The 264,128-nt window shown below is 44.2% G+C and overlaps 2 protein-coding genes and 1 pseudogene across 4 annotated transcripts; 2 read left to right on the top strand and 1 right to left on the bottom strand.

The window, feature by feature from the left end:
• The first annotated feature begins 29,708 nt into the window (after positions 1 to 29,708).
• On the top strand, positions 29,709 to 103,148 carry LOC120917513 (transmembrane protein 272-like). The gene is made up of 7 exons (XM_040328858.1): positions 29,709 to 29,879; positions 37,644 to 37,682; positions 71,998 to 72,036; positions 84,476 to 84,535; positions 84,636 to 84,812; positions 94,141 to 94,295; positions 102,867 to 103,148. The coding sequence occupies exons 2-7, from the start codon at positions 37,655 to 37,657 to the stop codon at positions 102,933 to 102,935; spliced, it is 528 nt and encodes a 175-aa protein (XP_040184792.1). The 5' UTR covers positions 29,709 to 29,879; positions 37,644 to 37,654; the 3' UTR covers positions 102,936 to 103,148.
• A 25,741-nt stretch (positions 103,149 to 128,889) lies between these two features.
• Positions 128,890 to 129,383, bottom strand: LOC120916925 (annotated as a pseudogene).
• A 74,734-nt stretch (positions 129,384 to 204,117) lies between these two features.
• On the top strand, positions 204,118 to 213,187 carry LOC120917514. 3 transcript variants are annotated; one of them, XM_040328859.1, is made up of 7 exons: positions 204,118 to 204,214; positions 206,403 to 206,467; positions 207,651 to 207,671; positions 209,538 to 209,597; positions 209,730 to 209,906; positions 211,660 to 211,811; positions 212,651 to 213,187. In XM_040328859.1, exons 2-7 carry the CDS (start codon positions 206,428 to 206,430, stop codon positions 212,849 to 212,851), a joined length of 651 nt encoding a protein of 216 aa, XP_040184793.1. In that variant the 5' UTR covers positions 204,118 to 204,214; positions 206,403 to 206,427; the 3' UTR covers positions 212,852 to 213,187. The 3 variants fall into 3 exon arrangements, with proteins under 3 accessions (XP_040184793.1, XP_040184795.1, XP_040184794.1); XM_040328861.1 differs by lacking the exon at positions 204,118 to 204,214 and adding an exon at positions 204,222 to 204,311; XM_040328860.1 differs by lacking the exon at positions 204,118 to 204,214 and adding an exon at positions 204,223 to 204,335.
• The last annotated feature ends 50,941 nt before the right edge of the window (positions 213,188 to 264,128 follow it).

The following is a 264,128-nucleotide window of genomic DNA, read 5'->3' on the forward strand; positions in this document are numbered from 1 at the left end:
TATTGGGGGATTTTTTTTTTACCAAAAATGTGTAGCAGAATAAATATTGGCCTAAATTTGATGAAGAATTTTTTTTTTTGGGCATGTATTATAGCAGAAAATAAAAAAAATATTGTTGTTTTTTTTCAACATTTACTGTCTTTTTTTGTTTATAGTGCAAAAAATTAAAACCGCAGAGGTGATCAAATACCACCGAAAGAAAGCTTGTGGGGGGGAAAAGGACATACATTTTATTTGGGTACAGCGTCGCACGGCTGCGCAATTGTCAGATAAAAACACTGTGCCGCATTGCAAAAAATGGCCTGGTCATTTAGGGGGTAAAACCTTCTGGGCCTGAAGTGGTTAAGTATATGGAGTCTCTGGACATTGGTATACAGTACTTTGCTTCTTTTCTGATTTCTTAACGACACAATTCTTGTTTGTATGGTTACTTTGTACTGTACTTTTCAACAGCTTTTTACATTGCTACAATATTACTAAATGCAGTGACATCTAGTGGTCATGTCTATGTAGCTTTACTCTGAGATTCAATTTCTTTAATGTCATTATTATGTCCCTATTCTTCATATATATCTAATAAGATCTGTAAGATTTTATCTATGTTTTATAATATATATTTTCTGTCCCATGTGTTATGTCAGTGTCTGGAAGCAGGAGAAAACTTGCTTGTGTCTGAGGCCTCGTACACACGACAGAGTTTCTCGGCAGAATTCACCGAGAAACTCGGTCAAAACCCGGATTCTGCCGAGAAACTCTGTCGTCTGTACAGTTTTGGCTCGATGGAGCCGCCGAGGAACTCGACGAGAAAATAGAGAACATGTTCTCTATTTTCTCGTTGTCCTCGTTCTTCTATGGGAGAAGCCGGCCCGCCGAGCTCCTCGGCGGCTTCATCCCAAAACTCGACGAGGAACTCGACGTGCCAAGCACGTCGAGTTCCTCTGTCGTGTGTATGGGGCCTAACAGTCACTGCCAGTTGTCACTGAGCTGCTGAGCTTTTTGACAGCTCTGGGCTAGATTCATATAGAACCACGTAACTTTGCGGCGGCGCAACGTATCCGATTTACGTTACGCCTCCGCAACTTAGACGGGCAAGTGCTGTATTCTCAAAGCACTTGCTCTGTAAGTTGCGGCGGCGTAGCGTAAATCAGCCGGCGTAAGCCAGCCTAATCCAAATTGGGATCAGGGGGGCGTGTTTTATGTAAATGTACTGTGACCCGACGTGATTGATGTTTTTCCCGAACGGCGCATGCGCTGTCCGTGGAATTTCCCAGTGTGCATTGCTCCAAAGTACGCCGCAAGGACGTCATTGGTTTCGACGTGAACGTAAATGACGTCCAGCCCCATTCACGGACGACTTACGCGAACGACGTAACTTTTTCAAATTTCGACGCGGGAACGACGGCCGTACTTAACATTGGTACGCCGCACTTACGCCACCATATAGCAGGGGTAACTATACGCCGGGAAAAGCCTAACGTAAACAGCGTAACTTTACTGCGTCGGCCGGGCGTACGTTCGGGAATTCGTGTATCTAGCTAATTTACATACTCGACGCGGAATTGGACGGAAGCGCCACCTAGCGGCCAGCGTAAATATGCAGTTACAATCCGACGGCGTAAGAGACTTACGCCTGTCGGATCTAACAGATATCTATGCGTAACTGATTCTAAGAATCAGGCGCATAGATACGACGGCGCAACACAGAGATACAACGGCGTATCTGGAGATACGCCGTCGTATCTCCACTGAGAATCTGGCCCTCTGTGTTTACATTAATTTCCTACTACTGAGGCTCTCCTTGTATCCATCATGTGTGGCTAATGAGCTAGTTTGATCACTCCTCCTCAGTAGGGTTGAGCGAACTGACAATTTGCTGTAAGTTCTGGTTCGGGTCCGGTGTTCGGCAATGTAATGGCGGGCTGCAGGGCAGCCAATCACCATTTGTTTTACTCCTGTGACTAAGAAGCCATCACAGCCATGCCTACTAATGGCATGGATGTGATTGGCCAGTGCAGCATGTGACCCAGCATGTGACCCAGACTCTATATAAGCTAGAGGGACATCACTCTGCTTTAGATAGGGTAGGGAAAGGCTGCTGCTGATCTGATCTGAGGGAGAGAATTAGATAGGGGTCAGACTGTCCTGCTACAGAAATCATATTACACCAGTGCTGCATATGTTCCAGTTAGATACTCTGCATTAGATACTTTAGGGAAAGGTTCCTGATTGTTCTTATAGGGAGAGAAATATATAAGAGTCAGTCCTGCTACAGAAATCATATTACACCAGTGCTGCATATGTTCCTGTGAGATACTCTGCATTAGATACTTTAGGGAAAGGTTCCAGATTGTTCTTATAGGGAGAGAAATATATAGGAGTCAGTCCTGCTTCACATATCAAATTGCAGCAGCACTGCATATGTTCCTGTGAGATACTCTGCATATTACACCAGCACTGCATATGTTCCTGTGAGATACTCTGCATATTGCAGCAGCACTGCATATGTTCCTGTGAGATACTCTGCATTAGATACTTTAGGGGAAGGTTCCAGATTGTTCTTATAGGGAGAGAAATAGATAAGATTCATTCCTGCTTCACAAATCAAATTGCAGCAGCACTGCTTATGTTCCTGTGAGATACTCTGCATATTACACCAGCACTGCATATGTTCCTGTGAGATACTCTGCATATTGCAGCAGCACTGCATATGTTCCTGTGAGATACTCTGCATATTCCACCAGCACTGCATATGTTACTGTGAGATACACCCTTTATATACTTTATTTCTATTGTGCTATTCAAAAAACATCCATTTAGGGGGGGGGAAATTGCAGTATTTCCTCCAGTGTTTGCAGTGTTTCCCCCATATCTGTACGCGTGAGATAAACACTTTAGCCAGTGTTCTTCTTTTGTTCTATTCAAAAATCACCCATTTAGGGCAAAAATATATATTTTGCAGTGTTTCCTCCAGTGTTTCCTCCATATCTGTACGTGTGAGATAAACACTTTAGCTAGTGTTCTTCTATTGTTCTATTCAAAAAACACCCATTTAGGGCAAATGTGTTCGGGTTTAAAGGGATGAGGTGGCAACCCTAGATCTTTCTCACTCTTTTGGGGTGTACCCTAATTTAAAAAATAAATCAATTAAAAACCAAAACCTGCTGTATTGGCTACCTCGTCCTCCTCCAGCGCCGCTTCCACCTACACCGCCACATCCACCACCACCTCAACCTCCTACTCCATATGGACCTCGTCCTCCTAGGTCAAGATTATTTTTATTTTTATTTATTTTTTATGTTATTTTAAGTTATTTCCCTATCCACATTTATTTTCAGAGTACTTGCCATGCTCTTACTGACATTTTGCTGCCATTTGCAGCCCTCTAGCCCTTTCCCTTAGTTTTTTAGAGACATCTTAGTAGTCAAAAGTCCGGGTCCCCATTGACTTCAATGGGGTTCGGGGTCAAGTTCGGGTCCCGAACCCGGACTTTTTTCCGAAGTTCGGCCAAACCCGTCGAACCCGAACATCCAGGTGTCCGCTCAACTCTACTCCTCAGTCCATTTTAAAAATAGAGCATATTTGCAGCCTATCCCAGACGACGTCCGCTTTGTGACGAAACGCGTAGGTATGGCCTGTGTCCTGACGTCATCACGTGCAACAGAACGTTTGACTGATACAGCGGAGGGAACGGGAGGAGACGCCGACATCCACTGAACACGGCTCGAGATTATTTGTATATCGTGCGCATATACTGCAACTCCTGTAAGTGCATTATCACTTTCTATTAAACTGTATTATCGCAGTCTACACTATGTGGCCTTTCTGTTTTTATCCCTGAGATTCGTATCAACGCTGACTCAATACAAGAACCCCAGCCATAAGTATTTTGGGAGACTCTAAACACCCTGGCCCATATTCTCGTAGATCGGCGCATATTTAGTGTGGCGTAGCGGATCTCCGATGCGCACCGCCGGCTTAACTTGGCGAGAGCCGGACCATATTCGCGTAACTTAAATGTGTCAGCGTAAGTAGGCGCAAGTGATGGTAGGAGGGATGTGGGCGTGAAGCATTCTAATGAACCGTGACCCCATGCAAATGATGTCCAGACCGAACGGCGCATGCGCCGGACGTGCCCCGCCCTCTGCGCATGCGCACAATGACAATAGGCGTAAATCCCTGCTGAGTTGGGCCGGCCCAGTGTATAAAAGCCTCAGCACATCCGCCCAGCTAGTGCAAAGTGACTCCCTTGGATTTCGTTTTTTGGAGTTTACACTTTGCTGCTGCTATGCCGGGCCCAAGGAAAGACCGATGAAAAAAAAACTTCAGCCATGCTGAGAGGGCAATTGTTGTCTCAGCAATGGAGCGCTTTGATGCCAGGCTCCATGGTGCTGATAGTGGCAGCACGAGCAAAATAAAAAAGGAGGAGATTTTAAAAAGAGTGGCGGCACAGGTCAATGCCCTTGGCCATGAGGTGAGGACCCCCCAGGACACAATAAAGAAAATGAATGACCTGGGGGGTGTGGTCCGAAATAAAATGGCCACCATTGCCAAACATGCCAGGGGCACTGGAGGTGGGCCACCCTGTCCGATCCGGCTTACAGAGGAGGAGGAAGTGATAGCCCGCTGCCTGCGGAGGGAGCAGGTGGAGGGCCTGGAGGGCCATGACTCCAGTGAGCCGCCCATGAGGACAGGTAAGTGTGTTTTATCTTCTATCTGGTGTGTAGCATGTTTGGGGGGGGGACATGTGACAAGTGTGTGGGTCCACCAACATGTGAATTTTTTGTGTCATCCACAGGTGTGCAGGAGGGAGCTGGGCCGTCTACTGCTGGCAGTGTCCGTCCAACACCATCCCCCCAGCAGCCTGCTTCAGTTGCTGACCCCCTGGGAAGCCAACAGGCTTTGTTGGAGGGGAGTGGGCAGTCCTCCGCGCAGGAGGTGGTTGAGGAGGAGATTGCTAATGAGGAGGTGGTGGGCAATGAAGAGGAGGTGGTCCAGAGCGAGCAGGAGGTGTTTTTATTTCTAGAAGACTCGCATGAGGTGCCCGGACCATCACACCACCACCGCATTTCCAGCCCCTCAGGGTCTTCCAATACCCTCTCCAGCCCCTCCCGTCTAGGGTTGCCACCTCATCCCTTTAAAACAGAACACATATGAATTACACAGGTTCTGTGGCTGATTTAATTTAGATAAGGCTCCACTTGAGTTCAATTACCACCTTAATGAGCCACAGAACCTGTGTAATTCATATGTGTTCTGTTTTAAAGGGATGAGGTGGCAACCCTACTCCCGTCCCATGCCCCTCACCACCAGCCCCTCACGGCCCTCCCCCTATTCAAGGGCCACAGGCACTCCTGTCCCCAGGAAGGCCACTCATAAGACCAGGGGTGTGGCAGGAGTCCTGCAGGAAAAGCTGGCCAGGCAGCAGGACCAGCAGAGCCGCCATATGGGGGACATTGTGGAGGAGTTGAGGCGGCTGAATAATAGCCTGTCCTCCTCTGGAGAAGTGCCCGATGCTCTCCAGGATGTGGCTGGAAACTCTGCAGCCACAATCACCAGCCTGGGTGAGCTGCATACCACCACAGCGGAACTTGTGGGGGAGGTCAGGTGCCTGCGGAAGGCTGTTCAGGCCCAGACTGCTTGCCAGGAGGCCCTGCTCACCCGCATAGCAGTGGCTCTAGAGGGCAGACAGCCAGCCAGGGAGGCACCTGGGGATGCTCCTCCACCTGATGCCCCACCCCCCCAAATGAGGCTCCCCCCAGGCAAGTGAGGGCCAGGAACCTGGGCACCAGGCGCAGTCCGCGCCGGGGCCAGTGATTTTTTTATTTTATTTATGCTCTGAGTAAGAGCTTATTTTTCTTATTTATGCTCTGAGTAAGAGCTTATTTTTCTTATTTATGCTCTGAGTAAGAGCTTATTTTTTTTTTGGGTGCTGCACAAAGTAGTGCATAGTACAGTGTGAATGGTGTGTGAACGTGGGGGGGGGGTGACACTCCTGCCAGTAAGGGGTGTCACCCTCGGTCGCTGGGGATAAGTTCTCCCCAGGTCCGTGTGAAAGGTGTATGAATGGACAGCAACATCATTGGAGCCTTGACGCGGCGTTGCTGCTCCTTAGTACCGTGCGGTGTACTTCGGTCTAATCCAATGGTATGTGCATGTGGGGAGTGTGTGCTAGGGACCACAGTGGTGTGCATGCGTGCATTCTCATTGTGCAATGTTTAATGTGTATTTTTAACGTTCAAAGATTCGTTCCACGAGACATCTCCTGATTGCTGATCCCTCAGAAGACGGGCTACCCTCGGTTAGGGGGGTAATGTCTGGTTGGGGGGTCAGGTCATCACGTAGCTCAATCTCCAGGCCCTTTCTCACTGCAAAGTTGTGCAGCACGCAACATGCAGCGATGATCTGGCACACGAAGTTTGGGGAATACAGCAGGGTACCCCCAGTCTTATCCAGGCATCGGAAACGGGACTTCAGGAGGCCAAAGGTGCGCTCCACCACTGCACGGGTACGTATGTGTACAGCATTGTATCTTTCCTCTTCTGGGGTTTGGGGGTTCCGGAATGGGGTCATTATATGAGGTCCCAGGGCATATGCAGAGTCACCTGGAAGGGAAAAGACTGGAGGATGTAAGTCATGCATGTGCCCCTCGTGATGTCTGCATCATGGGGGGGGACAGTCATACCTGACACCCATGTCACTCACAAACCAGCCAGCTGTCCCCATACACGTTCTCTTCAAATTGTCTTGGGATGTCGCTTTGACGGTATATGAAGCTGTCATGGCTGGATCCTGGGTGTTTGGCACGAACATGCCATATGAGGCCATGGGCATCCACGATCACCTGCACATTGATGGAATGCCAGTGCTTCCTATTCATATAAATGTGCTGTGTCTCATGGGGGGGCTGTATTGCCACATGGGTGCAATCAATGGCCCCGGTGGTGTGTGGGAATCCATCAATTTCGCAGAACTCACGCATTACCTTCAGCCGCTGGACCTCCTGGGTGGGTCTGATGATGTGGTGGGACATGCGTCTTAGGATTGCAGGGACAACCTGGTGCACACATCTGCTCATGCTGGTTTGTGATATCCCAATCACGTCTCCACTTGTTCTTTGAAAAGAACCAGTGGCCAGGAAATGCAATGTTGCCAGGACCTTCACCAGTGGCTGCACTGCATGTGAGCGTTGTGTTGGGCTGGTGATGTCATCCTGCAGGGCTCTGGTAATTTCCAGGATGGCATCAGGGCTGAATCTGAAACGCCGATACACCTCCACATCAGCCATGCCAAAGAGGCTAATGCGCTGTGGGTATACCCTCTCAAGTGCCCTCCTACGTGCCCTCCTCCTTCTACGCGCCTCTGCCTCTTCCTCTTCCTCTGCCTCTGCATACACTAGTAGTGCTAAGACCTCGCCTGCCCCTGGCATGTTGGCATACGAATGTGCTGTCCTATAAGTGTGGTTGCTCAGCTTGTCTGGGATGGTGCTGCTGTATTTGCTTTCAAGCTGACTTACTCAGGTCTGGAGCAAAGTTAACCGAGCTTTATGAGGAGTAACTTTCAGCCGGACATTCGTCTTACGCGCACAGCGCGTAGGTTCGGGAATCTGCTTATGTACATCATTTGCATATTTGAATACTAATTCTATGGCCGCGTAGGATGCCTTCAGCGGAAATATGCGCCTACACCGCGTAAACTTAAACGAGCTAGGACGGACGAGAGCAGCCTTGTTTCTGGCGGATCTGGTTCTGTGACTGCCGCGCTTAGATAGGACGGCGCATCTCCATATACGCCGGCGGAACTTCTTTAAGAATATGGGCCCCTGTGCCTAGTTTGACCGCCGGTTTGTGGTCATATTATCTGGTAAGGAGACTAAATCTCTCTCACCCGGGTGTCTCATTGGTGGACTCTGGAGGAATTATTTTCGGATGTCACAATACTTTTGATAAGAAGATTATTTTACCTAATTTCACTTGGGACTTCCTGTCTGAAAAAACTTTTTTTATTCACTATACCTATTTATAATAGGGCATGCTAACACGTGTTATTATTTTGGATTGATTATATTTTGTTTATGTTAATATTTTTGGTATTCATTTACTTTCTTTTTGACATATGCACAATATTTGTCGATCTAAATTTTTTTTATATATAATTTAAATCTTTTATATATAATTATTATTAATTTTACACATACATTGGTGACAGTATCAACGTTTTCACCTTTATTTTGTTTTTGGTGTCATCATCAAAATTTTTTTTCACATATATTGTTTTTTTGCGCCGTACCTCATATATTTTACCATATTTGTAGATTATATTACTCAGACTCTCCCAGTCACAAAAGAGTTAGATTTGTTTCCTCTCCTACTGCCAACCATTGTGTGAGAACATTTAAGAATTAATCATGTGTGACTTGGCATTGCTTTGGAAGGTTTTTCTTTTTGATATGCCTAAGCAAGCCACGTTGTAATGCAGTTTTATCTGCACTATCCAGTGCACTCTTTTTCTTCTTATATTTATTTGCAAGTATATTCTGGTCTTTGGTGATATATGCAGAGTTTGCATAGAGTTCCAGAGATGCTTAGTACCAGTGAAGTGTGGTGTGTTTAAAATATGATATAGTTTATGTGCTGACAAGAAGCCTGCTGATTGGAAGCAAGTGGAATAGGCAGTTAAGGTGTATGAGGTGTTATAAAGGCACGGTGCCATAGTGATATAACTAGGGTAATAGTTTAAACAGTAGAGGGCGGCTGTGACTGGCAGGATGCTGAAACGTAATACCGTGTGCACACGACCGTTTTTCATGATGAGAAAAATGCAATTTTATTAATTGGTCATTGAAAACGATCGTGTGTAGGCTCCAGAGCATTTTTCTCGACATGAAAAATGGGCATTAAAAATTTAGAACATGCTCTTTTTTTTCTCGTCGTTTTTCACCCTAATCTGGTGGAATAGGGTGGCTGCTCTCTACTCTTGCATGATGGCTGCCTCATTAGGGTCGTGCCTCCCCCTCACTTTCCTCTTCTGCTCTATTCGGCACCCCAGTCACGTCAGTGACCTCATCATCATCATCATCTCCTCATCCTCATCATCACTGGAGCCAACTTGGCAATTTGCTGCCCTCTCTGTAGGCTCATGTTACTCCCTTCCTCAACCTCAGAACCAAGATCAGTAATGTCTGTGAATCCTCAAGAAGCAAGTGACTCCGGTCCTCCATAGGCTTGTGCAAAGAAGTTCAGTCTGAAAGTCTCTGCCACTCACCCCTGTGGGCAGGGTCAATTTGTTAAAAATGTCCTTTCTCCCGAAATTTTTGTATGTCTTTAGGAACACTCCTGTCGCCATACCTGCCTCTTTCTTTGCCAAACTAGACCAAATTGTCACTTCATTCATATGGCAGGGTACGGTGCCTAGGGTGACCAGGTCTACGCTCCAGCTCTCCCTGTCGGGGGGTGGTCTAGCTCTCCCCAATTTTAGGAAATATTATTGGGCTGCTGTCTTGGTCACTGTGCGATGGTGGTTCGCGCAAGATCATTCTAACCCCTCGGTCAATTTGGAAGCGGCTTTCTTGGGGTCGTACCCTGAGCTGAGCAACTTAGTTTACAGGGGGCATAGGTCCTGCGCACAGGTTACTACCCCTATGAAGACTACGCTGCAGGTGTGGTGACAGGTATTGAGGCTTCTGTTGGAGCCGCAGACGTTCTCTTCTCACACTCCTCTGTGGGGCAACCCTTTCATGCCCCAACTGAGGACTGTGCCTGACCCGCAAATGTGGGCCAGGTATGGAGTGCGAACGTTGAGAGATGTCATGCCTGGGGGACGCTTACTCCCCTTTGGCACGTTGAAGGGTAAGTTCGGGCTGCCCCCATGGATGTACTTTAGGTTCCTGCAACTGAGACATGCCATCAGAGCGCAATTTCCCAGGTCTATTAAGGTTGAGCCTCACACAGTGGAGAGATTGCTCACGTCTCGCTTTGTGGGCGGGACGTTGTCCTCCATCTACCTTCGCCTTACCTGTGCGGGTGGCACTGGAGCTTCCAGGGCCTTCTCGGTATGGCATCGGGACTTCCCGGCGCTGGACGAGGAGGACTGGTCTGAGGGACTACAGCAGTTTATTCCCCTAATGATCTCTGCACGCGATAAATTTATACAGCTTAAATTCCTTCATAGGATATATTATACACCTCAAAGACTGGCAGTGATGTATCATACTTCAGATGACCAATGCCCCAGGTGCAGGCGAGAGATTATATCCACATGATCTGGCTGTGTTCACGGGTGCAGTTCTGGAGGACAGTGGCTGCTGACATAGACTCGATTAGTGGAATATCTGTCGGGCTTGACCCCTTGGTCCTATTGCTGGGTATCACGGATAATTTGCCTAGGACCACGCACAGGAAATTGTTTATTTTTTATGCTGCATTTTATGCCAGAAAGGCCATATTGCTCCAGTGGAAGGCTACGGAGCCTCCTCGGGTTGCTGTCTGGAGAAACCTGGTAAACGCAGCTTTGCCTCTATATAAATTGACGTACATGGGACGTAACTGTCCTGGGAAGTTCCACAAGATTTGGGCCACGTGGGTGGCAGCGAGACATCTCACGCTGTGATCCCCGACGGTGGGTGCTCCTGTGGCCCAGTCTGGTGGCCTCTGGGTTTGCCTGTGGTGGAACCTGACGGAAGTATATATTTCCCTTCTCCCCCTCTCCCTGTCTCTTTGTCCCCTGCCTTTTGTTAGGGTGTTTTCAAGAGCTAATTTCTGAAGCTAAACCTTAGTGGTTTCTCAATTCCCCTTTATTGTTTATCTGCTCACGTCAGGCTTATTATCCGTAATGATTAGGTACTTATTGTTTGCCTAGATGCTGCCTTCTCTCAGATGACTCTGATAGGTACCTTGTTATGATGTGTTAGCCTGATGCTACATGGCTTTTAGCTTTATACTATGATTTAGTTTGTTTCTTTCTATTTTCTCCTGTATTTTTTGCTATGCTACCAAACTGTTTTACATGTAACTGATTGAATATCAAAATAAACATTCCTTCTGTTAAAAAAAAAGAAGCAAGTGGCTGATGCTGTGTTCCAATAATTAAGCTGACTACTCCATGCAAGATGCTGGGGCTATGGCAGGAGTAGCTGTGGACAAGGAGGCAGAATAAGCTGCTCTGGCAGCTGTGGTGGACTACGCACTAGTGTCAGCTTTAGTCAGAGGATGAGGACGGCTTAGTAAGCCAGTCCACCACCTCCTCTACATGCTGTGGCTGGATAACACGGGCAACATCACTAAATGGAGACTAGGGATGAGCCGAACATACCCGGGTTCGGTTTGCATCAGAACGTTCGAACAGACCGCGGGTTCGCGCGAACATTTAGAACCCCATTGAAGTCTATGGGACTCGAACGTTCGAATTCAAAAACGATCATTTTAAAGACCAATATTCAATTCAATGTTGGTAAACGTGTTTCAGAACCCGGGTCTTGCCCCAGGGAACATGTATCAATCGAAAAAAATATTTTAAAAACGGACGTTTTTCCGGAGCAGCGATTTTAATGATGTTTAAAGTGAAAAAAAAAAAAGAAAAATTCCTTCAAATATCACACCTGCTGTGTGTCTCTAGTAGTGGCACATGTTTAGAAATGTCCCTGCACAACATTAAATTATTATAAGAACAAAGTAATTTAATACTGCTTGCGCACGTGCTGTGTGGGAACAATATCTCGATTATTTTAGGGGTGGTGGGGGGGTGGCATTATCTTTTTGGGAAAGCAAAATTGTAGAAAAAAGGGCACCCCTCAAACATACTGTAATTGTAGCGCAACAAAGAGCCACGTGCAAAGTATTGCATCAAAAATAGTTATTAGGCGCCCTTGTTACACAGGGGCATAAAAATGTGTCCGTAGGCGCAACATAACACTGCAACCCCTCCCAATATCTGTAATTGGAGCGCAACAAGGAGCCACGTGCAAAGTATTGCATCAAAAATTGTTATTAGGCGCCCCTGTTACACAGGGGCATAAAAATGTGTCCGTAGGCGCAACATAACACTGCAACCCCTCCCAATATCTGCAATTGGAGCGCAACAAGGAGCCACGTGCAAAGTATTGCATGAAAAATTGTTATTAGGCGCCCTTGTTACACAGGGGCATAAAAATGTGTCCGTAGGCGCAACATAACACTGCAACCCCTCCCAATATCTGTAATTGGAGCGCAACAAGGAGCCACGTGCAAAGTATTGCATCAAAAATTGTTATTAGGCGCCCCTGTTACACAGGGGCATAAAAATGTGTCCGTAGGCGCAACATAAAACTGCAACCCCTCCCAATATCTGTAATTGGGGCGCAACAAGGAGCCACGTGCAAAGTATTGCATCAAAAATTGTTATTAGGCGCCCCTGTTACACAGGGGCATAAAAATGTGTCTGTAGGCGCAACATAACACTGCAACCCCTCCCAATATCTGTAATTGGAGCGCAACAAGGAGCCACGTGCAAAGTATTGCATCAAAAATTGTTATTAGGCGCCCCTGCTACACAGGGGCACAAAAATTAGGCCTTAGGCCACATGCAAAGTATTGCATCAAAAATTGTTATTAGGCGCCCCTGTTAAACAGGGGCAGAAAAATTAGGCCTTAGGCACTGGTGGCGGAGCACAGAAAAACAACATTTCTTACTAGCTAACAGCATGAAAAGTGAGGAGGAGAAGGATATTCCATCAGCAGCACAACAGGACAGTCACTCAGCATCAGCAGTCTCAAAGGGATCTGATATTTCAACACAAAATTCTTATTCAGTAACATCAGCATCAGGTGCTTGGTAGCCGGTGTTGATCCAAGCCTGATTCATTTTGATGAAGGTCAGTCGATCAACAGAGTCGGTGGAGAGGCGTACCCTGTGATCGGTCACAAAGCATCCAGCAGCACTGAATGTGCGTTCTGAAAGAACACTGGATGCAGGACAAGCCAGTAGCTCAATTGCGTACTGTGCAAGCTCTGGCCAGTGATACATCCTCAAGACCCAGTAAGCCAGAGGATTTTTCGTGGGGAAGGTGTCCAAGTCGGATCTTGCCGCTAGGTATTCCCGAACCATGTAAACCAGACGCTGGCGATGGTTGCTGGAACCGGTCAGACCTTGGGGCTGCGAACTAAAAAATTGTCTGAACGCATCGGTCAGACGGCCACCTTCTCCACCGCTCCTTCTCTGACTCACCGAAGCCTCAGCAAAACGTTGTCCAGGGCCAGGTTTTGGTAATCCCCCCGGTTTTGGGAACGCATTGCACAGACCCTTCTGCAAGGCCTCCCGCAGTAGTTTCATCTTCTGCTCCCTCTGCGATGGCAACATAAGATCCGTTACCTTACTCTTGTAACGTGGATCAAGGAGAGTTGCCAGCCAGTAATGATCCCTCTCCTTGATAGCACGTACACGAGGATTCTTACGCAGGCTTTGCAGGATCAGGGAGGCCATGCAGCGTAGGTTTGCAGAGGCATTCGGGGCACAGTCCTCTGGGTCACTGAGGACGACAAGATCCTCAGCCACCTCATCCCAGCCACGTAAAAGTCCACGTGTTCCTTGGGACTGTAAATGATCCCTTGAAGACTGCTGCTGTTGATGCTGAGTGCTAGGCTCCACCTCCATGCTGCTGATACAATCCTACTCCTCCTCCTCATCCTCCTCCTCCTCTTCCTGTGTTCCAGGTGGGCAAGCAGGAACAGTGTCTGGATAAAGGGGGCCTTGAGAGGTAAGGAAGTCCTCCTCTTCCTCCCTCTGTTCTGCCTCAAGGGCCCTGTCCATTATTCCACGTAGGGTGTGCTCCAACATGTGAATAAGCGGGACAGTCTCACTGATGCATGCACTGTCACTGCTCACCATCCTCGTGGCCTCCTCAAATGGTGACAGGACAGTGCATGCATCCCTGATCAAGGCCCACTGGCGTGGTGAAAAAAACCCAAGCTCCCCTGAGCCAGTTCTGCTGCCATATTGGCACAGGTACTCATTGATGCCCCTCTGCTGCGTGTGCAGCCGCTGCAGCATGGCCAACGTAGAGTTCCATCTGGTGGGCATGTCACAGATTAGGCGGTTCTTGGGCAGGTTGTATTCCCTCTGAAGGTCTGTCAGCCTAACAGTGGCATTATATGACCTCCGGAAATGCACACAGACTTTCCTGGCCTGCCTCAGGACATCCTGTAAGCCAGGGTACCTGCCCAAGAACCGCTGCACCACCAAATTGAGAACATGCGCAAAACAGGGCACATGGGTGAGTTTTCCACGTCGCAGGGCAGAGAGGAGGTTGGTGCCATTATCGCTGACCACCATTCCAGGCTTCAGCTGGCGTGGCGTCAACCACCTCTGAGCCTGCCCCTGCAGAGCTGAAAGAACCTCTTCCCCAGTGTGGCTCCTGTCTCCCAAGCACACCAGCTCTAGCACCGCATGGCATCTCTTGGCCTGCATTCCTGCGTAGCCCGTCATATGCCTACAGAGCACGGCTGGTTCTGAGCCAACATCACCACAGGAAGATGCCACAGAGGAAGAAGAAGAAGAGGAGAGGGTGGAGGAGAGAGGTGTGTCACAAGCAGTAGTAGTGTTTTGGAGGCGTGGTGGCGGAACAACCTCCAAAACTACTGTACCTTGCCCTGCGTCCTTCCCAGCTGCCAGCAGAGTCACCCAATGGGCCGTAAAAGACAAGTAACGTCCCTGTCCATGCCTGCTGGACCATGAGTCAGCGGTAAGATGCACCTTACCACTGACCGCCCTGTCCAGCGAGGCATGGACATTGCCTTCCACATGCCGGTAGAGAGCTGGAATCGCCTTCCGTGAGAAAAAGTGGCGTTTGGGTACTTGTCACTGAGGTACTGCACATTCCACAAACTCACGGAAGGGGGCAGAATCTACCAACTGAAAAGGTAGCAGTTGAAGTGCTAGCAATTTTGCTAAGCTAGCATTCAACCGCTGGGCATGTGGATGGCTGGGAGCGTACTTCTTTCGGCGCTGCAGCAGCTGGGGCAGGGAAATTTGTCTGGTAATATCAGTAGATTGCCCGCATGTACTACCATAACTACATTGTGACACACCTATTTCTACACCTTCGGTGCAGGCTGCAGAGAGGACTGGGGGTCTAGTGGGGTTGGAGGTCACAGAAGGGCAAGGGGAGGACCGCTTTGGTCTTTGGTGTGGGTCTTTCTGGTATGCCTGCCAACGAGCTGCATGGCAGGTCGACATATGTCTGGACAAGCATGTGGTGCCCAAGCGGGTGATGTTTTGGCCACGCGAGATACGCTTGAGACATATGTTGCAAACAGCAGAGGTACGATCTGATGGACAGGTTTCAAAAAAGGCCCACACCAAAGAACTTTTGCTGTACCGTTGAGACACAGCAGCGCCACGTAATGCAGTTGGTGTGCTGCCCTTAAGCTGACCCCTGGAGGGCATCCTGCCTCTTTGGAGATGTGCCTGTGCCTCGTCCTCCTCTTCCTCCTCCTCCTCTCTACTATCAGGCACCCAGGTAGAGTCAATGACCTCGTCATCCCCTCCCTCCTCATCATCACTGGCGACAACCTGGCAGTATGCTCCAGCTGGGGGAACATCACTCCCAGATTGTTGTCCCTCTCGGCCACCCCCTCTCCCTGGGCTCACATCAATGCCTTGCTCTATCAGTGTTCCGTCTTCGGAGTCTTCAAAACGCTGCGCATCTTCAGCTAGCATGTACCCAACACTGTGTTGAAACAGTTCGGGGGACTCCTCAGGAGGAAGGAAGGATTGTGTAATGCCATTGTGCAGAGGGTAGAGGACGCCTTGGCAGCTGCTTTGCCAGACAAACTATGATCTGTCTGTGTGAGAGAGGATGAGGATGAGGACGGCTTGGTCATCCACTCAACTAATTTCTCAGCATGTTGAGGCTCAACACGGCCAGCTCCCGAAAAGAAGGATGAGCGGCCACGGCCACGTGCTGAAGAGGATGCACCACATCCATCACCAGCGTTACCTCTAGATGCAGAGCCTGCTTGCCCTCGTGACTCTCTGCCTCTCTTTGTCCTTCCAGCCATAGTAATGCGTTCAGGTGTTATGTAACAAAATAGTCGCAGTCACACCAACTGCGTTCAGATGGTATTAAATAGCAACCACACAGTAAGAGCGACTTGGCTCAAGTGTTATGTAACAAAATAGTCGCAGTCACACCAACTGCGTTCAGATGGTATTAAATAGCAACCACACAGTAAGAGCGACTTGGCTCAAGTGTTATGTAACAAAATAGTCGCAGTCACACCAACTGCGTTCAGATTGTATTAAATAGCAACCACACAGTAAGAGCGACTTGGCTCAAGTGTTATGTAACAAAATAGTCGCAGTCACACCAACTGCGTTCAGATGGTATTAAATAGCAGCCACACAGTAAGAGCGACTTGGCTCAAGTGTTATGTAACAAAATAGTCGCAGTCACACCAACTGCGTTCAGATGGTATTAAATAGCAACCACACAGTAAGAGCGACTTGGCTCAAGTGTTATGTAACAAAATAGTCGCAGTCACACCAACTGCGTTCAGATGGTATTAAATAGCAACCACACAGTAAGAGCGACTTGGCTCAAGTGTTATGTAACAAAATAGTCGCAGTCACACCAACTGCGTTCAGATGGTATTAAATAGCAACCACACAGTAAGAGCGACTTGGCTCAAGTGTTATGTAACAAAATAGTCGCAGTCACACCAACTGCGTTCAGATGGTATTAAATAGCAACCACACAGTAAGAGCGACTTGGCTCAAGTGTTATGTAACAAAATAGTCGCAGTCACACCAACTGCGTTCAGATGGTATTAAATAGCAGCCACACAGTAAGAGCGACTTGGCTCAAGTGTTATGTAACAAAATAGTCGCAGTCACACCAACTGCGTTCAGATGGTATTAAATAGCAACCACACAGTAAGAGCGACTTGGCTCAAGTGTTATGTAACAAAATAGTCGCAGTCACACCAACTGCGTTCAGATGGTATTAAATAGCAACCACACAGTAAGAGCGACTTGGCTCAAGTGTTATGTAACAAAATAGTCGCAGTCATACCAACTGCGTTCAGATGGTATTAAATAGCAACCACACAGTAAGAGCGACTTGGCTCAAGTGTTATGTAACAAAACAGTCGCAGTCACACCAACTGCGTTCAGATGGTATTAAACAACAACCACACAGTAAGAGCGACTACGGTCAAATGCGATTTAACAGCACACACGCAGTGACACCAACTGCATTTAGTTGCTATTAAACAGCACACACGCAGTAATAGCGACTGCGGTCAAATGCGATTTAACAGCACACACGCAGTGACACCGACTGCGTTTAGTTGCTATTAAACAGCACACACGCAGTAATAGCGACTGCGGTCAAATGCGATTTAACAGCACACATGCAGTAATAGCGACTGCTGTCAAATGCGATTTAACAGCACACACGCAGTGACACCAACTGCGTTTAGTTGCTATTAAACAGCACACACGCAGTAATAGCGACTGCGGTCAAATGCGATTTAACAGCACACACGCAGTGACACCAACTGCGTTTATTTGCTATTAAACAGCACACACGCAGTAATAGCGACGGCGGTCAAATGCGATTTAACAGCACACACGCAGTGACACCGACTGCGTTTAGTTGCTATTAAACAGCACACACGCAGTAATAGCGACTGCGGTCAAATGCGATTTAACAGCACACACGCAGTAATAGCGACTGCGGTCAAATGCGATTTAACAGCACACACGCAGTGACACCGACTGCGTTTAGTTGCTATTAAACAGCACACACGCAGTAATAGCGACTGCGGTCAAATGCGATTTAACAGCACACACGCAGTGACACCGACTGCGTTTAGTTGCTATTAAACAGCACACACGCAGTAATAGCGACTGCGGTCAAATGCGATTTAACAGCACACACGCAGTGACACCGACTGCGTTTAGTTGCTATTAAACAGCACACACGCAGTAATAGCGACTGCGGTCAAATGCGATTTAACAGCACACACGCAGTGACACCAAATGCGTTTGGTTGCTATTAAACAGCACACACGCAGTAAGAATGTCTGCGTTTCTGTGCAATTCAATAGCACAGTTGCATTAACCGCGACTGCGCTTCTGTGCAAATAAATTGCACATGTGCAGTAACAGGTAATGCGTCTGTGTGTGCAATTAAACTAGCACACGTTCAATAACTCAGAATAATATTTTCAAGCTAATCCCTAATGCAGGCAATACAACACGTTAGAGCACTGCATGTAGAACAATCTCCTGCCTGACAGATACTAATAGATCAACTAGATGAGCTATACAGTTTATAAATATATTGACAACGCCTAAGGATGTGAATATATTCTCTACAAACTGTAGTTTTAACTATACTGACTACACTTCCTACTCTATCTATCTATCTATCTATCTATCTATCTTTCTATCTGGTAGAAAAGACACGTCTCTATCTCTCTATCTATCTCTCTCTGTCTGACTGATCTCCTCTCTGTAACAAGCTGGAACACACTACAGAAGGCAGCCGTGCAGGCTGCCTTTTATAGTGTGGGGCGTGTACTAATCCCCCTGAGCCATAATTGGCCAAAGCCACCCTGGCTTTGGCCAATTATGGCTCTTCGTTTTTTGAGCGCTGTGATTGGCCAAGCATGCGGGACATACAGCATGCTTGGCCAATCATCAGCGCTCAACGCCGCAGTGAATTATGGGACGTTTTGCGTCATTCGAATTTGGCGCGAACGACCCGTTTCGTTCGAGTTTCGACGAGCGATCGAACGACCAATGTTCGATTCGAACATACGTTCGAATCGAACGCGGAGCTCATCCCTAATGGAGACAAATGTGCTCTGTCTGAGGGCGGACTATGTCCACCCTTGCCTGTGGACACAGACACTGCTGGCCCCCTCATGGTGGCATGGAAACACTTGTCTCTTCTTGTTGTCCTCCCAGACATGATGGGGGGGCCTTTTTACCCAAACTTTATAGAAACTGGGAAATGTGTGATTTGATGCACTTTTTTTGAATGAAAAGTTGTTTGGTGAGCTTTAAATTGAGGACTGACGCTGATAGAAATGTAAAACATATACAAATAAAAATTAAAAGGGGAAACACCAGCATCGCAGTCAGAAAAGCTGACAATTTTTAAAAAAGAGGGCAGACAAATTATTACATTTTTTAAAATGCAGCAACCAAAACTAAATAAACGTTATACAGCAATGAGCCTAGGTTCACATTGGAGCGATTTGTCATGCGATTTGAGAGATCAAATTGCATGACAAGTCGCAGCCTACTGGCAGCAATGGTAGTGTTCCAATTGGTGTGACGCTGATTTTGCGGCGCCGCACCTATTTGTTAAAGCAGTTCCTGCACTACTTTTGCCGATTTCAGGTGCGATTTTTATAGACATCTGTGTATGAAGCCACACAAATGTCTATCAAGTAGCACCTGAAATCGCACTGACCTTGCTACTTTGAAATTGCGCTACTTCAAGTAAATTAGCACGATTTCAAAGTAGCATCAGTGTGAACCAGGGCTAAGGGGTTGATTTACTACAGGCAAATGCAGTTTTCACTAAAGGTGCACTTGGAAGTGCAGTTGCTCTAGGGGTAGATCTGAAATGAGGGGAAACTCCGTTGATTTCTATCATCCAATCATTTACAAGCAAAAATGCTGTTCTGGACCGCTGCCGCCGCAAGAGAGGGATATCTCTTTTATGGTAGCAGCTAGCTGCCATAACCCAGGTATCCTCGTCTTCAGCCGGCGGTCTGGTTTCCGATAATGGTGGTCTCTGCAGCGGATTCGCCGCGAGATCACCGTTACTGGCGGCGGGAGAGGGTCCTTCCTGCGACTGGATATGGGGATGAATAAAGGGAAGATGGCCCCCACCCGTCTCCATACCATAGCAGGGCGGAAGCGACGTCACTTTTTTTTATTGCATTTTAGTTCAAATATGAGATCTGAGGTCTTTTTGACCCCAGATCTCATATTTAAGAGGACCTGTCATGCTTTTTTCTATTACAAGTGATGTTTACGTTCCTTGTAATAGGAATAAAAGTGACACAATTTTTTATCTTTTAAAAGAACAATGTAAAAAATAAAAATGACAATTGCACATGTAACACTGTACCCAAACAACATTTTTATAATTTTCTGCCCACAAATAGATCTTTCTTTTGGTGGCATTTGATCACCTTTGGGGGTTTTTATTTTTTGCTAAACAAACTAAAAAAGACCAACATTTTTGAAAAAAAAAAGTTTTTCTTTGTTTTTGTCATGAAATTTTGTTTTTCCCTTCACTGACGGGCACTGATGAGGTGGCACTGATGGGCACCGATAAGGTGGCACTGATGGGCACTGATGAGGAGGCAGATATATAGAATTGATGGGCACTGATAGGCAGCACTGATGGGCACCAATAGGCGGCACAGATATGCAGCATTGATGGGCACCAATAGGCGGCACTCATATGCAGCACTGATGGGCACTGACAGGTGGCTGTGATGGGCACTGACAGGCGGCTGTGATGGGCACTGACAGGTGGTTGTGATGGGCACTGACAGGCAGCACTGACTGGCACTGATAGGTGGTACTGATTTGCCTTGACGGTCGGCACTGATGGGCAGCACTGATGATGAGGAACTGATGTGTTACTGACAAGTGTTATTTCTGGGCACTGATTGGCAATGTGGTGAGCTTTGATTAGCACTGCGGAGGCACTCAAAGTCTTTTTTATTGGGGAAATGCTGGGCACTGATTGGTAGCTTATTTGCACATCTTAAGGGGCTGTGCTGATAATCAATGTGCTGATTATCAGCACAGACCCCCCCTCTGACAGGGAGAGCTGCCGATCGGCTCTCCCTGTCAGCGCAAAACGAGGAATGCCGTTTTACCGGCACTTCCTGGTTCACGCTGTGATCAGCTGTGATTGGTCATAGCTGATCATGTGGTAAGAAGCCTCTGACAGAGGCTTCTTATCACGATCGGAGATGCAAGGTGTCAGACTGACACGCCGCACTCACGATCGCCGGCATGTGATCCTGCAGGATATGACGCCCAGTCAGGATAACAGAACCACTTCCCGGTCGTCATTCTGCATACAGCGGGCAGGAAGTGGTTAAACGTCACCTATGGAGATTTTTAAAGGTAAAAGTTTGTCACCATTCAACGAGCGGGTGCAATTTTGAAGTGTGACATGTTGAGTATCAATTTACTCAGCATAACATTATATTTTACCGTTTTATTTTTTAATTCAAAAAAGTGTATTTTTTCCCAAAAAAGTGCACTTGTAAGACCGCTGCGCATATACAGTGTGACATAAAGTATTGCAACGACCGCCATTTTATTCTCTAGGGTGTTAGAAAAAAATATATAATGCTTGGGGGTTCTAGGTAATTTTCTAGCAAAATAAATTGTTTTTAACCTGTAAACAACAAATCTCAAAAAGAGGCTCGCTCCTTAAGTGGTTAAACACTGCACTACACTTAAGCCCTGTACACACGATCGGTTTGTCTGATGAAAACGGACCGATGGACCGTTTTCATTGGACAAACAGATCGTGTGTGGGCCCCATCGTTTTTTTTTCCATCTGTGAAAAAAAATAGAACATGTTTAAAATTTTCCTATGGATAAAAAAACGATCGTCTGTGCGGAACTCCAATGGAAAAAAATCCACGCATGCTCAGAATCAAATCGACGCATGCTCGGAAGCATTGAACTTAATTTTTCTCAGCACGTTGAAGTGTTTTACGTCATCGCGTTGGACACGGTCGGATTTTTGACTGATGGTGTGTAGGCAAGACTGATGAAAGTTGGCTTCATCGGATATCCGATGTAAAAATCCATCGGATTAGATTCCATCAGATATCCGATCGTGTGTACAGGGCATAACACTCTATACTGACACCCTATACCAACACTACACTAAGGCCGCGTACACACGATAAGTCCATCCGATGAGAACGGTCCAAAGGACCGTTGTCATCGGTTAACCGATGAAGCTGACTGATGGTCTGATGCGCCTACACACCATCGGTTAATTAACCGATCGTGTCAGAACGTGGTGACGTAAAACACAACAACGTGCTTGATTCTGAGCATGCGCTGGTTTTTAACCGATGCTTTTGCATACTAACGATTGGTTTTGACCTATTGGTTAGGCGTTCATCGGTTCAATTTTAAAGCAAGTTCTAAATTTTTTGACCGAAGCATAACTGACCGATGGGGCCCACACACCATCGGTTTGGACCGATGAAAACGGACCTTCAGTCCGTTTTCATTGGTTTTGACCGATCGTGTGTACGCGGCCTTACACTCTCACAATAAGTGAACACACTAACCTGCTAATAGCAAACTGAGCCCTGCTCTATCTATCTCCACTCCAACACAATGAAAAAGCTTCCTATTGGAAGTTACCCTTTATAGTGTGAGGAGGGACTATGAACACTGGGTCGTGATTGGAGAAAGTCATTATCACTTTGTCAAATCAGGGCTTGGACAGTGCTCTGGTGCCCTTCATCCAATTAGGGCCTAAGAATGCACTATGAAGCGTGCAGTGCATTGTGGGGCGCTCAGTGGATGAACATCCCGCCGAGCGACATGCAAATTTGTGTGTTCGCCGAACAGGCGATGTTCGGACTGAACTTTTGCTTCTCTCAAATTGTTACATCTGCCCTTCAAGCCACTTTACAGCGGTTGTATACCCCCAAAACAATAAATAAAATAATAAAAACCTGCAAGACAAAGGCATAATGAGCTAGTATGACTAGTATACTAGCTCATTATGAATTACTTACCTTAGATCGAAGCCGTCTTCGTCTCCCCCTCCGGCTGCAGACATCTCTCCGGAAGGTTACTTCTGAGTATCGTCACTCCGGCGCTGTGATTGGCCGGAGCGACGAAGACCTCAATCGGCATTGTCAAAGCCGCCATTGCCGGTTTTATGAATGGCTATTCTCAGCGTGCATGCGCCGTATGGCTCCAGGTGAGGGGATAAAAAATATGAGGTAAGAAGGGACACCCCTCCTCTCCTCCCATCCCAGGTGTCTCGTCTTTAATTCTCCCTACCTTACATTGGGGTTATTATTGTCTGCCTGCTCTGCTGTATATAAGAGGTTATTATTTACAGCCTGAGCCTCTTATTGGCTGCCCATAGCCTGCAGACTTTGTTTACTGGTTGAATATGAAAAGATATCTCTTTGAGTACTGTAGTCAAAAAGAGATCTCAGATTCAGCCCTGGTTCACACTGGGCTGCAGGAGTGAAGCCGTGCGAGTTCAGCTGAACTCTCACGGCTTCACTCCCGCTGGCAGTCCCGATTTCGGCCGCGATTTAAGAAATTTAATGTAAATCGCGTAGTACAGGAACTACTTTTTGAAATCGGTGCAGCGCCGCAGATGCGGCGTCGCACCGATTAGGACAGTGTCATTGCCGACAATTGCCGGCAAATGCCGCCGATTTGAGATGCGATTTCACATGTGAGTGTCTGGCACAGTGACATCAATGGGCACAGTGGTGACAATTAAAGGGCACAGTGGCGACAATTGATGGCACAGTGGCTGCGTTTGATCGCATGGCACAGTGGTCACAATTGATGGCACAGTGGCTGCGTTTGATGGCATGGCACAGTGGCTGCGTTTGATGGCATGGCACAGTGGTGCGAATTGATGGCACAGTGGCTGCGTTTGATGGCATGGCACAGTGGCTGCGTTTAATGGCATGGCACAGTGGCTGCGTTTGATGGCATGGCACAGTGGCTGCGAAGTTGATGGCACAGTGGCTGCATTTGATAGCATGGCACAGTGGTGACAATTGATGGCACAGTTAGGGTTGCCACCTCATCCCTTTAAAAAGGAACACATATTAATTACACAGGTTCTGTGGCTAATTAAGGTGGTAATTAGACTCATTTGGTGCCTTACCTGCATTAAATTAACCTCAGAACCTGTGTAATTCATATGTGTGGCAACTCTAGGCACAGTGGCTGCGTTTGATGGCATGGCACAGTGGTGACAATTGATGGCACAGTGGCTACATTTGATGGGCACAGTGAGGCTGCAATTTTTTTCTTTTTCGTTTGCGCCCCCCCAAAAATTTTGAGCAACAGCCGCCACTGAGTCCAGTTACCACTTCCTACTTCCTACTGCCACTACTAAGGCATCGGAACCAATGCAGATTGGCCTACTCCACTCACCATTGTCACATTAAGCAAGCATGTGCCCCAATAAAACTCGTAAGATTGACTCTCCTCCTCATTATCCTGGAGCATTAACTGTAACAAAATCTGCTCACATTGCTGTTTCTGACTCACTACAGCTTCCAGTAAGGGCACTCCAGGTCCAGGCTATAATTGACTCAAGCGCCTGCAGCTGCTTCATTGACCATCGTGCCTTCGTCCAGCAATGAATATCCCCTGATTTTTTATTTTTTTTTATTTTATTATTATCAAACGAAAACTGTCCCAAAATTGATTATATATATATATATTATTTAGCTGTACATTTCTTGCTATTTATCATAATTTACCACCAAAAAACAACCCAAAATTAATTCTCCTGCTATTGACGATTGCAGTGATACCACAAATGTGTATGTTAGTTGTTGTTTGTATCCATGGTACAGCCCAGAAAGAATGGTGCGCATTTTGCATTTTATTTTTATCCTGTCTAAAACACACTGACAAAATATGCTGACTGTGACCTTTGACCCTGGCCTTGATCCTAACCATAACCCTGGCAACCTTGATCATGTTCTTTAAAAAAAAAAATATATTTTCTTACATACTTGGATTGTTTACAATTCCTTTCCTGCAAGTACCCAAACAAAGTTGACATCCTTTTTTTCCGACAAATAGAGCTTTCTTTTGGTGGTATTTGATCACCTCTGCGGTTTTTATTTTTTACGCTATAAACAAAAGAGTGACAATTTTATAAAAAACACAATCTTTTACTTTTTGCTATATATATACATATATACATACACAATATAATAAACGCCACCAAAAATGTTTTTAAAAAACACATTTCTTCATCAGTTTAGACCAATATGTATTCTTCTACATATTTTTGGCAAAAAAAAGGGTATATTGATTGTTTTGTGAAAAAGTTATAGCATTTATAAACTATGGGAAAGATTTTTGTCATTATTATTATTTTGTTTACTATTAATGGTGGTGATCTGCGATTTCTAGCGGTATTGCGACATTACGATGGACAGATCAGACACTTTTGACACCTTTTTGGGGCCATTGGCATTTATAGAGCGATCAATGCTATAAAAATGCACTGATTACTGTATAAATGTCGCTGGCAGGGAAGGGGTTAACTCTAGGGGGCGATCAAGGGGTTAAGTGTGTGTTCCCTCACTGTGTTCTAACTGTGTGGGGAGAGGAGTGACTAGGAGAGATGACAGATCGCTGTTTCTACTTTGTTGAAACAGCCGATCTGTCTTCTCTCCTCTGATAGCACAGGGATATGTGTGTTTACACACACAAATCCCCATGCCGATGCTTGTGCAGGTGATCGTGCGTGGCCTCCGGCGGCGCTTATGCGATCTCTGGTGACTCTCCTGGGCAAAGCTGTATACATATGGGATTTCGCCCAGGAGAGACATTCTGCTGCAGTATATTTGCGTCAGGCGGTCGAGAACCGGTTAATACTCTACTAGTGGAAGGAAGTGCTAAAAGTCCCTGAGTTCGGGGGCACAAATTGCTTGCCTTGCCCCAGGCTCTGACAACCCACGCTACGCCACTGGGGAACATCCACAACAGCTGCAGTTTTGGAGCCGGAAATGATACCGCTCTAAAAACTGCTGATCCCTTGGCTTTGCTTCCGTCCCACTAAACCAAAAAGATGCTGGCTATGCACAGGTACATTGGATAGAAGAAAATCCTGGACTGCCGCACTCCTTAAAACAATGTTTTTATTGTATAAATAAAATCCAAAAAATGTGAAACATGTCAGCCACCTTTTTCCTGTTGTTCACTTCATTTTGACTGCATCGCTTTGGTTGTTTTTTGGATTTTATTTATACAATAAAGACATCGTTTTAAGGAGTGCGGCAGTCCAGGATTTTCTTTTATTCAATGCAGTTTTGGAGCCATTACAATTTGGCCCTTATCAAGGTCCCTCAAATCCTTACGCTGGCCCATTTTTTCTGCTTTTGTCACATTAAAGAGGAACCGCAGTCTGCGCACATAATTTGTAATAAAAACATTCTGAGGCCTAACTCCAATTACATTGTATATCATTTTTTATATACTGTGATTCTGTACTTGCCAAATATGCTGCAGAAATCTTCCTTCACTTATGCTTAGTACACACGTACGGGATTCCTGGCGGTAAGAAGTCCGCCGGGAATCCCGAGGGGAAAACCGAGAACCTGCTCGGTAAGTTTTCCCCCCTACACACGAGAGGTTTTCCCGACAGGTAAACTACGATGGAGCTTTGGTCGGGAATCCCGGCCGTGTGTTTGCTCCATCGCAGTTTTTCACATAGGAAAACTTCCAGGATAAAGACCGCCGGGAATGCCAGCAGGAAAAAAGATAGCTGGTTCTCTTTTTTTTCCGGCAGTTTTCCTGTCGGGAAAACTGCGATGGAGCATGCACACATTTAATAAATCTGTTACCTACGTTATCACGCTATTGCGTCCCTTTCTATCTTCCTGCCCGCATGTGAACCGGATTGGGTTACGCTTATCACGTTACTGTGATTATTGAGGAGGTGCTGGGTGTCTTAAATCGCAAAACAAGCATCGCTTTCAACTCCAAGTCTGCCATTTGATTGGGAATCTTGAAACATCTTAGCCCAGGGGATTTAAAGGCCGTGGCTGGGCTATAGCCAACTGCACTAAAGGCTTGCTATCTGGTAAGCTGATATACAATTTCGGTGGTGGGATCTCACACATTGTATATATGTCACCTGGTGCATTGAAAAGCTGAACATCTCTGCATGCAAATCAGCCTCTGATCAATACAGCGATTCCACTTACTCATACCATTTGTGGACTGTTGACCTTTTTTATATTCAATTTTTTGTTGATACTTGGCGCGGCTTTTTATATTGTTTTATGCACACGGCCGGTTTTCCCGGCCAAAAGCTCTCATGGCAGTTTTCCAGACGAAAAAAAAAACGGTCGTGTGTAAGAGGCATAAATCTGACTGCATCCATTTTAGCTGTGGACAGCTGAAGCTGCTGCCTGTTCACTTCCTGGATTTACACACACACAGAGGCACAACTCCAGCTCTGCAGCTCTCATTTATCCTCTTATGACTCATCCGCCCTCCCTTCCTGGCAAACTCTCAGGAGAGTGAGAGCTGTGCACGATGTCATAGTCATAAGCCTGGACTTTTTTCCAGACAGAAAAACAGGTAGTGGGCTGTATAAGGTATTTACTGGCAAACAAAATATGTTTTACTATCCAAAGTTAAAACAACAAGGGCAGAAGATTTAACCACTTCAGACCCAGGATATTGTAGAGCCACCTTGTGGCCGTCATTCTACAATATCCCGGGTCATATGACGTCCTCGGGCCTCCGGCCACTGGGGGGTGCGCACGCTTGCACACCGCGTCACTCAGGTGCCGATGCGCGTGCCTTGCGCCTGCGATGTCCGCCAGGTACCCGCCATTGGCAGTCACAGAGCCAGGGACGTGGATCTGTGTGTATAAACCTCCCTCAGTCAGTCCCCTCCCCCCACAGTAAGAATCACCTAGCAGGGCACACATTTAACCCCTTGATCGCCCCCTAGTGTTAACCTCTTCCTTGCCAGTCACATTTATACAGTAATCAGTGTAGTTTTATAGCACTGTTCAATGTATAAATGTAAATAGTCCCAAAAATGTGTCAAAAGTGTCCGATGTGTCCGCCGTAATATCGCAGTCCTGACAAAAATCGCAGATAATGGAAAAGAGTACCGCTCCAAGCCCTGCGACCTATGCTGTGCTCCCGCCCTGTAGTACTGACAGGTTCAGACTCTGCGCTGATCCGTGGAAAAAAGAAATGTTCCTGGACTACCGCACTCTGATAGGCGATTTATTGAAACAAAATGAACAAGTCATAGCTATGACTAAGCATCTATCAATGATGTGAAACATGTTAGCTTTTTTGTCCCCTATGTCCACTTTCTACCATTGATTGCAGTGTTGCATGAATTTTTGGATGTTATACAGCTTTGGATTTTATTCTTTGTTCATTTTGTTTCAATAAATCGCCTATCAGAGTGCGGCAGTCCAGGAACATTTATTTTTTCCAAAAATCGCAGATAACCGCCATTACTAGTAAAAAAAAAAAAAAAAGTCAGAATTCTATCCCCTATTTTGTAGGCACTATGGGCCAGATCCTCAAAGAAGTTACGCTGGCGTATCTATTGATACGCCACGTAACTTCTATTTTGCTCCGGCGTATCTTTGTTTTGTATCCACAAAACAAGATACGCCTGAAGCTGTGCTAGATCCGACTGGCGTACGTCTTAGTACGCCGTCGGATCTAAGGTGCATTTTTACGCTGGTCGCTTGGTGGCATTTTCGTCGATTTCCGCGTCGAGTATGCAAATTAGCTAGATACGCGAATCCACAAACGTACGTCCGGCCGGCTCATTTTTTTACGACGTTTCCGTAAGGCTTTTTTCAGCATATAGTTACCCCTGCTACATGAGGCATATCCTATGTTAAGTATGGCCGTCGTTCCCGCGTTGGAAAGGTGAACATTTTACGTTGTTTGCGTAAGTCGTTCGCGAATAGGGCTTTGCGTAGAATGACGTTCACGTCGTAAGCATTGGCTTGTTGCGGGTTAATTTCGAGCATGCGCACTGGGATACCCCCACGGACGTCATTTACGTCGGGTCAAGACTTATTAACATAAAACACGCCCCCATCACATACATTTAAATTGCGCGCCCTTACGCCGCCAAAGTTACACTACGCCGCCGTAACTTATGGCGCAAATTCTTTCAGGATACAAAAAAAAAGCTGTAAGTTACGGCGGCATAGTGTATCAGAGATACGCTACGCCGGACGGAAAGAAGCGCCACGCTTCGTGGATCTAGCCCAGTAACTTTTGCGCAAACCAATCACTATACGCTTATTGCGATTTTTTTTTTTTAACAAAAATATGTAGAATACGTATCGGCCTACACTGAGGAAATTTTTTTTTTTTAAATTGGCATATTTTTTATAGCAAAAAGTAAAAAATATTGTGTTTTTTTTTTTTTGTTTTTTTTTTTCAAAATTGTCAGTCTTTTTTTGTTTATAGCGCAAAAAATAAAAACCGGAAAGGTGATCAAATACCGCCAAAAGAAAGCTCTATTTGTGGGGAGAAAAGGACGCCAATTTTGTTTGGGAGCCACGTCGCACGACCGCGCAATTGTCATTCAAAGCGTGACAGTTCTTTTTCTTGAACTTATTTAGGACGTGGCACACTGAATTCATTTCTTTTTCTTGAACTTATTTAGGACGTGGCACACTGAATTCAGTTATGGCTGATTGGTGTATATATATATATATATTGCACACTCTCTGAAGTTAAATTTTTTGGTCTAAAACTGCATTTAATTTTAGTTTCCTAGAAGAGCTCTGATGACAGTAATGGGTTAAGTTTGCAGAGTTATATTAAACTGCATCCTTGGAAAATTGCTGGCTGCAGCTAAACCTGCCAATGCCATATGTTTTCATGTGAAGTGTCCCCCTATCCAGTGTCCCCCCCATCCTTCTGTGTACATGGAGTGCAGCAGACACATGCAGGCTCCAGTCAGCCCTTCCCACTGCAGTGAGGACGTCCCTGGGAAGGGCCTGCAGCTGCTCGTGCTGTCATCATCACTATGCCCGGACTGGAGAGGACAGAGCCAGCACAAGAGAGGGATCGGGCTACTCCTTATCACTCTACTCTCTAATCAGGTGAGATCGCTCCTCTCATGCTTTACAACATCTAGTTAGAAGAAGCGGATCATACATTTACCGGATTAATAATCTGATCAACTCCAGTAACCTTCACCATCCTGCATAGCACAGGCATGGGTCTCTGCCAGGAATAGAACTGCAGAGTTCTTAGTTTCTGGAAGCTTTTCCCATCCTGAGTGCTGGAGGAAGGCTTTGCACCATGTGCTGTCACAGATCTCTGCATGCTTCTCATTATTTGTAGCAGATCCCTGAAAAGCCTTTCTATCAGAAATATTGGGGTGATCTGGGGACAGCTGACTTCCCTAAGTTCACCCAGGTCTGATACAGAGAGCAGGGAGTGGTTGGTGGCAGAGGGTTGTATTGGCAATGATGCAGTGCAGGTCTCTGCTACAGGAAAGGTGCAGTCTTATGTCACACTTCTGCCTTTCACATTTAAAGGGGTCTGATAACCCTTAGTATATAGACCTTAGTATATAGACCTTAGTATATACACCTTAGTATATAGACCTTAGTATATAGACCTTAGTATATACCTTAGTATATAGACCTTAGTATATACACCTTAGTATATAGACCTTAGTATATAGACCTTAGTATACACCTTAGTATATAGACCTTAGTATATAAACCTTAGTATATAGACCTTAGTATATAAACCTTAGTATATAGACCTTAGTATATACACCTTAGTATATACACCTTAGTATATACACCTTAGTATATACACCTTAGTATATGGACCTTAGTATATAGACCTTAGTATACACCTTAGTATATAGACCTTAGTATATGGACCTTAGTATATGGACCTTAGTATATAGACCTTAGTATATGGACCTTAGTATATGGACCTTAGTATATGGACCTTAGTATATGGACCTTAGTATATAGACCTTAGTATATAGACCTTAGTATACACCTTAGTATATAGACCTTAGTATATAGACCTTAGTATACACCTTAGTATAAGAGGTTCAGCTGGGACATGTTTATTTTAATGAGTGTTAGCGGCACATACCATTTTTTTTTTTTAGAATAATTGCTCCTATGATAGATAACTGAACAGTTTAGGAACATGCTCGTCTGTTTTTAATAAATACATTCTATTTTTTATGTAATGTGTAAATCTAGAGCAGGGGTGTCAAACTTGCTTTCATCATTGGCCGCATCAGCACTGTGTGGTCGCCCTCAAAGGGCCTGTTGTATCTGGGGTGCGCTGAGTGCAGAGTTCAGGGGTGTCATGTACAGAGTGAAGGGTTTAGGAGTTCACTATTTACAAAGTGCAGAGTTTGGGGGATGCCATGTGAAGGGTTTGGGGGGGAAGGTGCTTTGTGCAGAGTGGAGGGTTTGGGGAGTGCACTGTTTACAGAGTGGAGGGTTTGGGGGGTGGGGTGTGCTGTGTGCAGAGTGAAGGATTTTGGGAGTGCGCTGTGTGCAGAGTGGAGGATTTTGGGAGTGCGCTGTGTGCAGAGTGGAGGATTTTGGGAGTGTGCTGTGTGCAGAGTGGAGGGTTCGGGGAGTGCGCTGTGTACAGAGTGGAGGGTTTGGGGGTGTGCTGTGTGCAGAGTTTGGGGGTGCGCTGTGTGCAGAGTGCAGCGTTTAGGGGTACGATTGGAGGTGGAGGATTTTGGGAGTGCACTGTGTGCAGAGTGGAGGCTTTGGGGAGTGTGTTGTGTACAGAGTGGAGGGTTTGGGGCTGCGCTGTGTGCAGAGTTTGGGGCTGCGCTGTGTGCAGAGTTTGGGGCTGCGCTGTGTGCAGAGTCCATTGTTTAGTGGTACGCTGTGTGCAGTGTTTGAGGGCACGCTGTGTAGAGAGTGCAGAGTTTAAGGGTGCGCTGTGCTCTGAGTGCAGAGTTTAAGGGTGCTCTGAGTGCAGAGTTTGGGGGTGCTCTGAGTGCAGAGTTTGGGGGTGCTCTGAGTGCAGAGTTTGGGGGCATGCTGTGTAGAGAGTGCAGAGTTTGAGGGTGCCCTGTGTACAGAGTGCAGGGAGATCATTCTCTCTCTCTCCTCCCCCCCGTAAGTGCATGCAGGGATCTGTTAGATCCGGGAGCTGCTAAGCAAAGCTGTTCCTTCTAAACACAGAAGACTTCTGTGTTTACAAGCAACAGCGGGAGTAGAGTTTGAGAGCCGGAGGTGGTGGAATGGAGTTCCGCCACAATTTGGCTGCAAAACTGGTTGCTAGGGCCATATGACAAGACTTGGTGGGCAGGATTCGGCTCGCAGGCCTTCTGCTTGCCATATTTGATCTAGAGCGTTAGGCTGTTGCCTACCTCCTTATATAGCAGTGGCGGCTGGTGCTCAAAATTTTTGGGGGGGGCGCAAAGGAAAAAAAAATTGCAGCCACTGTGCCATCAATTTGCACCACTGTGCCATGCCATCAAACGCAGCCACTGTGCCATCAATTTGCACCACTGTGCCATGCCATCAAACGCAGCCACTGTGCCATTAATTTGCACCACTGTTCCATGCCATCAAATGCAGCCACTGTGCCATCAATTCGCACCACTGTGCCATGCCATTAAACGCAGTCACTGTGCCATGCCATCAAATGCAGTCACTGTGCCATTAATTTGCACCACTGTTCCATGCCATCAAATGCAGCCACTGTGCCATCAATTTGCACCACTGTGCCATGCCATTAAACGCAGTCACTGTGCCATCCATTGTCACCACTGTGCCATGCCATTAAACGCAGCCACTGTGCCATCCATTGTCACCACTGTGCCATGCCATTAAACGCAGCCACTGTGCCATCCATTGTCACCACTCTGCCCTTTAATGGTCGCCGCTGTGCCAATGGTCTCCGCTGTGCCAATTGTCCCCACTGTGCCCTGTAAATTGCTTTCTCCCCCCCCCCCCCCGCCCGGCACTTACCTTTACTGGTTTTAGGCATCCACGTCCCACGATGTCTTCTCCCGCCCTCGATGACTGACAGGCGTCTCAGCCAATCAGGTTACCGGTAGCCAGAACCGACCAACCTGATTGGCTGAGACGCCTATCATCTTATTCAAGGGGCGTACAGTCTGTGCGCTCCGAGAATAAGCTTCCGGGACCCGAGGGCTGTATTGGGAAAGCCTATCAGAGCTGTTGGCTTTGATAGACATTTCCGTACAGCCAACCAGCTGGCGTTATTCAGATGGCCGGACATGAGCGCTGACCATCTGAATAACAACGGCAGCGGCGAAAATAACATAGATTCGTGCAATGCATGAATCTATGTTATTAGACTCAGTGGCGGTAAGAGCTAGAGGGGGCGGCGCTTCAGCGCCCTCTATGGACGAACCGCCACTGTAATATATAGCATACGTAATTGGCCAAATGATCAGACTTGGGACCCATTGACACTAAGTGTGGTGCATTTTTTCTGCACTAGATAAATACAAGTTTCTGCTAGGGCACATTTAAAACAATTGCTTTCTAAGTGTCCTTTTCACCCCACACAGTGTGATTTGGATTGTGTAAAATTGCAACATGTCTGCATTTTTCGGCACCACATGTTTCAGCAGCATAGCCCAACACACTGTGCTGCTGAGCATTGACTAGATGACACTAAATAAAGTTGGTTGAAAATAGAAACGTGCATCACACTGCTCCCTTCCAGAGTCAAAACTGGACTTGCCTAAATGGTAAAATACTGTTTTTTAAGGCCCCATGCACACGAGACGCAGATGCAAACTCATCTAAACACACGTTTTCAAATGCAAAAAACGGCGTTTAAAACGCCAGTTTTTGCCGCGAATTTTGCGGTGTTTTACCGCGTTTGCGTTTATAAGCGTTTGGTTAAGAAACATCATAAGACCCTCCCTAAGCTCAAAAAACAGTATTATTTAACCATTTCAGCCATTTTGTGAGACCAGAGTGAGTAGCAGCTGAGAGAGCAGCAGTGTACGTGTATTTAGCGTGTCACTTGCCACATCACCTGCCACAAGCTGCGGATTGTCCACTTGCCACGTCACCTGCCTCAAGTTCTGAATTGTCCACTTGCCACGTCATCTGCCACGTCACCTGGCCACGCCACCTGCCACAATTTGTGGATTGTCCACTGGCCACGTCACCTGGCCACGTCACCTGCCACAAGTTGTGGATTGTCCACTTGCCATGTCACCTGCCACGTCACCTGGCCACGTCACCTGCCACAAGTTGTGGATTGTCCACTGGCCACGTCACCTGCCACGTTAACTGGCCACATCACCTGCCACAAGTTGTGGATTGTCAACTTGCTACGTCACCTGCCACATGTTGTGGATTGTCCACTTGCCACGTCACCTGCCTCAAGTTGTGAATTGTCCACTTGCCACGTCATCTGCCACGTCACCTGGCCACGCCACCTGCCACAAGTTTTGGATTGTCCTCTGGCCACGTCACCTGGCCACGTCACCTGCCATGTCACCTGGCCATGTCACCTGCCTCAAGTTGTGGATTGTCCTCTGGCCACGTCACCTGGCCACGTCACCTGCCATGTCACCTGGCCATGTCACCTGCCTCAAGTTGTGAATTGTCCACTTGCCACGTCATCTGCCACGTCACCTGGCCACGCCACCTGCCACAAGTTGTGGATTGTCCTCTGGCCACGTCACCTGGCCACGTCACCTGCCATGTCACCTGGCCATGTCACCTGCCACAAGTTGTGGATTGTCCACTTGCCATGTCACCTGGCCACGTCACCTGGCCACGTCACCTGGCCACGTCACCTGCCACGTCACCTGGCCACGTCACCTGCCACAAGTTGTGGATTGTCCACTGGCCACGTCACCTGCCACAAGTTGTGAATTGTCCACTTGCCACATCACCTGACCACGACACCTGCCACAAGTTGTGGATTGTCCACTTGCCACGTCACCTGCCCACGTCACCTGGCCATGTCACCTGCCACAAGTGTATGGATTGTCCAATGGTCACGTGACCTGGCCACGTCATCTGCCACATCACCTGGCCACGTCACCTACCACAAGTTGTGGATTGTCCACTTGCCACGTCACCTGGCCACGTCACCTGCCACAAGTTGTGGATTGTCCACAATGCAAGCAATTACATTTTTTTATGTTTTTTTATGGTTTTTCATCATTTGCCATCATTTTTGAGATTTCTAATGTAAAAAAATAGGTCACCTTTAAAAACGCCTATAAACGAAATCGCGGCAAAACGCCGGTACCGCTTTTTTCCCGCGTTTAGCAGCGTTTTGCCGCGATTTGCGTCTGAAACGCGAAAACGTTTGTGTCTGAACCCATTTTTTTGCTTCTGAAAAAACGAGCATAAACGCAACTGCCGAAAAACACAGAAAAACTTGACTGTGTGCATGGACACATAGGATAACATTGAATGTGTTCAGGGGCAGTTGAAAAAGCTGTCCAAATGCCTCTGAACACGTGTTTACCAGCGTCTCGTGTGCATGGGGCCTAATACAGACTTGTGTGAATGTAGCCTTACTGGAACTTGTCATCTTCTGAAAAGTGATCCACTGCAGATTGCTTTTCAGAAGGGAAGGCTGCATGCAGAGCTTTTTTTCTCAGAAAATAGGTGCAGTAACTCAACCACGACCCTGTTCAGATTTCACAAACAGTAGAAGGGTCTTAAAGGGGCATTAAATACCAGGATTGCATTACATATAGAGTGCAGAGTTCAGGGGGGGGGTTACACACAGAGTGCAGAGCTGTCACTTGTAAATACAGAAACCAGACTTCTGTGTTTACAAGTGATTGTGGTGAGCAGGCACCAGAGGGTCTGAGCTAGAGGTGGTGGAACTGTGTTCCCCCAAGTTCCCCCTGAAAAAAAGCCCTGGCTGCATGTATGAATGAGCCCATACGGTTTTAAGGTTACCATTCGTCCCTGTTTTGATGGGTAAGTCCCCAGCAAATACACATCCCTGGCAGTATTTCTATATTCACAATAGGCAGGCGCCATTAATCTCTTGGGCGCCAGGCTGGCTTTCCTTTTCTGGTCTCTAAAATAAAGTAAACAGCTTGCACCCAGCCAATGTTGTCCTCCTGTATAGAGAGGGGGACATGAGGAGAGGATATGCTCACATGTGTTGCCTTTTATTTCTTCTGGCCCAGGGGACCATAGATCATGCTGTATGGGCTTGGCATGTAACCTCTAGGCTGATAACCAAGCTGGGGTCCTCAATTTTGGGTCCCCAGTCTAGTTAGAAGTGCCCTTTGCATTACTGACGTCTTTTGGGGACAAAACATTTTTGGTATCCAAAATTGCCTGTCTGCACCTCTGCACTCTGTGCATCACTTAACACGGGAACATGCAAAGTGCAATATTTTACACATTCCTGTAGAGCATGAAAACGTGATATGTTGTGGCAGGTACGCTATGGTGCCATTCATTCTTAACCACTTCAATACCGGTGTATTGTAATATGACGTCCACAAGGTGGCTCTGCCATCCAGGGTGGACGTCATATGACGTCCTCAGGCCTCCCGGCCACTAGGGGGTGCCTGGCAAAAGGTGGTCCTGGTCAGTGAGAGTGGCTTAAAAGGAAGAACCTAATGCCCTGTACACACGATCAGAATTTCCGATTGGGATAAAATCTGATGTAATTTTCCGTCGGAATTCCGTTCAAGCTGTCTTGCATACACACTGTCAGCCCAAATTCTGACCGTCCAAAATGCGGTGACATAAAACCCTACGACGAGCCAAGAAAATTTAAGTTCAATGCTTCCGAGCATGCGTTGACTTGATTTTGAGAATGCGTGTTTTTTTTCTCCGTCGGAGTTCCACACAGACGATCGGAATTTCCGATAGGATTTTTGTCAATAGGAAAAAATAAAACATGCTCTATTTCCAAACTCCGACGAAAAAAAGTCTGATGGGCCCCACACATGGTCGGAATATCCGATGAAAAAATTCCATCAGACTTTTTTCATCAGAAATTCTGATCGTGTGTACAAGGCATAAGACTTCACCTTTTGGGTGAAGTTCCACTTTAAGCTGGCCATACACAAAACAAAATTTGGCTGGTTCAGCAGGGACCTGCCAAATTACGATCATTGTGTAGCTGCCCCCAATTGATAGAAGTCAATACTGTGATTCATTTGTCGAATGTACATGTTAACAATTTTCTTAGATCAGCTGCTGCGGGGGGCAACCATTTTGTTTTGTGTGGATGGAGCAATTTGTTGGCTGAAAAGGGGGGGGGATGATGCTTATACCTTTTCCCCTTGAGCCAATTTATGCCCCCAACTTTATTTTTCTAACTATCTTTAGTACCACATTAATAGGATCAAATGTAATAGTCATGCAGGGCATGCCAAGGCAAGGTGCAGAGAGGTTGAAAGAGACAATTTGCCTACTCTTCTCAGTATACATAGAATTGTTCACATCATAGCGTAGCGGGAACAAGTATTTCAACTATGCAATTTTGACAGCGCAATTTTCATGCAATTCTAAATGTCGTATCGCATTTGGGGTGCCATTGAAGGACAAAGGCAACTAAATGCATGCCGTGTGTTGTGCTGCAACTGCCATACGATTTGGAATCGCAGGCAGAATTGAAGTGATTCTGTCTGGGATTCCATGTCGTGAAGTGTGAATGGAGCCTCAAAAAGGAGGAACATTTATAGGAAATTGGTGCTAATCCTTGAAGATGTAATGCTGAGTTGTATGAGTTGTGTAAGGGAATCCTCCAGTACCCCAGAAGGGGAAAGGGACGTGTCCCCATCTTTGTTAGCATTAATAAATGGAACAACATGTAGTATGTTTAATACAACATTTCAAATGTTTCTGAAAAACTGTTATTTTTTTTTTTTCTTTCAGGATTAGCAACAATGGGTGAAATGTCAACCACATCATCAGGTGAGTCGTCTGCTTGTGTGCCTAATGTATACCAAAGCTCATGGGACCACAGGCATCATGCGACCGACAGACATTCATAGAAATAAACCACACCACAATCGAAAATACCATAACCAAAATGTTTTATTTGAAGTCTTACAAAATATATATATATATATATATATATATATATATATATATATATATATATTTGGAAAAGTATCGGCCATGGCCTTCTTCATTGGTTTAATAACTCTATGAATATCACGTCAAACTTTGTATCATAACTTAAAATATTTTCTCAACAAAACCATCTCCAACCCAGCCACTGAGACTCAAGCTGATTCAGCATTTATAATTAACTTTAAACCCCCCCTCTAGCTCTGTCTAGAGGGAGCCACCACATGAATAGGCCGCAACAAAAAGGAAAAAGGGGGAGGGGGGGTAGGGCGGGGAGTCTTCTTCCTGCAATTCACTCTGGAACTGGTGCTGACCCAATCTGACTGGACCCTTAAATAGGCCAGCACCAGCTTCCAGAACTTTCCCAAAGGTCACCTGATTATACTGACCAATCACTGCTTGACATTTACCCTTTTCTGGAACCCTCTAAAACACCTGACCTGACTGACCAATCCCTAGCTAAATACCTAACCTTCCAGAACCTTCACTGAACCCACTGACCTCTCTGCCCTCCTAGACACCTGACCCTTCTTAACCAATCCCAGGTAACTTCCATTATTCTTAACTTTTAAACCACTGCTAATGCCATGGTCCCATGAGGAAAGGGAGGCCTAGAACGGCTCTCCCCCTACTATCCCCATTCCATGCATGTTCCGCATCATTTGGTCCCCTAAAAAAAGGTTTTTGGAATAGCCCAAAATGGTGGTGATAGAGGCATGCGCGTTAACATGGTGTTACCTCTGTGAAATTTGGGTTATCCCAAAGACATTACTGATTGAGTGAGGTCATGGATTGGGCTCAGACAAAGTGAATGTGCTACCATAACCATGTGCAGTAGCAGCTTTTGCACAATAACACAGTGGCACTTGTCCTCTGAAATTGGCAACTGCTTTGGGCTAAAAAAAGTGGGTGCTTGCTTTCATGGGTAGTAAACACAAGAGCTTATCTCAGGGTTTAGCTGCTGCTGCTGTAGTGTAAGGATGCTGGGCGAGTGGTAAGGGGAAAATCCCCCCCAGCACTTTTTTCTATTTGTGCATTCTCTCCAATCTGCCAGAATCCTTTTAACCCCCCACCATTGCTGTAGTGAAGGAGGAGCAGCATAGGAAGAAGTGCTGACAGATGTTTAGGTATTCCTCTCCAACACTCTACCAGGACAGCTCTATTGGCAGGGCCAAATACATTTTAGCTTGTTGAGTTTGTATTGGGACAGCCTTTGGAGGGGTAAGGCGTAATGTAAGGGTGATAGATGGTGAGTCCATGTAAAGGATTTTTAAGTCCTTAGGGCCAGATCCACAAATATCGGGCGTAACTTAACTTTTCCCATTTAAGTTACACTGCCGCAAATTGTCCAAGTTAGTGCCCGATCCACAAAGCACTTACCTGGAAATTTGCAGCGGTGTAACTTAAATCTGTCCGGCGCAAGGCGGGCCAAATAGAATGGGGCGAGTCCCATTTAAATTAGGCGCGTTCCCGCGCCGGACGTACTGCGCATGCTCCGTCGGGTAAATTACCCGACGTGCATTGCGCTAACTGACGTCGCACCAACGTCATTTGCTTAGACGGTAACGTAAATGGTGTCCAGCGCCATTCATGGACGTCTTACGCAAATGACGTTGATGTTTAAATTTCGACGCGGGAACGAAGGCCATACTTAACATGGCTTAGGAGAACTAGGGCTCCGTCCTAGTTTTAAGCGGCGTAACCCGACGGAAACGACGTAGATTTAGATCGACGGGCCGTTCGGGACGTTCGGGGATCGCCGTAAATCTTAATTTGCATATTCTACGCCGGCCGCAATGGCCTCGCCACCTAGCGGCCGGCCTAGAATTGCATCCTTAAGATCCGACAGTGTAATTCAATTACACCTGTCGGATCTTAGGGCTAGCTATGCGTAACTGATTCTATGAATCAGTCGCATAGTTAGAAACAGAGATACGACGGCGTATCAGTAGATACGCCGTCGTATCTCGTTTGTGGATCTGGCCCTTAGTTTTTCATGTCCTTCTCAGTCTGTAACATGTTGTCACATATTGTGCAGCTATTTTCACCATTGGCTCTTCTTCTCCCATTAGAATTGTTGACGTTTCCTCTTCTCTCCTATAGAAATGATGAGAGCGGAGGGTCTCTGAAAGTGAGTGTCCCTCACTGATGAGTACTTGGGATACTGATCAAATCACTTTCAGCACCCTCTACCACTCTCCCCTCTCTTGCGGGGCTGCCCTCCCATTACCTCACCAGAGCCATTCCACCACTCCGCACCCCTACCATAGCCCTCACGCTCTTTTCACTACACTACCAAACCACTTCCCACCTTTTTGCCAGCACCTTCACCTATGCTATCACCAGTACAGCCACCCACTCCTCCTCCCTCACAGCCTCACTGGATTCCTCAAACCCCCATTCCTCACTACTTAGCCGGCAACAATCTCCATGACCAGCTCCCCCCTTTCCCAACTTAGCAATTCTTATTGCTGACTGTATTTTGCTGTATGTTTTTATGGCTGCTCACACTGCCCATGTTCTCATAATCTTGGTACTTTGATAGCCTGGTTTGAGATGAAGATGTAAAAAGATAGGTAAACGATGCTGCTAGGGTCAAGGAACTAAGAACACATTGGAGAGTCAAATAAAGTTATATGATTAGTCATCTAGTCACAATTCTGAGGTTTAATAATTATAACGTATCAGTTAATAAAAACTGGATGGATCATCTGAATGTCCTATTCATAAAGGGCACAATCTCTTTAATCATTACCACTGGGTTACATACCTTCAGGTGACTGGGCACTGGCCAAAAAAGGACTTTATAACCCTTCTGACTCCCCGCTAGTGATAGGTTTTTGTTAGTGACCCTTAAGTGATGGACCATGCAGCTTTTGGATCGGTAGACTCCTCAGCAGAACCTTGGGGGACAATTTTAGTACTTCTTCTGATGAAAGGTTCAGGGCTGGCCCGTACTGTTGATTTGCAGTGGCGCCTGTTGTGGGAGCTCCCCTTGGCACATAGTGCAGTGCATGGAATTAGCCACAGGATGCTTTACAGCAGGGGTCTCAAACTGGCGGCTCTCCAGCTGTTGTGAAACTGCAAGTTCCATCATGCCTCTGCCTGTGGGAGTCATGCTTGTAACTCTTCAGCCTTGCAATGCCTCATGGGGCTTGTAGTTTTACAACAGCTGGAGGGCACTGCTTTACAACTTAACAGCCATGGTCTGCTTAGTGCAGAGCCCTGTTCCTGAAGACCCATGTAGGGGTATACCCATCGTAGATGGGGAAGCCAGGAAGAGGTTAATTACTGTACCGGTTTATCCTGCTACTGATGTATCATGTACATGGCAGAAGCCCTTTAAACATAAGTCCATGGTGCCTTTGTTCAGATTTTCCCTTTGGGTACAATGGAACCACTGTCCACCCTTCTGTTGGTCATGGTAGGAGTCAGAATAGCAGGGGTACATGTTAAGTTTTGGTGCCATTTTGTCTCTCAAGTCATGTCTAGCCATGCCTAATTGAAGCTACTGTGTGCACTTTCCCTGATTGGAAGGTTCTCAGGATGGATGTGAGAGAGTCAGTCAGAGGAGCAGTCCCAAACAGACTATAAGGCTGCTTTCACACTGAGGCGCGCAGCCGCGGTGACGGTATAGCGGTGACGGTATAGCATTGCGGGCGGTATTACCGCGCTTTCCCATTGATTTCAATGGGAAGGCGCGGTATAGGAGCGGTGAACACACCGCTCCTATACCGCGGTAAAGATGCGGCTTGCAGGACTTTTGGAGCACTCCTGCTAGCGCACCGCTTCAATGTGAAAGCCTTCGGGCTTTCACATTGAACACTACAGGGCATGATTTTTCATGCGGTATAGCAGCGCTATTTTTAGCGCTGTACCGCATGAAAAACGCCCCAGTGTGCAAGGGGCCTTAGTGAAGGGGACTTGGTTGTTGGGGGAACCCCGCATTCCCATCCACATTCTGGTACTTGGTAGAGATGGATGTCCATGCAGCCTTCCACTTTTACTATTGTTAAATCAACCGAAGGTAACTGCGCGTAAAGCAGTCGTAGCGATTAAAGTGCCTGTGTACTATACTGTACACTAGGAAATGGATTTTACTGACAAGTCAAAAATCCTTCTTCTGGTGCTCATAATTGCATGATAACTTCATAACGTCAAATGACTGCATACCAGCAATGTACTGAAGTCCTAAAGTGGCATCCGCTGCCATAATCACAAGATGTAGTTGTACTCTGACTCGACCCCCCCAACAATGTTGTGCTTAAAATAGTGGTGCGGAATGTGAATCAAATGGCCAAGAATTTGGGGCTAACATAAGGGTATTCAATTATTTTCATGAAAGGCTTATTTTGAAAAATACTATAATAGGATTTGAATTATTTCTGAATCATATTTATCTCTTGGATTACTATAGTTTTTGCTTAAAGTGATTGTAAAGGTTAAGATAAAAAAAAAAATCATGTTATACTCACCTCCTCTGTGCAATGGGTTTGCACAGAGCAGCTTTGAGTTTCCTCTTTTCTTATCCCCTACTGGCACTCCTGACTCCTCCCCTCCCGTCAAGTGCCCTCCATAGCAAGCCACGTGCTATGAGGGCACTTGTGCGTGCCCACTCCCGAGCCAGCTCTGTGTGTCCATAAGACCGACAAAGCATGGCTCGGGCCTTCCCCCTACTCCCTCCTCACTGGCTGTAATTGACAGCAGTGGGAGCCAATAGCGGGAGACAGCCAAGAGAGCCTCAGCTCTTGTGCACATCACTAGATTGAGATCGGGCTCAGGTAAGTATTAGAGGGGGGTGGGGAGTAGTTTTTTACCTTAATGCATAGAATACCTTCAGTCTTTAGAACCACGTAAGTGAGGCCATGGATGATATCTATAAAATTGTTTAGATGCAGAATGAATTATTAACTAGAGAAGAAAGCATTTGCAGTAGGTTCATACTTGCTGCATCAGTATCTTTGATAGCATTAAAAGACATGTAATGGGCTAAGCACTGGCAGAGAAATGATCCAGAATTATAAAATAAAACCACTAAATATACTGTAAAACCTTTTTTCTCTTTTCGTCCATGGACGGACGCAGCCTTCACAAGTCTTGACATATGGGTTATGTTCCTGAACATAACCCATATGTCAAGATTTGTGAAGGCTGTGTCCGTCTATGGACGACAGAGAAAAGGATTTTATGGTGAGTACAAAAAATCCTATTTTAATCGGTTAAAATAAACATATTGTACTCTTAAAAGTGGTATAAAGACACACTTTTCACATACTTTCCATAAGTAACATATCTTCCATCTATTATTAGTGTTTCGTTTCAAGACCAATCTCTTATATCCTGGCTAATATGCTCCAATGTAGAGCCTCTTCATTAGAGCCAACTTGCCCACGTCAGCCAGAATATTAGGGGTTGGTCTTCGAATGAAGCACTAATGGACAATTGAGATGTTCCTTATCGAAATTATGTGAAATGCATGTCTTTCACTTTAGTGAGTACAATATATTTATTTTAGCCACTTCTTGCAAATGGACATACACATATATGTCCTCTGGTTTCAGTGGTTAAACCAGGATCAGAGCTGCAGCTGCAACCATGACCCTGGTAAGTTTTTATTTTGTTAAATTTTTTGCTGGTGTTCATTGTAAAAGTGATCCAAGCTGCTGTATAATCTCCAGATCACTCTTTCATGTGGCGGAAGGTGGTCATTCCAACCCCACCCCCACCCCCACCTTCCATCGCCTTACCAGGCTTTCCCAGTCCATCACAGAGCCCAGTACAAAATTGGACGGTTAAGGCGGCACACCATGGAGATTAACCACTTCAATACTGGGCACTTTCGCCCCTTCCTGCCCAGGACAATTTTGAGCTTTCAGTGCTGTCTCACTTTGAATGACAATTGCGCGGTCATGCAACACTGTACCCAAACTAAATTTTTATAATTTTCTTCCCACAAATAGAGCTTTGTTTTGGTGATATTTGATCACCTCTGCGTTTTTTATTTTTTGCTAAACAAACTAAAAAATACTGACATTTAAAGCGGTGGTTCACCCTTATTAACATCTTTTTAGCATAAAATGAGGCATAGTAGCGCGAGCTACAGTATGCCTGTCTTTATTTTTTTTAGTCCCGTACTCACAGTGTTATCGTAGAGACAAGATTCCGACTCCCCGCGGGGAATGGGCGTTCCTATGGAGAGGGAAGGTGATTGACGGCCGGCTCTGGCACGTCACGCTCCCCGAAGACAGCCGGAACAGGTCTCGGCTCTTCACGGCGCTATACGGCGCCTGCGCACAGACTATGCGCAGGCGACGTGAAGCGCCAAGTCCTATTTCGGGTATTTCCGGAGAAGCGTGACGTGCCATAGCCGGCCTTCAATCATGCTCCCTCTCCATAGGAACGCCCATTCCCCGAGGGGGGTCGGAATCTTGTCTCTACGATTACACTGTGAGTACGGGACTAAAAAAATAAAGACAGGCATACTGTAGCTCGCGCTACTATGCCTCATTTTATGCTAGAAGAAAAATATATATTTTTTTTTTATTAATAGGGTGAACCCCCGCTTTAAAAAATAAATAAAGTTTTTCTTTGTTTTTGTTATAAAATGTTGTTTTCTCATTCACTGATGGGCACTGATGAGGCAGCACTTATAAGGTGGCACTAATGAGGAGGCACTGATATGTAGAATTGATGGGCACTGATATGCAGATCTAATGTGTACAGATAGGTGGAACTGATGGGCACTGATTGGCGGCACTGATGGGCACTAATTGACACTGATGGGTGGCATTGATGGACACTAATAGATGGCACTGATGGGCAGCACTGATTGGGCAGGTACTGGACAGGTGTTAATGCTGGGCACTGTGATGGACACTGGCACTATCGTGGGCACTGGTTTGCACTTTATTGGGCACTGAGAGGAGGTTTTGATGGGGCACTGACTGGGCACCGATTGGCAGCTGATGGGTACAATTGATGGGGGCTGTGCTGGTAATCAATGTGCTGATTATCAGCACAGACCCCACCTCTGACAAGGAGACACCGAACGGCAGTACCTGGAAGTAACGTATTTTTCACTTTGATTTCGCCCCATTAGATTGTGCCCGCCTTGCGCCGGACAGATTTAAGTTACACAGCTGCAAATTTCTAGGTAAGTGCTTTGTGGATCGGGCACTTAGGTAGAAATTTTGCGGCGGTGTAACTTAAATCGGAAACATTTAAGTTAAGCCCGCTGGTTGTGGATCTGGCCCAATGATCCCACCACATACTGTATGTGAGGTATTGCTATCCATGTCAGAACAACAATTCTAGCACTGACCTCCTTTGTAACTCTCAACTGGTAACCTGTAAAGGCTATTAAAGCTTCATTACGGGCTTGTTCACACTTGCCTAAATTTCTAATGCTCAACAAGCGTTTACATGGCGTTAGTAAAGGCGTCAGATGGGCGTCAATGAGCTTTAGTATGGGCATTAGACAAGCATTAATAAGGAGTTAAAAATGCTCCCCAAATGCCCTATGGGCAGTTTTGAAGCGTTTGAGGAGCGTTTAAACTGCTCCACAAATGTCGATTCTATTACAGTAAATGAACGAATCCTAGCCTCCCTGGCGGTATGATTCTGTCTGGAATTACGTACCAAAAGCGGTACAATTATTTTGCAAGGAAATTTGGCGTTTTATACTGTAGGCCTGTAATTTTTAAAAATAACTCACTTAAATCTGACCAAGCAAGAGTCTTGTAGGCATCCCGGGTATGATTTTTTTTTTAAAACAAAATTATAAATTATAATATAATAAATAATTATAAATAATTATAACAAATAATAATATAATTATAATAAAAATTATTCAATAATGTAATCAACTCAAAATCACTGAAATTTGCTCAGTTGCAGAATTGTCGCTGTCATTATTTTTTTTTTTTTATGACGAATTTCCCCACAAATTGCTATCGCACAATTCTGCAAGTGATTGTAATTTATTATCGCTGTTTTCTAGCTGCTCTAAAACCATTTTTGACATAAAGGGACACTTTTGGACAATCTACAGTTTTTAGGCAGAAAGAACAGTTTTTATTATATAAAAGTACATGTAGGGTACTGGGCAGACCACTAGGGACAAGGGGGGGTGTGTATTTTTTACATACAGTACTGTAATCTATAAGATTACAGTAAACTGTATGTAAAGTGTTTGTTTACTTTTTTGAATTTGGCGCCGTTCTCCGCTCCCGTGCGTCGTAACGTCGCAGGGAACGGAGATCGGCGGCACACGGGGAGACTGTGAATCGAGCGAGGAGGTCCCGCTCGATCACACAGCGGGGTGGCATCGCTGGATCCAGGGACAAGGTAAGTAACTTGCCTGTGGATCCAGCGAAAGGTAAGTCACGCTCGGGTTTACCGCCAGGGAGGTTAATGCTCCGCAACTGCCTGCCAGAGCATTTGCGAGGCGTTACCATAGACTTGAATGGGAGGTGTTGAAGCCTTTCAAACGCCTCCTAAATCGCCATGAGGCTTCAATTTTTAAGCAACGCGATGCTAACGCTTAGTGTGAACAGCACTATGTGCTGTCTATTGTATCTTGTGCATGGGCGTTTGAGGGGCCTTTTTTTAACGCCTTTCAAATACCTGCTCGTAATGCCAGTGCCTTATGGAGATTTTTTAGGTACTGTACCTTTTCACCATTCCATGGGAAAAATTGACAGGTAGAACCAATCGTTCCCCTAGTGTGAAAGGGGCCCAAAGTCGGCCATACATTATACAATTTTCCTATTCAATTTCCTTTAGATTTACCTTACATTATGTAGTGTAAGGCCCTGCCTGATTGCATACAAATTGAAAGTGTTTAGTTTGAGCTCATATTGAATGGCTTTGGTAAATCTAAAGGAAAATTTGGGAAGATTTGTATTGTATAATATGTGGCCGCCAGCCTTAGTAATTATGTGATATGTTTTTTTTTTTCATGTGAGAAGTGTCAGTATTGACTTTTTTTGGAGGATCTTCACAAGTGCAATCTGTTACATTTACAGTTTTTCTAGGAAGAATTCCCTGGACTGGAGAGAACTGCACGGATGTGAATGTTTTTTCTACTACATTATGTTGAAGAAAGAGACCCTGTGCCAATAATTTATAACTTTGGCAGGCATAGGGATTTATTTACTAAGACCCCTTTCACATTGAGGCGCTTGCAGGCGCTATAATGCTAAAAATTAGCATCTGCAACGCGCCCTTAAAGAGCCGCTGCTGTCTCTCCAATTTGAATGCCCCGAGGGGCTTTTACACTGGAGTGGTGCGCTAGCAGGGCGGTAAAAAAAGTCCTGCTAGCAGCATCTTTGGAGCGGTGAATGAGCGGTGTCTCCACCGTTCCTGCCCATTGAAATGAATGGGCACTGCGGCTATACTGCCGGCAAAGCGATGCTGCAGCGGCGCTTTGCGGGTGGTTTTAACCCTTTTTCGGCCGCTAGAGGGGGTTAAAAGTGCCCCGCTAGCAGCCGAACTTGACGGTAAAGCGCTGTTAAAAATAGCGGCGCTTTACTGCCGACGAACCCACCACTCCAGTGTGAAAAGGGCCAAAAGGCAACTAGACTGCACTTTGCAAAGCTTAGTAAATGAGGTAAACCCTAATTTTGCATAGAATACCCAATCACATGCTAGGGAAAAAAAAAAGCATTTTGTGTTTGAACATGATTGGATGATGGAAGTCAGCAGAACTTCTGCTTATTTACTAATCTCTGGAGCAACTGAGCTTGCAGAGTGTAATTGCACTTTGCAAAGTGCACAATTTGCCTTTTAGTAAATCAACCCCTATTAACTTGTAGATTCCATCACCATTGAGCGTCAAAAATTGTTTACTTTTGGTTGTTTGCTAAGGGTTTGCCCACAGAACTAACTAACACTTTCATAAGTAAAAAAAAAAATATCTGCTTGTATAATACTATTCACAATGGGTTACTAACAACTGTTTGACAATGCTGCAATATTTACTGAGCTAAAGACTTTATAAGGATTTAGTTTTGAAAGGCTGACTATATACATAAATCAAATACACAATACATTATTAATTTAAACGTTGGACATCCTGGTATGGATTTATCAGAAAACAAATTACGAGCCAACATACATAATGCTTCTAAATGCAGTAAAACACATTAGGTCACATGTGCAGTGATAGTGCATGGTAACTGGCTTTTTACTTTTAAAACGATGCACTAATTTCTGGCTAAATGTAAGGTGGCTGAACCCTATTTGGTGAACCCCACGCAAATATAAAATTCCACTGTTTAAACCAGTTATGGTTTCATAAATATGAGTGCTTGAATCCTTCTTTACATTACACTTGGGGTGCTCTGGCAGTTTTAACCGAGAATGCTTCACCCCCTTGGACTGGTTTTGAGTGCACTGAACCGTAGCCGGGAGTGAACCCAGTGTGAGTGTGAAACGTGGCAGAGCACAGAAACGGGGGTAACTGTGGTCTGGTAAGCAGAGGTGATGGTGTAAGTGTGCCCGGGGACAGTTACTTATAGCTCAGTGTGAGTGCAGCCCAGTGGGGAGGGGGGACAATCGAACTTGGGGAAGGGTTCAGTTCAACCATGCCCAATAGGAGAGCACCCTTAGACTACAAGAAGTAGGGACCACACTGGAAAAGGTAATCAAATTCTACTACATTGATCATTGCTGTTTATCTGAGGCCTCGTACACACGACTGGTTTCCTCGGCAGAATCCATCAAGAAACTTGGTGGGAGATTTTTTTTGCCGAGGAAACCAGTTGTGTGTACATTTTTCGGCGAGGAAATGTCGAGGAACTCGACGAACCAAAAAGAGAGCATGTTCTCTTTTTTCTCGACGGGAATGGCGAAAATTGGCTTGTCGAGTTCCTTGACAAGCCTAAGGCCCCGTACTCACGACCAAACATGTCTGCTGAAACTGGCCCGCGGACCAGTTTCAGCAGACATGTTTGGTCGTGTGTAGTTACGAGCGTACAGAATTTCACCGTACATTTGCCCGCCGGGCCGTTTTTCAGCAGACATTTATTTGCAAACTTGTTTTAAAACCGTCCGCTCAAATCCTGTCCGAACGGACATGTTTGGTGGTGAGTACACAAAACCAACGTACAAAAACCCCGCGCATGCTCAGACTAAATGAGGCCACGGGAGCGCTCGTTCAGGTAAAACTCACGTTTGTTTGGGATATGGCACATTCGTCACTAGAAAGATTAATTCTAGCAATAGAACACTGAAGCAAACCACACAATAAACAACAGTTGATGCCGTTGTTTTATTCATTCTTCTCTTGCTATAAATAATCAGTTATTTAGCTCATGTTATTTCAACTGAGTTGTTCCATACTGAAAAGTGACATTTGTTAGCTGTGATGTAGTAAGATTTTAGCAATCTTTTATTGGCCCGACGTATCATATTTTTAGTGGTCCTCCACATGTATATTTTTTTGCTTTTAATGTTTAATGTTTATCTTTCCCACTTTATTTATGTGTTTATAGTTATGTCACCATTTAGAATTTTTTAATAGCAAATTGTTAGGATTTTGCTTTTGTTTGTATATTTAACTGGATTTTTTTGAAGGTTGTTTAAATTGTCTACCATGTTGGCACACCAAATGCCCCCCCCCCCCACATGAGTTAGTGAATATTTTAGATGAAACATTTTATTTGTTTGTAATGTTTGATGCCTAAAATAATACCCACAGTATTCCAAACAATAGGCACGTTTTTAAATTCAACAAAAAGGCTTTTATTTTAGCAAATGATAAAAAGGAACAAAAACAGAATGGCAGCACTTGAACAGCTAGCAAAATACATGCAAACTTGCATTGTCAAACATGGTGAAGGCTAAACTAGCCAACCTCAGGAGGCACACAAACTAAAATCTGAAGCAGCAGCACATAACACCAAAGGAACCCAAGCTGTGGTAGTCCAAACAAGATGCCATTTGTGGGGGATCAAATGGAAGGCAGGGCATCAACGTCTCCTCTTCCTTGCAACCTTCCTTCCAGGCTGCCTTACAGCGGGTCTTCCCTGGGCCCTTGCAGGTGGGGATGATGTGGCAGCAGGAGTATGATGTTCAGCAAGCCGGGCCGGGTCACATAGCCCAGTGTCTGTGGTCAGCAGCTCCCTCTCCATCCACCAAAGGGCCTGGTTGATGATGCCCTTGGCCAATTGCCTCTGCTCCTCCGTGCCTTTATTCAGATCATGTGCCAGGGAGGCACTGTAGGCCTCAGTGGGGTTGAGGGGGGCCCTCATGATGGCACTCGCCTCCTTAATCATTTGGAGGCTGGCTTCCTCCACTGCCCCCAATTTCTTCTTACGGCCTGGTGGCCTAATATAAAGGGGAGGAGCCTGGCTGGTGGTGGTTGTCCTGGGGAGCTGCTGAACGCCACTGGGCCCGGCCTCCTCCTGGCTGCCACTGACCCCTTCGGCCTGGCTGTCAGTGAGGAGAGGATCTGCCACCTCCTGGCTGCTCTCTTCTTCCTGTGTAAAAAAAAGGGACATGTTGTAATATATTTATAAATATAATCACTCACATTTTCATGCTTGAATCTTATTTTTTGCCTTGAATTTAAACTTGAAAACAGACTCACCCTCTGACCCCTGCAGTTGTCATCCCTGACACCTATTTGTTTGCCCACGACTTTTCATTTTTGCTTCACAGCTTGTATTTTATTAACCAATATCAAGTCAAGAATCAAACAATAATTAATATTATTCCATAAATAGTTATGAAACTACTATACCTCATCATCGTAGAGGCGCAGATCTGCCTCTCTGTCAGCCAGGCCCTCTTCATCCGACTCTGCAGGGCTGTGGTGATCTGGGGAAGTCCCGCTGGGAGGTAGCGTGGAGGGAAGGTTGGGATTCAGACTTGACATAGATGGCCTGCCTTCCAGTTGATCCCGCAAAAATGACATCTGGCTGTAATACCACAGCTTGGGTTCCTTTGGTGGTCTTGCTGCTGCTCCAGATCTTAGCTGCTTTTGGTGAGCTTTGTATGCTCTCCTATATGTGCCCCTGAGGTTGGCAAGTTTATCCTTCACCATGTTGGCACTGCATTCTGGCACCCATGTCCTCATGTATGCTGCTAGCTGTTCAAGTGCTGCCGCTCGTACGTCCTTGTTATGGTAGGTGGGCTGCTTTGAATCCCACAGGATGGGCATTTCCCTAAATTTATCCAGCAAGTGCTGGATAATGTCTTGGGTCTGCAGTAGATCCATATTACATTTTTAGAGTTGTAATTTGAGTCTAGATTACAAAAAGAAACCAAAAACACGATTAAAAAAATGCTCAGCATTTACATTGATAGAATATGTTGTTAAAAAAGTAGGACCTATATAGAAATACAAACACAGTGTCTCTTGTTTACAAAATGCTGGCCAGCTCTGCCCCATTGGTTGGTTGTAGCTAACATTTTTTAAATACATGCCGCCCCTTTGGTTACATTGCAGGAAATAATAGAAATCTACAACCATACACAATTATTACAAATGACAGCATTCATCAAGGCACTATTGCATGTGTAGATATCCTGCCCCTCAGCATTGATTACATGAAAGACACTTCCTAATGACCTCTGTCCAACCAACACAGAACAATATTTCTTACCTGCCTCTCTCAAAATCCTCGTTTGTTACGCTCGATGAATTAACACGTAACCTACTTAATCACGTCAAGCGCCTTTTATCCACTCCGCGTATGTATGAAACGCCGCCCTCGTCACCTTTGCCATGCCCCTAATCAATTGAAAAAGTAAATATGGCGTTAACTGTGTAGATTCTGGAATCGCGCGAATATTCTCCGTGTAACCTACGTCAATACGTTGTTGGCATTCGCGACACTCCGCATATGCAAGAATCCCCGCCCTCATCTCCGCCCCTGACGGGACATTTCCTCGTTTCCACGCCCCTAATCTCTGTGGGAAGGAAAGATGGCGATGTCACACGAGCGGGCATGGAGCTCTCATGGCGCAAGTGAAGGGACAGAGGCAGGACCGTCCCGATCCAGGCCTAAAAGATATAAAGCCACTAATATGGCGTTTGAAGAAATGGTGGAGTTGGTTTACATCATGAGGAGGAAGGATTATGATGGTGAATGTGGGCCCTACAAAACACCGAACCGTAGAAAGTCACACATAATGGACAAGGTGGCAAGGAGAATGAGGAGAATGTTTGGTGTCACCAGGTCCAAGGAGCAACTCCGGAAGCGTTGGTCCGATTTAAAATTGAGGGAGCCACATCACATGAAGAAGATACTCAAAATTCTGCGGAAAAGTAAGTCCATATTATTTAAGGGGGGGGGGAATGTCTGCAATAATGTGTTGACATGTAGTTTTTCACATCTGCCTCCTTGGCCTGCTTGTACTTTTGAACACGTGTAGATACTGTATTGTGTTTATGTAAAATAACAACCTTTACCAAATTTCGTGAAATAGTAAACACGCGTAATATGACATTGTTTTGCAAAAAAGCGAGGTGAGTCCAGGAACAACACACCTGGACATGGCTGACTGCCCACAAACTTTGTTTTCAAACATTGTTGAATAGCAAAATCACAGAAATTAAATTGAGTGAATGTGACAGGCAAACAAGATTCATTCTCCAAAATGCAAATAAAGCTGATGTTTTAACATCTGGAAATGCAAAGCACCTGTGTCTCAACAATCAAAGGATATTTATTTGGAGGGTCGACGAGAATTAATGTTTTGGGGGGACATCCATTTGTGTCACTTCTTTGCAAAAAAGGGGCAGGATCAGAGCTTGGCCTAGAACTACGCCAAAAATGGAGGATTGCTGAAAGAATAAACAAACAAAAATCATCATAAATGTATCGTCTATGCAATGTGTGCGATTTATGATATCCAATATCAGTGTGCTGATGAGTATACCTTTTTTTTTTTCTTATTTCTTATAGGGGAAAGAAGACGCCAGCAATTGGAGGAGGCAGAGAGGGCCAGACACCCCCAAAATCAAACACCTCCACATGTTGAGGAGGAGGAGGCTGTGGAAGGAAGAGAGGAGGATGTGGAAGGAAGAGAGGAGGATGTGGAAGGAAGAGAGGAGGATGTGGAAGGAAGAGAGGAGGATGTGGAAGGAAGAGAGGAGGATGTGGAAGGAAGAGAGGAGGATGTGGAAGGAAGAGAGGAGGATGTGGAAGGAAGAGAGGAGGAAGACTTAACTCTGGATTTAGAATTTGGTGAAGATGAGGCGGAACTTGACGAAGCAGAATTGCGTGATTTTGAAGGGGTAGTGATGGATAAAGAAGGAGTTCTGGAAGAAGATGGAGGAGTCGTGGAGGATGAGGGGGAGGTGGTGGAAGAAGGAGGAGTCGTGGAGGATGAGGCTGAGGTGGTGGAAGAAGGAGGAGTGATAGAAGATGAAGAAATTGTGGATGTGGAAATTATCAGGCCATCAGGTCGGTGTCACCCCTATATTAATAGGGCCAAACATATGCAGATAGGCCGGAAACTATTTACATATTGTGCTGTTCTCCTTATAGTTATTTGTACATTACATTATTAATCTTTATTTCTACATGTTTGTTTTCATGCATTTCTTTCACTGCTGCCATCTGCTGGCCAGAATTTGCATGCCACACGTCCCTGTTCTTGTTAGTAAAGTTTTTTCTAAATTGGAGGCGTGGACTCTTGCTGGGCAGGTCTCTTCACTGGGAGCAGCCATTTTCAGTATCTCCTCATGGCTGTGTGACTAGACACTCCACATTTTTGGGCTCGTGAGAAGGCATCAGTTTTTGACCACGCAGAAGTCAGCAGAAGTCAGCAGTAGTTAGCAGCAGCTCAGCAGCAGCTCTGCAGCCACAGCAGCTAGCCTCAGGACATATTCTAACAAGTCAGCATTGATACCACTACTACAGAACAGTATTGTATCACCGTTTGTTGTCTTATCTGGATTGAATAAACCCACGCTGATTTCATCTTCATGTCTGAGTCTGGATCCATCTAACCTGAACATCTGCAGGTCCTGTCTGCCCCACTGCTTGGATACGAAGGTAAGAAGTCACACAGCTATTATCAGTTATACCTTCATTCGCCTTCATGTGGGAACAGAACAGTCAAAAACTGCCTTAATGTCCACACCCCAGTCACAGATTCCCTCAGAGTTACCACACTAAGGAATCGCCCTGCAACAGGCCTATCTGCAGCGAATCTGCCCAGCTACAGTGCATGTTCCACAAGTCTAAGGGCAAGCACCGCATGTCCACAGTATCTTTACTGTTGCCTGAAAGCCTCCACAACTCATCAAGCCGTTTTCTATATCACATATCAACCTTTGCTCGCATAGCAGAACTGTTAACGCACACGGGGTCCCTCTCTAACCTAAACCCCCGCAAATCACTTAAAACACCTGAGGAACCTTGCCAGAGTCCCCCAGCGCAGCCGCACTGCGATTTTCAGCCCCCAATTCAAAAGTTTATTTTCTTAAAGAGACAGCGCACCTTAAATCAAAATGGACAAAAAGGACCTTGCACAGTTCCCCAGTGATGAAACAGAGCTAATGCAGCCTGATACTGATCACCAAGAAGTACAGGAAGCAGAACCCACACTTCCAGCAGACCAAGTCGTGCGACCAAGACGCTCCCTCAAACCGACAATAAAGGTCAGGGAAAACTATCAAACCACAAAAGATGAGTTATGCGATAACCTGGAAGAGCTATGGGAGCGAGTTTCCTCCCTCATGTCAGGACTTAAATCCTCTGGTGATACCTCAAGCTTACAAGTTGGCATCAGGCGGCTGAACACAGCTCATGAAGGATACAAGAGACTGTTCACAAGGTATATAACCTTTCTAAAAAACGTTAATAATGATGAAGCCCTTTCAGAACTGAGCAAGGCAGAATCTATAGACATTCAAAGAGACACCATGGTGCTGCTTGCTAAAGATAAAGCGGAACTCCGCATCTCCCATTTGCAAGAAACTAGATCACACAGATCAAATTCATCCAAACATTCCTCTCGGTCATACAGATCATCGTGCTCAAGAAGCTCAACCCTAAGCGACAGACTACTAGAGGCCCGCATAAACGCAGAGCAATCCAAAGCCAGACGTTCCTTCACTGAAAAAGAAGCTCTGGCAAAAGCAGAAGCAGAGGCCAAGAGGGCAGACGCAGAAGCAGAGGCCAAGAGGGCAGACGCAGAGGCAGAGGCCAAGAGGGCAGAAGCAGAGGCCAAGAGGGCAGACGCAGAAGCAGAGGCCAAGAGGGCAGAAGCAGAAGCAGAGGCTCGAATAAAGATTCTTGAATCAGAGATGGAAGAGGAAGTTGCATTAGCTAAAGTAAGACTACTTGAGCAAGCATTAAGCCAAGGTCTTGATCCAGTCTGCTCGCTACCACAGGAGGTAGAAGATTCAGCTTACCGCACCAGCGACTATGTGCTGAAACAATTATCTGCATTACCCCCAGTATGCAGTACCATCCAAGCTGACAACGCCGAAACCTCAAAGTCATGTCCACCTACAGTGCCAGTGTCACTTACAGCACCCGAGAAATCTGATGGTGTTCACCCAGATGTGCCTTCTCAAGGACAGTTATTACGAAACTACAAAAAGGGCCATCAGGCGTTTCCTGGCCTACCTCAACAGCTCAAGCAGCAGTCCTCACGATCTACAGAGACTAGATCACAGCTCAATCCTGCAGCAGCATCATTCTACCTGGATGCATCTCACCCTTTCACGCCGCAAAGCCTACACGCCCCGGCGGCACCACAGGTTGTCGTGGCAACAAGCAGTGAGAAATCAGATATGTCTGAGTTGGCCAGGATTATGGCGAGCAGAGAGCTAATTAACACAAGTCTCTCAAAATTTGATGACCGTGCAGAGAGCTATAGAGCTTGGAAGGCAACTTTCAAGGCCACCATTGCCAACCTCAAACTAGACGCAGAGAAGGAGCTCAACCTCATGATCTCATGGCTGGGTCCAAGCTCCACAAATCGCATCAAGAGCCTCAGAACTGTCTATGTGGGACAAGCAGAAGCAGGTCTCGCTGCCGCCTGGCAGAGACTCGAACGTACCTTTGGCAGTGCAGAAGCTATAGAGAAGGCCCTATTTAAGAGATTGCAGAACATTCCAAAGATCAATCTTAAGGACGTCCATAAGCTTCAGGATTTGAGTGACCTGCTCATGGAACTAGAGCTTGCCAAAAGAGACCCTCGTCTGATCGGGCTATGCTACCTGGATACAGCCCATGGAGTGAACCCAATTGTCGTGAAATTACCATACAGTCTGCAAGAAAAGTGGGCGGCATCAGTCTCAAGGTACAAAAGGGTGCATGACATCACCTTTCCCCCATTTATTCATTTCTGCAGATTCATTGAAGAACAGTCCCAGATGAGGAATGACCCCAGCCTCGATTTCCTGGAGTTCAACACTACAGCTCCAGCGACACCATCACCAAGGTATGAGAGTGCCATGCATAAACACAGAGACTTTAAGAGCAGCGTGAGTGTTAGAAAGACTAACCTACCATCTTATGCAGCACCCACGGGTAAACAGTACAATACCTCATCAGGAGACAAGTCCTTCAATCGTGAATGTCCCATTCATAAAAAACCACACTCACTGAACAAATGCAGAGGGTTTAGATCCAAACCCATACAGGAGCGCAAGAAGTTCCTCAGCGAGCTTGGGGTATGTTTCAGATGCTGCGCTTCATTGGAGCACATGGCTAAGGACTGTAAATCCATCATCAAGTGTGAGGAGTGTCATAGTGAAAGACATGCCTCGGCTATGCACCCAGTTCCACTGCCCAGAGACTCACCAGCTGCCGTCACCACCAGTCCCGCTCCAAGTCATGGCGGGGAGCCCCAGAACCACGCTAACGCAGCCGCCGATGTTTCCTGCTCATGTTTGGAAGTATGTGGCGAGGGCCAGGGTGAGAAATGTTGTGCCCGAATATGCCTAATCAAGGTCTATCCAGAGGGACTGCCAGAAAAGGCAGTAAAAATGTATGCCATCATCGATGACCAAAGCAACCGGTCCCTAGCAGGACCTAAATTCTTTGAAGCCTTTGGGATAAAGGGACCATCAGAACCCTACATCTTAAACACCTGCTCAGGCCGCATAGAGACTAGCGGCAGGAGGGCTCAAGGATTCATTGCTTCCCCCATCAGTGGGAAAACAGAAATACCCCTACCAACACTGATTGAATGCGATCAAATACCCAACCATAGGGATGAGATTCCTACCCCAGAAGCTGCGTTTCACCAACAGCACCTAAGGCACCTAGCCAACGTTATCCCACCTATGGACAACAATGCTGAGATTCTACTCCTGCTTGGCAGAGACAATCTAAGGGTGCACAAGGTGCGCCAACAGTGTAATGGTCCCGACTACGCACCATATGCCCAGAGGCTGGACCTGGGATGGGTAGTCATAGGAAACGTATGCCTGGATCAACCAGAAATCGACTCCTTCAAAACGTACGTGCGTGGAGACGGACGCACAACTTGCATTAAGCCGTGTCCTCATCACTATGAAGTGAAAGAGAAGTCTCCAGACCTCGTACAACCACCTGACATCATTTCTCCCCTCTTTGCTGACGACTTGGGGAGATCAGTCTTTCGCACAACCAAGGATGATGATAAGGTAGCCTTATCGGTAGAAGACAGAGAGTTCTTTAAAGATGAAACCAATCACTGGGTTTCTCCATTACCCTACGGAACCACCAGGGTAAGACTCCCGGACAATCAGGAGCAAGCGCCATCCAGATCTAACTCTCTTCAGCGCACCATGGACAGCAAGCCTGAGACGAGAGAACACATTGTCCTACCATCCGAACTTAATCCAGCAGATCACGCCACCAGGCCTACGTCCGTGGGTTCTTTTGCTAAATCTACTTGGCTTACAGGCCCAGAGTTTCTGCTAGGACGGGCAGACAAATGTGAACAGGAAGTTTACAGCATCCAGGATCCGGATAATGATCCAGAAATCCGCGCCGAAGTTAGCACATTAGTCACTGAAACAAAGCAGACCTCCAGGCTTGACTGTCATCGTTTTGAACATTTCTCCAGTTGGATGAGACTCGTCAGAACCATTGCAAGGTTAGTGCACATCGCCAGATGTTATCACAACACTCAAGAAGATAAAGATTGTCACGGTTGGCACATCTGTCATAAACCATTCTCTGCTGAGGACATTTCTCATAGCGAGTCTCTCATAATACGTCATGTCCAGCAGCAGGAATTTAACGTAGAATGGAAGTGCTTGAACAACAGACAGCAGATTCCTATAAAAAGACCTCTTGCTAACTTAAATCCAATTATGGACACTTTTGGCCTGCTCAGAGTTGGTGGTCGTTTGAATCAAGCCCACCTAGGAGTTGCGGAGCAAAATCCTGTCATTATTCCCAGCAAACATCATATCACCACGTTGCTGATCCGACATTACCACAAAAAGACTGAACACCAGGGCAGACAAATCACTGAGGGCAAGTTAAGGTCTGCGGGTCTTTGGATTATAGGTATGAAGAAACGTGTAGCCCAACTACTGCATGACTGTGTGCACTGTCGTAAAGCCAGAGGAAAACAGCTACACCAACAAATGGCCGACTTGCCCGCGGATAGACTATGCACAGAGCCGCCCTTCACCTACACTGGCCTAGACGTCTTTGGACCATGGATGGTGTCCGCACGTAGAACCCGTGGTGGTCACGCAAACAGTAAACGTTGGGCCGTGCTATTTACTTGCATGAGTGTGCGAGCCGTTCATATAGAGGTGATAGAATCTATGGACACATCCAGCCTCATTAATGCCTTAAGACGGTTCTTCGCCATCAGAGGACCAGTGAAACAGTTGAGGTCAGACCAGGGAAGTAACTTCATCGGCGCCTGTAGAGAACTGAACATCGACACTAAGCCTATCCAAGATCAGTTGGCGGAGAAAGGTTGCACCTGGATTTTTAATCCCCCTCATAGTTCCCACATGGGGGGTTCCTGGGAGAGAATGATCGGGATCTCACGCAACATCTTAAATTCTATGTTGATGGATGTAAACTCTTCAAGACTTACGCACGAGACTCTCGTCACTCTTCTCGCTGAAGTTTCAGCTATCATCAATTCAAGACCCCTTGTGCCAGTATCTATGGATCCTGAAACACCAGCCATACTGTCTCCGGCTATTCTACTTACCCAAAAAACGGACAATATGCTCACGCCTAGTGGAGAATTTACCCATGGGAATATCTACCAAAAACACTGGAAACGTGTACAACACCTGGCAGATTACTTCTGGAACAGATGGCGTAAAGAGTATCTCAATATTCTTCAAGGAAGGAGGAAATGGCAACATCAAAAACCAAACTTGAAAGAAGGAGACCTCGTATTAATGAAGGAGCAACAAACCGAAAGGATCACCTGGCCTATGGGACTAATTACAAAGGTTCTTCCGAGCAAGGATGGCAAGGTCCGAAAGGTGGAGCTGAAGATCTTCAGGAAGGGTGAGCTTAAAACTTTTGCAAGGCCGATTAACGAACTCATTCTAATATTACCCATCGAGAACGTTCCTGAAGGATGAAAAAGGACTGAACTCGAACTTCACAGTTTTACCCGCTATGGGTCAGCCAACCCACTATGTCATGTTTATTGCATTTCACATGTTCTTTGTTACAGGTTGTATTATATTTTATGGACATTCGTCATAGTGAAATCTCCTTACGTAAATTTCAGACGGGGAGTGTGCTGTTCTCCTTATAGTTATTTGTACATTACATTATTAATCTTTATTTCTACATGTTTGTTTTCATGCATTTCTTTCACTGCTGCCATCTGCTGGCCAGAATTTGCATGCCACACGTCCCTGTTCTTGTTAGTAAAGTTTTTTCTAAATTGGAGGCGTGGACTCTTGCTGGGCAGGTCTCTTCACTGGGAGCAGCCATTTTCAGTATCTCCTCATGGCTGTGTGACTAGACACTCCACATTTTTGGGCTCGTGAGAAGGCATCAGTTTTTGACCACGCAGAAGTCAGCAGAAGTCAGCAGTAGTTAGCAGCAGCTCAGCAGCAGCTCTGCAGCCACAGCAGCTAGCCTCAGGACATATTCTAACAAGTCAGCATTGATACCACTACTACAGAACAGTATTGTATCACCGTTTGTTGTCTTATCTGGATTGAATAAACCCACGCTGATTTCATCTTCATGTCTGAGTCTGGATCCATCTAACCTGAACATCTGCAGGTCCTGTCTGCCCCACTGCTTGGATACGAAGGTAAGAAGTCACACAGCTATTATCAGTTATACCTTCATTCGCCTTCATGTGGGAACAGAACACATATTTTGAATGCCAATTTGTTTCTTTTTAGGGGATGAAGATGGTGTAGCACATTTTTCACGTGCAAGTGCTTCAATAATTGTACAGCAAGTAATGGAGTGCAGCACGGAAATGGACAATATGCGGGAAAGGATGGTCGTCATGGAGCAGAATGTTCGAAATGTCATTTCAGAGTGCAGCACGGAAATGGACAACATGCGCCAAAGGATGATAGTCATCGAACAGAATTACAAAAATATCATTGACATGATGGGCCGTGTCAAAGACTGAAACACAAAAGCCTATCCCCCGCCCATCCCCCGCCCACAAAACCATTTTTAATTTTTGTACTTTATAATACGCCAAAATTTCGAAATGCATGCACAGTGTGCCAATATGTGCTATCTGCCATCACAGAATATCTATTGTCTGTGCTTTGTGGGTACAAACCCCTCCTCGATCCTCAAGTAGTTGAGAGGAAGAAGGGTTTGCTCCCACAAAACACAGACATTGATCACCCATGATGTCAGATAGCACATGTGGCCATTTGTCTGTTTAACCAATGACATTTGGCGATTTTTCACTGAATGTGTGCATTTAGAAATTTTGGCGTGTTCCAGTGTGAAAGCACACCATCCATGACTGACTGCTGTTCTTTTTTTATATTTTTGTTTGGTGTTGATCTTTTTTTGTTTGTAAATGTTTACAGTTTCAGATCACAAAACGAACAAGAAATCTCACCTAAAGATATAAGTTAACTAATTATCTTTAAAAAATTTAATAATTTTTTGTTGTGTTAAAATTAAAAAAAAAAAAATATACACAAACAAATACAAAGCAAAAACATTTTTTGTAGAAAAACAATACCCAAACATTTCTAAATGTAAATAAATGTCTTCTAAAAACTAAAAAAAATTTTAAAACTAAAAAAAAAAAATATTTGAAAAAATACCCAAAAAAAAAGAAACATATAAATTATTCTGGGTTATTGAAAACCAAACTAAATAATACCTTTAATTTTGAACAAAAGTAGAAAAAATATATGTTTAGAACTGTATATATATATATATATATATATAGATAGATATATATATATATATATATATATATATATATATATATATATATATATATATATATATATATATATCTCTAGAGATAGATATATAGGAGACAAGCCAAAAAATTCTGGCGTATAGTTTCAGTGAAATTATTATTACATTGTGTTTCGATCAGTATTATTGCTAATCACTGTCAATAAAGACAAAAAAATAAATAATTCTAAGCCAATATTTTCTCAAAAAAATTACAAAAAAATGTTTTCAGCCAAAAAATACACATTTCTTGTTGAAAAATGACTAAAATAAAAATATATAGTTGTGACATCAAAAGCAGAAAAATGAGTGGCTTCTTATTTCTAGACTGAATACCCAGTTTGTAGATGAGTGAATAATGTGCAAATGTGGTTAGTTAATACATCTGAGTAAGTAAATTTGGCACTAGAAGTGCACTATTTTTGGAGAGAACCTGGAAGACAGAAAAATAGAGAAAAAGCAGTAATGACAAACAACTGTATAAAGTCCAATGGTCTAATTATTTATTAGTTCTGAGAATATTCCTTTCTTTTGGGGGCCGAATTAGAAATAAATATGATCTGGCATAGCAATGGCCCCCCGACCCATGAAGTACTCAACATATTTGTCGCGTACCTCACGAGCAGATTGGGGGGCCAAGCCAGCGCGACCAGTGTCCAGGCCAGGAATGTTCTCTGAGGGTAGTCCTGCCTCAGAGCCCATGGGGGCTAGGTACGTCTGGGAGTGCCTGCGTAGAAAATTGTGCAAAATGCAGCAGGCAAATATAATGGTGTTCAACTTATATTCCGCCAAATGTATCGATGTCAGGAACAGGCGGAACCGGTTGGAGAGGATCCCAAAGGCATTCTCGACTACCCTCCGAGCCCTGGACAACCGAAAATTGAACACCTTCCTCTCTAAGGTGAGGGTCCTCTGGGGAAAAGGCCGCATTAGGTGAGGTCCAAGCCTGAAAGCCTCGTCCGCTAGGAACACAAACGGAAGTCCTTCCACATTATCTTCATCTGGTGGCAATGCCAGACCACCAGTTTGGAGACGATCATAGAAATCAGTCCGTGAGAACACTCCCCCATCTGACATCCGGCCGTTCTTCCCCACGTCCACATATAGAAACTCATACTGTGCCGACACCACCGCCATCAACACGATACTATGATAACCCTTGTAATTATAATAGTAGGACCCCGAGTGGGGTGGGGGCACAATGCGGACGTGTTTCCCATCTATTGCTCCACCGCAGTTATTAAAATCCCACCGCTCGGCAAATTGGGAAGCCACAGACTGCCATTCCTGTGGTGTGGAGAGTAGCTGTGGGGACAAACAAAAAAAGAGATTTAGTACTTTGGCACATAAACATTGCAAACATAATCCTACAAGCATCCTTGTGCAACTTTACATTTTTAAAATAGCATTTTCAAATTATGAAGGGAGAATTTCGGGGCACAAATAGATAGGCCCACTTAATTAATAAGAGACTCCACAGCCCTCTGATGGGGACAAAAACACTTTGAAGGGGGGGGTGGGGGGTGTTTAAACTGTTTTTAGAAAACAAAACCCCAAAAATATAAAGTGGCAAGGTGGGGGTTGGCCCGAAGATAGCATGCTGGACAGGTTAATATTGGGTAAGATCCAAATATGCAGGTAGGCCAAAATAAAAAGAACATGTAAAAGCTGATATCAACATGCATAGGGAGAAAAGGGAACGTTAGTTAAACACACAGCATATCTGGGAATAAAAAAAAAAAGTTAGTTGCCAAGTTTATTAAAGACACATTGTGAGGTTCAAATGAGGGAACTTACCTTAATATACTCCTCGTGCAGAACTTTGATGATGGCAGCACACGTGTCCGGTATGATGACCCCAAGCGCCTGCGGAGAGATGCCTGTCGAGAACTTGAGGTCCTGCAGGCTCCTCCCAGTCGCCAGGTACCGCAACGTGGCAATAAGCCTCTGCTCGGCCGTGATGGCTTGGCGCATCACAGTGTCCTGCCTCATGATATAGGGGGACAGAAGATCCAGCAGACTGTTGAATACGGGGTCCGTCATGCGGAGAAAATTCCTATAGTCATTAGGATTATTCTCCTGGATTTCCCTAAGCAGAGGCATATGTGAGAACTGGTCACGCTGGCGCAACCAATTCTTGGTCCAGAAACGCCTCCGCCCCCTGTTTCTGGCCAAAGTACTGGAATAATGAACATATCCAGCAGCCATCCCATAAACAGCACCAACTCGCGAAAATTGACGCTGCTGCTCCATCATGGCTTCAAACCGGCTGGCTGGTCAGTCAAGAACACACTCCAACAGAAAGCACAATCAAATCCAGCGGTACCTGCAAAGAACGCACGACACACAGATACGAACGCACAGTACGAAACTGCAAAGCAGAACGAACTGCACGCCTGTACCCGAATGCCAACTACGTACCCACAAGCACACGCACTGAACGAGAAAATACTACCTGCTAAAGCCTGGAGACCGAGAAGCGCGAATCAGCTCTAACCAAACCTTCACTAACACGAGCAAAGCCGTAACTAGCAAAAGCGGAACAGAGGGCGTCGCCATTGACTTTGGCCTTTCCCTTTATAGTGACGTCAAACGTGGATTACGTGCACGCGTTCAGGTCCGCAGGGAAATATGGTCTGCTGGTGTGTACAAGCCAGCGGGCCAAATGAAAAAACAGCCTTGTACGCCGGAAACAGCCCGTCGGACATTTCCAGCGAACATGTTTGGTCGTGAGTACTCGGCCTAACAAGAACTCGATGAGAAAAACGATGCGTTTCGCCCGCCGAGTTCCTCGGTCGTGTGTACGAGGCCTGACACTAAGACCACTTGTGCACAGGGTGTGCCTCTGAATGCCAGAACTGCTGTCAGGAAATTCCAGCATAAAAACACGCTAAAAGAAGCTTGTGGACACATGTTTATGCGCGTATAGTGTTTGAGTGTAAATGCCAGTGGAATGCATTTACATGCATACTGTATGTTTTATGCGTCTAGTGTTTATGTGCGTTTTAGACCCATACGTGCATTTTTTCCTTTAACCTCCCTGGCGGTATGATTATGTCTGGAATTTTCTACCAAAAGCGGTACAATTGTTTTGCATGGAAATTTGGCGTTTTATACTGTAGGCCTGCAATTCTTAGGAATAACTCACTTAAATCTGTCCAAACAAGAGTCTAGTAGACATCCCGGGTATGATAAAGTTTGAAACACAAAATCATAAATTATAATATAATAAATAACTATAAATGATTATAACAAATAATAATGTAATTATAATAAAAAATATTCAATAATGTAAACAAATCAAAAACACTGAATTTTGTTCAGTTGCAGAATTGTCGCTATCATTATTTTTATTGTTTGACGAATTTCCCCACAAATCACTATCGCTCAATTCTGCAAGTGATTCTTGTAGCAAAGCAATATATATAAGTATCCCCATAAGAGGGGAGGGACCTCTGTGTCCCGTGATGTACCTTCAAGAAAAGGATTTTACAGGTAAGCTGTTATAAAAATCCTATTTTATTTTCAGTACATCACGGGACACAGAGCCAATAATTACTATATGGGATGTCCCATAGCAATGCCATCTGAGGGGAGGGAGACACCAATAAATAAAGCAGACCTTTGTCAAACATGCGGACCTATGCCGCCACCTGCAAAACACTACGTCCAAAGGCAGCATCCTCCTGTTGATTCACATCCACCTAGTAAAACTTTGTGAATGTATGCACAGATGACTAGGTCACGGCCCTGCACACTTGAGCTAGAGAGGCCTGGTGACGCACTGCCCAAGAAGTGCTAACTGCTCGGGTGGAGTGCGCTCTAAGACAGAAAGGCAGAACTTTCCCATGTAACTCATAAGCTTGAGTAGTAATCTGACAAACCCATCTAAAGGTGGTCGACTTGGATGCTGCCTGCCCCTTTCTGGGGCCTCCTGGCAATACGAACAACACATCCATTTTCCGAAACTGAGAGTTTCTATCAGGAGGCACCTAAACTGCTCTCACTACATCGAGAGAATGTAATGACTCATACACTGCCGAACTCAGCTCTGGAAAAAATGAAGGCAGCAAAAAAGTCCTGGTTTAAGTGAAAACTGGGCATTACTTTAGGCAGAAAAGACAGCCAGGGATGTAGCACCACCTTGTCTTTTATGAACCATCAGAAATGGTTCTGTGCAAGATAACGCTGCCAACTCCGACACTCTTCTTGCGGAAGTTCACCAAAACAAACACACTAGCTTCCTTGTGACCATGGTTAATGGGGCATCACACATCGGCTTAAAGGGAGGCCCCTAATGGACATAACAAGACCAGATTCAGATCTCATGGGCAGATCGGCGACTTGACCTGAGGATTTATGTGTGTACCTTGCATAAAAGCCATCACTAGGGTGTGAAAAGCAAGTTTTTTTTGTGGAAAAAAAACTGACAAGGCCGAGACCTGACTTAATAGTACTCAAGGCTAGCTTAATTTCTACTCCCAGCTGTAGAAAGTCTAGAATCCTGCTTATTGCCTTATTACCAAACCGTCAACTTAAGTGTTTGTAATATTACAATCTTCGCATATCAGGACCTCCGGGGCCACTAGGATCACCCGTTTCCGTTCCCCTCTGATCCTGCGCAGCAGACGTGGGAGCAACTGAACTGCAGGGAATGCATAAAACAGATAAACTGATCCTAAGGGGTTACTAATGCATCTATCCTGCGAGCAGGTCCCTTGTTCGGGACACAAACTTGTCCAGTTTCGTGCTGAACCTGGACGCAAAAAGATCCACGTCCGGGGTACCCTAGCTCCAGCAAATGGGCATAAAACATCTGCATGTAGGGACCATTTCCCTGGGAGCAATGGCTGGTGGCTTAAGAAGTCTGCCTGACAATTTCTACCCCTGGGATGAACACCGCAGGTAGGCAAGGAACATGTTCCTCTGCCCACACCAGACTATGGTCTACTTCTTTCTGGGCAGCCCGAGTCTTGGTGCAGCCCTGGTGATTAATATAGGCCACTGCCATGGCATTGTCGGACTGAATCCTGACAGGGTATCCCCGCAGTCTGCCGGTCCAGGCCATTAGGGTCAGGCGTACTGCCCGAATTTCTAAAATGTTGATGTACAAAGTCTTTACGGACTCTGACCATTGTCCTGGAACAGCATTCACTTCTAGTGATGCTTCCCAACCTAAAAAGGTTGGCATCGGTCGTCACTATCTTCCAAGTGACCAGTACAAAGATTTTTCCCCTATCTGTAAACTTCCGGTTAGCAACCACCAATTGAGACTTTGGTGTACGCTTGGAGTCAAACGCATTGGACAAACCAAATCCTGGCTTTTCCTGCTCCAGGCAGACATGATAGTGTTCTGTAACAGTCCTGAATAGAACTGAGCATAGGGAACTGTTTGAATGAAGCTACCATCTTCCCTAACCATCTCATATGGAGACGGACGGGAGACTCTCCCTTTGTCCTGATCGTGTGAAGTAGATCTCTTAATGCGCAGACCTTTGTCGGGGGTAATAAACACCCTCTTGTGGGGGAAGAGAGAGAGAGAGAGACTTTGATATGACATTTAAAGCCTTTACAAAATGTAAATAAAAGAACCATAATTAGCCTTAACACATACAGTATGTTGGCTGCTTTGAATACATTCCAGCTGAGATGTTTTTGGTATAACATTATGGTTTCCATATGTAGTAGCTAGCAGTACAAAAGCTGTTTTAAGAGTATTTGCTTTGGAAAATTAAACTTGTAATTAGTGCATTTTAATTAGTACTTTGCTTTGTAATTTGATGCCAAAATCTCAAAAGATGTTATTTATAAACCGAGCAGGCAAACTTGCACTTGTTATATCAAAAGCCTCAGTAAAGCTTTCTCTGTACCTCCTGTTATCTAAAGCTGGACCCTGGGCAGATTAACCACTTAAGCCCCGACCAATTGGCTGGCCAAAGACCAGGCCACTTTTTGCGATTCGGCACTGCAACGCTTTAACTGAAGATTGCGCGGTCGTGCGACGTGGCTCCCAAACAAAATTGATGTCCTTTTTTTTCCCACAAATAGAGCTTTTTTTTGTGGTATTTGATCACCTGCGGTTTTTATTTTTTGCACTATAAACAAAAACAGAGTGACAATTTAAAAACAAAAATAATATTTTTTACTGTTTGCTATAATAAATATCCCCAAAATCTATAAAAAAACTTTTTTTTTTCCCTCAGTTTAGGCCGATACATATTCTTCTACCTATTGTTAGTAAAAAAATTATCGCAATAAGCGTTTATTGATTGGTTTGCACAAAAGTTATAGCGTCTACAAAATAGGGGATAGTTTTATGGCATTTTTATTATTTTTTTTTATACTAGTAATGGCGGCGATCAGTGATTTTCATCGTGACTGGGACATTATGGCGGACACATCGGACACTTTTGACACCATTTTGGGACCATTGTCATTTTTACAGCGATCAGTGCTATAAAAATGCACTTGCTGTAAAAATGACACTGGCAGTGAAGGAGTTAACCTGTAGGGGGCGCTGAAGGGGTTAAGTGTGTCCTAGGGATTGATTCTAACTGTTAGAGGGCGTGGCTACGAGTGACATGTCACTGATCGCTGTTCCTGATGACAGGGATGACATGTTACTAGGAAGAACGTGGAGATGTTTGCCCAGATTCACAGAAAGCAAGGCGCACATTACGCCGCCGTAGAGTAAACACTATACGCTACGCCAACGCAACGCAGAGAGGCAAGCATTGCATTCAGCAAGCCAGTGCTCCTAACACTGCGCCAGCGTGGCGTGGGTTTCGAAGGCGTACGCCGGCGTAGGTGGAAGTGGGCATGAACCCATGCAAATGATGGGCCGAGCGCCAGACAGGTACGTATTACAAACTGGGCATGCGTCGTGACTTGGACGCACCCCTATGCGCCTGCTCACAACCACGCCGGCAAAACTGCCTAAGCTACGCCGGATCACTGCGTACGCCGTGAACATAACGTACGCCCAGCCAGACACACATCCAACGCAAAATACGCCAGCGTGTGTTCCCTGGTGCAGACCAACGATAACGAAAATACCTGAAATTCGGACGAAAATACATTTGGACGAAAACTAATGCACATGTCTAATGACAAGTATAATCCTCTTGCACCCTTTTTGTATGGTGACAATTGATGTTTTTTTCAGGAGTTCCACCCAAAAATGGAACTTCCGCTTTTCGGAACACTCCCCCCTCCGTTTAGCACCTTTCAGGGGGAGGGGGGTGCAGATACCTGACTATGACAGGTATTTGCACCCACTTTCGGGAATACACTCCTGCGGCAGCCACACCCCTACCCGCACCCCCCGCTGTCTTCTGGGAAACACACTGTTTCCAGGAGAGAGCGGGGATCAGTGACGGCGTGCCGTACTACATGCGCAGTAGGGAACTGGACAGCGAAGCTGCAACTCTTCACTTCCCGATTCCCTCACCGAGGATGGCGGCGGTTGCAGCCGAGGGACGAGCGATTGCTCGGCCTCGGCTGCCAACATCCCAGGTGCGCTGGACAGGTAAGTGTCCATATTTTAAAAGTCAGCAGCTGCAGTATTTGTAGCTGCTGGCTTTAAAAAAAAAATAATTTGGCGGAACCTCCGCTTTAAGGATTTAAGCAAATGGTTTTGGTTCTTCACTATATGATCACAGTCTTATCAAAGCTTTAGTCCCGGTTCACACTAATGTGGTATGGAGAATCACATGTGATTCGGGCAGGAATCGCATTCCTGTTAAAATCACATGTGATTCTTTGCAGTGTGATTTAAGTCCATGGCTCAAATTGCACCACACGGAAACGCACTAGAATAGGATCTCATGGGTGTTGACACCCATGCGATCTGATTCAGCCAATCACACTGCTTTTTGCAAACCATTTTGGGGGTGTTAACATTGACACCCACAGTGGTTTGCATGAACGGAGTGCAATTGTGATGCAGTGCAAATCCTGAACCGCATCAGTGTTAAACGGTACTCATTGTTTAATTGCTTGCCACCTACCTATCGTCAAATGACAGAGGGACGGTGCGGCTCTCTTTCTGAGTGGACGTCATATGACGGCGCCCAGAGCGGCCACTCTTGGCAATTGTGATGTGTTGCTAGGATATGGTGTGACCCCGATCTCTGTAAAGAGCCAATCATGTGGCTCTTTAACCATGTGATCGGCTGTGTCCAATCACAGCTGGTTACATGTAAACACAGAAGTGCCGGTGAACGGCTCTCGTCACCGCACAATGACAGAGTGTGTGGCGAGGAGAGCGGATACACCCAGACATGTAATCAGGGCACTACCCATCAGTGCCCTGATTACAGTAAAGCTCCCACCATTCAGTGCCCATTAGTGATGCCAGTCACTGCTGCCTTTCAGTGTCCATCAATGCCTGCCCATCAGTGCTGCCCATCAGTGCAGCATATTGGTGCCTCCTCACCAGCGCCCATCAGTGAAGGAGAAAAATTACTTATTTACAAATTGTACTGACAAACTAAAAAAAAAAAAATTCTTCAAATTTTTTGGTCTTTTTTTCTTTTTTTTGTAAAAAAGAAAAAAAAGCAGTGATTAAATTCCACCAAAAGAAGATGTATTTGAAGAAAATGATAAACATTTAATTTGGGTACAGTGTTGTATGACCGCGCAATTGTAATTCAAAATGCAACAGAGTTTTGCATTGTGTCTAGCAGAAGCGTCTGGAATAGTAATCTGTTTGAACAGAATTACAAATTGACAGGTTCACATTTCACAAGTTTGCTTTTTGCTTACATTCCAAAACACAGATCATTTGTCTTAAAGTTTGCAAAAATTCCTTGCACTATATTTGAAAAAGTTAACCTGGGGAGAAATCTTCTCTTTGCCGTCAACAAAATGATAGCTTCACTTTATTCATGACTCTACATAGTACATTAAAATGGCATGGGACCATATAGTGCCAGGACATCTGGCACCGGACACTAGAAAATTCCTGGTTTGAGGATGTAGATTTAGGGTTTTCCACTGATACCAAAGCAGTGGGCCTGGTTGGAGAATGTTCTGGTCTTTTTTAATCAAATTGCAAATCCAACAATCAGAATTTATAGCCTTTTTTTTGTGGTTCTATTTATTTTACTTTAATGCATTCTCTGCATTAGGGTATAACACCCCACTACTTGTCCTACCCACCCCAATCCCTAAACACTTTGGGCTAGATTCACGTACCTCGGCGCATAGTTTTGCCGGCGTAGCGTATCGAATATACGCCACGCCGACGGCGCAGAGAGAGCCCAGAGCAGTATTCACAAAGCACTCGCCCCGTACGTTGTGGTGGCGTAGCGTAATATGGTCGGCGTAAGCCCGCCTAATTCAAAGTAGGCAGGTAGTGGGCGTGCTGCATTTAAATTAACCGTGACCCTATGTAAATGAAGGGCCGATCGAACAGCGCATGCGCGCGCATGCTCAGAATCACGTCGCATATATTCCCTAAGATACGTTGGCTCAATGCTTTCGACGTGAACGTAACCTACGCACAGCCCTATTCCCGCACGACTTACGTAAACAACGTAAAATTCGACGGCCGTTCCAACGTCCATACCTTAGCATGGGTTGCGCCACCTATAGCAGGGATAACGTAACATAAACGGCGTAGCGGGCGCAAGTACGTTCGTGAATATGCGTATCTAGGTCATTTGCATATTCGACGCGTAAATCTACGGAAGCGCCCCTTGCAGCCAGCGTAAATATGCACCCAAGATACGACGGCGTACGGCAACTTACGTCGGTCGGCTGAAGCCATATTTCAGGCGTATGTAGGTCCAGAATACCCCGCATAGATACGACGGCGCATCTTTTAACTTACGCGGCGTATCAATAGATACGCCAGCGTAAAAGCTTTCTGAATCTAGCCCTTTCCTGACTCCTATTACCGCTACAGCCCTGTCTCAGCTGCAGTACTGCTTCCCTTCCATCCTGATCTCACTGGAGGCAATAAGAGCAGTGAAAGCCATATGCTTGTTGAGAAAGCACCAAGAGGAGAGTGGACAATGCTGGAAGGAGACTGCCAAATGACTGCAATATCATCACAGAGCAGGTAAGTATAACTCCTTTAAAATCACTTAATTGCAGAGAATGCATTAAGGTAAAAAAAAAATAGACGTTAGAACCACTTTAATTATTTAGGGGACTGTTGTCAGAATATAATGCCCACCCAACCCTCGACCTCTGCCTTCATGTCTAATGAAGCTGGCTCAGTGGGTACAATGTTTGGAAAGAAATTGTTCTAATAAATGATCACTGGAACAAGGGAATAAACAAAGTGTTTTTTTTTTCTGTTATTATTGATAATGATAATACTAATGATCAAGTGAAACGAGTTATAGCTCATCGCAAGCTTTCATCTTTATTTTGGGAAAATTAAAAAAGGAAATTTCGTTACTAAGGGGAGTAGCTCAATTTTTTCATTTTTACTGGCAGATTTTATAAATCTCTAATCTTAGTCATCTGTTCTTCTTGCTATCTGGCTCTGTATAGAATTCAGGGTGGCAAGACGACACAGAAGTATAGTTTGAAAAATTAAAACTGATAAAAAAAAAAAACATGCCATCAAGAACATTGCTTTTTGTAAAATAGAAACCTATTCCCTATTACTTTTACCATACATTCCTAGATAGTATTAGCAGATCACTGCAGGTCACTGATTTTATAGCTTGTGTTACTCTTTTGACTTTCTATCATTTTCTATTAATCTACTGCAAGCAGTAGTGTTTTTTAAGCATAATAGCTTATTTTGTCCTATATAGCTAATTCTCTATCTTTCCATTTTTCATTAGGAAGTGAAACCCGTTTCTCTCTCAAAGCAAAATGTAAAGGTACGTTGATGATATGTTTAGAGTGTAATAATGGAACATTGTCCCTTGACAGGTGTTTTTATATATGGTTACTGTTTATATCCAATAAAAAGAGCTGCTAAATATATACATAGCTCCCAACTGTCCCTGATTTTGAGGGACTGTCCCTGATTTGGAACAAAGTCCCTCTGTTCCTATTTCCTCCTTGTTTGTCCCTCATTTTGGTCTAAACTCTTTTGTTCTCTTTCAAAAAGTGTTTTCAAAAAAACCTTTCATCCAATTTCTTAATTGCTGCACTTGTAAATTTCAAAAGCATAAGGGGTAGTAGTGGTAAAAAAAATCACTAGTTAATTTAACCAATCCAATTTTTTGTGTGTAATTCTCCTTTAGGGGGGTGTGCCTACATTCTTTTGGTAATAGGTGTCGCTTGTTCCCATCTCAAAAAGTTGGGAGGTATGATATAAATACAGTGTGTGATATGTGCATGTACCCCTCACATTTTTGGACCTTTGCACATGGAACAAGCAGAAATAATGCTAGCACAAATTTTAACACTGCTTTCCAACAAACCGCATGGTACTGTGATACTATATGTTTTGGCGGCCGCAAAATCACCAGGGTTTGCTAGATGTGTGAGGGTGCCATTACGAATGAATGGCACCCATGCGGTATGGGAAAATATGCAAATTTTAGTGTTAATGTCCTCATTTATGATCGATTGTCCATTAATCAACTGATCGATTTGTAGCATGATCCTCATTTACACCCATGTGCATATTCCATCTAGTACTGTGCAATCCTCTTCACTGACATGCATATATACTCTTACCTCCTTTATTTGAACCAAAGGTATTTTAGGTCAGAATGCTTTTTTTCCCTTTCAACCAGGGTTGGCATAGCCATGATTACTCTGCAGCATAGGATCTTAATCCATAGCCATCCTCGTGCCCCTTAACCACTTGAGATCCGCGCTATAGACAAAATACGTCCGCAGCGCGGCTCTCAAGTGCCAAGTGGCCGTTTAAACACGGCCTTTTATGTGCATTACCCGCGCGCGCCACTGGGTGGCGCACGGCTGGTAAAAACTGTCCCGGCGCATCGCCGAAGACCCGATGCGTGTACCTGGTGGCCGTGATGTCCGCCGGGTACACGCGATCGTCGGTGACACGGCAGGTGACAGCAGGGACGTGGAGCTCTGTGTGTAAACACAGAGCTCCACGTGCTGTCAGAGGAGAGGAGACCGATCTGTGTCTCTTGTACATAGAGACACAGCATCGGTCACCTCCCCCAGTCACCCCCCTCCCCCCACACAGTTAGAACACACCCAGGCTACACAGTTAACCCCTTCCTCACCCCCTAGTGTTAACCCCTTCCCTGGCAGTCACATTTATACAGTAATTAGTGCATTTTTATAGCACTGATCGCTGTATAAATGTGAATGGCGCCAAATTTGTGTCAAAAGTGTCCGATTCGTCCGCCGCAATATCCCAGTCCCAATAAAAATCGCAGATCGCCGCCATTACTAGTAAAAAAAAAAATAATAAAAAAAATCATAATTCTGTTCCCCATTTTGTAGGCGCTATAACTTTTGCGCAAACCAGTCGCTTATTGCGTTTTTTTTTTTTTTTTTACAAAAATACGTCGAAAAATACGTATCGGCCTTAACTGAGAAAAAAAAGATTAAAAAAAAAAAAAATTGGGATATTTATTATAGCAACAAGTAAAAAATATATATATATTTTTTAAATTGTCGCTCTTTTTTTGTTTATAGCGCAAATAATAAAAACCGCAGAGGTGATCAAATACCGCCAAAAGAAAGCTCTATTTGTGGGGAAAAAAGGACGCCAATTTTGTTTGGGAGCCACGTCGCACGACCGCGCAATTGTCAGTTAAAGCGACGCAGTGCCGGAAGCTGAAATTTCGCCTGGGAACGAAGGGGGTTTATGTGCCCAGTAAGCAAGTGGTTAAGAAATCTTGTTCTCCAAAGTTGAGAAAAACGAGACCATCATAGTATATTGCTGTTTCCCATCAATGTGAAATCGCACATTAAAATGCGCACATGCGGTGCACATACTGTAGTATAGGCTGATTCCCCTACTTGCCAAATGGAAGGGGTAGTGAACTGCATGGAATGTCTGTGCAGCTTGCAAGATGTTGGCTACACATATGCCTCGTTTCCACTGAGCGGATCGGTTCGGTACGGTTCGGTTCGGTACGCTATTTTGGGTGTTTCCACTACGAAAGTGTGCCATTAAACCGAACCGTACCGGACCATTCTGGGTCCTGCTTCAGATGTGGGGCCATAGGAAATGGAACGGTTCCATTAGGGGAGGAGATGCAATACATTCCACTGATTGGTGGACGTGCTAGGCATTTTTTCTAAATCCTGAATGGTCCCCGACGGTCCGATTTGCAGTGGAAACGCTCACGAGAATAGACCGGTCCATTCTAAACCGCTCCATTCTTACTGACCCGAACCGTTCCGTGCAGTGGAAACAAGGCATAAAAGAGCTCTAGCCAAGAGGGTACAAGGAACATGTGTACAACATTTCTATAGGTTTCAGGAAACACAATCTTTCAAAGTATTTTGAATTATATCACAATAAGGACACGGCAGGATTAACATTTTGGGGAATTGAAGGGGGAATAATAAAGTCAGGACCCTCAGCCAGAAGGAATCAAAATGGATTTATTGCCTACAAACTCTGGTACCTAAAGGGTTAAACATTGATTTTGATATTAATTGTTATGTTGACGATTGCTGAATTTTTGACCCATGGGTGACACTTACAGTATTTTTATTATTCCTTATCTTTTTTACAATTTGCACATTTTAACCACTTGCCGACCGCCCTATAGCACATATACTGCTATAGAGTGGCTGTGCTGCTCAGGATCACATATATGTACGTAAACCTGCAATTACGGGTATCGGGTGCGAGGCCGTGCCACTGCCGCCGGCTCACTCTCTCTGTGAATCTACACAGCAGGAGCAGATAAGCGGGTCCCACCGACCCAATGTCTGCTGGCATCCACTGATAATTCTGTACACAGGCAGAACGACGATCTGCCTATGTAAACAAGGCAGATTGCCATTATGTCAGTACAGAAGGCATGGATCCTGTGTTTTTGTAAAGCAGAAACACTGATCTATGCCTTCCACTAGTAAAAGCACCTCCCACACTACACAGAATCACCAACTAGGCACTTATTTAACCCTTTGATCTCCCCTGATGTTAACCTTCTTCCCAGCCAGTGTCATTAGTACAGAGACAGTGCATATTTTTAGCACTGATCACTGTATTAGTGTCACTGGTTACCAAAAAAGTGTCAGGTGTCAAATTTGTCCACCGCAATATCGCAGTTCTGCCATAAGTTGCTGAACGCCACCATAACTAGTAAAAATAAAAAAAATTCCATAAATATATCCTATAGTTTGTAAACGCTATAACTTTTGCGCAAACCGATCCAATCAATATACACTTATTGGGATTTTTTTACCAAAAATATTTAGTAGAATACATATTGGCCAGAACTAGAACTATGTGTGAATTCCAACAAGGTCTAAAACAAATCTGAGCATGTAATGACATTGTCCTACACCCTGCAGAAAAAATAGAAGGCATTGTCATTCTTGACAAATTTGACTATCTTGAGGAGATGAACACTCAACTTATACACCACTGGCTTTTAATCCTACAGCAAAGTTCAAAAGAGAGCTCTTAGGTCTAGTCGAGGATGGTTTTTGGCAAGGCGTTCTGAATAAGAAAGAAAGGGCATACCTGGTACCCTCAGTTCCAAGGGTGCCAGCTATGTACTACTTGCTGAAAATCCATAAAAATCTTTCAAAGCCACAAGGCCGCCCTATAATCGGCGGCATTGACTCCATGATGGCCAGGATAGGTAGATATGTGGGAGAATTTTTACAGCCATTGGTTACAGTAACTCCTACACGCCACAAGTTATCAATCTTCTACAGGAACAGGAGTGGGGATATGGCTGCATATTGGCAACTGCCGATGTAGCCTTGCTCTACACAATTATATCTCACCAACAGGGTGAAGGACACCCATAAAAATGCCATAAAACTATGCCCTATTTTGTAGACGCTATGCTTTTGCACAAACCAATCAATAAACGCTTATTGTGATTTTTTTTTTTACGAAAAATATGTAGAAGAATACGTATCGGCCTAAACTGAGGAAAAAAATATATTTTTATATATTTTTGGGGATATTTATTACAGCAAAAAGTAAAAAAAGTATTTTTTCAAAATTGTCGCTCTATTTTGGTTTATAGCGCAAAAAATAAAAAACGCAGAGGTGATCAAATACCACCAAAAGAATGCTCTAGTTGTGGGAAAAAAAGGACGCCAATTTTGTTTGGGAGCCACGTCGCACGACCGCGCAATTGTCAGTTAAAGCGACTTAGTGCCGAAATCGCAAAAAGGGGCCTGGTCATTAAGCAGCAATATGGTCCAGGGCTGAAGTGGTTAATTGTTTTATAAATAATGCTTTAATATTTTTTTATTTTTTATTTCTGAGATCCACTGTTGTGAGAATTCATGTCCCTTTTGACATCAGGCTGATAGACATGAACCGTTGGATAATTGATTTATTTAAGATATCTATTGAGACTAATGTTTTTATGTCAATTTTATTTATATTACCAATTGTATCATACCTGCGGTGTTCATACGTTTTCTTGGCTTCCTTCCTAAATTTGCTAACTGAAATTATTCTGATTTGGCAAATTTATGTTGCTGCCAATAGATGCCACTGTTTTATGCTCTATACGCGGCTCCCTTGCTTCCCATTTTGTTGTTCCCCACTGACTGAATGAGCGGCAAGTAGTTATAATGAGTGAATGAGTGAGAAACTTTTATAGCGCGACACATGCAAACTGAATCGCCTCAGGGCGTGTGATATCCATTTCCTACTGTATTTTGCCTTCAGAATAGATGGGTTTTGAGTTTTTTCCTGAAGGCCAGGTCATTTACTTTTGTTCGGATACTGGTTGGTAAAGCGTTCCATAGTCTAGGTCCTTGGACTGCAAATCTTCGTTCTCCTTTGGACTTGTATCGGGGCTTGGGTATTTGGAGTAGATTTTGGATAGTGGATCGGAGAACGCGATTGGCGTGGAGCAGAAGAAGTTCTGTTTTTTCCCATTGAGTTTAAGGTAACTCTCCGTCATCCAATTTTCTATCAGAGTAAGGCATTTCTCTAGTCCGAGATAATGATCCTTTGTATTGCTGATACGAAAAGAGAGTTGGGTGTCACCCGCATAGAAATGGTAGAGTAAATTCTGGTTACTGGTGATTTCGAGGAAAGGGCGGAGATAAATATTGAATAGTACGTGCGACAAGGGAGACCCCTAAGGGGCTCCGCATGACACTGTGCGTTTTTCAGAAGTGAAAGGACCTAGTTTCACTATCTGTGATCGGTTTTCCAGAAAGGAGGAGAACCGGGGTAGATTAGAGTCTGCCACTCTAGCTACTTCAGCTAGGCGGGTCAGCAACAATTTGTGGTCTACTGTATCAAAAGCTGCACTCAGGTCCAAGAGTATCAGAAGACAAGATTCTCCTTCATCTGCTTCTTCGAGAGCGTCATCCCAGCTAGTATTGTCTATTGTCCAGCAGTTAATATGGCACCATGGGGCTATATAATTGCCATGCGTGGTGACACGATCACCTGGCCAATCCCCAGACAATGTTCTTTTGTGACAAAACGCGTAGGGTGAGGCTTACGCTGGTGGCGTCATTACGCTACACCTGCCAGGAGGTTGACAGACAAGCAAACCAGGAAGTAAAGTGAAGCTCATAGGACTGCCGCGGTTCCAGTATAAAGACTGTTTTGATGCTTTTATCTTCTCCATCTGTAAAGTGGTGATCCCGAGCAGTATTAAGGTTCCTGGGGAGACCTATTTCCCTGTGCTTGATGAGACCACTGCATAGTGGTCACGGAAAGCTGGTAAGCAGGATTACTTGCTCTCACCTGGGCATGGAGCAGGATCTACCCAATGTGAAGGGATATCACTTTTCCCCTTACCTGCAGCTTTTTCATCTATGAGAAGTACGGATTTTGGTTTTGGTTTCTCCTGTCAATATGGACTGTGCATTTGGGACTCTTCATTAGTTTTCTTTTTAAGCCTTTTTTTACTCATGTAATTGTAACTTTATTAGCGCTGCACTTATTTAGCATTTTATCTATTTATATCTATTTTAAGTTCGTATTTGACTTGGGAGTGCTAGCAGCTGTCTGATATTCTGTATTTATATTTCTAGCGCAGCGTTGGCCTTTGGGCTTTATTTTTGCAATAGAAATACAGCTGTTCTGGTAAGCCCTCAGAGGTTTGTTAGAGAACCTTAGCAAACTAAGAGCATCGTGAAGGCCAAGGAACACACCAGACAGGTCAGAGATTAAGTTGTGGAGAAGTTTAAAGCAGGGTTAGGTTATAAAAATATATCCAAAACTTTGAACATCTCACGGAGCACTGTTCAATCCATCATCCGAAAATGGAAAGAGTATGGCACAACTGCAAATCTTCCAAGACATGACCATCCTAAAACTGACAGTATAGCGAGTAAATTATGCGCAAGAAGTTTATCAGAGCATTATTATTGGAGGCAGCATAGTCAGTATAAAAAGCTGAAATCAGTGAAAGTTCCGGCTGTTTGGGGTGGTGATGGGGGATGTGCGGGTATGTTTGAATGGGAGTATGTACACAGGGCTGCCGTCAATAGGGAACAGAGACCATGTTCCAATCTAGGAGACAAACAAGGAGAGAGGCGCCTCTGGGTGCGATACTTAAGACAGTTTTTAAATTTTACATTTTAAAAAAAAAAACACAAGTTAAAAAGCCACTCACATTTTGGTGGTCAATCAAAAACGTGTGGAAGCAATTTTTCAGGAGGGTAGGTAGGTATCTTCTGGTGGAGTCCTTTCCCTTTGTCCCTGGTACAGCGATGTGGGATGCAGGGGATCTGTCCTTCTGCCGCTGGTGTAATCTTTAATTTTCGGCGGTGGGCAGGGGGATCCTGTGCAGGCGCTGCGAGCCGTGTGTGCCGATGGACGAACAGGGATGACGTCACCAGGAAAGCGACGCGTTTCTGAATGCTGGCCGCGAATGACAGGGCTGCCGCATTCCTTTCTCAAGCTGTCAGCTTGAGAAAGGAATGCGGCAGCCCTGTCATTCGCGGCCAGCATTCAGAAACGCGTGTGAGTGGCTTTTTAACTTGTGTTTTTTTTAAAAAATTTAAAATTTAAAAACTGTCTTAAGTATCGCACCCAGAGGCGCCTCTCTCCTTGTTTGTCACCTAAACTGACAGGCCGGGCAAGTAGAGCAGCAGCCAAGAGGCCCATGGTAACTCTGGAGGAGCTGTAGAGATCCACAGCTCAGGTGGGAGAATCTGTCCACAGGACAACTATTAGTCATGCCCTCCACAAATCTGGCCTTTATGGAAGAGTGTCAAGAAAAAAGCCATTGTTGAAAGAAAGCCATGAGAAGTACAGTTTGCGAGAAGCCATGTGGGGGACACAGCAAACATGTGGAAGAAGGTGCTTTGGTGAGATGACACCAAAATTTTACTTTATGGCCTAAAAGCAAAGCGCTATATGTTTTAAAAAACTAACACTGCACATCACCCTGAACACCTCCGCGGAGACCACCGTTATCGTTTACAGGACCGGCTACGTTAAAGATGAATATCTCAGTTGTGACAGCAGCTTCCGTTATCGAGATATTCATTTTTAAAGTGCTGATGTATATGTACGTGAGCCGGTCCTTAAGTGGTTAATAAAAACCAAAAAAAATAAGAAAAAATAATAATAAAAAAAGTAAAAAAAAAGGGGGGTTGCCATCCGGGCCCCTTACAAAAAAAAAAAAAAAAAGATAAAAAAAAGGGGGGTTGCCATCCGGACCCCTGGGGACATCCGGGCCCCTTACAGGTGTACTGCCTGTACCCCCCTGCCTGTCATTCAAGAATGAATGACAGGCTACTCTGCCAGACAAAGCTCTTACAATTCCAGGTAGTTTCAGAACTTACAGTAAAAGGCTCAGTTTCTTTTTGCTAAAAAAAGTGGCCATTTACCTCCTCTTCTGGCATTCAAGTGATGTTGTATGTGTCTATATACACACACAGCATCGCTTGCCCATGCTCTCTATTCCTCCCTCACAAGATTTGACAACAGCAGGAGCCTGCTGCTCTCAAGAAAAGTCCCCTGTCGGACCAGAAAGAGAGACCAGAGCTGCTGACAATGAGCACAGTGCTGGATAGAGAGAGTGTTAAAGGGGTGTTCCAGGCATTTTTAATGTTTATTAAAAGTCAGCAGCTAAAAAAAGTGTAGCTGCTGGCTTTTAATAAACATGCACTCACCTGCTTCACGTTCCAGCGACGCGCCGGCCGGAGCTACGCTCCCCCCCCCCCTCTCCGGCCGCCATCCTCATTGTTACTGTGGGCACCTGGCCGTGACAGCTTTCGGCTTCACGGCCGGGCACTCAATGCACATGCGCGAGCGGCGCTGCGCTATCTGATTGGACAGGCGATCACCTGGTCACGTGTCCCAGGCGATCGCCTACAGGGAGGGGCCGCCAAAAGGCGATATGACTTAGCAGCCCCTCGGCGGAAGGAGGAAGTGGGGCAGGATGTTCCACTCCTCCTTAAACCCCCACTCCCCCCCAAAAAAAATTACATGCCAAATGTAAGGGGGCGAGAAGTGATTAAGCGGAAGTTCCACTTTTGGGTGGAACTCCGCTTTAAGGTGGGGGGGATGAAGGTATTGGAAGATTTTCATCTTAATGCGGAGAATGCATTAACCACCTTAGTGTCAGGTGCACGTTCTCTTGGCACAGCATTGTTTACATCGACCCTCAAAATTTCCGCTCGCTTATTGGCGAGTGGAAATTAGCTTAGGGTGAGTGTGAAGCTGCATATAAGGGGGGGGATTGGCGCCACTGGCAGGTGGAGTCAAAAGGGAGCCGATTCTCCTCCCAGCTGTCAACCAGGAAACTGTGGGGGAAAGAGGAGAGGCAGCCAGATCACACAAAGAGGGGCACTCCTTCTTGGACACAGTTTGTATCTGAAACGCTGGCCACTGTCAAAGTCCCGCCTCCTTGACCAGCTCTTATGATAGACATCACACTGGTCCAATTCTGGGAAATGTAAGTAGTATGACGTCTATCATAAGAGCTGGTCCAGGAGGTGGTACTTTGACAGTGGCCAGCTTTTCAGATACAAGCTGTGTCAGAGAAGGAGTGCCCCTCTTTGTGTGATCTGGCCGGTTCTCCTCTTCCTCTCTCCCTTCCCCCCAGTTTTCTGGCTGACCGCTGGGAGGAGAATTGGCTCCCTTTCAACTCCACCTGCCAGTGGCGCCAGTCCCGCTCTTATGATAGACAGCACACTGGTCCAATGCTGGGAAATTTAAGTAGTATGACGTCTATCATAAGAGCGGGACTTTAACAGTGGCCAGCGTTTCAGATCCAACCTGTGTCACTGCAGGAACTCCTCTCTGTGATTTGCCCAGCTCTCCTCCCTGTTATCCCTGTGCAGAGATGGGCTGCATTCAAGGGCACTGATGAGGCTGCATTCATGGGCACTGATGAGGCTGCGCTGATGGGAACTGAAATGCAGCACTGATGGGCACTGTTGAGGCTGCACTGATAAAGTTGTTGTTAATATTTATTTTTGTATCCTAATTCTGCATAAAACATTTAATAGTGTAATTTCATGAGATAATTTATGAAGGGGTGTTTAGGGGTGGAATTAGGGGCAGGCTGGTGGTTGGGTGGGGCAACTAGTGGCCAGGAAACTCTTAAGGCCTGGCTAGTAGCTCAGGACTTTACATTTTGAGCCCTGGTTTACATTTTGGTACTCGTATATGAGGCCTCTCTGCATTAAGACCCACCCGCTGAGAGGCCCGAATATTTAAATACAGCCAGTGTGAAGAGGTCAAGGTAAAAAACATTTTGCGTTTGGAACCACTTAAAGCCCTGCCCCCCCTCACTGTCCAGTAGGAGGTTCACAAAAGGCAGAAAAGGGCAGGCAAGCTTCAGCAAGAAGCAAGTGCAGAAGTTTTGCCTGTGACAATGGCCTGGGATTTGGGTGTGACAGAATGGTGTAGTGTCCCGCTACAGATATGCCCCAGATGCAGTGATTCTTCTCAGATTACTAGATGAGCTGAGTGATAAATATACATACACTCTGTATACAAAATGTATAAGTGGAACTGCTCATGGATTTAGAATAGAATACACAATGAACTTTTGCACATTTCTTATTCTTGACAACGCTGTGAAGCTTATTCCTGTCTAGACTACATTACTACATTATTCTTGTGTCAGCAATAGGATGTGCACATTAATTGGACACACTTGGCAGATATCTGGCTTTACTGGAATATAGCTGTCATTTTTGTTCAATACAGACTCATTTAGGAATATGCAGTGTTGGACATTAAAACTAATGAACCCAAAAGCCAACATCTATTATATTGCAGCTTAACAATTCTTATGCCACATACACACGATGTGAGTTTTTTCAAACCCGATTATTGTTAAGCCTGCCTTGCCTACACACGATCGTGAAAAAAAATGCTCTAGCAAAGCAAGGTGACGTACAACACGTACGACGGCACTATAAAGGGGAAGTACCATTCAGATGGCGCCACCCATGGGGCTGCTTTTGCTGATTTTGTGTTAGTAAAACATTGGTGAGAGATGAATTGGGCTTTTCAGTCTGTTACAGCGTGATGAATGTGCTATCTCCATTACGAACGCTAGTTTTACCAGAACGAGCGCTCCCGTCTCAAAACTTGCTTCTGAGCATGCGCGTTTTTTTCACGTCGTTAAAGCCCACACACGATAATTTTTTACGTTGTTAAAAACAACGAGAAAATTTAGAGCATGTTCCAAATTTTTAATGCCCATATTTCACATCGAGAAAAATGCTCTGGAGCCCACACACGATCGTTTTTAATGACATAAAAAAAAAACGTAATTTTTCACATCGCAAAACCGGTCAGTCACAGCCTCTCTTCTCTGCCCCTCTAACGCTCACTGGAGTGCTCAGCTGTGGAGAGGGCGGAAGCGGATGGCTCAGCCTCTCAGCCAGCTGCTGGTCATGCATCTGGGTGGATCCTGACATTAAAGTCCAGATCCCTCCAGTCTGGACCAACTGAGTGATGTCAGCCGTAAGCAGGCCATGGATGAATTTCAATCAATGGGTGTGGTTCTCCCTGTTTGACAGCAACTGATATCCTATTGGAAATTGTTAATGGCACCCAAAACGCATCTAGCAAACGTAGCGCATCTGCAGCCACCATCCACTATTTGTAACTGTAGTCGTCCCCCCCCCCTCCCTCCTCCTGAGTACACTGAGGTAAGGAGGACTCAGATGTAAGGGGTACTCTGCAGACTGTGATTTAAGAGAAGATTTGGGAACCCTGATTTAAGGTAAATGCTGGAAACTCTGATGTAATTGGGGGCTATGGTGAGCAGAAACCCCCTTGCATAATAGATTTACAACTTTACACTAGATTTCACAGCGTTGCCCCTTAAAAAAAAAAAAAAAAGCATTGTGCCGCTAAAGTGTACAGGTTTGGCTTGAAGGAAAGGTTGCAACCCTACACGAAAAGCATCTTTATAGGATCAAATATTCAAATCATTGGAATTAAAACATGAACATAAAATAGAAGGGCAAGCATGCACAAATGAACTCTGGAAAAAATAATAATAATTTGAGCAGTTTGATATATACCGGTGTGTATGTATATATATATATCCTCTAAGATGGGTGCTCCATGTGTGGATAAGATGGAGAGCAGCGGCCCACTGTCATCAGTGTACTAGAGCCTGAACTGTAAAGATGCCCATAGACAGACATGAAATGTGTCCAGTTAAGCAGGCCCTGGATGAATTTCAATCAATGTGTGTGGTTCTCCCTGTTTGACAGCAGCTGACCTTTATTAGACCAACTTCTTTTAAATGGTCACACTGGAAAACTTTTGTTGATCAGTGGCTGCAGCCAACTGATATCCCATTGGAAATTGTTAATGGCACCCAAAACACATCTCGCAAACGCAGCCACCATACCGCATGATATCATACTACAATTGCGATTTGGTGCTGTTCAATTTCAAAAGTAACTCCTGCACTACTTTCTATGCATTACCGTGCATTTGGCAACCCACTGAAATGAATAGGCTGTCAAAACCGGAAAGGCGAGGGAGCACAAAAAAGTGTGCGTTCTAGTGTGAACTGGCCTCTAAAGTAGACAGTTGTTTAAAAAAACGAAATGTGTGCGTACTGAAAAGAAACATTATACATTATCTGTATATAAAAGACTCGAACATTTGATATTTTATTCATCTTTTAAATGAGTGCTTAACATTCTCTTTTATTTCTTATACATTTTTTGATTAATTAAAATGTTCAGTAACATTTGCATTTTTTTCATCTTTTTCAGCCTCACAACTCTTCAGTTTATTGCTCTGGACGGCGCTCAGCCTTGCTATGATTATCATAGGTAACAAACAGAGAATCTATTTAAAATATATTACATTTTTTGACAATTTCATTTTACCATTGATGCAAAAATTGACATTGTTGTTTTTATTTTTCTGCAGGGTCCATGCATGTTTACAACTGTCCAGTTGAGCCCAAAATTCCAATCTACTTGATAGTAGCTGGCATCTTTCATCTGCTAGCATTTGCCCTGATCCCGCTGAAGTTGGTTGCTGAAAAAGTGGCATATGGTATAGAGAGTGTGCTGGGCCTCTTTTCCTTTGCCTGGTTTATTGCAGGTACATGTAGTTGGATTTTATTATAAACATAACCTCATAATAATTTTTAACAGGAAATTACTTGCACATAAAGAGGGAAAAACACAGAATCCATTATGTAACTATAAAATACCAGCTGCAGATGGGAACTGAAAATGCACATACAAGAGATATTCTTAAAGGAGAAGTAGGGCCAAAGCACTTTTAGCCCTACTACTCCTGGGGATCATGGGAATGCACTCCATTCTGCACTCCTGTGACCCATATTCAGCTAAAGCCCACTGTTGTCTGACATCACTCAGCTGGTCCAGACTCTGGAGAGATTGTGAATTTAATGTTGGGATCCACCTAAATGCTCTGGACCAGGATTTCTCAACTCCAGTCCTCAAGGCGCCCCAACAGGTCATGTTTTCAGGATTTCGTTCAGATGAAATAGCTGTGGTAATTACTAAGGCAGTGAAACTGATACAATCACCTGTGCAAAATAATGGAAAGCCAGAAAACATGACCTGTTGGGGCGCCTTGAGGACTGGAGTTGAGAAACACTGTTCTGGACTACCAGCTGGTTCGGCCTCTCAGCGAGATGCTAAGACCCTGGGCCAGATGTTCCTTCCCCCTGCACAGTACAGCTCTCTGATCACTAAAGACTAAGAACAGAGCGATCAGCTGTTTTTGATTACTCAGTTCTCAGTGTAGGGGGGGGGGGAAGATGGAGCATCCAATCAATGCTGCATCCAGCCTAGGTGAGTATAAATGTTAGTTTTTTTTTTTTTAATCCCGGACTACTTCTTTTAACACACTAATACATTTTTATCATATTTATTTATTTTTACTTTACGTATACTAATTTATATTTTATGGCCCAGATTCTCGTAGATGGGCGTAACGTATGTCATTTACGTTACGCCGCCGCAAGTTTTACAGGCAAGTGCTTTATTCACAAAGAACTTGCCTGGAAAGTTGCGGCGGCGTAGCGTAAATCCCCCGGCGCAAGCCCGCCTAATTCAAATGAGCCGGGTAGGGGGCGTGGAGCATTTAAATTAGGCGCGTTCCCACGCCGAACGTACTGCGCATGCGCCTTCCCTAAAATTTCCCGACGTGCATTTCGCTAAATGACGTCGCAAGGACGTCATTGGTTTCGACGTGAACGTAAATGGCGTCCAGCCCCATTCACGGACAACTTACGCAAACAACATACATTTTTAAATTTTGACGCAGGAACGACGGCCATACTTAACATTGGTTGTTCCTCATATAGCAGCGGCAACTTTACGCGTCGCAAATCTAATGTAAACGTCGTAACTTCACTGCGTCGACCGCGCGTACGTTCGGGAATTCGCGTATTTTGCTAATTTGCATACTCGACGGGGAAAACGACAGAGGCGATACCTAGCGGCGACAAAAAAAATTGCATTTAAGATCCGAGAGCGTAAGAGCCTTACGCCTGTCAGATCTAATAGTTATCTATGCGTAACTGATTCTAAGAATCAGTCGCATAGATACGACGGCCCAGATTAGGACTTACGACGGCGCACATTGCGTTGCGCCGTCGTAAGCCCTTTGAGAATCTGGGCCTATGTATCTAAATACAAACATATTTAATAAAACAATGAAAGGACCCAATACCCACAGCAAACAAAAACATATATATTTTTGTTGTACTCTGAACTTAGTAAAGTTAGTTCTGATTAGTTGTTGTGGGGTCAGCTCAAAAAGATTATTAGTCAGGCCATTGACTGTTCATTTTCTGGTAATGGCCATTATTCAGGAGGTGGCGCACAAAGCACCCCTTGTTCATTCACCAGTCTCACCATAGGATCTTAATCTGGACCTGTCAGCTCTACAGAAGGCTCCCTTTGAGCCCATTCAGGATATCCTTTTGGCCAACTTCACTTAAAAGGTGGATTTCCTTGTTCTTTTCGACAAGGTGTCTTTGAGGTCTCAGGAGCCTTCTTTCTCCCAGAAGTAGTTTCTCTCTTCAACCTTAAATGGGTTGTAAAGGAAAACATTTTTTCCCCTAAATGCTTCCTTTACCTTAGTGCAGTCCTCCTTCACTTACCTCATCCTTCGATGATTTTGCTTTTAAATGGCCTTATTTCTTCTGAGAAATCCTCACTTCCTGTTCTTCTGTCTGTAACTACACACAGTAATGCAAGGCTTTCTCCCTGGTGTGGAGAAAGCCTCTTGAGGGGGGAGGGGGCGAGCAGGCAAGTCAGGACACTCTCTACTTTGCAGATAGAGAAAGGAGCTGTGTGTTAGTGGGCGTCCTGACCCTCCTGCTCGCCCCCTCAAGAGGCTTTCTCAACACACCAGGAAGAAAGCCTCACATTACGGTGGTGAGTTACAGACAGAAGAACAGAAAGTGAGGATTTCTCAGAAGAAATAAGGACATTTGAAAGCAAAATGGAAGGATGAGGTAAGTGAAGGAGGACTGCACTAAGGTAAAGGAAGCTATTTAGGGAAACATTTTTTTTTCCTTTACAACCCCTTTAATTAAGACAACGTCCTTCCTTTCTTCCTCTCCTCTCTTTTTCTAACTACAAAGCTTCCCAAGGTGATTTTTCTACACTATTTAGATGTATACCTCTTGACCACTTTTTCTATTAGAAACTTGGATTGACTTGTTGTTCTGTCTGCGGGCTCCCATAAGGTGTTCTTTATACTGCTACACTATTTGTGGGTGGATTCGGCAGGTTATCACCAAGACTTATTCCCTAAAATATTGGAATCCTTAATTTCCTTTTATGGCTCACTTGCCGCGTTCAGTCGGTACCTCATGGGCTTTTCAGGACAGTTATGTGTTTTTGAAGTTTTGTTATTACCAAATTCTTATCTATGATAATTGGGTAATATACAAGGACCAAACCCCTGCCATCCAAACGTTCTGGGGGGTGCCAACTCACTAATCGTTAATGTTTAAAAATAGAGATGTACAATTTGTCATTTCCAGGGGGTCCCAAACGTTTTTGTTTTCTGTAAGTTGTATCCCTTTTATATACTGTATGTGTGTAATTGTATTGTATCTTCAGTGCCTATGGTTCCGGTCGTAAGCTACTGCTAATCTGTAGATTGCATCATGTGACTGCACTTTCATATTCTCTGTATTGCAGCGGCTGGCTGACATAGAGATGGCCAGTCTGACTGTGTGAAGATTAGTACCGACATGTGAAAGTTATCGTACTGTATTTACCACAAGCAGGGATAGGTCTCATTAACTAATGTGGATCTGTGTGTGTGTGTCTGCATAAGGTGACAGCATAAAGGTTCCCGCTCACAGGATAGCTTGGGAAGCATGTGGGAATCTCCTAGCTGCTACACAACCATTAGAGTACACCCAATTTGTATGCTAGATTTACATCTGCCTATGTATGCCCAGCAAGCCAGATTGTGGTACAGTCTTCCACTAGTGGTGGTTGGCAGTAAGAAATTGTAAATGTGTAGGTTTACACAAACTTTATAAGTGGCATCCCCTGGTTTAGCTAACCTGTAAAAGCTAGTGAGAGCAGTGTGTGCTAAAAGTCTGTGTGCCAGTCCGCTTTAGCACAGAGTGTACTGACCAAGTACACAAGTTGCTACCTGTGTCTGGATTTGGAAACTTGGTGCCCTTGCAATAACTCACTAACATGCTGGTTGATTTTTGAGGGTGCGCAACGGACGGCAATACCACGTGCAATGTCTATTTTTCCTGTACCTTCCTTCCCCCTCCATCCATGACAAATTTTATTTTACATAGTTACATAGTCAGGTTGAAAAAAGAGACAAGTCCGCCTAGTTTAACCAATAAAAAAAAACACACACAAAACCCCAAATACATAATTCTATACCCACAGTTGATCCATAGGAAAAACCCCAGCAAAGCATTGTCCAATTTGATTACTGCAGGGGAAAAAATTCCCTCCTGATCCCCTGAGAGGCAAGCTGATATTCCCTAGATAAACTTTACCTATAAATGTTAGTACCCATATATTCTGTACATTTAGGAAATAATCCAGGCCTTTTTTAAAGAAGCCTACTCTGCTGCCCAAAACCACCTCTGCAGGGAGTCTATTCCACATTTTCACAACTCTTACTGTGAAGAAACCTTTCCATATTTGGAGATGAAATCTCTTTTCCTCTAGAGGTAAAGAGTGCCCCCTTTTGTCCTCTGTGATGACCTTAAAGTAAATAACTCAACACCAAGTCCACTACAGTATATGGACCCCTTATGTATTTGTACATGTTGATCAAATCCCCCTTATTCTCCTCTTCTTAAGAGAAAATAAATTCAGTTCCTCTAATCTTTTCTCATAGCTGTGCTCCTCCATGCCTCTTATCAGTTTGGTTGCCCCTCTCTGCACTTTCTCCAGTTCCTCAATATCCTTTTAGAGAACTGGAGCCCAAAACTGAATTGCATATTCCAGATGAGGTCTTACTAATGATTTGTACAGGGGCAAAATTCTCTCTCTCTCTCTCTCCCTCTCCCTCTCCCTCTCCCTCTCCCTCTCCCTCTCTCCAAGAAAGGACTTTGCTCACTTTGGAAACAGATCCTTCTCCACCATTGATTCTCCCAAGTGCATAATTTTACATTTATCAGCATTAAACCTCATTTGCGACACAGTTGCCCAATTAAACAGTGCATTGGGGTCAGCTTGTAAGTTGAAGACCGCTTATAAGGAGGGTATTCTACTGCATAGTTTGGTGTCAAGACTGAAATGGTACTTTTAATCCCAGACCCAATATAATTTACAAAGATAATAAAAGAAGAGTCCCAACACTGAACCTTGGGGTACACCACTAATAACCTTAGACCATTGAGAGTAACATTCATTAACCACTAGTCTCTGAATTCTGTCTTTTAGCCAGTTTTCTATCCATTTACAAATGGATCTTTCCAAGCATGTGGACTTCACCTTACACATTAGCCGTGTGTGGGGAACTGTGTCAAAAGCTTTTGAAAAATCCACGTTTACCACGTCCACAACCACCCCTTTGTCTAAGGTTTTACTTGCCTCCTCATAAAAAGAAATCAGATTTGTTTCACAACTTCTGTCTTTCATGAATCCATGCTGTCTGTTGCTTAAAATATGTTTTCCAGCAAGAACTCATCTATGTGATCTTTTAATAAACTCTCCAGTATCTTCCCAACTATAGAAGTTAAACTAACAGTTCTTTAGTTATTTGTTAAAGACTTTGGCCTTTTTAAATATAGGCACCATATTGGCCCTACGCCAATCCAGTGGTACTATTTCAGTCCTTAACAAGTCCCTAAAACAACAATGGCTTTGAAATTACAGAGCTCAATTCTTTTAGGATCTGTGGTTGGATGCCATCTGGTCCAGGGGCTTTATCCACCTTTTTTCTGTCTAAATATTTCTGGACCATATCACTTTTGTGCCAATGTTGATCATTCGGGGTGCGTTAATGCCATCCCCATTATGGACTTGAGCTCCCGAATACACAGAGCTGAAGAAAGTATTTAATACATTTGCCTTTTCTTTGTCCCCAGTCAACCACTCCATATTATTTTGTAGTGGCCCTACATACTCAGACCTGACCTTTTTACTATTCATATATTTAAATTAGGGTACCACTTTTTTAGGACCGAGTACAAGTACCGATACTTTTTTCAAGTACTCGCCGATACTGAATACCGTAATTTTTTTTAAATGTGTCCTCAAATGCAGCCATGTCCCCCCACAAAAGCAGCCATGTCCCCCCCCCATATGCAGCCATGTCCCCCCCCATATGCAGCCATGTCCCCCCCCATATGCAGCCATGTCCCCCCCCATATGCAGCCATGTCCCCCCCCATATGCAGCCATGTCCCCCCCATATGCAGCCATGTATGCAGCCATGTCCCCACACATATGCAGCCATGTCCCCCCCATATGCAGCCATGTCCCCACACATATGCAGCCATGTCCCCACACATATGCAGCCATGTCCCCACACATATGCAGCCATGTCCCCCCATATATGCAGCCATGTCCCCCATATCCCCCATATATGCAGCCATGTCCCCCATATCCCCCATATATGCAGCCATGTCCCCCATATAAGCAGCCATCTCCCCCCCACATAAGCAGCCATGTCTCCCATACCTAGATGCTTCCGCGCCGCCGCCGCCGCTTAGTTAATACGGGCGGGAACATTACAGCTTTCATTTGAATAGCTGTAGTGTTTCCCGCCGCGCCGCGTATAGACACTCCCCCTTGCTCGGTATTGGACAGATCACCCGTCCAATCCCGAGCAAGGGGGAGTGTCTATACGCGGCGCGGCGGGAAACACTACAGCTATTCAAATGAAAGCTGTAATGTTGCCCGCCCGTATTAACCAAGCGGCGGCGTTGCGGCGGGATGCGTCGTAGCGGGGGGGTGGGGATGCTGAGTATTCGGCCATGTGGCGGGGGGGTGGGGGGGTTGAGTATTCGGCCAGGCATCGGGGGCATTTGCGGGAGTACAAGTACTCCCGCAAATACTCGGTATCGGTCCCGATACCGATACTAGTATCGGTATCGGGACAACCCTAATTGTAATATTTTTTGGGGGGTTTTCCTACTATCTTTTACAATCTGTCATTTTGTTTTGAATTTTTGCATCCTTTTTACATATTTTGTTATATTCTTTGTAACATTTAAACGATGATAGTGTTCCTTCATTTTACTTTTTAGTTATAGCTTTATTAACTTTGGCCGTGTGCCACATAGGTTTTTATTTTTAGCCTTTTAAACTTATTGCCCATGGGAATATACTTTGCAGTGTGTTTGCACACAGTCTTTTTGAAGAATTCCCATTTTTGTTCTGTGTTCATCAATACCAATATTCCCTTCCAGTCTAATGCCGCGTACACACCATCGTTTTCTGCGATGGAAAAAAACGTCATTTTCAAAAACGTCAATTTAATTGACCGTGTGTGGGCAAAAACGTCGTTTTATGTCTTCTAAAAAACGACAGAAAAAAATTGAAGCATGCTTCAATTTTATGTGTCGTTTTTGGCCGACGTCGTTTTCTGTGTTCTAAACATTGACCGTGTGTACGTAAAAACGTCGATTTAAGCCCGCGCATGCTCAGAAGCAAGTTAGGAGACGGCAGCGCTCATTCATGTAAAACGACTGTTCAGAATGGAATCAGCACATTCGTTAAGGTGTTTTTCAGCTTATAGACAAGAAAACGATATTTAAAGCACAGTCACTGAAAATCACGAATCGTATCTCACCAAACTTTTACTAACACGCAGCAACACGATATCAGCAAAAGAGGCCGTCTTCCGCATGGAAACGACCCTTTATAGTGACGTCGTGCGTGATTGACGGAACTGCGCTGTGCTAGAGCGTTGTGAAAAAGCGATGGTGTGTATGCTACGTCGTTGTTCAAATTGAAGTTTGAAAAATGACGTTTTTTTAAAGCACATAAAGCGTCGCATTTTTCCATCGCAGAAAACGATGGTGTGTACGCGGCATAAGTCTAGGAGAGCAGCCCTCATCCTTAGAAAATGTGCTCTCTTAGGCCGGGTACACACGGACAAACATGTATGGTGAAAGCGGTCCGTCGGACCGTTTTCACCATACATGTCTGCCAGAGGGCTTCTGTACGATGGTTGTACACACCATCGTACAGAAGTCCGCGCGTAAACAATACGCGGGGCGTGTCCGCGGTGTCGCCGCGTCGATGACGCGGTGTCGCCGCGACAATGACGCGGCGACGTGGGCGGCCCGCCTTTAAAATGCTTCCACGCATGCGTCGAAGTCATTCGACGCATGCGAGGGACGGCGGGCGCCTGGACATGTACGGTAGGTCTGTACTGACGACCGTACATGTCCGAGCGGGCTGAATTCCAGCGGGCTGTTTTAAAACAAGTCCAGGAATATTTGTCTGCTGGGAAAAGGCCCGGCGGGCAAATGTTTGCTGGAATTCGGCCCGCTCGCACCTACACACGACCAAACATGTCTGCTGAAACTGGCCTGCGGGCCAGTTTCAGCAGACATGTTTGGTCGTGAGTATGGGGCCTTAAAGTTAAGTGCTTTTTTTTCAGTATGTGTCTGTTGCTTACATCTAACATTAAATTAAATTGTGTTATGGTCACTGCTACCCAGATGTTCTTTTATATGAATATTGGTTATAATCTCAGCATGATTTTGAAAATTTGGGTAATTTTTAAGATAAGTCCATTTACATAATTACATAGTTAGTCTGGTTGAAAAAAGACACAAGTCCATCTAGTTTAGGGGTGCCAAACCAGTGACCCGGGGGGGGGACCACATGTGGCCTGCGGAGCCCTCTGATGTGGCCCGCGACCTCCTGCTCTGGAATGGCTGGTTGGCAAGCCCAGATTGACGACCTGCCATCCGAGAGCATCAGTGTTGTAAATGAAGTCGGCAGTAGAGGAAGCAAGCGGCTTTTCAGAAAAGGGCACCAGACCTGCAGGATATAATAGATGTATATGGCAAAGTGCAGCTAACCGGCGGGAAAACCACAGGTACACTGCGCCGCAATAGACCGCAGACCATCAGTGTAAAAGCAGCCTTGGGCCCCTTTCACAGGATCGGTCCCTCCATTAACCTCTATGGAGCGGCAAATGTAAACAGATTTTGTCTGGACACAGATCTGTTATCTGCTCTATCCACTCATTGTGGCCCGAGACTGGTTACTAATTCGCTTAAGTGGCCCTCGGCCTTCAAAAGGTTGATCACCCCTGATCTAGTTCAACCAACATATAGAAAAAAATAAAAATACAATTCTACAATCCTATGTACACAATCCTATACCCACAGTTGATCCAGAGGAAGACAAAAACCCCAGCAAAGCATGACCTAATTTTCTCCAGCAGGGGGAAAAAATCTCTTCCTGATCCCCCAAGAGGCATATTCCCTGGATCAACTTTATCTATAAAAGTCAGTATTCATTTATATTATGTAATAATATTGTGTAATTATTTTGTGATTTGAAAATTACAGTCACTTGGCTAAAATAAAGATCCTTAATTATCAGAGGGTAATCTACTGCTAGTATCTCCATTATTGAGATTTCATTTGCCTATATTATAGGAGAGGTCACTCTGCATTAAAGGAAACATAATAAGACAGTAAGAGATATCTTGCAAACATTTATGTATAGTCTGTGTTGAGAAGTGACGGGGGGCACATTACTAATGCCACTGGTGCCAGCTTATTAGGAGAAAAGCCACATCAGCAGATACCATATATAAAAGACTGTGTCCCAATCTGGCTTCAAATCTTCACCTATAGACACCTTTAGAAACTTAGCAGTGTTTTGTGGACTGCATCTTTTCTTACCCTTACTGCATTTAAAAAATTATATTTTGCAGGTATATTTCTCGATTTGAAAACTGGCATCTTGTTTCTTTTTTTTTAGGTAGTGTCTGGGTTTTTCGAATCTATCAAGACAATCCAAGACGCTGCAATGATTTAGCATATAAATTTGCGTTTGGAATCCTGATCTTTGAGTATATCTTTCTGGCATTCCTTGTTGCAGTCATTTGTCTCTGTACATGTTGTGCAGGACTCCTGGTGAGTAAGCTATTGTGTAAACATACTGTATATATCACCACATGCCCAGCACTTGCCCAATAATAGTGAAATATCAATAAAAAAGTCAGGATCTACAAATACTGTAGTTGCTTACTTTACATATAGGGACACTCACCTGTCCAGGGGTCCAGCACTGTCCTCACCCGAGGTGAATCTTTACACCCTTTTGGGTCCAGATGCCAACATCTTAAGTAATGCTGCGTACACACGACCGTTTTTCATGATGTGAAAAATGACATTTTTGTTTTAATGTCATTAACCACTTAAGACCCGGACCATTACGCAGGTAAAGGACCTGGCAAGTTTTTGCGATTCGGCACTGCGTCGCTTTAACTGACAATTGCGCGGTCGTGCAATGTGACTTCCAAACAAAAGAGCTTTCTTTTGGTGGTATTTTATCACCTCTGCGTTTCTTATTTTTTGCGCTATAAACAAAAATAGAGCGACAATTTTGAAAAAAAAAACAATATTTTTAACTTTTTGCTATAATAAATACCCCCCAAAAAAGATATAAAAAACTGTTTAGGCCGATACGTATTCTTGTACATATTTTTGGTAAAAAAAAATCGCAATAAGTGTTTAACGATTGATTTGCGCAAAATTTCTAGAGTTTACAAAATAGGGGATAGTTTTATGGCATTTTTATTAATATTTTTTTTTTACTACTAACGGCGGCGATCAGCGTTTTTTTTTCGTGACTGCGGCATTATGGCGGACACATCGGACAATTTTGACACATTTTTGGGACCATTGTCATTTTCACAGCAAAAATTGCTATAAAAATGCACAGGGCGTGGCTACTCACGACGCTCAGGAAGTGACGCTTGCGCTCCACCAGGGCCTCGGCTGGAACCAGAAGTTGTTAGTCTCTGTGAGACTGAAGCAGGACCAGCACGACGCTTCACCTATCACACAGGAGTTGGTGATTATGCGCTTGTTTATCTTTTATATTGTACGTGTAATATTTGAAGGGGTTTTTTACATCTGTGGGCTACTATTTTTTTTAATCCATTAAAAACGGAATTATGCTATGGCACTGTTTTTGTCTTTTTCTGGCTTAATTGGGAGCTTCCACACAGATGTGTTTGATTACCCTGCTTGAAGGATCAGTACCAGTCTGGAGATATATATACATTGCTATATATTACTTACTTTGTGGTAAGTGCGTACCCCAGAGGGGGCTTATTTTGTCCCACGTGGTGTCTCTTGAGGAGTTCGGGTGGAAGGTGCTTACTGTCTGTCCTTTCTTAAAGTGGACCACACTCTTTTTGGAACTTTTGCCTCTACTGATTGATTTCCTTCACGCAATTTTTATAGTGTAGCAGTGGTGCCTTGGGCATTTACACCAGAACTGTCACTATTAGCGCTGTTTGTGATTGTATTATTTGTGCATTTATGCTCTTTTAATTGTGATCATTTTTTATCATATAAAAATGCATTGTTTACTGTGAAAATGACAATTGCAGTTTATGAGTTAACCACTAGGTGCTATGTGTGACCTCATATGTGTTTCTAACTGTAGGAGGGTGGGGCTGGACGTGTGACGTCACTGATCGCCTTTCCCTATATCAGGGAACAGACGATCAGTGACATTGCCACTGTGAAGAACGGGGAAGGTGTCCTTCAGCTCCTGTGACCGATCAGGTCCCATGGCCACGGTCACGGAGCTTCGGACCAGGTCGTGGGCGCGCGACCCACGGCTGGGCACTTAAAGGGGACGTACAGGTACGTGCCTGTGCCCAGCCGTGCCATTCTGCCAACGTAAATGTGCAGGAGGCGGTCCTTAAGTGGTTAAAAACAATTGTGTATAGGCTTCAGAGCATTTTTCATGACGTGAAAAATGGGCATTAAAAATTTAGAACATGCTCTATTTTTTCTCGCTGTTTTTCACGTTGTAAAAAATGGTCGTGTGTAGGCTTTAATGACATGAAAAAAATGCGCATGCTCAGAAGCAAGTTATGAGACGGGAGCGCTTGTTCTGGTAAAACTAGCGCTTGTAATGGAGATAGCACATTCGTCACGCTGTAACAGACTAAAGAGCACGAAGACTGAAAAGCGTGAATCGTCTCTCACCAAAATTTTACTAACACGAAAGCAGCTGAAGCAGCCCCAAGGGTGCCGTCACCCGAATGAAACTTCCCCTTTATAGTGCCGTCGTACGTGTTGTACGTCACCGCACTTTGCTCAAGCATTTTTTTTTCACTATCGTGTAGGCAAGGCAGGCTTAAAGCGGGGGTTCACCCTAAAAAAAAAATTTCTTTATCTACCATCCAAACCAGCATACTAGCGTCAGCTACAGTATGCCTTTTTTTTTTTTTTTTCTCGCTGTACTTACTGTTTAATCCGTCACTTTCATTTCAGACTCCGGCGGGGAAATAGGCGTTCCTATGAAGAGGGGAACATGATTGACGTCTGACTATGGCGCGTCACGCGTTCCGAAAATAGCCGAAATAGGACTCGGATATATACGGCGCCTGCGCAGTCAGCTCCTAGTCTGTGCGCAGGCGCCGTATAGCGCCGTGAAGAGCCGAGTCCTACTCTGGCTATTTTCGGAACGCGTGACGCACCATAGCCAGACATCAATCATGTTCCCCTCTTCATAGGAACGCCTACTGAAACGAAAGTGACGGATTAAACAGTAAGTACAGCGCAAAAAAAAAAGGCATACTGTAGCTGACGCTAGTATGCTGATTTGGATGGTACATAGTTTTTTAGGGTGAACCTCCGCTTTAACAAGAATCGGGTTTAAAAAAACATAGTTTTTTCCAGACCATTAAAAATGTTCGTGTATACGCGGCATAAGAGAAATGTTTCCCGCTGCGCAAGCCACAATGCACATTGTGAATGATCCCGCAGTCTTCTGGAACCTGTGATGTGTCTCAGAAGTCTGTGGGGAAAGGGGAGGATTCTGAACTTCCACTTGGGTCGCCACAGCAATCCGACGTGGGAGCTGGTACCTGTCAAAACCAGGTACCTACTCCCCCCCCAATAAAGTGCCAATTGTTTAAGAGGATGGGGGTGGATGCAAACAAGTGAAACTTCCCCTCCCTGAACTTCTACTAAGGGTCAGTTCACGCTGGAATGCGTGTGTTCATGTGCCATTCGGTTGTGACAACCCATTAACTTGTCTGGCTTGCAAAACGCGGGGGAATACACAAAACGTAAGGGACTCACTACTTTTTCACATTACACTGCACCAAACTGCATAGTACTGCAGTACATAGAGGTTCAGCAGCCGTAAATGAAGATGCATTATGGGTGCCATTAACAAAAAATGCAGCCCGCTGGTTGAACAGAAAAAGAACTGATAGATTTCACTATTAACACAAGCAGTGTTGATACAGAGATCTCTCCCGCTGATCGGATGCTGGTTTTTTAGCGTGACTGTTCAACAGTATATGTGGAATAACGTCCTTACAGGATGTCTCCAATTTACAAGCCGACCTCAATGCTCTGTCTAATTGGGCGACTATGTGGCAGATGAGGTTTAATGTTGATAAATGTAAAGTTATGCATTTGGGGGCTAAGAATATGCATGCATCATACATACAACTGGGGGGATCCATAGTGAAGAAGGATCTAGAGGCAGGGCCAGCTCTCCCACTAGGTGAACTAGGTAGCTGCCTAGAGCGCACTGACACCTAGGGGCACTGCTGACCCTTGCCTCACCTCTCCCTCCTCCTTGTGGCTCCCCATGCTTCCGGCAGGGCCGCTGATAGAGAGGCCCGGACAGCAAGCTGCTCAGTGCGGTGGGCGGGTGTTATTAATTGCAGAGCGGTGTGCAGCTTCCCCCCACTCCCTTCCACTGCTTTCACATGCTGGAGGGAGAGGGACAGACCAGTGTGACAGTCAGCCAATAGCGCTGCTCTTCTGAGTGGAAGGGTGTGACTGCTAAGTTTCTCGCCTCCCTCCACCCCCTTAGCCAATAAGATGCTAGTGACCAGAGCAGGGCGGGATGCAGAGGATCCGACATATTCGAGAATGAAGAAGGTATGATCATGTCACACACTCACTGGTAATGAAGAAGTCTAATAATCCGTGTGTTCTCCTGTCCTGTGTGTAGATTAGACAATGATCAAGGGATGACTTCCCCTCCGTCTTCTCACACTGCTTCTTATTTGTGTTTTTATTTACACTGCACACAGCACAGTGACCGATGATTAGACTTCTGCAAGACGCTTTAAACTTAAGCTGTTTGTATAGCTATTTGTGCAGAGTTGGTGTCAGCTATCCCTGATTTATCTAACTTTCCTTGTTATCTTTGAAGGAATTAGCTGGTCAGGCTAGGAGCTTCACAGACCTGTTAAACAATTACTGTCCTCCTGTGCTTGAGAAATGAAGTTAGAAAATAACTTTTTTTTGGCACTTATAGTTATATCTTGTAAACTCCTGTTTTTCCACACTGGTCACTGCTAGGACACACTTGTACAATGTCTGCAGTCTCTGACCATATCCTGTGTTATAACCATAGTCTCTGACCTTCTCTTGTGTTATATATGCAGTCTTTGACCCTCTCCTGTACTATGTCTGCAGTCTGACCTTCTCCTGTACTATATCTGCAGTCTCTGACCATCTCCTGTACTATATCTGCAGTCTCTGACCATCTCCTGTACTATGTCTGCAGTCTCTGACCTTCTCTTGTGTTATATCTGCAGTCTTTGACCCTCTCCTGTACTATGTCTGCAGTCTCTGACCTTCTCCTGTACTATATCTGCAGTCTCTGACCTTCTCCTGTACTATATCTGCAGTCTCTGACCATCTCCTGTACTATGTCTGCAGTCTGATCATCTCCTGTGTTATGTCTGCAGTCTCTGACCTTCTCCTGTACCATGTCTGCAGTCTCTGATCATCTCCTGTACTATGTCTGCAGTCTGATCATCTCCTGTACTATGTCTGCAGTCTCTGATCATCTCCTGTATTATGTCTGCAGTCTCTGACCATCTCCTGTATTATGTCTGCAGTCTCTGACCCTCTCCTGTAGTATGTTTTGCAGTCTGTGACCGTCTCCTGTACTATGTCTGCAGTCTCTGACCCTCTCCTGTAGTATGTTTTGCAGTCTGTGACCATCTCCTATAGTATTTCTGCAATAAAGGGGGCTACAGGCACAATAGGTGGTGAGGGAAGGTGTACCTAGGCAAGGTGGATAGTGAGGGATGGGGGGGGCCCAGGCATGTTGGGTGGTGAGGGAAAAGGGTTTAGGTGCAGTGGGTGGTAAAGCAAGGGAGGCTGCAGGCATACTAGATAATGAGGAAAGGGGTGCCAGGTGCAGTGAGTGGTGATGAAAATAATGTCTAGGCATAAGTGGTGGTTAATAAAGGCAAGGCTGTAGAGAAAATTTGAATGTAGGGGCTTCATAATCCAGGGCCCACCAAAATCCTCAACACCAGACCTATAATGCTCCTAATCCAGGCCGAACGACTAGGTTGCACTTGCAATCGGGCCCTGGTGTTCCGTCACTTCTGCCACTAATATATTTTTTTTATAATGGCACACAGTGAAATAATTAAAAAGTGCCATTATAAAAAAAACACTGTGACATATTGTTACACATAATACACACTGGGATCTGTGATCAAGGAGTGTATTGTGCTATTATTTAATGACACTGCACAAAGCCATTCCGTTTTTTTTTTTGGGGGGGGGGGGGGGGTTGCAAGTAGATGGTCTTGCCTAGGGTGCAAAATAGTCTAGCACCGGCTGTATCTAGGGGTGTTGGTAGATCATAAGCTCAATAATAACATGCAGTTCCAAGCTGCAGTTTTAAAAGCGAGCAAAGTCCTTTTGTTGTATTAAAGTGGAATTCCAGCCTTTTTATGTTTATTAAAAGTCAGCAGCTACAAAAAGTGTAGCTGCTGACTTTTAATAAACAGACACTTACCTGCTCCACGGTCCAGCGATGCAGCCACTCGTAGCTTCGCTCCTCTCCCCCCTCTCCGCCTGTCACGTGTCCCAGGAGATCGTCTAGAGGGAGGAGTCGCCTAGGTGGCCCGTAGCTGGAAGTAGGAAGTGGCTTCGGAAGTCCCACGCCTACCGAAGCCCCCTACCCCCCCCCCCCAAAATGACATGCCTAATGTGGCATGTAAGGGGGTGAGGAGTGCTTAAAGCGGAAGTTCCACTTTTGGGTGGAACTCCGCTTTGAGAGGTATTGACTCCAGAGAGATATCATTTTGCCCCTGTACAAATCATTAGTAAGACCTCATTTGGAATATGCAGTTCAGTTTTGGGCACCAGTTCTCAAAAAGGATATCGGAGAACTGGAGAAAGTGCAGAGAAGGGCAACCAAACTAATAAGAGGCATGGAGGAGCTTGGCTATGAGGAAAGTTTAGAGGAACTGCATTTATTCTCTCTTGAGAAGAGGAGATTAAGGGGGATATGATCAACGTGTACAAATATATAAGGGGTCCATATAGTGAACTTGGTGTTGAGTTATTCATTTTATGGTCAACACTGAGGACAAGGGGGCACTCTTTATGCCTAGAGGAAAAGAGATTTCATGTCCAAATATGAAAAGTTTTCTCTAAGCCTCGTACACACGATCAGTCCATCCAATAAGAATGGTCTGAAGGACCGTTGTCATCGGTTAACCGATGAAGCTGACTGATGGTCCGTCGGGCCTACACACCATCGGTTAAAAAACGATCGTGATGACGCGGTGACCTAAAACACAACGACATGCTGAAAAAAACGAAGTTCAATGCTTCCGTCGACTTGATTCTAAGCATGCATGGATTTTTAACCGATGGTCGTGCCTACTAACGATCGGTTTTGACCTATCAGTTAGGAATCTATCGGTTAAATTTAAAGTAAGTTGGCTTTTTTTTAACCGATGGTTAAATAACCTATGGGGCCCACACACGATCGGTTATGACCGATGAAAACGGTCCATCAGACCGTTGTCCTTTGGTTAACGAATCGTGTGTACGAGGCCTAACAGTAAGAGCTGTGAAAATGTGGAATAGACTCCCTCCAGAGGTGGTTCTGGGCTGGCCAGCTCAGTAGATTGCTTTAAGAAAGGCCTGGATTCTTTCCTAAATGTACATAATATAACTGGGTACTGATATTTATAAGTAAAGTTGATCCAGGGAAAATCTAAATGGCTTGGCCATGGGTGGCATACCTGGTGGTCACAAGTGGTGGACATCCCTGGTGGTCATCATCGGGGGGGCTGCGCTGAATCAGGGCAGACCCCCCTGTCAGAGGAGCAGCCGATCGGGTCTCCTCTACTCGCATCTAACAGACGGTACGATACACGGCTTTTCCTGTTTACACCATGATCAGCTGTGATTGGACAGAGCTGATCACTTGGTAAAGAGTTTCCAAGCTGGGTAAACCACCGATCGCCACGCTGCACGCCCCCACAGGTGCGCACCAGGTCGTTATCCTGATCACGTCCGGTCAGGATAACTAATCCGCTTTGCTCACGTCATATTGCTATATGGCGGTCAGGAAGTGGTTAAGCTTGTAGGGGAAGTTTTCATTCTTTTCTGACTGTCCTTTGAGGCTGCATGACCACTAACCACTTGCCTGCACATTGCTGATTGGCCCTGTGCTGATCACATGCACCTTCCTAAAAAAAACTCTCTAGCAATGCACACCAAACTGAGCATGTGCCTAGGGATCTGTACTATCAGCAGATGGATTGGGGTGAGTTAAAGAATGTGAGTATCAGATGTAACGGAACGTCCCACACTCCGCTTGAGTGCTTCTGTCATATACCACTTCCTCCAGTCTAAACATAGATATTAAGTATTATAGCCGCATATTACAACAAAGAACTATGCAGGACTCGTTTGGCTGCAAAGCTGGAACATGATCTGTTTATTTGAACACAGGTATAGAGATATACATTCAGAGGACAATCCCCCCTCTTTGCACAGTGACACAGGGCGGGGTAGACTACATTTAGTAACATACTTTTCTTCCAAGGCAGACAGACACAATAGAACAATGGGATACAGGCACTTAACAAACACATAGCACCCCCCACCCCACCTCAAACCATCTAGCAATGGTTTCTGATGAAAGGTGAACTTTATGTTCATATATTCTTAAGGGATATTGTTCACTGTTTAGAAATATTAATGTCCCAAGTGAAAGAGCTCCTTGATTCCTTCAACACAAACCACACATATAAGACCCTGGATAAATGGTACAAGGAAATGCTGAGTCCGGTGTGGTTGTAGCGTGAGTCTGATTAGTGCAGATCTCAGAGTTCTCGGTCACCCTGTGCCCCTAATAGACATAGGTGACTTACACGTAGGAGGGGCCAGGGGATCTGGACACGAAGTTTCCGTAGTTCGCCGAGGTAAGCTGGGTTCCACAAGCCCCCTGCCCAAAGTGACTCCCGTCACATCAGAGAAGGCAGGATCAAACAGCCTTTTTACACAATGTGGTGGATTAACCCATTAGGTTCCACAGTAAGTATAACAACCATGCTTTTCTGCATATACAGACTGATTTTAAGGTTATGGGATTAGTAACACTGTAATTAATTTGCCATCTCATATTTCTGCATTAATGTATAGATTGAAACTAGTCTCTCTTTTCAGGCGGCAGGTGGCGATATAGAAACTCCAGCCAGGAACCACTCTCCGGAAGATGAAGAAGCTCTGAAGTAAAACAAGAAGGGAGGTTGCCAAGAACATTTTTTTTTTATTATTCATTTTAAGTTATACACATTCATTCTAAATGGTGAAATACATTTTGAATAGGCATATTCATCCAGCAGGCCAAAAAGAGTGTTAAGAAGTAGTTTTTTTCTCGAGAATCTGAAGTTGCATTGGAGGTGAATACAGAAATCATCAATACAAAGAATAAATGTTTTTTTTTTTTTTACCATGGTATCTGCTACATAAAGAGTCCACTGACTGCCCTTATGTCAAATATAGCAATGCTGCTTAAGATTTTTTTTATGTCAAATTGCTATGTATTAATTCCCATTGCCCTCTCCATATTAACCGGTAAACAAATGAGGTTTTGCTGGCAAACATATGTAATCCATGCTCACTGCCACCATGCTGATGTGTGTGTTTGGATTGATTCACAGAAGAAACTACAGCCCTGTGGACCAGGAGGAAGGGGCTGACCTAAACCTCCTACAGCTCTGCAACTTTCCTTCGATTACCATATCTAACCCCATAGTTACTTGTTCCCAGTGTGCCTGCTTGGTGCAACTCCATTCTTAAAAAAACAAAACACTAGCGAATGCTTTGAATTTTGAGACACTATGTATTGGGAGGGTCTCCCGAATGGCACTTCCCAGGTTTGGGAGTTAAAGTGATTGTAAAGTCTCCTTTAAAAAAAAATAACAACAACAACTTATCTCCTTTGTGCAGTTGGTTTTGCACAGAGCAGCCTGGATCCTCCTCTTCTTGGGTCCCTCTTTGCTGATCCTGGCCCCTCCTTCCTATCAAGTGCCCCCACAGTCAGCAGCTTCCTATGGGGTCACTGGAGCCGAGTCACAGCTCCATGATTCCATTCAAACACGGAACCCCGACCCGGCCCCATCCTCTCTCTCTCTCTCTCTCTCCCCTGATCGGCTGTCTGACTGATCGACAGCTGCAGGAGCAAATGGCGCCGCTGCTGTGTCTCAGCCAATCAGGAGTGTCCTAGAAGGCTTAGACATTCATGGACATCGCTGGAGAGAGATGGGGCTCAGGTAAGTATTAGGGGGTGCTTTGGAGACTGCTACACACAAAAGGTTTTTTATCTTAATGCATAGAATGAATTAAGATTAATAACCTTCTGCCCTTCCGACTCCTTTAACCTCTAGCCAATTGCGTAGAGCTTTAATTACTGGTCGGCTGGATTTAAAGCCATCAAGATATATACAAAGTTGATGTGAAATGTTCCTGTCCTTGGAAATCCTCTTATAAAATCAATATACTGGTGTAAAGTAGATGTATGAATCTGTGCCACAGAGCTTGACTTGCTGTGTTGTATATAGTGTATAAAAGGTTTAGGAGCACATAGAATTATATAACAGGCTTTACAGCTACTAATCTAAGAGATATTTTTTTTATTTCTTTGACTAAAATCAAAAGATGAAAAAAGTCTGATCTAAATAACTGAGAGAAGAGATGTATCTGGACACATGGCTTTATTTTTCTTTAAATATATGTACTATATATCCATTGAAAATATATCTATGTATATGTATTACAAGTTTTCGAATATGTATAAAAATTATTAAACTGGAAAAAAATGGACATGTTGGCTTTTTGCATACATGTAGCTAGGTAGTTGTATTTTGTAGTTTCTACAACTAAATGGTTATGATAGTTTTATAATGGTGGGCTACAAAGGACAGCTGGATGAACACCTTAGTTATTAATTATATAAATATATATATATAAATTAAACATTTCTAGTTTTATTAGCTATTCAGTCACCCAAGAAGTCTGAGTGTTACTCCTAACATGGAGCAGGATCACCATCCATTTAAAGATGGCACCATTTTTCCTGTGGTCTGACACAAGTCTTGTTGTGGGAACCGCTACTGCATATGTGTGGCCTCCTCTTCAGTGGCTTTACTGCAGATGCACAGGCCACTTTCTTTGCCTTGGCATGTGACTGCCTGCACCATATTCCCCTGGCTACCACATTACAGCACAGTGTTCTGTGGTTCAGAAGTCTATATTACTGGGCGCAGAAGGCTTTACCCTTCTATTTCCATAGCAGAAAAGTTCATGACCATCCCTCTGGGGACAGTTTGCATGATCAAAAGCTCAATAGCAAGGGGTCAGATGACCTTGCTAGGTCAACTCAGTACATGGCTTCAGATATGGGTGATTGTCTCTAACCACAGGGCCTTGGAACCCACTGTTCAGACAGATGCACAAAGTCTGACTACCTGCCAACCCTTTGGGCACTCTGCTGACCCTATGGCCAAACAGCCTTTCTGATTTTATTCTGTCCTTTCAGAGGCTGTAGATAGCAGGGGTCATAAGTGAACCCGTGCAGTCTAGTCTTCCTACCTGAATTGTTGGTTTTTGGCTTTGCTTTTGCTGCAAATATGCTGCCTTAGGAGGAAATAAATAAGAAAGATTCACCCTCTCTCTAAGATAAATTGAACCAGCTGAGATCTCAAGCATTCCCTGCATTAAGGAAAAAAATACCCCGCTAAAATAAGTTGGGACACTGGCAAATTTTAAAACTGTAAGCCACCCTCGTATAACTGCCTCAGCTAGTGTCCTAGGAGGCCGATAGCCTTTTTGTTCAGCTCTGCTGAAAGAAAGCCTGTTTTTTACTAGCCTTTTTTATTTGTGGAATTCTTTTCTCAATTACTTTAATCACAATTCCTCACTGGCACCACTGCTTGAGCTGGTCTCTATATATCAGCTGTCTGGATCAGCATTTTCTGAGCCCAGCTGTAGGAACTATACCCGGACCTCACTGTACTAGATGTGGAAGGCTAGCCTGGAATGTGACCTTCAGGACCTGAAAGTTCTGTGTCAGTTAGCCATGTTGCTCTTTACAGGTCCAATACTATGACATAGCCCAGGTGTCTGTTAAGACTCATCTTGTGACTAATGCCTTTAAGGTAGAGGGACTGGGAGCTGCCACACCGTTACACTGCTGGACACCTTTTCATAGTTTGTGCTACCTCTAGTTTTATAGTGGTAAGTGTTTAGTGCTCACATCCTCTGTGTAGAGCAATGTGTGTATGTGCTCCATGCTCTTCTGCCTTTCAAGGAAGGAAGCACCATCCCGTTCCTCTTTCTGAAGTACCATGGCAATCTCCAATCTATTACACTTCCTATCTACAGATACCTGGTAACCATTTCTTGCTAAATTATCTTTATCAGTTTCAGTTGCCTAGGATTGTGACTGCCTGAGGCTTTCCCTCACTTTGGGCCTTTTTTGCCCTTCCATCCTGCTTTTTCATCTAGGTACTTTGTAGGTCTTCAAATCCTAGCTCTCACTCGGACTGCAGGGCTCAAAACGAAAGATCAGCTAACAATTCTGAAAAGTTTGCACATCAAGGCTGGTCATTTAGTAGTTTATGTCTTTGACATTTGAGTGCTTGGCATACCTCTACCACCTTTTTTTTATTTTCCCCCTTATTGTTGTTCTGGTGCTATTGTACTAAGCAGTGCAACTTCCCATGTATTCCTAACCTCCTAGTGCTCTAGGACCCTATGTCATTGTTGGCTACTTAAGTAGTATCCCATCTAGGCTCCCACTCCACTTTCCAGGAGAATCTTCTATTTGTGGGTACTGTTAAATCCCTTATGATACCTGGTACCCCTCAGCATCCCTCTTCTCTGAAGGGATGCTTTCTGCTTTTTCTTACCCTAACAAGGACCTGCTATGACTAAGAACTGAACCCCAGTGCGAAACGCGTCAGAAACATACCCCACTGCTTGCTGTTTTTTGTAGTGCCTTCTTTCCTTTACCATTAAAAGGCCACCTTTTAAAAAATTTTTGGTGTGCGGTTGTCCATATCTTCTTTTCAAAGTTTTTGCTAACAAGGACCTGGCCGGTTAGTGTCCTTCGGAGAGATCAGCTAATTCTTGGAGCAATGTATTCTGTGGCTACCCTAGTGCCTTTTCCTGTCATCTCTATTGTAGAATGCTCAGAAGGCCTTTTCTGAAGAGGATCAGTTTTTTTGGACCCTTGTACTCAGAACCCTTCAGAGGGCCTAACCCTTGCAAGCTTTGACCAGGTAGTGATCTATCAATGATAGCCTTTGGTCATCAGCGCACAAGGCTACTCCGTTTAAATCCTCATTTTGGGGTAAATATCTGGGGCTTTGCACATTAGGAAAAAAATGCATTTTCGTATTTTTCCAAAAGCATCTTTTTACCGTATGTAACGTGCAAAGCCCCAGATATGTATCCCAAAACGTAGCTGACAAAGTCTTCTGATCAGAAGAATAACACTTAAATGTGATATTTAGGTAACTAAGGATAATGGCGAAGCTTAAAGCAAACATCATCTTGTCAGTTACATTTTGGGGTAAATATCTGGGCTTTGCACATTACATACAGTAAAAAGATGCTTTTGGAAAAATACGAAAATGCTTTTTTTTCCTAAATACATGTATCCAAATCTGTCTTGAAGAAAATTATGTATAAAATACGTTGGAGTAGGCTACAAATGTCCTGGGACTCAATGCTGTTTTAGATGGGGTGAAGGCTCAATGGTTAACATGTTCAATTTATATCAGATTTTGATGGCTGGGTTGACATCTAGTTTAAGGAACATAGTTTGGTCCAGTACCCACCTCAACCTGTCACAGATGATGAAGGGGCAGTTTGCTGTATGATAATTGCATTTAGGCTGGGTTCACATTAAAACGGATGCGACTGACAGCAGGGGTCCAATGCGTCCCTGTTTTCCGTTTCATGGACGAATCCAGCCTGAATTGTTGCCTGAATTTGGACCTGAAACAGTCAAAGATGCACAGGACGCCTGTGCAATCTGCTCCGCAGATGTGTGAACCGGCTCTATTGAGAGCCTGTCAGTCTCCTGTAATGCGAATTGGATGTGGCGAAACCCGCCTCCATTTCACACTCGTGTGAATCCAGCCTTAATGTGTTTTTTAATGAATATTTTGTTTGATAAAATGCAGTTTTTGTATCTGCCTGGAGTTCAGGTGTGACAGAACTAAACTGTAAAGCAAGGCAATATTTGCATGTTTTTATTGTTTTAATAAAAACACTAATCTGTTTAACCATTTGTATTGAATTGTTCTTATTTTATATTTATTAAAAACAAATGTATGCTAATGTTAAACCCATTGTGTCTTTATACTAAATTTTATTACTGTTGGCTGAGGGAAAGAAAGAGATAACTTGCACCTGCATCAAAAAACCCATACAAACAGGTAGAGGGAAGAATTCCATCCTACCTGCAGCGTAAGGGTTGGCCACAGGGGGGCGGTGACACATCCATGGTAGAGGAAGACACAGTACTGCAAGTAACCAAGCAAGCAAGGGCAAGGCATGAATATAAAAACATTGGGCCAGATTCACGTAGAATCGCGGCGGCGTAACGTATCGTAGATACGTTACACCGCCGCAAGTCTTCATCGCAAGTGCCTGATTCACAAAGCACTTGCGATGAAAACTACGCCGGCGGCCTCCAGCGCAAGGCGGGCCAATTCAAATGGGCGTGTGCCATTGAAATTAGGCGCGCTCCCGCGCCGGACCTGCTGCGCATGCTCCGTTTCACAATTCCTGACGTGCTTTGCGCGCCGTGATGTCATTTTTTCGAACGGCGACACGCGTAGAGTACTTCCGTATTTCCGGACGTGTTACGCAAACGACGTTAAATTTCGACGCGGGAACGACGGCCATACTTTAGACAGCAATACGATTGCTGACTAAAGTTAGGGCACCCAAAGCGACGTAGCGAACGCGAAAATCCGTCGTGGATCGCCGTAACTCCTAATTTGCATACCCGACGCTGGTTTACGACGCAAACTCCCCCCAGCGGCGGCCGCGGTACTGCATCCTAAGATCCGACAGTGTAAAACAATTACACCTGTCGGATCTTATGGATATCTATGCGTAACTGATTCTATGAATCAGTCGCATAGATAGAAACAGAGATACGACGGCGTATCAGGAGATATGCCGTCATATCCCCTTTGTGAATCTGGCCCATTAAGCATAAGAGAAAAGGCAGTGAAGCAGCACAGTTTCTTACCTCCAGGACAGAGATCCGCTATAGCAATCCGTGCTAGTAGGATGTGCCAAGGTATAGCTGTATCTGACAGCTATTTGAACCTGCCACCCAATGATGATGTCACCGCGCTCGTCCGGTGTGACCCCTGCAGACCTTGCGCGAATGCGTGAACGCAGCAAACTGGTCCGGACCACGCAACCAAGCCTCGTTCGCAAACGAGACTCGCTCATGCGCAGACCGTCAGAAAGCGGCGAGGCTGGAACGCAAATGCGTTCCAGCGGCCATGGCCAGAAAAACACAACCAAGCAGAGAGAGACAACACATAAAACAGCTGTCATAAGAGAGAAGCTTATACATTACCACCAAGGCATCGAACCGATCCGGCCTGGAACTGGGAGCTATGCTGCTCATACTGCACAACCTAGGCATTTCAGAAAGGGGCCTCCTGCTAATAGCTAGGATGAATGGCCAAGTTGCCGCTTGCCTGCCAATGGCTGGCTAGTCAGCTCTTCAAGGCATCACAAACACTGCCCGTGTCCATCCCGCTAATAGCTGAGACTTGTTGGACTCCAAAAACCGCCTGAACTTCAATCTTCATGTGCAAACCACCAGGACTGGACCGAGAAACATTCTTAAGGTAAAACTACCTAGGTCCTAGGAGGAGGACAAAAAAGGAACACAGTCTCTGGCTAGAAGTAAAGATTTATGGGAGTAGGGTCCTATGAGGTATGAGAGGCGGGATTAACCCCCACGTAGGCTGCCATGGAGTCTGTCAGGAAAGGAATATTTCACTTTTATTTTTTCACTTTAAGCATTATTAAAATTACTGCTCCCGAAAAAACTGTGGTTTTTAAAACTTTCTTTTGCATTGATACATGTCCCCTGGGGCAGGACCCGGGTCCCCAAACACTTTTTATGACAATAACTTGCATATTAGCCTTTAAAATTAGCACTTTTGATTTTTCACGTTCAGGTCCCATAGACTTTAACAGTGTTCGGATGTTCGCACAAATTTTTGGTCCGTTCGCATGTTCTGCCGCGGGGGCTAATCCCTATTCATGAATAATTGTATTTTTGTTTATATCAATACATTCATTAACACTTGTTACTTAGGCTGCTTTCACACTGAGGCGTGCAGCCGCGGTGACGGTATAGCCGCGCTATTAGTATGGCGGCTATACCGTCGTATTTACTGCGATATTCGGGCGCTAGCGGTGAGGTTTTAACCCCCGCTAGCGGCCGAAAAAAGGTTAATACCGCGGTATTACCGCGCTTTACCATTGATTTCAATGGGAAGGAGCGGTGAACACACCGCTCCTATACTGCGGTAAAGATGCGGCTAGCAGGACTTTTGGTGCGCTCCTGCTAGCGCACCGCTTCAATGTGAAAGCCTTCGGGCTTTCACATTGAACACTACAGGGCATGATTTTTCATGCGGTATAGCAGCGCTATTTTTAGCGCTGTACCGCATGAAAAACGCCCCAGTGTGCAAGGGGCCTAAGTGTAATTTATATAGCCATAAATACACTCCATTACAAGTGTCCGTGGTCTTTTACTAACTTTATAATATACTGGTGTCTAGTATGGGAATATACTCACACTAGACCCCATGGTTCCCTTAAGCATTAAAGCAGAGGTCCGCCAATCTTTTTTTTTTTTTTTTTAAGTCACAGCTACAAATACTGCAGCTGCTGACTTTTAAAATAAGGACACTTACCTGTCCCGGGCGCCCACGATGTCGGCACCCGAAGCCGATCTCTGCCTCGGCTCTCGGATGCTGCCGCCATCTTCGGTAAGGGAATCGGGAAGTGAAGCCTTGCGGCAATGCCACTGGTCCCTGCTGTCTCTCAGAAGACAGTGGGGGGGGGGGGGGGCGCCGCCGGACATGGCGTAGATTCCCACAGATAATGCACTGATCTATGCCCGGAGGTGGGTGCAAATACCTGTCTTAGACAGGTATCTGCTCCCCCTCCCCCTGAAAGGTGCCAAATGTGACACTGGAGGGGGGAGGAATCCGGTATTTATTAGGGAGTTAAAGGTCCCCAGCCATCAAATGCCATAGGGAGCATGGCCCTGTATATATACAGAAGCAGGAGAACAAAACCTACCTATGACGTGGAGAAGTAGGGAGCGAGATAATTTACACAAATGGTCAGTGGGGTGCTTCTATCGCACCTTATGGCTGTTTGTTTTAGAATCGCCATCTCCACTCCTCATCGCAGCTTAATAAACTGCTGCACAGTGGGCCAATGTTGCCAACTCCCCGAAGTGAACTTTACTGAAAGGATGCCAAAATTTACAAACGGCACCAATTCTTTACTGGCAGAAATCATGAAATTTACTGACAGAGCCACATTTTTTACTAACACTGCAAAACTTACCTAAAATGACAGTTTTCAGTGCTAAACAGTGCAAGTATAAATAACTGTAAACATGTAGCTAGTGCTATTAGCAATATGCTCAACAAAAGTCCAAAAACATATTTCTCCATCTACATGAAGGTCAGGTTAATATAACCCAGTCAGCACAGAAACTCTGATGTAAAGAGGGGGGAGCTCTGGTGACCAGAGACCACCTTACATCAGGGTCAGCAGAGTTCCCCCTTGCACTGTAAGGGGGAATCCTGCAGACTGATGCAAGGGGGAATGCTGGGAACCCTGATATAAGGTGTTCTCTGGTTATGATGTGGGGGGGACTCTGGTGAACAGAGACCACCTTCCTCTGAGTGAATACACTATGGTAAAGGGGGAACCTTCATATCAGTGCCCCTTACATTCCTCAGACTGGCAGCACTGTCACTGGCCTCCTCTCAGGTGCACCGCGCAGGGCTCAGTCGAATGGCTCCAGCTTGGCGACTCTGGTTTTATCCCAAATTCCCCTCTCCAGTGTCTACACATGTCTGATTCCTCCCCAAACCCCCATCCCAGCGGAGCTCCCACTCTTGACAAGAGATGGTCAGAGGCTGCAGACATTGTACATGTAGTGGTACCCCCGTAGGGGCTGCGCAAAGTAGTGGCCCACCTGTCACCCTTCCCAGAGTATAAAAAGAAAAAGTGCAGCACAAAATTCAATAAGAATATATATATATATATATATATATATATATATATATATATATATATATATATATATATATATATATATATGTATGTATGTATGTATGTATGTATGTATGTATGTATACAGATCAATCCATATATAGGTGAAAAAAACGAATAAAATAATATAAAGTCCAAATATGTGAAATAAATTCCAAAATTGCCAGATAATAGGAATCTTCACCAGGTGACAATTAAAATCCAAACTTAAAGTGCTCCCTCCACCAGTAAGAATGGGTACTCTCACCTCCAAACATGGACCACTGTTTTACCAGTTGGTCAATTAAGCAGATTTCTCAGCATGGAAAGCCAGCAAGCAGGATACATGGATCAATTCCTCACAAGTCAGTAGTTAAACCGGACCATACCATGAAAAAAGGAATCAAGATCTAAGTGCTCTCTGCTGAGCTAAAACATTTATTTAAAAGTAATATAACACAGGCTACTCCCATTAGCCAAGATAAAAAACCTAAAGTTACAAAACGGCAGTAAGAAATGTCAGAATGTCAGATCATTTGAAAACGATCTTTTCCAAGGATGGCAGCGAGCGACGTGTCTCCAGGCTCCTTCCCCCCGTACCCGCTGAGGAAGTTGCAATAACGTAACGCGTACGGGGGGAAGGAGCCTGGAGAAACGTCGCTCGCTGCCATCCTTGTAAAAGATCGTTTTCAAATGATCTGACATTCTGACATTTCTTACTGCCGTTTTGTAACTTTAGGTGCAAACTACAGAGCACAAGTGCAGTACTGGTACACACAAAGTAACTTTAGGTGCAAACTACAGAGCACAAGTGCAGTACTGGTAGACACAAAGTAACTTTAGGTGCAAACTACAGAGCACAAGTGCAGTACTGGTAGACACAAAGTAACTTTAGGTGCAAACTACAGAGCACAAGTGCAGTACTGGTACACACAAAGTAACTTTAGGTGCAAACTACAGAGCACAAGTGCAGTACTGGTACACACAAAGTAACTTACTTTAGGTGCAAACTACAGAGCACAATACGTTCGAATTGAACGCGGAGCTCATCCCTACTAATAACAAAAAAACACTCAAATAAAGCACTTTGCGTACTCGGTACATGTATTAAGAACATACTCACAGTGCCTTGAAAAAAGTATTCATACCCCTTAAAATGTTTGTCATGTTACATCCAAAAACGTAAACGTAGACCAACACAAAGTGGCACATCATTTTGAAGTGGAAGGAAAATGATAAATGGTTTTCAACATTTTTTACAAATAAATATCTGAAAAGTGTGGCGTGCATTTGTATTCAGCCCGCTTTTCAGTCCCCTCCTCAGTGCCCATTAGTACTACCTCATCATTGCCCATTAGTGCAGCTTATGAGTTCAGCCTATCAGTGCCCATCAGTTTTCATCAGTGCCACCTCATCAGTGCCCACCAGTGAAGCCTATCAGTGTCCATCAGTACAGCTTATTAGTGCAGCCTATCAGTGCCCACCAGTGCCACCTCAGTGTCCATCAGTGCAGCCTCATCAATGCCCACCAGTGCAGCCTTATCAGTGCCCACCAGTGCAGCCTATCAGTGTCAACGAGTGCCACCTCATCGGTGCCTATCAATGCAGCTTATCAGTGCAGCCTATCAGTGACCATCAGTGCCACCTCATCAGTGCAGCTTATCAGTGACCATCAGTGCCCACCAGTGCAGCCTATAAGTGTCCATCAGTGCAGCCTATTAGTGTCCATCAGTACAGATTATTAGTGCAGCCTATCAGTGCCCATCAGTGCCACCTTATTAGTGCCCACCAGTGCAGCCTATCAGTGCCTAACATTGCAGCCACATCAGGGTCCATCGGTGCAGCCTATAATTACCCATCAGTGCCCACCAGGCAGCCTATCAGTGTCCATTGGTTTCCATCAGTGCCACCTCATCAGTGCCTATCAGTGCTAATCAGTGCCCACCAGTGCAGCCTTTCAGTGTCCATCAGTGTCCTCAGTGCAGAAATAGTGTCCTATTGTTGATGTCAGTAGGAGAAATGGTACCCAATTGTTGATGTCATTGGTTCACAATAGTGCCCCAAGGGGCAGATAAAGTGAAGCTAAGGGCCACAGTTTGGAGACCACTGGCTTAGAGTGTAGCCAATATGTAGATCTGGTGGCTGCATTCGATTTCGTGTTCTTTTTTTCTTCCTTTCACATGCTGATCCTACCAGTAACACTTTGTATCCAGCAATGCAAATACAGGAAGGAGGTAGAATTTAAAGTGGTATTTAACTCACATTTATTTAAAAAAAAATCACGGACAAGCAGTTTTTTTTAAATGACAGAAGAGATGTTATCGGTCACAGAAGCAGTGTGATTGGGTCTGAGGATCCAGAACCCCTGACGGAGCCAAGTGAGGGTCCGGGTCATCTTGCAGAGCGGAGTAGCGTGACGGTGCTGACTGGCAGCAGGACTGGGACAACCGGAGCAGAGGTTCCCAACTTTCCAGGCCTGGTGTGGTGAGGGGGCTGTCGCCCAGAAGTTATTTAACACACCTAGACTCATCTCACAGAGTTGCTGAGACCTGTAGTCCTACAGGGAGGTCTCATTCAAATAGACTGTGTTCAATCAGGCCTTAAAGCCTATACTTCATTGAGGGTTGACTGACGGTTAAGGGATCCCTACACCGGAGGCATCTACAAGTGTGTTACTTCATTACTTGTTAAACCCTTGGATTACACTTCAGTAAAATAGCTAGCAGAAGAAAGAAGACCAGAGACTACACTTCTCACTGGGAGGTTTTGTGCTTCGGTTACAGTAAAAAGGACTGCATTATACCTCAGGGGGAGCTCTTGAGAAATTGTATTGTGCTGTGTTTGATACCCTTGCATTAGTGGGCCAGATTCACAAAGAGTTACGCCGGCGTATCAGTAGATATAACTCGGAATCTAAGCCTGTCGTATGTTTAAGTGTATGCTCAAACTGAGATACACTTAAACCTACCTAAGATACGACGGCCTGCGCCGTCGTATCTTAGGATGCAATATTTCCGCTGGCCGCTAGGTGGCGCTTCCATTGAGTTCGGCTTAGAATATGCAAATGAGTAGATACGCCGATTCACGAACGTACGCTTGCCCGTCGCAGTAAAGATACGCCGTTTCCGTAAGAGGTATGCCGGCGTAAAGATAAAGCTGCCCCCTAGGTGGCGTAGCCAATGTTAAGTATGGCCGTCGTTCCCACGTCGAAATTTTGACATTTTACGTTGTTTGTGTAAGTCGTCTGTGAATGGGGCTGGACGTAATTTACGTTCACGTCGAAACCAATACGTCCTTGCGGCGTACTTTGCCGCAATGCACACTGGGATATGTACACGGACGGCGAATGCGCCGTTCGTAAAAAACGTCAATCACGTCGGGTCACCATTCATTTAAATAAAACACACCCCCTCATGCTCATTTGAATTACGCGCGCTTACGCCGGCCCCATTTTCGCTACGCCGCCGTAACTTAGGTGGCAAGTGCTTTGAGAATACAGCACTTGCCTCTCTGACTTAAGGCGGCGTAGCGTAAATAGGATACGCTACGCCGCCTAAAAGATGCGGCGACCTATGTGAATCTGGCCCAGTGTGTTTAGTGCGGCCGTACTGGAAGTGAGAAGGTGGCCAGTGTCAAGGCATTGTCACTCTGAGCACTAGTCCCACTTGGAGACGCGCCTGCAGTAGAGATTCAGGGAACCTTCAAGTGTTAATATTTTGTGAATACTCATTGCACTATTATAGTAAGTTTGTATATTGATACAGTTATTATAACCACTGTTTTTATACCAGTTTCAGTAAACTTACATTCTGGTTAATCACAATTGGTGTGAGGCTTGTTCATTATCCTAACAGGTGAAACAACAGATGCCCAGATAACGGTAAAGGTACACTATATGCACATTGTTATTGTGGGATTGTTCCTTGTAGTAAAAGCTTCACATCAACACTGTTACACAAAGTGGGCTGAGCCAATTTATTTGGGGGTAGGAGAGCAGAGTACAGGCCCAATTAATTACCAGCAGCTCCTTCGGGGGTCAGTGCTACATGGTATAAACCTGCAGGGGGCTGGTTAGGAAAATGTTTGTAACAGAGTTTAATACCGCTGCCTGTAAGGCCCCGTACAAACGACCAAACATGTATGCTGAAACTGGTCCGCGGGCCAGTTTCAGCATACATGTTCGGTCGTGTGTAGGCGCGAGCGGGCCGAATTCCAGGAAACATTTGCCCGCCGGGCCTTTTCCCAGCGGACAAATATTCCTGGACGTGTTTTAAAACCGTCCGCTGGAATCCTGCCCGCTCGGACATGTACGGTCGTCAGTACAGACCTACCGTACATGTCCGAGCGCCCGCCGTCCCTCGCATGCGTCGAATGACTTCGACGCATGCGTGGAAGCCTTTAAATGGCAGGCCCGCCCACGTCTCCGCATCATCGCCGCGTCATCGTCGCGGCGACGACGCGGACACGCCCCGCGTAGTGTTTACGCGCGGACTTCTGTACGATGGTTAGTACAACCATCGTACAGAAGCCCTCTGGCAGGCATGTACGGTGAAAACGGTCCGACGGACCGCTTTCACCGTACATGTTTGTTCGTGTGTACCGGGCCTTAGTGATTGCATAGCCCCTGTGATGTTGCTTGTCACGTGGTATTTCAATGAAGTAATCATAGGAAGGCTTGTGAGAATGAATACCTATGCTGACGATCTCTGATGTCATTCCAGCAAAGATGCTCTTCACATCACAGCATTTTAGGATGCTAATGCCGCATACACACGATCATTTTTCGGCATGAAAAAAAACGAAGTTTTTCGGCATGTAGAAAAAACTATGTTTTTCCAACTTCATCATTAAAACGACGTTGCCCACACACGCTCGTTTAAAAAAAATGCTCTAGCAAAGCGCGGTGACGTACAACACGTACGACGGCACTATAAAGGGGAAGTTCCATGTGGATGACGCCACCCTTTGGGCTGCTTTATCTGAATTCCTGTTAGTAAAAGACGATTCGCGCTTTTTGTCTGTTACAGCGTGATGAATGTGCTTACTCCATTACGAATGATAGTTTTACCAGAACGAGCGCTCCCGTCTCTTAACTTGCTTCTGAGCATGCGTGGGTTTTTAACGTCGTTTTAGCCCACACACGATCATTTTTTACAACCCGAAAAACGACATTGTTTAAAACGTTGTCAAAAAATGCAGCATGTTCGGAAAAAAAAATTGTCGTTTTTCAGAACCCGAAAAATTATGTGAAGCCCACACACGATCATTTTAAATGTCATTTTTTAAAAACAACGTTTTTTTTTTCATGCTGAAAAATGATCGTGTTTACGTGGCCTGAAGAATATATGATGGAATGTGCATGTACTGGTGGTATCACCAGGAAAATAAACCTCTGTGTCAAATGTATGGAGAAGAAAATAAATTGTATAAATCTGCCAACAGAGGGAGACAAAGCAATGCAAACAATAACACATTTTCTCACTTGGCTATACAAAAAAAATAAAATGTATGTTAAGGGTTACCTATTGTTTTCTTTGCTGAAATAAAAGCAAGTTTCTACCATGTATCATGGTAAGAAGAAGGGATCAAATATTATTCTTATTCGGGAGATACTGAAAGAGTTTCCTTTATTACTGCTGCTATGTTCCAGAAAGAAACAATGGACTAGATGTAAAGGAAATGGATGAAAAAAATTGTCTGTGATAATCTATTAAAATTACAATATGACCAAAAGCTTTTTCAATGCTTTATCCTGGCCTAGGCCAACAAGGCCTAGGTCTAGGGCAGCACTGAGAGGAAAATTAGCCTAGCGCCCCCTGCTTCCAGTATGCGAGCAGCTGGCATTCCGCAACTGGGGGGGGTGGCACTGCTTCTAATTTTGACTGTCCTATCGTCCTGGACCACAAACCTTCCTCACTGTGCTATATGTTTTCTGCTGGCATGGTTATATCTTCTTAGTCCTCTCCATAAAATTATCGGAAATTTGTGCTTAAAGTAGAACTATAGGCAACATTTTGGATAGAGTAAGGGAGGGTTATAGCCCCTGTCAGTTTATTTTTTACCATCCCTGTCCCATTTCAGAGATTTCCCTTCACTTCCTGCCCCATAGCCAGACAGGAAGTGAGAGCAAATTAAGGGAATTCATTGCCCCCCTCAGGCCCTCAGAACTAGTGTCCCCACTCGAAAATTTCAGGGCGGGCCTTAAACAGCATCTCAGAAGAAAACCACAGCCATCAGCTGGGAGAAATCAGCCCAGCTAATTAATTATTTTGATACTAGCCATTGGTCAGAGGGTGTCTTACTGTATAAAGGGTTGTGGGCAGGGCCAGTACTCAGTCCACAGAAAAAAGAAGAAAAAAAAAACAAACATAAATCAAAAACCTCTATATACACAACCCTATACCCATGGTTAATACAAAGGTAAAAAAAAAAAAAACAATAAAGCATGATCCAATTTGTTCCAGCGAGGGAAAACAAATCCTTCCCGATCCCCCAAGAGGCAATCAGATATTCCCTGGATCAACTTTACCTTTAAATTATTTGTATCCAGTTATATTTTTTTGCATCTAGTGAGCTGGCCAGAACCAGCTCTTGGAGTCTTTTCCACATTATCCAAGTTCTTACTGTGAAGAAGCCTTTCCGTATTTGGAGGTTAACTGCTTGCCAACCAGCCGCCGCCGTTTTACAGGTCGGCTCTGCTGGGTGAGAGCACGTAGCTATACGCCACCTCGCACAGCAGCCAATAGTGGCTCGTCCCTGACTCCCGTGCGCGTGCCCGTCGGTCGTGATAGCCGCCGGGCACCCGCGATTGCTCGTTACTGAGCGAGGACCGGGAGCTGTGTGTGTAAACACACAGCTCGCGGTCCTGTCAGGGGAGAAATTCCTGACCGTCTGTTCATACAATGTTTGAACAGCGATCAGTCATTTCCCCTAGTGAGGCCACCCCCCCTACAGTTAGAACACACCCAGGGAACATACTTAACCCCTTCCCCGCCCCCTAGTGTTAACCCCTTCCCAATGCATTTTTATAGCACTGATCGCAATGGTCCCAAAAATGTGTCAAAAGTGTCCGAAGTGTCCGCCATAATGTCACAGTACCGAAAAAATATCGCTGATCGCCGCCATTACTAGTAAAAAAAAATATTTATAAAAATGCCATAAAACTACCCCCTATTTTGTAAACGCTATAACTTTTGTGCAAACCAATCAATAAACGCTTATTGCGTTTTTTTTTTTACAAAAAATATGTAGAAGAATACGTATCGGCCTAAACTGAGGAAAAAAATAGTTTTTTAATATATTTTTGGGGGATATTTATTATAATAAAAAGTAAAAAATATAATTTTTTTTTCAAAATTGTCGCTCTATTTTTGTTTATAGCGCAAAAACTAAAAACCGCAGAGGTGATCAAATACCACCAAAAGAAAGCTCTGATTGTGGGAAAAAAAGGACGCCAATTTTGTTTGGGAGCCAAGTCGCACGACCACGCAATTGTCAGTTAAAGCGACACAGTGCCGAATCGCAAAAAGTGCTCTGGTCTTTCACCAGCAATATGGTCCGGGGCTTAAGTGGTTAAAGTGGCTGTTAACCCACTTCTATTATATCATCCCAATCTCTGCACCATTATAAGAAGTTTCCCTGTGCCTGCGTTCTGTATGGGCTCCGCTCCAGGCGCTCAGTTGATTTCTCTCCTCTGTTCTGTCTCCGGCTCACAGCTGCAGTGGGAGGAGATGGAGAGAGGAGAGACGGAGCGCCGAGCCACCGACAATCAGCTGAGTGGCGGGAGCAGAGCTCATACAGAATCATGCCGTGTTTTTACAGAACAACAGAACAGGCGCAGGGAAACTTCTTATAATGGTGTAGGGATGATGGGATGATGTATAAGAAGATATGAGAGCAGTTAGAGCAGCAGGAGCGGGTGGTGGGGGCAGCGGGCACATTGTACGAGCAGAGAGGGGAGGGGGACGGAGGGGGAGAAGGACACAGGAGACAGAAGACAGACAGGTGACGGAGGCACGCAAACGGAGCACGATGTAAGGGCTCAGCAGCCATGCTTATTGTAATCTGTTTGCAGAGGGGGGGGGGCATAGCTAGGCAGGATCAGCCAGGTATTTCAGGTGATACAGGGGTCCAAATGACACCGCACAAGCACTGTGCTGTATAACATGCTTTAAGGGAACAAGATCTGTATTTTTTCTTTTTTGGGGGTTAACAAACGCCTTAAATCACTTTTCCTCCAGACGTAAATCTCTTGTCCTCTGTGATGACCTTAAAATGAATAACTCATCACAAAGTTCATTATATGGACTATTTACAGTATGTATTTGTACATGTTGATCAAATCCCCCTTAATCTCCTCTTCTCAAGAGAGAATAAATTCAGTTCCTTTAAATCTTTCCTCCTAGCTGAGCTCCTCCATGCCTCTTATCAGTTTGGTTGACCTTCTCTGCACTTTCTCCAGTTCTCCGATGTTCTTTTTAAAAACTGGTGCCCAAAACTGACTGTATATTCTAGGTGAGGTCTTACTAATGATTTGTACAGGGGCAAAATAATGCCACTCTCTCTGCAGTCTATACCCCTTTTAAAACAAGACATGATTTTGCTTGCTTTATAAACTGCAGCTTGGCATTGTATACTATTATTAAGCTTATGATCTTCCAGAACACCCAGATCCTTCTCCCCCATTGATTCCTCCTAGTATAAGAATACCGCTCTGCATCCACCCACTTCTAATGATTAGCATACAAGCACCGTTATTTTATGTTTTTAACTGTGGTGGGGAAATCACCTCCTACAGCACTGATGCGTGCATATTTTTAGCCCCCAAGTGCATAACTTTACATTTGTCAAAATTAAACCTCATTTGCCACATAGTCGCCCAATTAAACATTGCATTGAGGTCAGCTTGTAAATTGAAGACATCCTGTAAGGATGTTTTTCCACTGCATAGCTTGGGGGCCATCTACGAAGACCAAAATGGTACTTTTAATCCCAGACACTATAGCATTCATAAACATATTAAAAAGTAAGGGTCCCAACATTGAACCTTGGGGTACACCACTGATAAACTTAGCCTTAGACCACCGGGCCATTTCATGTGGCCCTCACACCTCTTCTGCAGCCCATCACTTCTCAGCAGTCTGCAGCATAGAGGAGGACAGAACTCCTTTGCTACATCCTGCTCTTCTCTGTGCAGCCACAGAGAAGCTTGTAGCTGCCTTCACCCTATTTCAGCAGTTGGCAGCAGAAAGGAGGATAAAACTCTTCCTACAGATCCTGCGCCTCTCTGTGCAGCCCCTCGTGTCCTCCTCCCCTGCTCTGACTCTAGTCCTCATATGGTCCACCTCCAGACCCTGCCGTTTCTGTTTCCCAGCTCAGTGCACTGTAACGTAAAGGGTTGTGTAACCATAAAATGTCCATCCACAAATGGCAGCCTCAACAAGGGGATTAGAAGCAAAATACATCAGAAGCTACAGTGTATAAAAGAGAAGAGAGGCTCCTCTAAGTGTAGCAATATGGTTACATTTAATGAAGGTACAGTACAACATTTAGCAACTCAGATGGTTGATGATTAAAAGAGGCACATCTAAGTATGCAGGCATTCGGGGTAAAGCTGTCCACATAGACCATCCTCCACACCGCCAGCTCTCACCGGTGTCAGTCTGCAATCATGACCAGGAAGACTACTCTGCAGTAGAGCGATCTGAAAGCGAGGCTTGAACCGCTCGTGGAGTGCAGCGTGGAAGGGATGACATCAATGGTGGTGAGGAAGATGGTCTGTGGATAGCTTTACCTCAGATGCCTGCATATTTAGATGTGCCTGTCTTAACCACTTGCTTACTGGGCACATAAACCCCCTTCGTTTCCAGGCGAAATTTCAGCTTCCGGCACTGCGTCGCTTTAACTGAAAATTGCGCGGTCGTGCGACGTGGCTCCCGAACAAAATTGGCGTCCTTTTTTCCCCACAAATAGAGCTTTATTTTGGTGGTATTTGATCACCTCTGCGGTTTTTATTTTTTGCGCTATAAACAAAAAAAGAGCGACAATTTAAAAAAATATATATTTTTTTTTTACTTGTTGCTATAATAAATCTCCCATTTTTTTTAAAAAAAAACAATTTTTTTTCTCAGTTAAGGCCGATACGTATTTTTCGACGTATTTTTGTAAAAAAAAATAAAAATAATCGCAATAAGCGACTGGTTTGCGCAAAAGTTATAGTGCCTACTAAATGGGGGATAGATTTATGTTTTTTTTTTTTTTACTAGTAATGACGGCGATTTGCGATTTTTTTTTTTTGTCAGGGCTGCGATATTGCGACGGACGTATCGGACACTTTTGACACAATTTTGGGACCATTCACATTTATACAGAGATCAGTGCTATAAAAATGCACTAATTACTGTATAAATGTGACTGGCAGTGAAGAGGTTAACACTAGGGGGTGAGGAAGGGGTTAAATGTATTCCCTCATTGTGTTCTTACTGTGTGGGGGGAGGGGGGTGACTGGGGGAGGTGACCGATGCTGTGTCTCTATGTAAAGAGACACAGCATCGGTCTCCTCTCTCCCTCACAGCACGTGGAGCTCTGTGTTTACACACAGAGCTCCACGTCCTGCTGTGTTTACCGACGATCGCGAGTGTCTGGCGGACATCGCGGCCGCCAGGCACTCGCATCGCCTCCCGAGCGATGCGCCGGGCACGTTGTTTCCCCGCTGCGCGCCCCCAGCGGCGCGCACGGGGAACAACAACAGCAGGACGTCCAGGGACGTCCACCCGGCAGTTAAGAGCCGCGCTGTGGACGTCTTTCGACCATAGCGCGGATCTCAACTGGTTAATCATCAACCATGTGAGTTGCTAAATGTTGTACCTTCATTAAATGTAACCATATTGCTACACATATAGGTGCCTCTCTTCTCTTTTATATTCAGTTGTGACATGGCGCTACTTGTATATCAAGACATTGCTTGTATATCAAGACAACATTTATTTTTAAATTTTGTTGTCTTGCAAAACGCTATCAAACCAAGGTTTTACTGTATTATAATTTTCCCTAAACTTATAGCAAACTATTAAATATTCCATGGACTCAACATGCCCATCAGCAAATAGCTTGGGGTGTCTACTTTCCAAAAAGGGGTCATTTGGGGGGGGGTTTGACCTGCCCTGGTATTTTATGCACAACATTCGAAGCTTATGCCACACATCACCCACTCTTCTAACCACTTGAAGACAAAGTCCTTTCTGACACTTTTTGTTTACATGATTTTTTTTTCTTTTGCTAGAAAATTACTTTAAATCCCCAAACTTTATATATATTGTTTAAAGCAAAGGCCCTACAGAATAAAATGGCGGGTGTTGCAATTTTTTTTCACACAATATTTGCGCAGCGATTTTTAAAACACGATTTTTTGGGGGGAAACTGCACTTTTTTGAATTTTAATGCAGTGACAGGTAAACTTTTATTTTTTTAAATGGGGTGTATTAGACTCTAGGGGCTAGATTCACGTAGAATGGTGTATGTTTGTGCGGGCGTAACGTATCCTATTTACATTACGCCTCCGCAACTTTTACAGGCAAGTGCTGTATTCTCAAAAGAAAGTTGCGGCGGCGTAGTGTAAATAGGCCAGCGTAAGCCCGCCTAATTCAAATTGTGAAGAGGGGGGCATGTGTTATGTAAATTAACCATGACCCGACGTGATTGACGTTTTTAACGAACGGCACATGCGCCGTCCGTGGAATTTCCCAGTGTGCATTGCTCCAAAGTACGCCGCAAGGACGTATTGGTTTCGACGTGAACGTAAATGACGTCCAGCCCCATTCACGGACGACTTACGCAAACAACGTAAATTTTTCAAAATTTGACGCGGGAACGACCTCCATACTTAACATTGGTACGCCGCATATACGCCTCATATAGCAGGGGTAACTTTACATCGGGAAAAGCCTAACGTAAACAGCGTAACTGTACTGCGTCGGCCGGGAGTACGTTTGTGAATTTGCGTATCTAGCTGATTTACATATTCTAGGCGTAAATCAGCGTACACGTCCCTAGCGGCCAGCGTAAATATGCAGTTAAGATCCGACGGCGTAAGAGACTTACGCCGGTCAGATCTAATAGAAATCTATGCGTAACTGATTCTATGAATCAGGCGCATAGATACGACCGGCCAGACTCAGAGATACGACGGCGTGTCTGGAGATACGTCGTCGTATCTCCTTTCTGAATCTGGTCCTAGATCTCTACTCTGGCTGCATTGTCAGGTTCCCCGCTGGGACAGGAGAGCCAGAGAAAAACATGGAAGACGGCGGGGGGTTCCCTCCCACTGCTTTTAAAAGCCGCTAGGATTGCTTTTACTTGAAAGTCGACCGCTGAAAAGAATGATACCAAGATTATACATAAACCTGCAGGCATTATTCTATTATAACCACTCCAAGTCCAGCAACATACCAGTACATTACTGGTCCTTGTTGGGCATATATTGTAATGTTCTTTTTTTTTTCATGCAGCCTGTGTGCTGAACGAAAAAAGAGATTGATTGGTGGGTATGCCAATAGAATACCGCTCTGCATCCACCCACTTCTAATGATGGGCATACATGCACCGTTATAAAAAAATTTAACTGTGGAGGTGAAATCACCTCCTACAGCACTGAAGTCGCTGATTTACGTATTATGAGAGCAAACGCTGTTGCTGTCAAGATAAATAAATCGGTGCTGCAGCTGAATGACGTGCCTGAAAAACAAACAATGGTAACAATAAAACATTAACTCAATAAAACAACAACAATCTGTGCCAAAAAAAGAGTAAAAAATATATGCCAAAGCATGGGGGCAATCCGAGCCAAATGTTAGGGGCAAATCGCCCCTCCACCCCTGCCCCCATGCTTCAGCATTTATTATTTTGAGGGGACAGCAAATGTACACTGTTACACAAGCTGTACATTTACTACTTTACATTGTAGCAAAGTGTCATTTCTTCAGTGTTGTCACATGAACAAATATAATAAAATATTTACAAATATGTGAGGGGTGTACTCACTTTTGCGAGATGCTGTGTGTGTATATATAATATATATATATATATATATATATATATATATATATATATATATATATATATATATATATATATATATATACACACAGACAGTATCTCACAAAAGTACAACCTCACATTTTTGTAAATATCTCAAAATAACTCAACACACAGCCATTAATGTCTAAACTGCTGGAAACAAAAGTGAGTACACCCCTAAGTGAAAATTTACAAATTGGGTCCAATTAGCCATTTTCCCTCCTCGGTGTCATGTGACTTGTTAGTGTTACAATGTCTCAGGTGTAAATGGAGAGCAGGTGTGTTAAATTTGGTGTTATCGCTCTCACTTTCCCATACTGGTCACTGGAAATTTAACATGGCACCTCATTGCAAGGAACTCTCTGAGGATCTGAAAAAAATAATTGTTGCTCTACATAAAGATGGCCTTGGCTATAAGAAGATTGGGCAAGACCTTGAAACTGAGCTGCAGCATGGTGGCCAAGACCATACAGTGCTTTAACAGGACAGACTCCACTCAGAACAGGCCTCGCCATGGTTGACCAAAGAAGTTGAGTGCACATGCTCAGCGTCATATCCAGAGGTTGTCTTGTCTTTGGGAAATAGACGTGTGAGTGCTGCCAGCATTGCTGCATAGGTTGAAGGGGTAGGGGGTAAGCCTGTCAGTGCTCAGACCATATGCCGCAAACTGCATAAAATTGATCTTCATGGCTGTCATCCCAGAAGGAAGCCTCTTCTAAAGATGATGCACAAGAAAGCCAGCAAAATAGTTTGCTGACGACAAGTAGACTAAGGACATGGATTACACAATGTCCTGTGGTCTGATGAAAGCAAGATAAACTTATTTGGTTCAGATGGTGTTAAGCGTGTGTGGTGGCAAACAGGTGAGGAGTACAAAGACAAGTGTGTCTTGCCAACAGTCAAGCATGGTGGTGGGAGTATCATGGTCTCGGGCTGCATAAGTTCTGCCGACACTGGGGAGCTACAGTTCATTGAGGGAACTATGAATACCAACATGTACTGTGACATATTGAAGCAGAGCATGATCCCCTCCCTTGGGAGACTGGGCTGCAGGGCAGTATTCCAACATTATAATGACCCCATCACACCTCCAAGATGACCACTGCCTTGATAAAGAAGCTGAGGGTAAAGGTAATGGCCTGGCCTAGCATGTCTCCAGATCTAAATCCTATTGAGCATTTGTGGGGCATCCTCAAATGGAAGGTGGAGGAGCGCAAGGTCTCTAACATCCACCAGCTCTGTGATGTCGTCATGGAGGAGTAGAAAAGGACTCCAGTGGCAACCTGTGAAGCTCTGGTGAACTCCAAGCCCAGGTCTTGGTATCTGCCTCTGCAAATGCATATCTGTGTCGCAGATATCCATTTGCTGGTATGAATAGCTTTTTCTCTGGGTCTTCCCACTCTTTTCTGACAATGTCCTTAAGAGTTTGATGTACTGGAAACGTTTGAGGTTTGTTGAGTTGCAGCCTTTTGTACATTTTGTCATGTAGGGAGAGCTCCGCACTTTTTTCCTCTTTGATGCCCAGCGTGTCGGCTATGGCTTTTAGAAGACTGTCCGTCCCTACAAGTTGCCCTTTGCCGGATCTTTTTCTTCTTCAGAATCTGAGCATAGGCCTTCCTCAGATTCATGTTCAGATTCATCAGAATCATCCTCTTGCCACTTCACCTCTTCCCTGCTACCAGAAGGGACGCATTTTCTGCTGGTAGATGGGGTACTGGTTGGACTAGAGCTTGCCAGTGCCTCTAATTTCTCAAATTCTGAGGGTAGTGGCCCTATAGTGCTCTTTATTTTGAAAGAACTGAGCAGGTCTTTAAGGTAACCTTGCAATTCCTTTGGATATATGGAGTATGCCCGCGCTACCAAGGTGTGGAGAAGAGGGGGGGGGGATACGGCTGCAGCACTGAAAGTGTATCAAACCAAAAATAGTCAAAAAAGGGGGGTAATGCTGCGCTGTATAGGGTGGGTGAAAAAGGACTAAGTGAATATAACTAGTATTAAAAAATAGTGATCAGTCAATCAAATATAAAACATGTAAGACATATGTTAAAACAAATGAAACATATATAATGCCGCGTACACACTCATTTTTCAGCATGAAAAAAAACCTTGTTTTTCAGCATGTCCAAAAAACTACGTTTTCCCAACTTCATCATAAAAACAACGTTGCCTACACACCATCGTTTTAAAAAAAAATGATCTAGCAAAGCGTAGTGACGTACAACACGTACGACGGCACTATAAAGGGGAAGTTCCATTCGCCTTTGGGCTGCTTTAGCTGATTCCATGTTAGTAAAAGACGATTTGCGCTTTTCTGTCTGTTACAGCGTGATGAATGTGCTTACTCCATTATGAACGGTAGTTTTACCAGAACGAGCGCTCCCATCTCATAACTTTCTTCTGAGCATGTGCGGGTTTTTTACGTCGTTTTAGCCCACACACGATCATTTTTTACAACCCAAAAAACGACATAGTTTAAAACGATGTTAAAAAATGCAGCATGTTCAAATTTTTTTTGTCGTTTTTCAGAACCTGAAAAATGATGTGAAGCCACACACGATCATTTTAAATGAAGTTTTTGAAAAACAATTTTTTTTTTCATGCCGAAAAATTATCGTGTGTACGCGGCATAACACTCAAACAAATATGAAGCCAAAATAAATAAACCTTAAAAAGGTAAAGTGCTGAGTGCAATTGTGCAAAAAACATGCATAACGGAAAAAAGTCCTCAAATAGAATGTTGTATTAAAAAATCTTCAATATTGCAACAATGTATAAACTTCAGTATTCATGTGCAAACAGCAACAACATAAAGTGCCAGTGCTGGTGTCAGGTTGCCAACGTGGATATCAAATAGGAAAGTGCTAATTCTCCCCTTGTGATTAGTGAGGATGTCCCCTTACCTTACTGCTGTAAGGTAACAGCATATAAAGATCTTTCTAGGTACAAGCGGCATTGACTCCAGCCGTTTCCTGGTGAGGCGTCTCTTGATACTGTTTAACCTAGGTCTCTAAACAGAGTCTCCCTGTGGGGCCCCGTCTGATATATCAGCAGTGATCCTCACAAAGGGAGATACATACACCAATGGTGTAGTAGTTAAAAATATTTATTGATGAAAAACACAAATCACAATAAAGTGCCTAAAAATCAGCATAAAACAAGCAGCATGCTCACACTTGTCACCTCCGGTGACATGTGGTGTCTCGACGCATATTCGTCACGGTCACGTGACTTCATCAGGAGTGACCGTGACAAATACGCGTCGAGACACCAGAGGCACCAGAGGTGACAAGTGTGAGCATGCTGCTCGTTTTATGCTGCTTTTTATGCACTTTATTGTGAGTACCCTGATTTGTGTTTTTTATCAATAAATATTTTAAACTACTACACCATTGGCGTATGTATCTTCCTTTGTGAGGATCACTGCTGATATATCAGACGGGGCCCCACAGGGAGACTCTGTTTAGAGACCTAGGTTAAACAGTATCAAGAGACGCCTCACCAGGAAACGGCTGGAGTCAATGCCGCTTGTAACTAGAAAGATCTTTATATGCTGTTATCTTACAGCAGTAAGGTAAGGGGACATCCTCACTAATCACAAGGGGAGAATTAGCACTTTCCTATTTGATATCCACGTTGGCAACCTGACACCAGCACTGGCACTTTATGTTGTTGCTGTTTGCACATGAATACATGAGGTCATACATTGTTGCAATATTGAAGATTTTTGAATACAACATTCTATTTGAGGACTTTTTTTTCCGTTATGCATGTTTTTTTATTTGTTTTGTTACAACAGACTTTATTAACAAACAGCACAGGCAGACATTTTACTTCTTCCTGAAAACACCCACAGTGCGTCCACGACGGCCGGTGGTCTTTGTGTGCTGTCCTCTCACCCCAGAAGTGACGCAGGCCTCTGTGTGCCTTGATTTTCTTCCGCCTCTCCAAATTTTCAGGGAGTTTGTTATCCAGACTGTTGGCCAGGAACTGGCTGTATTTGCCATCCTTGATGTCTTTCTGTCTGTTCAGGAACCAATCTGGGATTTTGTACTGACGAGGATTCTGCATAATGGTAACCACACCCTCAACCTCATCCTCAGTCAGCTCTCCTGCTCGCTTTGATAGGCCAATGTCAGCCTTGTGCAGGACTACGTGAGCGTAACGCCTTCCAACACCCTTAATGGCTGTGATGGCGAAGGCGATCTTCCTGCGCCTATCAATGTTCGTGTTCAAGACACGCAAAATGTGCTGAAACTTCTCCGGGATTACTAGAGACATGAAATGGAATTCAATTCAAATGGAATTCAAATTAAAATAAACTAAACGAATTCCAAAAACAAATTAAATTTAAACTACACCAGTAAATTCATTTATGTAAGTACCGATTTGAAAAAAAACTATTTTTTTCATTCTGCACATGTCTACTAGTGGCTCCGTGTGGTGAGCGCTTTTTTCCCCAGACAGTATCAAGCAAACCCTCTGACTGTCCCCAGTGGTGAGACACGGTACTGCAGGGTGTCCCCTGTGAGAATGGAGCTGGTTGACCATGCGTGAAGGATCCTGTTGACACAAATACACATTATACTGCTTTCCTCTGGCAGCTTTAATGTCGGTGAGTAATTTTAGTTCTGTTGCTCATGCTTGGTGGAAAGGATTTTCTTTAGCTGGTGGAAGACACTTTCTTTGCAGTGATATTTATCACATATTTTGGACTATTTTGTATCGGACCTTATTCACAGTTTTTTTTTATTATTATCATTTTTGAATATTGTGGATGCTTTTTGCACATTATGAATGCTGTGTTGATAGCACATGCTTTAAGTTTGTAATGTTCTATATTTGGAGGCGCTGCAATATTTTTTTGTTGGTTTGTTTGGGTAATGTATATTTACCTATTTGCGAGCTGCCCATTTATTTTCTTTAGGGCTTGACACCATTTTATGTTTTCATACTTCACCTTTATATGAATATAATTTACCATACTATATGGAAACACCCTTCTTTTTAAAGCTAAACAATGGCAGTTCATATAGTGAACATGTTTACCCTTCACTTATTCAGATATCACATGTCGATGTCTTTGACTAATCATACCAGTGTTTACAAGTACAGCAGCTCTTCCTGTGGGAGTTCCCAATAAAGTTTCTGACTTCTAATACTATTATAACCCAACCTTTTGCTTGTGAACTTGTTCATCAAGTCTTTTTTATTTTATCAGCAAAGTTAGTCAGACTCAGCTTCTGAATCATCTCTTCGTCTTAACATGCATTGCAAGCCTATATCATTTATCCCCATAATAAAAGTATTGGTACTGTTCCTGTGCTGAAAATAAAGAGTATGGCTTGAATTATCTGTTTTGGTGGTATTTGATCACCTCTGTGGTTTTCATTTTTTGCATTTGTAGCACTACCCCCGAAGGAGCTGCTGGTTTGTTTTGGGTGGTACATTACCTCGTGGCTCCTCCACCGTCTAAGGGTGTATGGTAAAAAAAAGGAGTAACGGAATGTCTACGACAGGTGTCTTTTCTGTGCTCTTTATTACCCAGCCGGGTAAAAAAAATAAAACTTGTGGTGATAGAAGAGTTGGAAAAGGAGAAAGAGCAGATTCAGGCGTACAATGGGGAAACAGTCCTGCTTCCAACAACACTTATAGCTAGATTCAGGTAGCCCCGCGCAACTTTAAGGCGGCGTAGCGTATCGTATTTACGCTACGCCGCCTTAAGTCAGAGAGGCAAGTACTGTATTCTTAAAGTACTTGCCTCCTAACTTACGGCGGCGTAGCGTAAATGCGGCGGGCGCAAGCGCGCCTAATTCAAAATAGGCTGAGGGGGCATGTTTTATGATAATATGCTTTGACCTGACGTGATTGACGTTTTTTTGGAACGGCGCATGCGCCGTCCGCCTACATTTCCCAGTGTGCATTGCGGCTAAGTACGCCGCACGGTCCTATTGATTTCGACGTGGACGTAAATGACGTAAATCCCTATTCACGGACGACTTACGCAAACAAAGTAAAATTTTCCAATTTCGAAGCGGGAACGGCGGCCATACTTTAACATTACTATTCCAACTATTTGATGGAATAACTTTAGGCCTGATAAAGCGTTACGTAAACAGCGTATCTGTACTGCGTCAGCCGGGCGTATGTTCGTGAATAGGCGTATCTAGTGATTTACATATTCTACGCCGACCGCAATGGAAGCGCCACCTAGCGTCCAGCCTAAATATTGCACCCTAAGATAGGACGGCGCAAGCCGTCGTATCTTATATAGGTTTAAGTGTATCTCTGTTTGAGAATACACTTAAACTTAGGTCGGCGCAGATTCCGAGTTAGGTCGGCGTATCTACTGATACGCCGACCTAACTCTACCTGAATCTAGCTATTAGTTTTCTTCGCCACTCCAGCCGGAGTGGGCATAGCACACCCAGACAGCCCTCTCTCACTGACCTGGCAGCCAGAGTATCACTCGGAACTTAGGGAAAAGTCTCTGCCACAGACCCTCCTGGAATGAACTTAGGGAAAAGTCTCTGCCACAGACCCTCCCTAGAATTGTAAAAGCGGAGATGATCCTCCTTGATAGATTTTGTGCCTGGATCTCCTTCAGGTAGTTTGAAGGTTACCGACTGATAGGTGACCTTCCTCTCAGTGTCTGGTTACCTTGATCCCCAGTTTGTCGAGACCCTATTGGATCGCCAGCCTCTCTTGGCTCTCCTCAAATGGACTCCCCACCGAACAGCTTCCTTGCTTGGGATCTTTTCTGTATTGAGGACCCAGTCGATTACTGGGGCCCAGCCACAGCTCAAATGTTCCGGACCAACGTGGTCCCGGAACCAGGAACACCGCGTGGCACGCGCACCCCGGCCTGGAAGGCCATTTTCCCCGGGGAGCCATGATGCAGTCATCCTAAAGGTGGGTGCCGCACTCCAAGGAAAAGAAGAAGAAGACCCAGACCAATGGCATCTGTGCCATAAATACCATCCCCCAGCATGCACAGCGAGGAGAAACCCTCCTTATAGGCTGCTGGGGAAAAGCACCCAAACCTTGACTCCACTGCTGCCACCCATCCTCCTAGGGTGAGAACAGCACCCCAGGAACAATGGAATGAGCCCACAGCACAGCCAAGCTGAGATAGAGACCCAATTTGAACATATTAACTGGATCAGAGCTAATTAACTCTCTGATCCCCCTCTAAATTTACAAAGCACCGGTACTTGGAAGTGACCAGGCGCTACACACTATAAATAAACAATAAATAAATAAACAATATATTTTATATATATTTTATATAACAATAATATTTTACTTTCTGCTATAAAACGTATTAAAAAAAAAAAATTTAAAATCAAATTTCTTCATCAATTTAGACCAATATGTATTCTACTACATATTTTTGGCCAAAAAATCCCAATAAGCGTATACTGATTGGTTTGCACAAAAGTTATAGTTCTAAGATATTTTTATGACATTTTTATGTACTTTTTTTTTTACTAGTAATGGCGGCGATCAGAGATTTTTAGCGGGACTGCAACATTGCGGCGGACAAATCGGAGACATAACTGACACTTTTGACACTTTTTTGGGGAACTATTGACATTATTACAGTGATCGGTACCAAAAGTATGCACTGTTACTGTACTAATGACACTGGCAGGGAAGGGATTAACACCAGGGGTGATCAAAGGGCTCAGTGGGCCCCTAGGGGGTGCTTGCTAACTGTGTGGAGAATGGACTGACTGCTTAGCAGAAACACAAGATCACTGTGTTCTCCCCTGTCCGAACGGCAATCTTCCTTGTTTACATAGGCAGATCGCCAATCTGCCTCTCTGGGGAACAATCGCCAGGTCCCACCGAACCCGCTGATTGGTTTCCCCTCTGGCCAATCAGTATGCGCCCCCTCCCCTATTGAACTAAATGAAGTACGGGTACGTTGTTTCGCACAATAGAGCCGTCCTGCCGCAGTATATCTGCAGTAGGTGGTCTTTAAGTATTTAATAAAACATTTAAAGGTAAACTGTAGCTATCCCATGTAATACAAATAAACTAGCGCTATTTCTGAAAATGTCTTGGATTTCAACGCTTTACATTTTCCTTCCCCAGATTTTAACCCTGATGGAGAGATTTTATATGAAGAGAACACTTCTTTTTCCTGTATTGTCATAATGGTTAAGCTTTTACATTTTCAGACATCGTTTGTGACTATCATGTGGCTCCTTATTTCACATCCAGAGCCTTAAAAGGAGTGTAGCCAAAGATTATTGGCTGTACTTCGCAGGAGTATATTTACTTTTGTTCTACTGTGACCCAGAGTCAGTTGATAGTGGGCTATAGCCTGCTATCAGTTGATGGGGTAGAGCTGCCTCAGGCTCAAAAAGGTGTTGGGATCCACCCCACTAACTGACTGACAGGTGACCCCACCTTGAACCATACCAGGCCCTGGTGAAGCTATTCTTGGAAAACCAAAAAATAGTTGTCTAGGTACCTTTTAATTATCTGACTCCGTCACATGACTGGACTCTAACTTATTGTGGGTCTGTAGGCACAGTGACCTCATTAAAGCCTCGTACACACGGTCGGACTTCAAACAAACTTTTCCACAGATTTTTGTCCGAAGAGAGTTGGCCGGGCACACCCATAGCATACACAGGGCAAGACTTTTCTGCAAACTTTCCCAAAACTTTCCCAACATCACGTGGTTTTTCTGCTCTTTACCGTCTCCCTTTGGTCAACTTCTGCTATTGTTGGTTGATTTTAACATTGGTTCTGGGCATATTTGTACTTTGGACAAAAGTCTGATGGATTTCTGTACACACGACAGGACTTTGCACCGTAGGACTTTTGTTGCCGAAAAGTTTGTCCGTTTGCAGAGCAAACTTTTGTCCGCTGAAAACCGAAAAAAGTTTGTCCGATGAAGCGTACACACGCACGGATTTTTTTTGAAAACTTGCTAATTTTGAAGTTTGCTGTCAAAAAGTCCTACAATGTGTATGGGGCTTAAGGCATAACTACCTACTGCAACCAAGGCTTGGAAGTCAGGTAGCAGGAAAAATTAAGTACATGTATAAAAGAGTAAGTAAAAGTGTGGATATGAGGGATACCTTTAGCACCTGTGAAATGAGGACATAAGGGGGAAGAGCTGAGGGAACTTGAAAGAAATGTAAAGACACAAAATTCAATCCCTATTGGCTATGCACTTTAGTTGCATGCTATCTCCATGTAAAAAAAAAGAAAAAAAGAATAAGGGCTTAATTTATTGATAATGTAGTTTGTGCTATTGTAAGAAGAAGGTATTGGGACAGTAAGGGGACAGAAATACCCATCATTATGCTGCCAGGAAATATATGTGTAGCGCCTGTGTACTTTATGGTACCGGTGCTAGTTAAATTTAGGGGTAGATCAGAGTGTAGTAAAACTCTGATCCAGATTGTTAAAGCGGGAGTTCACCCGAAATATTTTTTTTAACATTAGATTGATGCTCATTTTGTCAAGGGGAATTGGGTAGTTTTTTTTAAATCGAAGCAGTACTTACCGTTTTAGAGAGCAATCTTCTCTGCCGCTTCCGGGTATGGTCTTCGGGACTGGGCATTCCAATTTGATTGACAGACTTCCGACGGTCGCATACATCGCGTCACGAGTAGCCGAAAGAAGCCGAACGTCGGTGCGGCTCTATACGGCGCCTGCGCACCAACGTTCGGCTACTTTCGAAAAATCGTGACGCGATGTATGCGACCGTCGGAAGCCTGTCAATCAAATAGAAACCCCAGTCCCGCAGCCCCTTCCCGCGGCGGAGAAGATCGCTCTCTAAAACGGTAAGTACTGCTTCGATTTTAAAAAAACTATCCGATTCCCCTTGACAAAATGAGCATCAATCTAATGTTAAAAATGTAGTTTTCTGGTGAACCTCCACTTTAAGTGCAAAACAGGGTTTCTGTCTCAGCTTGGCTGTGCTGTGGGCTATTCTGTTGCGCTGGGGTGTTCTTCCAACCCCGGTGCTGCAGGTGGCAGCAGTGGAGTCAAGGTTTGGGTGCTCTTTCCCAGCAGCCAATCAGGAGAGTTTGACCTTCGCTGTGCATGCTGGGGAGAGGTATTTATGAAGCAGACGCCATTGGTTCTGGGTCTTCTTCTTCGAGCGTGACACCCACCTTTAGGGTGACCACATCACGGCGCCCTAGCGTTATGGCCTACCTGGCTGGGGCGTGTGTGCCACGCGGTGTTCCTGGTTCCGGGACCATGTTGGTCCCGAGCATCTGAACAGCGACGGGGACCCAGTGAGTGACTGGGTTCCCACCTTTGAGGATCCCAAGCTGTACTGCTGTTCGGTGGGGAGTCCGTCTGAGGAGCGCCATTGAGAGGCTGGCGATCCAAAAGGGCCTCGACAAACCACCGGGGAAGCCGGACACTGAGTGATTGATCACCTGTCAGTCGGTACCTGAGTGACAAGTTGAAGGAGATCCAAGCGTAATTCATCTAAGGAGGATTATCTCCGTGATTACAATCCAGAGAGGGCCTGTGGCAGAGGTGTCTTTCTGAGGCTCACCAAGGAGGGTCTGTGGCAGAGACTTTTCCTCAAGTTCAAGTTCACCAAGGAGGGTCTGTGGCAGGGACTTTATCCTACAAATGTTCGAGTGATACTCCGACTGCCAGGTCAGTGAGAGAGGCCTGTCCGGGTACACTAAACCCACTCAGGAAGGAGTGGCGCAGGGAAGTGTTACATTTGGGAGCAGGACTGTTTCCCTACCACCTGAATCTGCTGTTCTCCTTTCTTCTTCAACTTTACTTTCCTCACCACAAGTTTATTGTTTTTACCCAGCTGGGTAATAAAGAGCACAGCAAAGAACACCTATTGCGGACATTCCTTTACTTCTACCAAATGCAATACGCATCATTCACCCCTAGAAATTCGGGGGAGCCATGAGGTACTGTAAATGTGCCACCCAAAACAACCAGCAGCTCCTCCGGGGGTAATGCTACATATATAATACTTAAGCTTAAATAAAATTTGCCAGTGACATTACAGTAGGGTGACCAGACATCCCCAGTTTCAGGGGACAGTCCCCTGATTGAGGACACTGTCCCCGGACCAAGTCTGTCCCTGGTTTTGTCCCCAAATTGGATTTAGTAGGGGGCAGGGGCAATTTCAAAGACAATCAGTGCAGAATTAAAATTAAAAAAAAAATTAGAATTACACACCCCCGCTCCGCCGTGCCTACTAGCATAGGGGGTTGTATTTTTCCCATTATCTGTGGTCCTTTCTGATGATCATGTGCTAGTCGGAGCGGAGGGAATATTTATTCAGTTTCGGGCGCATGCCCATTCAGCTTTGCTCGTATGTTTTTCTGCCTTGGCTCAAATCCTGGCCAGCCACCTGCCTATCTCCTTGCCTTCCCTGGTGGAGTGATCTTCCTCCGCTCCCCATCCAGTAGTAGCCGGGGGCCCGAAGAGTAAGACTTGAGAGGCTGTGAGGCGGGCGGCGACGGGCAGAGAGTCGCTGATTGTTGCCATTACTAGTAAAGAAAAAATATGTCCCCGGATTTCATTTAAAAAATCTGGTCACTTTACATTACAGTTTGGCAAAAAGGGAGAAACATGATAAACATAAGTCCTTTATTAATCCATCCAAGTGACACACCACAGGAAAAACAACAATGAAGGCATCAAGGCAGGCAATGATTAAGCACATGATACTGTGTGAAACATGTCTGCCTGTCGTTTTTTCCTGTGGTGTGTCACTTGGATGGATTAATAAAGGACTCATATTCATCATCTTGGAGTGCAGCCGTTTCTTCCTTTTTGCAGATTGTATGGTGGGCGAGCCATGGCTAACAACCTTGAGACGAATCCTTCAATTCACTTATTCATTTATCTGAATTCACCCACCTGAGCAGTGTTCCTTGTTTTTTTACCATCACAGTTTGGCAGCAGCAACAAGTGCTTCTTACACCTATTTGCGCATGTTGCTGCATCAGTGGCAATGCGCACATATAGGTTTGAATTAACCCCTATAAGTTTTCTGTTAAAATCGTTTTGAACTGCATAGATATGAATCAGCTACACAGGAAAAAAAATATTTCTCCTTAAAATACTCATTCCAGCATTCAAATTTTATATGTAAATATGTCCATAATATGATGACATGAGGCACCAGTAGCCATATTTCTTAAATAATAAAGCTACAGCCCTTAACCTAGGTGCTCCTGACCTAAAAAACATTGTTGGATCTGCCAAGCATCAAGACTGGTTAACTGGCACCTCCACACCTCTGTCCTGCTTACGAGAATAATTTTCCTGCACGATAATTGTGAATGAGTAATTTTTAAACGATAATATTTTTGTACTGCATGCGATTCTACTACATTGTTATTTAACCACTTACCCACTGGGCATTTAACCACTTCAGCCCTGGAAGAATTTACCCCCTTCCCGACCAGAGCACTTTTTGCGATTCGGCACTGCGTCGCTTTAACTGACAATTGCGCGGTCGTACGACGTTGCACCCAAACAAAATTTACGTCCTTTTTTTCCCACAAATGTAGCTTTCTTTTGGTGGTATTTCATCACCTCTGCATTTTTTTTTATGCTATAAACAATAAATGAGCGAAATTTGAAAAAAAAAGCAATATCTTTTACTTTCTGTTATAATAAATATCCCCCCAAAATATATAAAAAAAACTAATTTATTATTTTATGTATTCTTCTACATATTTTTGGTAAAAAAAAACGCAATAAGCGTATATTGATTGGTTTGCGCAAAATTTATAGCATCTACAAAATAGGGCATAGTTTTATGGAAATTTTTTTATTATTTTTTTTTATTAGTAATGGCAGCGATCAGCGATTTGTATCATGACTACGACACTATGGGGGACACTTTTGACACTATTTTGGAACCATTGTCATTTATACAGCGATCAGTGCTATAAAAATGAACTGATTACTGTGTAAATGTCACTGGCAGGGAAGGGGTTAAGGGGTTAAACACTAGGGGGCGATGAAGGGGTTAAGTGTGTCCTAGGGAGTGATTCTAACTGTGGGGGGGCTGGGCTACAAGTGACATGACAGTGATCACTGCTCCCGATGACAGGGAGCAGTAGATCACTGTCCTGTCACTAGGCAGAACAAAAAAATGCCTTGTTTACATAGGCATCTCCCCATTCTGCAGCTCCGTTACACGATCGCTGGCATCCGGTGGACATTGAGTCCGCGGGTCCTGCGGGCACGATCACGGAGCATGCGGTGGGCATGTGTGCTCGCACGGTAGCAAATTCAAAGCAACGTACAGGTACGTTGCTTTCTGCAGCTGTGCCATTCTGCCGACGTATATCAGCGTTAGCTGGTCAGCAAGTGGTTAAACCCCTTTCCTAACCAGACCAATTTTCAGCTTTCAGTGCTCTCACATTTTGAATGACAATTACTCATGCCCCGTACACACCATCACTTTATGTGATGAAAAAAAACGACGTTTTTAAAAACGTCACTTTAATTGACCGTGTATGGGGGAAAACGTCGATTTATGTCTTGTAAAAAACGACCAAAAGAAATTGAAGCATGCTTCAATTTTATGTGTCGTTTTTCAAAACGTTGTTTTGTACTTCACAGAAATTGACCGTGTGTAGCAAAAAACGTTGTTTAAAAATACTTTTTTACACCCGCGCATGCCCAGAAGCGAGCTTCAATGGAAAAAGTGGTGAGAACATAACCTCGCTTTGCTAGAACATTGTGAGAAAAACGATGGTGTGTAGGCAACTTCGTCTTTGAAAATTGAAGTTTCAAAAACGTTGTTTTTTACTTCACAGAAAATGTCGTTTTTTTTTCATCACATAAAGTGATGGTGTGTACGGGCCATTAGTCATAAAACACTGTAGCTAAATGAACTTTTTGTCCTTTTTTTTAACACAAATAGAGCTTTCTTTCGGTGATATTTAATCACCACTGGGTTTTTAATTTTCTGCGCTATAAAAGAAAAAATATCGAAAATTCAGTAAGAAAAATGCAGTTTTGCATTTTTCTTCATACATTTTGGCCAAAATGTATACTGCTACATATCTTTGGTAAAAAATAACTCAAATTGGTGTATATTATTTGGTCTTTGTGAAAGTTATAGAGTCCACAAGCTATGGTGCCAACCTCTGAAAATTAATCACACCTATCTCATTTCTTGAGACCCTAACAAGCCAGGAAAGTACAAATACCCCCCAAATTACCCCTTTTTGGAAAGTAGACATTCCAAGGTATTTAGTAAGAGTCATTGTGAGTTTTTTGAAGTTGTAATTTTTTCCCACAATACTTTGCAAAATCAAGATTTTTCTTTTCTTTTTTTTTTCACAACATTTTTATATTAGCAGGTTATTTCTCACACACAGCATATGCATAGCACAAATTACACCCCAAAACACATTCTACTACTCTGAGTATGGCGATACCAGGTGTTATGCCGCGTACACACAATCGTTTTTCGAGTTCTAAAAAATTAAGTTTTTTTTTTAATGTCATTAAAAACGATCGTGTGTGGGATCCAGAGCATTTTTCACGATCTAAAAAACGGTCACAGGTATTCAAAAATAATGCTAATGTCCATAAACATCAATCCCATGACTAAGTCTTTTATGAGGAAACATGTCGGGGCGTGGCTGTGCGGCAACCATCTGAAGTGAACGTGTGACGTATAAAGGCCGATCAAGGAAGCAGAGATCCAGGAAGGAACAGCGGGGAGGTGGTGAGCGATCAGTTGACACCTTGGGTCTGCTGTGACCAATATACTCGGGTTTCGGTTCATCTCTGAACGAGTGTTTGCTGTGCAGTGTATTGCTCTATTTTTTGAGATTCATGTGAGTGCTATATTTGAAGATTTAAGTGTGTTATTAAACTGATTTTACGGTATCACGATATTTTGAGCACTTCTTTTATTTACATGTGGAGCTTTCTGGCAGTGAATTGGTTGGAACTGGAATTATCTGCTATAACTACCAGTGAGGTCGTTTTATACACTTTTACACGCCGAACACGAGAGTGTAAGGCAATTTGAGTTGGTGAGTTTTGCATCTGATGGGAGAGGATTCACTGACACCGGGTGTGGTGGAAGATTGGAAGCTATTATCATTATTTTTTCACAAACCTATTTGATGTGTTTTATGGACTTATATTTAATTAATATTTAAACACATTTATATATATTTTTTGAAATTTGTGCACATATTTACTTTTGTCACATGGTGATGTTTATGAACATTAGCATTATTTTTGAATACCTGTGAAAACGGATATTTCAACTTACATTGTTTACAGCGCTGCTTATATTTTATTACACTCATTTTAGGGTTTTAGAATATGTTTTTCACAGTTAGATTTTTTTAAAGTAGCTGCTTCACTCTTTTGCCAATTTGATTATCACTATTTGTTCATAAGCGCAGTGGTGGGAACACAGAAAGGGCGGATTTATCTTTGTTACCATTATTTACATTTACATTTTTTTGAACATGCTCTATTGTTTCACGACGTTTTTAATGTTGTCGGTTTTAATGTTGTAAAAAATGGTCGTGCATGGGCTTTAACAACGTGAAAAACCATGCTCAGAAGCAAGTTATGAGACGGAAGCGCTCGTTCTGGTAAAACTACCGTTTGTAATGGACTAAGCACATTCATCACGCAGTGAAAAGCGCGAATGGTCTTTTACTAACACAAAATCAGCTAAAGCAGCCCAAAGGGTGGCGCCATCTGCATGGAACTTCCCCTTTATAGTGCCGTCTTATGTGTTGTACGTCACTGCGCTTTGCTAGAGCATTTTTTTTCACAATCGTGTGTAGGCAAGGCCGTTTTAATGATCGGGTTGAAAAAAAATTTTGTTTTTTCTAGACCCTTAAAAACGTAATTTTTTAGAACCCGAAAAACGGTCGTGTCTACGCGGCATAAGACTTTTATACAACATGGCCACATACAGAAGCCCAACATGCAGGGAGCACCGTCAGGTGTTCTAGGAGAATAAATTACACATAGTTTCTTGACTACCTCTTGCACTTTTGAAGGCTCTGGAGCACCAGGACAATAGAAAAGCCCCAAAAATTCATCATTTTGGAAAGAAAACACCCCCAACGTATAATCTATGAGTAGGGTTCCCGAACCCGAATAGTTGGAAAAAGTCTGGGTTCGGGTTCGGAGTTCGGGTATGTTTTGGCGCGCTGCACGGCAGCCAATCGCCATTCGTTTTACTACTGTGACTGGAAACTGATCACAGCCATGCCTACTTATGGCATGGCTGTGATTGGCCAGTGCAGCATGTGACCCATCATGTGACCAGCCTCTATATTAGATCGAGGCACACAGCACAGATCGTCACTCTGCTTCAATTAGGCTAGGGAGAGGCTGCTGAATCTGCTGTATAGGGACAGTGTTAGGTGTATCCTGCTCCAGAAATCTCAGCAAAAACACTTTATTTCTTTGATATCTGCATCATCTGATGGTATCTGGCTCGTTGTCACTGTGCTTCAATTAGGATAGGGAGAGGCTGCTGAATCTGCTTAGGGACAGTGTTAGGTGTATCCTGCTCCAGAAATCTCAACAAGCACTCTTTATTCCTGTGACATCTGCTGTGCTTCATATAGTTTAGGAATTGTGTTCAGCTATAGGGGCAGTCAGCAATCTATAGGTGACTCTGAATACTTCAACAGCAATGCACCTGCCACCACCTGTTCACCTGTGATATACTGTGTTTTTCTGTCAAGTACATAGTTCAGGGACAGGTTTCAGATATTTTCCTATAGGGGCAGTCAGCATTCTATAGGTGACTCTGAATATTTCAACAGCACTGCACCTGCCACCACCTCTTCACCTGTGATATACTGTGTTTTTCTGTCAAGTACATAGTTCAGGGACAGGTTCCAGATATTTTCCTATAGGGGCAGTCAGCCCCCTGTGATATACTGTCTGTGCAGTACATTGTTTAGGGCTGGGTTCCTGCTTCTTGCTAAAGGTGGAGAAATATATAGGTGAATCTCTGCCCATTTCACCAGCACTCCACCTGTCCCCTGTGATATACTGTCTGTGCAGTACATTGTTTAGGGCTGACTTCCTGCTTATTGCTATAGGTAGAGAAATATATAGGTGAATCTCTGCCTATTTCACCAGCTTACACTATTTTTGTATTTAAAATTTCTCAAAATTAGGGCAAGACACTAAATTTGAGAAATATATAGGTGAATCTCTGCCCATTTCACCAGCACTCCGCCAGTACATTGTTTAGAGCTGGGTTCCTGCTTCTTGCTATAGGTAGAGAAATATATAGGTGAATCTCTGCCTATTTCACCATATTACACTATTTTTGTATTTAAAAAATTCTCAAAATTAGGGCAAGACCCTAAATTTGAGAAATATGAGGAAAACATCAAATAAGGGACGTGGCCACGGTCGTGGTGCTGCTGGTGGAGCTCCTGTTACAGGTAGAGGACGTGGTCGATCTGTGCCAGCTACAAGCACAAGTGAAACACCTTTCTCAGGTGCGAGTAGCCGACAGAGCCTGCAGCGGTATTTGGTTGGGCCTAATCCAGCTCTACGAATGTTGAGGCCAGGAGCAGAACAGGCGGTAGTAGATTGGGTTGCTGACAGTGCCTCCAGTTCCTTCACATTGTTTTCCAACCAGTCTTGTGCTGAAAGTTCAGAGTTGGCGCCTGCAGCCGATGTCCACCATCAGTCTTTCACCTCACCCCCTTGCAAATCAGCCAAGCAGTCTGAGCCCCAAAGCATGCAGCAGTCTCTTCTTCTTTTTGATGAGTCTATTAGCATGTGTTTCCAGGGCCATCCACCTAGCCCAGCCTCAGAAGGGGAAGAGATTGAGTGCACCGATGCCCAACCACTTATATTTCAGGATGAGTTAATGGGGGGACCATCACAGCACGTCTTGCATGATGATGATGAAACACAGTTGCCAACTGCTGGTGCTTTTGCAATTGTGCAGACCGACAAGGAGGGCAGTGTTGAAGACTGGGTGGAAGATGATGTGCAGGACGATGAGGTCCTCGACCCGACATGGAATCAACCTCATGCAGGTGACCCGTGTAGTTCGGAGGAAGAGGCGGTGGTCGCACAGAGCCACCAGCACAGCAGAAGAAGGAGCAGGGTGCCAAAGCAGAGCGTCCGTCCCCTAGACAGTACGCATGCTACTACCCAATGCAGCAAGGGACCGAGCACACCAAAGCCAGGTCCAAGGAGTTCCCTAGCGTGGCAGTTCTTCACACAATGTGCTGATGACAAGACACGCGTGGAGACGCAGAGTTTTAAAAGCCTGATGGCATTGGCTGTCCCACAGTACGTCGTGCCCAGCCGCCACTACTTTTCCAGGCGAGCCATCCCTTCCCTGCACAACCAAGTGGAGGACAAAATCAGGTGTGCACTGCGCAACGCCATCTGTGCCAAGGTCCACCTAACTACGTATACGTGGACCAGTAAGCACGGTCAGGGACGTTATATCTCCCTAACAGCGCACTGGGTAAATGCAGTGGCGGCTGGGCCTGAGGCGGATAGCAGTTTGGCGCATGTCCTTCCACCACCGAGGATTGCAGGGCGCTTCAGTTTGCCTCCTGTTCCTAACTCCTTCTACTCCACTTCCTCATCCTCTACCGCCTCCTCATCCAGTCAGCGTAACAAATTCACCACCAACTTCAGCACAGCCATGGGTAAACGCCAGCAGGCAGTTTTAAAACGTTCCTGTTTGGGGGAAAAACCACACACCGCGCAGGAGTTGTGGAGGGACATGGAACAACAGACCGATGAGTGGTTGGCGTCAGTGAGCCTCAAGCCGGGCCTGGTGTGCGATAACGGGCGAAATCTTGTAGCAGCTCTGGGCCTAGCCGGTTTGACGCACATCCCTTGCCTGGCGCATGTGCTGAATTTGGTGGTGCAGAGTTTCCTGAGAACTTACCCCGATATGCCACAGCTGCTGCAGAAAGTGCGGGCCGTCTGTGCGCACTTTTGGCGTTCTCACCCTGCTGCTGCTCGCCTAGCAGCGCTGCAGCGTAACTTCGGCCTTCCCGCTCACCGCCTCATATGTGATGTGTCCACAAGGTGGAACTCCACCTTGCACATGCACATGCGAGACCTGTTTGCCTTGTTGCGCTGTTTTGAGTACTCCACCAACATGGCCAGTGTCAATGACGCCCAGTTCTATGCCTCCTTGAAAAAACGCTACGGGCGATGATGGAAGAGGATGTGGCACAGGAGGAGGAGGAGGAGGAATCGGGATCATTTGCAAGACTTTCAGGGCAGTCATTCACAAGTGGCTCCGAGGGTGGGTTCGTGCACCAACAAAGGCCAGGTACACAATTGTCTAGCAAGGGCACAGTTCTGGAGGATGACGCGGTGGAGGAGGAGGAGGAGGAAGACATGGAGGAGGAGGAGAAACCATGTTCACAGCAGGATGGCATCCAGACCAGCTCATGGCCATTACTGGTGCGTGGCTGGGGGGATACAGAGGACACAGATGATACACCTCCCACAGAGGACAGCTTTTCGTTGCCTCTGGGCAGCCTGGCACACATGAGCAATTACATGCTTCAGTGTCTCCGCAATGACCGGCGTGTTTCGCACATTACGACAGGTGCTGATTACTGGGTGGCCACGCTGCTGGATCCCCGTTACAAGGACAATGTACCATCCTTAATCCCCTCACTGGAGCGTGAACGCAAGATGCGCGAATACAAGCGCACGCTGTTAGACGCGCTGCTGGTGCAATTCCCACCTGGCAGCGGGGGCACAGTGGAAGCAGAAGGCGAAGGCAGAGGAGGAGGAAGAGGTCGCCAACACAGCAGGGGCACCGCCAGCACCTCAGAAGGCAGGGTTAGCATGGCCGAAATGTGGAAAAGCTTTGTCAGCACGCCACAACAAACAGCACCACCAGCTGATATGGAACGTTTTAGCAGGAGGCAGCATTTCATCAACATGGTGGAGCAGTATGTGAGCACACCCCTACACGTACTGAATGACGGCTATGCCCCCTTAAACTTCTGGGTCTCCAAATTGGGCACATGGCCTGAGCTTGCCCTTTACGCCTTGGAGGTGCTGGCCTGCCCTGCGGCCAGTGTATTGTCTGAACGTGTATTTAGCACGGCAGGGGGCGTTATCACAGACAAGCGCAGCCGCCTGTCCAGAGCCAATGTGGACAAGCTCACGTTCATTAAAATGAACCAGGCATGGATCCCAGAGGAGTTGTCCATACCTTGTGCAGAATAGACACCGGGCCGGCCTTACCCAGCCATTGTTTTTTTCTGAGCTTTCTAGGGTTGCCATCTCATCCCTTTAAAAGCAAAAACATATTAATTACACAGGTTCTCTGGCTGATTACGGTGCTGCTAATTAAACTCACTTGGTGCCTTATCGACATTAAATTAGCCCCAGAACCTGTGTAATTACTCTGTGTTCAGGTTTAAAGGGATGAGGTAGCAACCCGAGATCTGTCTCACTCGTTTGGGGTTTACCCTAATTTAAAAAATAAATCAATTAAAAACCAAAACCTGCTGTGTTGGCTACCTCCTCCTCCTCCTCCACCGCCGCTTCCACCTTCAGTCACATTCTTAGGCTTGCGCACTGCAACTGCTTTCTTTAAGTCCCACCAGAGGTTCTCAATCGGATTTCAGTCTGGTGACTGCAATGGCCACTCCAAAATGTTCCAGCCTTTAATCTGCAACCATGCTCTAGTGGACTTGGAGGTATGCTTGGGATCATTGTCCTGTTGAAAGGTCCAACGTCTCCCAAGCCTCATGTTTGTGAGGGACTGCATCACATTGTCATCCAATATCTCCTGGTACTGAAGAGAATTCATGGTACCTTGCACACGCTGAAGCTTCCCTGTACCTGCAGAAGCAAAACAGCCCCAAAGCATGATTGACCCCCCGCCATGCTTCACAGTAGGCAAGGTGTTCTTTTCATCATAGGCCTTGTTCTTCCTGATTATGCTGATTATGGATGGGATGGCTAAGCATGGATGGCATGGCACTTATCTCCAATTCATCTTCACATCTGCCACATTTTTCTAATGGGTATTTATTTATCCATTACAGACTCCACTGGCAGCCATCATTACTGCCCATTACTTCTAATCATCATGGAGATTGAAAAATCTATGCTTTGGGGATGCTGCATGTGCGCCCTGTCGTTTTGGGGCCTTAGACTACCTCAGCTCCCTGGACAGACAACCCCTCTGGCGCCACACATACTACTTACAATTGTACTCTGCTGTATGTAAGTACCCAGGATTGACAAATGTGCACTTTCCTGCTGTGTTCATTTCAACATTAGTTCTAATTATATAGTGTTTTCTGTAGATACCCTATAGCATCCACCACTGAGGAAGTGTTCATACGTGTCGGTCATTCAGGATGTAGCTATATGCCTTATTAGGACTTTATCCAGATATAACATCCAATTATTTTCATAATACATTTGATTCTCATTGTCCAATATTGTTCAGTGCTGCCAAGCTAACGTGTATAGATATGAATTCCCACAGATCCATTTAACTACGTTTCACTGCTATCTACTGTGTTATGTATATTCATGAATTTATGATGGTTTTGCCATGTCTGCTTCTATATATGTGTTACTGCTTTCCACATGTATGTACCATTGTAATGTATTTATATTAATTCATGCCATTAAAACATGTTTGAACACATTTCTACCTCCACCAGTCAACAGCCTCATCTAAAGTCCCAATTCCCCTTCTTTTGCTCTTATGGGTCTAGTTACAGGTTAGGTACTTTATAATCCATAGTTGAACTAAGCCTCATTATGCATGAAAATAAATGCCATTCAAGAGCTTGTGTCGCTGTAGCTCTCCACAAAGACATTTATTCCTATGTGATCTACTTGCACTTGTTCGCAAACCACCATCTTAAAGGAGGGGTGGTGTGCAGGTTCTGGGAGAAAGACCCAGGCCTCTACCTCTAAGAAAGACTGGGAATCAATTAATACATGCTTATATATACTGTAAGGATTAACGTAATGTTTCTACCAGGAAAATAGACATAACTCAGATCCCATTGGTGTAGGACCCTTTCCCTCTTTCACAAGATGTTTCCCAAAGCATCTGACCATTGCTGGAAAAGAAATATGGAAGAAGGCAAAATACCACATGTGCAGTCACAATGCCAGACCTAGCAAGTTTCTGGTTAGTTGTTCATTGTATTACATTGTAGTCTCTATAAAAGTGAAATGATGCTCCAGATGGCTACACACCTTGTGGACTTTACTTATTAAAGTACCAAATACATAAAATCACAGCGGGGAAGGAAAGATATTCACATATTTTGTGCTGTACTTGCATTTAGTCATAACAAATCATTTCACTCCCGAAACCCCTTCGTTATAACCTACACAAATCAAATAACAATAGACAGCAAATAAATAAGGAACAATAAAAAAAAAAGAAACAGAACAGATTGAGTAGGCTATAGAGATGGGGCTGTGGGAGTGAAATTATCCGTTATGACTAAGTGTTAGTACAGCGCAAAAAGCATCAATATCTTTCCATCCCCCAATGTAATATTATGTTTTTGTACTTGTCTTTGATAAATAAAGCCCACACGGTGTGCAGCCATCCAAAGTATCCCTTCACTATCATAATATGACAAGTGAATGGGGCACAAAGGCCCTGTATAGTGGCAGGGCAGTGAATGAAAGAGTAGGAGCACAAGTGCCTATGTGAGTCTTTTTCTCTTCAAGCTGACATTGTGGTCTCTAGCTACACCCTGGACTTTACACCTCTGCAATTCCTTCCTCACAACACAACCTTTGCCAGTCAGCAGTACTTGAAGTCTCTAGCTATGCATATGATTACTGTAACAAGAGTTTGTGTTCCCGTTCATTGGTGATCAAAACACATGGCTTTGCTGACTCAAAAAGGGAGAGGAAATGGAGGAACCAATACACATAACACGCGACAGTTTATCATATAAGTACACCATGACATTGTTCTGCAGGTCACTTTACAGATCCTCTGACAAATTTAAGGGTATAATTAAGGCCCTTTCTTGAGTGGCTCAAGATATTTCTCTGGAAGACAGTCCTTGCATCTAAGGAGGTGAGGTGATCCATGTGGCCCCACTAAGCAAGAGATTATTAGGTTGAGGGAATCGCCAAAGTTTAATCTACCTGTTATTGACCCACAGTGGGGGTCTACTTTATCACCACAACGCCCCATCACTACAGCCCCATTTTTTTTTCTCTCTCTTTTTTTTCCCCTTCCCCTGAGTGCCCAGGAAAGTAGGATACCTGCATAACCTTCTCTAGATCCTGCAGAAAAACTTTATGGAGAAAAGATACCCGAAAAGCCTTTTGGAAGGAGATATAAATCAAATAATAGATTAGATTGCTGCTGTGTCTGTAAGCAAAGTAAGCTGTAAAAGAAAAAATGAATTTGCGCAGCCAAAATATATTGCCAAATAACATAATCAGTGGGAGCTGTCCCTGAAAACCATGCTGCTTATCTAACACCACATATGACTTTGCATGTCTCTTCTGCCAAAAAATGGTAACTTCTAGAGATTTGTTAAAGCAGGACTTTAGTTCTTATTAAACAGTACCGTACATGGCTATGTGCTTAATTTCCTGCTCCTGTTAACAATGATCCTCAAGCAGGTCTCCCAGTCCTCCTGATGGTGTGCTTACTCACCAGCCATCCTAGCTGCCTCTGTGGAACTCCTGGAGACTTGCCCGGCAGTGGCAAGGGCATCTTATAAATGATACAAAAGGGATAGGGGAAAAGGGAACAAACTGGGACAGGGCTATATACAAATAAATATGTACAAAAATATAGGAACTATCTGGTAAGTATTTACAGCATTTTGCTATTTCCAGATGGGGCTTTGTAGTTTGGAGATCCCTAAAAGTCTTGGGTGGGACGGGATCTCCAACCCTGTGTCTGGGTTTTGTGGATAGCCAGCAGGTTGTGTGCCCAGGTGCACACAGCCCATATAACAAGGAGCTGGTGAGAGCAGAAGGAGGTGGAAGTTGGAGTGTGAGCAGCGTGTTGCTGCTGTGTAAAGACAAACCCCTGTCAGGAAAACTGTCAGACCTGTGTGAGACTACATCCCTGGTGAGGCGGGACTCTGTGTCTGGACTGGGAAGGTTGGAACGGCTACAAGAACCTGGGAGACCAGAGAAGGGTCTGGGAGGCTGGGAGAGCCGAGGCAGCTAGTAAATCCAAGGGGGCTGTGCTGAAGTCTTGGGGGCAGTGAGTAAACCCAGGGGGCTGGAGAATCCTGTTGAAGCCATGAGTAGGCCGGTTTAGAAAATCAAGGCAAAGTAAGCCTATGAGCCAGGTGGCTTGGCATTTTCTCATTTGTTACATTTGGTGGAGAAGAACCCCTGTGTGGGAAATCCGGTGTTTAACCTGTTATTTTGTTCCTTTTAATAAAAATGGGCTACCACACCCTCAAATCTAATAACTGACTGCCGTGGACTCACTGGAAAAATGCATCTATTTATCTATATATAGATATCTATATATATATACAGATATATATTGTAGCACCCTCTAGTGTGCTAGAAGAAATAGTGCCGGTTTAATGAGGTGGTACTGGGAGCAGTAGCCACAGGGACAGCTAGCACTGGGACTTTTCTCTATTTTTGCTACACCATAGAGGCCCGTGGTCCCTGCCTGTAAAGGGCTTTTGCTTTGGTTCTGGCTGAGCCAGTGTCAAGCCTACAGTGCTAGCTAGTCTGGAGAGTGCAAGAGAAGAAGTGATGTGCAGGAGGAGTGATACTCAGAGGAAGCAATGTGCATGAGGAAACGAGGAGAGTGTATATAGTAGTCCCAAAATTGACTGTTCATTACTCGGCATCTCCCTCAATAAAACATAAAAAATAAGTGCAAGGACTGCTTTTATGTCTCTGAGCGAGTGAGAAGTGTGTGCCTGGCTGGGGCAGGGTGACAGACGAACCACAACATTCAGCAGCTCCTAGGGGGGTACTGCAACATTTGGGGGCTCGCCTGGGACATCTGTTCACAGGTAACCTGCGAGCCGTTGCCCTAGAAACCGAAGTTGAACGATCCGGGGAACTGCACTTTGTTCCACCAATTGAGAATCTGAACCCAGGGGAAGGATCTGTGTGCGCTGCCTGCATTCAATACTACAGCATTGAGTCCCGTTGTTCATAGTAACCAGCAGGAGCTGCCTACAAGTTCAAACTATTGCTGCCTGCTTACCCAGTTGCCCCAACCACGGCTGGAATGAACAGTAATTCAGTAACTTTCTACCACACACAGCCAACAGTTCCTGACATGAAACCACCACTGGAGCAGATAACCGGATTTCCCTGTCTGTATCCCCGCATTCGACAACCACTTGTAACATTGGGGGTGTTTAGCTCAGTGGTTGATGTATTTTTCCAGTGAATCCACGAGTCAGTTAGCAGATTTGAGGGCACGCCAGCCCATTTTTATTAAAAGGAACAAAATAAAAGATTAAACACTGAATTTCCCACACAGGGGTTCTTCTCCAACTAATTCCAAGCCACCTGGCTCCTAGGCTTACTTTGCCTTGACTTGGCCTTAACAGGATTCTCCAGCCCCCTGGGTTTACTCACAATCCCCAAGACTTCAGGACTTCCTTCACCCCCTTCGACTTGCTAGCTGCCTCGGCTCTCCCAGCCTCCCAGACCCTCCTCTGGTCTCCCAGGCTCTTGTAGCCATCCCAACCTTCCCAGTACTTTAGACACGAAGTTCCCCCTCACCAGGGATGTAGTCTCACACAGGGCAGACAGTTTTCCTGACAGGGGTCTGTCTTTACACAGCACATACAAGCTGCTCACACTCCACATTTCACCTCCTTCTGCACTACCAGCCCCTCGTTATATGGGCTGTGTGCACCGGGACACAGGGTTGGAGATCCCGTCCCACCCAAGACTCTTAGGGATCTCCAAACTACAGAGCTCCGTCCAAAAATAGCAAAATCCGGAGAAAACTGTTTTATCCTCCCAAAACCTACACTCTGTAGCATTGCAGTCAGGGGACATGCAAATTCTGTGTCCACTTTCTCTCCTTTTTTATAGGGACAGAGCCTTTCTCTGTCACTATATATATATGTATATATATATACAAATTATATATACACACACGCACACATGCATGCAATAGGCTGTGCACACCTATGTTAATCCCTATAACTAGATCAATTGGCTTGATGAAACACTTTAGAAAATGAGGATTCTAGTGTGGTTGTGTGCTGTCCTAGTACAATAAAGCTTGGTGGGTGGTAGAGGATTATGTTTTGTTTTGATTGTTTATGATATGCAGTGGGAGTCAGAGCTTGGCACTTGTTAGCACCTGATATTGAAAGGTGAGCATTGACCTAGTCTGATACATGTAACTATGATCTGACAATATGTTCATAACCCAATTTACATCCAAACATAGGAGAGGTTTATTTACATCTGGAGCAGCTGCCTAGTAATTTAGTACAGCTTTGTTTGAGTGCTAGCAATAGGCGTAATATTATTATTCTACCGATTAAACAAAAAAAACATGAATGTAAATGATTTTTATGTGAATTAAAAAGGTTGATAGTACTTTATACAGTATAATTTAGAGATCTGGTTCCTGAAGATAGCATTTTTTGAAGGGGTGTAAGAGGATAAGAGCAGTGTTGGAGGAGAAATGTGTAGGGCTGGCAGATGGGGAAACCAGAAGTAAAGAAGTAGGCCGCACTAAGCACTTTGTGTACTATGGCAATTACCATCTGATAGGAGGACATGAGACCACAGTCCATAGGCTTCAGACTATGTACCGGTAAGATAAATACTTACCTCTAAATTTTCATAACTTTTTTTCACTCTGAGAACACCTTGACAGAGAACCTAAATTACATGTTTACAATTGTAGTGTGGATAAGTACGTAGCTCTATACTTACTGTAGATAGGAAAACTAATTGTATTAGTTAGACGTGACTGGCCTCAAATCTTTATGCTTTCTAGCTTTCTAGCTTCCCTCCAGTGGGCAGTATATCTAATAAGAGCACAAACTAAGCTTTGTCCAACCTACAACCAGTGAACACTCCACCTACATACTTCAAAACACAACTTGTCTCTAGACTAGAGACATTGGGCCATATTCTCTATAAATATCCGACTGCTGCGCTTAGGGCACTTACACTCCGCTGTCCCAACTTACTGGAGCAGGTGTTGTATTCCCCAAACACTTGCTCCATAAGTTGGGACAGCGGAGTGTAAGTGTCCCGGCGTAGCCTGGCGGATCTCCAAGGGGGCGTCTTCTATTCAAATGAAGCGCGCCCCCGATGCGAAGGAACTGGGCATGCGCCGGGCTGCAAAAAGCCCAGTGCGCATGCTCCAGTTCTCGGCGGAAAACGTCAATGACGCCGACGTGTGCGTCATTGACGTAAAGTCGTATTCAAGAACGACTTACGTAAACGACGTACCCGACGAAAAAACACGACGGGGACCCGACGCCATCCGTAACATGGCCTACGCGAGACTTGCGGAAACTTACCCCTCATATAGCAGGAGTAAGTTTCCGCTTACGCAAACGACGTTAGCGACGGTTACGCGACGCAAACTCGTTCGGGAATCGGCGTAGAAGGATCATTTGCATACGCAAATGACTCCTTCACGTAAATGCCATCTAGCGGCGGCCGGCGTCATTGCATTTAAGATCCGCCAGTGTAAGTGACTTACAGATGGCGGATCTTAAGTGTATCTATGCAAAAATGATTCTGAGAATCAGGAGCATAGATACACTGGCCAAAAAAGGGAGTTACGATGGAGTATCTGACTTACTCCATCGTAACTTCACTGAGAATATGGCCCTTAAATACTTTTATACCTTTCATTATTATAAGCAAAAGTGCTAATTCTAATAACGATTGGGCCCTTTTGGCCTGCATTCATTAACCTTGCAATTTACTAGTTAAAACATTTCTCCCAACAGAAATTGTATTTAACCAGAGGACAAACTAAGAGTAAAGCCCCGTACACATGGGCAGAAAGTTGAAAGACATTTGCCTTTCCCCAGAAAATGGCCATCATTCTGCCCGTGTGTATGTCTGTCAGTCTGACAGAAGCCGGCCCTTCGCTGGCTTCTGTTGGACGTGCATCCTGGAAAACTAGCAGCCAATCAACTCCCGATCAGCGCTCTCAGCCAATGGCATAGAGCTCTGATCGGAGTGTTCTGGCAGGGGGGGCCTTCCCCCTGTCAGAACACAACAGCTCAGCGGGGAGATTTCTAGATGGTTAGATAGTCGCATAGGGCCAGATTCACAAACAGCGGCGCAAATTAAGTTACTCAAAACGTATGTCATTTAAGTTACGGTGCCTTAATTTTGTGTCGTAAGTGCGGTATCCACAGCGCATTTGTGCCCCAAATTTCCCAAGCGTAACTTAAATCCCGAGGCGTAAGGCGGGGTTATTGCAAGTGGGAAGGAAGTGGGCGTGCTCCATTGTAATGAGCCGTGACCCCATGCAAATGAAGGGCCGGCCGTACTGCACATGCGCGCACGAATCTGCACCTCACTGGGCATGTGCAGAACTTGGCTCGGCGCAATCAGTGAGATAGGAAAAAGGCCAAGCGTACTTAGTCTGAGAATCGTCCTGTGTATAAATAGCCCCAGACAAACACACTTCCCTTGCAAAAGTACATCCCTGTGTTCCCCTTCCTAGAGCAAGTTGCTTCTGCTCTGTCGTCTGTTGGTGTGTGTTGGTGAGTTTAGTGTTAGTTAAAAGATTTAGAGGAGTAGTAGAGTGTAGTAGTTGTGTGTTTTTTTTCTATTGTTTTTTTTCTGAGTGTATTTCCTGTTTGTTTTATTTTTTTATTTTTTTCTGAGTGTATTTTCTGTTTGTTTTTTCGGAGTTTGTTTTAGAATTTGTATTAGCTGTCTGCTTGTGTGGTTTGATTTTTGTGTTTGTTTGTTGTGTGAGTATTTTTGTTTGTTTGTTGTGTGAGTATTTGTGTTTGTTTGTTGTGTTTGTTTTTTGTTGTTGCTGAGTGGTGGGTGTTATGGCACCGAAGCGCAGGAAGCTTAATTTTTCAACAACAGAGAAGCAGATACTTGCTCGGGCCATCACCCGATATGGGTGATATTTGCATGGCCCTGAGAGCCAGAACAAACCCCCCGACCAGGAAGAGGGAGCTCATAAAAAAATTACGGATCAGATCAATGCGGTGGGGGGGGGAGACGAGGACCCCCAGTGGGATACAAAAGAAGATAAACGATCTTAGGAGCCTGGTCCGTGACAAGATGGCCAAGATCAATGCCCATGCCACGGGCACTGGAGGAGGCCCAGCCTGCCCCGTCAGGCTGAGTGAGGAGGAATGGGCAATGGCCCGGTGTTTCCACCCACAGCAGGTGGTGGGCCTGCCTGGCTATCAATCTGATTCTCCTGTGAGGACAGGTAAGTTTTGGGTTTTTCTATCTGGTGATTAGCATGTGTGGGTGGGGGAAGGGAAGATGTGCCAAGTGTGTGGATCCTCCAACCTGTGATTGTTTTGTGTCCTCCACAGATGGCCAGGAGATTGCTGGGCCATCAGGCCAGGAGGTTGCTGGGCCATCAGGCCAGGCTGCTGCACCATCCCCTGGACAACAGGCTGCAGAAGAGTCCCAGGGGAGAGGAGTGGCCACACCTCCCCTCATGAGGAGGTTGAGGGGGGGAGGATGGGGGGGGGAGGCTGAGGATGAAGATATGGACATTGCCAGGCAAGTCCTTTTGGCCTCGGATTTGTTGACCCTTGAGGCTACCCCTAAGGCTGGCAGCAGTCAGGCCACCATCAGGGGTAGCCCCTCCCACTCCTCCCCCAACAGGTCTCAACCCACAAGGGTCTCTCTCTCCCCTCATCCCAGGCCACAAGCCTCAGCGGCAGGCAGGATGGCGACCCATGAGACCAGGGGGGTGGCCGAGCGTCTGCCGGCCAATCTGCAGAGGGACAATGCCCGGCAGACCTGCAATCTGGCTCAGATCAAACAGACTCTGAGCCAGATGGAGGCCAGCCTGGGTTCAATTAAGGAGTCACTCACTGATGTGGCCACAAACTCCTTGGCGGTCATCACATGTATTTGTGACCTGCAGACCGCCACAACAGGCGTGGCCCAGGAGGTGAGTGCCCTGACCCAGGCTGTCCAGGACAATACCCGGGCTGTCCAGGCCAATACGGCTGCCCTCAATCTCAGTCTGACCAGGATAGCAGTGGCTTTGGAGGGCAGGCCAGCAAGAGGACAGTCACCAGGTTAGGCTCCTCCTTCCCCTGCTCACCCACCCCCACAGGATGATCCTCCTTCCCCTGCTCACCCACCCCCCCAGGATGATCCTCCTTCCCCTGCTCACCCACCCCCCCAGGATGATCCTCCTTCCCCTGCTCACCCACCCCCCCAGGAGGCTCCTCTGGTTGGCCATGGCCATGCCCGTGGGCGGCCCAGGCGTAGCTTACGCCGCCGCCGTTAATTTGTGGGAGTACTTTTGATTTTTGATTTTTATTTTATTTTTTATTATACTGTACTTATGATTTGTTTTATGTGTGTGAATGATGTGTGAATGTGGGGGTGGCATTCCTGATTAAATAAGGGTGTCACCCTCAGTTTTGGTGGAGTAGGGATCCCCAGGACCAGGGAGAAGTGATCCCAGGTCCATGTGAATGGTGTATGAATGCACAGTGACATAATTGGAGCCGTGGCGGGGCGTTACTGCTCCCAAGTACCATTGGGGGTACTTGGATCTAATCCAATTATATGTGCATGTGAAGTGTCTGTGCTAGGGACCACAGTGGTGTGCATTCATGCCTTTTCATTGTGACATGATTAATGTGTGTGTTTACTGTGCAAAGATGCATTCTGCGAGGTGTCTCCTGGCTGCTGTTCCCTCAGAAGAAGGGGTACCCTCGGTTACTGAAGTCACTAGTATAGTTATGAGCATGGAGGCCCCTGGCATGTTGGCATACAGATTGTTGTCCTGCAAGTGTGTGTGCTCAGCTCTTCCTTAATGGTGTTGCTTTAGCTGACCTTTACACGGCTGGAGTAAAATTAGGGCACCTTTTATAAAGTGTAATTTTACACCATGAAACTAACAGAAGCGCACAGGGCGTAAACTACGCCGCACACACTTAATTTTGTGGATCGCCTTATCTCCCTCATTTGCATCTTTGCCTAGCAAAACAGTGGCGTGTCTAGCGTATTTTGCGTGCGAAGAAGCGCCGGTGTAATTATTTAAGGTAGGACGGAAAAACCTGGATTTTAGGCGTATCTCGTTTTGAGGATCAGGCGCAAAAATACGCACGGCGCAAATTTCAATTACGCCGCGCATCTCGAGTTAAGTCGGCGCATCTGCTTTGTGAATCTGGCCCATAGTTAGTATATCAAGCTGACAGCTGTAGTGTCGTTTTTTTTTTAGGCTTTACCTAACCTGTGCTTAGCATATATCAGTGGGCCAGATATTTGATCCAATCTGTTATCTGAACTTCCACAACATTAGGACTCAATTTGCCTGGACCAAAGTATTTCTTAACTTTTACGTCTTTAAAAATAGAAGCTTCCTCTACCTCCTATTGATGATGTGTCCAATCCCAGCGGGAGCGCGGCCCCAGCGGCGCACCCCAGAGCCAACAACTGAAATCAAAGAATAGGTACTTGCTTTTGCGCTTAAGGGACACCCTGCTGCAGTACATGTATGTGGGCTGGTCCTTAAGTGGTTAAGAAGAAAAGGTTAAAAGGCTGCATCATGCAGCCCTTGTTTTACAAGTGTGATTGGGCACAGCAATCACATGGTACAGGACCAATTTTATTGGCCCTGTACCCTAATCTGTGATCAGACACAGCGAAAGGTTATATCAGTGTTGGGTTTTAAGCACTGTTTGTGATTTAAAACTTGCCCTGTGCAATGGAATTGTCATAAATACCTATTCTTTATTGTATACTATATATTGTATTCCTCATGCTTGTTCAAAATAAAAACATTGGCCCAGATTCAAGAAGCACTTGCGCCCGCGCAACCATAGGTTACGCAGCGCAAGTGCTTACTTGCTCCGGTGTAACGAGTGCTCCTGATTCAGGAACCTCGTTACACCGACTGCAGGCTAAAATCTGCGCGGCATAAGGCTCTTATGCCTCGCAGATTTTAGGCTGCATTCTTGCGGGGGCCGCTAGGGGGTGCTCCCATTGTGTATCAGCGTGTAGTATGCAAATTGCATACTACCACTGATTCACAAGCTTGCGCGGGCCCCGCGCAAGCCAGGTACGGAGTTTCCGTACGGCTACTTTTAGCGCAAGGCTGCCCCTTCTAATAGTAGGGTCAGCCAATGCTAAAGTATAGCCGGCCTTCCCGCGCCGTGAAATTTTAATTCCACAGCGTTTGCGTAAGTGAAACGTGAATGGCGCTGCGACGTCATTTGCCGCAATGCACGTTGGGAAAGTTTCCCGACGGAGCATGCGCTGTACGCTCGGCGCGGGAACGCGCCTAATTTAAATGATTCCCGCCCCCGGCGGGATCATTTAACTTGCGCGCGCTTACGCCGGGCAAATTTGGCGGCGCGCCCTGCTCCGTGAATCGAGGGCAGCGCAAAATATTTGCGGGGGCGTAGGGCAAAATCGTTGCCCTGCTCCCCCGCAAATATCGCGCAATTCTACTTGAATCTGGGCCAATGAAACAGAAAAGTACACTTTCCTTAGAATAGCAGCTGACAAGGGGTTGGAAAATATGAGACACTCCTCTTAATTATTTTAACCATTTTTTGCTGTGTTCTTTGCACACAACCTTCATCATATACACAATTCTCTGTATAAACTGTCTGGGCCAGATTCTCCAATAATCTGCGGCGGCCTCGCGTAAGCTATTTACACTACGCCGCCGCAACTTACTGGAGCAAGTGCCATATTCCTCAAGCACTTGCTCCGTAGTTTGCGGAGGCGTAGTGTAAAAGGCCCGGCGTATCCCTGCGTATTTCAAAGGGGGCGGCTTATATTTAAATTAAGCGCGCCCCTGTTTCGATCGAACTGCGCATGCGCCGGGATTAAAAAAGCCCAGTGCGCATGCTCCAGTTCTCGGCGGAAAACGTCAATGACGTCGACATGTGCGTCATTGACGTAAAGTCGTATTCAAGAACGACTTAGGAAAACGACGTCCCCGACGGGAAAAGACGACGTGGACCCGACGCCATACTTAAAGCGGGGGTTCACCCTTAGAGGGCACTTTTTCCCCTTAGATTCCTGCTCGTTTTCTCTAGGGGAATCGGCTATTTGTTTTAAAATATGTGCAGTACTTACCCGTTTACGAGATGCATCCTCTCCGTCGCTTCCGGGTATGGGCTGCGGGAATGGGCGTTCCTTCTTGATTGACAGTCTTCCGAGAGGCTTCCGACGGTCGCATCCATCGCGTCACGATTTTCCGAAAGAAGCCGAACGTCGGTGCGCAGGCGCAGTATAGAGCCGCACCGACGTTCGGCTTCTTTCGGCTACGAGTGACGCGATGGATGCGACCGTCGGAAGCCTTTCGGAAGCCTGTCAATCAAGAAGGAACGCCCGCTCCCGAAGACCCATACCCGGAAGCGACGGAAGAAGATGCAGCTCGAAAACGAGTAAGTACTGCTCATATTTTAATACAAATAGCCGATTCCCCTAGACCGAACGAGCAGGAATCTAAGGGGAGAAAAAAAAAAATTTAACAAATGGGTGAACTCCCGCTTTAACATGGCATACGTGGGACTGGCGTAAGGTTACCCCTCATATAGCAGGGGTAACCTTACGCTTACGCAAACGACGTAAGCGACGGTTACGCGACGCGATTTTGTTCGGGAATCGGCGTATCAGGCTCATTTGCATAAACAAATGAGACCTGAACGTAAACGCCACCTAGCGGCCAGCGGCGAATTACATTTAAGATTCGACAGTGTAAGTGACTTACACATGTCGGAACTTAAGCGTATCTATGCGAAAATGATTCTAAGAATCACTCGCATAGATACGCGGGTCAAAAAAGAGAGATACAACGGAGTTTCCTGAGATACTCCGTCGTAACTCTTCTGAGAATATGGCCCTCTGTATTTATGTGATTTTATGATTGTTCTTTACAACTTTATCTTGATGTAACAGAACCATACCAGGCATGTAGGGCTGGGTTAATAGCTCATAAAGTAGTGAGGAGTCATGGATGATCACATTATAAAAAGAATGCATAGCATTAAAATCTACATACATTAACATAATTTCATGCTAGCAAACCAGATACGTCAGAAATGGATTAAAGAGATACTAAACTCTGGTTTTAAAAAAAAAAACTTTTCATTTACCGTATGTATTCTAAACCCAAAATGTGCCTTTATTACTCTCAGCCTCCTCCAAATCGGCAAATTCCTCTTTCTTTTTTTACTGCTGTGATTTGACTTCCTGCTTTAGGGTGGCTACATCCATCCTCCATAGTCCCATTTTATGTAGGAATGTATCCACCTTCACTGCCGAGATGAACTATGGACTATGGTATTTGTAGTGTACATAGAGCAGTGCATGTGACCGCAATTAATGTGCTCTGCTCATTTCAAGAGAGTGGCAGAAAAACACAGTAATGCCCCGTACACACGATCGGAAATTCCGAAAAGAGAACCGTGGATTTTTTCTGATGGAATGTTGGCTCAAACTTGTGTTGCATACACACGGTCACACAAATCTTGTCGGAAATTCCGACTGTCAAGAACGCGGTGACGTACAAGACTTACGATGAGCTGAGATCAATGAAGTTAAAAAGGCAGTTTGGCTCTTCTGCTTGATTCTGAACATGCATGGTATTTTGCTTGTCGGAATTGCAAACAGATGAGCTGATTTTCCGACAGGAACTTTTTCCGTCAGAAAAAAAGAGAACCTGCTCTCAATCTTTTGTTGGCGGAAATTCTGACAGCAAAAGTCCGATGGAGCATACACACGGTTGGAATTTCCAACCAAAAGCTCTCATCGCACTTTTCTGGTCGGAATTTCCGATCGTGTATATGCAGCATAAGAATTGATTAAATAAATATTAGACTACAGGGCCATTAAGTAATAGATGTATGGATTATTTTTGGAGAAAAAGGATAGTGTTTAGTGTCATTTTAAAGCACTACACTACTTATTCAATGGTGTATCAAGTACAGGTGCATCTTCAAAAATTTGAATATCATCAAAAAGTTAATTTACTTCCATAATTCAATTCAAAAAGTGAAACTCAAATACAGTGGAACCGTGTTTTATGAGTAACGTGGTTAACGAGTGCTTTGAATAACGAGCAACTTTTTTTTTTTTATTCTGACGTGGTTTGTGCTGTCTGGCAAAACTAGCAGAATTCAAGCTATTGGGGTGTGCAGTACCGCATTTGGCCAGAGGTGCGGGGGCGCGGGTGACACTCAGTACGGTTTGGTGCCACTCAGTTTTCTGAACCTATCCAAGGGTTTCCAAGATCAGCCGAGCTGTCCCTGAGTATTTCTGAGGCACTCCGTCAACCCCCCCCCCCCCCCCACCTCTGGCCACATTCTGTATTGCATGCCATAGAAGTCAATGTGGAACAAATTATCTTTGTTTCCATTGACTTCTATGGGGAAACTTGCTTTGATATGCGGGTGCTTTGGATTACAAGCATTCTCCTGGAACAGATATTGCTTGTAATCCAAGGTTCCACTGTATTATATAGATTTCTTACACACAGAGTGATATATTTAAAGCATTTCTTACTTTTAATTTTGATGATTATGACTTACAGCCAGTGAAAACCCAAAATTCAGTATCTCAGAAAAGTAGAATATTGTGAAAAAGTTCAATATTGTAGACTCATGGTGTAACACTTTAATCAGCTAATTAATTTAAAGCACTAAGCATTGGAAGATGTGAAACATGTCAGCCACCCTTTTCCTTTTGTCCACCTCTCCTTTTTGACTGCACTGTTTTTGGTTGTTTTGTGTTTTTGAATTTTTTTTTGCTGAATAAAGACATTGTTTCAAGGAGTGCGGCAGTCAAGGAATTTTCTCTATCTAAAGGTTTCCTGAGCCTTTAAATGGTCTCTCAGTCCGGTTCAGTAGGCTAGACCAATGGTCCCTAACCTTTTTGGCACCGGGGGGGGGGGGGGGGGGGGGGGGGGGTGTATATGTAACTTTTCACTGACAACTTGTCAGGGAAATGGCTGGTGTTAGCACTTCAATCATCACGACCATGGCACCACCAGCGCATTATTAGTAATAAAATGAAATAGAATGAAAATAAAATAGTTTTACTCATCTCAGGCAGTATAGCAGCCTTGCTGTGAGGGTGGAACATTGGTGATGCGGGAGGGTGGTGATAGATGATGTCATCTCTCTGCTTGCCCACTGTTGATGCACGTCCGTCAGTGCAGCCTTTGTAGCCTGGTTACACAATCATTGGGAAGACTGTTGACTTGACAGTTGTCCAGAAGACGGTCATTGCTAAGAAGCTGTCTGTTCACATAGTGCAGTATCCAAGCATATTAATATACAGTTGAGTGGAAGGAAAAAGTGTGGTGCAGCCTTAAGAGGATTGTGAAGCAAAGGCCATTCAAGAATTTGGGCAAAATTCACAAGGAGTGGACTACAGCTGGTGTCACTGCTTCAAGAACAACCAGACACACATGTATCCAGGACATGATCTACAACTATGGCATTCCTTGTTTCAAAAAAGAGAGAAGAACGGAGGGCACACCGACCTAGTGTGATACTGCTTGAATGGATTTTATTAAAATATTAAAATCAATCATTATACTCACAATATGGAGTTTAAAACCAAGCTTTAAAAGACAGTACAGCAGAAATCCAGCAACATCAGCAGAACACGATAATTGCTTGAATCTACAGTGCTCCCTCGCCGTGGGACTTGTGAGAATAAATACAGTCATGATGTGTATTTATTCTCACAAGTCCCACGGCGAGGGAGCACTGCAGACCACTGAGCTCTGAAGAAAGGGGTACGCCCCCGAAACGCGTCAGCCCCAACATCGACTGTAGATTCAAGCGATTATCGTGTTCTGCTGATGTTGCTGGATTTCTGCTGTACTGTCTTTTAAGGCTTGGTTTTAAACTCCATATTGTGAGTATAATGATTTATTTTAATATTTTAATAAAATTCATTCAAGCAGTATCACACTAGGTCGGTGCACCCTCCGTTCTTCTCTCTTTTTTCTTAGCTTCATGAATTCCCACGATTCTGAGGAGGGCTGCAAGACTCTGGAAGATACCTTTTAATTGAACTACACTACCCCATAGCATTTTTCAAAAAATACCGGAGCGCAGGAGATTTGTCTTTGTTTATTCCTTGTTTCAAGCCACTTCTGAACCAAAAACAACCACAGAAGCATCTTTCCTGGGCTAAGGAGAAAAAGGACTGGACTGTCCTGAGTAAGGATGAGCTCTGACGTGTTCGCATAGAACATGTGCAGAGCCCGCCAGGAAGTGTGCACGGCGCTGCGCTAATAAAAGCCAGGGAGACATTTCACGATCCCTGCAGCCGAGCATTGGGACAATGTCTCCCTGGCTTTGATTAGCACAGCGCCGTGCACACTTCCTGGCGGGCTCTGCACATGTTCTATGCGAACACGCCAGAGCTCATCCTTAGTCCTGAGTGGTCCAAAGTCCTCTTTTTGGATGAAAGTAATTTTTGCATTTCATTTGGTAATCAAGGAACCAGAATCTGGAGGAAGAGTGGAGAGGCACAGAAACTAAGTTGCAAGAGGGCCAGTGTGAAGTTTCCAGTCAGTGATGATTTAGGGAGCCACGTCATCTGCTGGTGTTGGCCCACTGTGTTTTGTCAAGTCCAAAGATAATGCAGCCCTCTACCAGGAATTTCTAGAGTACTTCATGCTTCCCTCTGCTGACTAGCTTTATGTAGATGCTGATTTCATTCTCCAGCAGGACTTGACCTGCCCACACTTCCAAAAGTACCAATACCTGGCTTAATGATCATGGTATCACTGTGCTTGATTGGTCAGCAAACTCACCTGACCTAAACCCCATAGAAAATCTGAGGATAATTGTCAAGAGGCGGAGGATAGAGACACCAGAATCAACAATGCAGACGACACCTCAACAATGCCACAGGCTGATCACCTCGATGCCACGCTGCTTTGATGCAATAATTCATGCAAAAGGAGGTCTTACCAAGTATTGAGTGCACACTAAGCTGTAGATGGACATGCTTTTCAGCAAGCCAACATTTCTATATTAAAAATCCTTTTATTTAATGGTCTTATGTAATATTCAAATTTTCTGAGATACTGAATTTTGGGTTTTCACAAGCTGTAAGCCATAATCATCAAAAATAAAAGAAAGAAATGCTTGAAATTAATTACTCTGTGTGTAATGAATCTATATAATACATGATATGAGTTTCACTTGTTTATTGAATTACGGAAATAAATTAACATTTTGATAATATATACATTTTTTGAGATGCACCTGTATTCTCTGTTAAAATATAATACACCTTCCTATCTATTTGCTAATTCCAGCAGCATAAGGATTGAAAATAGTTCATTTTGATTGGGAGAGAACAAGCAATGCATCTGACTAAGCAATGCAAGAACATTCACCTTTCTTGCCTTCAACCACTGTGCGGTCATTTTTGCTGTGTGCTTTTGCTCATTGTCATGCTGGAAGGTAAACTTTCTTCCCAATGACAACTTTTTGGCAACTTAGTGCTCCAGTCCCTGCTGCAGAGAATCGCCCCCATAACAGGATATTACCACCTACATGATTTACTGTAGGAATGGTGTTATTTGGATGGTGAGCTGTATTTGATTTTTGCCAGACATATCGTTTGGTGTGGAGCCCAAATAATTACATTTTGTCCCATCTAGTTAGAGCAGAATATAAAAGTATACTTTGGGATGTACTAAACTACGCTCCTTTTAGAAAGTATAAATATGAGATGTATTTATTTTAATATATTAATCCCTAAACCACATCTAACTGACCTCAATGTATCAATGTAAATGTTTATGGCAAAATATAATATAGTAGTAGATCTAGAGAATGAAAATTGATCATTAGAATGAATCATGTGTATCATACCACAGAGTGGTACTGTGGATACAACAAAATACAAACGTGAATTGATTTGAAAATAGAGGATTGGGACTTTGGACTTTATAGGCACAGTTTACACATACGTTTTACAAAAAATATAAATGTATTAATGAAACATATAAAAAGTTCACAAACTCTTACAAAAAAAAACAAAAACAATTTGATGTATCTATACATATGATCAATAATGCTGCTACTGTATACAACCACAAATCTACAAGGAAACCGGGAAGGTGCAAAGACGTCATTCTATGGTTAAACAACAGCAAAGCGGCATAACGATGTTGAAGAAATGTAATCCAAAAGGCTTGACATGTTGCGCATGCAATCATGCAGTGTATATCCACTATAGATATTGGAAATAAGATCCAAAAATAATCATATAGGTGGTGGTAACCTGGAAATTACAATCATATATAATTGGTATGTAGTAGATAGATAGATAGATAGATAGATAGATAGATAGATAGATAGATAGATAGATAGATAGATAGATAGATAGATAGACAGATAGATAGATAGATAGATAGATTTAAATAAAAAAATGAACGAAGGGACTACTTACTGCATAATGTGAAATATAGAACGGAAATAATCATATAAAACCAACAACCCGATACAGATATCAGGAGGAAGATTGAGGCGTTGATAATCGGGGATTATACTAGAAATTAATAAGTAGCAAGGCTAGCCGACTGCCAGAGAGTGTTTGCCTAAAATAGAACATATATAATATATAATAGATAAATAATTAATAATAGTGGTTGTTAAATAGTGCTATATAAATCTACCACAATAATATAGATAGGACTTACCAGTTTAGAGAAAAGTAGAAAGGAGCATTAGACTGATCAAAAAAGCCTCAAGTAGTAAAAAAAAAGCACATACTGGGGTAAATAATCCCTGTAGCAAAATAACTGTTTCACCCCTAAATATTTATCAGAGAAGCCCAAGGCACTTTCAATACCAGCGTTAATAAATCAGCAATAGGTATCTGTAACCGCAGCCTGGAAAGAGATTAAAACAAAAAAGATATCAGACCAAGATGAAGCCATAGCAATCGTAGACAAGCCTGTGAATTAAAGTCCAAACAACCAACCTTAGTAGCACAGACCCCTCATAGACAGCAGCCTCATCTGGTCAGTATCCACCCTGAATGGCGGATGAAAGAGTACGCTGTTTCTGGAAGGAGGTGCCGGAAATAGCACAAAAGTTTAGTGAGGAGGAGCTACCGGGGGAGTGGACATTTTACTTGTTGCAGGAATCGGATATCTTGGTCAGACGGTATAGGAAGTCGGTAGTCTGTCATTTCTTGAATGCAGCAAGAGCCTGCATCCCAGTGATATGGAAGCAGACCCAGCCCCCGTCAGTAGAGATGTGGCTTAAATGAGTAGAAGATCTAAATAGAATGGAGGATCTGGTCTGGACCTCTCGGCAGAAATGGGGGGTCTATATGGAGACATGGGCGGAATGAAATCATTTTAAATATTCAGAGGAAGAGAAAACCTTTATAGACGTAAACTGAATAGAGGTAAAAGTGGAACTGGGGGGTGCGGAGGAGAGGGAGCGGTTGCCCGGGGGTTTTTGGGGGAGGGGGGGGAAAGGGGGTAAAAAGGTTAATTGAAACAGAATGAGATAGATCAAGAGAGGGATAGAAAGTTTCTCCCCCCGTCTTGAGGACAAGAGGATGCCCGGAGGGCAGGGGGACTAGATGCCTAAATGTCTAAATGTGTGTATTTGGTAAATTTAAGGATTAGGAATTGGAGTAATATAAACAGGGATGGGCCAATGACGGTCAACAATATGAAGAATTATGAGACTGCAGAGGTGAGGTTATATGATGAAAGAAGTGTATAAACTGAACTTCTGATGTTGTTATTGGTATATACCTGTAATGTTTGTTCCTCTTTTTCTGTTCTGTTTTAAAATCAAATAAAAGAAACAGCGTGCTATTTGTGTGCACATCCCACTGGTCGTCAACAAATAGGCGCCGCCGATGTGACATAATCTGGACCAGCCAATACAGCCACTGAGCATGCGCCCGATGGCCGCACCGCGTGTGCGTGTGAGATGGAAGTGATGACGCAGAGCGAGTGGAGGAGGGGCACAGGGAGCGGCAAGCACAGGTCAGCAGCGAACTATCTCCCCCTGCCGGCCAAATGCATGCGTCGCAACAGCAAAGATTAGCATGGTGCGACGCTGGGCGGCCACATAGTGCCTAGAAACAAGTCCCTAATTTGCCAGCATAGACCAAAAGGACCAAACAAGCAGAACACAGCAGGCAGCTCAAAAAATAACAACAAGAATTAAATAGATAGCAACAAATAAAAAAAAAATGATAACACAATAATAGGTATTCAATAATCAGCAATCAATTGTCCCAAACTAAAAAAAGGAGAGGGACCGTGTATGTATAACAATGCTCCAAATTAATGAAGCAAAAATTAATAGAAATAATATAAACTATATGAGAATAAGAACAGTGGACCTCATAGGGTAGACAGGAAAATGGGGTAAAAAAAAGGGGGAGCAGACAAAACTGCAAAGATGGAATATGCATTAAACCTATATTACTCTAAACCTAGCAGAAGACCTAAGAGGTCTGATATCGGGCAGGATCAAATGATAAAAAAGGCTTATAAGACTGAGCTTCATTAATACCAGGGGCATGGATGGCATTTAGACGCTCAATCCACATAGTCTCCCGCCAGAGAACCTGTTTGTCCCATTCGCCCCCGTGGGTCTTTAGGAACTATAGCTATGGCGATAAAAGATACTAACAAAGTGTCAAATTTATGATATAAATCAAGATGTCTGCTCACAGAAGTGACCATCTTTCCACCTGCAGAATAATAAATATGGTCCTTAATTCGGGATCGGAAGTATCTAGCGGTTTTACCCACAAAAAAAGCATTACACTTACAAGACTTCAGGTATACCACGCCTTGAGTGTCGCAATTGGCGTGAAAAGTAGGGACAAAAGATTTACCGTTCGGAGTGTAAACTTGGTACCAATATTGACCCAAGGACAAAATGCACATTTGCCACATCTAATAATGCCGTTCTGAGAGCGTTTATATTGTGGAATGTTAGAGTAGTGTCTTGACGTAAGCTTGTCACGTAGGGATCGTGACCTTCTAAAGGTTATATCAGGTCCTGGGCCAACATATTTAGCAAGAACAGGATCATCACATAGCAGTGACCAGTGATGTGTCAGAATTGATCATTGTAGAAACAAACTATTGTCAAACAAAATACTTATTTTAAAATGTGAATGATTTTTTAAAAAAATGTACTGACCCTTTCTACACTTTTTTTTTTTTTTTTTTTTAACCATTGGAAAAAAGTGCATTTTATATATATTTTTACAATCAGCAAGTTTGGTTATGCATGATTTACTAACATTATATGCTGTTGTCATCAGAGATGGCTCTAGGCTTTGTGAGGCAAATCTTAGACACGAGGCCCTACTCAGATCCATAATGGGTAAAAAAATTCAAGCCAGCAAAAATGGCTGCAGCCAATATAACATCTGGGACCCAGCAAGGTGACAATCTTTCTAGGAATTTCCCCTGTGCCTTGGAAGAATAGGGAGGGGGTGTCACTCAATCATTCCACATCCACAGAGGAAGGAGAGTGGGGGAATCCCAACACAGCGCAGAGAGAGGGGAGAGAGAGGGGGAGGAAGATAGGGGAGAAAGGGAAGGAGAGAGGGGAGGAAGGAGAGAGGGGGAGGGAGAGAGAGGGAGGGAGCAGGGGGATGGGGAGAGGGGAGGCAGAGAGAGGGAGAGCGAGGGGGTGAGAGAGAGAATGGGATGGTGAGAGAAAGAAGGATGACAGAGAGAGGGGGATAGAGAGAGGGAGGGGGAAAGAGAGGGGTAGGGAGGGAGAGAGGGGGAGGAGAGATAGAGGGGAAGGGAGAGAGAAAGGGGAGGATGGAGGGAGGGAGTGGCGAGAGAGAGAAAGGGTCATGGGGTGAGAGAGGAGGATGACTAAGAAAGAGGGGGTGAGAGGGAGGGGGGTCAGAGAGATAGGGTTGTAAGAAAGAAAGAAAGAGGGGGTAAGAGGGGGAGGTGAGAAAGAGAGGGGGTGTGAGAGAAGGAGTGAGAGAGAGTTTCTTAGCCCTGGCCCTGTCTACAGCCCCTCCTGTGCCCCATGTCCCAGTCTGCAATCCCTCTTGTTCTGGGTGGGGACAGTGTTCTGCTCCTTCCAGAGGATCTGTTTGCTGTGAGATGGAGTGGTCCCTGGCCGCTCCGTGCTAATTCTCCGGCCCCAGGAAGCCTGTCCTCCAGTCCTCGGAGGTCTTCAGAGCTCTTCTCCCTCCAAGGCTATCGATCTTTGCTGCCCTCGCTGCTCATCTTCTTCACCAGGCCTGGACTGGGACTGAAAATAGGCCCGGGCAGTTTAGACTGAGCCCCCCATGATGTTGGTTCCTTCCCCGCTCTCCATCCTGACAGATCCCCACAGCAGCCAAGAGCAGAAAGGAGGGGGCTGGAGAGCACGGGGGGCAGAGAGTACTGAGGAAGAGCACAGGGGGGTGGGGGGCAGAGAGCACTGGGGGAGCTAAAGGGCACTGGCAGGGGAGCTTGCGAGCACTGGGGGAGCTGTAAAGTACTGGGGGAGCTGGAGAGCACAGAGCATGGGGGGCTGGAGGGGAGCTGGAGAGCAGTGGGGGGGGGGAACTGGACAGCACAGTGGGGTGGAGAGCATGGGGGGTAGCTAGGGAGCACAAAGGTGGTCAGAGAGCACTGTGGGGGGGGAGCTGGAGAGCATGGTGGGGTGGAGAGCACTGGCAGGGAAGGGAGGGGCCAGGGAGAATGGGGGGCTGGAGAGCACAGTGGGCAGAGAGCACTGGGAGGTACCAGGAAGCAGGGGGAGCCGGAGAGCACTGGGGAGAAGCTGAAGAGCAGCGAAGGGGGAACTGGACAGCACAGTGGGGTGGAGAGCATGGGGGGAGCCAGGGAGCACGAGAGGACTGGAGCGCATGGGGGAGCCAAAGAGCACTGGGGGCTGGAGAACTTGGTGGGGTAAAGAGCACTGGGGGGAGCCAGGGAGCACAGGGGGGCTGGAGAGCACAGAGGGCGGATAGCACTTGGGGAGCCGGAAGAACTGGGAGGGGCCATGGAGCACGGGGGGAGCCAGAGAGCACTGGGAGGCAGCTAAAGAAGTTGGATAGGAGGAGCGGCGAGGGCAGCTGCGTATAGAGGAATTGATCTTTCCATATTCCTCCTGCAGCCTCTGAAAGCCTGCAGGAGGAGAACCAGGCATTCAGCTGCAGCAGGAGGAATATGGAAAGATCAATTCCTCTATATGCAGCTGCCCTGTCGCTCCTTCTCTCCAGGCACACAAGAGAGCTGCATGGGTACTCACTTTCTCTAAACTAAACCTGCTAGATGCAGGGGCACAAATTACAGATCAACACTCGTTACACCAGGATGCAGGCATTTCATTTTGAAAGTGTTAGGCCCCATTCACACCAGAGCATAGACGTTTTTAGGCAGAAGGTCGCGCATTTTTGCGGCGTTTTTTACCGCGATTTTGTACAGGTCAAAAGGTCACCAATGTAAAAAGTAGAAAAACACCCAAATCTGCCTAAAAAAAAAGTCCCAGAACTTGTTTGAGCGTCAGGCGTTTTAGAGCTTCTGGCTTCAGGCGTTTTGGAGTGGAGATGTGAACCATCTCCATAGAGAATTGATTTTTTCCCCTCCAGCGTTTTGTAGCTTCAGGCTTCAAGCTACAAAACGCTCAGGCGTGAATGGGGTCTTTAGCTGTGTTTGCGTCCAGAAGCATTTGAAAAAAAAAAAACATTTTTTTAAAATGACCAAAAATGCGTTTGGCATCTGAAACGTCGGAAACTTCAGCGTCTGAACTCATTTTTTGCCTTAAAAAAAGGCCTATAAACACCACTGCCTAAAATTGACAGTAAATGAACCTGTGTACATGTACACGTAAGATAACATTGAATGAGTTCAGGGACAGTTGAAAAAAGTGTCCATCTGCCTCTGAGGCCGGGTACACACGGGCAAACATGTACGATGAAACCGGTCCGTCGGACCGTTTTCACCGTACATGTCTGCCCGGGGACTTCTGTACGATGGCTGTACTAACCATCGTACAGAAGTCCGCGCGTAAACAATACGCGGGGCGTGTCCGCGCCGTCGCCGCGGCGATGATGCGACGACGTGGGCGGGCCTGCCTTTTAAATGCTTCCACGCATGCGTCGAAGTCATTCGACGCATGCGAGGGACGGCGGGCGCTCGGACATGTACGGTAGGTCTGTACAGACGACCATACATGTCCGAGTGGGCAGGATTCCAGCGGACGGTTTTAAAACAAGTCCAGGAATATTTGCCCGCTGGGAAAAGGCCTGGCGGGCAAATGTTTGCTGGAATTCTGCCCACTCGCGCCTACACATGACCGAACATGTATGCTGAAACTGGTCCGCGGACCAGTTTCAGCATACATGTTTGGTCGTGTGTACGGGGCCTTACCATCCATTTAGCAGCAGCAGTGTACATGGGGGTCTAAGAGGACTGGTACAACTAATTAAAATATTTGCATATTTAAAAAAAACAATATTTAAATATTGGCTGATGTACTGTATGTGTTCACTTGACTTATTGCACAATGTCCTGGCACGTGTGTGTATGTATGTGGCCACCTATTCTGTCACAGTTTCTGTTTTCTGTTTCTCCGTATCCAAGAATATTGCATGTTCATGGCACTCAGGCCACATGAATCTTTGAGTTGTCAGCCATGATTATGCAAGGGGTGGGAAAAGATCCTCTCAAGCAGTGTGGACAAAGTCATAATGTAAGTTAGAGTGTAAGAATAGCCTCTAATCTGCATACTGGCTTATCAATCAGCTTTAGCAATCGAGAAAAGAAAAATTAATTATAGGTCATGTTTAAAGTTCTCAGCAGCTCCGTCACCGAGATCATTTTTCAGAATTCTTCTTTTATAACACTGACGTTTAAACCATTATACCTTTAAAACAGATTTTCATAAGAACTTGTAAATGTGTTACTCTACAGATAGTCCCCTGGTTACAAACAAGATTCTGTAGGTTTGTTTATAGTAGAACTATAGGCAAAACTTTTTTTCTCATTTTGGATTTTGACTATGTGAGGGTTATATCCCCTTTCAGATTTGTTTTTGGGGAGATTTCCCTTCACTTCCTGGCCTATTGCGAAAACAGGAAGTGGAAGAAAATCCATCAAATTAAGGGAATTTCTTGGGGACCCCCAGGTCACTAGAACTAGTTTGCCCATTGGAAGATTTCCCCTCTATTACTTTTCTAGGGACAACCCAAAATTTTGGATTTTCTTTTACTTTCACTTTCAATGATAATGGTAAACAGAACACATAGAGAGAGTGGATCTCCCTAATGGGGGCACAGACAGCAATAAAAACAGACAGGGGTCTTATGCCTCTCCACTGTAAAAGAAAATCCCAAATTTTGGGTTGTTTGGGTGTATATGACCTCAGGGGCCATGGTATACATACGAATTCTGCCTCTATTAACATATCAATGCAGCAGATCTGTTGATATTTACATATTATTGCTGCCGCTATTTACATATCAATGCCGGTTATTTACATGTAAACACAGGGTCCACAGGTGAGTCATCTGTACATGGCAATAGGGAAGAGCTGGGCAGCATTAGTAACATAACTTCACACTGAGATATCGGGACACAGCACGGGACTAAAACGTTAAAGGACAAGGGAATTAAAACTGGGATATTTGGCAAGTTTAAGGCAGCTGCTTTGGGCCCAACAAGACGACCCTGCTGCTTAGGCCCAAAGAAGTACACACAGGGATCAATGTCAGAAGGTTTACACCCAAACTAGGAATCATCTCAGAGATCACTGGAATACAGGCAGGTAGTGCAGATAACTCTACAATGAACAAGAAAAGCTTAAAGGGAGGAGGCTTTTTGAAATTCTGACATGCATTGATCACCAGAGAGTCAGGTGAGAAAAGGGCAGAGTAAAAACTTAATGCCTGATAAAACAGGTCATTGTGAGGAGTCATAAGCAGGTATTGACAATGTAAATATTATAGTAGTTTAAACAAACCAGACATGAAAAATATCTGAGCTGCCATTGCTGACCTCCTTCTGACTGTTATTCTGACCATATGTAGAACAAGTATTCGAATCAAAAAGGTTAGAATAAAGTCTTTTTTTTTGCATACTTGGTGAAGGTTATTGATTCAAAGTACTGAAAAGGAAGGTCAGCATGACAAACAGGTACTTTTAAAAAGAGATGTCATCAATGATGGCACCTATGGCTCGCTTTTGAAGGTTAAAATAGTCAATTTTTTTCATGCCATTTTGTCCCCCTCAAAACAGTTATTTGGGGGGCATTTATGTCCCCTTGAAAATAATGATTTTTTTGAAGCCTTGGGCCGCGTACACACGATCAGTCCATCCGATGAGAATGGTCCGACGGACCGTTTTCATTGGTTCACCACTGAAGCAGACTGATGGTCTGATGTGCGTACACACTATCATTTTCAAACCGATCGGGTCAGAACGCGGTGACGTAAAACACACGACGTGCTGAAAAAAACGAAGTTCAATGCTTCCAAGCATGCGTCGACTTGATTCTGAGCATGCGCGGGTTTTGAACCGATGCTTTTGCATACTAACCATCAGTTTTGACCTATCGGTCAGCCGTCCATCGGTTCGATTTTAAAGCAAGTTTTCTTTTTTTGGACCGAGGGACAAACAGACCGATGGGGCATACACACGGGCGGTTTGGACCAATGAAACTGAACTTCAGTCTGTTTTCATCGGTTTGGACCGATCGTGTGTACGCGGCCTCAATGCTCCTGGGAAAATGCTATTGGTTTTAACATTTTAACAATAACACTAGAAATGTTAGCCCTCAGAAACATTCGCAATTGAGTTTGGACCCCTTAATCCAGTTGGTTTTCACTTGACCATAGAGGCAGGTGCACATCAATTCTTTCTTTCTCTTGTCAGAGAGTTGCATGCAGCAGTCTTTGCTTTGAGTCCAATAGACTCTGTTTTTCTATTGCTCATACCGTGATGAGTACGGATCTTCGGCCCCTAAAAAGCATTGGCTGTCTTTTGCCATCCTGTTGTCACATGCAATTAACAATAAAGGATGACAGCCAGAAAAAAGTTTGATGGTGGCTTATTTTTCCATTATTGGTTTGCCTAAACTGCTGTACTATTTACTTTGTCCTGTTGTCACAATTAACAGCAAAAGATTTAAACTTTTGAGATGATTGTATGGCGCTCCCTTATTTTTCATTTTCACGTGAATTTCAACTATGTAACCCCCTAGGCCTTTTCTAACCTTGTAGTGTACTGCTTATGCAAAATGAATCGCTAGTGGCAGGAATGAGAAATTCTTAGTACGTTTTCTAAATTTATCAACTTATGTCAACCTGTTCTCATAAATCTATCTCCCATTTCCTCCAATATTATTCATTCTTTCCATATATATCCTGTGACGGTGTATGATTCCTGGCACACATAGTCACGTTTGATGTAGCAACGGAAACTGCATAGTTAATTTGTGTAGAACCCATAGCATAGTGTATAATTAATTAATACGTTTATCATCTTTGTTTTAAATGGGCCAATATGCAAATATGATTGAACAGGTTGCGCTGATGTTTATCAAAAGCATTTTAGAAATACCTCATTATTTAAATAAACATATGATAATCCTCCCAGCCAAGTCTTATTGCTGAGCTGCTCTTTCTCTGTTCTCTTATTTAGCTAGTTGCTGGACTTTATGTACAATTCTTGAATCATTTCTACAGATCAGGACAAAAATAAGATTTGGCTATAAATGGTTGGTACCAACTTAGTACCCACATCTAACAACGAGGATTCATAATGTACTTTTCATTCTATGTTGGGACCACTGAATGTGTGTGATTACAAATGCCTTTAAATTATGGATAATACATTTCGGTCTTTATGCGTTAATATAAAGAAAAATGCGGCGCCAATAGAAACACAAATGCCCTGTAAGGCAATAATAAACTCAACGAAATCAAAAAGACTTAGACAGTGAGTACATATGAAGAGATCAAAGGGACTCCCCCACAATCAGGTGAGTACCTGGATCAATAAATCGTGAATAATGAGTGTATCGACTCAAACCACATTCCCAATCAACAGGGAAAGTGAAATCCACAATGTAAAAAACTGTGCACATGAATAAAAACAAATAACTGTGATATTCATAAAGTGTTAAAAATAAAAAAGAACAATGGTTGTCATGAACCATGAAGTCCCATTTATATGCACTAAATGGGACTTCATGGTTCATGACAACCATTGTTCTTTTTTATTTTTAACACTTTATGAATATCACAGTTATTTGTTTTTATTCATGTGCACAGTTTTTTACATTGTGGATTTCACTTTCCCTGTTGATTGGGAATGTGGTTTGAGTCGATACACTCATTATTCACGATTTATTGATCCAGGTACTCACCTGATTGTGGGGGAGTCCCTTTGATCTCTTCATATGTACTCACTGTCTAAGTCTTTTTGATTTCGTTGAGTTTATTATTGCCTTACAGGGCATTTGTGTTTCTATTGGCGCCGCATTTTTCTTTATATTTTGTCTTACAGTTTTTCCATGTTGTGTCGGCAGCCTTACACATTTTTTACCAACACATTGTAATATAGCGCACTATTATATATATATATTTATGCGTTAATAGCCTGACCTGCTCGAGAAAAACGTTAAAGTAGAAACTGACTAAAATTTGTATTAGCATTGCTACCATATACTGTATATGTATATTATATATATATATATATATATATATATATATATATATATATATATATATATATTTGCGCAATATAGGTGTATATAGACAAAAATATGCCAAAGTGATATCAAACAACACCTCCATGCCAACAATGATTAGAATGGAGATTACCTTGTCCAGGCAGGATTGATAGTTTAATTGGTTATAATGCATATTTAGAACTTAAGTCAGTACACACATCTTATAACAATAGTAGTAAACAACCCTCCAAGTCCTAAGTATGAAATGTATGCAATTAGATATTCATCTAAAGGTGTGGTTCTTCCACTTTTTTTTTTTTTTTTTTCAAATGGAAATATTACAAAGCACATTACACAGTACTTTTTGCCATTAATAACAATCTCTAATCCAGTTGAGTTTACATATAGTTCCTACAGTAATCACAAAATACAGACTCTATGGGAAAATTTGGTATCTGTATACGTACTTAGAATTAGAGTTGCCACCTCATCAGTGGCAGCTGGTGCTCAAAATTGTTGAGGGGGCACAAACAAACTGAAAAAAAAAAAAACATCAATTGCAGCCACTGTGCCCATCAAACACAGCCACTGTGCCCATCAAACACAGCCACTGTGCCCATCAAACACAGCCACTAGGCCCATCAAGCGCAGCCACTGTACCCATAAATTGCAGACACTGTACCATCAAACACAGCTACTGTACCCATCAATTGCTGCCAGTGTGCCCATCAATTGCTGCCACTGTGCCCATCAATTGCCGCTACTGTGCCCATTAATTGCTACCAGTGCGCCCCATCAATTGCTGCCACTGTGCCCCATCAATTGGCGCTACTGTGCCCTATCAATTGCTGCCACTGTGCCCCATCAGTTGCTGCCAGTGTGCCCATCAACTGCCGCCACTGTGCCCCATGACTTGCCGACACTGTGCCCCATCAATTGATAGACAGGTGCAGGAGAGAAGGGGCGCCCTTTATGGACGCACCGCCACTGCACCTCATACCTTTAAACCCGAACACATGTGAATTACACCCTACTTATAATACAGAGATTATGTTTGCGTTCCCTTAGGGTACAGCAAGCACAGGACCCAGTCTGCCCTGGATCAGCATCATGAATAACTATTGTGCAGTGCAGACGGGCTGGCCACCAGCACCATAAAAAGCATGGATGGTTAGAATGCACAGTGCCATTGGTTGCTGTGGTATAAGCCACTGGCCTGCCAGCACCATGGCAACATATGACATTGATCCAGGGAAGATGGCATGCAGGGCCACCTCCAGCATTCAGGAGAGAATGGAAGTCCACCTCCTCTATACCTGCTCCACCTCCCATCCTCTGCCTCACTGCTGGAGCCCAAAGGGAGTGCTCTGATGAGGGGACTGTGTGATTGAGGGAAATTCATTATTGGGGGGCTGTGTGATGGGGCCTTTGAGAAGGGGACCATGTGATTGGGGGACTCTAATGTAATTAGAGGACTCAGTGATGAGGGGACTCTGTGATGATGGGTAGACTCTAATGTAATGGAGAGACACTTTACCAACTATAAAAACCTAAAACTTATGTATGGTTGTATTAGAGTAGTCAATAAAGAGACATGTTGAATAGGGATGTCTTTGTATTATCGCAGGGAGGTGATGGGTAATGGCATCCCCCTGTGTTCTCCCCTGGTCCCCCGACCCCTACCCTTCATTCCTGCGGCCTGCTGCGGGAGATGTTTCAGGAAGGAGGGCAGAGAGAATATGTCTTATTTACCAGCCCCTTAATTTTCCAAATGAATACGGTATCGATCACTCACTGCGTTCATTCATAAATGAAGCATAGTAAAGTGTGTTTACTATATTTCAGTTTGTGAATAAACAGGAAGCTCTGTACAGAGCTCTATCGGTTAATTCTGTGCATTTGAGGGTGCATAGACTGTGTCCTCAATCTAATTTCTCTGCCTCAAAAGTGAGAGATCAGGAGTCTGTATAGACCCCTGATATTACACCAAAGCCCCCAGCAGGGCTGCTAAAAATGGGGGCAGGCAGGCCACACTCTGAGATGCCAAGTGAAAGCGATGGGCTTGTATGTATATCAGGAAATTCAAGGACCTGCCCACCCTGGGCGGGGCCCTCTGGGTTTCCTCTTTTATATACAAGGCCACTGGGAGTATCTTGGTGCATATGGAATCTGCGGGTGATAGTGGGGAGACCACAGGGCACCTTTTGCATCCGGACCTACAAGCTTCAAGCTACTCCTCTGTGTAGAGACAATATTGGGTATATTTGTGAGCTGGGCAGTACAGAGGTATTATTAAACACAACTTAACACTTTACCAACCGGCCGCCAATCTGCTATAGGCTGTGAAGGTGTTAAGTTGAGTTTAATGATACTTTTGTACTGCGATGCCCAGATCACAAAATATGCCCAATATTGTCTCTACACATATGTCATATGACGTCCTCTGAAAATGCACTGTGGATGCAGGGCCAAGCAGCGGCGCAATCTGTCACTGGCTGTGTCCATCAGACACAGCTGATGACTGATCACTATACCAGCCCGCTGCCAGTGTCCAGTGGGCAATCACAGCAGATAACATGACAAATGTAAACAATAGATGGCTTCTTTTCATGCCACCCATTGTATACAATTGTGTTGCTAGTTGTGATTGGTCACAGTGATAACATGGTACAGACAGGGCCAATCACAGCTCATCTGTACCATGTGATTAGCTTCGGCCAATCACAGCTAATCACAACAAAAGTCACTAAATGATACAGTTTCATTCAGTAAAAATGGTTTCTTATACCAATGGAATTGATTGGTATAAGCGATCATATTATCACTTATTTCTCTGTTCCCAGTGGTGTTAAACCCCCCCCCCCCCCCCAAAAAAAAAGAGAATGTAATAAAAAAGAAACAAAATGTAAATATTTATATATATATATATATATATATATATATATGTATATATATATATATATATATATATGTATTAGGGCTGTTACTCAAAAATGCTCGATTAATCGTTTTTTTTAACCGAGTAATCAACTAATTTCGATTAATTATAACGCACATACAGATCCAACTACTTTTAGCTGGTCTCCTTGCAGGCTGATTCCCAGTGCAGCTACCAACCACTGGAAAAATGGATAGCAGGATACAAAAGCACTCAATGTGAATAGCATTAAAACGTATAGTCTTCAAGTAGGTAACAAAATAAATATTGCACTGGAGATAAAATCGTTGTAGCTACATAAACTGTAAAAATGCTGCGAGTAATACCAAACTGTAGCAAAAGCAGTCATAAAAACATGAAGCTAAGTATGATACTGGTATAAAAATGTGTACAACGATACCACTGCTGAATCCAGATGAGGAGGGATTAACATCAGTCAGCTGGCATGTAGATGTCCCGTGAAGGGAACTATCACAACTCCCAGTGGATGGCTGTAGAATCCCAGGTTGATAGAGGGAAGTGATAGAGGGAAGTGTAACAGCCCTTGCGTGTGGCAGATAGTGAGGTCCCGCTGGCATGCAGATATGAAGGCACAGCAAAGGAGCCCTTCAGATGGACACGGCAAGCCCCACCGGTGTCCGTGATGTCACCAGATCTCCGACGGAACTCCCTGAAGCCCCTTAAGCCGGTGGAGAGGTGAGTACCGATCAAAATAATTTTAAACAATCAAAATAATTTACGATTAATCAAGGAATTAATAGTTAATTTCCACAGCCCTAATATATTTATATATACAGTATATATGTGTATATATATTCCCCCCCCTTTTTTTACATACTGTCCCCAGTCAATGTCTCTGATCATGGCCACACCAGTTATATGACAATGTCGTACTGCACTGGAAAAGAATTGTAAAAAAAAATGAATTGGGGAAAAAAAAAAATATTTTAAATGTCTTCATTTTCTAATTAATTGTGACAAAAAAATGACAACTTCAAAAAACTCGCCATGTCTCTTGCTAAATACTTTGGACTGTCTACTTTCCAAAAAGGGGCCATTTGGGTGATATATTTGTACTGTCCTGGCATTTTCGGGCCTCAAGAAATAAGAATTCAGTCAGTACAGCAGGATTGATTTTCAGATATTATTACACCATAGTTTGTAGACTATAGGGGCAGATCCACAAAGATCTGCCCCGGCGCATCGTATCTGAGATACGCTATGCCACCGTACCTTACCTGGCTTTGGTTAGAATCCATAAAGATTTCGCGCCATAAGTTGCGGCGGCGTAGTGTATCTCAAGCGGCGTAACGGCGCGGAATTCAAGTTGGGCGCGTAGGGGGCGTGTTTCATTTAAATGAAGCGCGTCCCCGCGTCGAACGAACTGCGCATGCGCCGTCCCTAAATTTCCCGCCGTGCATTGCGCGAAATGACATCGCAAGGACGTCATTGTTTAGACTTGGACAAAAAATTCAAATTAAACGCGGGAACGACGGCCATACTTAACATAGCAGGTTTAACTATACGCCACGAAACAGCAGCTTTAACTATACGCCGGAAAAAGCCGACTAGAGACGACGTAAAAGAATGCGACGGCCGCTCGAACGTTCGTGGATCATCGGAAATAGCTAATTTGCATACCCGACGCGGAAAACGACGTGAACACCACCCAGCGGACGCCGAAAAATTGCATCTTAGATCCGAAGGCGTATGAAGCCGTACGCCTGTCGGATCTAACCCAGATGCCGTCGCATCTTGTTTTGAGGATTCAAAACAAAGATACGACGCGGGAAATTTTAAAGATACGCCGACGTACTCGCTTTGTGGATCTGCCCCTATAACTTTTCTACAGACTAAATTATATACACTGATTTGGGTTATTTTCACCAAGGTAATATAGCAGAATACATTTTGACTTCAATTTAGGAAGAAATGTTATTTATTTGCAAAATTGTTTAACAGAAATGAAGAAAACACTTTTGTTTTTTTCCAAAATCTACAGTCTTTTTTTGTTTATTTAGCAAAAAACTAAAAACCCAGTGGTGATTAAATACCACCATAAGAAAGCACTATTAGTGTGAAAAAAAATTATACACTGCATACAGTGTGGCATGACAGCGGTGAAAGCTGAAAATTGGCCAGGGCAGGAGGGGTAAAAGTGTTTAAAACAAGTGGGTATGATTACCATGATTACAAGGTACAAATATATCAAACGTGACTACAGTAACGTAACTGTAAAAAACTGTTAACTCTAAAGGTCCCCGAAGAGGACATGCAGCCAAGATTTGAGGTTAAACCAACCAACTATAGTATAAAGGTTTCTTTACTGTTATGCCGCGTACACACGACCCTTTTTCATGACGTGAAAAATGCAATTAAAAACGATCGTGTGTGGGCTCCAGAGCATTTTTCTCAATTTAGAACATGCTCTAATTTTTTGCGTAGTTTTTCACATTGTGAAAAGCGGTCGTGTGTAGGCTTTAACAACGTGAAAAAAACGTGCATGCTCAGAAGCAAGTTATGAGACGGGAGCGCTCGTTCTGATAAAACTAGCGTTTGTAATGGAGATAGCACATTCGTCACGCTGTAACAGACTGAAAAGCGCGAAGACTGAAAAGCGCGAATCGTCTCTCACCAAACTTTTACTAACACGAAATCAGCAAAAGCAGCCCAAAGGGTGGTGCCATCTGAATGGAACTTCCCCTTTATAGTGCCGTTGTACGTGTTGTACGTCACCGCGCTTTGCTCGAACATTTTTTTTTTTTTTTTACGACCTTGTGTAGGCAAGGCAGGCTTGACAAGAATCAGGTAGAAAAAAGCTTTGTTTTCTCTAGGATATTAAAAATGGTCGTGTGTACGCGCCTTTAGAGCAGAAAAACGTGCAGGAGAATACACATGTCTTTGGAACTTGTTAGAGAAAAAAATCATACGCACATACATACCATTAAGGTCCTTTCACATGGGCCTTTAATTTCTTAGTTCAGTTCAGTTCAGTTACTTTTTTATGTTGTAAAAAAAAAACACTACCAAAAATTGATACAGATGTCCATTTTTACATTTGTTTTCATGTCCGCTGTCTTATTGATCGGTTTGCACAAAAGTTTATTTTTTTTTACTAGTAATGGTGGCAATCAGCGATTTTTATCATGACTGCGACTTTATGGCGGACACATCGGACACTTTTGACACATTTTTGGGACCATTGTCATTTTTACAGCAATCAGTGCTATTAAAATGCACTGTGATCACTGTGAAAATGACACTGGCAGTGAAGGGGTTAACCACTTGGTGGCGCTGAAGGGGTTAAGTGTGCCTTAGGGAGTGATTCTAACTGTAGGGTGGGTGGGCTATGTGTGATACGACAGTGATCACCGCTTCTGATTACAGGAAGCTGTGATCACTGTCCTGTCACTAGGAAGACTGGGGAAATGCTTGTTTACATTTCACGCTTCTTCCTCACCGTGACACGATCGCAGGTAGGCATCGACAATGCCGCTTCTTACGTCCCTTAAAGGGGACGTATATATACGTCCTTTTCCCTGCCCGTGCCATTCTGCTGACGTATATCTGCGTGCGGCAGTCGGCATGTGGTTAAAGCGGCATTAAACATCGCTTGGTCACTTTTACCTACAGCTACGCTTATAATTAAGCTTATCTGTAGGTAAGGAATGTCTCCATTCATGTACCATTTCAGAGATATTCACATTTGTAGCAGCCTATGACGTCAAAGGTGCATGCCATCCATTTAGAGCGATGTGACACGATTGTTGGTGCCGCACACATGCACAGAAAGAAGACCGGGTGAATATGGTAGCCATGTCACCTGCTGGAGCGATTCCTTTTACAGGCAAATCTGATATAGTGTGCTAGTATGTGATGCATACTAGCACATTATGCCCTTAACTTGCAGGGGGAAGCTTTTTTTTATTTTTTTTATTTACTACTGCTTAATACTAATTTAGTAATGATGCAAGAATTACATAACTATAAAACAAAAGAAAATTAATAAATTACTTTAACATCCCAGGATAATGTAGCATGTAAGTACATTACAAATTAAAAATAACCCACGTTCTCTATTCATATCAGACGTGTATTTTTATAATTACAAGGAATGTCGCAAAACCTGCAAAAGATGACACACTCATTACCAAACAAAACATGTGAGTGTGATAACGACATGAGATCTTTTTTTTTATATAAAGTTGCCATTTGCTGAATTGTTTCCATAGCTAATGATTATGATCAGCATCTAAATATATTTTTCTCTGTAAGCATGACTGGGATTGACAACGTCATTTGTATTCCACCCATTTGTTAGCACATAAACTGACATTTGAACATCATCTAACATTTAAAAAAAAAAAAAAAAAATGTTAGATGATGTTCAAATGTCAGTTTATGTGCTAACAAATGGGTGGAATACAAATGATGTTGTCAATCCCAGTCATTGCCCGGGCGCCCTATCTTGCAGGGGGGCCCGGGCAATTATCCCTTTAGCCTCTGTATAAATCCTGAACTGGTTCTAACTAGGGTTGCACTGATACCACTTTTTTAAGACCGAGTACAAGTATCAATACTTTTTTTCAAGTACTCGCCGATACCGATTACCATTTTTTTTTAAATGTCATGTGACAGTGGTACATGTGTCAGTAGTTTTTTATTTTTATTTAAAAAGGGGGGGGGGGATTTGGTGAGAGATCAGGGGCCTGATATCTCTCCTTTGAGACAGGCAAAATGACTGAGGACAAAGGTTCCCCAGTCCCTTTCTTTGCAGTCTCAGCTGCACTGAAAATGTATGAACAGGAGACAGAGGCTCCTCTCCTTTCATAAACTGAAGCATTGTAAACACAGTTTACGATGTTTCAGTTATGATGAATGGACAGAGGCAATGATCACGGACTCTGCTCATTCGGAAAGTAAATGACAGATTTAACGACTTTTTGATTCTCCATCCTGAAAGATCTGGGGCAGGGGGAGGGCAGTGGAGGAGACGAAGAGCCGGGGAGGACACATGGGGACCGAAGGAGGACAGGGAAGGATCGAAGGAGGACATGGGACCGGAGGAGGAGCCGGAGAGCCAGGAAGGACGCAGGGGTCCTGAAGGAGGACAGGGGGCGAAGGAGGACATAGGGGCCGAAAGAGGACATGGCTGGGACCGAAGGAGGACATGGGGACCGGAGGAGCCGGAAAGTCGGGTAGGATGCAGGGAGACCCAGAGGATGACAAAGAGGGGGACCCAGAGGATAAAATGGATCTGGACCTAAAGGAGGACACAGAGAGCCAGGGAGGATGCAGGGGGACCCAGAGGAGGACATGGGGAGCACAGACAGAGACAACCTGGGGTGATCGGTGTGGCAGGGTGGGGGCAGTTAAAAGCACCGATCTCCCTGACAATCGCGGGAGGGAGAGGAGGAGAAGCGGCTGTCAGAAAAGCTATACAGGGAGATTAGTGCTTGTAACTGCCCCCACCGCCGCACTGATCACCCCTGAGGCTGCTTAAATGTCGGGTCAAGCATCGGAGCATTTGCACCAGTACAAGTACTGGTGCAAATGCTTGGCATCGGCACCGTTACCAATACTAGTATCGGTGCAATCCTATTTCTAAATACATGTGCCACGTGACCATGGTTAAAAAAAAAATGCTTCATTGTAGAAAGAGCTCGTTTTACTAAATTACTTCACTATGCATCCAGGATCAACCTTTCGTCATTGACTTATAAAAACATTGGTGTGTTTCTGCTCAACAAAATATTACAACTGTGCCTGTTCTAGTCTAACCATTAGAAAAAAAACACCTAAAAAATAATTATAGCGTCTTTATCATAATGTAATTAAAGTGGTTTTAAAGGCTCAAGGTTTTTTACCTTAATGCATTCTATGCAATAAGGTAAAAAACCTTCTGGGTGCAGCCCCAGGACCCCTAAGGCCTCGTAGACACGATAGGTTAACCAGAGGACAACGGTCTGATGGACCGTTTTCATCGGTCCAAACCGATCGTGTGTAGGCCCCATAGGTTATTTAACCTTAGGTTAAAAAAAAGCCAACTTGCTTTAAAATGAACCTATGGATCCACGCATGCTCAGAATCAAGTCGATGCATGCTTGGAAGCATTGAACTTCTTTTTTTCAGCACGTCGTCGTGTTTTACATCACCGTGCTCTGACACGATCGTTTTTTTAACTGATGGTGTGTAGGCACGACGGACCACCAGTCAGCTTCATAGGTTAACCTAGGACAACGGTCCTTCAGACAGTTGTCCTCTGGTTAACCTATCGTGTGTACGAGGCCTTATACTTACCTGAGCCCCATCTCGATCCAGCAATGTACATGAGAGCAGCCGCTCTCCAGTGTCTCTCTCTCCTTATTGGCTCACACAGCAGTGGGAGAGGTGTGCATGCTCAGTGAAGACAGAAGGTGGTGCTGGTGTACTCACTCCTAACAGATACCAGGAAGAGGATCACCCAGGGGACTGTATGTGTTCCTGGCACACCGGAGAAATACTTTGTACTGCAATGTCTCAGGAGCGGAAGGTGTTAGCCATGTGACCTATAGACACCCAGCCTGAGTCTACTGAGAGAGAGGGTGAATCTCGAAGCAAGAATAGAAGAGAGCCTTAAAAGTTATCCTACCCTCATGACCACTGGAGCACAGGGAAATATACTGCACGTAGTGAGTTCCTAGTGGGCAGAAAGAGTAGGAGGATTAGCAATTGGAGAAACCTGTGGCAGATATACTGTATATCTATATGCTTACCTCTGAGTTATAAGAAGGTTCTGAGAGCACAGTGGAACACAGAAGAGTTTTATTGAAGCACAGAGAGATATGATTTATTGGTGTAGTGTCACATCATGGAGGAAGACATGTGCTGTAATATAATTTTATGAGAGGCTGGATAACTAATTAATTTTTCCCCTACATGGGATCCTATTTTATTACCTATCACTGGTATCACCCATATCTTGTATATCTATATGCAACTATATAGAACAATTTCATTTATTTATCAGATATAGGCCCAGCCTTAGTGACATTCCATTCCATATTAGCCATTTTGGACTGAAACCTGGTTTCCTCCTCCTTCCCGTTTTGATTTGGATGCATATGGCCCCCCTGCCTTGTCTAGTGTGGACCGGACAATCTATAGTTTCCATATTTAAGTGACATAGAAGTGAGTACTGATTTATAAGAGAAATATTTTTGTGTTCTTGGAGATGTAAAGACATAAATTGTCCGACTATTATAACTACAACATTTATATTGTCTATGTTTATGTGCATACATATTATAAAACTCAACCAATGTGTGTATTAATGATAATATATCTCCCAGTACCAATAGGATCTCCTGAAGAAGCCTCTAGCGAAACGTGTAGTGATTTCTATTGGAAACGATACACTGACTTCTATGCCTGGCCCCACACATGGTGGAATATGTTATCTACCTATTAATACACCATCAAACAGAGTGTTGGTGGGCCATCCTCATGGGTTTTGTTGTATTTGTATGTGTATCTGGTCATTCATGAGGGGGGGTATATTTACAATTGGTGTATTGTGCATATTTTTTTGATATATTTTATATGCGATTTTAACATGGTGTCTCAATAAATGTTGTAATTTTTATAAAAACCTATAATTATTTCATCACTTTCCACTTTTTATACTCCACATTCTGTCCTTTTTCTTTCTTTTTATCTCTCACTTCTTCACATATATAGCTCAAGCTATCTCATTATATAAAATGGTAAATGTGAATATGTAAATACGATATCTAATTTTGCTCCTATTGTTTTAATATTTAACATGAATAAGATCTATTTCGGACAGTTTTTGAACCGATTCATTGCTAAAATTACAATTGCTCCATAGCTATAGTTCATATCATAATTATATCCGGTTCCATTTATATCACAATATTCTATAATATTTTATATGAGTTCAAATGCAATAGACTAACATGATTGGTTTGACTATAACCTGCTTTAATGATTCCTTTAATATTCCTCATAGAAAAATCCAATAAATATTTGTAGATCCTATGTTTCAAATACTCTCTTATTACATGATACCATTTTTTTTTTTTGTAATCTTTTATTGTCAATTGTATCTACTGTTTTCTCTTTACTTTAAACCCAATAAACTAATTTGACAACAACAACAAAAAAAAAAAAACTATAATTACTCTTTCATTTTCACACTTGGGATTGAACTAGGTGGCTACCGTTGAAGTCCAAATTTTCACTTTCTGTACGTTTGATAACTAATTAATATCAGAGACTTCAAAGTTTTTGATACAGATGAAAATATATACACAATCATAGTGTGCACTGTATTGACAGTTCGCTTATTTATGTATATATATATATATATATATATATATATATACATACATATATATATATATATATATATATATATATATATAAAAAATGGGTTAATATCCATTCTTATTGTAATGTTGTCACATACAAGAAAATGACTGGTAAACTAATCAAGGAATGAAGAATAACATTAACTTAGAAATAAGAAGGGGGGGTTATCATATGTGACCTGTATTTATGCATATACATGATGTTTGATGTTTGCGACCTCCTTGATGCTACCAAATATATTTAATTTTAATTTTGTGAGAATATTATAAAATATTTCTTGTCATTTTATTAAGTTGTATTTTATATGTATACAAGCTAAAAATTTGAATAAGGTGTGCCTTTCGACCCACTTGGATGAGTTGAATAATTATATATAAAATTTAAAGCAACAGTGCATAATAACGATCAAATACACACAAAAGCAAAGAACAAACAAAAAAATTATTAATCTAAATATATCCCAAAAAACACACCCTCTACACTAAGAGAAAAAAAGGAGATAAATAGATTTTATTGTTGTCTATTTCCTTGTTGTAGATTTTCCCTCACTTAAAGCTATTTTGGCATCTGGTTTCGAATGCAGTCGAAGGTCAGGAACTATCATAGGTTCTAACCAGGGAGTCTAGGAAATGGCGAACCTGTATATAGCAGTATCTCTCTCGGTCAGGAGCTTCATAAGTCTCCTGAAGCTGCTGAAAGGTGTATACACCTCTGCTTATGAGAAAAGAACCGACCATTGTCAGGCCTTTAGTGCTCCACCACTGAAAGCTATGGGGGTCATCCAACCCTGGAGAAAACCATTGGCAGTTGAAGACCTCCAGAGGAGGTAAGAGAGGTGAAAGTAGCCCTGCAGAATATTTAATCGAGTCCCATGTTGCGAGTAAATGAACAAAATGGGGTTTAAAGGCTTTGGACGAAATTGAGTGGGCAGCCATAAATGTGATGTTAAGGAGACAAGGTACACATCCACTAGATCAATGTATGTCCAAAGAGGAGCCGACTCTCCAGCATATAGTTGTATGGGTACGATTTGCGCTGCTTTATAATAATGCATCAGATTTGGAACTCATAAACCACTTGCATGCTTCTGTTTGATTCAGTCTTGGCCTAGTCCATCCCCAGACAAATTTAGAAATGCAACGCTGTAAAGAACGCAAGATATGTGGGGGGATTGAAATCGTCATGATTCGAAAAGTGTACAAGAGTTTCAGGAGAAGGGTCATCTTGGTCACGTTGATGTGGCCCATCAAAGAGATCATAGACAATTCCAGTAAACGGGTGAGTGATTTGATAATGGAGGGGTAATTAGCCATATATAGTGAACGGTAGGTCGATGTTATGGTGAGTTCCAAATAGGGAAGAGAAGGTGACCAATGAAATGAGTCCGACAATAAAACATTTAGGCCCGGATTCAGAAAGAAGATACGACGGCGTATCTCCTGATACACCGTCGTATCTCTGAGTCCGGCCGTCGTATCTATGCGCCTGATTCATAGAATCAGGTTACGCATAGATATCCCTAAGATCCGACAGGTGTAAGTGACTTACACCGTCGGATCTTAGGCTGCAATTCCAGGCCGGCCGCTAGGTGGCGCTTCCGTATTATTACGCGAGGAATATGCAAATGAGAAGTTACGCCGAATTCAGAAACAAACGACCGCCCGGCGCTTTTTTTTTATGTCGTTTGCGTTCGGCTTTTTCCGGCGTATAGTTACCCCTGCTATATGAGGCGTAGCTAATGTTAAGTATGGCCGTCGTTCCCGTGCCGAGTTTTGAAATATTGATGTTGTTTGCGTAAGTCGTTCGCCAATACGGATGGACGTAATTTACACGCGGGGGGGCGCTTAATTTAAATGATACACGCCCCCTACCCGCCGAATTTGAATTCCGCCGGGTGATTTACGATACACCGCCGCAACTTTACAAGCAAGTGCTTTGTGAATAAAGCACTGAGTGACAATACTCTGAGAGCCTGAACGACCCGGGATTAGATCTGCTAGAGTGGATTGGTGGTGAGGCATATTGGTCTGACACAGAAGCGGTACTATCCCGAGGACCTGATCGTACCTGAATACCCTGGGGATCGGTTGGCCAGTGTGGATCTTGTCAGTGAGGCATATTGTTCTGATACATGAGATGAGAGGCTGGGGAAAACGTCACACACACTGTATGGTGGAGATCTGCTGGATGGTGGCACTTGCACTTTATGCTGGATGAACTTTGGTGCAAGTTTGGATTCATAATCACAATTGGATTGCACTGTGTATGTGATCAGTCCATACACATTGAACTAAATTTTTTTGCACAGATAATTTTTGCACATTCACTTTATTGGATTGTCATTTGCACTTTATTTGCCAATTTGCACTATTTGCTAATTTGCGGAATAGATTAATTTCTTATCCATTATTATTGCTATTTTTACACACTACATTGTTTGCACTTTATTTATTCACACGGGATTAATTAATTTGCCATATTGCTTTAGTTTTATATATTATTAATTTGTTGAAGTATAGTTAGCACCATATTCCCTATTTTATCACAAAGAAAAGTGTGTCTTGCCCAGTCAAGCATGGTGGTGGGAGTGTCGTGGTCTGTGCGCTTGCGGAACTGGGGAGCTACAGTTCATTGAGGGAACCATGAATGCCAACATGTACTGTGACATACTGAAGCAAAGCATGATCCCCTCCCTTCAGAGACTTGGTCACAGGACAGTATTCTAACATGATAATGACCCCAAACACACCTCCAAGACAACCACTGCCTTGCTAAAGAAGCTGAGGGTAAAGGTGATGGACTGGCCAAGCATGTCTCCAGGCCTAAACCCTATTGAGCATCTCTGGGGCATCCTCAAATGGAAGGTGGAGAAGCGCCAGGTCTCTAACATCCATTAGCTCTGTGATGTCATCATGGAGGAGTGGAAGAGGACTCCAGTGGCAACATGTGAAGCTCTGGTGAACTCCATGCCCAGGAGGGTTAAGACAGTGCTGGAAAATAATGGTGGCCACACGAAATATTGATATTTGGGGCCCAATTTGGACATTTTCACTTAGGGGTGTACTCACTTTTGTTGCCAGAGGCTGTGTGTTGAGTTATTTTGAGGGGACTGCTAATTTACACTCTTATACATGCTGTACGCTCACCACTTTACATTGTAGCAAAGTGTAATTTCTTCAATGTTGTCACATTAAAAGATATAATAAAATGTTTACAAAAATTTGAGGAGTGTACTCACTTTTGTGAGATACTAAATATAAGTCCAATAATGCATGCTAAGATTGTGTGTAGTTCACTCGGCTAGATCACATCGATGGGGTGTTATGGGGTACCAGAATAAAAGAGTTCAATTTCCTTTTCTTTTATGTCTCAAAAGTCATCACCAGAAAAAATAGAGGGGCAAATCTCCCCTGCAGGGACACAGATAGCAATAACACCTTCACAGGGTCTATTCTTTCCCTACTCTGTCCAAAACTAAGTAAAACATTTTGGCTTTAAAGAGGTTGTAAACCTGTATGACAAAGGCATAATGAGCTAGTATGCATCGCATGCTAGCTCATTATGAAATACTTACCTTAGAACGATGACCTTCAGTGCCGCCCGCAGACCGATCCTGCGGCCAACATCTTTTCCGGAGTTACTTCCGGGTTTGCCAACTCCGGCGCTGCAATTGGCCAGAGCTGCAATGACATTGCTCCCGCCAGTCACGGCACGTGTACTCAAGAAACAGCACGAGCGACCGTTCCTTCAGTGCACATGTGTCGATGATGTCAGTGCAAGCCTATGGTAAATATCTCCTAACCGATGCAAGTTTAGGAGATATTTACAGTACCTACAGGTAAGCCTTACTATAGGCTTACCTGTAGGTATAATTAAAGACATTGGGGCAGATCCACAAAGAGAGTACGCCGGCGTACTTTAAAATTTCCCACGTCGTATAATTAAAAATTTTTTATTTTGTTTGCGTTAGTCGTCCGTGAATCGGGCTGGGCGTAATTTACGTCCACGTCAAAACAATGACGTCCTTGCGACGTCATTTAGCGCAATGCACAGCGGGAAATTTAGGGGCGGCGCATGCGCAGTTCATTCGGCGCGGGGAAGCGCTTAATTTAAATTAAACACGCCCCCTACTCTCCGCATTTGAATTGCGCGCCATTACGCCGCGAGAGATAGACTACGCCGCCATAACTTACGGCGCAAATTCTTTGTGGATTCTAAGCTTCAAAAAGTAAGTTACAGCGGCGTAGCGTATCTCCCATACGCTGCGCCCATGCAATTCTACGAGGAGCTGCCCCATTACTTCCTCTTTAAATACACTTTAAAGGAATTCTTAAAGAGTGCTACCAATGACGATGACCTGCTGCTGTGTGAAGGATTTAGTGAAACCCTAAAGAAGGGCAAAGTTATGAAGGAGGAAGGGAAGCTGATGCGGAAGTATATGTGGGATTATTGCATTTATGTAATGTCGTAATGATGTAGTAATGACTCTTTTGTAGGTGGAAATAACTAATAATAGGTGCAGACTAATGATTCATTGGGGAGTATGGGTTCCTTCCAGGAGTTGTATAGGCAAGGAATTAAAGACGGTGGAAACTTTAGTAGACCTAAAAACATTTTTAGGTAGAGAAATGAATGGCTGTCATGACTGTGTGCTTTTAATTTAAGCAAAAAAAAAACCCTGCCTTTATTCCTTTCTTGGCTGCAGATGTGCAAGTCCTGAGATCGCTACAGCTTCAGCAGCAATGCACAGACCTACTGGTGGGTGCAACCATTGTGGGGGGCATGTACGTCAACTCTTCACTTAAAGGGTAACTCCACTTTCATGGGGGGAAAAAAACAGCAAATAAAGAAAAAATAATAAAGCACATATAATTGCGACACTAATCATTATGTAGTTGAATGTTATTAAAAATGACCTTTCCTTTTCAATCTGCAACCGCTGTAATTTTCTAAAAATACATTGCAATATGGCTACCTGGAGTTGTTATGTTCACAGAGTGTGTACTGACCACTCCCCAGAAACATAATTTCCTGCTTGTGTGATTGGCTCACAAATTTTAGCAGAAATCTGCCTAAGATTCAAGTCAGGCATCCCCTGCAACAAAAATGCAATAGGAGCACATCTAAAGGAATGCAGGCCCAGCAGATTTCCTCATTAGTGCTCTGCAGCTGTACACCTGACAGTTAGTTATCAAACCACTCCCATTAGACCCACTCAGTAGAGAGGCACAGACAAACCCACATGGATTACTTCAGAATAACAAAAAGGTAGGAATCTGAAACAAAGGTTGTTATAATCCTTGCAATGTACAGAGATCACCCAGAGGCGGAGGTTTTTTTCCCCCAACAAAAGTGGAGTTATGCTTTAAGATTACAGTGTTCCAGATGCTGCGAGGCATATTGTAACTGGTCTTTTTGTGGCATTGGCGCAGTAAAGGCTTCTTTCTTGACCATGCAGGTAATTTTTGTTCAAGTATCGTATTGTGTTTCTTGAAACAACCAAACTGTCTTTTTCCAGAGCAGCCTTTATTTCTCCTGAGGTTACCTGTGGGTTTTCCTTTGCATCCCAAACAATTCTTCTGCCAGTTCTTTCTTGGTCCACCTGACCTTGGGTTGGTATCGAGAGAACCCTGAATTTTTCACTTCATAATAAGAAATTGAATAGTACTGACCGTCATATTCAAGGCTTTGGATAACTTTTTATATCCTTTTCCATCTTCATAAAAGTTCTATTACCTTGTTACACAAGTCTTTTGACAGTTCTTTTCTGCTCCCCGTGGCTCAGTATCTAGTCTGCTCAGTGCATCCATGTGAGAGCTAACAAACTCATTGACTATTTATACACAGACACTAATTGCAATTTAAAAAGCCACAGATGTGGAAAATTAATCTTTAATTGCCATTTTAACCTGTGTGTGTCACCTTGCCTAAACATTTTTTACCTTAATGCAAGGAATGTATCAGAGTTAACAATGTTTAGGCTTTAGAAACACATTAAGCACTTTAGCCCTGAGCCTCTGTCTGAGTCTTGGAGTTTACAAGTTAAAAACATTTTTAGAAAAAAAATATATATATAATGTTTGTGGGTTCTAACACCCTCGAGATTAAAAGGGCGGTCGTTGCAATAATTTCTGTCACACCGTATTTGCACAGCGGTCTTACAAGTGCACTTTTGAAAAAAATACACTTTTTTAAATTAAAAAAAATAAGACAAAAGTAAAGTTAGCCCCATTTTTTTTATATTATAAAAGATAATGTTACGCCGAGTAAGTGGCTACCCAACATGTCACGATTTAAAATTGCGCCCTCTCCCGTCGCCAATAAAAGTGTTCTTGCAGCGAATCTGCCGCAGAGACCACTTTTATCTGAAAGCGGACCGCCCGCTGAAGAAGAGGATACCGGTGAGGATAAGTGGTTAAATAAAACATTTTTGCATGATCAGTCATATTTTTAATATCATTTCACAATTTCTCACATAGGATGCAAACTTATGCGCACAACTGTATATACAATCAGACTAAATAATATACACTCTGTTTTTTTTTAAATGATAAGAATGTAGCAGAATACATTTTCATCTACATGTCTAAAGAAAAACCTTTGTAATCATTATAATACATTAAAAATTGTATCCTTGGTACTCCCTATATTTGACATGCAAGGTTTTGAATTGCAAGCTATAGCAACAATGGTGATGTTCTGTAGGTGTCAGGCCTATAAGGTCGAATTTCTCAGAAGTTGTGGGCCCATAGACATTGGAGCCCCTGGTTCTAACAGTAACCAATCAAATACAAAAATAGTAACCTAGAGATATGCACAAACAGAAATGATCTTTATAAATAATAAGTGCGGCGCTTACAAATGTATCGAAATACAATGTCAGTGATAACATACGGTATGTGACATAAAAGTGACTAAATGATAAAGTCCATGTGTGAAAACCAGATGTCACAACTGGTGTGATGCTGGAAAAATGAAACACTGAATGTGAAAGTTATTGCCCTGCTTAGCTTAGTGTCGTCCGCAAATACAGATATTGAGCCGTTTACCCCATCCTCCAGGTCATTTATGAACAAATTAAACAGGATTGGTCCCAGCACAGAACCCTGGGGGACCCCACTTCCCACCCCTAACCATTCCGAGTATTCTCCATTTATCACCACCCTCTGAACTCGCCCTTGTAGCCAGTTTTCAATGTACTCACCCTATGGTCCATGCCAACGGACCTTACTTTGTACAGTAAACGTTTATGTGAAACTGTGTCAATTGCTTTTGAAAAATCCAGATACACCACCTCTACAGGCCTTCCTTTATCTAGATAGCAGCTCACCTCCTCATAGAAGGCTAATAGATTGGTTTGGCAAGAACGATTCTTCATTAATCCATGCTGATTACTGCTAATGATATTGTTTTCATTACTAAAATCTTGTATATAGTCCCTTATCATCCCCTCCAAGAGCTTACATACTATTGCTGTTAGGCTAACTGGTCTGTAATGTCCAAGGAAAGTATTTTGGCCCTTTTTTAAATATTGTTGCTACATTGGCTTTTCTCCAATCAGCTGGTACCATTCCACTCCACTCCACCATTCCACCAGTAGATTGTCAGTAAAAATAGAAGAAACAATGGTCTGGCAATTACTTGACCGAGTTCCCTAAGTACCCTTGGGTGCAAGCCATCTGGTGACTTATTAATGTTAAGTTTCCCAAGTCTATCGCTAATTCTGTCCTCTGTTAGCCACGAGGATGCTTCCTGTGATGTGTCATGAGGACAAACACTGCAGTTTTGGTTACCAAATCCCCCCCCGATTCCCTCGTGAAGACTGAGGAAAATAATAAATTCAATACCTTTGCCATCTCCCCATCCTTTGTAACCAGGTGTCCTTTTTAATTCTTTATGGGGCCAATATGGTCTGTCCTTCCTTTTTTACTGTTTATATACTTAAAGAATTTTGTGGGATTTTTTTTTTGCTCTCCTCTGCTATGTGACTTTCGTGTTCTATCTTAGTCCCCCTAATTGCACCCTTACATATCTTGTTGCATTCTTTGTAAAGTTTGAATGCTGATGATGATCAGTCAGCCTTGTATTTTTTGAAGGCCTCCTCCTTTGCATTTATATGCATTTTTACATTTGAGTTAAGCCATCCAGGACTTTTGTTTGCTCTTTTACATTTATTTCCCAATTGGATGCACTGGCTAATGCCCTTATTTAATATGCACTTAAAGCAAACCCATCTCTCCTCTGTGTTCTTTGTTTCTAAGATTTTATCCCAATTTATGTCTTCTAGCAAGGTTCGTAGTTTAGTGAAGTTGGCTCTTTTGAAATTCAGTGACTTTGTGTTCTCCTTGTGCCGAATAGAGACAAATACAGCCGAGCCGACCCAAGCTTCCTTCGGGAAGTCGTGACGCGCTGTGTGCGCCGTCGTTTAGCATGTCAATCAATTGGCATGTCAATAGGAACGCCCACTCCCGCGGGATTCCCTACCCGGAAGCCGTGGTGAATTCCACGGCTAAACGCTATCTATGGAAAAGAAAAAAAAAGGTCAGTGTCATTTTATTTGCACAACTGGGCTGGATGCAGTATTAGAAATTTTTTATAGGGTGAACCCTCCACTTTAAGCATTTCCATCTTCTCTTTCCCGAGATAATAAAAGACTGTTAGCTTTCACTAGGAACATATTTTTTATTGTTTGCAAATTACCAGGGACAGTACTAAGGAAATGCCAGAAACATGCCATATTTCCAGAAACACACAGCCAGAGACATTAGTGCAATCATATACAGTTTATCATGGGAGAAGGTGTGTCCGTTTTGCGGACCTCTGACTGATTTGTATTGATCTGCTAACTGTATTAATGTAGCATACAAGGCATAAAACACTGCTTAGTGCCTGTCTTATTAGGTACCATTATCTGATTATACTGTATTATATTGTCATTGATTAATCTGTTGTTTACAACAAAACAGCATAGGTACAGTATACTACTGTCATTCAAAATTATTGGCATAAAAAAAGATACTGTCCAAAATACAAGTTCGTTTTTTTCATTTTTTTTATGTGGTTTCTATTTTTTTTCACCAATGGAGTGAACAAGAAAATTGTGACACTTTTTTTCTACTTTTTCACTGTTTTCCCCGACACAGTTGTGCAGCAGTACATTTTTTTTCCGTAAAAATGAAAGTGAGGAAAGAGTGGAGATGTACATAGATCTTGGCACTATGATATTCTAGAGCAGGACTAGTTGGTTTGATTGCTGAGACTTTAGGTTTCAAAAGGCTAAGCATTCTTTAATTGTTAATTATTAGGTTAAAGGTTTAATTAGAGAGTTCTGCCTAAGGGTTTAATGGGTTACATTATAGTTTATATATTAGGTTTAATCTCAGATGTTATGGTAGGATTTAGGGACCGGTTGGTTTACGACCCATCTAAAGTATAACTGTAGCTAAAATGCATTTTCATTTTTGACAGGGGTGGAAGGGTAGATCCTTTGTTGGGTTTTATTGTTGTCTGTGATCAACTTGGGGCATTTCCCCTCGCTTCCTGTCCTAGTAACAATACATGAGGAAAAATCTTCTATGGGGTACACAGACAGCAATAAAATGCTGACGTGGTGCTCACTTTCCTACATTGTACAAAAAAAACAAAAAACATGTTATACTGTTGTGTCACTGTTGGAGAGACCTCTCAATGAGTTAAGTTATAACTCTTCTTTAGTTATCTAAAATATAAAAAGAAACATTTTGGTTAGAGTTTTACATTCAAGGCTGTCAGGGTGCAAGTCAAGAGTTAAGGCACACACGATACAAAAATCAGAAGTAAAATTTCGTCCGATGAACGATCTGTCGATTTTCGGATCGTTAGTATGGTGCTTTCGAAAGCCGATTCAATTTTTTTGTCTGACAAAAGCTGGATGCGCAATCTATAACATTTTTGTCGTGCGTTAACTTATATCCGATTTTCGCATCATTAGTATGGTATTCGTACAAAAAACTCGTAAGCGCAAGACTACGCATGCTCAGAAAGGAAAGAATACATACAAAACTATTCAACCCGTTACATCACTTCTGAAGTTGTATTCTGTCGTACGAGAATTTTCGTATGGTGAGTAACCTCTTCACTTTCGACATGAGACTAGCATGCCCAAAAAATGGACAAACAGTCGTCCGGAAATCTGATCGTGGGTACGAGGCTTTCAAGCAGGCCATAGATGAATACATTTTCTTTCCTTCCACGTGCATGGAAGGAAAGAAAAAATAGCTTGATTCTCCCATCAACACAGTCAGTGTTGATATCTCCTGCAGCGTAATTGTGTTCTGCTGGCGGGGGATGTGGGGAGCCTTCTCAGCTGGCAGAATACAACGATTACTGCTATATCAACTGGCAATAATCGCATGCATGAAAATCTGACAGGCTGGTTGTACCGAAGTCGATCAATCAACTTGTGTACAATCAGCCTGCCCATAAATGGATACAAATTTGTCTAGCCTCTGCTGGACTGGCCGAATTTTGATTAATGTATGATTGGCTTAGGCCTCTTTCACGTGGCCGTTCCAATCAGGCCTGCCTGTCAGTTTTTCAGGTGGACCTAATCAGAAGGTCCATGCAGCCCTATTGACACAAGTCCATTTTCACCCACCTACCTCTAAGTCTGAAAAAACTTGTTAAAAACAAAAGATTGGGACTTTATATGAGAGCGCAAGGCATAATCAGCAAAACGCCTCCATCCCCGATACTTGGACAAGGAGGAAATAGGGTGGGACTTTGTATGAGGCATGCATCCAAGGACATAGCACAATTAAAATGAAATATGGTGATAACCTAATATAATGCAAATAAAGCATTACATGAAGGCATTGCGTAACAATTGGCAGTCAGTAATTTATTGGTATATAAAATACAACACTAATTGTAATAACATAACATAATGATAAATTCATACTATAAACATTATAAAGGCCCAGATTCATAAAAGAAAAGAAAAAAGCTGCACTAATAATATTAGTTATATATAAATGTGACCTGTATATAAATATAACAAAGAACACGTAAAAAAATGAAATAGTGATCAGACACTCGCAATATGTGAACAGAGAGTGATAATAAAAACACATGAGTGTAGGGTGAAGCTGTACAGCTGTATCTCTAGTTAGTTGGTGCAATCCAATTGGTATATAAGGTAGTTGATGATAATAGTATAAAATATATGCAAGGGGCATCTATTGGCTCGATGCGTTTCGTGGCAACTGACACTCTTCAGGAGCAGGTATGAAATAGGTGTCTATTAATTTAAAACATAATTAATTTGTAGATAATTAAAATAGTGGGTCTTTCTGAAAGGAGAGGAGGGGGAAAGGGCTATATCCCAGAATTATTTACAGAGATGCCAATGTAGCTGGGCACAGGCGTGGAGGGCTGGAACCTACCAGAGAGAATTTAATCTCCGGGAGCTGAGGTGGACTAACCCCAATGTGTTGATGGAATTCCAGTGGGAGACTGTAGACCCCAAGGGCGAGCCTCCATGGGTATATATATGTAGCATCTTTAAAAAAAGGTATGTAGTGAATTATAAAATATGACAGTAAAGAAATGGACAATTAGAAAGGAATATACTGGTGCAGGGACCAACCATAATTGTGAAGTGACACAAGGTTATTAAATGGGTGCAGAGTGTGACGGATCTCGCATACCCTAGGTGGGCACATCCGCCAGATCTGTGTCTCCAGTCCTCCAAACGCACCCGCAGCCTGCAGATTCGCCATAACCAGCCCTTAACCCCTCAATCACGAGACAATCCACACAGGTGTTGAGGGTTAAACATGCAGAGCATAAACTGTTTATTAAATACAAGACATACACTTTTACACACGATTAGGGACACTCCCCTTAGCTTTGTTATAGAGGGAAGGGGGTAGGGGACAAGGAACAACCAATGGGAACTGAACACTTGTACATTGACTACAGATAAACAAAGAGATTATGGCAAGCAGGCAGCCTCTCAATACACATCCCCTGCGGAGAGATGTCTCCAGTCCAGACCATTGTCTATGTGACATTTACCAACACAATTAGACACAGCAACAAGAGGGAGGGATGGGGAAGAAGGGATGTAGCATTACATTACATTATCTCAATGCCAGCTTGTCCCCAGGTTTCCAGTCTCTTCTGGGCCATAATCTGTGAGTAAGAGGCCAGCCCACAGTCCCTTCCAAAACACACAGTGACAGTGGGTTCTGTCACACAGAGTATTTGGGGTTGCAAGTTATGGCAAAGAGTGGTTGCCAAGTAAATTGTAAGTAGTAGATGGGGGTAGCGACTTCCCCCAATTCTGAGGAATACCAAAGCCAAAGGGGAAATTGGGATCTATTGTGATAAGGTAAAAATATATGAAGAAATACGAAGGGAAAGGGCATATAGGTTGCCCAATTACTTTACCTAGAATGCGATGTAGACAAAAAGGGGGTCCGAAAGTGCACAATATCCATGGGGGTGTTGGCCATGAGGTGAGTAAGAATTGACTGGAGGGAGTATAAATACTCCAATGGGATCGTGGGTGTCCACCAACGTCACGCTGGCGGCCAATGGGAGGAGAAGGCGCCAGAACGCTAGGCGGCACCAGCCACCTCATAGAGGATGCCAGACTGGTATCAACAGCGTCGGTGCGCTGACGTCACTGATGGTGACCCAGCGTGGATGGCGCTGGAAGCGTGATGTCGATGTGCAATTGGACATCCGCCCGGCCCCCCGAGTCAACCAAGGGGGGGGGAAGGGGAGGGCCCCAGGAGCCCATCGCAGCTCCTGGAACTGACCAAAACCGGCTGAAATAAACCATGCCTCCAACACGCCATAGCTCAGTACATCTAAACAGCATAACCAAGCAAATACACTGTAGATGACAATAACAATGTTGAATGTTGATGTAGGATAAATGAACTCCTCTAAACCAATAGTAACATAAGACTCGAAATAAATCGGAAAAAATATATATATTAGTGTTTTGATAGATACACACCTAAATGGTATTAATAATTGAGAGTACCAACATAATAATAATACATATGGGTAAGGGTGTATGCTTCCATCCCTGTAATCTGAATAAATTAGTTATTAGTTTGAGTCCGATCGGATCCACTCAAAATAAAACAGAAGAGGACTGGATTGAAGGTACTGTAGCCTTATGTAAATAGACAATGGAGTCCGTCTACACCTGGCCATCTATAGAGCAGAGCAGGGGCTGTTAATATCTGCTCTGCATAAACTAAGTGGACACGAAGTTAACATCTGTCCTGATTTGCTCCAATCAGCAGGGGATCAGTTCACTGATCCCCTGCTGATCACAGCAGAATCCGCCCTGTGAGAAAGTGTTAATTTGAGTTATTTGATAAGTGTTAAGGTTTTTCGTTTGGGATGCAATAGGTGTTGGGGTCATTCACAGTGATGTTTAGTCGCAATGCATCCAGTAATTAAGACATGCTTTCAGCCTCACTTTGAGAATTATATTTTGATATCTTAGGTAAATGAGTAAAGTAGTGGACCCGGAGCTCTCCGATTCCCCGTTGGAATCCTTGTTGCATGTCCCTACCACTCCTCTCAGCCAACATCACAAATCTGTACTGCCATACTTATTCAATGAGGCTAGAAGGTTAATTCCGATATACTGGAAGAGACCACAAGTTCCTACACGTACTGAATGGATTACCTTAGTGAATAACATCATGGCTGCAGAGGAATGGATGGCAAAATGTAAAGACCATTATGAAAAGTTTTATGCTATATGGGCCACTTGGAGGCACTACACCGGCAAAGACACATCACTGCCTCTGGGACCCCCACATGCCGCAACCCCGCCAGTTAATGGGGCTGGGCTGGGGGGCCCCCCCCGACTCCTACACGAAGCAAACCAGCATAGAATGAAGCCTTAATGTGGTTAGTCATTTTGTTCTTGTTCTGTCTATTGTTTCTAAACTTTATTTTGTTCTTGGTTATTTGACATTTCCTGTGTATGTATGAGAATCTGAGTCATCGTTAGTGCCATGCCGGAAGAGGGGGGGGGGCGGAGGCATGATGGGGCCGATTCATGATGTTAGTGCTTATATGATATAGTAGAAACATGTTGTTCCTCTGCCCCACTCCACACTCTGCCCCCCTCTCCCTTTACCAAGTTCAATAGAGTAATACCTAAGACAGACACCATGGAAGAGTATATCTCTTTGTTTTTGCTTTCTTTTATTTTATTTTTTTGCATGTTCTGTGTTATGTCTTCTGTATAATGCAAACTTTTTTTTATGTAATCTTTATTTGAAAAAAGAGTAAAGTAGCCTCAATCCAGTTTCCAAAATTATTGAGGGGCATAATACCCTTCCACATGGCCTGATCTGCCTCATGTTTACCTTCTCTTTTAATTGTAACTAAAGGCAAAACTTTTTTTAGTTTTGGATTAGAACACCTGTCATATTTTTGTATTGCTGTCTGTGCCCCTATTAAGGATATTCACCCTTTCCAATTGTTTACCATTATCACCAAAAGTGAAAGAAAATCCCAAATTTTAGGTCGTCCTAAAATTGACAAGTATTGACAAGTAAGAGCGATGAAATCTTCCATAGGGGTCACTAGTTTTGGTAGCCTGGTAATATAACCAGGGATTCTCTCACTTTGGAGGGATTTCCTCTCACTTTGGCTATGGGACAGGAAGTGGAAGGAAATCTCCCCAATGGGACCGCAGATGGCAAAAGAAACATAATATAACCCTCCTTTAATCTATCAAAAATGTAAGAAAAATGTTAGTCCTATTACATACCAAATATGTCCAGAAAAATTGGCAAACAATGAACGAAATTTATATAATTTTTTCACACAAATAGAACTTTCTTTTGGTGGTATTTGATCACCACTGGGTTTTAATTTTTTATTATATAAACGAAAAAAGGCAGATATACTTTTTACTTTCTGCTATAAAACATATCCAATAAAAAAAATTAACAAATGTCTTCATTAAGTTTTACCAAAATGTATTCTTCTCCATGTCTATGGTAAAAAAAAAATGTATATTGATTGGTTTGCAGGAAAGTTAATTCATCTACAAACTATGGTACATACAGTATACTGGATTTTTTTTATACTACTAATGGTGATGATCAGTGACCTATAATGGGACTCCAATAGTGCGGCGAGCAATCTGACACTAACTGACACTGAGTGGGAACTGACTACCTGCCACCAGTGACACTAATACAGTGATCACACTATACACCGTCACTGTACTAATGACATTAGCTGGGAAGGGGTTAACATCTAGGGTGATCAAGGGGTTAAATGTGTGCCTAACAAGTGTGAAAGTGTGTAATGTGTGTGGCTTTTTACCAAAGATCTTTGTTTCTTATCCCTGCTTTACACGTACGTTCCACCCATTCACTGTACATTTCTTGCGGGCGGTCTGCAAGTAGTTAAACTATGGTATAAAAGGTAATTTGTTTACTGCAGACTTCACGGCAAAACAGAGGCATGCTGGGGACGGGTCCAGGACTGTCAGGGTTTAGAGGAAGTGGGTTTAATAATGCTGGCCACGAGACTGAGGAGATCTAGTGGCAGAAAAAAGGACTGTGGGAGAAATCTCTAGATTTAAAGTGGTTGTAAACCCATACAGACCACTTTAACCTACAGGTAAGCCTAGATTAGGGCTTACCTGTAGGTGCAACAAGTATCTCCTAAACCTACACGGTTTAGGAAATATTTGCAGAAAAGGCTGCACTGATGTCTACGGCACATGCGCGCCGTAGAAAACGGCACAGGTGCACTGAGCGTGTTTTGTTAGCGAGGGCAATCGTGACGTCACTGATGGCTCCCGCGCACATGCGTGGGGGTGACGTCATCGTGGCTCTCGCCAATCACAGTGCCGGAGCCACAATACCCGGAAGTAACTCGGGTATCAATGGCAGCGGCGGAGGTGAGGAACGAGAGTCGCTTCGGGGGCTTCGATCTCAGGTGCATACTAGCTCATTATGCCTTTCTCTTGCATGGGTTTGTTTTTAAAGAAAGGCTTTAGAGGGTTTACTTCCTCTTTAAGGTGAATATTTCAACAAAAGCTGGTTTAGTTATTTTATAAGCTATTCATTTTTATTTTGATATTTTTGACGGAAGTTGATTTATGGCGAAAAAATTCTTACGAGTCACTACACTATCTGGGGCTCCATTGGAGACAATTCTCTATGATTTCGCCATAAAGAATGATGGGAAGCGTAGAGCTAGAACTTCTGACAGTTTTTTTTAATTGCTGTCCATGACCCTTATGCCGTTTTTCGGGTTCTAAAAAATGACGTTTTTTTTATGTCATTAAAAATGATCGTGTGTGGGTTCCAGAGCATTTTTCACGATCTAAAAAATGGGCATTAAAAATTTCAATTTTTTCACAACGTTTTTAACGTCGTCGTTTTTAAGGTTGTAAAAATGGTCGTGTGTGGACTTTAACGACGTGAAAAAAACGCGCATTCTCAGAAGCAAGTTATGAGACGGGAGCGCTCGTTCTGGTAAAACTACCGTTCATAATGGAGTAAGCACATTCATCACGCAGTAACAGACAGAAAAGCGCGAATCGTCTTTTACTAACACGAAATCAGCTAAAGCAGCCCAAAGGGTGGCGCCATCCACATGGAACTTCCCCTTTATAGTGCAGTTGTACGTGGTGTACGTCACCACGCTTTGGTAGAGCATTTTTTTTTCACGATCGTGTGTAGGCAAGGCCGTTTTAATGATCGGGTTGAAAAAAACATAGGGCCAGATTCACAGAAGAGATACGACGGCGTATTGTCGTATCTATGCGGCTGATTCATAGAATCAATTCCGCATAGATAGCCCTAAGATCCGACAGGTGTAATTGACTTACACCGTCAGATCTTAGGATGCAATACTTCGGCCGCCGCTGGGCGGAGTTCGCGTCGTTTTCCTGCGTCGGGTATGCTAATGAGCATTTACGGCCATCCACGACGGTTTTCGCGTTCGTCGGTCGTGTTTTACGCCGTTTGCGTTCGTCGCTTTCGTCATAAGGCTGCTCCTGCTATTAGGAGGCGCAGCCAATGGTAAGTATAGACGTCGTTCCCGCGTCGCGATTTTCGAAATTTACGTTGTTTGCGTAAGTGGATCGTGAATGGCGCTGGACGCCATTTACGTTCACGTCGAAGCAAATGACGTCCTTGCAACGTCATTTACCGCAATGCACGTTGGGAAATTTTCCCGACGGAGCATGCGCAGTACGTTCGGCGCGGGAACGCGCCTTATTTAAATGATCCACGCCCCCTACGGGATCATTTAAATTACGCGCGCTTACGCCGGCCCCTTTTACGAAACGCTGCCGCAAATTACGGAGCAAATGCTTCGTGAATGAAGCGTAGCACAAGTAATTTACGGAGGCGTAGCGTAAAAACGGTATGCTGCGCCGCCGTAGCAGTGCGCGCCCCTACCTGAATCTACCCCATAGTTTTTTCTAGACCCTTAAAAACTTGATTTTTTAGAACCCGAAAAACGGTCGTGTGTACGCGGCATTAGATCAAGGTGAAGCATTCCTGTTTGCTCTGGCTGTAGTTTTGTCTGGTCTTTTACAGGTTGTATAGGGCAGTAATAATGATGAATAAATCATTCTTAGAATTGAATTCTTGTCAATCTCTTCTAAATCTACATGTCACATGTCCCACGGACACTGACATGTTAGAAATCTGTTCTCGTCCATGTGCTTGTTAGGTATTAAAGGTGACTCTTTACATCAGGATTTGTTGTAGCTGGCATATGGAATTCATTCGATCACTTAGACAAAAATGAGGTGACCAGGAATTGTGTGAATGAATTAATTGCTGATTGTTGGCATACCAGAAGAATGAACACACCATTGTAAATAAGAGGAGTGATAATTGACGGATTTATATAAATAGAACTCCTTTCAAAACTGTAATCATTTCCAACTCTTGGCACTTGGAGTTAGCCTGAAGATCATCATCAAGGTACTGCATTGTTATAAGTGTTCAACAAGGACAGCTTAAGGTAGTTTTGTACAGTTACTTGGAAACTGCTGTGGGTTTCATCGTCTACGTTTTGGTGGTGAGCTTCTGGATTTTAATCTGGGTAAAGTATATTAGTTCTCTAGGTGGCATTGGCTTAGTTTGTGGCTGTACACTAGTTTATTATAGGTGGCAATGTTTTTTGTTTTAATTTTGACATTGGGACATCGACATCCTCTTTCTAGTTTTATTTTAGCCATATTTTTAAATATGTGTGTTTTTTTAAGTAAAAAGTGGCAGCAATTTCTTGTGTTTTTAGCACATCACTGTAAAACAATTTTTCTTAGTACTTAGATTATAATGTACATTATATTTGCATCACAGCTTGTTCAGTTTTAATGTGAAGTGCTATATTAGGTGTTTGTTAACTAAAAGTGAGGTTAGGAGCCTCTGTAACAGTTCTGCGATACATTTTCAGAAATTTAGGATAAGAATATTTTTTTTTTTAACAAGACGATTTATTTACTTCTCTTTACCTCCATAAGACACCTCTGGTCTTCTGTATTAGATTGCAGAATATCCTGGTGCAAAGTAAGAACTGAATCAGAACCAGTTAAAATCAAGAGTTAAATAATCAAATAGTCCATATGAAGTCCGTTTAGCACATAAGGAATGTATACACATGTATATACCTTTATATATGGAACATGGAAGACGGCAGCTATCCTAATAGTATAGCCAGCTCTGGGTCAAGACAAAAAGGGGGAAGGGAAGTGCCACCTAAGTGCAGTAGTTAAAACACTCTTTTAATGTGCAAGGATAAAAATCACTTACAGGATAAAAACAATGGAACATGCTCATTAAATCCAGGGAAGGGGAGCAGGGGGTGCCATGCCTCAGCATCCGCGTGGGTTCCGTGCCATTCTCTGGGTTTTGCAGGGATGTTGAATCCTCTGTGTGTCCTGTGGCCACCAGGAAGCAGAAACCAGCATGGAAAGCGTCCTGAGATGACGTCACTTGAACAAGAAATGGCCCAGGGTCTCTTACCCCTTCTGATCTTCTGTATTAAAATCTTATTGAGAACTGGAACAGCTTCTCCTAAACCATTAATCACTGAAACTTAATGGATACATGAGACTGTTTCTGTTTAATATAGCATACTGTAAACCTAAAGCCTAAAACTGGTTATATGAACAAGTAATAAACAGTAATACACAGAATAATATGCTAACCTTAAAGCGGAGTTCCACCCAAAAGTGGAACTTCCGCTTTAAGTACTGCTTTAAGGAGTGGGGGCTTCGGTAGGAGTGGGACTTCCTGTCCTCCTTCCGCCCAGGGAACGCCTCGGCGACTTCTCTTCTCGCTCCGGGGGGGGCGCATCACTGGACTGTGGAGCAGGTAAGTGTCTGTTTATTAAAAGTCAGCAGCTACACTTTTTGTAGTTGCTGACTTTTCATAAACATAAAAAGGCTGGAACTCCACTTTAAGAAATGTATAAAAATGCAAGTGATATGTCAGATACCTGCAGCAATAGTAAGCTATGCTCTTGGAATGCTGTGTGTGTGTGTGTGTGTTTATATATATATATATATATATATATATATATATATATATATATATATATATATATATATATATATATATGTATGTATATATGTATATATGTATATATATAACATCAAATAAAAAAAAAACCTCTGTGTGGATTTTATTTCTGTCTGTGTCTCAACTGGCCTTGCTGATCATTATCTCTAGTACAGAAAATGATAGGAAAGCCAAAATGTCACAAACACAGGAGGTGAGGGGGGAATCCCTCTTCTATCTTTCTGTTCTGGGGACAACTTTCCTTATCCCCTTGCTTTTGAAGAGATATCCTTTCACTTCCTGAATTGCCTCTGGGACAGGAAGTAAAAGGTAAATCCCCCAAGAGAACGTAGACAGAGTTATGCGCAGCTTGTGTAAAAAACATTTTATAAGGAAAATACATAATTAGATTTACCTATGAGATGGAGCTTGGAAAGCCTTTGTCTTTGGTTGAGCCCTTCTAGGAAATGAAAAATGACAATACTGAATTACTGTGTATATGATTCTGACAGTAATCCCTTGTAGTAAGAAGAAAAAATAAATTAAACATTACAGGTTATTGGTTTTGAACAATTGTAAAACTAATATTATATATATTTTCCCTTAGGAAAAAGAAAAAAGCAGCAGGCATCATGGCAGGAGACGGTGTTTCGCAAAGTAAACTAAGCAGCAGTAAGTACTTTGTTCTATCAGGACCTGGAAGTAGAACTAGAAACTCTGATTTTTTGGTTGTAATTGGGTTTTTTTTTTTTTTGCCATTTAATTTTTCATGAAAGGTTGTTTTTTTTTTTTTTTTTGCTATTCAATCTAAAATGTAGATATATAATATATACAAGTGTGAAGAGTATGGAAAAAGGTACAGTAGCCTCAAGGAATTCAGTCAGTAGCCAGTTTGGTCTTCAGTAACCTTATAAAGATAAAATGTAATGGTTTGACAAAATAAACATAAGCCATTGACCATCACGTGAGGACAGACCTGGTGAACAATGGCTTTGTTATAAAACAAAGCCATGTTTTTTTATTTATTTTTTGCAAGCAAATTTTACCTAAGCAGCCAAAATAGTAAAATTTGAGATACATTTGATGAAAATTTGGTAATTTTGTGGAAAAATTTATAATTTCATAGCAAAGTAATTTTTTTGGAAAATCACTGTTCAACCTAGTCTGAATAACACTGAAATTACCTGTTGTCTGTGTCTAGCTATGCAGTTTACTGCATTGAGTTGTTCCGCAACTGTGTTTTAAATGAGGACAACAGACATGTACAAACAGGAATTTCAAGCCTGTCATTCCTGACATTATCTTACTATGAGCATCTCTCTTGACATTGGGCAAATGGGCCATATCTCCTTAGGTGTGGTCAGACAAAATAATGATGGCCAGGAATAATTAAACAGAAATAGGTCAGAACGGATAATTTTCATCGGATTAGCTACTGATGTATATATGTGATCAGGTTATCTATCTGGTATCATACTTGGTATTATTCGATTTTTTATTTCTGAGAGGTGTATTATGTTTGGTACACCAAATATATTCGTATGTATTTTATGACACATGCATTGCACTTTTTTCACTTAAAGTGGTAGCAAACCTCAAACAAATACGTAATAGATAGCAACTTTTTGTTACATTTTTAATGTAGTGGCTCCATTAGTTTTTTTATTGTTTTATATATTTATATAAAAATAAACTGGCAACTGGCAAAAATGACAGCAAGCTATTTGTGATAACGTGACTATGTTCATATACCCTATGACCTTTATAAATACTTTTGCTGTAACACCTTTTTAACTGTTGCTGGCACCTGTCATTGGGGGTTCTCTTGTAATATTGCTTTATTTTTACATTGCAGGCTGCTGTAATTGGAAAATGTGTAAGTATGAATAGCATCATTTTTCAGTCTCATTTTCTCTCTATTAGCAAAGGTGATGGAACCTTTATTAGGCTGTATATACAGCTGTTGTTGTAAACAAGCATAAAGGCAGGGCTGGGCTTTGTTATTAAAAGTCCAACATGCTTTACAAACTGATTGTCACAGATCCACTAAAATAAATGTTTATTTCAAAAATACAAATTGTACCAAATAATTAATATTCATATAAAATATTTTTTTTTATAAGCTTGTCATTTTTAAATAATTAAAATTAAAGTTGACCATTATAATTTCCTTTAAAATAAGTTTGGGTCACCTTCTGTCATTTACATTAATGTGAAAATAATCCTTCCAGGCAATTGACAAAAATATGCAAGGCAAAAAAAAACAAAAAACAATCAAGGTTAATTTTTCCCCCCAAGATGCCCATGTATGTCACACACATATCTGGCGTGGCCTGCCAATACTGATGACCTTCTGAAAGGCCCAAGTCCCCTTTCAGATGTACGGACGAACGGTCCGTTTATTACAAGTCCGTTTACGGACTTGTAATGGTTCCCTATGGGATTGCAGACGTTAGCGGATGATGCATCCGCTAACGTCCGCAACCATCCGCGTCCGCAAAGATCCGTTTTTGCGGACGGAAGAATACGGACACACGGTCTGTATTCATCCGATTCCCTATAGGGGAGAGCGGAGGAGAGACAGGGCGGTCTCTGCACTGTGTGCGGGGACCGCCCTGTCCGCCGACAGCTCAGCGGGGATCCCCGATGAGCCGACGGACACACACGGATTGGATCAATTACGGATCCGCTCCGTGTGAAAGAGGCCTTAGGGTGACTACAGTCAAGCAGCCCTTTCAGGGTACCAACACATTTCTCTGAGCTAAACAAAGTGTACCATGCAAAGTGTGTTTTGGTGCTGCAGTTTTTAGTGGCCATGGTGGGATTTCAAAAAATGACATACCTTATTTACATCCTTCAGCATCAGCTTTCTTTGCAATTGGCATCTGGTTACATAAGATCCCAGAGCTGCAAAGGAATTCAGTGCTGGAAAATCTCCCTCTTTAAGCACAGGTCTAAACAGGGTGCTGTAAGCTAAAATAAATTATTATTATAGACAATTTATATAGCGCCAACAGTTTACGCAGCACTTTACAGTGTAGGTTCAATACAGAAGGTACAGGTGGGCCCTGCTAATGCCCACCATGTGTTTTCTGACTATGGGTCCTGCTCTGATTCATGTCTGGGTGGAGAAGTACCTACATTCAAGGCCACCACCACAACACCAGTTCTCCCTTGTATCTTGCTGATGGCTACAACTACTCTTTCCTCGGAAAGTCCGGCCGTGTGTAGTCTCCATCTGACTTTTTTTGTTGGAAGTCCGACAGACCTTAGATAGAGAACCTGTTCTCTATCTTTCCGACGGACTCACAGCGGACTTTTGCATGGTCAAAAGTCTGACTGTGTGTACAAGGCATAAGTCATACTAGATACCCAAAAGAAGCATGCAGTTAGTTAAGTCAGGAAGGAAAAAAAACTTGATATGCATGTCATAAATATACTTGTTACTGGGTATTAAAGCCATTGGATCAGTCAGAAAACTAGAATTAGTCAACTAGATTAGCAGTGGCTAATTGTCAATTTCACAGCATAGATTTTCTTGTGTTATTGTTTTATAATTATGTTCCATGTTTCAAATGGTTAAAAATACAAATAAAATAAATGTAATGTTTTACATTTTTTTTATATATATATATATATATATATATATAAAACATACAGTATAATTACATTCCTTGTAAAATGATGTACATTTGATTCTGTGGGCTTAAAATATTTGAAAACTTTTTTTTTTTAATTCTAGTACTGCAGATTGGATTCTTTTTAATATGGACAGCAATAGGAGTGGCATTCATTGTAGTAGGTAAGAGCAAAAATACAACTGAATTTGTCTCTTTTAATCTGTTGATTTATATGTACATATTTTCTGCATTATGAATTATGGCATTTTTGGTAATAAATCTGAAAAAATGTTTGTTCTTTTTTTCACCTGTAGGTGCCATAAATTTAAATACTTGTCCATTGCAGCCATTTATCCCAATTTATATGATTGTTGCGGGAGCCTTCAGTTTCGCATACTGGATTGTATTACTATTGAGATGCTTCTGCCCCACTCTTGGAAAGATCTTCGCCCTTATTGTTGGTCTTTTTGTGTTTGCCTGGTTTATTGCAGGTAGGGACATATTTATTGTTTCTAAAAAAATGTAAATGTCATGTTTGTATACACACACAGGACTACCACCTCAAATCTCAGTAAAACCATGTGGCAAACTAAAAAAAAGACAATGATCATAATTAAAGTGCTAGTTAATTATGGCAACCTCGTACACACGGGCAAGAATCTCATCAGGAAAAAAAACGTTGTTTTTCCTGACGAGATTCTTGGAAAGAATCTCTTGCCGACCGAGTGTACACACAGACCTTTCAAAAGAACCGCGGTTCTCTTGAAAGGCAAGAACACGGTGACATCGCGTACGACAAGCATGCACTCGTCACATTCGATGCCGTCGCCGTCATCCCTACCTATGCCGTGGAAGCTACCGCGCATGCGTCAAAGTCATTTCGAGCATGCGCGGGTTTCCACGGCGACAGTATACACACTCTCGGGCTTCTCGTCGGGAAACAGGCCGACAAGAATCTCGCCGAGAAAATAGAGAGCAGGATCTCTATTTTTCTCGTTTAGATTCTGGCCAGATTTCCAGACGAGAAACCTGTAAGCCTCGTACACACGCTCAGTTTACTCGGCAAGAAAGCTCTGCCAGCAGTTTTCTTGCTGGTTCTTGCCAAGAAAACCGAGCATGTGTACGAGGCTTGAGGCTTGATTCCTGACTCTACAGTTTAACATGCCACATGAAATCATGAAACATAGCATAACACATTTATATTTCCAATGCCCACACAAGCACAAATCATTTGTCATATTAACTTATGAAACTCCCGAAGAACTCCAGCCAAAAGAGGTTCCATGATCATCACTGTACTGGACATCCATCTCAATGTGAAGGTAGCCTTAACTAATTCATGCTATTTCTTAAGCCTCGTACACACGGTTTGATTTTCGGAAGGGGATTGTCTGGTGACAGACTGTTGTCCGAAATTCTTACCGTTAGTACGCTCTTTTTGACAATTGTTTTCCAATTTTCAGCCAACAAATGTTGGATGACAGGCTAGTCAATTTTCATCAAACGACAGCTCCACGTCAGATTTCCGGATGGTCAGTACACAAATCCGTCACACAAAAGTGAAAAGTACAAACGTGCATGCTCGGAATCAATGCTCACCAAACACGAAATTAGCAGAAGGGGCCTAAAAGGTGACGCTCAAGAGCTGAAATTCCTTGTAGTACGCCACTACGTTCGTGTTTGAGGCACAACAATTTGTGTAACGTTAGTATGCAAGACAAGATCCTGGCACACGCCCTTTTGACAAAAATCAGACGCTCGGTTGAATGTCAATTGGACTATGTGTACAAGGCTTTACTTGTGTGAATTACTCAAACCCTAGGTATAGGACACATTGTCCTAGTATGCCGTTTCAGAAACATAAAACCAAAACAGAATCCAGCAATTCTGAGCACCCAGCTCTCCTTGGAGGTAAGACAATGTCACCTGCACCACCTGGGAGCATCAAAGGTTGGGTTTGATTTTTTTAAGCCATTTGTACTGGGGGGGGGGGCTCTGTACAGATATGACGGAATGCCTGATATACAGATGCTAGAGGAAACATTTACATTTGTTTATGTCTTAAAATATTAAAATATGGAACAAGTTATTTACAGAAAATGCACTACTGTTGGTATACCCAGAATGTTCACATGTACTGTAAATAAATATATTTCAAAGTAATGTTTTCTAGATTCATGTCAATCCATTCACATATTATATTGCATGACTTAATGGACTGTTAACATTTTCTCATTCTTATAGGCAGTGTGTGGGTGTTCGGGAATTATCGACCCACCGCAGGTTGTAATATTCCCATGTATTTGTTTGTTTTCTCCATCCTGATTATTCAGTGGATCTTTATTGGATTTGCAGCCATTGGAGCTGTGCTATCTTGCCTTTGCTGCAAAAATTCAGTAAGTGACTATTTAATATTAAAACATTTTTTTTAGGAAACCAGTGTGACCCGGGGGGGGGGGGGGGGGGGCTGGTTATAAAGGGTCAAATGTAACATTTACCCATATATTTGCCAGCTAATATTTTCCCCCTAATTTTTAATTACTCACCCATTAAAAAATAAATGACAGCCACTTAAATGTATCCTTGTGTTCGCGTTACATAGTGGGCAAGGTTGAAAAAAGACACAAGTCCATCAAGTTCAACCTATGTATGTAATTTTATGTTAGTATTACATTGTATATCCCTGTATGTTGTGGTTGTTCAGGTGCTTATCTAATAGTTTTTTTAAATTACTGATGCTCCCCGCAAAAAACACCACCTGTGGAAGAGAATTCCACATCTTTACCGCTCTTACTTCCCTTATTAACTTTCACAAACAAACAAACATTCACCAACACCCACAAGCTACAGGAATTGGCAGCCAGATTTAAAAAGACCCAACAAATGTTACCAGCAAATGGTGACAAGTAAGGGGAATCCATATATGTTTTTAGACCTCGTTATAAATAAACAAGATATGTAAACCAGATGGACAATTGAATAATAATGATATTCTATATATATTATCATTAAAATATGATCAGTACTTTACCGTTTTGTGAGCTTTTGAATTGATTCATAAGCTCACAAAAAAAAAAAAGTATATGTAAATCCTTAACAATGAACTTCTATAATTTATATACAATTGAAAAAAAAAGTTAAATTGTTTTAGTAAGGGCAAAGAAAAGTCAGTTAACCCTGCCAGAAATCCTAAATCTTTGACTAACATTCTTTCATGTTTTTTTTTTTTTTACAGTGTTTTGGTGAACTTTTACAGTGTTTTAGTTGCTGCCCATGCTCAGAGGACTCCCAATGCTGCAGCATCTGCCAGTGCTTAGAGGGCTGCAGCTGCCTTAAGTGCTTCAAGTGTTTCCAGTGCAGCAGCTGTCTGAACTGTTCCCTGTGTGCAAAGTGCTGCAGTTGTTTGGAGTGCTGTGCTCCACAAGAACAATGTTAACACCATAGAAGAAACAACAGCAACTTTGTTTTTAAATAAAATCTAAATTATCACAATGGTCACTGTTAAGACCTCAATTTATGCAGGATGCCATTAATAATGGGATCTTATTATTTTCCAGCATCAGAATTATTACACCTAAACTGGTCAAATATGTACAGCCATTTTGTACTAATGTTTATTTAAAACACTATGAAAACACTTTTTTGTGTATGTTTTAACTAGTTCATCTGATGCCTCTTTCCTGTTATGTACTCTAAAATTTACCAGTGATTAGACTCTCAGAATGATGTTAAATGAACATGAATGGTTATTAAAAAAAAAAATCACAATTTACTTGCGTTGGAGACTTTTCATAGGGTACTGCGCCATCTCTTGGCTTCACTTAAACTACAATCATAAAAAGACAAAGCTTATGAGAATGTCACAAATGAGAAACAATGGATTTACTTAAGTGGTACAAGAAAGTTATTATCTTCCCAACATTGCCCATTGCCATTATTCAGCATTGGGTATATCGGGAGGTCAGACGGAGGTATGATACAGAAAATAACGAGCACAGTGTGCAGATGCAGTAGGTGACATTTGTTAATTTAGTGAGTTTTTTTATTTATTTATTTTTTAATCACTAACCTCTAAGGAAAACTTCAGTCAACACAAGAAACCTCAGTGGACTTGCAGACTAGTAGGTTACGTTAACTTAGTATTTTTTCTATTTATTTTTTAAAGTTTCAGAAGTACTTTCTGAAGTATAAAATGTCTACCACCTCCAGTTTCCAGTTTAGGTGCTAATCTGCAGCATGGCTGTTGGGTTGGTCTATTTTACCCCCAATTCACACAGAATAGATTTGTGTCAATCAGTGAATTCAAAAACCTGATTCAGACCCAGGTAGGCTTATGGCCTTCTTATTATTTATTTATTTGTGTTTGTCCAGGGTTCCCCTTTAATTTCCTGTGTATTATAGATTTGCAGTAAACAGTTATGTGTCACCGCTATCAGGGCCGATCCACCCTATAGGCTCACTAAGCAAGCCACTTAGGGCCCCCCAAAGCTGCATGGGGCCCCCCAAATTATTAGAGGCCCCGCCTGGTGAGAAGTAATTTTCGGCCCCTCACCCCGCTTCTCAACTCGCTGGCTGCATGGGAGAAGAGGTAAGAAGTCAGCACCCCCCGCTTCTCACTGTAATGTAAGATGTCAGTTTCAGCAACATGTCATTTTGCTTAGGGCCCCAGGGAGGTCAGGATCGGCACTGCCGCTGTGTACATTTTATAATAGGACAGCGGTTTCTCTGCAGTTCTCACTGAATAGGTCATTTACTGTATATCAGAGCAAAATGATGCACAGTACAGTCTTCCATACCTTATAGTTCATGTAATTAAATGGGCATTGGAAAGTCAAACTGGTAAATTCCTACTGATTGTTTGATTATATGTATATATTCACATTTTGTGTTGTTAATCATATATTTATTACTTTCAACTTGCTGTTATCAGTAATTTAAGTTAATGAACAATAAAGTAATTTAAAGCCGTCACATTGTAATGAATATTTGTATCCAAATCTGTTATTATTCTTTTTAGCTTTTAGAAATGTGTTAAATTTGGGATGAGCATCACAGATCATTTGTTATGTTAAATGCATTCATGTCAAGCACAGGGCTGTATTGCACTCATTGTTTAGTATTTTGCAAAGCAAAATGGTAAAATAATAGCCTCCAAATTTAAAAATTGTAATAACTTGTTTTAATGAAATGGGAGCTGCATGCTGGGCTGCATGTCTCCCACGTGTTTAATTGCCATGTGGTGGGGGAGCACATGTTTACCCCACTTCTACCCCAGACTCAGATGTGGCTTGCCAAGTCACAAACAAACCAAAGATTTCCCATCACACTTAAGGCGATCGGATTTTTCAACGTTAATTGTGTGATGACAGGCTGTTGGAAAATCCGACCGTTTGTACAGTATGCTCGGAACAATTGTTGTAGGATCTTGTGCCAACAAATGTTGGCTAGCACGCTTTAAAATTTTCCAACAACAAATGTGTGTTGTTGGATTTTCCGATCGTGTGTACAGAAGACCGTCGGACAAAACTCCAAAAGTATAAACACGCATTCTCCGAAGCAATGCTAACCATAACACAACATTAGCAGAAGTTGCCCAAACGGTGTCGTTAAAGAGCTGAAAAACCACATGGTTTCGTGTTTGTTGGCCGACAATTCTTTGCTGTTTGTATGCAAGACAAGTTCATGGCCAACGCCCTTCGGACAAAAGTCCTACGCTTTGTCCGCAGAAAATCCGATCGTGTGTACGAGGCTTTAGTCTTCATTAACACAGGATGCCTTTACAACCACTCCTGAACGATTTAACGTGAAAGATAGTAACCGACGTTTAAAACATCCGTTTTGCTGAGGTTTACATGCAGCATTGGCCGCGCTTGTGTTTAGAGCCGTTTAAAACGGAAACGGTACATTTAATCATAACTACTTAGTGTAGTCAGGTGAATTGTACTATGGAGTTTTTTTCAGGACAATTTCGGCCATTGGTGGTAAATGGTAATAGATTTGTACTATTTTTAATTATCAAAGGAAAATATAAAAATATATATTTATATGTATTTATTGCCATTATGAAAACCTTTCACCAAAGAACAATCCAAAAAAATTCTTCTGCTCCTGATGATCACAGAAATATCACATTTGGGCATGTTATTTATTGTTGGCACCTGTAAAACAATGGAACAATAGTGTAAATTTTGCTTATTTTCCTACTTAAAACACAGTGAAATGGACACTAACTGGCATGGATATCAAGTAAAAAATGTTTTTTTTTTTTTTTAACCACTTGCCTGGGGTTTGGTCCCAGATACTTTGGGGGAACCGACCACTAGGGAGGGAGTCAGAGAACCAACCCCCTCGCCCAAGACAGGTACCACACCCATTGACGGGCTGTTATACATTCCTACCAGTTTATGGTTACCCGTGGCATCTGCTCTCCTGATCCAACTCTTCTGCGGAGTTAACCTTTGGAAATGGTCTTGATTTCATCCGTGTGTGTGCTTTTTAAGCCTGTTATTCTGATTTGCCATATGCCATCATGCACGCCTTTGAATAATCAGGCCAGGCTCAAGAACAGTTATTAAAACTTTACTAAACTCTTCAGGAACATTGTAGTTTAAAGTGCACCACAGTCCAACTCCGACATAACTATTCTGTGTCTGCCCAGGCATACCTGTAATGGTGTGAGTCCATAATTGGTAGCGTCCATTGCTTGTGAATCCCTTGGAAAAGAGAGAGAAGGCGCCTCCAGATTAGGTCAGTGTAATCTTTAATTATAACAGGCACATGTATCCACTTACATTTAAATACTGTGTATCCGGCACAAGTCCTATAACTGGCCCATAGTGTGACGTCAATCCGCAATAAGTAAAAGCTGTGATGGTCCTCCTGTCACTGTCTATCTCAGTCCTCTCGTCTAAACAGGAAATCCAGTTGGTCAGAATGCTGAGAGCGAGGCTTGGAGCGCAGTGTAGGGCGTGATGACGTCACGGGCAGTAGTAAAATCGATGACGTTTCGGAGCATGCGCTTAAGTTAGTGATTGCCTTATAAATACTAAGGGAGGTCTGCCATTTATTGGACGAAATTAGGAACTTTTTCCACTTTCATTTTTTGATAATGCAAACCTATATGGCCAGAATAATTTTCAATTATTTGTCATATAAAAAGAAAGGTGGGGGGGGGAGAAAGAAAGAAAGAAAGGGCATAACTATGGGAGCTGGTGATACCTTCTGAATAGTATATAAAAATAAATTGGTAAAAACTCAATAAATTAGAGATCGATCAATTAATCTTAAAACACAGTTACAGAAAAAATACATCTGGAAATGACGTCGAAAAAGGGGAGATTCATAAACTCCATGAAACATGTTAAACATGCATTAAAAATACATTGGGCCAGATTCACAAAAGAGATACGACGGCGCATCTGCAGATACGCCGTCGTATCTCTGCCTATCGCCGTCGTATCTATGCGACTGATTCATAGAATCAGTTACGCATAGATATTCAGTATATCCGACAGGCGTAAGTCTCTTACGCCGTCGGATCTTAACTGCAATTTTTTTTTTGCCCGCTAGATGGCGCTTCCGCCGATTTCCCCTTTGAGTATGCAAATTAGCTAGATACGCGAATTCCCGAACGTACGCGCGGCCGACGCAGTAAAGTTACGATGTTTACGTTAGGCTTTTCCCGGCGTAAAGTTGCCCCTGGGTCTATGAGGCGCAGTCAATGTTAAGTATGGCCGTCGTTCCCGCGTCGAAAATTTATAAAATTACGTTGTTTGCGTAAGTCGTCCGTGAATGGTGCTGGACGTAATTTACGTCCACGTCAAAACCAATGACGTCCTTGCGACGTCATTTAGAGCAATGCACGCTGGGATATTTTAGGGACGGCGCATGCGCAGTTCGTTCGGCGCGGGGACGCGCATCATTTAAATGATACACGCTCCCTACCCGCCGAATTTGAATTCCGCCGGGTGATTTACGTTACGCTGCCGCAACTTTACACGCAAGTGCTTTGTGAATAAAGCACTTGCCTGAAAAACTTGCGGCGGCGTAATGTAAATGAGATACGTTACGCCCGCACAGAGATACGCCGATCTCTGTGAATCTGGGCCATTGTATCTGGTGACACTAGTGCATAGACCTCAATATTAAGAGTAATATAGTAAAAATCGTTTTCTGTATAATCTTATTTGGTATATAAAACTTACTATACCAAAGAAAGGAATAATGGTAATTTGTGTATATATATATATATATATATATATATATATATATATATATATATATATATATAAATAAAATATATACACACACAAATATATGTATGCATACCTGTTTTGGTCATATGTACGGTATGTAAGAGGAGAAGATTAAATTAATAAGGAAAAATGGGAGATAATATTAAAATCCATAAAGTGCAATGATGAAAGATGAAAATATTAATATTGGGTGTTGGTTACAATGGAAGGTCAACCTTTAAAAAGGGACAAAGGTAAGAAAGTTTGTCCTGGCCTGAAAAGTGGACTGATAGTGACAAGGAGCAACCGTGTGATATGGAAGAGGATATAATCCTCCCTGTTAAAGCCTCCAATGTCAAAATTGAACTGTCTGCTGGTGTGATACCACACTGCCTTCAGGGCTGGTGCAAGGATTTTTGACACCCTAGGCGAAACCTAATTTTGCCGCCCCCCCCCCTCTCACACACACACATTGACTCCGCCCCTCACTAAAAAATTTGCGGCACCTATTTCTTCAGCAGTGGTCCACAGGTTTGCACCTGTGCCTCTGGACCTTCTCACCCCATCACTGTATCACTCTGCATGCCTGTTCCCCTCTGCACACACCCCTCCCCCTGTACATCTGCCCCCCCACACACACATCTGCTACCCCTCTGTAACCCCCTTGCACATCTTCCCCCCCCCCCCACACATATGTGTTCCCTCTCTGTATTCCCTGCACATCTGTCCCCCCCCACACACACACACACACCTGCTCCCCCCTGCACACCTGTCCCCCCTACACACATATCTGTTTCCCCTTTGTACCCCCTGCACGCCTGTCCCTCCTACACACACACACACACACACCTGCTCCCCCCTGCACACCTGTCCCCCCTACACACATATCTGTTTCCCCTTTGTACCCCCTGCACGCCTGTCCCTCCTACACACACACACACACACACACATCTGTTCCCCTCTGTACCCCCCTGCACATCGGCCCCCCCGCACACACACACACATCTGTCCTTCTGTCCCCCCCACACACATTCAGTACCCCCCTGCACGTCTGCCCCCCCAAACACATATCAGTACCCCCCTGCACGCCCCCCCCCACACACACATTCAGTACCCCCCTGCACATCCGTCCCCCACACACACATATCAGTACCCCCCTGCACGTCTGCCCCCCCCAAACACATATCAGTACCCCCCTGCACACACCCCCACACACACATTCAGTACCTCCCTGCACATCTGTCCCCCCCTCCCACACACACACACCTGTTTCCCCCTGCACACCTGTCCCCCCTACACACATATATGTTTCCCCTTTGTACCCCCTGCACGCCTGTCCCTCCTACACACACACACACACATCTGTCCCCCCCCCCACACACATATCAGTACCCCCCTGCACGTCCGTCCCCCACACACACATATCAGTACCCCGCTGCACGTCTGCCCCCCCCAAACACATATCAGTACCCCCCTGCACACACCCCCCCCCACACACACATTCAGTACCTCCCTGCACATCTGTCCCCCCCTCCCACACACACACACCTGTTTCCCCCTGCACACCTGTCCCCCCTACACACATATATGTTTCCCCTTTGTACCCCCTGCACGCCTGTCCCTCCTACACACACACACACATCTGTCCCCCCCCCCCACACACATATCAGTACCCCCCTGCACGTCCGTCCCCCACACACACATATCAGTACCCCGCTGCACGTCTGCCCCCCCCAAACACATATCAGTACCCCCCTGCACCCCCCCCCCAACACACACATTCAGTACCCCCCTGCACGTCTGCCCCCCCACACACACATTCAGTACCCCCCTGCATGTCTGCCCCCCCACACACATATCAGTACCCCCCTGCACGTCCGTCCCTGTGACCCACACACATTCAGTACCCCCCTGCACGTCCGTCCCTGTGCCCCACACACACATTCAGTACCCCCCTGCACGTCCGTCCCTGTGCCCCACACACACATTCAGTACCCCCCTGCACGTCTGCCCCCCCACACACATATCAGTACCCCCCCTGCATGTCTGCCCCCCCACACACATATCAGTACCCCCCCCCTGCATGTCTGCCCCCCCACACATATCAGTACCCCCCCCTGCATGTCTGCCCCCCCACACATATCAGTACCCCCCTTGCATGTCTGCCCCCCCACACATATCAGTACCCCCCTTGCATGTCTGCCCCCCACACATATCAGTACCCCCCTGCATGTCTGCCCCCCCACACATATCAGTACCCCCCTTGCATGTCTGCCCCCCCACACATATCAGTACCCCCCTTGCATGTCTGCCCCCCCACACACATCAGTACCCCCCCTGCATGTCTGCCCCCCCCACACACATCAGTACCCCCCTGCATGTCTGCCCCCCCACACATATCAGTACCCCCCCCCCCCCACACACATCAGTACCCCCCCTGCATGTCTGCCCCCCCACACACATCAGTACCCCCCTGCACGTCTGCCTAAGCCGCCCCCCACATAACAGTTCCCCCCTGTGTACACAGTGCAATGCACTATTAACTAAACAGAGTCCAAGCAGAGTCAGTGTTTGCTTTTTTTTTGACTGGGCGCAGGCTACAGCACGGAGCGCTGCCTGTGCTTCCACTATACCTGAGCCAGCCGCGGTGATTACTTTACTCCGGCTCCAGGAGAGTGGCGCTGCCCCTGCCTGTCCTTCCAAACCAGATCCCCGAGCGCCCAGGAGGAGGGGGGAGCGGATATCACGGCAAGCCCGCCGTAGTTACACTACATGCAGCCACAGGGCTCCCATCTCATCCTCCCCCTCCACCGATCATGCGGCACTTCCGGCCGGCTTCTTCTCATCCCGGCTCTCTTCCCTCAGATCATGTTCTCACTGCCGCCGCCGTGCCGCTACTGCAGGCTGGGGATAGAGCGGTCCGTCTGTATTCACAGGCGCAACCGCCGGTCCTGGTGGGATTTTAATAATCTGATTCCCGAGTGGCTGGGGATCCGGATTTTGGCGCTCCCCCTAATCTGGCGCTCTAGGCAGCCGCCTGATCTGCCTATTGCTAGCGCCGGCCCTGACTGCCTTACAAAATCATTTGAGGAAAAGCGATGTGCAAACTGGGTCCAAATTCCTAAGACTGCTAAGTCTAAGCCGTTCATGTCAGTCAGACTAACCTGTAGGCCTGATACCCTTGCTGGGCATCGGGTCTAACGTGCCACTTGTGTGCCTGAGCATTTAGGAAAAGGAGATTCAGGGGAAGAGAATGCAATGGATTGATATTGCCATTCGGAGCTACTTACACCTTCCTCTTTGTGGTGAATTGAAGGAGTAATCACAGCGGTGTGCGGAGAAGTAGTCAAACATCCTACAGAACTGGGATTATGGTCGCCATGGCCTAACCAAAATGATCTACAGCACTATATTACCACTCTTGATTCAAAAGGAAAGGCTGTGTAATTGCCTGACCCCAGGTATTACTGGTGATCTCTTCAGACTGTAACAAGTTCAATCTAACCAATGTGGATTACAATGTTGAGTTCAGTGGGGCTGTGTGTTGACTTTGCTGGAAGTTGCTCCACCCTTAGAAAATGTTGAGTTGGAGACACTTCTGTTGTGCTGTTCTGCTGGACTGTGCTTCTAAATCCCAGCAGTTGCAGGGAGTTCCCTAAAAGAGTCATGCTGGCCTGTGCCCTGAAATTGCCAGTGTGCCTCCCTCTGAAAAGTAACATGCTGATCTGAAATTGTGGAATTTCAGCATGTATGTTCATTATCAGTGAATAAAGTTTGGCCCAGTCTCCGGCTGTGCTAAGGACATGAGAAATACTTCAAATGCAAGGGGACTTTGTGACCAGGAAGATGAACAGTTCTTCAAAAATGACGGTCCCTTGCATGTTGGCATAGCTAAACGTGTTACCTGTAAATGGCCATGCACCTGTCCCCGGAGTTGTCCCTTTGAAGAAGGGAAGCTGCTGGGAAACAAGAGTTGTTGACCAAGTTGTCGCACCTCTAGTGAACTGCCTGTTGGACTTTGGGGCTCCAAGGACAATGGGGTGTTTAGTTAGGTAGAATGTGTTGTGCCAAAAAGGGCAAGATCCCACCTTGAAACTCTCATTATTAGACTGAAAGTTACATAAGGACTGTTCTTTGATACACTGACCACTAGGTGGCATGAAAGAGTGAGTCATAATCTCAGCTTTACTCATGTTTCACTGTAGATTGAGAAGTAAACGTTTTTTTCTAAGTTTGCTATGGAAAAGGGTGGCACCCTTGAGGTGGTGGGGCTCATTTTCAACTGTAGATATGTTTTTCTAAATATAGTTATTGCTAAAAGTAGATATGTAGATTGATATATACAGGGGTCAAGTCCTGGGAAAAAAAGTGTGGGAACTCACCCGAAATTCCCCACCTCAAAAATACATATACTGTGATATATATATATATATATATATATATCAGGAACGGCCCAAGACATTGTGCTGCCTGGGCCCAGGAATGAAGTGCTGCCCCCCCCCTCCAAAAAAAAAAATATTGCCCACCAAAAGGCCCCCACATTAATTATTTTATATCATTGCAATTAAAACCCAAATTAAATTTATCAGTAAGTCAGATTTACATGCAACAGTGATGGTGGGGTTCAGACACAGCCAGGGGTGGTGGGGGTTTATACACAGCCACGGGTGGTAGGGTGGGGGGTTAAACACAGCCAGGAGTGGTATTGAGGGGCGTTAAACACAGGCAGGGGTGGTAGGGAGGGGGTTAGACACAGGCAGGGGTGGTAGAGGGTTAGACACAGGCAGGGGTGGTAGAGGGGTTAGACACAGGCAGGGGTGGTAGGGGGTTGTACACAGCCAAGGGTGGGGCGTCACTAGGGTTGGTGTCACCTGGTGCGGTAAGAAATGGTGTCACCCCCCCCCCCCCCATTGTATTTTTTCCCATATCACACTGCATATAATGCCAATAGTAGTGCCGTTAACAACTATAAAGCAATTAGCACATTTAACTAACAATATGATATGAAAAAAAATTGAACTCCCCAGGAAATAACTACCCCCCATCCGGATCAGTACCCGTTTCAGCAATAATAGCTGCCAGTACAGTGTCAGTTTCTGCAAAAATAATTGTCAACATTGGTGTCCATTTCTACAATGATTCAAAGCATTGGTGCAGTAACTACAATAATAGCCCTGGCATTGATGGTCAGTGGCATTAATGCTTTTTTAAAGCCCTGCAGCACAAGGAGTTAATTTACACTGCAATGGATCACTAATGCAGTAGTGGCCAGTGGCTGTGTTAATGAACTCCCTTGTGCTGTATTAGTGGTCAGTGTTAGTTACCCCTTTTTATTGAAACATGAATGGGTTCATTAACACTGACACTGACCACTAATACAGCACAAGGGGTTTAATTAACTTCTACTGGGCACTACTGCATTCGAGATCAATGGCAGTATTCATTAACTAAAGTGTGGGAGGAACTCTCGCGCCTACCCAATAAACTTAGAATAAAAAGAGTGAATATATAAAGATAATGTACTGCTGCTCAATCTAATAGTGTATACATATGCGAATATGAATAACTGAAAGTGTTGATATAATGGGGTGATAAGCGCAGTAAAAGTGAGTCTGCTGTGAAACAAGGCAATGATCAGTGAACCAGACCAATCATGACCTGCATAAATCACAGTGACTGAATAAACCAAAAAACAAGAACTAACTAGCAGGTGGCCAGTGAAAAAATGCACACATAAGTAAATGACATTGCTGTGAAATAAACCAGTAAACAGTGAAAAATTGTCTCAAACATTAATACTGGTGCAAATAATGTGCAACCACAGCTAACAGCTATGGTAAAAGAACATAATTAATGCAAGTGAATAAAGTCCCAAATAAAATATTAAATGGCTGAAAATAAATGATGACGATCCTTCAGGAATCTTCCAATATAGTCTTGAATGAGGTGGGCTCACAGAGAGCTTACATTTCCAAAATAATAATTAAGCCTTGTTAACCTGGACATCCATGAGAGGTGCTGTTAAATCCACATCTAGGGTCTGGCTATGGATAGCGTCCTGTGTGATCCTCTGTGGTCAGCTGAGTACCATCGATGTCCACCAGGAGGTTTTGAAGCTGACCACAGAGGATCACACAGGACGCTATCCATAGCCAGACCCTAGATGTGGATTTAACAGCACCTCTCATGGATGTCCAGGTTAACAAGGCTTAATTATTATTTTGGAAATGTAAGCTCTCTGTGAGCCCACCTCATTCAAGACTATATTGGAAGATTCCTGAAGGATCGTCATCATTTATTTTCAGCCATTTAATATTTTATTTGGGACTTTATTCACTTGCATTAATTATGTTCTTTTACCATAGCTGTTAGCTGTGGTTGCACATTATTTGCACCAGTATTAATGTTTGAGACATTTTTTCACTGTTTACTGGTTTATTTCACAGCAATGTCATTTACTTATGTGTGCATTTTTTCACTGGCCACCTGCTAGTTAGTTCTTGTTTTTTGGTTTATTCAGTCACTGTGATTTATGCAGGTCATGATTGGTCTGGTTCACTGATCATTGCCTTATTTCACAGCAGACTCACTTTTACTGCGCTTATCACCCCATTATATCAGTATTCATTAACTCCTTGTGCTGAATTAAACATTAACAAGTCCTGTGCACTGGAAAAGAGTCACTGCAACATATATTTTTCTCAGTCTGCCATTGCTCACTTACCCAATGCCAGCAACATGCATGTTCCCGCGCGGTACCTCTCTCTCTCTTCCTGTCCAGCCTCTGAATGACATCATGTCAGAGGCGGGGACTAGAAATAATCTGTCGGGTGCGGTGGAATGGAAATCTACTTTGCTGAATGTAGGAGTGCAGGGATCGTTCCAGCACTCGGCACCTCGCTGCAGCTCTGTGCAGGGTTTGACTTCGGCAGTGATCTGTTACTGTGTACGGATGTGCATGCCATGTTGATCTGCCATCGGGCACAGTTAAGCCTGCACTGCACGCACTGTCATCTCTTCACGCCCCCCCCCCCTCTGCCTTGGTGTCACCCGGGTGCAACAACCCCCCCCCCCCTCGCTAGCAACGCCACAGAGGAGGAGGGTGTCGCATACCTCATACAGGACAGGCTGGACTCTGATCGGCTCGGGCGGCTCGGCTAGTCCTGCAAAGGGAACGCGCGTTCCTGCTGTAAAAATAGTGCAGGGACGTCGTTCCCACGCGTTCCCGCAGGACTCGAGCCCTGGATATATATCACTTATGTACAGGGGCGGCCTTAGGTGTTCAGGCGCCCTGTGCGAGCTAATCCTGTGGCGCCCCCCCCCCCCCATCTTCACCCCTCGCCCCCTGGTCACCTAAACATACACAATAAGGTCCCTTATATCCTCCTCCCCTTCTGTGTGTAGGCTGGCTATAAAAAGTAAATACTTTTTCTTTTTATCTGAAAAAGTAGATGCGTGCAGGGCCAGGGGCTTAGTGTGACTTACCTTTCGGTGGACGGTGCGGCTTTGCATTTAATAATGGTGCCGCCCGGCGCTTAGACGCCACTGCGCATGCGCTGTCTGCCCGAGAATAGCCAAGCGTTTTCAGGCTTTCCCGAGCAGCGTCGGCGCATGCGCAGTGCGCCTGTCGGGGCCGGCAGCAGCCATTTTTTTTCAGGTGCTGCAGCCAATGCGTGGCTCTTTACCCAGTCCCAGGGCAGGGGTACCTGGCAGCGGCTGCTGCTGTGACTTGTAGGAGTCGGACTCCTGTGTTGATCATGTGAGTAACTGACTGCGACTCACATTCTGCGAGCTGTGATGACCGCATGGTGCCCCTGTTGCCCATGGCGCCCTGTGCGGCCGCACAGCTCGCACACCCCAAAGGCCAGCCCTGCTTATGTACATATTGCACTGTATTACTATAGGAATAGGATGTGTTTCCATGCTGTCTATTTTCTTCTCTTTCAGGTGTTCCAGCCCCCATCGCGTCTTCCTTGGCTAAGGAGAGACAATTACCTCAGCTTGTACTATAATGCTAAACCTTCTTTCTTTACAGGTGTAAATAGTAGATAGATAGTAAGGATATAAGGTTACAGTTATTGTATTGTTCCCTATTTTATCCCATGTGGTACGCCACACATAAAACTGTAAATACTGTCCTCTATTTATCTGCCCTTGTGTGAACTGCCACTTGCCTTTGTACACATGTTATGTTACTTATTTCATGTGGTACACCACATGTATTGTTACCATTTTTCACCCTTCCTTGTTACCCTACCCAGCCAAGTTTTTGCCAGGACATTCTCTCTCAGGATTGGGAATTTTTTATTTATTTTTTGGTTGCAAATTCTGAGACGTAGTTTCCCTTGACAGGGGGAAGATGAAGCACCCTGGTGTTAGGCGGGGTGGCTAACAAATTAGCCTGGGGGATCCACTCATTTTTCCCTAACTCTGGATTAGAGCTGCATGATTCTGGCCAAAATGAGAATTTTTTGGCTTAGAATAAAGATCACGATTCTCTCAGGATTCTTGCAGCATAAACTGTTTCAAATTATACAAAAAAAATATTTGGGCTAACTTTACTGGTTAGTATATACAGTTGTGTTCAAAATTATTCAACCCCCCAATGCTGTAAAGGGTTTTAGGGAATTTAGTGTACATTTGTAATTGTATTCAGAATGAAATCCTACAAGGACTTCTTAAAGAACCATATGCAACTAAAATGACATTAATTGGTTTTGTAATACAGTAGTAAATGTTTATGTTGTGAATTCTTCATTTACACAATTATTCAACCCCTTAAAGACTACCACTCTGAAGAACAGAGGTTCATTGAAGTGTTTTCAATCAGGTATTTAAAACACCTGTGGATGTCTGGGAGCAGCAATAAAGCCTAATAAGCACCAATTAGGCAGCTTTAAAATGACCGTGATATTAGCTCCTTCTAGACATTTACTGGTGTGGTTACAAACATAGTGAAGTCAAGAGAATGGTCCAGGAAGACAAGAGAAGAGGTGATTACTCTTCACAGGAAGGGCAATGGCTATAAGAAGATTGCAAAGATGTTAAACATACCAAGAGACACCATAGGAAGCATCATTCGCAAATTCAAGGCAAAGGGCACTGTTAAAAAGCTACCTGGTCGTGGCAGAAAGAAGATACTGACTTTGACTGCTGTGCGCTACCTGAAGCGTAGAGTGGAGAAAAGTCCCCGTGTGACTGCTGAGGAACTGAGAAAAGATTTGTCAGATGTAGGTACTGAAGTTTCTGCTCAGACAATACGGCGCACACTGCGTAATGAAGGCCTCTATGCCAGAACTCCCAGGCACACCCCCTTGCTGTCTCCAAACAATAAGAAGAGTCGACTGCAGTATGCCAAAAGTCATGTGGACAAACCACAGAAGTTTTGGGATTGTGTTCTGTGGACTGATGAAACAAAATTAGAACTGTTTGGGCCCATGGATCAATGCTATTTTTGGAGGAGGAAGAACAAGGCCTATGATGAAAAGAACACCTTGCCTACTGTGAAGCATGGCGGGGGGTCAATCATGCTTTGGGGCTGTTTTGCTTCTGCAGGTACAGGGAAGCTTCAGCGTGTGCAAGGTACCATGAATTCTCTGCAGTACCAGGAGATATTGGATGACAATGTGATGTAGTCCGTCACAAACCTGAGGCTTGGGAGACGTTGGACCTTTCAACAGGACAATGATCCCAAGCATACCTCCAAGTCCACTAGAGCATGGTTGCAGATTAAAGGCTGGAACGTTTTGGAGTGGCCATCGCAGTCACCAGACTTAAATCCGATTGAGAACCTCTGGTGGGACTTAAAGAAAGCAGTTGCAGTGCGCAAGCCTAAGAATGTGACTGAACTGGAGGCTTTTGCCCATGACGAATGGGCGAAGATACCCGTAGATCGCTGCAAGACACTTGTGTCAAGCTATGCTTCATGTTTAAAAGCTGTTATAACTGTAAAAGGATGTTGTACTAAGTACTAAGATTGAATGTCACTTGGGGGTTGAATAAAACTGAGAATGATGTGAGCACAGAAAAGACATGTGTGGTTATTTCATAATAAATGTTATGTTATATTTGTCTGACCTACACGTGCCTCTTTGATTTAATTGTAAGCAGGACGACTGAATGATCAAAATCAATGTCAAACTGGCCAAAAAAATCTATTTCAGTGGGGGTTGAATAATCTTGAATACAACTGTATATATATATATAATGTTTGGGGGTTCTTAGTAGATTTCTAGCAAAAAAAAAAATGATTTTAACTTGAAAACAACATCTGTCAGAAAAAGGTTTAGGTGTTTAAGTGGTTAAACCTTCCTAATTTACATACATAAGTCTATTCCTTTTATGTAAAAGACAAATTAATACAATGTTTAGACTTAACATTCCACTGATAAACTGACACAGTTGCCATTAAGGGACAACCACTCCGGTTATCAGATGCCAGTGTATGGAAGTCTGAGGAAGTGCCAGAGCCGGGGATGGTAAACAAGTGGGAAAGCTTCAGCAGAGTGCCAAGCCAGGGACCCAGCAGGTTAGCAGGGGTAGTGCTTGAGGAGAATACAGCAAGTTAGCTGTAAAAGAGCTCAGGGGATCCAGTGACAACTGGGATCTTGAAGTCTTGTGAGAGATCGAGAGCTCAGTGAGTGAAGATCTACAGTAAGATACTGTGAGATGTGAGAAAAGATCGGGTTACTGTGAGTTACGTGTATGGATCTCTATTCACTATTCAAAGTTCAGTTGCCAATAGAACACAGCAGCTCTACAAATACAGTTGCTGCATCCAGCTTAAAGGCCCTCTACCCGTATAGCTGTCTGCCTATTTTTGTTTCGGAGTCTGCCAATTGCTATTGCATCTGCCTAAGGGTGTCCTGGCCCTAAACCCTCTCTCCCTCCGTCTTGTTTGGAGACAGGAAACGGCACCCCAAATGGGACAGGGGTAAAGCAGTTTATGATATTCCATTCCCGAACACAAGGCAGCTACCGACACTCCACAATCCGGCGAACACAAACCCATACGAATTCCCCCATTAACGAGACACAGCTCTGTTTGAGGTTCAACAGGAATAGAGCCTTTATTGAGAAATACAGATCTTATATACACTTTAGGATACTGCAGTAACCAAATGAACAATGACCCAACTCAACCCACAACATCACACAATGGTTTTCTAATGATCCCCAATACACATCTTTTAACAGACATCCTGACTCCGGGTCCTGACCTAATTTACATGGGCTAATTAACTACAGCTGATGACTGAGACATCTGACCTTTAGGCTGTCTGTTAACTTACAATACACATTATCACAGTAGCAGACTTAATTACCACAATAGACATTAGAATGCAATCACACCCCACCTCATCACAGCAAGTTTTATAGTACACTACAGCCAACACACAATATATATACAATATATACAATGTATACCGCATTACATCTGACTAGCACAGACCATAGTGGGGTTCTCATTCACCCTGTGCCCCTATTAGAGACACAGGGTGATCTACACATAAGAGGCAACGGGGAAGCTAAAACAGGAGTATCTCATACTTTCTAAGAGCTTCTGGGTCTCACGGGCCCTTCCGTTACAGAGACAATAAATCTCTTTTGTTCACATCCAAAAAGTGACTGGCGCCCATGTTTTCAACTTGCATTACACCCACCATGCCTAGAAACCCATACTGTGAAGAAGGTCTGGGATGCCGCTACTGGCTATATTTATTAGATGGAAAGATGACTGAATGACTAAAGTTCCGCAGCAAATAAATCTGCCTAACTGTCTCCCTGTTAAGTCAGAGAAACCAAAAATGACACACACCCACTCTAGCACCTATCTAGGAAGGCGCTACACAAACCTTTCATAAAACAAAAAACATTGTACACTAAACTGTGTCCAAATACAACAGCAAAAAACATGCTCAAAATAAACCAGCCCAAAACTGTCCTATTATTTCACTGGCACTGACTGTGATCAGCAATACTGGAACAATGGGCCCTTGCTGTGATCAGCATACTGGAATGATCTGCAAACTGGAAACACTGGTGCTGGCTATGAATAGAAAATTGTCACCGGCTGCAATCAGGCACTGGTACTAGCTGTAATGAGGCACTGGTACTGTCTTTAATCATACTGGCTGTAATTAGGCAGTGATATTGGTTATTTTCAGGCACTGATACTGGCTTTATTCAGGCATTGATACTGGCTGTACTTGTACTGTAATCGGGCACAATGACTGGTACTGGCCATAATCAGGCACTGATACTCACTGTAATCAGTCACTGGTACCGGTCTTTAACCAGGCACCAGTACCATCTGTAATAGGGCATTGGCTGTATTCAGGCACTGGTACTTCCCTTAATCAGGCACTGGCACTAGTTGTAATAAGGCACTGATAATGACTGTAATAGTACTAGCTGTAATCAAGCACTAGCATTGGCTATAACCAGGTACTAGTATGGGCTGTAATCAGTCATTGTTACCAAGTGTATTCAGACATTGGTGCTGACTGTAACCACGCACAAGTACTGGCTGCAACCAGGCACTGACTGTAAACATTTTATGGTAGTTGAAACCAGGCACAAGCACTGGTGCTGGCTGCAATCAAGTACTGATAATGGCTGTAGTCAGGCACTGGTACCAACTGTATCCTTGATCACCAAAGCACTCCAAACCCTCAGCGTTCACTGTCTCCCACAACCAATGGGGCATACGTGCTGCCCAGAGCAATGCTGTTCTTCTCAATATGGGAAACTTTACAAACACTGCAAAAAGACACATGATGGTGCAAAACACCTAGTGCATTACCACCAATACCATGTTTATTGATAAAAACATTCTCATAAGATACAGGCTTGTCAAATCACAAATCCAGCATAGGTGATTTCGAAAAACGCTGTGGTTGGAAATTGACATGTTTCAGGGGTAAAGCCCCCTTCCTCGGAGCTTCTCATGTTTGTGAGTATGTTTTTGGCATCTCTATCAATAAACATGGTATTGGTGGTAATGCACTGGACGTTTGTGCCCTCTTGTGTCTTTTTACTGGTACCGACTGTAATAAAACACTGGCTGTAATAAGACACTGGTACTGGCTACTGTGTTTTCAGGCACTGGTATTTTCTTCAATCAAACACTGGTACCAGTTATAATAACTCACTGGTATCAGTTGTAATTGTACTGTCTGTACTCAGGTACTGGCTGTAATGGAATAAAATAGGGACTGGTACATGCACTGGCACAGACTGTAATCAGGCATTGGTACCAGCAGTAATCAGGCACTGGTACCAACTACAATCGGGCACTGGTACCGACTGTAATCGGGCACTGGTACCAACTGTAATCGGGCACTGGCACCAGCTTTACTCAAGCATTGATACTGGCTCTGACGCACTGGTGCTGGTTGTAATCAAGCAAAGGCTTTGGCTGCAATCAGGCACTCTTACCGACTATAATCAGGTACTGGTTTTGACTGCAATCAGGTACTGGTACTGCCTGTTAGTTTGCACTGGTACTGGCTGTAATAAAGCACTGGCACTGGCTGAAATCAGGCACTGCCACTGGCACTGGCTGAAACCAAATACCGATATCGGCTATAATCAAGCACTAGACACTGGTATTGACTATAATCAGACACGGATACTGATTATAGTCAATACAAGTGCTTAATTACAACCAGGTACTGTTAAAATGGCAGAAAACGACTAGTCAAGAGAAGTGATACAAAGTTAAAGAAGTAAAAAGTCTATATATTGCAATATATTGATCTTGACAAGTCTGCATAAAGGTGTCAAAAGTCCACAAAATCACTACTAACTGTATGAAAGCATCCAGGTCTACCTCAATCATTATCCCATATGCGGAGCTCTGTAGGTGCAGCCCGACTATCCATGCATAGCCAACAGGGGCATAAAGGGACTCCAATGAGTAATATAATGTAACCTTTATTAAAAAAACAATATCCATGACCCGTGTAGTCTGGATAAACCTGCATTAACACCCCTTTTTTCCCCATTTTCACATTCCCATCCTTAAACCCCCACAATAAAGAGACAACACCTGAGTTTGGAGTATTACTGGCTATTACTGGTGATACCAGGCCTCCAGCGGTATCACCAGTTCGGAGACACTCCTTCTCCCGCTGTGCAAACAATAACCGTATTCCAGCAGACACCGTTCCACTGGAATACCCCAGAGGGACCTATACCACCGATGGCCCCCCCACCATTTCCATCACATCTGTTATCTTCCACCATCAAAGCCCAAGGACACCACCGTTACACTGCTACTACGACGAACCGAATCCATGATCCTAAAAGAAAAAGAAACAGGACAAGGACACAGGGTGGGTGGGAAAAACTGCCTCCCTCTGTCTGTTCCTTCCTGACTATTCCCGGAAGTCCCCGCCTCCCCCTTTTATACAGCCACACCCCTTTCAGAAAACTTTCCAACTTGCCACCACCCCTTAGCTTCTTTTTCATTTTAACCCTTTGTTGGTCTCCCATACACCTGGTCATGCCCAGCCCTCCGTTACTTTGCCTCTTTGTTCTTTTTCACTCCAGGCTTCACTCTTACATTAAAACTCAGATGTGTGTGCCTGGAGAGGGGGTCCTGAACAGATGATGCACACTTCACAACTCAACTCTTGAACAGAAGCCAAAAAAGGAAGCCGCTGGACATAATCTGCTCATGTGATGGAAAGAGACAGATCAATATACTGTACCGTCATACAATCCACACTCCTATCCTGCACATACTACCTACCTCCATACACGCTGCACTAATTTCTTGCAATTCTTTATCGATGCCTTGGGCCCCCTTTTGATCTTGCACATGGGCCCACTGATTTCATGATACGCCCTTGTCCCTCCCCATGGATAGCTTATCTGACCCCTGAGAGAAGTAACAGTTGCTGTGCTCTCTCTCTTCTGTAATTCCAGCAATCTTCCATATAGCAGGTGACACTGGATCCATAGATTGGACTGTACACAGAATGATTAGCGCCCCCTATGTCCTCAAAGAGCTGTTTATCTTTTGGCAGCAGGAAATGGGGATGTGGGAATGGGTAATCATACAGTGTACAATCTGATCTATGGATCCGGCCGGCATGTGCATGGAGGAACGCTGGTATGATAGGAGGGGAGGGGTTGGGGAAAGAGGGGGTTATTTTCGCAGGGAAGGTTCATTTGGGGGGGTACTTTTGCTAGGAGGAGGAATATTTGTGCTAGGAGGGGGTGGGGGATTTTGGTTAAGAGGAAGAATGTACCCTGCCCTACTAACTCAGTCCTCTGTCCTGCTGACAACTGTTCCCGAATCCCTACCTTACCAACTCCTGTCCTCTGTCCTGCTGGCCCCTGTACTCTGCCCTACGTCCTGCTGACCCCTGTACCCTGCCCTGACTCTTGTCCTCTGTCCTGCTGACCCTTGTACCATGCCCTATAGACCCCTGTCTTCTGTCCTGCTGACCCCTGTACACTGCCCTATTAATTCCTTTCCTCTGTCCTGCTGACTCCATACCCTACTGACTTCTGTTCTCCGTCCTGCTGAACCCAGTACTCTGCCCTACTAACTCCTGTCCTCTATCCTGCTGACCCCTGTACTACTGACCCCCTGTCCTCCGCCTTGCTGTTCCGAGTCCTCTGCCCTTGTGAACCTTCTTCTACTCCACCATACTGACCCCTGGGCCCTGCCCCGCTGACCTCTGTATAGGTAAAAGGAAGCCTGGTTTTGTTTAACCACACTCTTTAAGCCCCTCGCACTGTTAAGACTTTGGCACGCCCACATTTTGCTACGCGTGCTACTCCATCAAGTTTCCCTCATTCTGAAGTTCAATAGTTGGGAGGTGTGTATTCACCTGAAAAAGTATTACAAATGTTCTCCGCTTGAATCTGTTCTTATAAGTGGTTTTACTGTCAGCTGTCAATGTACCGCCATTTCAAGTATCCCCTCACTCTCAAACGCCAATGGATAAGGTTGTATTCTGTTTTGAAACTATCATCCATTGAACAATTGTTCTTGACCTTCATAAATTCCCCAGCAGGGATGGATTTTTTTGGTATGGGGAGGATGGCAGCAGATAACCAGGAGTGTGGCATTACCCACACAATCCTTTCTGTAGGTTCGAGATAAAATGGATGCTGTATCAATGTCTTCCTCAAAGGTGACATCTAAAAACTACCCCCTATTTTGTAGACGCTACAACTTTTGCGCAAACCAATCAATATACGCTTATTGTGATTTTTTTACCAAAAATATGTAGAAGAATACATATTGGCCTAAACTGATGTAGTGCCTGGTCACTTTCCAGTACCGGTGCTATGTTAAATTTAGAGGGGGTCAGAGAGTTAGTCAACTCTGACCATGTTGATTTGTTTAAATTTGGGTCTCTGTCTCAGCTTTGGCTATGCTGTGGTCCATTCTGTTGTTTCTGGGGTGCTGATCCTACCCCAGGTCGGCAGGTGGCAGCAGTGGAGTCAAGGATTGAGTGCTCTTGCCCAGCAGCCTATCAGGATGGTTTGGCCTCGCTGTGCATGCTGGGAGAGGGTATTTATGAGGCAGACGCCATTTTTCCTGGCTCTCCTCGTGTGGCGCCCACCTTTAGGGTAGCCACTTCACGCTGCCCCTGTGAATGGCCATCCGGGCCGGGGTTGCGCGTGCGACGCAAGGATCCTGGCTTCGGGACCACGTTGGCCCAGAGCAATTAATCTGCCGCTTAGGGACTCAGTAATCGACTGAGTCCCACTTAAAGCGGTCCTCCACCCTAAAGTGGAGTCCCGCTGATCGGAACCCTCCCCCCCTCCGGTGTCACATTTGACACCTTTCAGGGGGGAGGGGGGTGCAGACACCTGTCTAAAGACAGGTATTTGCACCCACTTCCGGCCACACGATACGGGCGAAAGACGGGCATTCCGTCACATCCCGTCTGTCGCCCGTTGTGTGCTGGGAACACTCGGCTCCCAGCACACAGCGTGTGAGCCAATCGGCGGGCGCAGCGCGACTTGCGCATGCGCCGTAGGGAACCGGGCAGTGAAGCCGCAGCGCTTCACTTCCTGGTTCCCTGAGCGTGGATGGCGGGGGGAGCAGCAGAGTGACGAGCGATCGCTCGTGCTCTGCTGCGATCGGCGCTGGACTCCAGGACAGGTAAGTGTCCTAATATTAAAAGTCAGCAGCTGCAGTATTTGTAGCTGCTGACTTTTAATATTTTGTTCCCATGGCACATCCGCTTTAAGAAGATCTGGTGGAGAGTCTGCCTGAGGAGTACCAAGAGAGGCTGGTGTTCCCATAGGGGCCGCACTATCCATTGGGGACCAGGGGAACCGGACACTGAAAGGCTGTATGTTGGCTGCCCATCAGTCGGTACCCTAATTCAAAACTACCTGTAGGAGATCCAGGTGCCAAGTTTGTTAAGGAGGATTATCTCCGCTGTTCATTTACCAGGAGGGTCTGTGGCAGAGACTTTTTCCTAAGGTTCGAGTGACATTCTGGCTGTCAGGCCGGTGAGAGAGGCCTGTCCAGGTGCACTATACCCACTCAGGCTGGAGTGGTGAAAGAGACATTACACTTGGGAGCAGGACTGTTTCCCTATTTCTGACATCTGGATCTTCTATCTTCATTTCTTCTTCTACCTCTACTCTTCACCAAGTTTTATTGGCCCAGATTCAAGAAGCACTTGCGCCCGCCCAAACAATAGGTTACGCAGCGCAAGTGCTTACTTGCTCCGGTGTAACGAGTGCTCCTGATTCAGGAACCTCGTTACACCAACTGCAGGCTAAAATCTGCGCGGCATAAGGCTCTTATGCCTCGCAGATTTTAGGCTGCATTCTTGCGGGGGCGCTTTGGGGGGCGCTCCCATTGTGTATCAGCGTGTAGTATGCAAATTGCATACTACCACTGATTCACAAGCTTGCGCGGGCCCCGTGCAAGCCAGGTACGGAGTTTCCGTACGGCTACTTTTAGCGCAAGGCTGCCCCTTCTAATAGTAGGGGCAGCCAATGCTAAAGTATAGCCGGCCTTCCCGCGCCGTGAAATTTAAATTTCACGGCGTTTGCGTAAGTGAAACGTGAATGGCGCTGGACGCCATTCACGTTCACTTAGAAGCAAATGACATCCTTGCAACGTCATTTGCCACAATGCACGTCGGGAAAGTTTCCCGACGGAGCATGCGATGTACGCTCGGCGCGGGAGCGCGCCTAATTTAAATGATTCCCGCCCCCGGCGGGATCATTTAACTTGCGCGCACTTACGCCGGGCAAATTTGCCGGCACGCCCTCGCAATTCACGGAGCTACTGCTCCGTGAATCGAGGGCAGCGCAAAATATTTGCGGGGGCGCAGGGCAAAATCGTTGCCCTGCTCCCCCTGCAAATATCGCGCAATTCTACTTGAATCTGGGCCATTGTTTTTACCCGGCTGGGTAATAAAGAGCACAGAAAAAGACACCTGTCATGGACATTCCCTTACTACAACTTTCACCAATCACCCCTAGTTATCAGAGAAACACAAGGTAACATGCTGCCCAAAACAAACCAGCAGCTCCTTCAGAGGTAGTGCTACACTGAAAAAAATAAATATATATATATATATATATATATATATATATATATATATATATATATTTTTTTTTTTGGGGGGGGGGGGATATTTATTAAAGCAAAAAATATTGCTTTTTTTTCCAAAACATTTTTCTTTGTTTATAGCACAAAAAATAAAAACCGAGGTGATCAAATATCACGAAAAAAAGCTCTATTTGTGGTAAAAAAAGGACGTCAATTTTGTTTGGGTGCAACGTGGCACGACCGCGCAATTTTCAGTTAAAGCGATGCAATGCCGAATCGCAAAAAATGGCCCGGTCATTGGGCAGCCAAATCCTCCAGGGATGAAGTGGTTAAGTAGTAAAATTTATAAAAAAAATTAAAATGTTTTATAACATTAAAATTTAAACCTGATAAAAACCAATTCAAATGTGTTCTTTAAAAAAAATCATTAGGGAACAACTATTTTAAATGAACAATTGCACATGAACTAAGACAGATATGGTTGGAGTCCAGCCTCAGCGACAGTCATGACCTCCTCCCTAGATAGAATAAAGGAGTGAGCGTAGTCAGCCAGGGTCTGGATGTGTGTTAGTCACAGGATCACCTGGTGAAAATGAAATAAAAAAAGTCAGAAAAAAAGAAAACGAATACAACCACATCTAAGGACTGGTAAACTGCAAACTTTTTGGTTTTGGGTTTAGATACACTTTGAAATCTGCTTTCAGGCCTCGGAATGTAATACCCGTGCATCACATATGACAAAAATAAATAAAAATCTAGGTATTATTTTCAACAATAGTTTCCTAGCTGGTGCTTCAAGAATATGGATTAAGAAATATATTGGTATATGTTGATTATCACCATTCCATCTTTTCTCATATTTTTTGTATTTAAAGCGGATCTCCCACGCCAAAAACGTTTTTTTTTTAATGGCTCTTTAAAAGTATAATGACCCGAATTAGCGCTACTCACGTGTACTGACTCCCCCGGCCGCTGCTATACAGTGGCAAATAACAACTTATATTCCTCCATCCGGTTCCTGCTCCATTTTAACTGTGGGCATAAGCCCACAGCTCGGCACTTCCTTGTTCTGGTGGATCTGTGTAATGGAGATTGTTCAAAACGCCTGCCCTCCTTGCTTTGTTTACATCCGCGTCACTTCCTGCTACACGAAGTCACGCGATGTTTGCTTTCACAGGGCCAACTTTGATAATTAGGGAGCTCAGAGATAAGCTCCCAGAAGACACAGCGCGGGACAGGAAGCCAGAGAAAACCCGACGGAAACCCGAGGGGATGCAGACCGGAAGACATACTAGTGCAGATGGTACAGTACTTTTTTTTATCTAAAACTATCGGATGTAGCATTGATTTGTACCGTTAGTAATATTAACATTAAGTTAAATTGAGGGTGGAGCTCCGCTTTAAGCTCAGGTTCACACTGGGCTGCAGTAGTGAAGCCGTGCGAGTTCAGCCGAACTCGCACGATTTCACTCCCACTGGCAGTCCCGATTTCGGCCGCGATTATAGAGACATCTGTGCAGGTTTCTGCACAGATGTCAATGTAAATCGTGGGCCTAAATCGCAAAAAGTAATACAGAAACTACTTTTTGAAATCGGTGCAGCGCCGTAGATTAGGACGGTGCCATTTCCGGCAATTTGCAGCAAATACCGCCGTTTTGACATGCCAAATCACATGTCAAAACACAGCAGTGTGAACCAGGGCTCAGCTCCTTTTGTCTGAAGTTAACCTCATACTCACTGCTGTAATGGGCTATTCAGAGTTTGTAAACAATGATGCCGTTTTAGCACGGCTGAAAAGTAATCATGCTACTGATGGGAGGAGACTACAGCTCCACCTGCTGATCAGATAGAAGCAAAATATTAACATACAATATTTCATAAAATAATATTTCTTTTAATGTTATGTTTTATTTCCTAACCATAATAAATGAAAGAAAGCATGCAGAAAATCACACTATGTTCCTTTTGAAAATATTGCATTTTTTTTCTTTTTTCACAATGTGATATGCCAACATGCTGCTGAAAGAGTGTGTTGGTGGATCATATGCTCAGAAGGATTACACAAGCTTGCAAGCACCAAGGTTTACTGCATAAAAGCAATTTAAACACTATGCTATGCAAAGCTGGTAATTAGGTAATGGCAATCTTTAGGACAATTCTCAGGGTGGACCAACTGCCCTTCTGATTTTCAATTAAATCAACCAGCTTCCAAAGAGACAGGTGTTGGATGGACATTTTCTTGCTATTCTGGAACTACCTAATATTCTAATTCACTTGCCTGAGAAATAACCACATGATGCCTTCAGTTATTCCTAGGAAACAGGTAAGAAAAGTAATTCTATTATTATGATGAATTTATTTTATAAGATAAGTTTGCTACACCACTGTGGGATAAGTTCTTTAATGGTTATTGCATGCGATAGTTGTGTTTTTTGAACATTTTTGGGAAATATTAAATGCAACAATAAGTGTCAATTAATCAAAGTAAAATATTGAATTTACTGTAAATACACATATGTGTAAATACCACATACAAATTGAGATAAATCAAGTCAATTCACTAACATAAAAACACATTTGTTATTTATCTCATGGTGTTGATATTTTAGGAATGTACAAAATAACAATAAAGGGAATGCTACACTGGCCAGAAAGTTAAAGAATAAGGGGGCCAGATTCACAGACAATTACGTTACACCGCGGCGGCGTAACGTATCCCATTTACGTTACACCGCCGCAGGTTTACAGCGTAAGTTTCTGATTCACAAAGCTCTTACCTGTAAACTTGCGGCGGTGTAACGTAAATGCGCTCGGCGCAAGCCCGCCTAATTCAAATGGGGCGGGCACCATTTAAATTAGGTGCGTTCCCACGCCGAACGGTCTGCGCATGCTCCGTTAGGAAATTTCCCGACGTGCATTGCGCAAAATTACGGCGCCCCAAAGTTTTTTTTTTAAATGCGACGTGCGTTACGGCGTTTCGTATTCCCGGATGTCTTACGCAAAAAAAAAAAATCGAAATTCGACGCGGGAACGACGGCCATACTTTAACATGGCTGATCTAAAGATAAGCCATGTTAAAGCAGGTGGAACTTTGCGACGGGTAAAAACGACTAGCGACGACGTACGGGATTGCGACGAACGCGCGGATCTTCGTGGATCGCCGTACCTAGTCATTTGCATATTCTACGCCGACCGCTATGGAATCGTCACCTAGCGGCCGGCATAGAATTGCATCCTAAGATCCGACGGTGTAAGTCAATTACACCTGTCGGGTCTTTTGGCTATCTATGCGTAACTGATTCTATGAATCAGTCGCATAGTTAGGACGGCCGGATCACAGAGATACAACGGCGTATCAGGAGATAGGCCGTCGTATCTCTTCTGTGAATCTGGCCCTTGATGTATCAGTGTGGAAATGTTAGGATAGGTGCGGGTGTGGAAATGCGTGTAAATCGCACACAAACCTGCAGGGAAATCTGAAAAACAAGAGTTTCATGCAGCTGTGATTTTTTAAAAAGGTGCAGGGACCATTTTCCTAAGTTTCCCACTGGTACAGCAGGCGATTCAAATGAATGGGCTACTGTACTTCTGAAAACGATAGCTGCACTAATTGCATTGGCGTGAACCCAGGCTTATATTCAGGAAAGTAAATAATTTATATCATTGCACCAGAGGAAGATTGAGAATTAGGGTATTTACAGGTAGCACTGTAGCATGTTCGATTTCTGTTAAAACAGGACATTTAGGCCCCTTTCACACGGTCGGACCATTAAGATCTGCCTGTCAGTTTTTTCAGCGTACCTGAACGGCTGCTCCATGCAAGCCTATGCAGTGTCGGATGTCAGCGGAGACATGTCCGCTGACATCCAATCCGCCAAAATCAGACGTATGGCGATATGTCGCTATCCGTCCATGGCGGATCGGATCAGGTGAGATCTGATGAAAACTGATATGCTGTCCATTTTTCATCAGATCTCTCCATAGGAGACAGTGGCGCTGCACAAGCCCCTCCGCGCTCATTGAGCAGGGAGGGACCTGTCATCCGCCGGCTCAGCTGAGATATTTCCCGCTGAGCTGGCGGACTCTGTAGCAACGGAGTGCGCCTCGTGTGAATGAGGGTTTAATAAGCACATTCTGAATAAATATCCCATAAACTTGGTTTTACTCATCAATAAATGAAATGTATACATTGTAAAGTTTGTGTTTTTTTTTTTTTTTTTTTTTTTTTTTTTTTTTCAGTATGCTTTACCAAACAAAAAATGCAACATTATTCAGTTTTTTTCATAAGGCTAATGACTGACAGCTAAAAAGAAAATGACTAGTACTACCAGTCTTTGTTTAGCATTTTAGGCAGAAACCAAAACTATTGTCATGTAGAAGTGCTAAAGTACAGTTTAAATTATCCATGAAACTTCCGATAGGAATTTCTGGGGATGAACTGTGCTTTTCTTCTATGATTGTGAAATGATTAAGGGTCTAATCACACCAAGCTGGTCTGTTGCGGTGCATTTGAGGCTGGGTTCACACTACTACACTACTTTCATCCTACTTTGCTCTGTGTTCAATGTTTCCCTATGAGAGCGTCTTGTAGTGTCCTACACAAGTCGGTCCGACTTTGAAAATGCTCCCTGTACTACTACATTGATCCTACTTCAGACCCATTGAATATCATTGAAGTTGGACCAAAGTAGTATCCTGTTCATGAAAGTAGGATGGATGTAGGACCAATGTAGGATAAATGTAGCAGAGCAAAGTAGGATGAAAGTAGTGTGAACCCAGCCTAAAGCAGAACTATACTCATCCTGGAGCTCCCTGCAGGCCACTGACTGCAGGCGCAATCCTTGCTGACGGAAATTTCCGAACCTCGGCCGGCATCCAGGCTCATTCTTTAACATCCCCGTGGATTGGAGGATGTTAAATAAAGAGCCAGGAGGCCGAGCGAGCAGAGCGAGCCGTCCGAGCGAAGCGAGGACATGAGGCCTACTGGCCACTTTCCTCAAATTCCATGTCGCCCTGGATGCCGGACGAGGTTCGGAGATTTCCGTCGGCAAGGATTGCGCCTGCGCAGTCCTTACAGGAACCAGCTCGTTAGCCGGAACCAGATCGTCAGATCACCAGCTTCTGGATCTTGGTTGCCAGCTGCTTTTATTGGGTGACGTCAACTTCGGCATTGCCGAATTTCTACAGTGATCTGAGCATGTGAAGCTCACTGTACTGAGGCGGACAGGCAGGTAAGTAACTTTAAAGCCTTCTGCTTTAAAGTTACTTACCTGCCTGTCCGCCCCAGTACAGTGAGACAAAGCATGTCTCTTCTGCATTAAAAAAAAATTCCTGCCTGTCACCATATACACTTGTAGGCAAATGGCGTACTGTATGTTTAGTTGGCATCGGGCTGGCCAAATCAGGGGGAAAGGATTAAATGTTTTGCTGCCTTTCACGATGTGTTATCAGCCGTTCTCTGGGGTCTGTCCCATGTTCCATAAAAGAGAAAAGGTCCAGATCCTAAGGGGAGGGGACACGAAACTATATATACGTGCAGAGACTTGCCGGTACCTGTGGTCCGTGCTGGAACCCCCCCCCCCCGAAGACATGGACTTCTCTTTTCAAGCATTGGACTTTTTACAAAGGGGCTTCACCTGTGCAGGTAACCTGGGGCAGCTACAGTTCTGTTTACTTAGGAGAAAGACTTTATTGCATGTTATACATGTTGTGCCAAGTTTATAGTAAAAGTTGATTCAACTGCTCAGAGCCCAGCCTAAAGTTATTCAAGGGCTGCATATTGAGTATTGGTGCATATCATGATGGGTATAAAATTCCCAGAACCCCCCTCAAGATAAGTGCATGAAAAAGAATAACACAAACAAAATGTAGAATAAGGCAAGGAAACTAAACGGAGGCGCTCAGAGCTAGAAAAACACAGCATATGGTACAAGTGGGACAGAACAAAAAATCTCAGTATTGCAATACACAAGTAGGCAGAGCCGTAGATAATTTTTCGTTCTTGGGGGGGGGGGGGGGGGGGTACCAAGTAAAAGTATTTTTAAATAAAATAAATTGCGCCAAAATTATGAAGACTGGAAAAAGGAAAACCGATATGTGTTGCCCCTAGAGAACAAACTAATAAGTCTGGACGGCAGCACTCTGATACAACACCTTAATTAGGTTAAAATAACTTAACCTAATAAAGGTGTTATACCGCAGTGCTGCCGTTCAGGCTTATTAGTTTGTTCTCTGATCCCAGCAGAACCTGAACCTGAGTGCCTATCATTCTATTTTATCAGGTCCTTTAGAAAATCAAACCTGATTTCAGTTTTTTCCTTCTTCCAGTTTTTATGAACGCTGCCCAATAAGGTTGGCTATTGTCCAGTCTAAAGCTTCGTACACACGATTAAATTTTTCCGACGGAAATTGTGTGATGACAGGCTGTTGGTGGAAAATCTGACTGTTTGTATGCTCCATCGTACAATTGTTGACGGATTTTCCGAGGACCCAACTGGTCATCTCACACTGGAATGCTTCACACCATCGATACAGGTGTGTCTGGATATGCATCTGGGATCCCCCTCTCTCAGGCTGGATGTCTTGACTGGCTATGGATGCCTGAAACCATGCGGTGGACTGACCTGGGAGGCAGACCCTCTCCCCTAGGTCTAATCTCTTCCTCTGCCCCTACGCAAATTAAAAAAAGGAAACAGCAGTATACAGGTGGTGCAAACAAGACAGGGACTGTAGGTTTGTTGTTAAGTAGAATCTATTTGTAATTTTGAACTGGTACATTTTTAAAGTGTAGCTCCAGCCAAAAAATCAATGTTTAAGCTTTTTGGAAAACATAGGGAAGGGTTATCACCCCGTAACATTTGTTTTGCTGTCTGTGCACCTGTTCAGAAGATTTCACCTCACTTTCTGTCCCAATGACAATTGGATTTTGTAAATTTAGTTTTTTTTAGGGAAACAAGGATTGGTGTTAAAGCATCAGTGGAGAGGAGACACCTTTTCCCCATATTAACTATTACAGGAGATAATTTTCCTTCCTAGGGGTAGATTTCCTCTAACTTCCTGTTGTCTCCTTCCTTTTGCAAGTAGGCATCATTTGTAAATTGTTTGAAAGTAGGGGCCTGCCGTATATACTCTGCAGAAATTTAGGCCTTAGGTGTTGATGTTGCCACAACACTGTAAGCCCTCATAGTTAGACTTGGTGGGCGCTGGAATCCCATTCTGTGAACTATTATATCAAGAATTGTAATTACATGCACCTGTTGAACAGGGGCAGAAAAATTGAGCCTTAGCCACTGGTGGCGGTGCCCAGAACCAAAAATGTTCTTACAAGCTATCAGCATGATCATTGAGGAGGAAAAGGATAGTCACTTGGCGTCAGAATATGCAGTCTTGAAGAGATCTGACATTTCCAAAAAAATTATTCGGTTACATAAGCATTCATTTTTATGAAGGTGAGTCGATCGAGTCGGTGGACAGGCGCACCCTGTGATCGGTTACAAAGCCTCGGGCAGCACTGAATGTGCGTTCCGAAAGAACGCTGGATGCAGGACAGGCCAGTAGCTCAATTGTATACTGTGCAAGCTCTGGCCAGTGATCCATCCTCAAGACCCAGTAACCCAGAGGATTTTCGGTGGGAAAGGTGTCCAAGTCTGATCTTGCCCCTAGGTATTCCAGACAGACACTGGCGATGGTTGCTGGAACCGATCATACTTTGGGGCTGCGGACTAAAAAATTGTCTGAACGCATCAGTAAGACGCCACCTTCTCCTGTTCTTTGCGATTTATTGGCAGGTTGTATTTCTTTTTGGAGGTCAGCCAGCCGAGCACTGGCATTATATGACCAGCGGAAATTCACACAGAGTTTCCTGGCCTGCTTCAGGACATCCTGTAAGCCCAGGTACCTGCCCAAGAACCGCACCACCAAGTTAAGGACGTGAGCTAAACAGGGCACAAGGGTCAGTTGTCCCTGTCAGAGGGCGGAGAGGAGGTTGGTGCCATTGTCGCAAACCACCATTCCTGGCTTAAGCTGGCATGGCATCAACCACCTCTGAGCCTGCCCCTGACAGAACCTCTGCCCCAGTGTGACTCCTGTCCCCCAAGCACACCAGCTCAAGCACCGCATGGCATTTTTTTGCCTGCGTACCTGCGTAGCCCCTTGAATGCCTACAGAGCACCGCTGGTTCAGAGGACAAATCGGCACAGAAATAGGCCAAGGAGGAAGAAGAAGTGAAGAGGGTGGAGGAGAGAGGTGTGTCAGAATCACCAGTAGTAGCGTTTTGGAGGTGTGGTGGCAGAACAACCTCCAACACTACTGTACCTTGTCCTGCATCCTTGCCAGCAGAGTCACCCAATTCTCCATGAAAGAGGTATTGTCCCTGTCCATGCCTGCTGGACCATGAGTCAGCGGTAATATGCACCTTACCGCTGACCACCCTGTCCAGCGAGGCATGGACATTGCCTTCCACATGCCAGTAGAGAGCAGGAATCGCCTTCCGTGAGAAAAAGTGGCGTTTGGGAACCTGCCACTGAGGTACCGCACATTTCACAAACTCATGGAAGGGGCAGAGTCTACCAACTGAAAAGGCAGCAGTTGAAGTGCTAGCAATTTAGCCAAGCTAGCATTCAACCGCTGGGCATGTGGATGGCTGGGAGCGAACTTCTTTTGGCGCTTCAGCAGCTGGGGCAGGAAAATTTGCTTGGAACAATCTGACGTCGGTGTACCGATAGCAGATTGCTCACAAGTATTTGGCTGTGACACACCTAATTCTACACCTTTATTCCTCTCAGAGGTTTCAGAGAGGACTGAATGTATAGTGAAGTTGGAGATCCCAGCTGATGAGGAGCAAGGAGAGGTCCGCTTTGTTCTTTGGTGTGGGTATTTTAGGTACGATTGCCAACGAACTGCATGGTAGGTCTCCATATGTCTGGTCAAGCATGTGGTGCCCAAGTGGGTGATGTTTTGGCCATGCGAGATACGCTTGAGACATATGTTGCAAATAGCAGCGGTGCAATCTGAGGCACTCTCACATGCAGAGCTCTGCAGTGTGATGCAGTCGGTGTGCTGCACTTAAGCTGGCCCCTGGAGGGCATCCTGCCTTGTTTGAGATGTGCCTCCTCCTCATTTGGGGTGTACAAATACCCCCCAAATGACCCCTTTTTGGGGACATTCCAAGGTATTTAGTAAGAGGCATTGTGAGTTTTTTGAAGTTATAATTTTTTACCACAATTCTTTGCAAAATCAAGATTTATTTTTTATTTTTTATTTTGTTTCACAAAATTGTCATATTGGCAATGGATTGTAAATCCAGTAGTGCGTAAAGGAGCATGAAAATTAATGATCCTCTCTCATCCCCTAGTGATATCGTCCACTTCTAGACCTCCAATAGGAAGTGTCCACATCATACACCCATAAGCCACTTATATCACAGCCCATTTAAATCGGCAAGCTTCCCTATCCATGTCACAGGAAAAACGAGACACAAAAGGTGCGCTTCCACTATGCTAGATGTGAATGACAGTGTACACACACCGTACAGCCAAAGCTGGAACAGAGGCCCGAAATAAACCCGGTCAGAGGCAACTAACTCTCAGACCACACTCCAAATTTACAGCAGCACTGGCTATGAAAGTCCCCAGACGCTACACAAATAATAAGCTTTTATTTACAAAATCTTTATCCAAATGGGGAAAAAAACTGTTTGTTTGAAACTGATTATAAAGTGTTTGGCTTCAATGCGTTAATGTATATAAATCTGCAAAAATTAACACTACCCCCTGACCAAACATGCTGCTATCTGCAGTGACTAATGTGCTCCTTCCTTCAGAGTTGTGCCTCACTAATACACGGGGTGTGTAACTGGCCAGATCACCAGGTGAAAACAGAGGGCAAAAAAACAAAGAAAAGAAAACAAATGCAACCACCACATCTAATGATTGGTAACCTGCAATATAATAAATTTGTGGTGGTTTGGGGTTTAATACTGCTTTTATGGTTTCATAAGCAAAATTAAAGTTTGATTATACATCAGACAGGAGGCTCATATCTTATGCATTATCTTTCTTTAATAATGCCCATAGCAGAAATACAGTAAACATTTATTGTAACTTAAAAAATTCAAAGAACTACCCTTCCCAGCAGTCCCTGGGCCAGTGTAGCCCCTCCCAGACCGTAGCCTATATAAGGGACTGTCTGAGGTAACCTATTCCTCTTTCTTTCTGCTCATAGCCAGAACTCAGATAAGTACATTACTCTATGTTTATAATTTTTATGTAGGCTTGCTTGTTATTTGGTTATCAGCAGCCTTTTTAATTTGTGTAGATCCTAATGTCACATCGTCTTTCCACAGGGTGCTGGGGATCCCCCCCTCCCACCCCGGCTTTTATTACAGCTAGGGAGGTTTTTCCCTCCTCCGCTATTCCCTTCAACTTCCACCTGTATCTGTATATACCCTCTGATCCCCTCAGACCTTCATCTGTGTGTTGTTCTATCAACCTTCTGTCTTATGAAGCACAACTGATATTTCTAAAAATGATAAACGTCTAGTTTTTGCTGTATGCTTTTCCCACTTTGCTATCTGTGCCACCCGTTTTGTAGAGAACGCGGTTTCCTCTGATGTGTACATCTTACAGTCATTGGGCTTCTTTATTTGTTTATTTTACAATATACCGCTGCTTTGCTTCTTTTGTTTCCCCCCGGTGCGCTCTGCACACTGCTCGTTTTCTGACTGGAGGTAGGACGGCGCCATTTTAACATCTCGGCGCCTTTTTTCCTACCTCCCTTCTTCTCCTTCTCCTCAGAGCGTCTCATCTCTGAGGGGGGCGTGGCGGTGAGGATCTCCCTGCACCAATCGCGATATTGTCGCGAATCGACGGCGCCATTGCTGCGGACCTGTCCTGGGGACCCCATCCTCCGTGTGCTAGGCCGTCTCTCCCCATCGCCGCCACGCCAGGGTGCGGGCGGCTGTATGGTTGGAACTCTGTGTAGATCTCACTGATCTATGCGAATCACGTTAGGCCGTAGTCTCGCGAGACTACGGCCCCGAGCCTCACGTCTAGCTCCCCTTGTGGTGGGGAATATCTCCCCTCATCTAACTTCTGTCACTCACACCTAGCTGGTGGGGAATTCCTCCCCTCCCCTGCTTCTGTCACTCCTTCACCTTCAGTTACATTAAACATCAGTTCTTGTTCTGGGAATTTATTCCCCTGTAGTCTATTCTACATATAATGAATATATTAATACATGTAAATAAATAATAAATTTAAATAATTATACAAATGAATAAATTATTGACTTATTAAATAAATATAAATAAATCAATGAACATAAATGTCTATAAATAAATAATTTATACAATCTATATGATTGAATAAATATATAAATATATATAATAAACACATTTTAAAATATAAACTATTAAACTATACTTTATATATAACTGAATAAATAAATACATATATATATATATATATAAATAAATAAACAAATTATAACAATATTTGAATGAATTATAGAAATTACTATACAAGTTATAGTACATAACTTCCGTATCTTCCTGTGCTGCACGGCCGTGCTGTCCGCAGACAGCTGACTCCTCTCCTGTGGCTGGCAACAGATCCTTTACTCCCTACTGGTGCCACTGAAGTGGTGGACGCAGCCCTGGAAGGCCCTACCTACCTCAGTGCTGCACTGGTTCCTGAGCTGGTCGGTAGGTCTGTCCAGACTACCAGGGCATCGGTTGTTCCAACCCACATGCACCCCTATGTCCGGGTCTCCCGGCAAGGATATAACGCCCCTGAGTAGGGTATGGCGTCCCGTATGCGCCGTCACATTAATGTGGCCTCCGTCTCCCCGGCAGGGGAAGTAATTAACATGCCCCAGGCAGTACCCTCCCAGGACTGCCGACCCATTGATTCCCCGACAGGGGAAGTAAATAACATGCCCCAGGCAGTACCCTCCCAGGACTGCCGACCCTCTGACTCCCCGGCAGGGGAAGTACATAACATGCCCCAGGCAGTACCTTCCCAGGACTGCCGACCCACGGACTCCCCGGCAGGGGAAGTAAATAACATGCCCCAGGCAGTACCCTCCCGGGCCTGCCGACCCACTGCCTTCCCAGACTCCAATCGACCCCCGAGCCTCGGGGAGATGCACATGCAGAGGCAGCGATCCGCTAGATGGACTGAGCCAGACTCCTCGTGGACTCTTCCAGAGTCGTCCGCAGAGTACGAGGCGGCTAACACCTTTGAGTCTGAGGATGAAAATGATGATGATAATGATGATGATTATGTGAGCAGTGGGCACATGGCGCTCCATGACGACGCCAACCCTAGGTCCCAGGGTAAAACCTTATTGGACTCTTGTGGAGTACCATTTTTCGATCAGGAGGTGATTGGCCACCCACACTCCGGTGACTGGGCACCTCTACCTGAGGTGATCCAATAGATCGAATGCTGGACCCGGAGATCGATCGGTACGCTAACCGGACAAGTTGAGGGTGGAATACTCACCTTTCCATTACCAAATACGGTGGTGCTCACTCCAGAGGTGGATCCCATAATCATTCAGTATTCCAGGAAGGGAATAGAGAGGGCCTTTGGGACCTCACAGTACTGGGTCTTAGATCTCTGGACCTATCACCTAACCCTACGCCTTAGTGAGCAGGCTACCGCCTCTGTAAGCCGGTTGACCTAGCACAATGGGATCACGCTAATTGATGATATCTTTAAGACGGTAGGACAAATGGAGTTATATTACCAGGTGTATACCTGGTTCACCATCCCATTCGGTTTTTCAAACCTAAACACCGTCCTAATGGACAACAGGTTGCTAGACCTTGGACCAACAGCCGATAGTAGAGATGGACCCGCTCTCTTTGAACTTCCTCAACAACATCTTCCCGATCAGGAAGAAGAAAGGCGGTTTTTCGTCCGGTGGGAGCTTGAGGAATCTCACCAACTTACTGCCCTGTGGAACAAGGGTGAGGTTGAACATCTACTTGAACGACCTACTTCTAATGGCTGGTTCCCCTCGCCTAGCGAGCGAACACGCCTCCTGGATGGTCAGATCGCTTCGCGATCTGGGACTCCTCATAGATCACGAACACCTATTATCTCCCCATTTCAGGAGATAGAGTTTTTTGGGGTTCTTGGTGGACACCAACCGAGCGATCCTTCGGCTACCCATACCCAATTAGCCGCCATCCACAAAGACATCAGTATCATGCTGGGCAGCAGCGGGTGTCCTTACGCGGACTGACTCGCTTAGTCGGCCTGTTCCCGATGTCAATCCAGGCCACTCTCCAGCCCCTCTTCACTGTCGAACCCTCCAGAGACTCGAGACTCTACATCTTCGCTAGGGGCTTCGCTATACAAACTAAGTGAAGCCATGGTGGACCTACGGTAGTGGTTACGTCATGCCGTCAAACGGAACGGCGAGATATTTTCAACTCCTCACCGGATTTCGTCATAGGGTCGGATACCAGCCGCCTCGGCTGGGGTGCTCAGTGCAGTCCCTCGTCCTCCGGTAGGACGTGGCCCGCAGAGAACCCTCGGCTGCACATCAACACGTACACCCCTGACGGCCTTTTTTGCCATCGGAAGTCTGTTGCCACGCACGTCCATCTGCTGTGTGCTATTGCATTCGGACAACGTACCCGCAGTCCGGTACGTCGATCGCTTGGTGGGCCCCTGATCCAGAATCCTAGCGGATCTAGTAAGACTTCGGGCACTTCTGCCTGGAATGCAACATCGTCCCGATTGCGGGATATGCCACAGACTATCCCTATAGGGTGGCAGATTGGATTCTCGTTACCTGACCGATTCCAACGATTGGCGACCGCACCGGTCAGGGTCCCTGATCCTCGCTCACTTCGCGGATCCTTCTCTATGGACCTGTTCGTTCCCCGTATCAACCACCAGTTTCCGCGCTCTTACAACCGGAGGCCGGAGGCGCACCATGTGGACGCCCTCCACCAAACGTGGTCACAGGGGACACATTACGCGCTCCCCTGTTCCCGGTGACCCTCAGGGTCCTCCTTCACTTAGCGAGCCGGAGGGCATCAGTCGTGCGGTTCACTCCGTGGTGGCCGACGCAGCCATGGTTTCCCCTCCTTCTGAGGATGACGGTGGAACTCCCCAGGTTGTTTCCTCATTCCCCCCACCTCCTCGCTGGTCCGAACGGGGATCTGCACCCTCTACTCACGAAGCACATCCTACCTCTCCTCACATGGTTAGTATCGGGGTTCCGGTCGCAGACTACGACCTTTCGGGAACAGCTAGGGATTCCCTGCCTTGGACTGGGCCCCGGGACTAGATCGGCATCTCGATCTACCTGGGGACTCTGGGTTACTTGGTGTGATCAACGACGGGTCGACCCCGTTCAAGCGCCAGGGTCTGTAATAGCCAATTATCTGGCGGACTCTTTGGATCCGTTGGTGTGTCAATTTTTAAGGCGTTAAGTTTAAATCGCCCAATGTACCAGCACACTTGGGATTTTTCCAAGGTCATGATCATGTTCTCGGGCTGGGGGACGTTGACACTCTGTCTTGAGGTTACTGTCTTTCGAGCTTACTGTCTTCTTGTGTCTGATTTCTATCATCGTGGGTCAGACGTCAAGGCTTTGGACATATCCAGGCGTCATTCCTCGCCTCAGAGACTCAAGTCTTTTTCCGTCGTGCGTTGGACCAGACGGTACTTCGATCGGTTTTCTACCCGTTCTTCCCCGCACATCCACAACTGTATGTGGTCCGCTGTCTACAGACTTATATGTCCTTGACAGCCTCGCTGCGATCTTCGCAAGTCTTTCAACTCCTCGTTTCCTACGTTAATCCTCTCTTCCCGGTTTCCTCTGTGACTTACTATAGCGGCGGACTGTTGTCAGTGACCGCTTTTCCGCCAATCCCGCTTTGAACAGGAGGTACACATATCTATGTCAGTGTTGTGGATTATTTTGATTGTTATTGGTCATATGCATTGTTATAGCTTTGAACTTGCATAAGATATGAGCCTCCTGTCTGATGTATAATTCGGGATTTTCCTAGCTTGTGACGGAAAATATTAATTATATGAAGACAGGAGGCGAGTATCTTCCCTCCCAACCCAACCCTGTCACGAGGTTGTCTCTCTCTCGTTCTAGACTGATGAACCACGCACCCTGCAAGTCGGAGGCTGGTACGCCCCGGGAGTTCGTTTTCACTATCCCCGTTGGGATTGCTGTCCGTTTCGATCCATGGGTTTAGTTCACCGCAGATGGAGGTTCCTACTGCGTTCCAGATCCGGAGTCGGGATGCCGTTGACTGAATCCGTTGGTCCATGTTCCTGAGGACAACTGACCGGTCGGCTCCGAATGGTTTGGGTTTCCTATAGTCCCCGTTGGGATGAAGTTGGTCCGGATGAAGTTGGTCCGTGTTGGCCTTGTCCTTTCGTTTCCTCCAGATTCGGATGTTGTGTTCCGGTCGGAAGGTTCCCGGCAGCCGCGGAGATGTCTAATTGGACTTTCGGTTCCTGTTTACACTAATTCGCATGAAGAAAGAGGAATAGGTTACCTCAGACAGTCCCTTATATAGGCTACGGTCTGGGAGGGGCTACACTGGCCCAGGGACTGCTGGGAAGGGTAGTTCTTTGAATTTTTTAAGTTACAATAAATGTTTACTGTATTTCTGCTATGGGCATTATTAAAGAAAGATAATGCATAAGATACTCGCCTCCTGTCTTCATATAATTAATATTTTCCGTCACAAGCTAGGAAAATCTCGAATTATTTCATACATCCAGTGATGTGAAAAACAAAACTGATGCTTTTGTTTTTGTAAATGCTGATTAGTGTGATTGAATTTTACAGACAAGGTTTATGCAAAGATTGCTACATAGCGTATTGCAGATTTGGCATAAAAATATACCTTGGGCTAGATTCAGGTACGAGATACGACGGCGTATCTATGCGCCTGATTCTTAGAATCAGTTACGCATAGATTTGACTAAGATCCGACCGGCGTAAGTCTCCTACGCCGTCGTATCTTAGTTGCAATTTTACGCTGGCCGCTAGGTGGCGCTTCCGTCCATTTACGCACAGAATATGCTAATTAGGTAGATACGCCGATTCACAAACATACGTACGCCCGGCGCATTTTTTCACGTCGTTTACGTTAGGCTTTTTCCGGCGTAAGGTTACCCCTGCTATAGGAGGCGTACGCAATGTTAACTATGGACGTCGTTCCCGCGTCGAATTTTGATATTTTTACGTCGTTTGCGTAAGTCGTGCGCGAAAAGGGCTGTTTGTAAGTTACGTTCACGTCTAAAGCATTGACGATTTGCGGCAAAATTTGGAGCATGCGTACTGGGATTCTTTCACAAACAAATTTGAATTTGGCGCGCTTACGCCGGCAGATTTACGCTACGCCACCGGAACTTACGGAGGAAGTGCATTGTGAATACTGCACTTGCCTCTCTAAATTGCGGCGGCTTAGCGTAAATACCATACGCTACGCCCGCACAACATTACGCAGGGCTACCTGAATTTAGCCCCTTGTGTTTATTTTCAAGGTAAACGGAGGGTTAATTCACTGAGCAAAATGACTAATTGTGAAATATAGGGATTTCTTCCAACTGTCAGAGTGGGAGGAGAAGGAAGGGAAGAAGAGAAGTGAGTGAGGACAAAATGCCACCTAAACCTACATACATATTCAATCGTGTGTGCTTTAGCTGACGAGGATGTTCGCTGGGTAAACAATCCAATAAAATAATATTATGTGTCATAGCATTAGCTCAGGGTGGTAGACTCTCTTTTTTAATACCTTCTGATCCTTTTCGCCTGCAGCTAACCTGATAATAGCCTTGTATTTTAACCTTTAACTTGGCAGATGTTCATTACAGGTACTGATTTCTCCCCGGCATTGCCCAGGAGCTCCCGCCATGGACATTGACTTCTCTCGTGTTGTTCTGCTGTGGAAAAATCTGACATCCAGCTTCTGCTTATGTCACAGAAAACAATACAAGGCGCAGACTTGTCAATCTTTATTGTTTGCATCATCTTATGGTTAATAGCTTGTGTTCTTCCCTGATGGCGTACAGGGTAGCTTATAGGTCCTTGCTACCAAGTCATACTCCTACAGTGACTTGGCACATATATTCCCTCCCTATGTAGCTGTGTCACCATACGTGGGGGGGTAAATCTTTGTCTAAGGAAATAATCTGCAGTGTGTAAGTTGCTCCTAACGCCTTTCCTCTGACAGATGCTGCTTTATTTTGTTTGCCATCTGCGCTTGTTTATATCTTACAGCAGCTAAGGAGAATATAGGAGTATATTTTATGCAAGGAAAAAGTAACACATTTTCAGTGCCCTTTTAGATGTGAATTTGTTACAACAATCAGAAATGCAAGGGGTGGCTCCAGGGGATAAATGGGTAAGAATAAATCCCTAAAATAATTATTCTTTCTGTTAGTTCAAGTTTGTGTATGTGGTGGTGTTTTCTCCCTCTAAGCAATGCATACATCCCAACTGTCCCTCATTTCGAGGGACTGTGCCTGATTTGGAGCAATGTCCCTCTGTCCCTCATTCTCCTCATTTGTCCCTCATTTTGGTCTGATCTATATAGATGTATATAAAATGCACTTTTTATCTATCAAAAAGTGTTTCCCAGTGCTAAACCTTTCATCTGAGTTCTAAATTGCTGCATTTGTAAATTCCAAAAGCCAATATAAAGGAATAGTAGTGGTAAAAAAAGCACTTGTGGGTTTAACCAATCTTATTTTTTTGTACAATTCTCCTTTAAGGGGCGTGGCAAGGGGTGTGTCCTATGCCTGCATACTTTTGCTGATAGGTGTCCCTCATTCCCATCTCAGAAAGTTGGGAGGTATGGCGATGTACCTTGCTGTAGAAGATGTTGTTGTTCATTAAAGGGTTACTAAGCCCCCTAACAGTAAAATCAGTCTGTATATGTGTAGCGCTACCCCCGAAGGAGCCGCTGGTTAGATTTGGGACGGCATGATTATGTTACCTCTGTGATGTGTCTAGGGATGACGATGATGGATAGGATGGTGATGAGAGCAAATGACGGAATGTCCAGACAACAGGGTGACGTTTTCTGTGCTTTTATTACTGGTCCAACATGACCAAACAGTCAACTCGAGGTAGATAGAATAGATTGGTGAAAGGAGAGAACTTGCAGATTCCGGCCTCTAGATAAGCGAAGCAGTCCTGCTTCAGGATAATAGCTCTTGCTTCGTCGCCACTCCAGCCGGAGTGGGTGTAGTGCCCCTGGACAGGTCCCTCTCACAGGCCTGGCAGCCAGAGTGTCACTCAGAACTTCTGGGAAGGAACAAGTCTCTGCCACCGACTTGGCTCTAGAAGTTTAAGATTAGTAATGAGACCTCTGCCACAGGCCTAGTACTCAGGAACATGGATATTAGAGCGGATCCTCCCAGTGAACACAATTCGCCTTAATCTTCCTCAGGTAGACTTGTTAGCTTGGCATCACCGACTGACAGTTTGCAGCATACAACCTGTCAGTGTTCGGGCACCCAGATCCCCGATGGATTGTCTAAGCCCTGTTGGATCACCTGCCTCCGGGTTCACCTCAGACCGACTCCCCACCGAACAGCACAACTCGCTTGGGATCTTCTCAATAGGAGATGGGGGACCCAGTAAGTCACTGGGGCCTCTCGGCAGCATCAGTCACTCCGGGCCATGAGGGCCCAGAGTCAGGAACTCCACGTGGCACGTGCGCCTCGGCCTGGTAGGCCATCTCGCCGGGGCCGTGATGTGCGCACACCCTAAAGGTGGGTGCCGCACCTGGAACGGGCGAAGAACCCCACGCAATGGCGTCTGTCACAGAAATACCCTCCCCCAGCATGCCCCGCAAAAGGAAACACTACTCTCATTGGCTGCTGGAGAAAGGCGCTCCGCCTGGACCCCTCTGGCACCACCTGCTATCCAAAGATGGGAAGGTATCTTTGGAACACACTCTGACACCACGGGACAGCCAGGGCTGACAGAAACCTAATTTAATAGATCAACACAGATGAGAGCAAGGTAACTGTCTCATCCCCCAACTAAATTTGACATAGTACCTGTACTGAAATGTACACAGGCGCTACACATACCGTAAAGCATGTTTGTAAATCTCACTGTGGAACCTAAGGGGTTAATCCTTTGCTTTATGTAAAAAGGCTGTTTTATCCTGTCTTCCCTGATCCTCCCCTCTCTGTCCTGCCCCCAGTTTACATGTTAAGAACACCAAAACAAACCCATCCCATAATACACTTCTTCTAAGGCAGACCGACACAACAGAACAAGGGGACACAGCCACACCCCAAATGATCTCAGCAAAGAGTCCAACAGCATGAGACAACACACAATATATACATATATACAACATTCTGGTGTGGCTGTACAGCGAGTTTGACTAGCACAGATCAGACTGGGGTTCTCAGTTGCCCGTTGCCCTTAATAGACAAAGGGTGATTTACACATAGGAGGGGCCGGGGGAGCTGGACACAGAGGCCCGGATTCAGATACCAGTTACGACGGCGTATCTCCGGATACGCCGTCGTAACTCTGAGTTGCGGGGTCGTATCTATGCGACTGATTCATAGAATCCGTTACGCATAGATTTCCCTAAGATCCGACCGGCGTAAGTGTCTTACACCGTCGTATCTTAGGCTGCATATTTACTTTGGCCGCTAGGTGGCGCTTCCTTATATTTACGCGATAAATATGCAAATTAGGTAGATACGCCGATTCAGAAACATACGTCCGCCCGGCGCATTTTTTTTACGTTGTTTACATTAGGCGTTTTCCGGCGTAAAGTTATCCCTGCTATATGAGGGGTATCCTATGTTAAGTATGGACGTCGTTCCCAATTTTAAAAATTTTACGTCGTTTGCGTAAGTCGTTCGTGAATAGGGCTGTACGTAAGTTACGTTCACGTCTAAAGCATTGATGATTTGAGGCGTAATTTCGAGCATGCGCACTGGGATTCTTTCACGAACGGCGCATGCCGTGTGGTCACACTAAATTTATATAAAACACGCCCACATCATCCACATTTGAATTAGGCGGGCTTACGCCGAACCACATACGTTACGCCGCCGTAACTTAGGGCGCAAGTTCTTTCTGAATACGGAACTTGCGCCCTAATTTACGGCGGCGTAACGTATCTGAGATACTTTACACCCGCCGAGAGATAGGCAGATCTCCCTGAATCCGGGCCAGAGCTTCCAGAGCTCTCCAAGGTAAGCTGGGTAACACAAGCCCCCCCACCCAAAGTGACTCCCGTCAAAGTGAATGCAGACTGCAGGGTTTACTAACACTTTAAATAAAGCCAGCTTACACTTTTCATTTTGCTTACCCTTTTCCTATGACCACTTTAAAGGCTGTGAGCAAGTCTCAAATGATACTACCTGATTCTAAGCTAAGGCTGGGTTCACAGCTATGAGAATTGGATTTATGCAGCCGGTTCACATATTTCTGGGATAGGAGCGGAGCGCACTGCACAGAAACGCTGTGCATCTTTGGCTCTGTTTCAGGGCCAATTCAGGCAAAGATTCAACCCTGAATCGGAGAACGGGATGTACAGCATTTCTGTGCGATCCACAGCCCGTTCTAGTGTGAACCGAGACTTATTCAGGCATCATCTGTGACTATAAAGCAGCCTTTCTCAACCAGGGTTACATGGAAGGTTCCTCCAGAGGTTTCTGGAATTTCCCTGAGAGATATAAGTAACCACAAACATTTATCTTTTTGGCTATTGGTAAAAATTTTCAACTGACCAAAAACGACTATACCATAAATTGTAGGCAGAAGTTATTACCCAAGACTGCAAAAATATTTCAAAAGTTCCTCCAGATTAAAAAAAGTTTTAGGGAAACATGTGCCTGAAACGGGGCTAATCAGTACATATTTTAACCACTTGGGATCCGCCTGCCGTCAATTGACGGCTACAGCGCGGATCCCAAAAGCCAACAGGACGTCAATTGACGTCCGCCCCTTTGGGCGGTCCCCGCGCGCGCTCCAGAGCGCGCAGCAGGGGAAAATCTGTGTTGGCCGTGTCCCTTGGACACAGCCAATTACAGATCGCCGCGAACGGCCAATCAGAGTGGCCGTTTGCGATGCGATCTGTGCGGCCAATGAGAGATGATCTCATATGTAAACATATGAGATCATCTGTCATTGCCGGCTCACACAGAGACAGTGGTGCTGTCTCTGGAGAGGAGACCGATCTGTGTCTCTTGTACATAGAGACACAGATCGGTCACCCCCCCCAGTCACCCCCCCTCCACCTACAGTTAGAACACTTTATAGGAAACATGTTTAACCCCTTCCTCACCCCCTAGTGTTAACCCCTTCAATGCCAGTCACATTTATACTGTAATTAGTGCATATTTATAGCACTGATCGCAGTATAAATGTGAATGGCGCCAAAAATGTGTCCGATGTGTCCGCCATAACGTCGCAGTCCCAATAAAAATCGCAGATCGCCGCCATTTCTAGTAAAAAAAAAAATAATAAAAAATAATAATTCTGTCCCCTATTTTTTAAGCGCTATAACTTTTGCGCAAACCAGTCGCTTATTGCGATTTTTTTTTTTTTTTTTACCAAAAATATGTAGAAGAATACGTATCGGCCTAAACTGAGAAAGAAAATGTGTGTTTTTTTTTTTTAAATTGGGATATTTATTATAGCAAGAAGTAAAAAATATTGTATTTTTTTCAAAATTGTCGCACTTTTTTGTTTATAGCGCAAAAAATAAAAACCGCACAGGCGATCAAATACCACCAAAAGAAAGCTCTACTTGTGGGGAAAAAAGGACGTCAATTTTGTTTTGGAGCCACGTCGCACGACCGCGCAATTGTTAGTTAAAGCGACGCAGTGCCGAAAGCTGAAATTTCACCTGGGCAGGAGGGGGGTATATGTGCCCAGTAAGCAAGTGGTTAAGATCTCTATGCAACTGGTAGCAATACTTCCCTTTTTTTCTATAGAGAAAATAAGGAAAGTGTAAAATATTCAGTTTCCACTTTGTATCAGCCACAATGTTGTGTCATTGCCCATTGTTTGCAGTGATACACCTACTTGTCGTAATATTCACATATAGCCACCCTCAATTGTGCACTCTCATCACAGAACAAAGATTCCCAGACTCCCGGGTTTAAAGTGGCAATTATGTGACTGGCAGGATAAGATTATCTGGTGAGAATGTTTATACTCCATACACAGTCAGAGTATGTGTGAGTCTGTTGCTTTGTGTTCTTTGCATTAAAAGCACTTTTTCTTCTAAATATGTGAGCAATAATAATACATCATACCATTTTATAATCAAAATATACACTCTTGTGTTTAACCACTTGCTTACTTAAACCCCCCTCCTGCCCAGACCAATTTTCAGCTTTTAGTGCTCTCACTCTTTGAATGACAATTGTGCGGTCATACAACACTGTACTCAAATGACATTTTTATCATTGTTTCCCCACAAATAGAGCTTTCTTTTGGTGGTATTTGATCACCTCTGCGGTTTTTATTTGTTGTTAAAAAAATTAAGAAGACTGAATAAAAAAAAAAAAAAATGCAAAACAGTTTTATATTTTGTTATAAAATTGTGCAAACAGGTAATTTTTCTCCTTCATTGATGTATACTGATGGGAACCAAAAGGCTGCACTGGTTGGCACTGAGAGGTGGCTTTGGGCACTGAGAGGTGACACTGAGAGGTGGCACTGAAGGGCATTGATAGGTGGCACTGGTGGGCACGGAGAATTGCCACTGATAGGTGGCATTCATAGGTGGCAGTGATGGGCACTGATGGGTGGCAATGATGGGCACTGATGGGTGGCAATAATGGGCACTGATGGGTGAAACTGAAAGGCAGCCCTGCTAGGTGACACTGATGAGGCACTGACTGGCACCACTGGTGGGCATTGATAGGTGGCAGTGATGGGCACTGATAGGTGGTACTGATTGGCACTGACAGGTGGCACTGGCAGGCAGTACTGGTGGGCTGATGTGCCTCTTCTACTGGGGACCAATGTCCCTTACACAGGAGCCGATGATCGGCGCTTTTTTTTTTTTTTCTCACGTGTTTACATCACGTGATCAGCTGTCATTGGCTGACAGCTGATCACGTGGTAAGGGACCGGCCCCTTACTCGGATCTGTGATCACCCGAGTCTCAGTGACTCGTGATCACAGCGCGTGCAAAGGGGAGGACGTCTATTGACGTCCTCCTGGCAATTGGGGTCCGCGATGTAGCCGTCATTTGGTTATAGCACAAGCGCCTAGTGGTTAATAACACACAACGAATTCCATTGTAATTAACAGTGCTCTTTTCCCAATGTACTGAACAGCTTTTAGATGATTGATTGCCCAACTGTTCTAGTACAGCACAACTTTGGAATGCTAAATCCAGTATAACTTAGGAGAGGGTAGCCAGTGACTTGTCATCCTTGGCATTAATTCACACAAAAGTAGTTGACTTCAGCCTGTAGACGCATTCTGCAGGTAGAATAATGAGTAATATTGAATAACCATGTGCACTATAGACTTATTTAGTACAGTTCACTTAAATGCGGGTATATGCTGCCCCTGTGATGACTCCTGTGAATAAGGATTACAGGGTACCAGATATACTCAAGTATAAGCCGACCTGAATATAAGCCGAGGCACCAAATTTTACCACAAAAAAATGGGAAAAAGTATTGACTCGAGTATAAGTCTAGGGTGTCTATCTGCATGCCTCACTGTGCCCATGCCTCACTGTGTCCATGACTAGACTTGCGTTTAACATGGGAGTATATAGAAGGGGTGCCCGGCTTTGAAAAATTGGTGCTCCCCGGCTGTAGGCCCTCCAGACAGCACACTTTGCACACTTGTAGAGGAGAACTGGGGCTACATGTGTGCAAATTTCGGGTCCAGGGGACCTACGGCCGGCCAGTACCAGGTTCCCAAAGTTACCAGAGAAATTACCGTTTAACATGGGAGTCTATGGGAGGGGTGCCCGACTTTGAAAAATCGGTTCTCCCTGGTCGTAGGACAACAAAATTTGCACACTTGTAGAGGAAGAGTGTGCCAAGTTTGGGGTCCAGGGGACCTATGGCCGGCCAGGACTGGGTCTCCAAAGTTCGGGAGATCAGACGCAAAAAGGTGCCTCGAGTATAAGCCGAGGGGGGCATTTTCAGCACCAAAAAATGTGCTGAAAAGCTCGGCTTATACTCGAGTATATACTGTAATTTCACTTTAGTGAAAAGAAAAATACAGCAAATAAAAAAAGAAAAATAAGTAAAAAATAGCATATTCAATTACTTCAGAAGCCATGTTGTAATTTATTGTTATTAAAATTACTTTTCCCTTTAAACTTGCAAATGCTGTAATTTTCTGTAAAATGTAGTTAGTTAGTGTAAGGCCGCGTACACACGGTCGTTCCAAACCGATGAGAATGGACCAAAGTTCAGTTTCATCGGTCCAAACCGACCGTGTGTACGTCCCATCGGTCTGTTGTCCTTCGGTCAAAAATTTTAAAAAAATGCTTTAAATTCGAACCGATGGACCGCTGACCGATCGGTCCAAACCGATGGTTAGTACAGAAAAGCATCGGTTCAAAACCTGCGCATGCTCAAAATCAAGTCGACGCATGCTTGGAAGCATTGAACTTCGTTTTTTTCAGCACGTTGTATGTTTTACGTCATCGCGTTCTGACCCGATCAGTTTTTGGAATGATGGTGTGTACGCACATCAGACCGTCAGGCCACTTCAGCGGTGAACTGATGGAACCGGCCCGTCGGACCATTCTCATCGGTACACCGCGTACACACATCGTCCGTGTGTACGCGGCCTTAGTGTTAGTGTTAGTGTACAGTGCTACCACAGAAATATAACTTCCTGCTTGTGTGATCGTCTTACTGATTTTCCATGTTGAGTCAGGAGCCATTTGAGGCCTTTCAAGCCTATGATAAATGGACCACAACTGCACTGACTTATATTTTTGTGGCACTTTAGTACCAGGACACATGCCCTCAACATGGTGGAGGGGGGATTTGGGGCAGGGAGGCTCCCCCCCCCCCCACAACCCTGGGCTGTAGTTGTTGGAGTCTGTGGGCAGGGGGTTTATCGAAATATGGAAGCCCCCTTTAAGAAGGGGGCCCCCAGATCCCAGCCCTCTCCGTGTGAATGAATATGGGATACATTGTACAAGGTGCTCTGGAGTGGGGGAGGCAGAGCTGCCCCAAAGCACCCCCCGTGTTGAGGGCATGTGGCCTGGTACAGTTCAGGAGGGGGGCAGTCGTTTAAACCCTTCCTTTCCTGACCTGCAGGGCATGCTTGGATACGGGTCTGGTATGGATTTTGGAAGGGACCCTACTCCATTATTGTATTTATTTATTTATTTTGGCCATTTGTTTGTTATAAAGCCCATAAAAAGCTCTGGTGCAACCAATTACCTTCAGAAGTCACATAATTAGTGAAATGATGTCCAACTGTGTGCAATCTAAGTGTCACATGATCTGTCATTACATTTTTTGAAAGGCCCCAGAGGCTGCAACACTGTCAGAAACCATGAGTCAGACTGAGACAGAAGTACAGTTAAATCTCACTTGTTTAATAATAATAATGAAAAGATAAACAGAGTAAGCGTAGTCAAAACATAGCCATAGTTAAGGAACCGGATTGGATACTCTGACAAGCCAAAGGTCAGGGAGCCAGAGATGAACGTAGTAGAACAGCAAGCAGGATCAGGAGCCAGAAGGAACGCAGGAGAAAATCTCTGTGATGTTGACCAAGGCGAAGGCAGAGATCATCTGAACTGGAAGGCTTAAGTAGGCAGGACTGACGAGCAGAATCATCAACAGGTGAGTCACTGTGGAGAGATAGGAGCTGGCAATTAGCCGACAGCTGAGCGGCCAGCGCATAAAAGGAAGGGGTGAGCCCAGTCCTGACCGTACCCCCTCCTCAACGACCCCTCCCCCTCAGAGAGCCACCGGCTTGAGTGGAAAATCTCTATGGGAATCACAGAGGAGGACAGGGGCATGTACGTCCGAGAATAAGACCCAAGAGCGTTCCTCCGGACCGTACCCTTTCCAATGCACCATGTTATGTATGCGCCCACGGAACCTACGGGAGTCAACAATGGATTGTACTTCATACTCCTCATGGTTCTCAACCTGTATGGGGTGAGAACGTGGCACCGAGGTGGTAAAGCAGTTGCAGACCAAAGGTTTCAATAAGGAGACTAGGGATGAGCCGAACACCCCCCCGTTCGGTTCGCACCCGAACGTTCGCGCAAACATTTAGAACCCCATTGACGTCTATGGGACTCGAACGTTCAAATTCAAAAGTGATCATTTTAATGCCTAATATGCAAGTTATTGTTGTAAAACGTCTTTGAGAACCCGGGTCTTGCCCCAGGGAACATGTATCAATGGAAAAAGTTTTAAAAACGGTAGTTTTTTCAGGAGCAGTGATTTTAATGATGCTTAAATAAAAAAAAAAAAAAAATGAAAAATTCCTTTAAATATTGTACCTGCTGGGTGTCTATAGTATGCCTGTGAAAACGTCTTTGAGAACCCGGGTCTTGCCCCAGGGAACATGTATCAATGGAAAAAAAGTTTTAAAAACTGTCGTTTTTATCAGGACTCCTGAAAAAACAACCGTTTTTAAAACTTTTTTTCCATTGATACATGTTCCCTGGGGCAAGACCCGGGTTCTCAAAGACGTTTTCACAGGCATACTATAGACACCCAGCAGGTACAATATTTAAAGGAATTTTTCATTTATTTCTTTTTTTAATTCAAGCATCATTAACCACTTGCCGACCGCGCTATAGCAAAAATACTGCTACAGCGCGGTCGAGTTACTGTGACAGGACGTCCCTGGGATGTCCTCGTGCACTTCCGCGTTTGCGCGTCCCCTGGGGCGCGCTCGCGGAAGTGTCTGTGCTCGCCGGGTCTAGAAGACCCGGCGCATCACGGATCACGGTAAATTGCCGCTGATCGCGGCCGTTTACCACGTGATCGCTCTGTCAAATGACGGAGCGATCACTTGTAAACAAACCGGCGTCATTTGATGACGCCGGTTCCTCCCTCTCCTCTCTGTTACGTTCGGTACAGTGTGAGAGGAGGGGGGGGAGCGGGTGTCAGCAGCAGCGCTGTGGCTGGATCTGTGACTATTGCAGTCACAGATCCAGCCATCCATCCATCCATCCCAGCTCAGCTATCCCTGTGCAATACTCTGCAATGCCCCTATAATCTGCAATACCCTGCGCAATACTCTGCAATACCCCTATAATCTGCAATACCCCAATAATCTGCAATACTCTGCAATACCCCTATAATCTGCAATACCCTGCGCAATACTCTGCAATACCCCTATAATCTGCAATACCCTGCGCAATACTCTGCAATACCCCAATATTCTGCAATACCCTGCGCAATACTCTGCAATACCCCAATACTCTGCAATACCTTGCGCAATACTCTGCAATACCCCAATACTCTGAAATACCCTGCGCAATACTCTGCAATACCCCAATACTCTGCAATACCCTGCGCAATACCCCAATACTCTGCAATACCCTGCGCAATACTCTCCAATACCCTGCGCGATACTCTGCAATACCCCAATACCCTGCGCGATACTCTGCAATACCCCAATACTCTGCGCGATACTCTGCAATACCCCAATACCCTGCGCGATACTCTGCAATACCCCAATACTCTGCAATACCCTGCAATACCCCAATACTCTGCAATACCCCAATACTCTGCAATACCCCAATACTCTGCAATACCCTGCGCAATACTCTGCAATACCCCAATACTCTGCGCGATACTCTGCAATACCCCAATACCCTGCGCAATACTCTGCAATACCCCAATACTCTGCAATACTCTGCAATACCCTGCAATACCCTGCGCGATACTCTGCAATACCCCAATACTCTGCAATACCCTGCGCGATAA

Source organism: Rana temporaria, chromosome 11 (genome assembly GCF_905171775.1).
Source record: "Rana temporaria chromosome 11, aRanTem1.1, whole genome shotgun sequence".
Classification (NCBI taxonomy): domain Eukaryota; kingdom Metazoa; phylum Chordata; class Amphibia; order Anura; family Ranidae; genus Rana; species Rana temporaria.

Coding starts and splice junctions, on each gene's coding strand:
- LOC120917513 (XM_040328858.1), top strand. CDS start 37,655: ATGGGTGAAATGTCAACCACATCATCAG. Junction 72,037..84,475: donor TCTCAAAGCAAAATGTAAAG/GTACGTTGATGA, acceptor CATCTTTTTCAG/CCTCACAACTCTTCAGTTTA. Junction 84,813..94,140: donor CTTTGCCTGGTTTATTGCAG/GTACATGTAGTT, acceptor CTTTTTTTTTAG/GTAGTGTCTGGGTTTTTCGA.
- LOC120917514 (XM_040328859.1), top strand. CDS start 206,428: ATGGCAGGAGACGGTGTTTCGCAAAGTAAACTAAGCAGCA. Junction 206,468..207,650: donor GCAAAGTAAACTAAGCAGCA/GTAAGTACTTTG, acceptor TTTACATTGCAG/GCTGCTGTAATTGGAAAATG. Junction 211,812..212,650: donor GCCTTTGCTGCAAAAATTCA/GTAAGTGACTAT, acceptor TTTTTTTTACAG/TGTTTTGGTGAACTTTTACA.